The sequence below is a fragment of the Rhipicephalus microplus genome, chromosome 7, assembly GCF_043290135.1.
Source record: "Rhipicephalus microplus isolate Deutch F79 chromosome 7, USDA_Rmic, whole genome shotgun sequence".
Taxonomy (NCBI): Eukaryota; Metazoa; Arthropoda; class Arachnida; order Ixodida; family Ixodidae; genus Rhipicephalus; species Rhipicephalus microplus.
The window spans coordinates 33,136,891-33,399,778 of record NC_134706.1 but is presented as its reverse complement, the minus strand read 5'-3'; the positions used below and the strand labels follow the sequence as shown (position 1 = coordinate 33,399,778).

Here is a 262,888-nt window from a genome sequence, read left to right as displayed (position 1 = left end):
TACGTACGAGACCCGCTGACGTGCTCCGGCTTTCCGCTTCACCCTGTGAGAGTGTGCAGCTTGATGTTGCTTGTTTTTACGGAGTACCCAGCTGCCGTATACCACCAGCGGAGGAGTGGGAGAGGAACTTCTGGCGGCCGCGCCGCCGCCTTTAGACTTTGGGCAAATCACTCACTCATGAGGTGTCCCGGTCGCTCTGCGAGACCTTCTAAGAAACCTCAGTTGTCGTAATTCACTTACCTCTGTATTTAGGGAGTTGGAACCCCCCCTTTTTTTTTCTCAGCCGCACTGTAGTTTTGGTTCCCCTTACACCCCAGCTGTGCACGTGGCTGATCCCACCACCCCTCTGTTGTTCGTAACATGCGGCACATGTTCGGTAAAAGAGCAGGCAAAACTCTGTTATCGTCTGGTGCGGAGAATGTAGACGACAAACAACTTGTTCGTTGTTTCGTGTACGGCGGTGTAAGTTTGCCAGGATGAATGTGTTTTCTGGGAGGAGGTGGCCGCCAAGACAAGGACTGAATATAGGCTTTTTCATTATTTTTTTTTGTAGGAATGGAAATGACTTTGTAAATCACTAAGAAGAAACAAGGAAAAAAAAGTGATTACCCGTGCTGCGTGTGTGAGAATGCTTGTTTTGTGTGTGTGTGTTGGAGTGAGTGTTCAAGAGAAAACAAACAAAAAATTGACTGGTTCAGAGTGCGTGGAACCGTGTGTATGTATTGCGGTGTTAAGCTTGTGGAATTTGAAGTCAGGTTTCTGTTTTAACATTTTTATATATATATAGTATGCCGAAGAAAAAAAAACTCGAACGAAGAAACAAAGAAAAATGACGCTTTGTTTGACTCTGTCGTCTAAAACTGAGTAAATAAATATATTGAATGTATTAAAACTTCAAGATGTGGTTTTGTGTTCATGCGTGAGACTATGTGGATTTGTGATCATTTGAAAAATAGCAAAGCAGGCACCATTTTCATTACCACGTAACATTAAGAGCCGTATAGTTGTGTGCAGTCGCTGCAGGAAGTTTGACTAGAGGGCTTGGTGCATACGAAATTCGTAAGCCATATGTACGCATATATTCCAAAATCCTGGCAAGATCTCGCTACAGCTTAGTTGCAGTAAGCGTACGTGCCACATGAATCGTGCAAGTACCACAACTAGTTGCCACTGCGCGTAAGAAGGATGCGCCCTTTGAAAGCTGGAAAGTCGCGAAAAAGCCAATTTTCTGAAAACCACATATTCGGGTAGTATGTCTCATTAGCTAACTGTTTTGTAAATATCAATGTTTTAATTCATCGTGAAAGTACGTCAACTTATGTAACGTGCCGCAGCAGCCAGCGAGCGCTGAAAAAATGTTCCCCTCCAAAGCATACTTACAATCTTCCAGGCTATGTTGCAAAAGCATTGCTGCATGTCTATCAGCGCCTTTCACAGGCTTTTTTGTGCAACGCTGCCTGGGAGCAAAGACACAAAATGCATCGGAATTGTTCCACTCAGTTTTATGGTCCTTGATGCCCAATGAACAGCATTCATCAGTGATAGCTGTGGAGAAAGCACTGCAGGAGGCAGTTTTTAGGTGCAATGCCAGTTGCTACAGGGCCAGCCAAGAGTTACCGTCATTGGTAGGGCTAACACCTGGCCACCTAACCAACCAATGGGCTGCAGATAGACACTCTGTCTGAAAAAGGCTAAAAAAACGGATGCAACACAGGCAGGAAAAGCGGCAAAAGAAGAGATCCCCAAAGAACACATCTAGCTACTGTGCAGGGCAGTTTTAGACCAAAATATGTTCAAAACATCCGAAGTCCGTTTTCATTTCATTTCATTTTATTACCTTAAAGACCCCATTGAAGGGGTATTACATAAGGGGTGGGTACATATATGAAAACGTGTAAGCCATTTTCTTTTTTTACAATGCAAGGTAATTTGTTACGGTGTTCAAAAAGGTGGTAGGACAGGTTATGGCGGTGATTTCGTTAGAAAGGCCGTTCCAGTCCGTAGCTGCACGAAAAAAGAATGAGGACGAAAAAGTGACGGTGCGCGTACGCGGCCGCTCAACTTGTTGCGGGTGACCAGTGCGATGGGAGATGCGTGCCGGAGGAAGAATGTATGGTGGCCTGCCGAGCGAGCTGTAAAAAAACTTGTGAAAAAGGGAGAGACTAGAAATGCGGCGACGAGATGCAAGCAATGATAGGCCAGATTCTGTTTTCAGTGCTGATATGCTGACGTCGTAAGAGTACGTAGAATGAATAAATCGTGTGGCTCGATTTTGAAGTGACTCGAGTTGATTGATGAGATATGCTTGATGCGGGCTCCAAATGGCTGATGCGTATTCTATCTTCGTCCTTACGAGAGATTGATAAGCTAGTAATTTGACATTATTAGGAGCGTGACGCAAATGGCGTTTTAAAAACCCGAGTGTTTTGTTAGCAGATGCAATGATGTTCGTAATATGCGTTGCCCAGGTTAAATCGCTACAAAGGGTTACTCCGAGATATTTATAGGAAGGAACTGATTCGAGGTTTGTGTCAGCAATTTGGTACGGGAATACTATCGGATTTCGACGGCGGTGAAAGGAAACAGTTTTACATTTTTTAGGGTTGAGTTCCATTAGCCAAAGGTTACACCAATCCTGTAAGCTTAGTAGGTCAGTTTGAAGAGACGTGTTATCCGAAACGTTGTTTATTTTACGATAAATAACGCAGTCGTCTGCAAACATGCGTATGTTAGAAGATACATGTAATGGTAGGTCATTAATGTAAATCAAAAACAGAAGCGGGCCTAGGACAGACCCTTGAGGGACACCTGAGGTTACGGGGGTAGTGTTAGACATTTGATTGTTGACGGAAACTGATTGCGAACGATTAGTTAAGAATTCTTTAATCCATGCTAATACGTCATAATTTAAATTCAACGCGGCAAGCTTTAGTAGTAGGCGCTCATGAGGAACTTTGTCAAATGCCTTTGCGAAATCGATGAAGATGGCGTCAGTCTGAAGGTTAGAGTCGAGGTTAACATGCAGGTCGTGAACAAACATAGCTAGCTGCGTTTCACACGAATACCCTTTCCTAAAGCCATGCTGCGCAGGATGAAAAAAATTATTGGAATCAAGGAAGTCCATGATATGTGTGTAGATGATATGCTCGAGGAGTTTGCAGGGTACGCTGGTTAATGAAATGGGACGATAATTTAACGGTGATTGTTTGTTACCTGATTTGTGGACTGGAACGACCTTTCCGTGCTTCCAATCTGGAGGCAGCATTCCTGTTGAAATTGATTGTGAAAATAATAGACACAGATACGCTGCACAGATATGTTTAGTATTTTTCAGGAGTTTGGATGTAATGTTGTCTACACCAGCTGAAGAAGAAAGTTTGATTTTGTCTATTAGTGATGAAATACCGCTGGAAAAAAACGTAATTGGTGGCATGGTACATTCAAAGTTCGCATGAGGGATGGTAAATGACAACTCAGTTTCTTGGGTGAAAACGGATGCGAAGGCGGCGTTAAACACGCGTGCACATTCCGTGTCACTTAGGGCATCCCCTAACTCATTACATAGTGTTATATTGCGCGTGTCCTGTGGGTTGATGACTTGCCAGAATTTTTGGGGGTTGTTCTTAAGCATGTTCGGTACTTCCGAATGGAAGAATGAGTGTTTGGCGTGACGTATGGCTTGCAGATAAGCAGATTCGGCGGCTTTGTACTTGTTCCATGCATCAGGGGTGTTACGGGACTTGGCTGCACAGAAGGAGCGTTTTTTCTTGTTTTCTAATCGTTTCAGTGCTTTATTGAACCAGGGTTGGGCGGTATTAGGATTGATGTTAATTTGGGGAATGTATTTATCAACCATTTCGTTTAGCTTATCTCTGAAAATCAACCAGTTTTCGGTTACATTATGACGAGAAAAGGCAGTGTCAAAAGTGGAGTAAAAATTTGTTAGTTCAGAGTTAATTGCTTCGTAATTTCCTTTATCATACAAACGGATAGTTTTTTTTTTATGGTCGGGGCTAAAGCAGGCTTAATCACGAAGTCAGCATGAATGACTTTATGGTCACTGATTTCAGGCAGGTATGCAATGGAGGACACGCACTCGGGATAGCTGGTTAATATAAGATCCAGAATGTTTTGGCAGTTATTGGTAACGCGGGTTGGTTCTGTAAGAACTTGAGATAGGTTAAAGTTAAGGCATACATCAAGGAAGTCGTTCGATTCCCTTGACGTAGCCGCTGGTGCAGGCTGGCTTGCCCAATCGATATTAGGAAAATTAAAATCGCCAAACAGAATTACATGCATGTTAGGGTGTTTGGTCGTTATTTCGCTTAGTATATTATTGAGCTTAGAAGAAAAATCAGGAGTACTGTGAGGGGGCCTATAGCAAACGCCAAGTAAAACTGAGTGCGGTGCGGCATGGCATTTAAGCCACAAGATTTCAAGGTCGGACACAATGTTTATAGACGAACAGGATATGTTGTGACTGACAGCGACGAGTACTCCTCCTCCTCTCGTGCCGCTGCGATCGTTTCGAAACACTCTAAAATTGGGTAGGTCAGCGAGTACCTCGCCGTCAGTCACGTCACTAGTAAGCCACGTTTCCGTTAGTATCAGAAGGTTGCTATCAGATGATAACACCAGATTAGAAATAATGTCACGTTTTGGAATAAAGCTGCGTATGTTAGTAAAGACAGCAGAAAGCAATAAGTTTGATCGAGGGGCGGATCGAGGGTGGTGAGGCCTATTTTGTTGATGGGGCAATTGCTACAACATTTCCTGAACAGAATCTGTGGAGTGGTCATACACGTAGCGTTTGGTACCAATGTGCAATGTTTTGAACCGCAATGAGTAGGAAGTAGATTTTGATTTAGCGAAGGCGATCAGTTTTTTACGAGCAACTCTAACGGGATGAGAGAAATCTTCACCAACACTGAAATTGCTTCCCTTAAATTTGGGGCCATTAGAAAGTAGAGATTCTTTAGTTTTGAATTGATTGAATTTTACAATGAGTGGCCGATTATGGCCTCCTGTGTGGCGTCCTAGGCGATGTGCGCGTTCAATGTGATTAGGGTCAACGGTGAACTTCAAGTGATCATGACAATGACGGGTGACGATTTCTTCAGATTCTGCAAATGTTTCTTTAGGGTTTGGGTCGGGAATGTTATAAAAGATCAGGTTATTGCGACGGGACCTGTTTTCGGTATCATCCATCTGTGCAGCAAGACGGTCAATCCGGTTAGCCATTTCAGTGGTATCTGTTTTTATAGTGTCCAGGTCGGTTCGGATGGTCGAAATGGCGTGATAATGTCCTTCTAAATCAGTCATGCGTTTATTGAGGTCCGATAGGGTTTTGTCTCTTGTTAGTAGCTGGTTTTTAAGGTCTAGCATATCGGTAATCAGCTTCGACTGGCCAGCCGATAGCTTTCTTAACTCGTTCATTACGTCCTCAATACTGGGAGGGCCAGGGTTGGTTTCAATATCTCCCGCCAAAAGCAAAAGCGACTGCATCACATGAACACATTCAACAACAACTGTAGCGCAACACCGTGGGCTCGGTAGCTGTATAAGAAAATAATTGCTAGTTTTTTTTCCAAAAGAATGAGACATTCGACTAACCTGCATGGCGAAAAGCAACGGATTAGTGGTCTGCGCTGAAGCACAGCCACCGAGCCCACAGAGCGTGCGGGACGACAGGGGCGGTTTTATAGCTGACTTGGTGGATGATGTTGCTGACGATAGCGCTTTCCAGGGTGATTGGGGAACCAAAGAGGGCAGTTGCGGCGCTGTTGGGCACGCTGAATTGGTCGCGGACGGAGCAGGGCAGGAGCCCGCACCGGGCGTGCTGGAACGGTTTGCTGCGATCGCTGTAGCTTGGGGGAAGGCCAGAATTGCGGGCAAAAGTAGTCCAGTGAAGAAACTGTGGACCTGCATGGCGAAAAGCAACGGATTAGTGGTCTGCGCTGAAGCACAGCCACCGAGCCCACAGAGCGTGCGGGACGACAGGGGCGGTTTCTCAATGACTTTTTTGGCCAGTGAGTCTGTTTAGTCTGGTGGTATCTCTGTAACCGTTCATCTGATTTCTATCGGATTTGTTTTATTATGTACCTTAATAGCCCACACACTGACAGCTGCATTTTGAATTCATTTGTGATAATTGAAATTACATTGATGAAAACTCAATGGCAAACACTAAATCCAGTACTCTGCTTAAAATTTTCAGCGAGGAAATAAAAAAGGGGAGGGCTCTGTCCTAGTGTCAAGCACCCATCTAGGAATCGTCACAGTGAATCTAACAGTACTGGCACATTCACTAAATTCAGCGGAGCCGGACTAAAAAACCTATGTAGACTATTTGGATAAATGGGCTGTAACTTTCGAACCAGTGAACCTAAGTGCATGAAATTTTTGTGTTATTCAGATGTCTTATTATTAACCTAGCCTGAAAATGTCATTGGGATATCTCAACAAACAAAAAAGTTGCCCTTTCATGGTAGGTAGCCTTTTCCCTTAAAATGGCGAGTTTTGATTGGGGTTTCTGGACATGAGCAATATTTCCCTCCACAGCCACACATTTTAGATGCGAAGCAGTGTATGCTCGGGGCTGTGTCTGTCTCTTGGCGACCGTCCACTCCCCCACTGCGTATGCGCCAAATTTCCGCCACAGCTCACTTCGTGGACTCCTAGCCGCGCTGGGTGTTCACTTTGTGGCGCGCACACGGTAATACACACAAATTGGGGGGGGGGGTCAACATGAAAAGTACGCAACATCATACACAACTCCCCGCACAAATGAAACAAAATTGGTAACGGATGTCAACACCAGTGCTGCTTCGTATCGCCACATGGTTCCCTTAGTGGGAGATGGTCCAATTTATTTTTAAAAGTGCTGCGCGAAAACAACGATAGCACAGAGAAGGAAATACAAAACTTGGCTGTTCTTCTAACCCTCTCTCTCTTAACTATCGTTTTTTCGCGCACCAACGTTAAGATGAGTTACTAGCTCGCCCAGCAACCCGTGCTTCACACACTTTTCCATTCTATCGTCTAGTGTGAGCGCACTACCTTTCCATTACTGTATGCCATACAGACGCATACCTCTCAAAGCACCCCCTTTGAAGACGCATTGCGTAGAGGTAGACATCTCCCCTCATAAAATATACGTGGGAATGCGTGTGATGTTTGCACCTGAACACTGAAGAGTTATCGTTCTTCGCACGAGGATGCGGAGTTTTGGTATCTTGCTAGAAACGTCTGACGTAAACTCTTACTTGTACGAACATCGGTTTAACGAATATCTCAGAATAGCGAACTTTTTAGTAAATCCCCAACGATTTTCTTATGCATTCTATGTAAAAATATTGCAGTTAAACGGATTTCGCAATAGTGAATTTTTCAGTTTGAACGAACACGATTCAGGACCCGAGTTTCAACGAGTTTCCGTGCACTGCGGCACTGGCTTAGCCGATGCGAGCCGCCATTAGATCGCCCATCTATCGGCGGCGGCGCGACATTGCTTGTGCGCGCAGCGCCACCGAGGTAAAGCGGCGGTGCGGGTGACAAAAACGAGCCCCGTGCGCATCAGTTCACCGGCGCCCCTTCTTTTTTTGCCTGTCTCATCGGCATCTGCCAGCGCCATCTTCATTTCGGGAAACAACAGCGCATTTCACACGCCCACTTTCGTAATGAGTTCGACGAAACGCAAGCGGTTGACTGTCTCAAACAAGCTCAAAATCCTTCATTGTCTTTACAGCGGGCTAAGGCAAGTGGACGTTGCCAAGGGATACGGAATTGCAACGTCGACATTGTCAACGATAGTCAAGCAAAAACCGAAGCTCGGAGGAGAAACTTCATTCAACCCTAGCAGGAAACGACTGCACGGGACATTTCAAGGCAGTGGATTATGCCGTTGCGGTATGGCTCTGCGACCTGCGATCCCAAAACATACCCGTGTCCGGCCCAATGATAGAGTGCAAAGCGAAGGAATTTGGTCTGCTTCTGCATGTTCGTGGCTTCGAAGCAAGTAGCGGATTGCTTACCCGATTTTGGGATAGGCGTGGGATCTCGTGGAATGCCGACCATGAAGCGGCGAGAAGCTGGAGGGCTGAAAAACTACAGAATATCATTAGTGGATATTCGCATGATGGCATTTACTATGCCGACGAAACTGGTATGTTTCATCAGGTTCTTCCAAACAAGACAATGACATTCAAAAATGACAGTTGCAAAGGCGGGAAGCAATCGAAACCAAGGATCACTGTGTGTTGTGTTCTGGGTTTTCGGTTTCGGAATGACATGTGAGGATGCCAGGGGGCGCCGCTCTGGCATCTAGGATTTCAAGGCGACTGTAAAATAAAAGCAGTGTGTGTTGGGTAACCGTGGAGTGCGGTTGTTGTTCTTCTCTTCGGCGCTGCGCGCCAACCCGCGTGTTCGGGCTGGTCGGCGTCCCCGCCGGCCGCGTACGTCTCCGTCGGCCGTGTTCTTCTTCTGCTTCGTCGGGACCAGCCAGCCCCAACACAGCACTGTGCTGTTGTGCTGCAACGCCAGTGGCAGCCTCAAGCTCGAGCGCCTAGCGGGAGGAAAATACGTGAAACCGCGATGTTTTAAAGGTTTCCCTTCACTTCAGTGCACGTATAAACGCAACCAAAAAGCACGGATGACCAGGATTTTCTTCAGTGAGTGGCTGCTGAGGATGAACGAAGAAATGAGAAAGGCAAAAAGAAAGAACCTTTTATTGTAGACAATTGCTCCGCACATCTTGTATGTCGATCTCCATTCGAGCAATGTGCGTGTCGAATACCTCCCGCCAAATTGCAGTGCCGTGCTTCAACCGTTCGACTTGCGCATCATACAGAACTTGAAGATTGAGTACTGACGGCGGCTCGTGCAGCAGATTTTAAGTAATATAAGGATTGGGAACAATGATCCCATCAATGTCAGGCAGCCAGCGAAGAACAGGCCCCTGGTGGTCAGTGCAGCATGATACAATTAGAAACTGCTGGTACAAATACGGCCTTTCTCCCAAGCAGGATGCAAATGAGCAAGAAGAGCATGACGAGGTTAGTGAGAAGGAAGAAGAGCACGGCGCGGTCATTGACTCTGGAATGTGGACGGAGGTCTGTGAACAGCTGGTCGTTTGCAGTGGTGCTTCATTTGAGGAGGATGAAGGAGGAGGAGGAATAAATGAGGAAGGACAGGGAGGACTATGTGCAGTGTGACAGGGATCTTGCCACTAGTGCAGAAGTATCTGATTTACAAATTGTTTCGAGTGTTTGTGCGGAACCAGAAGAAGAGTGCCATGAGGAAGTCGTTAACGGCCGAGGTTGGTTCAAATCCTGTAACTTTAGCCGAAGCAGTGGAGTGTGTTAGAAAGTTGCGAGACTTCGTGTCTCAGCAACAAGCTGTGCCAGAGGCACTGCACAGAAATCTAGACTGTCTGAAAAGCTTCGTCTCTTCTTGTGCAGATGAAAATCACAGATTTCAAAATAAATGACATTTCACTCTTATGACTCTAATGTCTGCTGTGGCCAATGTTGTTCCCTGTTCTAGTGAATGTTCAGTTAAGTCCCTTGAAGTTCACGCAATTGAGAGTTTACTGTAATCTAGTCAAAATATTTTAGGGTTCAGAAGGTCAGTTATACCCGTGCCACACGGGCATAGAAAATGACATTCGGTGGCGGAGGCCTTCAGTTCCCGAATGACATTTTTTTCGGCAGCGCTGCTACACGTCCAAAGCGAATGACATTTGACTTGATGATGTCGATAGCAGCACCTTCCAAATGAGCATTGGGTGAATAGCAATAAAAAAATAAACAAGCGTTTACAAGGTTCCTACACATCAGATAATCATTAAATGTAGAAATAGGCATATTACACTGCCCTGAGTTTTAATTTCTTGCTTTGTTTTACGACGTTGCAGCCGACCGTAGCAACCTAAGTCAACAATAGTCAGATCCACAGCGTAAATAGAAAATGGCGCCTGTCGCATCTCTCAGAAGATGTTCGCAGAGTTCATTTTTTCTTGGCAGCACTCGTGTGTTTCCGTGCAAAGCATCCTGCTCAAGAGCAAATAATTCTGGAGCAGAGACGAGTTATTATGCGCCAGCTTCAGGACATTAAACTTCAATTAATTTCAAACCATTTCAAACTGATCTTCGTATAACGTTCAAAGCACTTTTTTAAGAGTTTAGTGCAGATAAAAGATGAGAATTTTTATTTTTAGCTGAATATGATTTCATTTATTTACGTTAAGGTAAATCGCACTTCGCGAGCTGTGTCGTCGAGAGTAGGCATTTCTCAGTCAACTGAGTTCTGGCGAAGGCATTTGGTGGCGAATGGCATTCGGATGAATGCCATTTTGTTCGCCCGTGTGGCACCGCGCGAATGGCAATAAATCTGAAGGCATTCGGGGGTAAATGCCATTTTCTCTGCCCGTGTGGCACGGGTATTAGATAACTAGAACGTGCTATTAGGCTGGTTTGTTCATGCTGAAAAGAGATCAAGGAATGCAACTCACACGAAGAAAACTCGTGTCATCTCCGCGAAGCGAATGCTGATAATTAAGGGGCCAAGCTCTGACGCTCATTGGCCAAAGCGCCAAACATTCGCCCGCATGTCATGTGAAGACTGGACATGTTACAGGGCGATTGTATGTACACTTATATATGCAATGTTCATTATTTGCTTATCGATGCGATTATATACAAAAGTGCATATGTTGGATACGTAATGATATTTTTACTTTACGGACCACGAAAAAGGATTGTTTCCAATGAGCTTTCGGACCCGTTTCCCTTTCAAGATTACAGACTTGTGGTCAGTGAAGTTTGTCAAAAACGAGCGCTTTTATAGGAGTGGCACTCTAGTGTTTGCCTATACCACTATCGAGTGTGCGGCGGAGCCCGGAACCACAGGTGTGCACCGCGCCACGAGTAGAGTTTCTCACAGAAACACCTAAATGGAAGCGTGGTGCCACCGTCTAAGCGAATTTCTTGAGGGGCCCCGTTGGAGCGCTGGAAATGACGGTATATGTGTCTGCGAGGCTTGTGTTGCGCGAGGCTTCCGTTCAAAAATGAATACGACTGCGTAAATAAAGCTTCTCTAAAACAAAACGTTTATAAGCGGATCTCATCTGCACTTATTATATTCTAAATGTCCACTCATGTTGACCGCAAAACCAAACGGCGAAAGAGAGAAACAGACGACAAAGTGCCAGAGGGAGCGCTCGCTTTGTCGTCTGCCTGCCAAGTTTGGCGGACGCGTCTGTTAATTCTGGTGCTTCGTAAAATTGTACACCGACGCAGAAGGTTCCAGTGTTGAATAAAACACGTTTCTGTGCAATGACAAAGAGTAAATAGCTTAGTACATGCTCTTTTAGTAAGAAATCAGCCATTTGGACGTGAAGCCGGATGCTTCTTCGAGGTATACAAATCCGATTCAAGTTTGAAGCTCACATATCCCGGCATTCCCTTGCATCTAGCAGCCCACTAGCGCCAGATATTCCTCTAGGTATGATTGTGAGAAACTCTGGCAACACCTCAGTGGCGGCGTGCCATCTAGCGGGAGCAATGAGAACTAGCGTACACGGCACGAGGGACTGAGCCCCGGCTAGAGCAGCTTCTCCAGTTAGACGCTCCATCCGTCTACGGGGGTAGCGTCCTCAACTTTTCTTAATCTGGTTAGGTGATTGCAGCTGGAGACCAGTAGCTCCAATTTGTAGATCGTGACTGATGACTGCGTGTATAATGGCTCTGTAACAACATTGATCAGAAATTGGTTGTAATTTTCCCTGCTTTAGTAAGAGTTGAACATGCCGATTCTGAACTATTTCGGTGCAATATCCAGTCTATAAATAATGACACCTATTTCAAATCGAACTTTTTCCCAGGCCCCTAAACGACCTTGCGGCCCTATCGGTCGTCATAGGCACTAACCTGTGACGTCAGTGAAACGCCATGGTAAGGGAAGTTCGAGATCTGGTAGAATAGATCGTCAACACAGTTTTCAAGGTACTCGCATCACTCATAAAACATCAAACCAGCGAGAAGCTGCAACAAATACGGGGCCAACATTTTGGCCTCCATACCACAAATCGGGGAACAAAGTTAGGCCTGAATCAAGGAAGCTGTGCAACCCCAGCTATTTGAACTAGACGCCATCACCCGCAAATACAAACGCCGCGATGTTTTCACGACAGTGCATAAAACTGCAGATTCAGAAGAGATCCTCTTCGAAACCATGATGGTGCAACTACCTCGAAGCTTAAACATAATACAGTAAAACTACAGAAGCTTCTGCCGTAAGGCGGCATCGCTGAAACAATATATAGGTACTCTAGACCAGAAACCCGACACTATAGCGCTGCAGAACACCATAGTCCCTGATGTCACATTTTAGTTGCACTCAACACATGCCAATAAACAACCCATCGGTCTGCATTTTAGTTCGCAACACTTTCACAGTGGTCATGGTGGATCTCGATTCCTGTAATACAAGGTTGAGTACGTGCTTAACATATACCGTCCACCCAAGTCGCATAAGCAAACCTTCATCGAGGTCTTCCGCAATGTCAGAAAACAAGCTATCAATGCTCCCCTTCTTATAGTAGGTGACTTCAATGCCAGACAACCTTGTTGGGGTTATCCGCAGGAACACACCAAAGGGAGAAAACTGTACGACCGCCGGCAAAAAGTTAATATACCAACTCAGCATTTTAACTTTATGGTCGCTATGTTTCGTCGATGACAGAGAGCCTTTTTCATTGGCTGACTTAAAATAATGCCAGCTGAACAGTTGAGGGGAACGCGAGCGGCAATCTAAATTCCGAATTTTTAGATTTCGTAGTTCTGATTTGTAGATGCGAAGCAGCTCTTTGACTAGCCTGTGTGACGCTGTCCGTCCGTGTCTCCGTGCCAACACGCTGCACCGCGCACCCCTCACCGCAGGTGTTGGGGCGGTGCCAAGTAGGTCGCGCCTTCCCTCACAGTGTGCGGTGACGCCACTATCTTCCTCGCCGGCCGCGTGTCGCCTCTTTCGCTTCACCCTCTTCACGGCTCGCAACGTTCGAGCACACATCAAGTGAACAGTATTGCGGCCCGTTTATCTGCGATGGAGAGGACGCCGGAAAGTGAAGCTCCATCGCCCGCCAAAACATGCGCCAAAACGATTTGGCCTAGCCCGGCCGTCGCCCGGCGTTGCGAGGGTTAGCAGAGCCGATCGCGTTCCCGAATGGTGACGTGTCGCCTGCGACACCGACGAGGCGCGAGCCAGGGAAGCCGAACGCCGGCGTCGGCAGTGGAAGAACTACAACACCGACGATGTGCGAGTCAAGCACGCCGATCGCGTTCGAGAATGGAGATGGTGCGCGGGTAACAACCACTAGACGTGAGCCAAGAAAGTCGAGAGGAAGCGCCGACAGCAGAAGGCCAACGCCGGCGAATCCTCGACGTCGTCCGCAACGTCTTGAAAGCGCCGCGCGCCCTCTGCCGAATAGCCGCGCCCAACGCTGCTGCTTCCATCAGGGTTCCTTTGGGAAGATGTTAAAAATGAAACCGCGGATGACGAAATGAGCCTATGTATTCAATGAATGACCAGTATTTTAAATGGCAGCGCGTCTTGCGCCTCGCCGTGCTGCCCGTGCACGTGACGCTCCCACAAAAAAGTGGCTCCTGCGCCGCACGAAAGTGACGTCATCTTCATAAAGTAACCTTTAAGATCACTCAAATGAACAGATTATTACTTTAAAGTGTGTTACATCGATAAATGGACTGAACTGTGAGTGTTCGACGAGTCAGTTAACGTATATTTGTTAATTAAACACATATCGCAAGCACTTTAAATCCAGAGGGCGCCATGGGGCGCTGCGAAAAGTAACAGTGGCAAGGATGGTAGCTGTTCCTCCTTGTTAACTGCGATGTGCGCCATCATAAGGCAAGGAACTGCGCCGTGTTGCCCAAGGGGCTGACAGAAATTAGGTGCCTTCTTCCTCTTTCTAGAATCACTCAACAACAAACATAAGGCACTGCGCCGTGGTCCCGACCGGGTTGCAGAAATTAGGTGCCTTTTCTCATCTTCAAACCACTACCACCACCACCATCATATGCGCCATAATGTTTCTCACTATGATATGGGGACTATTGCGGTTTGAAGTACTGAATTTTCTATATTTCGATGTCAAAACGTGGTGTCCTCGAAGGTAAAAGTTTTTGCTGCCCAGTACCTCAATTTCGCTTGTCGCGAAAGCAGGGTCGACGGTGAAATAAATGTGTTTTGCACAGTACGTGTGAATTTCCGGACGCACATGAAATACCAGTGTGGCCGCGAAGTGTTTTTACGAAGCCTGCAATCTCCGAAGACCAAAGTTCCTGCACTGTAGGCTTTTTTCGCTATGTGCGAACACGTACGGCGCCGTTCTCATCCGTTGCTGAGTAAATGCTGCCGTGCTGTCACAGGCCGTATTATTCAATAAGGCAGATAAACCCGTTCGGCACTGTTTTGTAAATAGGTGAGCTAGCGCATTCGGTACTTCTAATTGGACATCGTTTATAAAGTGCTGATCGCCTATAGCATTACGGTGGCACGTCAGCATTTTGAAGCGATCTGCCCATCACCTCGTGAGGTGGTGACGGTATGCTGAGCGACATAACAAGGTTACCTGTTGCACATTCGGCGTGGCTACGTTGCGTGCAGTGCGCCTTCCTGTCATCAGAACTATGATAAACCGTGAAAACGCGTCTGCCGGAGAAACCGATGCAGCCAGCTGCGTTTGAATTTTGCGTGACCTGTGACTCGCCGATGAAGGCCATTACTTCGCAAAACAGTTCATCATAACAAATATAGCCAATTCTGCGAGGGTCATCAAACATCCAATATCAAAGGGCCTGTAGACAGGACCACCAGCAGCGGCTGACGGGAGGCCGACGGGGAGGCACACTGAAAGTCGCGTGTCGACTCGGTCAACTCGGCGAAGCCATATTCTATTCGAACGATTCAAACCATGGAATGCTAAGGAGAGGTCCTCGCAATAATGCGAGCCGCAGAGTGAAAAGTGTGGCGGAAGTCACGTGCTTTTTCAGGGGTGTTGTGGGATTCGTTGGGCACGCCAGCGTCTCGTGTCGTCTGCATCACCACTCGTGTGACCGTGTTGTTGATATCCGAGCTGTGGCACTTCAAAGATGATTCAATGTGTTAGAAGCCTATACAGTGAGCGTTGTTGTTCACGGTTGCGAGTTTAGTTTATCACACCTGAGGCCGAAAGCGGTCGTTTTCGACGCCAATGAGGATTAAAAAATATTGCCGGAGGGGAAATTCTTGCCCACGAGTGAAGCCGTGCCAACCGTAAGATGGCGGCAGCCATCTTACTAGGGGCATGGTGAGCTGTTGGCGTTCGGCGATTGGGAAGAAGCGTTTTCCCAGCACTCTCAGCGAGTTTAACGTGACAAACTTTTCGGGTTAGATAGCGCTCAAAGTGCGCCCTTGTGTTACTAGTTTTCTTTAGTAAGCTTCGAATAAGGCAAATTTCAGTGGAGATTAAGTCACCTATACTAGTCTGTGTGGTTAATTTCTTCGAAAACAACTATTTTTTAAATTCGAATTGACGTAGCCTTCAGACTAACAAATCAAAACCACTTGATGTCTAAGGGGGCACCACCAAAAAATAGCATATTTCTGATATCTTTGGAGGGCAAAAGCTGCCTTCACTACTGCTGGAAAAGCATTGCGGGAGCTTCCACTCCAGCAATTTTTTTTTTCAAACCTCCTTGTTCGAAGTTCGCGACCGCTTCTCCAAAAACCGTGGCTTCGCATCTTCGTTGTTTTCCTTCGACACTGTGCTGTTGCGCGCCTCGCAGTGAAGAAAGCCTAGAATTCCTCGACGAGAACGGCAGCGTCTAAGGCGCTTAATGTGAGAGGCGGCGGTGAACCGTTATCGTACGGTCGACGGCCACAACTATCGAAAAGTGTTACGGGGCCCACTGTTCTCACCGGAGCCAATCCTGCACCACTCAGCCAATCCTGCACCACGCGGCGCAGCAGTCTCTGCCATTTTTCTCTGTCGTCTCTGCTACGCGACAGGATACACACGAAGTTTGAAACTTTTGAATACGTTTCACGACTCCCGCAAAGAAGAAGAAGTAAAGGGAACTACGTATTTGTGGTTTGTACTAAAAAAAAATCATTGCTTATGCCATTTGAATTCTCTTTTTCTGTTTTCGAGCCGTGAATTCTTATCGTGGTATGTTAAAAAAATTGGCGTTTCAGCTTTCCGTCGACATGTCTGGCATGTTTTTACGCATTTCTCGCAGAGTTACGCCTCTGTATGTTTTTATTTCTTCTTTATTGTTTGTTGAGCTATTAACCTAAAGGGGAACTGAAGTGAATTATTAAATCAGCTCAGACGGATAAGTTGCCCTTTGTAACTATGTGTTATTGATTTCGCCTTCGTAGGTTCATTATGAAGGCAGGAAATGGCGGTCTATTTCATTTTGATTTTCATGTCGAAACGTAAGGGCGTGAACGTTACTGTGACGTCATTGATTTAAATGTCTTTTTTGCTTATTCTGACCACGTTGCTTCAATAAAACATTCTAAAGCCAGGTATGCTAAGGCTATGGGTACCTTCCAATATGACGTAAACAAGCAAGTGGGCACGTGGCGGCCGCAGTTATTATGCAGCTCACAGCACAACCTCCGAGATGGCGGGCGTGCACCTCGGAGGCCATGCTTACAGTCCACAGATCATTCGTGGCCTTGGACTTCGAGTAAATGACGCAGCAGTTTCACTATGTGGCATCATTTGTTAGGAAGACTTTGAGTGATTTCTAAATGACGGATAATTAATTGTGAATTCCTTGCTGCTTTGCATGCGCTATAATGTTTGGCTCGCGGCTTATCGGCAGCCTTGTCTACCGATCGGCACCATTTTTCGACCATGCTTAAAAACTGTTGCCGGGTTCCTGCAGGAATTTCCAAAGAAGAGGAAACAGTTCTTAAATAAGAGAAGTGGGACTTCCATTCCGCATTATTTATTAGACGTGTTAGCACAATTAAGCTGTTAACATTTTATTCATCTTTTTTTTTTCATTTTCAACGTTACGTCCAGCATGCAGTTGAAGACCAGTTCGCTTGACTTCGACTTCGCAGTGCCTCCGGAAAGATGATTCGAAGTCAGATCAGGTGTAATTGTCACAGAAGTGCAAACAGAGTATAAGCTGCGTCAACATCGCTAGCAGGGGTCATTGTTTGAGAGGACTATTTACAACCCGTTTCAAGTTGCTCACTGCCACAGATACTTGTGCTTCATTAATTCACGCATTCCATGAAAAAAAAAAGTGCCAGTTACTCTTCTCGGAGAGTCCTGACCTGCCGTGTATATGATCGTGTTTGAAGGGACCATTACTTTTTGAATGTTCGCGTGTGTCATTAAAAAAAAAGTGCTGCCATATCCGCGAAGTGAATGAGGATGAGTGGGCGAAGCTCCGGAGGCAAACCTGGTAAACCCTGAATCCTCCGTACATTTTGCCCACTCGATTTTATTACAACGCTCCCCCTAGCGTACGTCACCGCACTAAATCGAACGATTGCCTTCCACCAATGACACGCGCCATATGTGACATCTTTCATATTTTATAACATCTCGCATCATTCATCATCAACTCTAGTTTATAACATCTCGCATCTTTTCATCATCAGCTACAAGTACCGCCATCTAGTGAACACTGCAAGAACTAAACGAGCGGTAGCTACATACAGGGGACGCACAGCCCACGCCTTAAAGAGGTTCGCCCCTAAAAGAGAGTTGTCGTATACTTGGAAAACCTAGGCTCACAGAAAAGAGCTAAAGTATTTTTTTCTTGGGGTGCACTTTATTCTGATGTTCGGATTAAGCATGCAGACACATAAACTCGCGCGCCCGATTAAGAAGCAACTGACAGCATTGCGAAACACACATCAATAATTGCTTGTACGAGATAGTGTCACCAACAGCTAGTCTTAAACTTGAGCGATGTGTATTGCGTTAGTATAAGTCAACATGCGTGAATCATGTGGTGAGCGTGGTGAGCTCTCTAAGCACTGTCACCTATACCGCCGTATTAGCACTTTGTGCCAAAACATAAACAGGTGTCCGGTCAATCAAAGCTGAGACAAAGGTGGTGCATATTGGACAGCGCTCAAAAATAGCAGACATCCTGATTTTTATTTCCACAACCACAATAGCAATGACGACAATACCCGTTTACAAGGTAAGACTGAGACAGCTTTCAGCTCACGCGTGTCGGTGTTATGGAAAAAGAAAGCGCTGTACACACACTCACGACCGAGCTGCGACTCGGATCCGATTGGCTACCTCTTGGATACATGGAATCGACGCTGGCGAGTGTTACACTGCAAGGCGCAGGTTACTCATCCGTGCCTACGCCCCCCCCCCCCCCTTCCCCCTTCGTATAAGATGCGAATGATTATGAAGGCAGCCTTCGATATATATGTAACACTCATTCACAGTTTGCCACTTGTGCGAACGTAAGACGCCGATTGTTGGCAACTATGGCCGTCGGGGAAAACCCAACGCGCTATAGTTTCGAATTACGCTCGCTCACCACTCTGACCCTATTGCAGATTTACGGTTCACGCGGAGGCTCGCGCGTATTGTGAACCAGAGTTGTTTCAATGACTTACTAAATTTCAATTGTAAAATTCGTCAGCGCATCACTTCATTTTTGTTCCTATTCGGTTCACAAATTCGCTTACTACACATTACGAGAAAGACGTACATCCTGAATACAGTCAACGAGGCGTGAGCAACATCGCTGCTGTCGAGGTCATCTGATTGGCGCAGAGGCATCGGCGACAGTATAACAGTGAATGGAAGGTAATGAATTGTCACCTTCCTTATAGAAGAGGAACAAAAATGAAACGGTTCCCACCACATGACCATATTAGGTCTGTCGCTGCCTGACGTATCTACCGGTTTTCCTAAACTGTAATACGTATGCATATACGGACTATCCATGACTCCCCAATACCACGGCGTGCCAATCCACACACTTCTTCCACAGCCTAATAATCTAGGTTAAGGACGCGCGATTTGGTCAGCGCAATGCTAGATGCGATTGTCAAGGAAAAAAAGACAGAAATCTATAAGCTCGCGGAAATCTCATCACTGCATTGTATAGTGAAGGGCTTCGCAGGTTTGGCACACAATCGAACTGGCAGCTGACGCGCTGCATCTATATAGCGACCTGGTTAGTATGTGGATATTGCTAGAAACACCCAACCTACACCGATATGACTTCGACAATAGAGAAGCGGTTCTATAGACAGCTCGCACTGACGTCAATTAACCAGCCACGTTAGAGCATCAACATGATGGGGCAATACTCTACTCTTACCGCACTACTCTTACCAAATGAATCACACGCAGGTTGTTTCGTTATTCGTGGTTTCAGCGCCGTCGTTATCACATTGAGGCGGGGTAACCACCACCCGATTACGCTGCCTTGAAGTCATCCCACGTCGAAGTACTATAGTGCATTAAGAACCCCGTCCACGACGTCACATACGAGCCATCAGTACCTGAAATTCACTTTCACTCCAACATCGTGACGTCATTCAGATGTCACATGGTCTAATTGTTCTGTGCCGTGGCGGAACATCATCGTTATGGTGATACCGGAATACTGGTTCGCCCTCAAGTGCCGCAATGATTTTTCACAATGAAGCGTTCCAGAATATGCGGTCCAGTAATTTCGCACTGAGTTTGCTGATTCTCGTGAAAATCGGATGAAAATTTCACGAAATATATCGTTTACTTCGCAAAACTTCTGTGGAAACACGTGGCCGATATAATCATTTCAACCACAGCTACAGTGTCGACTGTTTCGCGTGGCTGCGTGTGAATTGAGTGCACGTGTTACCATTCAGAATCCTTTTGAGCAGTTGAGCGCATGGAATCATGAGAGACAACACGACGTTATATTTGGCAACGCCCGCGAAACCCTAGCTGGACAGGCTTGCGTAAAATTACTGGACGCATTAACCGGAAGTGCTTCGGTCAATCATGCCCCCGGGGCGATGACGTCCGCATGACATCATCATACATGCCCACAGAGCATGACGTCTGCATTAGAGAGGCGACACGATTGTAGCGCCCTCACACTAGGGAGAATATGGGCACGGTAATGTTCGCCAACATTTCCCTTCCGAACGTGATCGCCTGCGCCTCGGCCACGGGTATGATGTTCCAGGGGTCGTGGTTCAGTACGCTGGTGAGTAACATGGATATGGCCGACGTGAGGTTGCCCAGTCCCTTGAGTAACACCTGTGCCTTGCCCAACCTCCAAATCCGCACCACGTCGAGTCGGTTGTTGCCGTTGGCTAGCTGCGAGATCTGGATCCACACCACGGTGCCCGACAGCTTCATGTCAGCGTCCCCGTTGTACAGCAGGTGGCGGTGGTCGGTGAGCACGCGGTACTTGGCCGTCGCCATGATGCTGTCTAGCCGGATGACCAGCCCTACGGTGACGTCGCCGTGTTTGCAGATGACGTAGGCCGGCTTGCGACGTGACAGAGTGTAGACGTTCCGAGCCTGGACGTCGTACAGGAAGACCTGCGTAGATCAAAGCAAAACCTGGTGTAAGATCGTGGCTGGGGGGGAGATGAGGGTATCTCTGGAATAGCTTCGGTGGGGGACGAGTCCTGGTGTGCCTCGAGGGAGCAAGTGCCAATTTCGCAGCCCCCCCCACCACCCCCATGCCTACGCATGCGGTTTCAAAGGAAACCACGCTAACAGGGTGCCCCAGCTATCTTTAGCCAGAGTTTAAAAACATGCCGACATACGCAATGACGACGCGATCAAATGTATGTTGCTGACTGTTTTCTCGAGTGAGTCAGACTATTCTTTGTGTTCTGATTAGTTGCCTAATTAGGTCACTTTTATTAATTAACTTTTTGAGCAACGAAAATGGGCCGTACATACAAATGAGAAAGTTGTTCACCCGTATGCAAAGCGTCTGATTAGACAGTTTCAAGCTTTATATCTGTTTATCTTTAGTGTTTTCCTACTAACTGCAAATGCTCGCGAAATGTAAAAAATAGCACGTGACAATCCCGCGCATGCGCCAGTGTGCACGATGATTTTAGTGCTCCCTTGTGTTCCGCGTACGAACTACGATATCATTCAATGGTGACACGAAAAATAGTCTAATTCACTCCAGACAACAGTCAGCAAAATGCGTTTGGTAGCGCCGTAATTGCGCGTGTCGGCATATTTTTAAACCATGGCTAAACATCGCTGGGGCACCCTGCATGTACACAAAAAATGGCCGCGTATCTGCGTACTTCGTTGCGATTGTCGTCGGAACATGGCAGTCTTCTGCCGGCTCTACTACTTTAGTCCTGGTCTCATCCGTGGCCACCCGTGAGGCTGTTCTCGTACCATTTCCCTCCTGGCACGATAAATGCGACAGAGGTTTGTTTGAACAGGTTTCATTTCACCGCATCATCGCTGCTGGCATTTCGTATACCTCCACGACATGCAATATTTTCGTCGCATGCGGTACTGTATAGCATGACGTTTGCGTAGAACCATGTCTCAGACACGGATGTTCATATTGCGTGGGAGGGCTAAAAGGGCACCTTTAGTCGGGAGCTTACAGCAATCCTACGCATGTCGCGTATACACTGCAAGCGAAGCACTCAACAACACTTCAAGTTTACCGTACCAGAATGTGTTTTCTTCAACTAGACATTTCATGGGCTTGATTTATATGTTGGGTTTAACGTCCCAAAGCCACCAAACGTTAAGGTCATTAGAATTGCGTATCTATGTATGTACCTTCTAGTAAAAGAACGCATCACCTAGTACTTACGTATGGATGTTGTGCCTCAAATAAAATATTTACACGTAAACGCAGCCCCTAGTTCAAGATCGCTGGGCGTTCAGCAAGTATTTACAATTTGGCCCACGGGACGGCTTTAAGCTATCCCATAGTAGAGCACCAAGTGCTAGCAACATGTCCGAACTGCTCCCTTCGGGAAAGAAATAAGCATTTTCTGAGGCATTGCGTAATTGGTCGCGTTTTTTAAATTTCTTTTGAGAGCCGTATACATGCCGGATTTCGCTGCCTCAGAGTAAATCGCTTCTATTCTTTTGGGCGTTGTTCGCGAGGCCGCTTCAATTGTCTTCTCATTGTTGCCGGCTCTTTCTGCCTCTGGCGCAACCGCTGCGATGTGGTTGCAATCCATGGGATCTACCCGATCCTAGAGCGATTGTAGTCGGAGCTGCTGTCTGTTTTGTCGGAGGAGCTCTTCTTCCTCGGTGAAGAGGAATTTCTTCGGCACTGGTCTTGCCCTTTTGTGTCGGTCTGTGACGGTCGAGTGAAACTTGTCTTTCGGCCGGCCTGGTATTGGTAGGCTGATGTGTCGATGAGCCGGCAGAAATGGCATACCAACATGTAAATATGCAAAATGTACATATCTATGTTTTATTTGTGTCTCTTGTTTACCTTGAAGTATTTTTTGTGGTTGTGTTTGTGTGAACCATTGAATGTACATGTTCTTTTAACGTCATCTTAAATCGATGTTCATGTATATGACGTCTGTTTTGTCATCATCGTTAGAGTATGTCTAAGAAGGAAATGTTCTGTTGAGTGTTATTGACGTTTGTGGAAATAATTTTGTTCTGAACAAATCGTTAACCGCTTTTTAAACACATAGACGCGAGTTGACTCAGCTTATTTCTGCGTTCAAGTATCCCATTAGAAACTATGTATTGTCTTTAAAAATCACGTGAATGAGCACCTGTGCAATGCTATCGAGCGGTGAAGAAGCTAGCATGAAGTTTTAAAGACGATAGTCTTTCTTCGGGTCCTTCGACGCAAAAATATTTCTGTCTGTCTGTCTGTCTGTCTGTCTGTCTGTCTGTCTGTCTGTACATTTGTCTATTTGTCCACACTTAATGGCACCGGGTACTTGAAACGGCCGACGCCATCCACAGCGCCCACCAATGTTGCTCAAGGTTTAGCGTTCATACTTGTGCAATCGTCAATTAAAAAGCAATAATTGCGCATGTATGGGGCGCCAGAAAAACACGCATATGATCTGCATGTGCGTCTTTTACTAGAAAAGGCATACATAGGTAATTTTAAGGACCGTAGCGCTTATCACGCTGCGCTGACCATGCAACGCTTGCGCGAACAGGCAAGTGTTTCCAATGCTTTGCTAAAACGAGACGGTGGTGGCCTCTACCCGCCACCTTGCGTTCTACACTTTATCACCTCTGAGACGGGCGCGCACACCCGTCTCAGAGTCACGCGGTTCGTTTAAAAAAAAACTGCCGGATGGTGCTCATGTCTCGCGTTGTGACGTGACTTCATGCGCTCGTTTGCCTCCGCTGCACGCTCGAGGCACTCTAGCGCAGCGCCTCCAGACTTGCGCAGAACATCAAATGAATGGTTTGTTCACTCTGTCCACACGCAAGACTATCGTCTTTCGACGACATTTGCACATTAACATGAAGATACGGATCCATTTCTTTTTATGGGTACCCTTTCACTGCTGCAGCGCTCGTCCAGCAGCACGCATTTGTACCGTCGTCCGGCAACAGTCGGTGGTCCGTATTGAGGCCGTCATCGGTACACTGTGTTGCGAAGGCACCTCCGAATCTCACCGCTGATCTCCACTGTTGCGAAAGACGGACCGATCCCGCCGAAGCCACCACTGTTGCGAAAGACGGCGACGCCAACACGGCCCCGAAGGCGCCACTGCTTTCAACTCCACCGGGAAGGTCACCAGCCGTTTGGTAGCGTATGTTTCTCAGCCCGCGACTGCTTCTGCGCTGAGCTGATAAGACGAGCGGACGAGACGACGGTGAGTTAAACAAGGTTTATGTACAGCATATATACAGAGGCGTTACAATTTCGGCACTGGGGCCGACAGAGACTCGAAGAGCCGAGCTCTCCTCTCTAATACATAGGTCAACTTTTCGCCTAAGACCGCTGACTCACACACATGTCGGCTCTCCGACATGGGGACTCCTCTCTCGTAGGACCGCCGATCGCGACGCGCCGCAGGGCTTCTTTTATTTACACCGGGTCCAACCAAAATGTCCAATCAGGAGCGCCGCTGGTCGTCAGGGCAGATTCCTCCAATGGGGTTGCCGCGCCATGCGTCAGACCACCAGACACGAGGACACCGGCTCGCTGTCACGTGCGCAGCTGACTCAATGCACGTGGGCCAGAGGGCGCCGCGCGTGTTCACGCCGTCGAGTTGATCGCGCCAGGCGGACTGCGGGCTGGCCTTGACCCAGATTGCCTTTTTCAGAGGCACGGACGTTTGACGAGGACTCGCTGGCATAACAGCACCCCCGCCGCCAGACAATGCACCGGAAAGACGAGCTGCTTCCACGGGGCTCGGATGTCAGGTGCGCTCGTTCGCCAGGTCCCTCCAGGTTCGCCTCCAGGGCCATGGGAAGAATACAGCTCCAAACTGTTCCGGGAACACGTCCCATTTTTGACGACGGATCCCAGCTCCACTGGCTTGTCGCCACAACTTGTCGACCAGCTTCACTCGTCTCTTCTGACCATCTTTGGTTTCAGCACCTTCGATGGTTCTGCAACTTGCTAAGAACGGTTCGACAACAGACAACACACGACACAAGCAAGCGCCCTCGGTCACCCGACAGAACACCAGACAAAGTATAGTACAACATATACCTATCTACGTGTTTATCGGAATTTTGTTCCCTCTACATCAAGAGGCACATGTGGGACAAAAGACCCTTAAAATGACAACTCAATTTTTTTCCCACGTACAACAACGTAACGAATTAGAATACCACAAAATTGGCCCCTTGAGATCACTCTAAACGAGATCACTCAGCCCAGGTCGTGATGAGGTCAAAATTTTGCCCCGAATCGCCAGCCAGAAACCGAAAGGTTGAGAAGTTACTAACTGGAACGCACTGCTCAATGCACCTGCATTAACGTTTACCTTTCCTTTTTTTTTCTTTAGCGAACGTCAAAGTTGCGCTGTGGAGCAACATGCTCCACCTCAGTAACCGGCCACTTTTAGGCGACGATACCTATGCGGCACCAAGAGCGGCTCACACTTTCGACGTTGCACAGGGGAACAACGATACGGCTTGTTACGGATTGACTCCTCACCGCTTAGCTCGATATCGTGTTCGATCACCCTCGTGTTTCCGGGACGGTCCGACAACACATACCCAAACTCGGAAACAATCTTTCTCAGGTCCTCTTTCTCAGGTCCTCCTTCACTTAAGCTAGGCTCTAGGTTTATCTGCTCCCGGATTACTTTCGATCCCCCTTCAATTACCTCACTAGAACTAAAAATTTCTGCTTCCTCTTCCTCTGAAGCACTTAAAAGTAAATTTACGACTGCTTTCAAGTTACTGTGATAAACTTTGTTCGGCCGCCTTCCTAATTTAAATTCACAATTTGTATCGCAAGGCTTCGATAATACTTTGGCGGGCCCTTCCCAATCAACCTCAAGCTTGTTCCTTTTGAACGGCTGCAGCAGCATTACCTGATTATCAACTTCAAAAGCACGCTTCTTCACCGATTCCTCGTAGTGCTCCTTCGACAGCACTTTTGCCGCGTTTTTCTGGCTTTCCACTAGCGCTTCAATTTGGCTTTCCACTAGCGCTTCAATTTGGCTTTCCACTAGCGCTTCAATCTGGCTTTCCACTAGCGTTTCAATCTGGCTTTCCACTACCGCTTCAATCGAGAGATCCTCACGCTGCTCTCGAATGAGCGTCTCTCGATCAACTCTCGGCAGCTCGCTCCAACTTTCCGCTACAGGCGAGAGCGTTGTAACCCTCTCGCTCCGACTCAATGGCGCCATGTCGTCTCCCCTTTCCACGGAAACCGCGCCGCTCGGTTCGGCGACGGGCCGCTCGCGCGACTGCTCACATGACTCACGCGGAAAATTTTCTTTATGGGGTTCCGTCGACCCGCCGACAAGGTCATTTGAAAGTTCACCGCATTGAACAAGGTCAAGCTTCCGCGAAAGCTTTCGCGCTTGCGATCGCGTGAGGGCCATGCACGCTAAGTTGGGGAAGAACGATTTACCCTGCTCTTTGAGAAGCTGCTCTGAGTTGTTGGAGAAAAGATAAGGAAAACGATCATTTAGCGCGGCAGACACAGCCGCTTCGGTGCGAAGCTCACCGAACGGGCCTTCAATGACAACCGTGGCGATTGGTAAGCGCACACTCTGCTCCTCGGCGACTTGCCTGATCCACGCGCATTCTCCTGTGAAGTCATCCGGAGACACCAATGAAGGATGGACAACGTCCATGGTTGCCGCTGAGTCTCTAAGTGCTCGGCACGTTTTCTCATTCACCCTAATTTCTTGGAGATACGGCTCCAACAACCGCATGTTTTTTTCTGATTCTCGGATTGTTGCGAAGGCAAATTTTTCCTGACAGTTTCTCGCGATGTGTCCTTCCTTTTTGCAGTTGTAGCAGATTAGCGGCTTCCGTTTGTTTTCCGATTCAAATGCCTGTGTGGTAGAAACCTCACTCGATTTCTCCGCTTCTGTTTGCCCTTCCCCTACACTGTCCTTCGTAAGAGACGGGTCCTTCTTGAAATTACGGTGCGAAGCGAGTCTCCGTTGATCAGGTTTCTTTGAAAAGCCCTCTTTTCTCTCATCCTTTTCAACGCGCACTGCCCTGCTGTGCAACTTTCGGCGAGTATAATACTCCTCAGCTAACTCTGCTGCCTTGTTTAGCTTTACTTCACCAAGTCTGTCCTGCAGCCAAAGCCTGACATTATCCTCGATGCAGCGGTAGAATTGCTCCAATGCAACGCATTCCACCACTTTATCGCGGTCGTCATAAACACCTTCGCCCTTGAGCCATTCAATTAAATCGGCCTTAAGACGAAACGCGAAGTCAACATGTGACTCATTCCCCTTTTCAGCATACCGGAATCTTTGCCTGAAAGCCTCGGGTGACAACTTATAACGTCTCAAGAGCACTTCCTCAACCTCGTCATAGCTCTCAAACGCTTCCCTCGACAAGCAAGTTATCGCGTCGGACACTTCGCCGGGAAGAAGAGCTAGCAGGTTCCGCTCCCAAAGAGACCGCTCCAAAGCATTTCGCTCACAGACGTGTTCAAACTTGACGAGATACTTCGCCATGTCCTCGCCTACTACGAACGGTGGCAGTTGGTCCCGAATTCTAAAACCGCTGACCTGAATCGTCGGAGAAGCTACGCTAGGCGCCTGCGAACACTGTAGAATTGCCAATTCTATTCGTTTCAACTCGAGGCGCTCCTGTCTCTCGGCTACCTCACGTTCACGAACTTCTCGCATTTCGGACTTCTCGCGGCGTGCTTTGATATCCGCCCAGGCCTCATCGACTTCCTCAGCCGACACTCCCTCATCCTTCATGATCTCAAGGATCGCTTGCTTTCGTTTCGCACGGCCCAAAGTAATGCCGAGTTCCTCACAAATTTCGATGAGCTCCTTCACTTTAAGGTTCTCCATCGTTCACACTAGCCTCTTGCTGTTTGCCCCTGTTAAGAATCTACTTGCCGTACTCACTATAAGCCTACTAGCAAGACGCGCAAGCAATTTTTTCACACTCCCGTGTTTACCCCCTCCGCATTAACTTTGGTTTCAAAGCACTTCCGACTTTGCTTGAAACGATCAAAGCTCACTCGAATGCTTCACACAGCCCTTCTCTAAACTACTACAACCTGAGCTAGAGTAGTCTGGTGAACTGAGGGGAAAACATCAGGCACTCACCGCATCGATGTCGCTGACGCCGGCCGATCCCGCAGCTGCCAACCACTGTTGCGAACGACGGACCGATCCCGCCGAAGCCACCACTGTTGCGAACGACGGACCGATCCCACCGCTGCCACCACTGTTGCGAAGGCACCTCCGAATCTCACCGCTGACCTCCACTGTTGCGAAAGACGGACCGATCCCGCCGAAGCCACCACTGTTGCGAAAGACGGCGACGCCAACACGGCCCCGAAGGCGCCACTGCTTTCAACTCTGCCGGGAAGGTCACCAGCCGTTTGGTAGCGTATGTTTCTCAGCCCGCGACTGCTTCTGCGCAGAGCTGATAAGACGAGCGGACGAGACGACGGTGAGTTAAACAAGGTTTATGTACAGCATATATACAGAGGCGTTACAATTTCGGCACTGGGGCCGACAGAGACTCGAAGAGCCGAGCTCTCCTCTCTAATACATAGGTCAACTTTTCGCCTAAGACCGCTGACTCACACACATGTCGGCTCTCCGACATGGGGACTCCTCTCTCGTAGGACCGCCGATCGCGACGCGCCGCAGGGCTTCTTTTATTTACACCGGGTCCAACCAAAATGTCCAATCAGAAGCGCCGCTGGTCGTCAGGGCAGATTCCTCCAATGGGGTTGCCGCGCCATGCGTCAGACCACCAGACACGAGGACGCCGGCTCGCTGTCACGTGCGCAGCTGACTCAATGCACGTGGGCCAGAGGGCGCCGCGCGTGTTCACGCCGTCGAGTTGATCGCGCCAGGCGGACTGCGGGCTGGCCTTGACCCAGATTGCCTTTTTCAGAGGCACGGACGTTTGACGAGGACTCGCTGGCATAACAACTGTCAGTTTTCCGTCGGCACCGTCACGCTGAAGACTGCTTCCTTTTGCATGCTTCAGCCACCACAGTCGTGTGTAAGTCCACTACCTTTTCTGTTTCGCGGGCTTTCTTTGCGACACGAGAAATAAGAATATCGTCTCGCGTAGTCCATTCAAGAGCGAATCTGTAGGCTGTTCGGTGTGCGCAGATTCTCGCCGTCAGTTGACGTCACGTTGTGTCGCCTAGCTTCCTCCTCTCCACTTTCGCCAGCAATGCCTAGCAAACTTCAGAGGAGGTGGGGAAGAAACAAATAAATAACATTTCTTGGCGAGGCAGGCTTGCAACCCCGGTAACCCACTTCCCGAAAACCAGCGTCGTTGCCCATTCGGCTATCCTGACACGCTAGCAGAACAAGAACTTGCGGGAAACGTATGATCGTGTTGCTGTGGGCCAGAGAACTGCACGTTCCGATCTGCTTGCCGTACTCTGCGTGGCATTCCAATTTGTTGCTATCGCATTCATTGCTTCGCCCGTGCGACGACACTGACTGTTGCTAATATATATTTGTTGCTATCGCATTCATTGCTTCGCCCTTCAAGCACAAATTACGCACGGAAAGAACACACACGAGACTAGATGGCGCGAACTAACAACGTTCACAGCTCGAGAATTAACGCACTGCTCAAACACAAATGACGCATGAAACGTGCGCACAGGACGAGCGCGAACCAACAAAAGTCAGTTCTTGCTTTACTGTGTTTGAACAGCGCTCCCCAGCCCCACTGCGGTGGTCTAGTGGCTAAGGTACTCGGCTGCTGACCGCAGGTCGCGCGATCGAATCCCAACTGCGGCGGCTGCATTTTTGATGGAGGGGAAAATGCTGTAGGCCCGTGTCCTCAGATTTGGGTGCACGTTAAAGAACCCCAGGTGGTCGAAATTTCCGGAGCCCTCCATTACAGCGTCTCTCATAATCATATGGTAGTTTTGGTACGGTAAGCCTCACATATCAATCAAACAGTGCTCGCCATTCGCAAAGATGCCTTTGCAGCGAGCAAAGTGACCGTGCGTTCGGTAACGCAATCTTTCCGGGGAAGCACACGACGTACTAACCGCCCTTATCACGCAATAAGCGCGCGCACGCGAGCGAATACGCCCCTTAGGGCAAATTACACGTTGAAGAACGCATGTATCGCAAAGAGTGCACGGGGCGGGTGCCGAGTGCGCCCTTCGCCGCTTCGCGTCATCTGACTGATAATGCAGATAACACGCTGATATTCCCCGGAGACAAGGGTACCGCCGTCGGCAAACAGTGTACGCAAACAGCTTGGCGTTAGTATGTTGAAAGACGTGTGCTTCCGTGGCCGAAGGGTGAACGCCGCGCGCCGCGTAGCGAGAGGTCGCCCGTCGGACTCCGCACGTCGCAAAATATATAAAATATCCACACCGCTACTGCGCATGCTCGAGTCTCGTTCCGCATGCTCGCGTCTCGTGTGCCGGCCCGGGAAGACGCCCGCAAAACTGTCGCTCCCCTCTCCCTTTCTCGCCTCGCAAGGCCGACGCAGGCAGCGTCTGCTCCTAAAAACGCTTCTGCTCGCGCTGCACAACCGTTCACCGGCCACGCCGCATATGTAGGCACTCGATCGCGCGTTCGTAATTCAGTCAAGGGCATCTTTACTTGGCGTTCTCTTGACGTTGGAGGCAACACTTCTACTCCATTCAATAAATACGAATAATAAAGACGACGCAACAAATAAGCATTCCCGAACCATAGCGAATTACGGAAAATTGACGCGATACTCCCACCACTCTGCGACGCATTTACTCGAGTTCCCCCAGTAGGAAGATGCGGATTATATATATATATATATATATATATATATATATATATATATATATATATATATATATATATATAGGATATGGGATATGGCACAACGGGAGCGTTGTCAACAAGGATAAATATATTTATTTCCCAACAGTTTCGGGAGGGGTCCTCCCTTCATCAGGGGATAACCTGCCGAAGTCCTGCGCCGCTTCCTGCTGCTTTGAAATCTGCTACACCAACGGACAAGCCAAACGCGCCATGCAACGCTGGCTGCAGGTGTCACCACATCAAGCGCTGGATAAGGAACGCTAGCGGTTTTTCGAGGGGCAGCACGAGGCGAGACGCTAGAGAAGTTGACCAGGTTTTGACCAGTGAGCTCACAACCTTTGTGATTTTAGTTGACGGGCACAAGTTCGCCATTAATAAATAGTTGTTTTAGCTTCCGGCACTGTATTTGTTCGTTACAATATATATATATATATATATATATATATATATATATATATATATATATATATATATATATGTATAATCTCATGACGAAAACAAGCCAAGAATGATGTCCATATAGAAATAAAACATAGTGATAATTTTTGAAAAAGAACCACAACTGATTTTTATCTACCCATTTTTTTACGGCGCAACAGAAAGCTCACACTTGGTATAGTGTTTGTAGCTGCAGTCGTTAATCGCAAAAGCACGTAGTTTTACATGCAGCATTTTTTGATCTGAAACGCCCTAAACACAGGTCTACTATCAACAGCAAAATCTTGCGGCACAACAGATGCGAATCCACAACAAATGCTAATTTCCGCTAATATCAGTGCGCAATGCTTATAATCAAGCTGGTGACTGTATAGGTTGGAATGTCAAGTGCAGTACGAAAGATCTATTTCGAAATTACATTCCCAGAAAAAAAACGGGGATGTAGCTTCATCAAACATTTCGTGTCCCGCAAACTTTTGCTATTTATTGTACCTTTCGTCTATAAACGATGTTAACTGATAGTGATGCCGCCAGCAGTTCTCAAGATTTGTGAAAGATTTCGTCGTTTTTCTCTCGCAGGAGTTCCTGTAACTACACTTGACCACCTTTACGTTGTGCTTGTCAACTATTTTTTGTAAATAACAAGCTTTTACGATTAGATATTGTGACATTATACACGTTCCCTGTATTTGTACCACACTCTGTTGGCCACATGGCCAGCGCCAAAGGATGCCTGTGTCAATGGTGGCTTGTCCCAGCGTCTTTACTCTCTCGATACACGAGCCAAGCTACGTCACCGAAAACGTCACTATGCATATGCACGGCCGTGTCGAGTATGTCGCGCCAAGGTAGCGCCACTATAATGCATACTATACTAACGCAAGCCTACAGGCACATTTTTTTATCGGGTAATATCAATTACTATGAAGAACCGAACAATATCTCAATACTAACAAAAAGGTTGTCGACGGTGCACAGAAATCAATGGACACGTGGTCGGGTACATCGGTTGTGCAGTTTGACTTGTATTTTTTTAGTACTGCATATTTCGTTTGTCTGGCGAAAATGTGTTGATCGTACACGTTATTGCCGCCAGAGGCGCCACAGATCATTTTCCGTGACTTGCAATGAAGAATTAAAAATATAAACCCAACTCTCACGAAAGAAAAAAAAAGCGTGTTGGTTTGAGTCAATGCTACGCACAGTATTTCCACCAGAGGAGTCATCTCATTTCATGTTATGGACAGTTGCCAATCGGTCCACCATATTAACCACCATATGAATATGAGACACGCCATAGTGGAGGGCTCCGTAAATTTAGACAAACCGGGGTTCTTTAAAAAGAACCAATAGCATAGCTATATGTATGTTACATCTTATAGCAAGGTGGCGGGAAAGGGCAGTGTGGAAGAGAAGGCCACCAGAAGCTTTGCTCTTTCCTCACCATCCGCACGTAGCTTCCATGACTTTATAAGGAGACAGTCTTTTTTTGGGATACTTCAACGCAGAAATTTTGGTCTGTCTGTCTGTTTGTCACTCGAAACAATTAAGCGTCCCGGCGAAACTTTTAAAGCCCCGCCATCTTGATGTGGTGGCTGCATTTATACTTGTGAACATTGTCGATCAAAAAGCAAATATTACGCATATATGTGGTGCAAAATCAATACGTAAGTATCAGGAGGTGTGTTTTTTTGCTAGAAAATGCACACATACGTAACTTTAAATACCCCATGTTCAATACGCTGCTCTGGCGATGCGACGCTATGCTCGAAAAAAGGCGTTTCCTACGATATGGTGCTGTCACCTACCAGAGGCTCTGCGTACTACACAAGCTTCTGTTTCTCGATATTACTGCCAGGTGGCGTCCATATCTCGCGCAGCGCCTCCAGACAGAAGGCCATCATGTTTCGACGACATTTGCAGAGAAACACGCAGATACTATGAGGCCATTTTTTTCCTGGTTGAATGTATCGTTTAAATAGTTGCGTACCTGAAGATGTTCTTCGATGTAGATGGTGAAGTTGGGTCCCTGGATGGGCTCCATGGCTCGGATGAGACGCGTGGCGAAGCGGAACAGGTAGTCCACGTAGTCGTCCAGCTCGGTTCCGTTGTTGCATGGAACCTGGCGTTTGCTGATGCGGTGACCGTGAGGCGAGAAGGTGCGCGGTACCTCGGAGTGAGGCGTCGGAACGACCAGCGACTCTAGCAGGTCCTGCACTTCGCTGGGCTTTGTGGACACCGCCTGTGATGTATAGGGGTATCCTCAAAAGCATATATGACCACGTGTGTTGTTCACCAATAGTGGTGAATCGGATCGCTATGCCCTTACACAACACACAGACAACTCCCGCAAGGTGGCGCTGTTAACGACGTGAGTGTAAAACCTGCCAGCTGTTAAAGGAATAACATCCAGCCTACTTAGCTCAACTGCAGGACGAAGACACCTCCTACTGATCTCCACTTTGCCCTATCTCGGCCCACCAGATTCCCTTTCGTCCCTACGAAATTAATAATCTCGTCACTCCATCTAAAACCCCGCCTTATTCGATGGTGTTTCCCATGCCTTGGTAACCATTTTGTTGTTATTACCGCTGTGCAAAACGACGGTGTCCCATACGTGAGTGATGATTAAGCCTTTGAATTTGCTGGTGGAAGTATTGCTGCTAGTTGGGACGTGGTAACGAAAACTAATTGGTTTTCGGCATGGTTCTCCCCAGTAAGATATACCTTTGTTGCAGACAAAGGGTCTTCGATCTTTATAAAAAAAACAAATCTGGGATCTCGCAATAGAACCTTCCTCGTTCCAGCACTCCACTGTCTGAATAACTCGCTTTCAGTGCGCCCCATAAAGTGATGCCACTTTAAAATACTGTTTGAATCAGCCACAATCATCCAGCTGACAAGCTCAGTTCAGGCCAGGGATGTGCCTCTAGCCCAGCTCCTTCTGAAATTTTGATGGAGCGGGGTGTTTTACCAAACAATAAAAGATTATGTAGGTGCTTTTTTTTTAAATAGTAACCTTCAGCAACTGGGCCCCTCTCTTGAAAAAGTTCCTGGCTACGGGCCCGGCTTATATTCGTAACCCCTTCGTTTGTAAGCTTCATCACGTGATCGTTGGAACAAACATTTCGAAAAGTTGATGCGTCTGTCAAAGTGGCAACAAGAGGTCGAATCGCACACTTCCCGAAACGTTGACTCCAGCGACTTTCCATTTTTCAGCGATTCCGCATCGTTCCCGACTGTAAGCGTGATAACATGAGCCGCGATACGCTCCACCAAAGCGCACATGTCGTCACCTTGGTTATGACTTTGTTCAGCTTCTCCTCGACCATGTGGCGCACGTGGTCTACGATGCTGTCGCCGACCACGCCCATCACGTCCTGGTCCTCGGACTGCGTCCTGGCCTTGGCCGTCGGCTGGAACCGCTTGGTCACGACCTCGTCCACGTGCGTGCGCAGACCTGTCTGGGCCACCAGCAGGTCGTCCTTGTCGACGTGCAGCACCCGGGCGAACCAGGACATCGCTGCCCGTCCCAGCACCGCCTCGAACTGACCGCTCTCGTCGATGACGCGTGACTCTCTCTCGCCTTCGCCGCTGATGTAGCCCTGGCAGAAGTAACAATTGATTCGTGAAGAAATGCAATTTTAAGACGACAGCTTTCGACGCCTCATCAAACACGGAAAGTGACCGTCAGCGTCCGTCAGCCTCGACATGAGCGATTCGAAAAATCGGCATGGCGAGATGACGTCCCTAGGGGGCACAATGGTGACGTCACTAGTCATGATGTCACCATGTGGGGACGCCCTATAACGGAGCGTCATAACGTAATGCCATCGTTTGGTAACGGGGGCAACTCAGTACCAGATAGGGTGCAGAATGCTTGCAATGCTTTGATCTTGGAGGCGATGCAAAACAACGTTATGTGCAGAAAACTTTCGGAGGAGGCCGGGGAAGAATTGATACATCGGCTGAGTAGGAAATAGGGAAAAAAATCGAAGCATCTTCATGCAGTGAATCACAAGTGTCGGTTGTCTGGAAGGTGGCACTCATGCAGTTCTTGTGAACCTATAGACTGAAGCATGCGTAGTCAACTCGCACTGCCCAAAACTGTCGCACCTGTCTAGGAATTTCGAGGGCCCGCACCCTACTACAGGAGAGCAGTAAGTTGCCCACTGGAGCATCGTCACACGTATCGATGTGTGCTTAGAATAAATTTTGAACGCTTTAGAGCACTACATATGTATACCCATGGCACTACATATGTATACCTACATATGTATACCCAGGAGAGCTATAAGCTATCCGCTATCAACTAGCGTTTTGAACAAATATTCGACGCACTCTGCTACGGGAGAGGGGTATGCTATCCCGGTAAAAAATCGCAAAGCGACAGTGAGCCTAACGAACAGCACGTGTGTTTAGGTTAACGGTTTAGAGTACGTGGTACTTTACACTATGGAAGAGCTGAAACGATGACTTGTTGGTTTAGCATAAAGCGATTTCGAGTACTTTGTACTCAACTGTGGGAGAGCAGTGTGCCGTTCCTGTACATTATGCATTTAGGAAAAGTGTTTAATGATTTCGAGTACGGACCAGATCTTGGATTGGGCCAAGAGGTTAGCGGAGACCTACGCTAGGTAGGCTCCTCTGACACTCTACCACCGCACCTTTTCCTCTCGCGATTAATAAAGTTTTTCTCCTCCTCCTCCTCTACTTAACTATGGGAGAGCTGTATACCATGAAACGGCCGTTAGCAACAACAATACCATAGATGAGCATAGTAAATGACAGTACGCCCTTAAACACACTGCGTTGTCTAAGCTTTGTACACTAAGACATTTACATAGTCGCTCTGGTTAATTGTGTCTTCTGCGGCAGTATTTAGTTTTTTTTGCTGCAGTCGCTGTGCTTTAACTAGAACTTGCGTCAATTTTATTCGCTGCTTGCACTTCTTTATACTAGCAGCTTCATTTTAAATTCAAAACGGCACAAAGTTGGGCATGTTCTGCCGAGATGGCCGCGGTACGCGTCTGTCTTGGCAGGGCTTCATGGTGATATGAAAGTAGGGAAAAAAATAGTCGGAGCAGGTTCAACACATGTTCGTAAAACTTCCTTGGTTTCACCCCACGAATATTTCTGCAAACATCACAGAGTCGGACTAGGAGGTTTTTGGGGAGACTCTCGCCAGGAGCTAGCCTTGTCCGGCGATGTACCGGCGTCCACATTCGTATAACAACACCTGCTACACAGCTCTGAATAAAAAAAGAACACCTGCACCATGTGTCCATTAGTCCGTCCGACCTTTATATTAGTCGGCGACATCAACGTATACGTTACGGACTTTATCATCTAGCTTCGCCCACTCGTGATCATTCACTTCGCGAAGATGTTTTCTATGAACAAAAAAAAAAACGTTAGTTGAAGTTACACACCAAGGGTGAAACCGTACCCACCCTCAGATGGCTGCCGGAGGTTTGCCCGTGGGATGTTCGCGGAACATCACCGAGGAATGACGTCACCACGTGTCGCATAGCAACGCGTTGGATGAAGGTAAGGAGGAGAAGTGTAGAGCGGGACGAGAAGAAAGAAGTAAAGCGAAATGAGATTTTCTGGGCGAGGCAGGATTCGTACCAGGGTGCCCCAGGTCCAAAAGGCCAGCGAAAGCACTTAACTATTCAGGCTTAGCTAGCACAACAAACGTTTAGCGGAGCGAGTGTTTGTGGAAACGATATGGTTGCGTTTCTATATATGTGAATGTGAAAAAGAGAGAAAGAAACAGAAGGACAGAAAGACAGATGGCTTAGTATGGCCATATATATATTTATTTATTTATTTATTTATTTATTTTATTTTATTTATTTCGACATACTGCCAATCCCATCAGGGATTTTAGCAGGAAGGGCGTGAACATAAAAATTCGAATAGGTACACAATAAAGACATACATCGCGATAAAGTACAGAATGAAACTAACAGAATCGGATCATTTAACAATTTCAGATCAAAGAAGGCATAAAACATTAGTGTAAAGAGAAGTTGTCAGAAGAAAATAAATGCAGCGACTTGGTTGACACATTGGTTGACATATTGGCATATGCATCAAGAAACACAATAAGAAATCACAGCAATAAGAAACTACCCTACAATATGGCAAAGTATTTCAAGGAAGGGCAAATTTATACACACTGAAAAACAGAAACATGTTCAAGAATCAACAGGGCGATTTCTCTTCACCTGGATTCAGTACTAAAAATTGCTTAAAGAAAAAAAATGATGACATGATACTTCGCTCGTACGTTGTTCACACGAACACCCATATTAAAATCAACCAGGTGATTCCGTTTGCATAATACAAAGTTCATTTTCTACAAGGGTTAGAAATTTTGCTAATTCGGTAGTGCTGGAGATACTCGGATTCAGTTTATTCCATTCATTAGTGGCTAACGGAAAGAATGAGTACCTAAAGCAGTTTGTGTTGAAGGAGTATTCGTTAAGTCTCATTGGGTGTTTCTGGCGTGTTTTTCTAGTTTGATCAAACGTAAGATAGGCGGATACATCAATGTTTAAATGACCATGTATTAATTCATGTATGAATTTTGCACGTGCTAACCTTGTTCTATTCATTAGAGTAAGTAATCCAGCTTTTTTCATTAGTTCAGTCGGAGAATCTGTATGTCTGTATTTGTTGTAGATGAACCTCAAAGCTTTCCTTTGTATTCCTTCCAGTTTCGTGATTTGCTGTTTTGTGAATGGTGACCAAATAATATTACCGTATTCCAGTAATGATCGCACAAGGGAAGTGTATGCAAGCAGTTTTAGAGAAGGCGGGGCCTGGCGAAGCCGGTATCTGAGTGTAAACAAGCGGCGTAGTGCAGCTGAAGTAACGTAACTTATGTGTGCATCCCATCTTAGATCTTCAGTTATAATAATTCCAAGATATTTATGCTGACTTACTCTAGTTATGGGAATGTCATTAATGGTGTAAAGAAAATTTGACCTAGTTTTTTTTCGACTTACTGATAAAATTGTACACTTGTTTGCATTAAGTGACATCTGCCATTTACGGCACCAGCAGGAAACATCTTGTAAAGCACTATTTAAAGCTACATGGTCCTCCGTTGAGTTTATTTCTCGATATAGCACGCAGTCATCCGCGAATAATTTGATTTTTTCCTTAATATTTGTAGGCAAATCATTAATAAAGAGAAGAAACAAAATTGGCGCCAGCCCACAGCCCTGCGGAACTCCAGATGTGACGGTGGTGGTAGCAGAGGTTTCATCGTTAAATTCCACATACTGTGTACGATCAGTAAGATAATTTTTGATCCAGTTAAGAACAGTAGAATTTCCTAAGGTGGCCTCAAGTTTTTGAAGTAGTTTCTTGTGCGATACCTTGTCGAATGCTTTGGCAAAATCGAGGAAGATTAGATCAGTTTGTTTTTGGTTGTCAATACTCTGGGATACCTCATGTGTTAATTCCACTAATTGAGTTATGGTTGAAAGACCTCGGCGGAAGCCATGCTGATAGGGAGATAATATACGTTTTTCTTCTAGGAAAACAGTTATTTGTTTAAGAATTATGTGCTCCAAGATTTTACAGATTGTACATGTCAGGGATATAGGTCTAAAGTTAGATATATCATTTCCGCATCCTCCTTTATGCACAGGAACAACTTTGGCCTTTTTCCACTCCACAGGTAAAGAGCACGTTGATAGTGATTTGTTAAACATGACGCACAGATATTTAGCTAGCACCTCTGCATATCTTACAAGAAAGATGTTAGGAATGTTGTCAGGCCCTGCTCCTTTTTTTGTGTCCAAGTTTAACAAGAGATTTATGACACCGGCCTCATTGACAATAATCGGTTCCAGGGTACCTTCCGCACTAGTGTCGATGTCTGGAATGTTTCCGTCATCGACAGTGAATACAGACTTGAAATAGTTGTTCATTTTGTCTGCAGTGATCGGGTTATCTTTTTCCGGGGGTGTGTTGCTTTTGTTGTTTTTTGCAGACTTTAGGTAGCTCCAAAACTTGCTGGGTGAATTTTTTAGAAAGTTTGGCAACGTTTTAGTGAAATAGTTGCTCTTCGCTGTTTTGATTTTTGTTTTTAGGTCACTCACAGCAGCAGTCAAATTATCTACTGTTACTGCTCCGGGTTTTCGTTTCATTCTCTTTCGTATTCGCTTTACTTTGCGTTTCGCATGTATTACCTCACGTGTTATCCACGGGTTATGTTTCTTAATTTTTTTCACTCTAAGAGGTACAAAGATATTAATACAGTGGTGCATAATTTCTTTTAACTGAGACCATAATATTTCAATGGTCGTGGAACTATCATTCGACAATTCTTCGAAGGACGGAAACTTTAAAATTAGATAATTTAGTATGCTAGTGTCGTCGGCATATTTAAAATCCGGGTAAGTAATTTTTATGTTCGTTGGTTCTATTTTATCACGAAAGGGGACAGTGCACAAAGTGAGCTTGTGATCAGATATGCCATCCATAACTTCAATCTTTGTTTCATCGGCTGGGAAGTGGTTACTCAAGAATATAAGGTCAAGAATATTTGAAGTTTCTCCCTGGACACGTGTTGGTTGGTTGACTACTTGGTGAAGATTAAATCGCAGCATTGTGTCGATAAGGACATCTGAGCATGCGGAATGAAATTTCATGGATTGCCAGTCGATATCAGGAAGGTTAAAATCACCCAACAAGATGAATCTTGCGCTTTGTATGTTTTGTTCAATGTAGTTGTAGAGCGATTGCATGCTATCTTCGCCAGAAGTAGGACTGCGATAGCAGCAGCCCACAATTGTTGTGTGAAGGCCAAATTTTAGTTTCAAAAAGACAGCTTCTACACCTTCAACCTCTGGCAGCACAGTGTATTGAATTTCGTGTTTTATCATTAACGCTACTCCACCGCCTCGTGTCGGTCTGTCCTTCCGTATTATATTGTAATTTGGGGGCGTTAGTTCACTATCTAAAATGTCATTATTTAACCAGGTTTCGGTTAAAGCAACAAAGTCTGGCTCAAGGTCGAGAAGTAGGCATTCAAGAGATTCTAATTTGTTTAAGACACTTCGGCAATTCACATTTATAAACCTCAACTGGGGCGGTTTCGAGTGCGAGACGCCGGCCCGTTGCTTGGCAGGTTTTTTTTTCCAGTTGAGGGATTTTTTGCCTCGCCAATCATCACTTTATCGTTTACGGTGTCATCCCAGCGATAAAGAATACGGTCTATACTAATTTTGTCGTAGACAAGATGTACCTTTTGCCCGGATTTCTTATTTGGTTTCGCCGAGTCCCACAATTTTTTCCTTATATTACGCACACGCTGGGAAAAGTCTTCACTAATTGATATGTCGGTATCCTTTAGTTTATGACAGTTTTTCAAAATCTTTGTTTTTTCTCGATCATCAAGGAGTTTGAAAATTATTGGTCTAGTTTTGTTCGCGCTTGGTTTACCGAGCCGATGTATCCTTTCGATTGAAACAGGTTCAATTTTCAGAACACCTTTCGCAACTGTATTGTTTATTACTTGCTCTAGTGATTCCTTGTCTTCTTTTTCATCCTCAGGGATGCCATACACTATCAAGTTACTTCTTCTTGACCGGTTTTCTAATTCATCCAGCTTTAATTCTAGACCTGATACTACTTTTTCTAAGGCGGAAACTTTTGTGGTGCAGTCCAGTATTTTTTCATCTAAGGCAGCCAGTTTTTCTAATTTGGACTCAATAGCGGTTAGTCGTTCTTCTTTAATTTGTTTAATATCACCAGCAATTTGCGTTAGTTGTTGAGAAATTTGTTTTAAGTCGGGCCCGGGGTTTGTCTCGACGTCACCTGCTAGTAATAACAGGTCCCTCAAATAGCAGGACAAGTTACACAAGGGATCACAAAGCAACCGTGGGCACGGCAGCACAATCAATAAGAGGCAGTCAGAACGCATGCATTCGCCGTAGCGTTTTCTCACCTGTACGACATACAAAAAGGGATATATATATATATATATATATATATATATATATATATATATATATATATATATATATATCATCAAGTTCCCGCGGCGTGCGCTGGTTCTTGCAAGAAGAGCGCGCTGTCTCATGATGATGATGGCTTTTTACGACGTAGCCCAAGATACGTACAGCTTACATAGCTTCTTTTGAAAAAGGAGCGGCAAGAGAAGACGATAGTTATAGCGCGAGAACAAAACGACGACACAGCGACAAGAAGGACACGAAAGACTTGTCTCTTGTCTCTGTGTGTGTTCTTGTCTCTGTGTCGTCGTTTTGTTCTCGCGCTATAACTATGGTCATGCCATACCAACTAGCCCAAGCTGCCACACTTCTAAGGCAAGAGAAGGTCTGCAGTCTCACCTTGACGCGATAGGCGCATCTTATCTCCACCCGGGGCATTATCATGAGCACGCTGGCGCGCATGGCGGCGTTGTTGGTGGCCACGTCACGGATGGTGAAGTTCGACAGTCCCGTCACGGCGAGCTGTAATGAATAGAAGATTGATTGATTGATATGTGGTGTTTAATGTCCCAAAACCACCATGTGATTATGAGAGACGCTGTTGTGGAGGGTTCCGGAAATTTCGACCACTTGGGGTTCTTTAACGCGAACCCAAATCTGAGCGCACGGGCCTACATCATTTTCGCCTCCATCAAAAAATGCAGCTGCCGCAGCCGGTATTCGATCCCGCAACCTGCGGGTCATCAGCCGAGTACCTTAACCACTAGACCACCGTGGCGGAGCTAATGAAGAGACGGAACGTCGGGGCATCGATTGGTGACACAGTGTTTGCATATGCGAAAAGCAGCAGCAGCAATGCGGCATCGGCTATTTGACGTCGTCCCGTCCGTCGCACTAATTTGCGACGCCACGGGTGATAGCTCTCCGGTGTTCGAGAATGCTCGACAACCAAACCTAGATGGCGTTTTGAAAAGTTTGCACTTGCACGTGCTTCTTAACTTGGTTGACAATGAGTTCTCCAGCATGCCTAGTACGCAATTTAAGTTTTCAAAGTCACTGACAAAAATAAAATTTTGTACACAACTAGATCAGTGAATTGAGAGAGATTGAAGACGTTCTTGAAGAAATCTAACATTGTCCGACTGTAGTCATCGTTAAGCCAACACAGCAGCCAAACTTAGCCCATGCATGTAGCGTCAGAGTAAGCGCAGTGCTTAGTTGAAATTAGAAATCGTCGTCGACGTATCAGGTACCACTTTGAAAAGTATATATAGGTGCAAGATTTCCAGAGAAAGTTTAAATAAGTGAGAAATCGTCGTCGACGTAGCAGGTACCACTTAGAAAAGTAGGTGTAATATTTCTAGAAAAAAAAACATTGTTCTCAAACAATAGTGTCACGGGGTCGTGACGTGGCCGAAGACAGGAGACTTCGTGTTAGGATTTAACTGTTTATTTGGGCGAACCTGTGCCCGGTAAACTGAAAGTCCAATTACAGCAGCAGTCTCGCACAGATAGCAGTCTCGGACTGATAGCGGCGAACGGAGCGTCGGCCTTCGATCAACAACTGACAAGCGGCGAAGCGCGTCGGCATTTATACTCTTGCCGTCGAATGTTCTAGCGTTATCGCTGGCGGTGGCGCAGCTTCCAGAACAATCTGTACCGTTCGCACAGTGGGCGTGATCTTATCGAAATGATCTACTACAGTCCGGAACCTTCTAGAAAACTGCAGGCGCGGTTTGCGCTGAGAATCGTGCGGTGTTTTCGGACGATAACAAAAACTTGGGAAATGGAACGTGGCATTGCCCCCCTCTGAAAAAAGGCATCGTCCCGATGCTTTAACTAAAGATGAAAGTACAATAATAATGCAAGAAAGTACAATGAATAAATTACGATACAACAATAATACAAAAAAACACTAGTTCAGTTTGTTAACGCGCATGAAACGGCTTGAGGCGCGCGACATGGACGACTTCAGGTCGCGATCGGCGTCGTTGAGAGTTCGTGATGCCGTCGGGGACAACCTCGTAATCAAGCGGGCCGAGCCGTCGAACCACCCTGTACGGTCCGAAGTACCGTCGCAGAAGCTTTTCACTTAGTCCACGTCGGCGTATCGGCGTCCACACCCAAACACGTTCACCGGGCTGGTATTCCACGAAGCGTCGTCGAAGGTTGTAACGGTGGCTGTCGGTCGTCTGTTGATTCTTGATACGGAGACGCGCAAGTTGTCGGGCTTCTTCGGCGCGTTGAAGGTACTCGCTCACATCGAGGTTTTCTTCGTCGTTGACGTTGGGTAACATGGCATCGAGCGTCGTTGCCGGGCTCCTTCCGTAGACCAATTTGTATGGCGATATCTGCGTCGTCTCCTGCACCGCCGTGTTGTATGCGAAGGTCACATATGGAAGAATGGCGTCCCACGTCTTGTGTTCGACATCGACGTACATTGACAGCATGTCAGCGATCGTCTTGTTAAGCCGCTCGGTGAGGCCGTTGGTCTGTGGGTGGTACGCTGTCGTCGGGCGGTGGTTTGTTTGGCTGTATGCCAAGATTGCTTGAGTTAAGTCGGCAGTGAATGCCGTTCCTCTGTCGGTGATAAGGACCTCTGGGGCGCCATGACGTAGGACGATATTTTCGACAAAGAATTTAGCTACTTCGGATGCACTGCCTTTTGGCAGGGCTTTTGTCTCGGCGTAGCGGGTGAGGTAGTCGGTAGCTACCACGATCCACTTGTTTCCGAAAGCCGACGTCGGGAACGGCCCCAGTAGGTCCATACCAATCTGCTGGAAAGGTCGGCAAGGTGGATCAATTGGCTGCAGAAGTCCCGCTGGCCTTGCCGGCGGTGTCTTGCGTCGCTGACAGTCCCGGCATGTTCTCACATAACGAGTGACGTCGGTGGTAAGACGTGGCCAGTAGTACCTTTCTTGTATCCTCGCGAGCGTGCGAGAAACACCGAGGTGCCCTGCCGTCGGATCGTCGTGAAGGGCCTGCAGGAGTTCTGGTCGCAGAGCTGAAGGCACCACAAGAAGGTACTTAGCTCGAAGCGGTGAAAAGTTTTTCTTTTGTAGAAGACCATTTCGTAGAAAGAACGACGCAAGTGCGCGCTTGAATATCTTCGGGACTTCAGCGGTCCTGCCTTCGAGGTATTCTATTAGGGCCTTAAGTTCCGGGTCGGCCCTCTGTCGTTCAGCGAAGTCGTCGGTAGTTATCGTTCCTAAGAAGTAGTCGTCATCCGGGTCGTCGGGTAGCGGTTGGTCGACAGGCGCACGAGAGAGACAGTCGGCGTCGGAGTGTTTTTTGCCGGACTTGTAAATGACAGTAATGTCATATTCTTGAAGTCTCAGGCTCCATCGTGCGAGGCGACCTGAGGGGTCCTTCAAGGTGGCTAGCCAACACAATGCGTGGTGGTCGCTCACAACTTTGAAGGGCCTGCCGTAGAGGTAGGGGCGAAATTTCGACGTAGCCCAGATGATGGCGAGGCACTCCTTTTCTGTTGTGGAATAATTTGCTTCTGCTTTGGATAGCGATCGGCTGGCGTAACTAATAACCCTTTCAAGTCCGTCAGCCCTCTGCACAAGAACGGCGCCAAGACCTACGCTGCTTGCGTCAGTATGTATTTCTGTCTCGGCGAATTCGTCGAAATGGGCAAGTAACGGAGGCGTCTGGAGGCGATGTTTAAGCTCCTGGAAAGCGTGTTCCTGCGGCGTTTCCCACTTAAACTCCACGTCGGCCTTGGTAAGGTTAGTGAGAGGATCGGCGATGCGGGCGAAGTTTTTCACGAACCGCCTATAATAGGCACACAGGCCCAGAAATCGGCGCACGGCTTTCTTGTCAGTGGGCGGCGGGAAGTCGGCGATGGCGGCTGTTTTCCGTGGATCGGGACGAACTCCAGACTTGCTGATAACGTGACCCAGAAACAAGAGCTCCTCATACGCATATCTGCACTTTTCTGGCTTCAGTGTGAGTCCGGAAGTCTTGATGGCTTGAAGTACAGCTTCAAGGCGCCGAAGATGCTCGTCGAAACTCGAGGAAAACACGACGACGTCGTCCAAGTACACAAGGCAAGTCTGCCACTTCAATCCTGCCAGTACTGTATCCATAACGCGTTGAAACGTTGCAGGCGCTGAGCAAAGGCCGAAGGGCATCACCTTAAACTCGAAGAGGCCGTCCGGTGTTATGAACGCCGTCTTCTCTCGGTCTCTTTCGTCGACTTCGATTTGCCAATAGCCAGTCTTAAGGTCCATTGACGAAAAGTACTTGGCGTTATGGAGCCGATCAAGTGCGTCGTCTATTCGTGGGAGGGGATACACGTCCTTTATTGTGATTTTGTTCAGGCGGCGATAATCGACGCAGAAACGTAGGGTCCCATCCTTTTTCTTCACTAACACCACGGGGGATGCCCATGGACTCTTGGACGGCTGGATAATGTCATCCCGCAGCATTTCATCAACTTGTCTCTTCATGGCCTCACGTTCTCGCGTCGAAACCCTGTACGGACTCTGACGGAGTGGTCTGGCATTTTCTTCGGTTATGATGCGATGTTTCGTGATTGGGGTCTGCCGAATTTTCGATGACGACGAAAAGCAATCTTCGTATTGCAGGAGCAGGGCCTTGAGCTGTTCTTGCTTATCGTTTGGAAGTCTGGGATTGACGTCGAAAGCTATGGGAGGGGCTTGGTTCCTCTGAGCAGGTTCCGCAGAATCGGCGAGGGCGAAAGCACTGGTGGCTTCGACAATTTCTTCGATGTATGCGACCGTTGTTCCTTTGTTCACATGTTTGTACTCATTGCTGAAATTCGTGAGCAAAACCGTTGCTTTGCCTCCCCGCAGCTCTGCCATTCCTCTTGCGACGCAAATATTTCGGGTGACCAACAGATGCTGACTGCCTTCAACGACGCCTTCCAAGTCAGGTGATTTGGGAGCGCCGACTGAAATAATGACGCTTGAGCGAGGCGGAATGGTGACTTGTTCTTCCAGCACATTCAAGGCATGGTGTCCTGACGGCGTGCGCGGCGGTAGTACTTCTTCTGTGGATAACGTTATCGACATTGTTTTTAGGTTGATGACAGCACCATGGAGGCATAAGAAGTCCATGCCAAGGATGACATCTCTCGAGCAACGCTGTAGGACTACGAAGTCTGTAGGATAAATACGGCCGTTAATGGTGATTCTCGCTGTGCAGATTCCTGCAGGCGTTACGAGATGACCTCCGGCTGTGCGGATTTCAGGGCCTTTCCAAGCTGTCCTAACTTTCTTTAACTTCGCGGCGAACGACCCACTGATGACAGAATAGTCGGCTCCAGTATCGACGAGAGCGGTCACACTGTGGCCGTCGATAAGAACGTCGAGGTCGCTAGTTCGCCGTCTCGCATTACAGTTAGGGCGTGGCGTCGGGTCACGGCTGCGTCGGCTTGTTCCGCTGCTTCCATGCTGCGTCGTCAGGCCACCTTCGGTAAATGAGCTTTCGCCGTCAGGGCTTTGCCTGGCTTGCGTTGTGTTCGGAAAGCTCCGTCGCGGCGTCGTCGTCGTCGGAGGATCTTCGGTAGTTCGTCGCACAGCAACCGCACCTCCACCGGTTGCTGCCCTTAGTTTCCCGGATACGGGCTAGGAGACCGGCTCCGCGTTGGGCCAGAGTACTGCCGGTGGTGCGGTGACGTGCGGAGGCTGGGCGACGGCGAACGCGAAGGGCTTCGTGGTGTCCACCGAGTTCCTGTCAGGTAGTCGGCGATGTCACGTGGTCGTTCTCCTGGCTGTGGACGCGGTGCATTGACGGCGAAGCCACGCAGTCCCATCTGTCGGTACTGGCAACGGCGATATGTGTGTCCGGCCTCGCCGCAGTGGTAGCAGAGCGGGCGATGGTCAGGGGTGCGCCAGACGTCAGTCTTCCTCGGTGCACTGCGCTGGGCCGCTGGCGAACGGTATGACGTCGGTGGGGGTGGTGGCGGCGGTGGCGTCTGTCGACGGAAGTGCGATGGGGCGGCGTTTTGGCGTGGACGGGGAGGAGCGTTGTGGCGCAGTGCAGCGGCGTAGCTCATAGCTTCCGGCTCGGGCAGCGGTGCGTGGGGAATTTGAAGCGATTGCCGAACTTCTTCTCGCACAATGTCGGCAATTGAATCCACTTGAGGCTGGGCCGAAGGCAACAGCTTGCGCAGCTCTTCCCGCACGATCGCTCGGATCGTTTCACGCAGGTCTCCGGAGTTACTGGCTTGAGCAGCAGCGCAGTCTGCAGTCAGGCGACGATTATACTGTCTGGTGCGCATGTCCAGGGTCTTTTCGATAGTGGTCGCTTCTGCTACAAATTCTTGGACGGTTATCGGTGGGTTTCTCATCAGTCCCGCGAAGAGCTCCTGTTTGACCCCTCGCATGAGGAAACGAACTTTTTTCTCCTCAGGCATGACTGGATCAGCGTGACGGAATAGTCGGGTCATTTCTTCTGTGAAAATGGCGACATTTTCATTTGGTAGCTGAACCCGAGTCTCTAATAAAGCAGCGGCCCTCTCTTTGCGAGCGACGCTCGCGAACGTTTGAAGGAATGCGCCGCAGAAAACATCCCACGTTCGGAGCGTGGACTCCCGATTTTCAAGCCAAGTCCTTGTGGTGTCTTCCAAATAGAAGAACACACGACGCAGCTTTTCGTCATGGTCCCAGTGGTTGAGGGCGGCCACACGGTCGTATGTCTCCAGCCAGGACTCCGGGTCTTCGAACGATGACCCATGGAAAATTGGTGGTTCCCTGGGTTGATGCATGACCATCGTGGGCTGGGACGCTGCGGTTGTCATTGTCGCTGCAGTCGCGGTCATGGCCTTCGTCTTCCGCGCCTTGTCTGGTAGAAGCCCGTACTCCGGTGGTAGCCCTTGCTGTCGGCGGCTTGTTCGCTGCTCCTGGTTGGTGTCGGTGTCTTCTCCGCGACGTGGGCTGGGTTCACGGCTTGACGGGGGCGTCCGGTACATGAACGAAGCAGCACCTCCACCAGATGTCACGGGGTCGTGACGTGGCCGAAGACAGGAGACTTCGTGTTAGGATTTAACTGTTTATTTGGGCGAACCTGTGCCCGGTAAACTGAAAGTCCAATTACAGCAGCAGTCTCGCACAGATAGCAGTCTCGGACTGATAGCGGCGAACGGAGCGTCGGCCTTCGATCAACAACTGACAAGCGGCGAAGCGCGTCGGCATTTATACTCTTGCCGTCGAATGTTCTAGCGTTATCGCTGGCGGTGGCGCAGCTTCCAGAACAATCTGTACCGTTCGCACAGTGGGCGTGATTTTATCGAAATGATCTACTACAGTCCGGAACCTTCTAGAAAACTGCAGGCGCGGTTTGCGCTGAGAATCGTGTGGTGTTTTCGGACGATAACAAAAACTTGGGAAATGGAACGTGGCAATATAATAAAGCCCATGGCAAATCACTTAACTCGTTCGGCAAGCTCGACAACCGCAGGTGCACGCATTCGTCGCTAAGGCGAAAGCCTCTATGTGTGTCTCGTGAGTACAAAAATCAGTTTCTCTCTCGTCTTGTTCTCCCCTTTGTTTTCTTTAGCAGTTCTCGTGACGCTGCATGTGTCATCCTACGCTTTGAAAGTTGACCGACGCCGGCGCTAACACGAAATCCGCTGTATAGAACTGGCAGCTAAATTTCATTTTTTTTTTCGCCTTCACCTACTTGGTCAGCAAAAAATGGAGAGCTTCCCTCAGGCTCATTGATGAAATATATTTTCGCCTAGGACTCACTCGGTCTCACTTTCACACAAACCAACATTTTCTTCAACCAGACTCACTTAGAATCGAACTAATCGAAGTATTACTCACCCGGATGCACTCATAATCGTGGCTCTATCTGACTCTTAGTGAATCTGAGTGGGTACACTCACGAGATAGAATTCTTTTTTTTTTTCTCATCTATTTCCGAGTCCGTGACAGCAGCGCCCTCCCATTGCTGCCGAGAGAGGGCGCCACGTTAACACACCCCCATATCATGTTCATATCAAACTTCGTATACCTTAAGTTCTAGCGACCTTGTTGGTACGGTTTTTTTTTTTTTTTTGCAGTTCACGTGTGCTAGCCAAGAAAACAAACAGCTTGAAGGGTCGTGTCGGTATGCCCATTCAACATTACATAGTCTATTGAAGCTGCATTTATAACCTTTGTGAGCGAGACGTTGATGTAGGCGCCCGGCTCTTGAATGAGAAAGCCCATGGATCCGGCTTGGAAAGGGTCCATGCCGAGGCTCACCAGGCCCCGGGTGCGTTCCATCTTGCGCTTGAGAAGCTCGTGCAGCGACATCACCTGATCCTCGTTCATCGATCGCATGTTTCCTGCGAATGACGCATGCGCACATGATCAGCTTTATTCCGCATGAAGTTACGCTGTAGGTTTTATTCGGACAGTATACACGAGACTGAGTGTGTCGATCAAAATTAGGATTAAGCTTGTCGTGCTGAAGTTTTTTATACATACATACATACATACATACATACATACATACATACATACATACATACATACATACATACATACATACATACATACGTGCGTACGTACGTACGTACGCACGTACGTACGTACACGTGTATGTATGTATGTATGTATGTATGTATGTATGTATGTGTGTGTGTATGTGTGTATGTTTGTATGTATGTATGTAGGTATGTATGTATGTATGTATGTATGTATGTATGTATGTATGTATGTATGTATGTGTGTATGTTTGTATGTATGTATGTATGTATGTATGTATGTATGTATGTATGTATGTATGTATGTATGTATGTATGTATGTATGTATGTATGTATGTATGTGTGTATGTATGTATGTATGTATGTATGTATGCATGCATGTATGTATGTATGCACGTGTGTATGTATGTATGTATGTATGTATGTATGTATGTATGTATGTATGTATGTATGTATGTATGTATGTATGCATGCATGCATGCATGCATGCATGCATGTATGTATGTATGTATGTATGTATGTATGTATGTATGTATGTATGTATGTATGTATGTATGTATGTATGTAGAACAGCGGAGTTTCACACATCAACATTATGTTTCAAGACCATGTCGATACGCCAACGTCGTCCACCTTCGAGATTCTATCGAAAACGTTTACAAACAACGGAATACCTGTCTTGTCCTAATTTTCCCGCCGCGACTCAGATCATTCCTCTTCCTATGGAGATATTCCTACATTCGGCACTTCTTGTAAGACATTTGAAGGTCTTCATTATAAATATGCAGCCCTTACTCAGCAGATAATATTCTTCACATCCCCAAAAACACCAACGCAAATACCACCAGGAACAGATCCAGTATAAATGATTTTCGAAAAGATTCCACCCGTTCCAATGTGTGTTTGCACATATGAGCACCCTGCGGTAAACGCTTCTTCCAAACTTCCGGTCTACGCGTATCTGTAGGCAGTCACCCGAGTTCCGTGCACTACGGGTAGTGCATACCGTGTAGATAGAGACTTCACGCGAGTCAGATGTTGCGGATATGAGTGAAATACACCAAGTTGCGTGCATGTGCGATATCAGCGAATGAGCGCTGTACAGCCCATGCGTTAAATGACATGACATGTGTCTATGTCTGACTTTGTACCGCGAGGGAGACTTGCGGAAAGGGTCTAGGACACTGGAGGAATGTAACGACACACACACACACACACAAAAATGAACTTTGTAAAGCCGTGCTGTCGCCATTCTTTCCTCCGGTCGTCTTATGTGCTCTGTCCCGGCAGCTTCCTTTTCCGCTTCCGGAATCGAGCAAGTGCTGCCGCGTTCTTGGGACGTTTAAGGCGTATAATACGTGTCCGCGAAACGGAACCCTCGTTTCCGCTACAACGCGGCGCTCTTTTTTTTTTTTTGCGGGGTAAAAGTCGGTTCTTTACATGCGTGCAGCACTTTTATCTTCTCACGCGGATTGAGTTCTTCGGGTGTAGCAAACGCGGTGGATGTAATACCGCGTGTGCCCGTGATATATGCCCCTGCCTATTTCAAAGTGCTTTAGAAGACATTTATTCGATCGTATGACGCATCGAGCGATGGAAAGGAAAACTACAGGTGTAACTTTAAGATACAAGAAAAGGGCAGAGCGGGTCAGGGAACAAACCTGGGTCATAAGGATATCATAGTTGAAATCGAGAAGAATAAATTGACATGGGCCGGGTACGTACAGCACGTAGGCAGAACAAATACTGACCATTACGGGTAACTAACCGCATTCCCATAGAAGGCAAACGCACGAAGGGGAGACGGGAAGTTAGGTGGGCCGATGAGATTAAAGAGTTCGCAGGTATACATGGTAATAAGGGCTGCAGCGCGAGCACGAAGGTGTATAGAAGAAAGAGACGAAAGGCGAGGCACGGAAGGCAAAGAGGACAACACGAGCGCTGACTACCAACTGAATTTTATTATTCGCAGCATACATGATAATATATACAACAGACAACCTTTTAACAGCAAACGTGAGCAACGTGACATATTCCGGGGAATGGTCTGATAAAAAGAAGGTACAATGATAAAATGGCTAACCCTTATCTAAAAGCGCGAACTCTTTGTCATGCAAGGCCACCGAAGGTTGGCTCACGCATCCGTCACTATGTTTTCTGTTAAAAGGTTGCCTGTTGTATATATTATCATGTGTGCTGCGAATAATAAAATCCAGTTGGTAGTCAGCGCTCGTGTTGTCCTCTTTGCCTTCCGTGCCTCCCCTTTCGTCTGTTTCTTCTAGCACCTTCGTGCTCGCGCTGCAGCCCTTATTACCATGAATTCAAACCAACTAGCCCAAATAGCCATTTTTCTTCGCAGGTATAACATAGCAACGGATATTATGGCGCAGACAATTCGTATGATTGTATAGTGCTAGTGTGAGATGTACGAATAAAAAAAACCCATATGTGCTGTACACAAAATACCTCGAAGTACGCAATCGCGGGGTTTCTTATGTAGAGCGAAATTATCTTGCGCAGCTAAACGTTGTCATTTATCGCACTGTTTACCGATTCACCCCTATATAGTGGTGTTGCTTCACATTGTCTTGTTTTTTTCTAAGGGCGCAAAGTTGATATTTTCGTTTTTAGCTAGCACCCTTAAGGATACTGATTGACATTCTATCTATCTATCTATCTATCTATCTATCTATCTATCTATCTATCTATCTATCTATCTATCTATCTATCTATCTATCTATCTATCTATCTATCTATCTATCTATCTATCTATCTATCTATCTATCTATCTGTCTATCTGTCTGTCTGTCTGTCTGTCTGTCTGTCTATCTATCTATCTATCTATCTATCTATCTATCTATCTATCTATCTCTCTGTCTGTCTGTCTGTCTGTCTGTCTGTCTGTCTGTCTGTCTGTCTGTCTATCTATCTATCTATCTGTCTATCTGTTTGTCTGTCTGTCTGTCTGTCTGTCTATCTATCTATCTATCTATCTATCTATCTATCTATCTATCTATCTATCTATCTATCTATCTATCTATCTATCTATCTTATCTATACGCTTACGTATGGGTGCCCTCGTGATCCCCCTCTGGCGTGAACCAAAGTTGGTATGGGAGGGCAAGATGGTTTGACGAATAAGACTCGCTGGTCCTGTCATGAATAATGAGCTCAATGAACGAAACGAACTGGTTATATAAACATCTGCGACTGTTCAACATAAGTCTCTGCGTGCAACATTTGTACATATATTTAGCGTCACTTTATAACGTGTCGCTCAATAGAAAAATTACAACACGGTCACCTTTTCTCCGCACGCTCAGAATAGCGTTGAGTCTTAAAGTAAGTGGGGTATGCTGATTTTTTTTCTCTCTTTTTAGAATGAAGTGCACAAATTTTCCACCTTTGATGGTGCTGCCTAACATTTACGCAGGTGTTGCACCCTTGAAGGCGTTAAAGACGCAACATGTGCATCCGAGGGTGCGTATCTTGTACTCTCATAAGAACTGGTTTATCTCATTCTTACTTAGCACCCACTTAACAAAAGCAAAAAATTTCAGCCGATGGCGTGAATATTTTCGCTGGTTCATGAAACTGTTCGCTCCCCCCCCCCCCCGCCACCAGAACGACTCCAATAAAATATTAGGCCACGTAATAAAAACTCCAGGAAATTTCAGATTCGGGATTCACATCGAAAGAATACAATCAACGTCAAATGAAACACTACAGGTATAGATCGAGTGGGTACTGCAAGCATTACATAGCTGTAGTGTGCGCCCCAAGTCCGCTCCGCACATCCGGTCTGGCAACACTTACATCCGGTATATCCGGATTCACTTACATCCGGATACATCCGGATTACATCCGGATTTACTTACAGTCCGGTATGTCCGCTTCAGCTTTATTCTTGGTATTCGAAACGAAGGCAACAAAAATAAAACAAAATAAAAGTGAAACGACCAAAAGCGCTCGGCGCGCCCATACCGGTCACTATCAGCACCATATCAATACTCGAACGCGAACAAAATATTGCACTGTAGGGCCATCATGCAGTGCTGTCAAACCGGATGAGCGCACCTGTCAGTGGTGATGACTGGACGGAGCGCACTGCACCGTTGCTAATGGTTGGGCCCACTCGCTCTGCTGTTCGCGTTTCGTTTGACGCCCATGGTACACTTTCGGCTACCATAGGCAAGAACATCCGGCTTCCCTCTAGAACAATTCTAGATGGTGCTATGAAAGCTGCCGGCTTCCAGGCCCTGTAATTCAAGTGACCAAGTATATATGTAGTCGATGCAGCTACTCCCGGGGGGGCCGCCATATTGGACGACACGTTGCCTAAACGCCGAAAGTTCCTCGGTTTCGAGAGATCATTACGTGCAAGTTGCCTGCGCGCGTACTCTGCAAGTTAATGCGAAACGGCATCATACACGCATTACTAATCTTGATGACGGACGATCACATGCAATTGTCTAGTTATACTTTACAAACGCGTGACAATGACGGGATAATGGCGGACGATTTGCACCTCAGGCACAGCTTACTAAATTGGAGGCTACACGAGTGAGCCAAGTCAAGGATATATAACGGTAGTTTTTAAGAAGCCAGTCCAGGCAACGTCGCGCTTATCAGCGAGTTGCACGTCGTTTGTACGACGCCAAAGCGTTGAAGGTGCGCTATATTAGTCAACGAAGACGCTCCGGCATTTCAGGACGCACGCTCATCAGGAAGAAGCTTATTAAGCGCTGAATAAAGATGAAGACGAGGTTGAAAACACGTGGACGAGGCAACAGAACGCTTCCCTTCAATACGTTTCAATGTGCGTGTATCAATTGGCCCGGAGGAAAGGAGCGATTCTCGGGTCATATAGATACGGGACTCTACAGCGCACGAAAGCGCGTCTGCAGACTATTTCATAGCGGACGGGTGCCGTCAGGGGTGCAGCCATTTCGACCGTTGCGTATGGGCAACACGGAAACTTCCACTTTGCGGCGGATCATTAAAATCGCCGTACTTACGGCTACACTGCGTAACTGCGGGAAAATGATATCATTAAAGCGCCGATGTTCGAAGAAGCGGGCTATTTCGGCTCGCACCACTCCGCGCAGACAGATACATGCTTGACAGTCACCGTGTCATTGGCATAAGCGGAAGTTGTTGTAGCAGGCACGAGAGTCAGCAGTTGAAAATAAACCCGGCGCGTGATACCGTTCTGTTTTCTTTCTTTCTCTCCCGGCCCCGCCGCGGTGGTCTAGTGGCTAAGGTACTCGGCTGCTGACCCGCAGGTCGCGGGCTCAAATCCCGGCTGTGGCGGCTGCATTACCGATGGAGGCGGAAATGTTGTAGGCCCGTGTACTCAGATTTGGGTGCACGTTAAAGAACCCCAGGTGGTTAAAAATTTCCGGAGCCCTCCAGTACGGCGTCTCTCATAATCAAATAGTGGTCTTGGGGCGTTAAACCCCACAAATCAATCAATCTTTCTTTCCCGAGCAACGGAAAGCCGACCCACCACGTGACTATGTACGATAACGCTGAAACGTGACTGTTGAATAGCCGGCATTCGACCAGGGGCCTTCAAGTCCTGGAGTGCTTTTGTGGTCACTGTCACATTCCACCGTCTCGTCGAATTTCGTAATTGTGGCACTTTAAGCCAATTCCAGAGAACGCGTCGATGCCCTCTGAGCCAAGATTGTCACCATCATCAGATGATGGTCACGTGGTGTGTTGACGTTAGTGGTCTCCAGTTTTTTTCAGAGGACACTCACTTTAACCGTGCGTCACTCCTTCTATGGTTCAACCCGGCAAATCAATGCGGTGGCCTGAATTGTCGTTAAATTTTTTAGCAGTCTGGTGCGTCTCGTACCCTCCCCCTCCCCTCAACCGTCCAATTTTTTTTTCATGTCATGATATACAAGGCACCAAATGACACTCGACCACGTTTGTCTTACCGGCCCCCACTTCAGATCAAAGATCAAATTGGTGCATCCTGCCCCCCTCCCCTCCTCACAGAAAAACCTGCACATGCCCTTATCGCTGGTCCTGAGAGCGTATACGCAAAACATGAACTCCACTTATCTGGGGTGGCTGCACACTTCTAAATTATCGATGGCGAAAAAAAAAAATCCAACCAGCTGGGGACCAGAGTCATCATCATCAACAACCAGCTCTACTTCGCGGCACCGATAAAACGGCGAATCTGGTAGCGTTCCCTTGATTTCTGTGTTTTACAAGCCTCTCTATTGAGCACTCCTTGTTAAACTTTGAGGGGAGAACATACATAGAGTTTCCCAAAATTAACAAGAGGGCACTCTGGCGCTGCGATCATTCAGCGACCATGGGAATGATGGGTAGTACACACATTTGCCTAGTTTTCACACTTGCGCGTGGCGAATCGTACTTGCGGCTTCGTTTATTGCTGGCTACGGTTTTGTTTTGAAAGAAAGAACGAACCATTTTGAACTTAGTGACTTGATTCGAAATGGTAAGCCTAAAAAATAAGGTTGTGAAGTGCAAACGGTGAACATTTGCTAATTTATGTTTTCGTGAAAAAACAGCTCCAAGCCACACGAACACACACGGAGCCAGAAGCAGGCCAGAAGTGTGAAAATTAGACAAATGTGTGTACTACCCATCATTCCCATGCTCGCTGAAGCGCCGTGTGTTACAGCTCCCATAGATAATAGCGCCAGAGTTCCCTCTAGTGTATATTAAGAAACTCTATGAGAGCATAGTCACCACTTTTTGCTACCCCGAAGTATCACGTGACACTGTGACAGTGATGTGACTTTGGTAACGCGAGCGCCATTCGTTGAGCTAACTCTTGCCTTCTTTCTTGTCAGTGGAAGATGAGCGTAATGGGATTTACCCAATTTCTTTGGCACATACACTCGTTTTTTTGGGGGGAGGGGGGGGTACTCGTTGTGTGCATTTTTGTGGACCAGGGATGATTAGCGAAATTTACCACATGTCTGTGCGCATGCCCGTCTGCGTTGACCGCAAGCTCTACCACCAATACCGGACACGAAAGGCTCAGCCAAAAATTGTTTCGCTGTTAAAAATATAAGAAAAGAGTAAGTTTTGCTCTCTTCATGACGTCAATCATGACTTGTCAATGGGACTCTTTTCAAAAAGACTCGTTTACTCCTTTTTAGGTTCCACGACTCTCGGAAGAGAGTATACAGTGACCTCCAGAGAGGGCATCAGGAGTATTTTGTAGCGTAAGGTATGCACTGGCCGAGACTGAACAGTTTCGCGTGGCTTATCGAGAGCCATGCTGTGACGTCATAGCTTTGACGTCACACGGCCCACAGCTGGCGCGCCCTAGAATGCCTGGAAGCTTCTGGAGTGACGTGCCACTAGTGGTGGGCTGGCGCTTGAATGGCATGAGCTCACTCGCTAGTGTCCCTCCGTCCGTCCGTCCTTCTGTCTGTCTGTCTGTCTGTCTGTCTGTCTGTCTGTCTGTCTGTCTGTCTGTCTGCCCACCCGTCTGTCCGTCCGTCCGTCCGTCCGTCCGTCCGTCCGTTTGTCCGCCCATTCGTTTGTCCGTCCTTCCGTCCGTCCGTCCGTTTGTCCGTCCGCCTGTCTGTCTGCCTGTCACGCACGCTGCGTACATCCTAGTATAGCTGAGCTAAGCCACTGCGAAACTCGTGAATAAAAGGCAAAGAACTCTTTCTTTGTAGTACATTGGGATACGAATCAATTTGGGTTGTGTTTGACTGCTCCAATGCCGCTCGCTATAGATACGGGTGGCAAACATGGAAGGTGTGTCTTACAAAGCGCGGACATCTGTCGTCGTCCTCGAACTACCGCGTTCCCGCTCGCCGAATAAATAAACAAATGAAAAGAAAAACGACTGCGAATAGATGCGAGTGCTTCTATATTTATTTTTACCGTATCCGTGAACCTCCAAATCAACTTCCCTAATCGCATTTTTTTTAAAGGAACACGTCCGCATTGTTTATTTCTTTGCCCTTTTTTTTCAGTGGTCGTTGAACGTCTGATACATACACAGCGTAACGCTGGGTGTGACAACGTAAAAAAAAAATACTGCCAGGAAGAGAGCTTATAGAAAAAAGGCCGAACGTATTAAAGCCTTTATCGTTACTGGAAGGATTTCACGGGCATCCGATCAAGGCGGGAGATATGCCGCAATAAAAAAAAGAAGAATTTCATTTTTTTTCCTCCCTAGCCATTTTAAGTATACCCGCGTTTGTGTTCCCGGTACGTTGGTGGCTTCCGTACTAAGTACAAATCAACTCATCTTTGAGCAGGGCATCTCGTATCGGTCCTGGCAGTCACACGCACTTGTTGGTCCAACTCATTCTCTTTATAGCAGCGGCTCATTTTAAGAAGCTGGGCGTCCTTTGAATGCTACTTTTCCGGGTCCGAACAGCGTCTTGAGTGGCAGGGGCGTAGGCAGAAATGTTTATTGAGGGTGGCACCACTTAGATATGAGCCCTCCACTACGGCGTCTCTCATAATCATATGGTGGTTTTGCGACGTTAAACCCCACATATCAATGAAATCCACTTAGATATGAAGTGGGGCCCGGGCAGACAGATCTGGTCGAGTGTCATGTTGTACTCTGTATGCAATGGCAGGGGAAAAAATTCGAAGTGGGGGTGGGGGGGGGGGGGGGTCAACGGGCTCGGTTTGTCACTTCTGGCTGTATACGTCCCTGTTCAGTGGCGATTGCCGACAACAACACTGGGGGCTGTGGCCTCCGAACGAATTATACGCCACGCACCGGTAGACAGTCTCGGGGGCCTGGATCCGTAATTTCTATATCGGGATACTTGAGCTTCCGGTGGCAGATGTCGCTTTCTGCACTACCATCGTTGCGTTTTGACCACTATTCTTCCACCACGGTTGTAACCCCCGAAAGACATGGTGCTGTTCTTGCGACCGCCGTCGCGCATGCGTAGACAACCCCCCTGGCGTTGCGGCCGGTCGCTTGTTTGGCGGTTTTTTTTTATGTGGTTCTCAAAGAGAAAAGAAGAGAAAAGTGAGCCCCGTAACTGTCTGCATCAGAGTGTGACACCTCAACAGTAGCTCACGATGGATGGGGGCAAGGAGGGATTAAAAGGATAGGATTAAATGTATAGAGATAGAGAGGGGGAAGGAGAGAGCTTGGCGCAAGAACAGCGACACCCAAGCTAGGAGAAGATAGGAAAGATGAACCACGGTCGCCGAAGTCAGAGGACGGAGTACCACTCAGCGAGAGCTCTTGTAGGCTGCAGGAGATGGCGTAGGGCGAGCTGGTCGGCCAGAGCTTCGTCGTCGGAGATCGCGGGAGCACAACCCTCGTCGAGAGTCGTCGGAGATCGCGGGGGCACAACCGGTCGGCACAAAATCCAGAGAGTGAGTCCGCCTGTTTGGCCGCGGTGGCTCAGTCATCTTAGTACGCAAGTTAGGTATCGGGCTATTGATAGCCTCCGTCTGACATCACCGACAAAGGTCTTCAACCCACTGGTGCTCCAACATGGCGGCTTTGGTGACATCAAGGCCGCAGATGAGTCACACGGTGGTTGACGTGCTTTAAATCAATAACGACACGTAGATAGCTTTTGTTTCTGCATGTATGTTAGTGTATAACGAAAGAGGGTGCATATTATGTAGTCAAAACATGAACTGTGTATCACAAAGCATTTTGGTACACTCCAAAATGGCGGTATCAGTGTGATTCGAAGTGATAACGACGCCACTACCAGGTTTTAGGTAACTGCATGCGATTAACGAAGGCATACTTAAACGCCGTGTACTGATAAGGTCAACGTTAAGTCACTCCAACAAGGCTGATACAGTGATGCCGGGGCGAACCACCCATAGTTCGTTCGTTAAAAAGCTTTAAACACCACCGTGTTAGGGCAGCATGAGAAGCGCTGGCACTTGTTTACTACTCGATCTGTCCTCAGCTCTGTTTAAATCCTTCTAAATATGCCACGCATAACATATATCATCAGCAGTGCAGACGAGCAGCTCGTTTCAGTTATGGAGGAACTTGCAGTCCTTACACTCACTCGCAGTCCCCACCAGTACAGAGCACGTGCAAAGATCACGGATCATGCTTAGACTCGGTGCGCTTGTCGTGGTTGGAACATACCTTTGGGACCTCCTTGAGTGATATAGTTATTTTGTACTGGTAAAAAAAAGGACTTAGTACGGCCACTGGCCATTGGGGGCTCCAGTCGAGAAACCGCAACTGAAGCTGTGCGGATAATCCTGAGATCCTCTCAGAGTTTCGATGTGCACTATTTTATGGCTCCATGCAACATCAAATTCACCCGCGAGTTACAGTCCGGACAAGACGGTACACGGGCGACGTGAAATGGTAGCGAAAGAAAGACCCGAGAACGCACCGGTCTCCTTACGTATCTACTTTCGTTCTCCACAGGGATATAAATTGCCCGTCGAGTCCAGCGGCTGCGGCTAAGACACATCCGCGGCCCTCCACGCGGGGTGATGGCAATCATCCTCTCGAGGCAATCGTGCGCGGCAGCGATCGAGGGGAGCTGGCAATTGGGGGGTGACCGCGGAAGACGGAACACCCTCAGGAAGCGGCGGAACGCCGAGCGGGAGGAGAGTGAAACAGCGTGCCCGAACACCCCTTCGGAAACGCGCACGCGCGATGGGTGGAGAGAATCCTGAAATGATCACTGACACACCGGTGGGAAATAAAAAAAAAAAAAAAACACGTCTGTCGGTCCTGCGCGCGTCTCTCCCGCCAGGGGACGCGCCGCTCGTTTGTTGGTGTCAGTGATAAATGCCGAGCAATGATACGTAGCCTGCTATTTATACGACGTCAATCCACAGCCGAAAGGCAGCCGAGACGCTTTCATGTGTACTGCTTGTACGTTTGTGCGTGTCCAAAGTGTGAGTGCGTGTGTTCTTCGTCCACGCTCACAGACTCCCTCAAGCGACGGAGTCATTTTGAAATATTTCTAGTTCAGATGCGTCTGTATTACCTTTCTCTGAAGTGTCTCCTTTGCGTTTTGCCCGGCCAACTCACTTTTTATTGTGTTAAATGAATGTTTGGTTTGGTTGTTCCGTCAGCTCAATTGTAACACGCTGACACAGCTTCCTCCATCGTAGTTTTCTTTGTCCTTTTTTTAGCCTCCTGTAACTCTCAGGTTTGTCCCGTCACGTCATTGCTACCAGTACATCGAATGCAGGTTCTTTCATTATTCATTCATGGAGGACCTTAGCCTTTCGGCTACGTCATTATCTCATAATCACATTAAAACGCGTTAATCACGAAGTCATTATATTGCATTGACGTCATCATCGCCTTCATGTTGGAGTACCGATATATGTAAGAAGCTGTGGTCATGACGTCACGGGTAAACTATCAATAGTGCCCTCCAGAAAGTGAACCTTAAGTCAGGTCTTCACAGCAGTGGCAGGTTGTAGTTACGTGAGTTACAATTTGTAGAACACAGAGAGGCATACAAGTCCTTCTGCAGTGTACTGATTTAAATGATCGCCAGTAGATATGCAGTCCACTGTGCATGTAAAGGAGAATCATCTGTACTCGATCATCCTCTCTCTCTCTCTCTTACGCACCTTCCCCTTTTCGGCGTGTAAGGTAGCAAGCACGACAAAGTCTAGTTACCCTAACTGCTTTCTCTGTATCACGTTCCGATCTCACAAACTCGCTGGTGGCCTGCTTTCTAAATCCGTTTAAGCAGCTTTTCTCTCAAACTGTCGGAAGAAAACACCGTTGCTGTTCGATCGTGTGCAGGTGCCCCTTTTACTCCAGACACTCTTCCTGGCTAGAAGGTTGGGCAGTTCCTACCACACAGACCACGTGTACCCAGGAAGTAGTACCATATATACTAAATGGCGAGAGATTTAGCAAACCAATCCCATGTCTCCCTACACCGACCACGATGACCCCGCGATGACCCCAGAAGGAGACTGATTCCGAAGTTGACCTCCTTCAGGTCGCGGCTCGTCATATTCTTACTTCGTTCTTTCGTTCTGTACTTTATTCAGTTACCCACCTATATGACTGTCTATCCCTCAAGGAGATTATCTTTGTTCCTTACTTTCTTCTCTATTTCTTCGTGTGTGTGCTTCTTTTTGTCCTTTTTTTTCTTTCTTCTTCAGCCATCTATAGCTGGGGCGAAATGAAAAAAGCGTATTTTTGTTTCTTTTGTTGCTTTTTGTCACTTCATCGTTTTATATATATATATATATATATATATATATATATATATATATATATATATATATATATATATATATTGTGCTACGTGCCAGTTCATGGAGATGAAGAAGACAAAGCATATAGACTGGCGCTAGCTAACTTGTGTGGCTGGCGCGGCTTGGTTAACCGGCTGAAAATACATCTATGACTACCCCTCCGAGTCGGTCTCCTTCTCGGTACATATTTGGTGGAGGTGCGGGACTTTTTATTGCATGGTAATTTCTGGGTAGCCGAATACAGAAATGAAGTATAGAAAGGCGATAAGGAGTAGAACGCAAAGCGACGGGCAGGTGCCACGACAATGCAGTCTTAGCAAAGCGTTGGAAACACTAGCATTTTTTGAGCATCGCGTTGCACTGTCAGCGCAGCGTAATAAACGCTACGGTCCTTAGAATTACTTGTGTGTGCCTTCTCTAGTATAAAGGCACACGTACAAAACATCGACGTGTTGTTGTGGTGCCTCAGATATGCGCACAATTGCTTTTTAATTGACAATCGCACGAGCATGAACGCTGAAACTTGAGAAATATTGGTGGGCGCTGCGGATGGGGTTGGCCGTTTGAGGTATCGTTTGGTGCAATTATGGGGGGGGGGGGGGCGTTATCGCGGACAAACAAGCAAACGTACAGACAGTTAGACCAGCATTTTGGCACCGAAGGTCCTCAAGAAATACTGTTCTCTTTAAAAAAGCGCAATATTCTTTCCTGATATTTCTTGTCCTTTTTGGTGCACTACTGTGACGTAGACAGTAGTTCCCGTGACGTGTAGAGCGTACATGCTCTCGATTCGTTGATTTACGCGATATACCCACCACACGCGATTTGTCTCCTGCACTGCTTTTCCGTGCAGCCGCTCATCCGTTCTTCTATGTCTCGCAAGGATATCGCGCACAATCAACCGATCTAACGATTTTTTTGTGTTTACGCAAAAAAGCAGCGTGCATATGCAGCGTGCAGCCGAGAAGCGTGGTGAAATCCTGATAGGCTCTAGCGCTTAGTGCTCATATTGTTCAGGTGCATTTAAGAACTAAAGGACGAGGAGGATGCATCGCGCGTATGAAGGAGACGAGGAAATCACCCCCTCATCCTTAAAAGAGGGGTGGTGAGCGGCCCTTTAAAGAGACCCTCACGCCATCATCCGCAGGTCTCGCGTTGGCGTGACGCAGATCCCTCGTTTGATACACGTAAGCCGAAATGTCGGAGATACACTTTATGCGCATGCGTGTTGTCACGTGGTCGTGACGTCGACAAAGGCAACGGTCAGCGTGTCAGAGAAGAGAGTCTTTATTTGGCCGAACTTGTGGCCGGGAAACTGAAGCACGCACTGGCAGCGATAGCGGCCAACAGAGCCTCGGCCGTCGAACATTTCAAGCGTTATCGCAAGCAGCCACGTAAGTACCAGAAGAAACTGTAGTGCCCGAGCTGTGCGCCTAATCGCATCAGAAGGACATGCGACTATCTCGACGGTTCTTAGTGAATCGGCGTGGTTGCGCACGACCGCGCTTACAAGCGCCATTAGGTGATTACAAATGTACGGTATAGTTGTTATTTATGCAGCATTTGCATGTGATTGCTATGTATGGATCACTCTGTGAAATACGTCATCTGTAAGCTATAGCTATGTATACGGAGTCCTGGTCATCGTCAAGCTGCTGCGGCAGCTTTTATACCCTTCCAAACGGAGCATCTCGTAAATAAAAAAGGCTGAATGAATGAATGAATGAATGAATGAATGAATGAATGAATGAATGAATGAATGGGTGAATGAATGAATGGAACGGGAACACATGCGAATGAACGTTTCGCACTTCATGCATCTTTCAGTTGGAATGTGACTGCATAGCTTTATTTAAACTTCTTTGGTTGCAACATACTTATGAGGGCTGAATGCAAGAGACATCTTCGGCGGTCGGTTGATCAGTCGGTCGGTCGACTGTTGGCCAGAGGCACGTGACTGCATCGCGGAAGAATACTTTTTCTTTCGCAGCTGCCCGACAACGATGGGGAGGGCCACTTCCTCGTTGAATGTCAGTCGGAAGGCAACGAGCGTCGATGTCTTTTCCGAGGTCGTGGACCCTTTATTTCTTTTTTTTTTTTTCAATGGAGAGAGAAAGTCCTAGCTCGGTCATGCGTCGTGGCTGTGTAAGGGGCGGAGACGACGTCTGACGCGAGCTGTCGGGCACGTGTAATGCGATTGACGCAGTGCAGCCGACGACTGCGATGACCACCACGCCCCCTGAAGGGGTTGTGAGAAGGTGAGTTTGGCCGTGACGAGGGGCTGCTATAAACGGAGCTTCGAAGCTATAGTACTCGCTTACGCATATAGCATGGTGTTTTTCAAACCACAGGGAACTAACTGACTGGGAAAGCTTGAATGACTCGAAGACCGGAAACTAGCCCAGCGAGCTCCAAGGAATTGTAATGGCTAGCGCCCGTTTTGACGGCTTGTATCACAAGACTGTGCCGTTTTCGACTTGAAGGAGCGCAGGTTCTCACAGGCCTGCGCTGGGTTCTCCATTAGTGGGAGGGGGTGAGAGGGTTTCGCCACGGCCCTCTCCCTCTCCTTGGTGGAGTGCGACAGAAACAAGCTCCGCGTGGAAGCAAAAATGAAAATGTAGCGGTGACTTGCTTCTCGCGAAGGCCTGTCATTGGTCCCCTGTGTCCCGCTGTAAAGGTGGGGACGTTTGGGTATCGCACACAAAATCCATCTGCACATTACAGATCTTGTGTCGGAAGCATGTAAAAAACTTCGACCCTCGATCATCACGTAATATGGACATTCACTAACAACAAAGGCCCACGAAAGATCCAAGTAAATATGGGTCTCAGCGAAGTATCTTCTACGCGAACGTGGCGGGACCATCGTCAGAGGGGTAATACACGGCGGCTGTAATTCACCAGGATTCTCAGGCTAATGGACTTCCCTTCATTGCTTCAAATTCAACGCAAGTGGAAGAGGTACAATAGCTTTGGCAGGCTCCGATTCCAAATGCGACGCGGTTGCTACAGATTCCCGTAACACCTGTTTTCAATGCGTGGGTAGGGAGGAGGCATCTCTCGCCCGCCAAATTCTGAAAAAAATTCAGAAAATGTGGCTGATCATTTTTAGTCCGAGCGAATCGTGTGGAGTCCAGGACACCGTGGTTTGCGGGCCAACAAGACTGCAGATGCGATGTCCCGAGCGCCTACCTTCCGGCCGTCTAGTTACCAAACCCTTGAGGATTCGGAGAACAGGTGACTGCACTGGACTGAAGATCCAACGGGCTCAAGCTCTAAGGGTGAGAGTGGCGGCTGAGTCTTGCGGAGTCTCATACTAAGGACACAAGGACATTATCACGGGCAGTGGCGCACCGGGCCAGCGTCTCCCCCCCCCCCCCCCACTCAGATTTTTTTTTGCCATGGGATATTCGATTACATCTGCGTGCCCGACGCGATACTACATACTTCAGATCAAGAAGGTGCCTCCCCCCCCCCCCCTAAAAAAAATGTTTCAGGCTACGGCCCTGATTGGGGCGGTAACCATTGCCTACTTTAAATAAGGTATGTTCTTCTTGACACTCCGAACAGTTATTTCAGTGCAACATCAGAGGTCCTTGGCTGCCAGTGTCAAAAAGCATAGGCACGTGTGTCAAAAAATGACGTCCCCATACATAGGTACGGGAGAGAATGGGCGCCCCATTTCAGATGATTAAAGGACGCCCCCTTCAGGTATTGCAGGAAGAGACGGTATTGTGTCGACAAAAGCCAGTAGCAACGAGCTGGTATACCCGTCGTCAACTGTATATAACCTGACTATGCTGTCGAGAAGAAAAAAACTGCGCCCAGAGTCCACATAAGCCTACTGGGAAGTTACCCGCGTGTCTTGTATACCTCGTCGCCATATACGTTCTAATGTGAAAACCTGTATGTTCCAATATAAACGCATGCACATGGTGGTAAAATCGACAAAAAAAGAAAAAAAAACGGCACTTTTCGTCCAAGGCTATCTTTTCGTTGACGGCCATGTAGGCCTATCAACAAGCCTGAATTTTCACCGTGATGATCCAAAAGGGGTATGCGGTACTGGACATGTGGATCTACGGCAATCCGGCAATAACTGACTAAACATGATTTATTCAATATCTTCGTATACAGCCCACGGATCTTCGTTCGTTCTGCTTAACTCTACTCCAGCCGCGACCGTTTTGGAGGATTTTTGTCGGAAGAGTGATGTTTCGCCCATGAGGACGGTGTTGGGAACGAATTTAAATCTACACGCTCACATAGTGTGTGATATTTACCAATGCACATTTCATCGCATGCACGTACTGTCTTCCCTTTCCCGCCTTGTGTGCGTTCTGTACTTTTTACAGTCGTCTTCCTCCTTGTACGTGGGTATACATGTGAATAAGTTATACATTATACGTGAGACCTAATTACGCGTTATTCTCACGCCTTACTTGTAGGCCACTGTCAAATGCACACGCAAGTAAGGAACGAAGGCGCGCAATCTAGCCCTTGTATTGGGGAAGGGATTGATGCTGGCTCGCTGGTCTGCCCGGTGTTGCACCATGGGAAGCCTGCCTTAAAGAGACACTAAATAAAAACAATGACTTGGTCTAGATTAATGAAACTGCCCTCGTAAAACTATAATGTCACTCGTTTCGCTATCGTAAGCTCATTATTAGCGCAGAAACCTCCCCTCCCCTCCCCCCAAAGTAGAATTTTTATTTTTAAATTTCGTGCTGAACTGTCGTGCGTGACGTGTCGTGTTGTCGTGCGAATTTTATAGTGCACTTTACGTATTTGCACGACATTTACTCAGCGAAACTTTCTGAAACATCGTATGATTGGTCTGTGAAACACACACACACACACACACACACACACACACACACACACACGCACACACGCACACGCGCACACACACACGCACACACACACACACACACGCACGCACGCACACACACACACGCACGCACGCACACACACACACACACACACGCACACACACACACACACACACACACACACACACACACACACACACACACTTGGTGCATGCAACGAGCGCGCCGCGCTGCGGCAGAAGCGCGCTGACAAACAAACCCCGCGCCGCCAGGCGGGGGATCTTTCGTGGTCCACCGATCGCGGACGAATGCGGGTTCCTTCCCCCGTGCACCGTACCGTCTCCGGGCCAACTACCGTTTCCTCGTGTACGGCCCGAATATCCGCGTCGAGGCGGAAGATCTGTCTCGATGTAACAGGCGTGCCGAACGTTGAACGTCCGTATACGCTGCAGCACGGAAGCGACCGCTGTGGTTACAAAGGTATACGGCGCTACTCTGCTGACTTCAACCAAGGTCGCGGGTTACGCCCTAGCCGTGGTGGTCGCATTTCCGATGCAGGCGAAATACACAGCGTCCATCGTGAACTTTTTACAGCGCAACACCAGAAAACTGCCGACTTCATCTGCGACTTCATCTGCCGGAACATTGCAGGTCATGCGGTTGTCGTCCCATTTTTGAGAGAACCACCATCATATTCAAGCATCCTAACCAGCTAACTAGAGAAATCGCTGAGGCATATCGTATAAAGATTAGGGGTAGCAAGTGCGTTAGTGAACCATCCGTCACACTGCATGAAAAAGAATTAAGTTATTTAGGCCAAGCTTGTTTATTGCCATGAGTGTGATAACGCTACCTCGGTGCACCTCGTATTCTGCACATGTTGTGATGTAGGCTGGCAGTACCTATATATATATATATATATACTTTTCACCCCGTTTTTTCCAATAAACAGTTGTGAGTCAGCGCCGTCTTTTCTTTCTGTTCTACTCCTTCCCTGTCCTGTATTTTTTCTGGTGTTGCGCTGTAAAAAAGTTCACGATGGATCCTAACCAACTGGCCCAACTTACCGTCTTACTGAAATACACAGCGGCAGCAGAGCCAAGCAGTAGTTTTGCTCGACCAGGCCCAACGAGCTGCTCGATCGTGCCAGCGGAGCCCTGGACTGAGTGCCCGACCGTAACTGTCTGCATTTATTTGTTTATATTTGTCTGAACAAGGTTTCTTGCACCTCCTTTATTAGGGCATGCCTCACAATCATATCACAATCGTATCATTCATACCTCGCGAAGAAACTTTCGCCCGTAGAATGTATCTCTACCTCCCATTTCTTCCGTAGAAGGCACTCGGGGGTCTTCAGATCCCCGCCGTCGCTTCGGATCCATTTCTTGGCCTAACTGCGGATTTCTTTCATTTTTAGCGGGAAAGGTGTCGTGAGTTGCCCCATTTCTGTGGCCCATGCCCGATCGTAATTGATAATGGTTTTCCCGATACGATTAACATTTTACGGCAGGCTACAAATGAACAGCGGGCGAATGAGGACAGACGGCCGAAAAACGCATGGCCCTCAAACCGATGCGTAATCTTTGCTTTTTGATCGACAATATTGACAAGTAAGAACGCAGCTACCAGTACAAGATGGCTGAGCGTTCAGCAAGTGTTAAGGTTTGGCGAGTGACTGAATCGTGTGACAGACAGACAGACAGACAGACAGACAGACAGACAGACAGACAGACAGACAGACAGACAGGCAGGCAGGCAGGCAGGCAGGCAGGCAGGCAGGCAGGCAGGCAGGCAGGCAGGCAGACAGACAGACAGACAGACAGACAGACAGACAGACAGACAGACAGACAGACGGATATACAAACAAACTGACAGACAGGCAGGCAGGCAGACCGACAGACAAACGGACAGATAGAGAGAAAAAAATGAACTTAATACCAACATTCCTGCGTCACCTCGACATTGCTAACGTTCCCTTTATCAACCAGCATAAGGTAAGATAATGCCTGGCCCGTTAACTCGGACAGGATATAGGAAATCCGGTTCCCGCGCGACGCATGCAGTGGCTGTGATTTGTGGAAGGAAATACAGTAGGGAAGAAAAAGCCCCAAGTGTGATTTCCCCTTCCCGTTCCGTCGCCTCTGCATTCCTAGACGTGAATAGGTGGGTATTTCTCTTGCGTGCATATGCACTTCCTGGTTTCGATGATGCAATCGCGACACTGCGAGAATGCGCCTATAGTCTGCGACCCGGCGTAAACGCGCCACCGTGAATCCCTTTAACTATAAGAACAACAACAAAAAAAAAACGTTATTTCCAGGAAGCGTCCCATCTACACACATTTTTTTTTTCACTCCATCTTCTGTTCTCACTTCCTCTCACCCTGGTTATACAGTCTGGTTTGGGTCAGATCGGAAGCGGACTTCCGAAAAACCTGATTCGGCGACTTACAAATACACAAAAAAAACTGCCTCGACCTGAGCATGTAATACAAGAAGTTCAAAACGACACGTGCGTGACCAATTATTGTTTCTCTTTCGCATTTGTCTCGACTTTCTAAAAAAAAAAGTTGAAAGGTAGTTCTCTGAGAAGTTGGCTAAATAATGTCGATTTAGCCTCACGATAGAGCCAGGGCTGTAATTAAGAATTTTTTTTTCGGGGGGCGCCTGTGTGTATAGAAGGCTAACCGGTGGTCAATCTGAAAGCATTAGTAGTACTTTAGTACCACCCGAAACGCTAAAGCGTGAAAAAGATCCGGGAAGTGTCAGAACCCCCTCATCCCGCCCCTCCTCCCTGCTCGTATAGTGATCGCCCAGGATAGAACCCTAAAAAGCTGTGAAGGACGTCTTATTCGGATTGTGTAAGTTCGGTCCCTAACTGCGGCAAATGGATCCTTCACCCATTTCGATTCATGATAGGTTACAGCGTACGCATACGAGGTGGAAAGAAGAATGAACAAGGCAGCGCTGTATGCAATACTAGCAATACGAATTAGCTCGCCAAGCCCCCCCCCCCCCTCCTTTTTTTTCGTTTCCATTTATGTCATAATTACAATGTCACAGTTAAAAAGATTCATCACCCCATTGCCTTTCTTCGTAGACTTTCCTAAAATTAAATAGAGGGGCCTCTGGCGCTGTGATCGTCCAGCGACCATTAAAATTATGGGTATGACATGGATTTCCCTAGACTTCGTGCTCGCGGGCCTTGAATTGCACTTGTGGCTTCGTTTATTGCTGTCTTTTGGTTTTGTTTCGAATGAAAGAACGAACGGTTCTGAACTTCGTCAGCTGATTTGAAACGGTGGTCCTAAAAGGTGAAGGTGGTGAAGCGTAACTGCCGAACATTTGTGACTAAGCAGCTTGAACCCACACGAAGCCAAAAGGAACGTAAAGTACGTAAGGTAATAGGCGTATCCCTGTACTACCCATAATTGACGTGCTCGCTGAAGCGCCGCGCATTGCAGCTCCCATATAGACACTACGCCAGATATTTGTATATTTAGGAAAGTCTACGCCTTTCTTCACTTCACTGTGTGGTGCTTTCATCAGGTTGAGTATGATAAAAGCAAACGAGCCCGAATTCGATCAATCTCCCTCGTTTCGTTTCAAGTCGAGAAGGAAGGCTGAATAACAATGAAAATTTTCGCGCCTTCCTATACGCTCCAAAGTGATGTTTTCGCCCTCTCGAACTCGTCCACAAAATCGTAATCGTCAACTATCTTGACGTTCCTTTAGTTTCTGTGATTTAACGTCACGTGTTCAGTACTTCGGGTCACGAATGGTGTATAAGCTATCAGCGTAAAAGCATTTTTTTTTTTGTCGAGAATGTAGTTGGCTCCATGCTGTTAAACGGTACCACTGGCGACCATTTTTGTAGCGGGAGAACATACGGCCCTGAACAGAATAAACTCTTTAAAGTGTGCACTCGTTACGACATTCAACAGCGCTATATTTGCACACAATAATACCGTTTATTATGCCTCAGCTACGCACTAACGATAGAGCACATACGATAGAACCATAATAGCCTGTGTGGAAGTGGCCTATTGAATAGGATATACAGCACCTCCGCTCACTTTTTTTCCCTTTTCGCGCGTCTATTTCGCTCTTCGCTTTCCGTATTGTCTTTCTTCCCCATTCCCCTTTCCCTTAATGCAGGGTAGCGAACCGGATGCTCCAGTTTCTGGTTACCCTCCCTGCCTTCCCCTCATTTTATCCCCCTCTCTCTCTGTGAATTTCCCTAGATGTCGCTATAGAATACTTCACCAACTTCTAAAGAAATGCAAGTCATCTGTACCAATTTAAGACTGAACTAAGATGACGCGTAATACAAGCTAATACTGTTCCTTTTAATAGGTTCGTTGAGAGTTAGGGATGAGGATTTGACAGCCGTTGGCCGAACTTTGTTTCTTCGCTTTCTGATCATGCGTATTTTTTCGACGTCATTTCCGTGACGGAAGTACGTCACTGAAGTCTTGGTAGGCCGTGACATAAAGCACATTCGTGCTACCAAACAAAAAAAAAGGACTTTGTACTGTTCTACTGTAATTGTGTCTATAATATAATGGAAAGTCGGGCAAGTAGGAATACTGGCATGATTGACGCAGAGCTTGAGACGAAAACGAAAAGAACACATAATGCACAAAGGGAGCACTGCCTAACAACTGAAAAAAAATATTTGGAAAAACAAAAACAGGAAAATGACGTCGGTCATAGGAGATATGTGGGTGAGACAGTGAAGAAAATCAATTGGCACGAACAAGTGCGCATCCTTAACACAAAAGTTCAAGACATGTCATTGTATATTACCCGAGCCGAGCAGATAAAGTAAACTGGTTGTCTTCTTGAAATGGTAAAATCTCGGTCTGTAACCCATGGTGGAAAAAAAGTTTAGTAGAAGGGGGCGAGGCACGGGTCCAGTGCGCCACCTATCCACTGATCTCGAACTACGCTATACTGATCTCGAATCAGTATAGCGTGTAAACTGATCCCGAAAAGGTGATGCTTGGCAATGTTCAGATACCTTAATAGGCGGGACTGTTACATAGTATCCCAAAGATATCGGAACGGTGTTCAGGTATACTACTTTACAAACACCTTGTGCCCAGAAGATAATTGCAAATCATTCTGACAGTGTTCGAATATTTTACATTACTTAAATCTGATGTGTACTTTGTAAGTGTTCTGACAGTGTTCAGATACCGTACTTTACTGAAACGGTGTATCTCGAAGGTATCTTGACAGGTTTTGTTGCGACATTGTTCAGATACCTTGGTCTTCTTGGAGGGTGTGTTTCGAATGAGCACTGAAAGTGTTGTGATACTGTTCGACTATCTCAAAGTAAGAACGCATCCATAAGTATGTCTCGGCAGTATTATGACAAAGTTGTTACTTACGTAAGTTTGAATGTCGAAGTTTCTCAGACGGTATTCTAACACTATTCGCATATCTTATCGTTTTCGATAAACGCCGTGTCTCTAAGATTGCTTACCTTCCAACTCTGCACAGCCATCTTTGCATAGGCGCGACAGGCTATCCTCCGAGAGCACTGAAGCTTTTCAAGAGGTCGAGGCAACCACTCGAGCAAACACTTAGCGCGTCGTTCCCTCCTTTTTTATTTTTAGTTTCGTTTATTTCCCTCTTTTCACTGTGAAGAGATGACCTGCCGTTTTGCTTCGTCTCTCGCGGAACACACACAGCATCACGAACTTGCAGGCTCATTCCGCACTCGTGTCTCATATACGGGCTACATAGCGTGAGTGAACGTTTTGTCACGGTCTCGTTAGCGCCTTGAAGATCTGCAGTGTAGCAGCTCGAGCCGTTTCGCACGCCACTATTGACGCAGTCCAGCGGCTCACGTAATCGTCAATGGAGAAGAAAAAAAGATTGCGAAACAAGCCCGTCTCACAAGAGTCTGTATACAGTCACGCAACGCGTCACGTTCGGGATTGCACGCGCGTATCTGAGATGTAGCTTGAATAGCACGCTGAACTTGAGGTTGTTCGAGTCACCGAACGAATTCTCAGATATCAGATCAATGACGACCGACAGTCGATGCGTGCTTGTTTGACCGAATGTTGTCCGCTATATCGAGAGTGCTGATCGGCTTTTAGACACTGATTATATATATCTCAACCACAGGTTTCATGGCGTTGACAGATTACATGAATGTGGACTGTTACTAGAAATTTACTTCTCGTCCGAGTTTTGTTGAAAAATGTTTTACGTCACACTCTAAAGTAGAAACCCACCTTTAGACAAGGCACACACACACACACACACACACACAAAAACGTGAATTATGGCAGGCCACTTTGATTCCGAAGAAACTATATTTAACCCACAGCCTCGGAGTAGCACTGAACGAAAAACGTCAGATTTACAACAACTAATTACCCTGCATTCAAGTGCGAAATGTCAATTCTATATTTTATGTACATGTATGATGAATGGTGAGTTTTATGTATACAAGCCTTTTATATGTGAATACTACGCAAAATTACATTATGGAACGTGCCATGTGCATGCTATTGCCGTGTAAGGTACCCCGGCGATCGTCAGGCCACTGTTACAGCTTCTTGCACAGGTATCTCTCGAGGTAGCCTTTCTGGTGAAAACAAAAATGAACGAAATGAAAATGATAGTGCACGCTGAACGCCTCCGTCGCACTGTATAAAACAATGATTTTCAGGGATTTCAACAGTCTTCTGGTAGTATGGTGACTGTGAGATCTAATGTCACCCTGAGGATTCTCAGCACATCTTTAGAATCCCCAACACATCTTTGATCGCGGACTAAGGACATATTGCGGCGTTCTCTGACTTTGTGTTAGGATATCAACTGATCACAGGGACAAGGGAAATGTGCTTTGTCATAACCGTTTCGTACGGACCACTCACCCGTTATGTTGACACCAGACGAAGACGATGGAAGGACCACCTCGTCACCTGACGTCACAAGCTTCACGACGCACAGCGCCATGACGACCACGCTGACTTCTTTCGTGAACATCTTGACGCGGGCTATTCCTCGGGGCTACCTCCGCATCACTGCCGAAACAAAGGGATTTCTCTTTCGCTCTCCTTCGCCGAAACGTCTCCTTCCGTCCGTCCACGTGCCGGTTGCGATGTCAGTCACGTGACTCACGTCCCGGCGTTCCCAGGGAGAGCTTGACGGGCGAAATCGCAACTATAGCAGACGACGACGGCGTCACGCGCACGAACAGACGATCACAACACCACGCCGGCAGACGTTCAGTCCACCCTCCGTTCCCAGCGGTGGCAGCACGAAGAGGACGTTGGTTTTCGGCGATGGAAGCCCGACGTTGTCTGGCGGGGAAGTTAAGACGGTCTCAACCTGCTTCCGTCCTCCGATTTCCGGTTTCGGTTTCCAAGCAACCTCGCAGTACTCGGTGAAGACGAAACAGCCGACGCTGTGCTGACGGTGTTGTCTACTCGGGGACACCAAGCTCGTGCCGACGACGTAGCCAAACGGCAACAACGGCGTGACGACGTCGTGCACGAGTTGTACCGGGTGGTGTGGTTGGGAGGATGAAGAGGGGGGGTTGACCCGCACGAATTCTGTCGTGTGTGTGCACTGCCCTCGCCCGCTTCTCGGTCGGCTTGCTAAGAGATCGCGGTTGACGACTGCTCTCAGAAAAGAAAAAAACGGCCGGTCTAGCTTACTTGGGGGAAAAAGAAAGTCGGCAAGGAAGCGGCGGCAGTGCAAGGGAGAGAGTGGACCCGGTGAGGTCCGGAAGACCCGCCGTAGTTGCCGCCATATATGTAGGTCACATCTTTTTTGGCTGCTCTCCGTAACGGCCGCCTTACTTTCACTCCCCCCTCTCCCCTCCTCGCCATGTTGCACCCTCTCCGCACTTTTTTATGCTCGGAGGAGGAACCGGGCACTTTCTCCCCACCGCTTATAGATTGGGGCACCCCCGGTGTTTCGAGCTTTCTTTATTCAATTTTTTTTTTTTTCGGCAGGCATAGCCCCTCGCCTTCGATTGCCGGAGGCGATCATGATTCGAAGCAAAGAGCGGAGACCACAGGGGGGCCTCTCCGAGAATCGTATCGGTTTGCTCGGTCGCTTCTCGGCGGCCTTTTGCAGATCGCTCGTGCTCGGGTAGTCGTGCCTTATGTATCTTCTCTCAACCTAGTTAAATCGTGTATACACGATAACCCGCCCTCTGCTTTTCCTCAAGAAAAACAAAAAGCGCTCTGTCGTACAGAATCGTATAGCGCTTGGAGCATGGGGCTTACTCGGGAGAATCTAAGCTTTCGCATCCTAGGACTTCGAGTGAGCTATCATCTACGCCAGAGGGAAATCTAGCGCTAGCGTCTACGGCAGCTGCAGCGCACGGCGCTTCAGCTAGCATTAGAATGATGGGTAGAACATGAGTTGATATGTCCAAGCTCCGATGGGGATAATGGGCAGAACATGCATGGATATGTTCAAGCTCAGGTGGTAATAATGGGTAGAACATGCATAGATATGTTCAAGCTCCAATGGATTTGATGGGTAGAAAATGCATGGATATGTTCAAGCTCCGATGGGAATGATGGGTAGAGCATGCATTGATATGTTCAAGCTGCGATGTGAATGATGGGTAGAACATCCATGAATGTGTGCAAACTCCGAAGGGAATGATGGGTAGAACATGCAAGGATATGTTCAAGCTCCGATGGGAATGATAGGTAGAACATGCATGGATATGTTCAAGTTTCGATGGGAATGATGCGTAGAACATGCATGGATATGTTCAAGCTCAGATGGTAATAATGAGTAGAACATGCATTGATATGGTCAAGCTCCGATGGGAATGAGGGGTAGAACATGCATTGATATGGTCTAGCTCCGATGGGAATGAGGGGTAGAACATGCATGGATATGTTCAAGCTCAGATCGTTCTTTGAGGTCCGTGTAGCTGGCAGCCTGCCAAGTCTCATTATGAAGTTCAGCGAATGTCCAGCGGTATCCACTTCACCGCCTTGACCTTTTTAGGCTCATCAATTCAAATCGGCTCATGAAGTTCACAGCTGTCCATTGTTTCATGAAACGAACGCCAGAGCACAACAATGCGCAAAACCACTAGCACGAAGATGAGGCAAATACGCATTTAACATGGTTACCGTTGTTGATGAACGATCGCAGTGCCAGATTTCACTCTCGTAAATGTTGTAGGAATTTGTGTGATAGCATCCATAGGCATACATGCACACTGGTAGGCGGGAAATAGGCAGAGAAGAGAGCGTGCGTGCCCCCATCTCTGAGCCCACGGGCTGGCAGAGGGTTCAACAACGCCCCGTTTAAGCATGTCGTCAACTTGTTCGGCGACGGTCTGACGATCAGCTGCTGACACACGATAAGGGTGCTGAAAGATGGAATGGGATAGAAATGGGAAAGACAGAATGAGGGAAATGAAGATGGGAGAGAGCAAACGATGGCATAGGAACAAGGAGAGCGACATAAATGTACAGGCAGAAATATAGAAAGAGGAACCAAGCAAGAAAGAAATAGAAATACACGGAGACAGAAAAAAAAGGTAGTAGAATTAGGAGAAAAACAAAATAAAAAATTTAAGCTTAAACTGTTAGGATTAAATAAATAAATTATTGTTTTGTTTCCTATACTGCACAATTCTCGAAGTTCATTATATATATATATATATATATATATATATATATATATATATATATATATATATATATATATATATATATATATATATATTGTCACGAGGTCGTGACGTGGCCGAAGACAGGAGACTTCGTGTTGGGATTTAACTGTTTATTTGGGCGAACCTGTGCCCGCTAAAAGGAAAGTCCAATTACACCAGCAGTCTCGCACAGATAGCAGTCTCGGACTGATAGCGGCGAACGGAGCGTCGGCCTTCGATCAACAACTGACAAGCGGCGAAGCGCGTCGGCATTTATACTCTTGCCGTCGAAAGTTCTAGCGTTATCGCTGGTGGTGGCGTAGGTTCCAGAACAATCTGTACCGTTCGCACAGTGGGCGTGATCTTATCGAAATGATCTGCTACAGTCCGGAACCTTCTCGAAAACTGCAGGCGCGGTTTGCGCTGAGAATTGTGGGGTGTTTTGGGACGATAACAAAAACTTGGGAAATGGAACGTGGCATTGCCCCCCTCTGAAAAAAGGCATCGTCCCGATGCTTTAACTAAAGATGAAAGTACAATAATAATGCAAGAAAGTACAATGAATAAATTACGATACAACAATAATACAAAAAAAACACTGGTTCAGTTTGTTAACACGCATGAAACGGCTTGAGGCGCGCGACATGGACGACTTCAGGTCGCGATCGGCGTCGTTGAGAGTTCGTGATGCCGTCGGGGACAACCTCGTAATCAAGTGGGCCGAGACGTCGAACCACCCTGTACGGTCCGAAGTACCGTCGCAGAAGCTTTTCACTTAGTCCACGTCGGCGTATCGGCGTCCACACCCAAGCACGTTCACCGGGCTGGTATTCCACGAAGCGTCGTCGAAGGTTGTAACGGTGGCTGTCGGTCGTCTGTTGATTCTTGATACGGAGACGCGCAAGTTGTCGGGCTTCTTCGGCGCGTTGAAGGTACTCGCTCACATCGAGGTTTTCTTCGTCGGTGACGTTGGGTAACATGGCATCGAGCGTCGTTGCCGGGCTCCTTCCGTAGACCAATTTGTATGGAGATATCTGCGTCGTCTCCTGCACCGCCGTGTTGTATGCGAAGGTCACATACGGAAGAATGGCGTCCCATGTCTTGTGTTCGACATCGACGTAGATTGACAGCATGTCGGCGATCGTCTTGTTAAGCCGCTCGGTGAGGCCGATGGTCTGTGGGTGGTACGCTGTCGTCCGGCGGTGGTTTGTTTGGCTGTATGCCAAGATCGCTTGAGTTAAGTCGGCAGTGAATGCCGTTCCTCTGTCGGTGATAAGGACCTCCGGGGCGCCGTGACGTAGGACGATATTTTCGACGAAGAACTTAGCTACCTCGGATGCATTGCCTTTTGGCAGGGCTTTTGTCTCAGCGTAGCGGGTGAGGTAGTCGGTAGCTACCACGATCCACTTGTTTCCGAAAGCCGACGTCGGGGACGGCCCCAGTAGGTCCATACCAATCTGCTGGAAAGGTCGGCAAGGTGGATCAATTGGCTGCAGAAGTCCCGCTGGCCTTGTCGGCGGTGTCTTGCGTCGCTGACAGTCCCGGCACGTTTTCACATAACGAGTGACGTCGGTGGTAAGACGTGGCCAGTAGTACCTTTCTTGTATCCTCGCGAGCGTGCGAGACACACCGAGGTGCCCTGCCGTCGGATCGTCGTGCAGGGCCTGCAGGAGTTCTGGTCGCAGAGCTGAAGGCACCACAAGGAGGTACTTAGCTCGAAGCGGTGAAAAGTTTTTCTTTTGTAGAAGACCGTTTCGTAGAAAGAACGACGCAAGTGCGCGCTTGAATACCTTCGGGACTTCGGCGGTCCTGCCTTCAAGGTATTCTATTAGGGCCTTAAGTTCCGGGTCGGCCCTCTGTCGTTCAGCGAAGTCGTCGGTAGTTATCGTTCCTAAGAAAAAGTCGTCATCCGGGTCGTCGGGTAGCGGTTGGTCGACAGGCGCACGAGAGAGACAGTCGGCGTCGGAGTGTTTTTTGCCGGACTTGTAAATGACAGTAATGTCATATTCTTGAAGTCTCAGGCTCCACCGTGCGAGGCGACCTGAAGGGTCCTTCAAGGTGGCTAGCCAACACAATGCGTGGTGGTCGCTCACAACTTTGAAGGGCCTCCCGTAGAGGTAGGGGCGAAATTTCGACGTAGCCCAGATGATGGCGAGGCACTCCTTTTCTGTTGTGGAATAATTTACTTCTGCTTTGGATAGCGATCGGCTGGCGTAACTAATAACCCTTTCAAGTCCGTCAGCCCTCTGCACAAGAACGGCGCCAAGACCTACGCTGCTTGCGTCAGTATGTATTTCTGTCTCGGCGAATTCGTCGAAATGGGCAAGTAACGGAGGTGTCTGGAGGCGATGTTTAAGCTCCTGGAAAGCGTGTTCCTGCGGCGTTTCCCACTTATACTCCACGTCGGCCTTGGTAAGGTTAGTGAGAGGATCGGCGATGCGGGAGAAGTTTTTCACGAACCGCCTATAATAGGCACACAGGCCCAGAAATCGGCGCACGGCTTTCTTGTCAGTGGGCGGCGGGAAGTCGGCGATGGCGGCTGTTTTCCGTGGATCGGGACGAACTCCAGACTTGCTTATAACGTTCCCCAGAAACAAGAGCTCCTCATACGCAAATCTGCACTTTTCTGGCTTCAGTGTGAGTCCGGAAGTCTTGATGGCTTGAAGTACAGCTTCAAGGCGCCGAAGATGCTCGTCGAAACTCGAGGAAAACACGACGACATCGTCCAAGTACACAAGGCAAGTCTGCCACTTCAATCCTGCCAGTACTGTATCCATAACGCGTTGAAAAGTTGCAGGTGCTGAGCAAAGGCCGAAGGGCATCACCTTAAACTCAAAGAGGCCGTCCGGTGTTATAAACGCCGTCTTCTCTCGGTCTCTTTCGTCGACTTCGATTTGCCAATAGCCAGTCTTGAGGTTCATTGACGAAAAGTATTTGGCGTTATGGAGCCGATCAAGTGCGTCGTCTATTCGTGGGAGAGGATACACGTCCTTTCTTGTGATTTTGTTCAGGCGGCGATAATCGACGCAGAAACGTAGGGTCCCATCCTTTTTCTTCACTAACACCACGGGGGATGCCCATGGACTCTTGGACGGCGGGATAATGTCATCCCGCAGCATTTCATCAACTTGTCTCTTCATGGCCTCACGTTCTCGCGTCGAAACCCTGTACGGACTCTGACGGAGTGGTGTGGCATTTTCTTCGGTTATGATGCGATGTTTCGTGATTGGGGTCTGCCGAATTTTCGATGACGACGAAAAGCAATCTTCGTATTGCAGGAGCAGGGCCTTGAGCTGTTCGTGCTTATCGTTCGGAAGTCTGGGATTGACGTCGAAAGCTATGGGAGGGGCTTGGTTCCTCTGAGCAGGTTCTGCAGAATCGGCGAGGGCGAAAGCACTGGTGGCTTCGACAATTTCTTCGATGTATGCGACCGTTGTTCCTTTGTTCACATGTTTGTACTCATTGCTGAAATTCGTGAGCATAACCATTGCTCTGCCTCCCCGCAGCTCTGCAATTCCTCTTGCGACGCAAATATTTCGGGTGACCAACAGATGCTGACTGCCTCCAATGACGCCTTTTAAGTCAGGTGATTTAGGAGCGCCGACTGAAATAATGACGCTTGAGCGAGGTGGAATGGTGACTTGTTCTTCCAACACATTCAAGGCATGATGTCCTGACGGCGTGCGCGGCGGTAGTGCTTCTTCTGTGGATAACGTTATCGACTTTGTTTTTAGGTTGATGACAGCACCATGGAGGCATAAGAAGTCCATGTCAAGGATGACATCTCTCGAGCAACGCTGTAGGACTACGAAGTCTGTAGGATAAATACGGCCGTTAATGGTGACTCTCGCTGTGCAGATTCCTGCAGGCGTTACGAGATGACCTCCGGCTGTGCGGATTTCAGGGCCTTTCCAAGCTGTCCTAACTTTCTTTAGCTTCGCGGCGAACGACCCACTGATGACAGAATAGTCGGCTCCAGTATCGACGAGAGCGGTCACACTGTGGCCGTCGATAAGAACGTCGAGGTGGCTAGTTCGCCGTCTCGCATTACAGTTAGGGCGTGGCGTCGGGTCACGGCTGCGTCGGCTTGTTCCGCTGCTTCCATGTTGCGTCGTCAGGCCACCTTCGGTAAGTGAGCTTTCGCCGTCAGGGCTTTGCCTGGTTGGCATTGTGTTCGGAAAGCTCCGTCGCGGCGTCGTCGTCGTCGGAGGATCTTAGGTAGTTCGTCGCACAGCAACCACACCTCCACCTGTTGCTGCCCTTAGTTTCCCGGATACGGGCTAGGAGACCGGCCCCTCGTTGGGCCGGAGTACTGCCGGGGGTGCGGTGACATGCGGCGGCTGGGCGACGGCGAACGGGAAAGACTTCGGGGTGTCCATTGAGTTCCTGTCAGGTAGTCGGCGATGTCACGTGGCCGTTCCCCTGGCTGCGGACGTGGTGCATCGACGGCGCAGCCACGCAGTCCCATCTGTCGGTACTGACAACGGCGGTAAGTGTGCCCGGCCTCGCCGCAGTGGTAGCACAGTGGGCGGTGGTCAGAGGTGCGCCAAACGTCGGTTTTCCTCGGCGCACTGCGCTGGCCCGCTGGTGAACGGTAGGTCGTCGGTGGGGGTGGTGGCGGCGGTGGTGTTTGGCGACGGAAGTGTGACGGGGCGGCGTTTTGGCGTGGACGGGGAGGAGCGTTGTGGCGCACTGCAGCGGCGTAGCTCATAATTTCTGGCTCGGGCAGCGGTGTTTGGGGAATTCGAAGTGATTGCCGAACTTCTTCTCGCACAATGTCGGCGATCGAATCCACTTGAGGGTGCGCCGAAGGCAACAGTTTGCGCAGCTCTTCCCGCACGATCGCTCGGATCGTTTCACGCAGGTTTTCGGAGTCACTGGTTTGAGCAGCAGCGCAGTCTGGAGTCAGGCGACGATTATACTGTCTGGTGCGCATGTCAAGGGTTTTTTCGATGGTGGTCGCCTCGGATACAAATTCTTGGACGATGTTCGGTGGATTCCTCATTAGTCCCGCGAAGAGCTCCTGTTTGACCCCTCGCATGAGGAAACGAACTTTCTTCTCCTCAGGCATGTCTGGGTCAGCGTGACAAAATAGGCGGGTCATCTCCTCTGTGAAAATTACAACCTTCTCATTTGGTAGCTGAACCCGGGTCTCTAGTAGAGCAGCGGCCCTCTGTTTGCGAGCGACGCTCGCGAACGTTTGCAGGAATGCGCCGCAGAAAACATCCCACGTTCGGAGCGTGGACTCTCGATTTTCGAGCCAGGTCCTTGTGGTGTCTTCCAAATAGAAGAACACACGACGCAGCTTTTCTTCATGGTCCCAGTGGTTGAGGGCGGCCACATGGTCGTATATTTCTAGCCAGGACTCTGGGTCTTCGAACGATGACCCATGGAAAATTGGTGGTTGCCTGGGTTGATGCATGACCATCGTGGGCTGGGATGCTGCGGTTGTCATTGTCGCTGCAGTCGCGGTCATGGCCTTGGTCTTCCGCGCCTTGTCTTGTAGAAGCCCGTACTCCGGTGGTAGCCCTTGCTGTCGGTGGCTTGTTCGCTGCTCTTGGTTGGCGTCGGTGTCTTCTCCGCGACGTGGGCTGGGTTCACGGCTTGACGGGGGCGTCCGGTACATGAACGAAGCAGCACCTCCACCAGATGTCACGAGGTCGTGACGTGGCCGAAGACAGGAGACTTCGTGTTGGGATTTAACTGTTTATTTGGGCGAACCTGTGCCCGGTAAACGGAAAGTCCAATTACAGCAGCAGTCTCGCACAGATAGCAGTCTCAGACTGATAGCGGCGAACGGAGCGTCGGCCTTCGATCAACTACTGGCAAGCGGCGAAGCGCGTCGGCATTTATACTCTTGCCGTCGAATGTTCTAGCGTTATCGCTGGTGGTGGCGTAGGTTCCAGAACAATCTGTACCGTTCGCACAGTGGGCGTGATCTTATCGAAATGATCTGCTACAGTCCGGAACCTTCTCGAAAACTGCAGGCGCGGTTTGCGCTGAGAATCGTGTGGTGTTTTGGGACGATAACAAAAACTTGGGAAATGGAACGTGGCATTTTATATATATATATATATATATATATATATATATATATATATATATATATATATATATATATATATATATATATATATATATATATTACTTGTTCTACGTCATTATCTCACGCGTATACTCATCTGATGTTCATTTCCGTTGTATTCCTATTAAAATAATTATGTTATAATAATTGACAATTAGTTCATGTTATTGTTTGTATGGAAATTGTACGAATTCGTGTATGTATTTTTTTATGCTCGCCTTGCACAATGCCCTGTTGGGTCTGTAAGGTATTTTGAATATATATATATATATATATATATATATATATATATATATATATATATATATATATATATATATATATATATATATATATATATATATATATTTGGGAAAGAAGTGTATACCTAAGGGCTCGTTTTTCCGTGTTTTAACACAATAATAATGAGATCTAACAGACAGTAATGCCAAGGAATGTACAGGGGAAGTTATTAAAACCAATAGAATGTAAAATAAGAAGAAAGAAAAGTGGATGAAAAAGTAACCAGCTGTGGGCAGGAATCGAACCTACGACCTTCGAATAATGCGTTCGATGCTCTAACCACTGAGCTACCACAGCGGTGTTCCCTCCATCCAGTTTTTGGAGTTTATATGTGAAATTAGAAGTAGGAGTGACAGTCAGTGCCATCTATAAGCCAAACGACGAATGTGAAAACACTCTTATGCGCATGTTTGGCGTCACGTAGCACGCGAACTTATTATGAGCGGGCAGCTGATTAATTGTCCCTCTTATACAACCTAAACACACCAAGTCTGCCAGTACGAGACCCTCGTTCAATGAAATAAGGGAAAGAAGTGTATACCTAAGGGCTCGTTTTTCCGTGTTTTAACACAATATTAATGAGATCTAACAGACAGTAATGCCAAGGAATGTACAGGGGAAGTTATGTACAGGGGTATACACTTCTTTCCCTTATTTCATTGAACGAGGGTCTCGTACTGGCAGACTTGGTGTGTTTAGGTTGTATAAGAGGGACAATTAATCAGCTGCCCGCTCATAATAAGTTCACGTGCTACGTGACGCAAAACATGCGCTTAAGAGTGTTTTCACATTCGTCGTTTGGCTTATAGATGGCACTGACTGTCACTCCTACTTCTAATTTCACATATAAACTCCAAAAACTGGATGGAGGGAACACCGCTGTGGTAGCTCAGTGGTTAGAGCATCGAACGCATTATTCGAAGGTCGTAGGTTCGATTCCTGCCCACGGCTGGTTACTTTTTCATCCACTTTTCTTTCTTCCTATTTTACATTCGTTAGATCTCATATATATATATATATATATATATATATATATATATATATATATATATATATATATATATATGTGTGTGTGTGTGTGTGTGTGTGTGTGTGTGTGTGTGTGTGTGTGTGAGTGTGAAGAAGTTCATTTTTAGCGGACAAGTGCAAGACTTTCCACTGAGTTAGTCAGCGATTGAGTGTGACCGCGTGAACTCTATATTCATCCCACCTTGTATCTCTGGATGCCATGTGTTCATTTCTTTCCGTCAGAGAAGAGAGGCGCCTTTCAGGACGACACGCCTTATCTCAAATCTTTACGCACTACTAATCGCCTCATCGCGCGTATTTTTTCTTTTTTTTATTTTCCGCCTCCTTTTCCTTCCTATAGCTGCCTCGATTGCAGTGGGTGCCTTCGTAAGCCAACTAAAGCACTGTGCCGCCCACGTTACATCCGGGTTTCTAGAACGCCGTAATTCGGGTAACACAAATGAAACTTCGCTCGTTCCACGTCGTCATCTCTGCGCTTGTAATTGAGCAGCCGACGGTACGGCTATGCGGAGCGAAAAAGAGATAAAGATGCAAGGAAAGGCAGGGAGGTTGACCAGACGCACATCCGGTTTGCTACCCTGCACTGGGGAAGGGATGAAGGGGAGAAAAGAGGTTGCAGAAAGATGAGAAGGTACACACAATCACGAGCACACTCGGCGGAGCACACACAGTTTACAGGCGGTCGCTCAGGTTTGTTGACTTGAGGTAAAGTAGCAGTGCTTTAGTCGCTTTCTCCGCAACTGAGGCAGATGCCCAAGGTCCTAGTATCTTCTGCACACAAAATGGTCCGGGGTCAAGTTGATTCAAAACCATCCGGAGCTGTCATCGCTGTATGCTGAGAAAAAGATACCGCATATAGTGCACTTCCGCAGACGCTTCAAGCTGTGGTTGGGTGGTTGGCTGGCCATCTTACGTTTGGAACTGAAGAGAGCAGCGTTTTTCTTTTGGAGTTGGTTGGAAGACACGAAACGTCCGCGTTTTTTGTGCCGACCGCGACATTCCTGGGATGTCGGGACGAGCACTTTGTTTGCGCAAAGTGTGACACGTCGAGACAAAAAAATTAAAGAGAGAGGGAGACGTGTGAACAATAAAGAAAGGAACAAACGAGAAAATGTGTCACGAGGGTGTTCTGATGTCTTCTCTTGACAGTGCCTGCGTTGGCATCGCTGCGACTGAGTTTTTCCTCTACGGCGCTTACGCGAAGTTGTCTTCTATTTTACGTTCCGTTGACACGAAGTTCTAGGCGACTCCGGTACAGGTCAACTTCTATTTCAAAGTTGAAGGATTGATTGATTCATTGATTGATTGATGATTGATATGTGGGGTTTAACGTCCCCAAACCACCCTATGATTATATGATAGACGCCGTAGTGGAGGGCTCCGGAAATTTAGATCACTTGGTGTTCTTTAACACACACCCAAATCAAAGCGCACGGGCCTACACCATTTTCGCCTCCATCGAAAATGCAGCCGGCGCAGTCGGGATTCGATCCCGCGACTTGCGTGTCAGCAACCGAGTACCTTAGCCGCGGCGGGGCTCTGTTTCAAAGTTGAAAAGTCAAAGGTGGACAGGATGGCCGACGTTTGTTCGAAATTATCCGGAGCCCTACACTACGGCCAACCTCACAATCACGTCGGGCTTTTGGCTAGTAAAGCCCAGTAATTGTTACTTCTGAGTATGTATAAATGTGGTCACTGACCAAGTAAAAAAAAAAAAAAAAAAAAAAAAACAGAGGGTCCGGGCCGTCGCCGGAGGGATCTGTCTACCGGCCCCGACCTGGGTGGAGCCGCCGGATTTATTGGCGTGGCTTTCGGCACCAGTTTTTTCTCAGGGCCTCAATGAAGTTTATATCACTCACTCATCATATTTCAAAGCCGCTGATCCAAAACGCTTATCACCATTGTTCGAAATGCGCGCTCTCTTCAATTTCAGTCACTTCAGCGCATCCAGTAACATGGACATCAACTATTAAACTTTTCATAAAAAACAAAAAAGAAAACAATATGAGCAATGGCTTTTTACGTTACTGTGTTCTTTTTTTTAAGTTGGTTTATTATACAACAAAAAAAAAACGAGCGTTGGTTGTTATGACAACTCTGACGCTAGGCCATTGTTCAGATTCAAAGATGGCCGCTGCCGGTACGATATTCTAGCCACCATAATGATAAGCATCGCAAAGTTTCCCAAGATTAATCTATATAGGAAACTCTATAATATGCAGTGCGCTTTGAGTGCACTGTGACGTAAAAACCGCGCCCAAGGAACAACCGCCAGCTTTCCGCGAGCCGTTCTTAACAATTTTTTCCGGTTTTCCTCGGTCATCGCTGCGACGAGATAGCGCAACTCGCTTTTCCCGGTTTCCGCCGGACCGTCGAATAGAACGATCGCCAACCTCGAAGAACTCGAAACGCTCCTCCACGTGACTGTGATGCGACTTGCAAGGGCGGCGTGATTCAAGTCACCGCAGCTGTGCGAGATTTGACGTTCGTCGCAATGATCCGCCTGTGACATCAGCGGAAGGAGCGCCGGCGGCTTGCACGCCGTGACTACGGCTCGTTTGTTTGAGGTCATGGCGGTGAGAAAACGTGGCGATGCTAGGAAGTCCGAAGCCGCGGCTTCGCCGGACTCCACGCACGGGGAGGCCGTGCCATCGGCGGTGCCGGTGTTTTCGGCCAGGCGAATCGTCGTTCGCGTCGGCGTGTCGGTCGCCTTGCTGGCCGCCCTCTACGTGTCGTCGCGGTGGAATTCTGACCGGACGTTCGCCTCCCGTGACGAAGTCCTGGCGATAAAGTCGGAAACGGTGCAGTGCTCCAAGGACTACGTGAGCGACCGTCGCCTCTTCAAGGGTGTGTGCTCCCTTAGCGAGATTATTTCTGGTCGGCGAAGTCGGAGGGAACGGCTTTCACGCACAAGCGTAGTTGTGTTTCACATATGGCACCCGCTATGCCGGCGACGCCTGCAAATTAGTTAAAAAAAAAACAAAAAAAAACGTACGCAAAGCTTGCTGGCGTAGCGTTAGCGTACGTCTCGGCATCAACGTGAGCGCGGAAGACGCAAGCGCAATGCAAAGGTTGCGCTGTTTCAAAGCAGCAGGCTTTACGCTCGCACCTAAAAACCAGCAGCATAGTTTCTATGCTGCTAGCGCACGCAGACGACTGTTTAAGCCCTTTTCAACCGATGCGTATACGTCGGCATGATTCGAACCGTCTACCTCCCGTAGCTAGAGGGTAGGTTGGGCGAGCGGAATTTCACTACACGTTCAAGTCTTTGGCTTCAGTAGTAGCGTGACATAATCAGCTGGATGCCGAATAAACTGTGAGAGAGGGTATAGATTATTGGAGGCGAGTGTCTGCATCGTTGTTATGGGGGAGAATGGAAGAGCCTTTTTCTCCTTCTTTTCTTATCTCTTCATATGTAAGTCTGAATACAAGCCAGTTCATATAAATTCATAGTTAAGTACAGTGCAACATGAGTACGGACAGGACAGTGCTAGTCCCGACTTGTCCGTGTCCACATTAATTTCAGCAGTCATGCTATCCGAAACTCAGCCATTGCACCACGTGGAGTTATCGTATTCACAATGTACAGTGATTTGATTATACACAGTCACACAGGAATTATCAAAGCGCTGTGTGGTTGTCACCATAGATGTACAAGATTTATCAATTGAAACGAAATTTAATGCAGTTTAGTATCACCGCTGGTACATGTAATTGTTTGGGATAACCATGTCATGTGGCTACAAATCTGGCCGCTAAAGGTCATGGCAGTTCTGATGTGAGCATTGAAATCGAAGCCAACACAACACGAATTCATGACTGCAGAAAAGAAAGTGCATGCATTACTTAGCTCTAAACCGTCGCATTTTCAATCGCTGATGACTGGGCAACAATGACAGCACTTTTATTTCTACTGTCATGCAGATTGTGCCCCCCAAAAGTGTGGAAGGGTGGTTTCAGACAGCGTGGTCACCACTGAGGAGGTAGACGCACTACTGAGGTAAGACATCCGTTTACTAAATATATATTTTCCGACTGAAAGATCGACACATGTCGCATGTTCTGCTTTTGCACAATGTCAGTAAGTGTTATTTTGGTATGCACACTTGCTTATTTTTCCAGTTCGTGCTCGTGTGCAGTAGTAAGATATTCTGACTGCATCAACATGTCAGTAGCCCCTACAGTACCATGTGCTTCTTTTTTTGTAATTCGGTTTTGAGGCAGCATTTGAAATGAAATCTGGAAGCAACATGATTTTAGATTCATCGAGCAAAATTCAGGAAAAGGTATATGGATTAGGGGCTTAGGCACAATTTTCTTGGGGGGGGGGGGGGGGGGGAGAATAGGCCTGGTTTACCAATCCCTGGCTATGCCACTGATATTGATTGGAGGTGGGGGGGGGGGGGCAGAGATGCATTTACCTATGAAATCACTCCAACTGTAGATTCCCTTTGTACTAGTTCAACTCTCTGCCTTGATAACAAGAAGTAAGAGGCCTGGCCATAACACAAGTATAACACAACTCTTATATTAGTTCCTGTTTAGCCCACTATGCTATCAGCACACTTTAGGGCCGCAGTGGAATAGCAAACCTTGTTTTGTAGTCATTTAATTACTATTTGCATTAACGTGTGTGCAGTTATGCAATTATGATTTAGCTCGCAGCTAAGGCAAAAGTATCAAGCAAATAATCTGCCATTTAGTGCTATCTATGTGAGGCAAGCTAACCTATGAACTATATTGCACATTACACTACAGTCCTGTGCATGCACCAACTCCTGCTTTTGGAGTTCTGCGCAAGTGGCAAGCCGTGCTGCATCTTGTTCTCGTTACAGCCTGGCTAAGCGGGGATTAGCACTGAGTCGCTCCGACGGCGGAGCTTCCATTCTCGACCTGCATTCAGGATCAATCTCCCTGGGGAAGAAATTCGTTAACGTCTACAAGCAAGTATTCGACTTTCCTGTTTCTTCCTCTTTTCATGGAGATTTTTTTTTTCATCATTATTATTAGTACCAGAAAATTGCTGTTGGCATTAATAATGAGCAGAATAACATAACACACTATAATAGCATGCACTAAACAGGAATGTAAACTAATTGAGAGCAGCTAAATAGAATGTATATTAAGTGTTACAATAGTACAGCAATGTGTCAGAAAATCGTGGAAAACAGTTCAAGCATTGCGATTATTCCGGGCTTTACTGTCCTAGAACTATAGTCATATCTCTATGTAACGTTGTGTGCCTGCCTTGTGGGTAAATAAACTCGTACCCAAAAAGCATGTCAGATCATTTACAAATGCTTTGTAAGCAGCGATACAAGTGACGTCACCTGAGAACACACTCAACTGTTAGATGGCCAGCATGGGTAGCTGAATGCAGAAAAATGAAAAGCACAATAAACTGTGATAATATTTCAGCATAAGAACTTGGGCATGTGCATGGCCGAGATGTGCACAAGCTTAGTGTGGAAAAAAATAGCAGGTTAGCACCATCAAGCATCTACTTCGATTTGGTGATTAATTTGTAAAACATGCATTGTACTGATTTCATATGTCGTATAGTATACGAAAACAATTCTTGTGAAGCTTATGGAAATAGGAAATATTTTCGATGTAGCAAGGCACCTTTTGTGCGTACATATATCATAACAATTATTGTCAAAGGGTTGATTTGCAAGTGTTACGATTCCATTGTTCAAAGCTGTGTTTTCTGATGCAACCTTTTGGTGACTTTATTCCCACAGACTGCTTGAACAGAAGGGCACTACGCTATTCAGCGACAATGACTTGAAAGTCTACAAGTGAGTTCATCTTCAATCGTAGTGCAACTAGCTAAAAAATCATGTTCTCAAAATTCGTATTTTCTTATCTCATAGTGCACCTGCATGACCGCACATAGTAATTGCGCTGGCCAGTGCAGTGCTGAAAAATCTCAAAGGGGCCATGAACCAACCCCTTAGGACTTCGTCAGATAACACATCATGCTGATAGCAGAGTCTTCTACGAACAGCTCAGCCAAGCGTCTCAGTCATGAGCGGTAGCGAGAGCTTAAAAGAAGAGCGCAAAGTTTCCATTTTGTCAGGCATTGTCTTTTCGCACAGAGGACTGTCCTCGCTCACCTCACAGCTGCTGGCGCCTGCTGTTTCACGCGGGCTGCTACTGGCCAACGGCCAACATAAATTGAGTGTGGCATCTAGATGCGCTACTTGGAGCAAGGTTTCGCCACTTTCTGGCACAGTGCTCAATAGTCTGCTAGCATTACGCAGTGAAGCACACTTGGGTACAAAAATAACAATGGGAGAGAGCAATTGTGTTTGATTTCGCAGGCTTTTCTCCAATGCCATCCCTGCCTGTGTTTCTTGCAGCATGTTCTCTAGGAAGAAAGAAAATAGAAAGTGCTTATGTGACCAATCTCTCTAACTCTACTCGTTCTTGACAGATTCGAGAAATTTTTGCAGAGAGTCTGTGAGGCAATAAAAGGCTGATACTATTGAGGTTATTCGATGAGTATTCAGCAAAGCGGTTCTTTAATTGTAGAAACGTGTGTGTCGTATCAGACACTCCATGCACCCAGTACTGCCAAAAGCATGCCAGTGTTGCATTGCTCTGCGATTGTCTTACTTGCACAAAAAGAAGAACGACATCGGCAAGCATTTGTAGGCAAACACGTTTACACGCATACGAAATTGAAGCTGTCCTCGTAGCCCACATTGAGCTCGCTTCGTTTCCTTGCCTGGCTGTGTTGCCAGACAGCTACACTGTTCGATCAAGATGCTATCACACTTAGTAGTGTTCTGAAGTCTGCCTACATTGTAGTTTGATATTTACACCTCAATGTGCAATGCCTGATACTGAAAATTCGGAATGCTTTGTGACATGAAATGTTCACGATTCTGCTTTCTCAATGTGACCTAGCAGTTAAAGTCGATCAATTTGTGTCCTCTTGTTGCGTTCGACTCAGGCAGGTCAAAGACAAGATTCGCAGCCTGATCGGCTTTCAGTTTGGCGTCAGGCCCGACACCCTGCACCTGACGCACCCGACGTTCTTCTCGGAAATGACGGTGCGGCCGGCCGTCACCGTCCACGATGAGTACTGGCACGTGCACGTCGACAAGGTCAGTTTTCCAAGCGATATTTCATTACAACTGGTGCTGCCATGCCGAATGCTTCCTGTTCCACGCTTCTCTTTGCTCTCATTGCAGTGAGACAGTTGCTTGGTGCACTCACATTTGAAATCGAGCTTATTTAGGAACAGGTTTCGGGACTTTTAGCGATTCTCCTCCACTGCTTGTGCATACAAGCCAGTCATGATTATGGAGTAGAGTGCCGATTCGGCTCGACTGCAATAGAAAATAGCATCGACGTTGGCAGTTGAGTTGTGAGAAGAAATGTTAGTGCTGGTCGCTATGCTTTCTCAACACAATCCCCTGCCGTTTGCCACCAACCTTTTCCTTTCGGTTCCTTGCTGCTCCATTGCTAGCACACTTGAATGCATCGCCACTCGGGCTGTACTATGACTGCCACCGACACAACCACCTTTCTCATCGGCCTCTAGATCTCTGGATTTTGCATTGCTGTATCAGTCTTTCCGAAGAAATTTCGTAATGCTGCATGGGAATGCTGTGTTGAATAAAGATTCTGCAAATACAATTCCTTTTGTAAACGGTGTCATATTGACAGACCTCTGAGCGGTGCCCCTACATAGCGTTTTTTTTTTTTTTGTGCAACAAATTCAGTAGTTTTAGTCTGTCCCCAGAACACTAGCCTCGTCCACAGATGCTAAATATGTTTGTTACCCTTTATGCCTGTGCTAGTTATGAGCACTCCTTGGTGTGAAAGTCTTGAGCAGGCATTGCGTAAGACGAGGATACGATGCAGGAAGGAACCCACTAGGCTTTCTTGTTCCTGCCTTGTGTTCTCGTTTCCCACGCTGCTCGTTCAAAATGCTTAACCAGTTCCTACTCGCCCAGTGTTGGTTCTTCTGTAATACATTGATATAACAAACACGACCGGTATACAAATTTGACTGCTGGGGTCTATGTAGAACTGCGATCTTTGCATATAAATGGCACACTTGGTTACCATAGGAATTCCCTGCTCTGACCACTGCATGCACGAACCCCTAGCATGCTTGGACCTGTCTTGCAGGAGCAGTACGGCTCATTCCACTACACGTCACTGCTCTATCTGACTGACTACAATGCCGATTTCGGGGGCGGTCGCCTGATTTTTGTGGATGGCTCCAGGGGCAATGCCACGGTGGAACCAAAGAAAGGTAGGTAGCTCGGACCTCTTTTGCTGTGCCACCTCTCACTGGCACTTTTTTGCCAAGTCTAACCCACAACCTTGAACACGACACCAGAACTATGCTGTAGTCACTAAGCCACTGTGGTTGTTGTATTCTTTTACGATGTGTAATTTTGAGTGGACGTCCCTGTGTTAAGCTGTAACATGTGCTAACCGAAATATTTAATTATTTAGTGGCCGCTGTTTCCAAGTAATTTATTTGCTGCTGGTTCTTGGCGTTGCTGCTACAGAACAGGTGACGTCTCACGAATTGAAACGTAAAAGTTTGCAGCATACAATTTGCAATTGTAATGTTTGTAACATTTGTAGTGTCTAAATTTGGCGTTGTATTGATGTAGTTTTGACTTAAAACGCTTGCGTCACAGTCACCACCACCTTTATTGGTTGGATTTTCTGTAGTATGAGGGTTTTCACCTGCAGTTGCTCTGAACAGTTCTCAAGGCTAAAAAATCATGGCATATCCACGAAGTGGATGATTATAAAGGGGCGATGCAGCAGGATCGTGTGGTGTTACCGTAAATCACCCGTGACATTGACCACTCGCGCTTGTAAATGAGCGACAAAGCAGTGTGCAGTTATGTACAATATTTATTGGTCATAAACCGAATGCTGTGTTGAGTTGTAAATTTGGCATTGTCTTAGTTATTACTGTTTCGTGTCAATGGATCTAGGCTGAAGTTGGCAAAGATGAGGTCTGTGCACGTGCCCCCGGTGGTTGTTGGATGTTTCGTCTTGCAAAATGCGTCGTAGAACATATCGAGAAGTCCTATACCGCACAAGCCAGTCCGTGCTTGCGCATGCTAACCATCTTGCGTGTGCTGTGCCACAATGGCAGAGAGAGAGTCTTCAGTCTGTAATGCGCTTGTTTTTCGCCATCATCAGTGTCATCGAGGAACGACGGCGAACCTGGCTCGACCGTAAGGAACTTCGCCCCTAAAATAAACAATGTCTAGTTTCAATTCGTTCGTACTGCATATTATTGTATTTTGTACAAGCGACTACCTGTTCATAAATAATTTTGTCTTGCAGCAGTGTAGCAAGTACTTAAATACGGTGCTAATAAACTATGTGCAGCTCCAGAGAGTTTCCTCTGGTGCTAGTGTCTATGGGACACCGCGGGAATGACGGGTAGTACGCAGATTTGTCTAAACTTCGGTCTTCCGGCTTCCCTAGGCTTCGCGTTGCCTGCATCCGCTTTGTGGCCAAACGAAGTTGTGCAAATGTTACGAGTGTGTTTGAAGCCCGCAAGCACAAAGACAAGGGGAATCGGGCACTACCCATCGTGGCTGACCGATCGCAACACCAGAGTTCTCTCCAGTAAATATCGTGGAAAACTCCATGTGCAGTGCAACAACATTCATATTTTTAATTTTTTGTACTTATATTCAATAGCACTAATAATTTTGCTTGGTATGAGACCTGGACACTATACTGTAAATTAGGAATTCTTTATAGCGCACATAGATTTAAGCTTATGGTAAAACTGCTGATTAAAAAAACTTATTTTTTCTATTTTGTGCCTCGCTGAGGCTGCAGTGGATAAAATTGCGGGACTGCAGAAAAAAAATAAGAAAAGAAAAGCAAATGAATATTCATAAACAAGCTTCTAGAAATTCTTTAAGTAGGGACCAGGCACAACAGGCCAACAGATATCATGCTTCAATTGCTGAAGGAACTAAGTCATACTTATGTCAGAGCAGGTGAAAAAGGTTACAAAATTAAGGGCGTGGTCGCTCCTCGAAGATCATGGTTTGGAAAACTCAAAATAATTGTCTGGAGTGTCAAGGCAGAGTGAATAGCTTTGAGCATAATGAAATTTTAGGAATTCGGCATGGTGACAGTTCGCTAGTGCGGCGAGACCTAGGTAGGGAAGAAAATTCGACGGAGAAGGATGCCTGTTACACAGACAAGCTAATCAATCTATACAGACAAACTAAAGCACATTAAGGACCGGCTGCATAATTTTACCAAAGCTGTCTTGTGAATAAAACAGTGCCAGGTTTTATGTGCACAACTTAATTCACAGGTCGTGTCCTGGCGTTTACATCTGGCTCGGAGAACCCCCACTTTGTCGAGAAAGTGGACAGAGGCGTCCGGTACGCGCTAACCGTGTCTTTCTCCTGCGATCCCTCGAAGGCCATCCGTGACCCTGGCAGGCCTCGGCCAATCGTCTGAGCTACGACTTGTCATGAATAGCAATGCAGTCTGCGCAGACTGGTGTGCTGTAAGGCTGTTGCTGAATGTGATGTTGAGATGTTCTATGCAATTTCGTACTTCTGCGTATGTATAGCGGAAACGGAAGTGATACAAACTTTGTATTTGCGAAATGCCGAGTTTTACGGCTGAGGCACTTTTGACTTGTGCTAGGGCAGCGACGTTTGTCCATAATCATTTGAAAATTTTTCGGTAGTTGCCATATGAACGAACTTATTAGCACATTTGCATTACTTACACTAATCGAGGAAACGGAAATTTAACAAGTGTTTAATGCACAAATGTCTTGTTTTTTTCTTTGAAACTTCTCATGTGCAAAATTATGCAATGACATTCTTTATAGTGATTATAGGCATCGTTAATAGGGCAGAGTGCATTTTTTCTGTCAGTATATGGTTTAGCAATTGGGGATGTGAAAGCGGAAGCTTTCATTCTAAAAAAGAAGTACAAGTTTTCATAATTTTCAATTTTTGTGCATAGTATGTGACATTGCCTCGAGTGATAGTATTTCATGACACTCTACATAATCTATATTGAGTAGTTCTGTAGTATACCAAAAATGTGATTGATAGACGAGATGGTAGGTCCGTGCATAGGTGTGAAAAACGCCACCTCTAGGGCAATATGGGGCAGTATAGTTGTACGTGATCATGAAAACTATCACACTTTTAAAGCCACGCCACGTAAGGTGCCGCAAGGTGTCCCAGTAGACTCTCGATGATACGATTACGGTTGATCCGAATTTCGCGATGATGCGAATTTCACGGTTGTTTCTGATGAACTACGTTATTTAAAATGCGCTGTGATTCGGTGTTATACGAACGATTTTCCCAGCCACCGCGGATGATAGGAACGTGCGATGTGCCGCTGCACGCGAGTGGTGTAACGCGACTTTCCTGGGGGGGGACAGGCCCGTTCACACTTGGGCTCGAATGCGGCAAAACTCCCCGTAATTCCCCTCGCTTCGCCGCCTACGTGGCCGGAAAACCACGATATAGCGCGAGAACAGAACGATGACACCGAGACAAGAAGGACACGAGTTCTCGTGTCCTTCTTGTATCTGTGTCGTCGTTCTGTTCTCGCGCAATTACTATCGTCATGTCATACCAACTAGCCCAAGCTGCCACACGGAAAACCACGCCCCGAGGCCGACGCAGAAAAAAAAAAAAAAAAAAACGGTCCGACACCTATTTTTCTATCTACCAATCGCCTATCGTTTTGACGGCACGCCTCAAACCACGTGATGTAAACAACCGGCGGCATATTCAGCATGGCGCCAAAGGCGTCGGCGTTACTTGTGTCGGCGGTGGCTTGCTACGGCTTCGCTGTACTACGGCGCAACTACCCGAGCTGTGAGAAGTTCACGGCCTCGACAGGGACGCTTTCATCGAGAGCCTGGTTTAGATTACGATCGCCGAGAACAGCAGAAGTAGAAAAAGGTGCAGCAGCAACGAGTCTGCAAGCCCGCAAAGTGGTAGGTGTTCTCTGGTGTTTCGCTTTCTCACAGCCGGCTGAATCCCTCGCCGCCGCTGCCGGTGCGCCGGCTCGTGTCATTCCTGCTATCGCTTCTCCCGAAACTACGTTTGAAAAGGTGCGAGCTGTTTTTTTCACTGATTTGCATGAACAACTAGAATGCGGCACGAAATTCAACGTAAAATAGACTGAATCCTCCGAGAATCGAAGGCGGCGGTGGCATTGCACAAGGGGCAGAACGAATGTGAACGTTTTCGACGCACGTGGACGTTGTTTTCCAACCGCTCTGGCGCTTTCGTTTTCAAAAACTTCGTTTGCTGTAGGACTGATTTTTCTCGTGTCAACTTCGCGGCGCGGTTTTCCGGCAAGCGTGAGTACGAAACCGCAGTACGGTTTCATTGCTTTCCTGCGGTTTTCTTGAGCGACAGCGAAGGTAGAAAAGTTCAAAAAGAACATCATGGAATTTTAGATGCGAAGCGACTTTTGCTCGGGTCTCTGTGTCCGTCCCTCGGCGACGGTCCGCTCCCCCACCACGCATTCGCCAACTTCGCCCTCCCCCTCTCTCTTAGCGTGAGCGTGAGGACCTCTTGTCGCACTCACGGGAGGAGGTGGCAGAGCGTGGGATTCGCTCGGAGGATTTCAAGCTGGACGGACGTGCCCTCGCGATCTCTGACGCCAGCGTAGCTCCCGCCGACTGGTTCGCCCTCCGCAGTCCCCTGACGCCGTGCAGCTCTCGCATTGTGGTACCCCGCCCTTGGACTGCTTCGACCGGATCCCCACTTTCCTATCTCCTTCTATTTTCCGTCGCTTGCCTCTCTATTTCTTTATATATATATATCCTTCTATTCTTTTTATCCCTCTTTACCCCCACCCCTATAAGGCACTGCGCCGTGTCGCCCCTGAGGCAGACAGAAATTAGGTGCCTTTTTCCTCTTCCTTACAACCACAACCAGGTGGCAGAGCGCTGCCTTTGCTTCGTTTCACCTCTGCCGTTTATGTCTTCGTCACGCTGGCATGTAAGGCTGCTCGCGCTCGCATCGTTGCACTCTCCTAGCAGGGCTGGGTGTTCACTTTGCGGCACACGCATGGTAGTACACACAAATGGGAGGGGAGGGAGGGTAAACGAAACAAACACATGTACATATAAAGCACAAGTGAACAGCAGCGCTGCTTTGTATTCCCACATGGTTCCCATTAGTGAGAGATGGTGTAAATTTTCCAGCAAGCAGCAGGTGACGCAAATAAATTAGATTTAACAAGTTTTTGTTCATATGAATTCAGGATGATACGAACGTTTTGCATGCTTCCTACGAATTCATCATCGAGATTGTACCGTACGTAATATCCATAAGAAATAACGTTATTGAAATAGCTGCCATCCACATTTTTGCTGGTCTCAGTCGAAAGAAAACTATCAAGTGAAGCTTGACAAGCTTAGGTGTACATTCCTTGAAACTTGCTTTTGTACCTTTGGCAGAAAATTATAAACGAAAGAGAGGTGAGTGCCCAATGTTACCGGCATTTCATTTTGTGCCAAAACTTCGGTTCCATTGCATTGGTGCAATGTAACACACTTCGACGTATCACCTTGTATTGTCTTTTAATGTGGCAACGTTTTCTCCGTTAATCTGCTTCTTTTACAATTCTGTGTACTATTTGCCGACGAGATTAACCTCGAGACGATCTCAAAATCTACACCTTCACGAGAAGACGGTGAGCAGCAACTTGAAAATAGCATCTTTGGTAATTTCTTGTTTTTTTGCAGTCCATTTTTGTGGCTAGGAGAAACATACTTAACTAACAGCGGCCTAGCGTTTGCATTCACTGGCTCCACATCAAATGTGTGATACAAGTTTGTACAGTCACGGGATGTTAGGATGTGCATTGCATAAATGGTGTTGCTAAGAGCAGCCAGTTAACCGAGTGACACAATGCTTATGAAGGGTGTGAGAGTTCCATAATAATGCCACCGATCTTGAAGTATATCAATCACTTAGATTGGCGTACATACACCTACAACATAGTATATATATATATATATATATATATATATATATATATATATATATATATTTTTGCATCTCTTTAATTGAGGTGATGCATTATTGTTTTCGTTAAACATTGCACAACGTTATATGCCAGTTCAGTATTTACTGTGCTTTTGTGTAGCTGCCGCACGGGTCTTGACAAAGGAGCCCCTGACTCTCCTACCAGTGCATTCTGTCTCCTCATCTGCTCTAATAGGTACTAAGGAACAAATTGCTTTTTCAAAGTATTTTTTTTACCAATGTAGTTAGGTGTATCTCTGCTTGTTTGAATGTTCTCGCATTTCATTGTTAATAAAAGATTTTGTTGTATGTGCGGGTCAGCATTTCCTTCTAGGTGCTGTATAGTTACATAAGTTACATAAAGGCAAACTAGGGGCATATTTCTGTCCCACTGCAATGATGCCCTGTCTACTTTGCATGCTTTATTTTGCATCATTGACGCACACCTCGAACTTCAAAGTTGAAAGCAGCGTGCGGGCTATCGGTGTTACGTAGTATGCTTGTCAGAAAAGTGACGAGCGCCTTGTTTGCAAGAAAGAACAGGCAAACAAACCAAATGAATACTACAGTTGTGGGACCCTTAATATACCCTCTTTTTTGCTAGAGTAAGTTTTTTTATTACTTTACCAATTACCGTAAAATTTCATGCAACAACCGTTTACACATAAGGGCTGCACAGCAATCTTGAACGCCTAACCTTGAAAAACAAATATGATAAAAATATTGAGAAAGAGAAATTTTTACAGATATATTCTGTAGGTATAAATGACACGGGGGGTGTACAACTACTGTTGTAGTGATTCGAGCTTTGCAAGTTCAATCTCCACTAAAGCCAAGCCACTTTCTTGACTTTTCTGGACACTCCAAATAAGAACCACGAATAATGCGCTTCATGCTTCCTTTGCATCATTATCTATCACTTTCATTAGGACATGTCTGATAAAGAAATGGCACCTCGATTAATTTCCATTATTTCATCCAAGTAACTGTTAACAGTTTTACCATAACACTGATATTCTATTGCCATGGGTGGCATGGGAGATCACCTAATCCACGAATAGGCTGGTGAACAAAGTGAGCACAGAAACAAAAGACGAGTAGTTAGTGGCATGAGGTGGATAAATAAATAAGTTAGTCATTAAAATGAGTAGCATGATTATGAAAAGGAAGAATGTGCATATCAGAACTCTTTTGGTGCTAGCCTGACAAATGGCACATGAATCCGTACATGAATCCAAGTATGCACACTCCAAGTAAATTTTTGGCGACTCCCGAGGCTACAAGTATTTTGCACGTATGCCATGGTATACTGGGCAGATGCTGTGGCACTAAAGCACAAGAAGCTGTTCACACGAGGTTTTCGATGAAATATTTGTCAAATGTTAAGATTGTGACTTGCAAGTAGCCATAAAACATTTAAACCACGGTGCGGACCTTTAATTTCACATCTTCCAAAATATCCTAGAACTCCAATGCAACTTTTAGTGTTAACAATCATAAATCGATAAAGAAGGAATTCGCTACGGGCGGCACGAGAGCGCCACCGAGTTATTACGACCCATATGCAGTGCATTGAAGCTCCCGAGGGCGCTATTTGCACACCTTCATATAATAGCACCTTTTGATAAGTGTAGGTACTAATGTTCGTGGAGTACATATGTAACGCTCAACTAACGACTTAGCTGAGTTTGGGGGTCTCGCGTGTCAAAACCATGATGCGATATGGGGTGCGATTCAGTGGCAGGCTTTGCATTGCGTCTTCAACAAACGCCCGAATCCAAGTGTGCAGGTGTTCTTGCATTTCAGGCTTCCATGTGGCCAAGAATCAAAACGGTATCCACGAACTCGGTAGCATGCCAACTGAGATTCTAAGCAACCACACTGGATGTAGGTGCTGCGAGCTACTGATGAAACAGCCAATTTAAATAGGCCTACCCCCGTATTCTAGAACGCCCCTTCACTCAACGCTCCACCTTCACTTGAGAAAGCCGATGGGAGCGCCATCTCAAGGCAGGGAAAGTCACTGCATATCAGTGATAATTTGCTGCTATTGTTGAGTAGCGCAGTGTCATTTTCAGCCGAGCAGCGGCGCAGTGTGCAACGTGGTCAAGTGAAGGGTGAAAGTCGAGTCGAGGAGCGTTTGTGAATACGGGGGCTAGTGTTATTATAAAGAAGTCAAATGGATTTCATCTGGCCTAAACTGAATGATATAGACGTAGACCACTTGTGGTTCCAGCAGGACAGCACTGCGGGCCACACAGCAGATGTCGCAATGAAAGTGCTACATGGACTATTTGAGGGTATGACGGTACAGCTCTCCGCCGTGACGGTTGCCACCCATATCTTGCGATCCGGCACTACGAGACTTCTTCTTGCGGAGTTTCTTGAAGTCGTAGGTCTATACCAATCGGCCCCAATCGACACCTCCTTAGAGCCAACATAACCCAAGCCATTGCTCCAATAGACCTCTCCCTGTTGGCAAACGCTGTGGCATCACTGCAAGCACCTGGCCCACAATCCCCTCTGTCAGAGCAGGTGCTGGTTGCAGGTGCGAAATAGTTCCGGTGGCGGCATATTTCTGCATAGAAGCGCTGCATGTGTCTGCACTCTTTCGACAAAAGTTTCTGTGAATTACTGTTTTCTAAAGTCGCAGCTTAAAGGTCATAGCCTGGAATGCACAATTCTGTGAAGCCAGCATCCGGCAATTAGCTCGCAGTAGATGGCAGCCAAAAAAAAAAAAATATTCGAAAGCGATGTTGTGCACGTTTGAGAAATGTTTGCATGGCGTGGATGTGAATGTACTCTACTTCCACCGGGACACGTGCATTGCAGTTTTAAACGAGGTACAGCATTGGCGGCAGTATCATTTTGAGCTGCTGTGCACGTGGTCTCCGATTTTCACACACTGTGCGAAATTCTGATGAATTGATTGATTGATTTGTGGGGTTTAACGTCCCAAAACCACTATTTGATTATGAGAGACGCCGTAGTGGAGGGCTCCGGAAATTTTGACCACCTGGGGTTCTTTAAACGTGCACCCAAATCTGAGTACACGGGCCTACAACATTTCTGCCTCCATCGGAAATGCAGCCGCCACAGCCGGGATTTGAGAAATTCTGATGAATGCAGTAGGAATTATTCTTTACTTTGCGTTAGGCTGAGGCTAAGAAAGCTCCGTGAAAATCAAAGCGAAGTTATCCCCTACGGCATTTCACATAAGCCACTTAATACTTAAGTGATTTTACACATGATAACTTATTCGTATACATGTGATTTTACACACGATAACTTATTCGTATACATAATAATCTCTTGGCAAGTTATCTCGCTGCATCCGAATCTTGCAATGTGCTCGCGAACTTGCTTTGCTCCTTTAGACGTCGTACACAAACTTGTAATGCGCATTGTCAATTCATAAGAATTGACGATGCCGTGCTGTCAGTGCATTTTTATGTTGACTAAAATGTTGAATCGTAGTGTTTCGTCGACAACCAATCAGTGCCACTGGCCCACAATGAGTGCCAATGTTTTCGCAAACAAGATGCATCGTTATTCACACAGCGCACACCACGCTTGATATTCTCAGTAGCACCGTCCATAAAGGTAACCAATATTGTCGATGCCGTTCAATGCACACTATGCACCACAATAAACACGGCACATTTTTCGAGACCATGCTGTTGTTTCTCACACAGGCCACCACATGGGTTACTTCTCCAAGATAAACTGCAAGCCAGCGAGGCAAGTTCTTTGTCGCACAGTTTACCACACAACTATATCTTCTCTGGCATATACTACAGCTAATCTTGCAACAGAAAGATGTTTGAGCTTTTAAAAAAAGGAAGAAAAACATGCTCCAAGCACAGTATTGAGCCACCAGCAGGGGTGTTTTGTCAATCGCTGCCTTGCACGTGCGCTGGCGACGTCACACTGCGACGTACCCCGGTAGAGGTCTATCCAGCCAGATCTATCAGTATATGGTCGTATTATATTGTACTGCTCAGATCCGTGCCGCTGTGAGAAACCGTGACAGGCATTTCGAACATAGTGGAGTACACGGGTGTTTAAAATAAGAAATCCATTTTGTGAACACCTCACACATGGCTTGCTATATTTTTCATGTCTTGATGTGAACACATTATGCAAATGAATACAAACACTGAGCCGTCAGCATCAAGAAAAAGGCCTTTAATACATAAAAGTCATATCAATGTACACAGGAAATAAAATAGCTTTAGCGTGCACCTATATATAATTACAAACGTTGCCGTCGTGCCGCTTAATTGCATTTTTTTTTTTCATACATATAGCACGTTCCGTAGTTATCCTAAACCAACTCAAAGCCTCTTCGGACACAAACACAAAAGACTTCGCAACGATAACACAATCGCACATGACCAGCCGTGCTTTAATTAAGGATGACAAGAATGCAATAATTGGGCATAGTACTAAACACGACCTACACGAAAGCAGAGTTCTTGGAAAAGATGGCCAATGTTTTAAATGTCGGCAACAATCGGATGTTACTTCCGATTCATTCCTTCAAGTTATGTTGACGGCATTGAGAAATGGCGAGCACAGACTACTTTCGATGTTGCATTTTCCCCCCCGCCCCACCCCACGAGAATGTACACTTCACATGCAGTACTGCAATCAAAATCAGACTCCCTCAAGTTGAATGCTACCCTGATAGCTCTGAAGAGTTACTTACCAGCCGACACCTTTTACTTAAGTTACTCTTAAGAGCGGCATCTCGAAACTCAGATGGTTAGTACTAGTGTGCAATTCTTCGCGCATGGTTATAAAAGATAGCTGCTCTTAATCCGAAATTCCAATGCAGCCACAAGCGAATCCTATTAAATTTCCACTTAGCACACTGGCCTAAAAAAGAAAGATCTCCGTTAAGCGTTCGTTGGCATATCGCAGATGTCGGCACTGCCAACTTGCACAGACCTTGTTGCAACTGCAGTCGTGTGATGGTGCATTTTATTTATACATTGCATCCTCGAGTGACTTGCAGTCCAATTCGCAGTTGTGCGTTCAGAGCGCCAGTCTTCTGTTTAAAAGACGTACCACACTTGGATACATGACAGCGAAAGTGCCTCTATCCAACCATATATGTATATTTTTTTTCCTCGCACAAATGCGGATGCCGACATCCCCACTGTAATCTCCGATTGAGTCGTACGACCAGCCGACTGTAAAGTAAAAGCACGACCAGCTGGTTGCTCGTGGCACCACCTTGCTAAAGGGATTTAATAAAAGCATTTGTTTTTCGTTGGGCGGGCAATAGTTCGTGGGGTTGTCTCGCACAGCCAACGAGCGGTCGTTTCATATTATAAAAAAAAAGGGGAAGGGGGAATAAGGCAGAGATGAGGAGTGCCTCTTTCCTCTACAGCCTCCTTTTACGAAAGAACAACCCTTCGGGCACTGCACGAGAAAGACCACCAAGAGTTATTAACCGACTGCCCCACACTTCTACCCTAGCAAGTTCAACTTAAGGACCAGAAGTGTGCGTATCCTATAATGTGCCAAGACTGTACAATCGCATCAAGCAGGCCAGGGAGGGGCAAGCACTCCTCAAACGAAAGAGTTCGTCAAAACACCGCATGCCCTTCTTGGACGCGTCAAGAGACGTGCGAAGTTTAGTCGAAGCTTATCAGGGCTGCCTCCTGCACTGGCGGTGGAGCCCCGGCCTGCGGCGCGCCCATCGCAGACTCGTTGGCGCTCGGCGGCCGGTGGTGCTGTGCTGGTGGAGAGGCTGCTGGGTTTTCCTGGTGCGGCATGGCTCCGTGCATCATCGGCATGCCCATAGACATGGCTGCAAGACGCGCATTGAGGAAAATGTTTCCGGTTAGTGAATGCAGGTTGCACGGCTGTCTCCCGTACAGGTATACAGTAATGCGACATGTGTACTGCTTTCAGCCGTCAAAGAGCCCAGCATTACTTTTTCAGTGTGATCAGAAAACGCTACCAATCAGAAGTTGGGGGCTCCTGAGCACACAAGAGCCAAACATTACAGTGCAGCACGCAGCCTGGAATCGACACCCAAATCACTGCGCCATATACTGAAGTCCACGGCCATTGACCGATTTCATCATCGTAACTTCCATAACTGCCGTTGCTGCCGGGAGATGCAGCCACGTGCCTGCGTGCGATCATTCAGAAAATAAGTCGCATGTTCAAAGAAAAAAAAATTAAAAAAGAAAGGTTCAAGGTCGCGATGCATGGTGACGAAGAAACTCTTCTTGCCTCATCAACACCCCACCCCGCATAGCGTTCAGCATGCTCAATGGCACGAAAATAGTGAGAAAGCGCTTGAAAGTGCGGCAAATATCTGCGGCTCCGCTCACGTTTTACCAATTTGAAAGCTTTCTGCAGCAGTTGATTCATGCGGCAGCTTCTTCAACGGAAACCATTAAATGTGTGTTTGAAGAAGAATTGCAGGCTCCTTTACTTGTGGCTTTGCGGTACATGGGCTTCTCCTGCAGAGGCGTCTTCACTGCATAGCTGCCTCACCATGCAGTAAACCATCTTCCAGGGAGGTTAGTAGCGGTGAGATATACGTCTAGCAGTACATTTCCAATTCTTCGAAAGTTTGGGAAACATAAAATTTGCGTTAAACCGAAGTTATGCTGGTCTCGCAGCTCGCATTTGACGGGTCAAAGCGTCCGCTATCCAGCCAGTTAACGGACGAACACTCGTGAACATTTAAACAAAAGTAACTTTAATTAACAGGAATTGGGGTCACATTTCAACAAACATTCACAAGCACTCAGTAAGTGCCCCGTAAAAAAGCGGTGCTGTTGCTCGGGCTGGTAGGGCGAGTCTGCCGGCCGCTTGGCATTTCTTCTTCTGTCGACGACCGGTGTTTTCACTCTCTCCGTGAGCCGACAGAGAAGATGACAAATGACGCTCTGAAGGTCGTTTGCGGTGCCCGTTTAAAGTGGCCATAACAAAGGGAAAAGGGGTTCCAAGACGTGGAAGTAGCCCCTATTAGGGGATTAAGCGTCTCCCCCACTTCCCTTGGCGGCACTTGAAAGGCAAACACGGCTCCTGGCCGCTCTCTTCGAGAGGGGACGGCACACTCCCCGTCTGGTGTCTGCTTCTTAGACGCCACAGTTTGTTAATGGCGAAAACAAGGGCACCACTTCCGATATCGGTCGGCAGAGTTTCCTTTTTGCGCCATTCCTTGCAATCTTCACCTCCACCTTGTGCACCATTCCGTCCGCTCTGGGCAGGCTTTGGGTGACAACGCCGATGGGCCGATCGTTGCGATTTGCTTCTTTGTCCCTGATGAGCACGACGTCGCCTTCTTTTATATACTTTCATGAAGTGCACGAAGCGCTCTTTTGTCTCAGGGTGTCCGAAGGTGTCGTCGAGCCGTTTCCACACGATGTTTAAGCCCTTCGAGAAGTCATCCACATGAACAGATTTCAACCTTCGGACTTGATGCGATGACTCAGGACCAAGCCATTTGATTAGAAGGTAGAGCTCTTCCTGCGCAGAAAGGTCTACACCTCTGATGACGCCTTTGAAAGACGACTTCCAAGCTCGAAAGTTCTCAGGTCGATCATCAAACTTTGTAAGTACTGTAGAGACTAGGTCCTTGCGGCACAGGAATTTAAGGACGCCGGCAAGCTCTGAGCTTGAACTGTTAGGTGCTGGCGTGTACGCAGGCGGCTGGTGGTAGTCACGGAAGTCCGGGAGGTGGTTGGTTACTTCGGCATGCTCCAAGCTCTGGCTTCTCGGATGAACAACAGGCACCCGAAGAGACGCAAGCTCGGCATCACGTATGGCGGCTTGCTCAGTGATGTAGCTCGAAACCCGTAGTGTGTGGTCTAAAGGTGGGTGTGGGCGCACACACTCCCCGCCATCCTGTTCCACAGCTGCCTCGAGTGCACTTGCCTGAGCGTCTGCAGCAGCTGCCTCTTTTTCATGTTGTAGTACCTCAAGCTCGGCCTCAATTCTTGCCTTTTCTAAGCGCATTGCGGCCTCTTTACGACCAAACTGAGCTCTTGCTTTGACGGCCTCTGCTTGCGCGCGGGCCTGCACAGCAGCCAAGCTAATCGTGGAGGAGCCCGATCGTTGTGATCGCGAGGAAGCTCTTGAGTGAACCGATAGAAAGAACTGCGATGCTGTTTCATGTGCCTTGTCGCGTTCCTGTGGCGTAGCCTCTCGTAACTTTTCGCTCACGATCGCCTTACGGTCTTCATCGATTACCTGTCGGAGCCGTAATTCGTGTCTGGCTTCAAACGTCTTCGCCTTCTCAAGAAAGGCTGAGTATCTTGCGGTAGCACGTTCGTAGCGCTCGTAACTTGCACGAAGGTGCGTTTTGGCGCCGGTAAACTGTTCTCCCTTAGCGCGTGACAGTGCCTGAACAGCGCTCTGCACGTTTTTCCAAACAGAATCTAGTTTACGGCAGTGCTCTTCGCGGCTCGTTTGGTAGATTTCTTTAGCCCTCGTCGATAGGGTTGTTTTTCTTTGCGGCCGAACGTTTGATGCAGAAGCTTCATCTTGTGGTGTGACATTTGGCGTCAGCTCGTCCTGGTCCATTCTTGCTTGCACGTTTTGTCCCGGAGCGGACGTATGTGAAACAATGGTGCTAAGCTGCGCGTTAAGCGTTGAAAGATGAAATGAGCCCACCTTGTTGCTGCCCTTCTGCTGTCAGCCGCTCAACTCCTCGGCGATGATATCCTTGCAATGGGCGTGTGTCTGGGTTCAACCGGGGGTCTTGCCGTGGCGACGTAACCCATTGCCGGCGGACGTTGAGTTGGCGGCCGATGGCAGTTGAAGCGCCTTTTTACTGTGAAATGAGCCCACCTTGTTGCTGCCCTTCTGCTGTCAGCTGCTCAACTCCTTGGCAATGATATCCTAGCAATGGGCGTGTGTCTGGGTTCAACCGGGGGTCTTGCCGTGGCGACGTATCCCAATGCCGGCGGACGTTGAGTTGGCGGCCGATGGCAGTTGAAGCGCTTTTTTACTATGCTGGTCTCGCAGCTCGCATTTGACGGGTCAAAGCGTCCGCTATCCAGCCAGTTAACGGTCGAACACTCGTGAACATTTAAACAAAAGTAACTTTAATTAACAGGAATTGGGGTCACATTTCAACAAACATTCACAAGCACTCAGTAAGTCCCCCTTAAAAAAGCGGTGCTGTTGCTCGGGCTGGTAGGGTGAGCCTGCCGGCCGATTGGCATTTCTTCTTCTGTCGACGACCGGTGTTTTCACTCTCTCCGTGAGCCGACAGAGAAGATGACAAATGACGCTCTGAAGGTCATTTGCGGTGCCCGTTTAAAGTGGCCATAACAAAGGGAAAAGGGGTTCCAAGACGTGGAAGTAGCCCCTATGAGGGGATTAAGCGTCTCCCCCACTTCCCTTGGCGGCACTTGAAAGGCAAACACGGCTCCTGGCCGCTCTCTTCGAGAGGGGACGGCACAGAAGTCGAATACTATAGCATTCAGTTTATGCATAGTTATATCTGATAATTCCTAATAACAAACCAGACTATACTGCAGTGAAATGTTTCATAACATTGAAACCTGACTGCACTTGCACACCTTCGAAGCACTATCATATCCAACAAAGTAACAACACTGTGCAGTTTACGTGTAGGTGTACGAACAGGCATTTTCATGAAGGGGAGTGAACTTACCCTGCTGCATGCTGAATGCCTGGAAGTCCATGGGAAGTCCCATGGGAGCGGGCATACTCATGGGACCATACTGGGCCTGCCCCATCATAGCTGCGTGTGGCGCCGTCCCCATCATGTACTGCATGGGTACCGTGGTTGGCACAGCGTGTGTTGGGGACCGGTACGGTGGCGGCATCGTTGGCATGGGCATAGGAGGCCTTGCTCGTTGCTGCTGCGACGGGATCTGGGAGGGCATCGACATTGGTGCAGAGTGGGGTGGCAGCGGGGGCATCGAGAGGTGTCCTTGTGGAGGCATCGCCTGTCCCTGAGGTGGTACCGAGTGTTGTCCTGGTGAGGGCATGATGGTGTGTCCTTGCGTCGTCATGGCATGCGGTTGTCCTTGTGGTGGCATGGGGTGTCCTTGCGAGGGCATTCCCTGCGGGATGGGTTGGCCTTGAGGAGGTGGCATCACTTGACCTTGTGCCGGTCCCACCGGAGGCATGGGCCCACCGCGGAGTTGCGGAGGGAGGTGCATGTGGGAGTGGTCCGGAGGTCCTCCCATGTTGACCGGTGGACCGGGCTGCTGCGGAGGCATTCCCTGAGGAGGCATGCTCTGTGGGGGTAACCCCGGGGGCTGGTTGGGAAATCCGGCGCCGCCGTGGTGGTACTGCTTCTGAAGTTCGTGCCGCATCTGAAGCTCCCGCTCCTGCTCTTGCATCCGTTGCAGGGCAAGCTGATGCTGGTACTGCAAGTACTCCTGCAAGAATCAATGGTGCGCATAACACGTCTTTCTGTATACACAGAGGTGAACACTCGTTGAGGCTAGCGAAATACAAACAGCCATGACTGCAATCAAGTCAAATGCGATGTCTCGCATAGCGAAAACAAAACTCAAGAGATGCACTGTAGTGGAGGGACACAAGATCAACTCTGACCACCTGGAACTCTCTAATATGCACCAAAATCCAAGCCCATGTGTGCTTTTGCGCGTCGCCCACATCAAAATGCAACTGTCGTGGCTGTTCAGTGAAACCATGTGTTTGCATTAGCGTAACACCATAGCAGCTAAGCCAACTGAATGGGCCCCTGCTATTTCTAGGAGTGCTGCTTGTAAATGAGTAAGTTAACAAGGCCAGGTCCTACCTGCTTCTTCTGCCTCATGATGTGCAGTTTCTGGGCCATCTGGATCTGCCGCTGCCTCTCGGCTTCGTCCGCCTCCCGTCGGAGTTGTTCGCGGTGCTCCTCTCTCAGGGCGTCCAGGGCGGCACGGGCATCTCTGATCTGGGCCAGCTTGTCCTGCAGACCTTCGTAGTACTCTGCGTAAAAAAGAGTCCGTGAGGAGAGAGCGACAACATATGAACTCGCCGCGTATTTCAAAAGTGAAGTAATTTATAGCAATGCAGTTGATCTAAAGCAACGGCTGGAGGGCCCCACGCTAGGAAATGACGCGGGTCTGAGCACGTCAGTATTCAATTCCGACCTTCTGGCACAGAAATGACATATGGTCATCAGAGTGATATAAGATGAGGATAGGTTATTAACATTCAAGAGGCTTTCTTTAGAATAGTCACACACATACATAGGTGGATGGGTAAGGTCATGTGCAAATGCGTGTCAGAGTTGGCATAATGCAACTACATGGCAATGGGCACCAAACAACCTATTTCATAATGCTGCAGTTTCATCGCTTGGTTTATGCATTGCGCTTCCCAAATGCGGTTTTGCTACACGTAAACATTAAGAAATTCGACTGCATATGCTGTTAAGTATAGCCACCGTAGTCTACACATTCAAACTAATAGTCACTGAACATGCGACGAGGGAGGTTGGCTCAAGTAATGGAGGACAATCTGTGAATCTTTCCCTGCGTTATTGGACATAGCTGGTCGCATAAAGGTGTGCACAGGAAAAACAGAGGAGATGCAACGGCCTGCCCTAGTTCTCTAAGGTGGGCACTAACCCCCGTATTCAGAAACGCTGCTCGACTTGAACGTGACTTGCCACCGACTTCAATGCAGCACAAAAGCGTTTCGAATGCGCTGTTTTTAGGCGGTGCAAAGGCAGCACAAACACACAGATGCATTTCAAATGCGCTGTATTGAAGGCAATTTTAAGTCTAGTTCAAGTTGATGAGCGTTACTGAAAAGGGGGGTAAGTCTGCCTATTTGGCACCTGCCCGTGCTTTAAAGCACAGCGTTATAAGTAATGGTCTTGCACGTTTTCGACGACAATGGTAGCCGAGGACAGCCTGATGGTGCATTTTAGGAGATGTTTACTTGCCCCCTGCATCTCCGAAAAGCTAAGGACCAAAGACAGGTTGTTAAGAGTCACATCATTGCGTCATTCTCCGTTTTGCAACTACACTCAATAACAAAGTTGCATCTCACACGAAAATAAATTACTTATACCCGAAATTTGTTATAAGGTATACTCCTAACACTATTCTTTAACGTCTTCATTATGAGCAATGTTTCGCTATATCTGGCTTCATCATATCAAGGTACAAGTGTATTGCAAAGCTTTTTTTTCTTTCAGACTCAACCAATGGGTGAAAATAAGCTGCCCAAATGGCTCTCCTGAGCAGGCCTAATTGTGATTGAGTTAGGGCTGTAAGTTAAAGGGGTACCGATATGAACAATTTTAGCCGATTTTTTTTTTTGTTGCATCATATGAAAGGCCAAACCCTCAAGTGCCTTGAAGATGTAAAGTTACGCATGAATGAACCCTGAAAAGGCAAAAGAAAGAATAATATTGGTCTGTACCCTACCCTGACATTACAACATGGCACAAGCTTTTCATCATATGCTCGCACAAGGTATTGTGACGTTTCCATGCAGTGACCATTTCGAAAGTTTCGGTACACTACGTCATCAGAACACCAGAATTAGCACTGTAGCCTGATTTCACGCTAGTGACAATTTCGGTAGGGCCAGCAAGAGAAAACTGACATCAATATCAAAATACAGTATCTTATCACATTTTACTAAGCGTCACACTTGCTCAGAGACGTCTGTATACAGAAGATTTGTATGGCAATGTGAACTCGCCTTCGAAAAACAGTGCGAGTACCCCTTAATGGGGAGAACACAAACAAGCAAACAAATGACTCACCGCGCAGGTCCTCCTGTTGTTGGAGGTGATGCAGCAGCTGCGAGTGCATGTTAGTGACGCTCATGAACAGGCTCTGCACGTAGGAGTCGTTGGCCACAGGCCTTCCACGAGCCGCATTGCTCTGCAGTCGGTTGACAAACACCTCCAGCGTAGAGCGCAGCTGGGCGACGAACTCCTCAAGCTGAGAGTCCGCCTCGCCACCGATAATGTCCACTTTCTGGAATAGCGGCAGGGAGATCGTCATGGCCGTGACGTTGACACGGTGCTAGTGTGACATAACGCTAAAACCTGAGGGCTGCCGTTATCTGGGGCCTCACAACTACAACAGCCTTTCCGTTCACTTGCATTTGCTTTCATGTACTCTTGTCGTCCTTTATGAAAGGGTACACGGGAGCGCGTGTCCAGAGCTCGGAGGTGGCCGCCTACAGCGCCATGAACCGACAGCCAAACAAAACACATCTCCTTTCAGAGTCATCTATAGACGAACCAAATAACTAATCACGGCCTGTCTCAATAACTAGTCTCCAGGCGCGCGCTTGCGAGCGCGCGCCTCCAGACTGGTCGTGACCTGCCGTGACTGGTCATTTGTGCTGGGTCTCGTCTGCCCACCACGGTCGATTTGTCCGGAGCAGATGATGCACTGCAGGCATCGCCAGTTGGGCTATCGTAGCGACAGCGTAATCCAGCAGCGCTTGCCGACCGGCCGTGGTTGCTTATTTTGCTTGCCTATAGATAACGCCGAAAGCGAACATGTTTTCTTTTGCTGTCGGTACGTGGCGCTGTAGGCGGCCGTGCAGAGCGCCGGCCACTCGTTCCCGTGTTCTATTTCATACAGCACTATAGAGTATGTACACTAAAACCTCATTATAACAAACTTGCATCTTACACGATGGGGGTTGTGTGTGTGTGTTTTTATTTTTTTTTTTTTGCTCTACGTGCATGTAATTTAGCGACTACAGTGTCATTAAGCCAGCCTCAAGTCAAGTATTTAGTTTACCTCAGCGTTTTTAGGTGGAACGGTAAACGGCGAGCCTGCGGAGGTCGGTGCACTCGGTATAGGGCTCTGTCGCGACGGCAGACCGTCGACCGCGTTGGTGTCCTGTTGCTGCTGCTGTTGCTGCCGTTGTTCCCAGTAGGCGCGGTTCAGGTAGCGAGCCAACTCCGGGTCGCCGTCTGCCAGGTCCTTGCGGCGCGTCTTGTCCGAAGCCTTGTCGCCAGCCTGCTTTTGCATTCAACAAGCAGAGCGTGTCACATCCGAGATTTTGCGACTAGACGTACAGTGCGGGAATGCACAAAGAAGAGTAGTATTTGACATGCGAAGCGTTTACTTACAGCAAACTGATTGGAAAAGCAAAAGAGAAGTGCATGGCACGTTGTATATTTAGCGATCTCCACAATCAGCAGCATGCCAAAAACACGTGAAACTGCAATAACATTGTAAATAAGTGCAGCAAAAATCTGACCAGTCTTATGATTCCGCACTGTACGTCTAAAATGTTCATCGCAACAAGGTGCAGCTCTTTGCTTTTTCACACATCAGTCAAGATTTTTCAGGTTAGGCTAATACCCCTGTCACACGAGTACTCAAAAGCCTTTTTACGTGAGCGATCTTTTAAAAAGGGTTTTAAACAAAAAGCTTTCTATTAAGAGGCGTTGCCTCACAGACAAACAGCACTGACTGTCTCCTATTGGTGTCCTATTTCGAATGCACAACCGAAAGCGTGGCGCTAGCTTTCAAAACAAAGCCAGCAAAACAAAACTACGTATCTCGATATATAAAATCCAACGTCCCCCTCCGATCACTGTAGCCGTTGCTCTTTGTGTGCATCCAGAGCTGGCCATAAATGTTATGACGTTTTGCGTCCGTGCATGCGACCCACTAAGCGCCGCCATGTATCCCCGATCCTATCGACCTGCTTGCCCAAGAAAATAAGCTTCAAAGGGCTTATAATGCCTCCCTCAAGATACGAATTTTATTTGTATGATGAGCCTAGGTGACAGCAATTATATTTGCCCCCCCCCCCCCCTTTTTCACCAATTATAATTGCCGACAACCTCAGGTGCCGAACTTGCACACTCACGGCTCTGAAAGAGGTCGACGAACCCCGTTTACAGAAAAGACTGCTTCTGAAAAAGAGAACACCTGCTGTCGTGCGTCTGCGAGCAATACTCTGTCAGAAGTCTTTTTGTTTAAGTGCCCGTGTGACAGCGGAATAACCCATGCAATGGAATACTCAATTTCCGTCGTATGCCAAATGCGTTTCACGTGCCTCCGTTGCATTCTTTTGTAGGATCAGCAGTTTACGTTCGCCCAGCCGATGTTGTACCACAATCTAAGACTCCCAACTTACGAGCCTCTTCTACCGAAGTGTAGCTCCCTCTATGAGCAGGCGTCCAAGTTGAACCAAGCACTGGCCTAAAAATAAAATCATCCCCTCCCCCTCCTCGAGATCCAAGACTGCTGGTGGGTGAATTTAGAAGTGTAAAGAGAACTGCACAGCCTAGCCAGCTTTTATTTTGCGATGAACGTCTCACGACGCGTCTGTAATGATAATCTTAACAAATTCAATGTTTATACATCGTCAAAAGGTCAAAACATCAAGTGAACGCCTTGCCTTGGCAACTTTTTTTGCAACACAACACACAAAGCAGGACTCACATCGATGGCCGAAACCGGCGGACTTGACGAATTGGTTGTGGTCGTGTTCGACACTGTACTCGGAGGCTGCCACGATCTCCGCTGGTAAAAGAAAATAAAAAAAGAATGTGCATGCGCACGCAGTCCTTGGGTACACGGATGTAACTAATCGCTAGTTAATAAGAATTTTAGCGAAGCCATTACCGAGTTGAATCTTGTTACAACAAGATCTAACTGTAGAAGTTCTCAAAACTAAATCAAACACCAATAACGAAGATTGCTCATTACATGCTGCGTAACTACAATGCAAATCACTGTTAAGAATGAAATTCTGCTAGCTAGATGGATCCTAGAGGCATCCGAGAATGACACCAATCTGAATTCGTCATATCCTAGCATTCCATGCGCACAACAGCTTCCAGTGTCAGAATTTCTTTTAGATAGAAGTTGTAAGAAAGCTTTGACGACCTCGGCAGAACCGCAAATGTATTTCACCTTTCTAAATCGAAGAATGATGAATAAGCAAGGTTGCCTCGTCTTTAACAACCTCCATGGGTTCCATCTCGTACAGATTTAATGCGCCAGACGTGACCGGTCGAGGCTAGCGTGTATACATCTGACGCAACCGTGAGGGCAGTGCTGTCAATAATTCATTTCTGTTAGGCAAAGAATGAGCTAATATCAAATAGAGACACCGTTCTGTCCAATAGAATGGACACGAAAAGGTCTTCAAATGACTTGGACTAGATTCAAACGTAAGTGCTCAGACAGGAGAAGCGAATGGGCTGGTTTTATGTCTGGTTTAGTTCGTATAAACGGCCACCACCAACATAAAGGAGGGTTTCGTGAAATTAATTAACAAACTAGTTAGTCCTCATGCTTTCCAATTTGAATTTTGGAAAAAGAATGCCCCATAAATATTGATGCTGAGTTATAATAATTCTACATTTCTTTATGAGTTGAAAACTTAGCGTTTTTTATTATACCGTTGCCCATCAAATGACCAAAACGTGATGCATTCTTGTAAGACAAGTCCACTACGCTCAATGAGCGATTGTTCCCTCTTCTTCTCTGTTAATGCGGCATTCTGTTGTGCAAGATGGCTCCCCTTGTCGATACCTGCCCCACAGAAAGTGAACACACAACACAAGCCAAACAAGCTGTTCAGCTTAATATTCTTACATTGAGAAATAAAAATGCAGTACGGTAAGGTTTGTACAGCATAATCTTGATGGTACGATTATGGTTGATGCAAATTTCGTGATGGTATGAACTCTAACATTGTTTTCGATGGACTACATTATATAAGATACGCCGCGATTCGATGCTACACGAACGGTTTCCCCAGCCACCGTGAATGATGTGGATGCGCGATTGACCGCTCCACGCGAACAGCGCAACACGACTTGTTTGTGGGAGAAAGGCCCATTTAAATCTGGCCTCGAAGGGAGCGAATGCGGCAAAACTCATTGCAATTCCCCTCACTTCACCATCTAAGTGGCCGGAAAGCCATGCCGTGCGGCCGACGCAAAAAAATCCGTACAAGACTAATTTTTTTACCACCTGATAGCAGATTGCCTTTTTGCTTAACGGCCTTGGTTACACTGCCTGCACTAGCTCTCAAACCACGTGATGTAAACAAATCGCGAGCTACCCCTGCAGCACGACAAAGCTCACGACCTTGGAAAAGACGGGTTCATCGACAGCCTGGTTTGGATTCAATCGCTGAGAACAGCAGAAGTAAAAAGGGAGCAGCAGCAGCAGCAAGTCAGCATGCCCCAACATATCTCCTTTTTGCACGGCCACCTGAATCCGTCGCCACCGCTGCGTCCGCTCGCGTCGTTTCTGCTGGCACATCTCCCGAAACAACGTTTGTAAAGGTGTAAACTGTTTTCACTTCTTTGCAAGCATAACTAGAATTTGGTGCGAATTTTAATTCTCAGGAAGCTGGCGAAAATGGAATAAATTATCAAGCAGCGACGGGGGCGTGTATGAGGAGCAGAACGAATGGATGCGGATGTGATTCTGTGGCTGTTCGGGCATTTTCGCTTGAAATTTTACGGTGCAAATTTTTCAGGACAGATTTTTTTCCATGTCGACTTCGTGGCCCGTTTTACTGGCCGCTTAAGCAGCGAAGCGAGTGAATTTCCAATAAGTATTGCCGCTTTCATGGACCGTTTTTCAGCAAAAAGTAGTTGACCCCAATAAAGTTAATGTTTATCTTCATGATCAGCTTTAGCTTGTCATTGGTTCAAACAAATTTGGGATGACACGAATATTTTGCATGATCCATTCGAATTCGTATCGAGATTCAACTGCAGTTGAATCTGCAATTGAAATCAGAAAAAAAAGTAGATTCATGCAGTGCATGTAACGTGCAGTAGAGATCAGCTGTGGTCAGCTAAAGTGGGAAATGTGGATACCAAAAGATGAGAAATGCAATCAATCAGTCAGCATATGGTCAGAAAGAGTGAAGAGAGCAATGTATGCATGCATAGGGTGAATTTCCTTGAGATATTTGATGAGAACAGTCGAAGTCAAAGGTGTGAACGAGCCTTTACTACAGCTGCTACGACTACTACTACTACCACCACCACCACCACCACCGCATTGTCGTACTGTCCTACGGCAGCTGCTACGGCAACTTACAGTGGAACGCTGGTTGGTTTCCACTTCACTCTTGGAGAGTGCCAATGCCAGCTGCAGTTCCTCCTCTTCCTGCAATTCCTGCTCAGATTTGCCCCCAGCAGGCTGCGGCGCATCAAAAACAAAAAAAAAGCTCGTTTTACGTTAAACTGAAGAAATCGAGACCCTTGCCACGGGGTATGCGAAAGTACTTCTCAGCAGACAACCCACCTTCGATTGAAACCACGGAGGAATAAATATTTAGGAAGTGAAACTCCCGTTGTAACGGACGTCGCAGGTGTCCAGATAACATGCTCTGACGGAGACATTTTAGCTGCCACCGTCTTGCGGTGCAAAGTCGCAGTGATTGCGCTCAGCGTCTCCGCTTCGCGACATCGGTGGAACACGAGCGAACGGTTAGCTCAGAAACCGAGACGGCGCCAATTCCCTCTTCTGCCACAAGATGTCGCCAGCATGAAGTGGCTTTCCGGCAATGTGACATTACCTGTTCGCCATGGGTTTGCACCTCATAAATATTTCTTCCTCCTTGACTAAAGCTGATGTTAACATCGACGCACACATGAGTGAAGAATCGGGGCAAAAAGTAAAGCGCAAGTTTAAACCATCTGACCAGTGGCTTCTCATCACTGCCTTTTAAAATGCCGATTCCTTATTGGTCGCTATCTGTTTCTCGCTCAACTCGGTAAAAAAAAAATGCTTGCAGCATCAAAACAACACCCCTCGACCATGAACTCAGAATGCATCGCATTCAACGGACTCCTGGTCACATAGATGTTGTGACTTTACAGTTGCCACTGCCGTGAAACAGGCCACTACTGTGGTAATCCAAATGTACTAGCCAAACTGCAAAGGACTAATCGATCTGAGATCACTACTGAGCTGTAGTACTTGCACCTAAGTCGTTTTGAAGTCACTGTTGTGAATGATGGCTTAGCTCGCCCATGACAATTAAAGTTATGCAAAATTGTCAACACATCTCAGCAGCAAATAGGATGGGGTCGCAATAGACCTTATCGTAGTCATTATTCACAAATACAACAACTTCTGCCATAGTTTTTCAATGTTTCATAGAACAAACGGTGCACAATCAAAAACAATGAAGCAAAACTATGAATAATTTCTTATACATAAGCTAAACAACGAGAGGGCTTGCATTGAAGAGGGCTTGCATTGAAGACGGCTTGCATTGCAGGCTCTGTTGCTCAGAAAACCAGAATTTACGAGCTATAGAAGCGCTCTGAGGAGTGCTGTGTATCTAAACTAATTGCTTACTTTTACTTGAAACTCAACTAGCACTTCTTATGAGCAAGGCTTCATAACTTGCACTTTAACAACAGATGTTCACTAATTGTAATTACGCTGCAATCTGAACATCACTTTGTACCTCCGAACAGGCATTTATTGTTATAGCTCTTCTAAGGCATTCAGCTATGTGTTGAACATTAATAATTCCTTGCTTTAGGGAGTACTGTTCGTCTCAAATTCGCCTTTGAGAAAGACCATGTTCCTGTGTGTGATCACAACCTGACTCGCGCCACACGGACGCTGAGGAAACCACGATGATTAGGGAACATGACTAGAAGTGCCCATCAGTGACAGCCAAGCCTTCCGCATAACAACTGCAAAGTGCAATCGCCCGCAATAACCACGCTACATTGCTACGAATATGGCCGTTAACTTTGATGCTGGCTCTAATGCAGGTGTACGAACTGAAATCGCACTGACATGACACAAATTGACCACAGTGGAAATGACGATACGTGGATTACATAGCCCTGAACTGAAGTCTTTCAACCCGCGAGTGCGGTGCAAACGCGAGTAAGGCATGTGCAGCCCAGGTCATCTATCGAAATCTGGTTGCAGCCAGTTCTGATGCACTGAAAGTAATGAAAGAAAGATCGCAGAAGGAAGTGCAAGACACATGCTCTACAGAGCATTGCGGCATGCTGGCAGATGCAGGCACATTTTCGTGAAGAAAGATCCACAGGAGCGTACATACAAGAAGTATTGAAGCTGACAATCAGTTCATCGGGCAACTCGTTCACAGTTTCTGGTTAATGCGCCCATCAGCATGCGATGCCGTTGTCGCCATAGCAATGGTTGTCATACTGCACTTTTATATGCCCGTTTGCATTTCCGTAGCCCTTTCATTTATAAGACCACCTTTCTGACCGCGCATTGATAGCAGAGTGATGCGTGTGCATGTTCATAAGCCAGCCTTGCTTTAGTATAACTCTGTGTGGTGTTCTCGAGCGGCACTAACCCCGCTTATACGTAGCTCGTATCGTGTCTTGAGCTCCATGAGGCTTCGACAGCTTTCTAGTAAAGCCATTTAAAGCATCGCATCTTCCTCAATGTCTCCAAAAGTGATGGTACGGTGTACCAAAACCAACTGTGCTTCAGCACGATGCTAAACTTTGTGACCTCCTTGATCGTTGTCACTAGCTCCAATTTTGTGTAATTTTTCTCTCCGATAATGGGATAATTGCTACTACTATGCTGCTGTTCACTCAACTAAGGTAAAAATAGGTTAGGTTAGGGACTGTCACGTTGTTACTGTGTTGGTAGTGACTCGCTTGTACAGTGCAGTCCACTTATAACGATATCGAGAAAACCTAAAAATATGATCGTTATAACCGGTGATCGTTATATCTGGACTGCCGCCAAAAAATCGTCGCCGGACGTACCTTTTGTAGCTCCAGGCTTCATTTCGCTATTTTCAGCAATTAATAAATATTGTAGATAGTAGGATGTCAAAACAAGACTTTATTTCTTACTCCGAAGAACGCATCACGGGTTCGCTGAGGAAGAGAGGCTAACCGACGGCGGGGTGGGAGCAGTGGGAGGAAGAAAGCACAGCCAGAGGTACACAGCCTGAATGCCAACGAGGCCCCGCCCCGATGCCGCCGCGCCGCTTTGCTTTTCGCTTTTTTTATTTTCTCTCTCTTTCCCGCTTTCGTTCGGCAAGCTACGAGTAGCTTGCCGGCTTGCCGTTGTAGAAGGCGGGGAGCCGCGGAGCGCGGCGCTTTGCTTTTCGCATTTTTTTTTTAAAATTCTCTCAGCCTCTCCGCGGTCGACGCGCGGCGAGGCGCAAAACGTGACACAGCTGGCGCCATCTGTAGCGCGTCGCGCCAACTCGCGATGCTCAGCCTGGCAGCCTTCGTGGCTTAGCCTCCCTTACCCCTCACCCCTTCGACTAATAAAGTTGTTACTCACTCACTCACTCGCGATGCTCTCCTCGGCTTTTTGAACGGCCGGGACGCGCTGCCGGCGCTGTCCTGCAGTGGCGGCAGATACGTACTCGCCTACGCTAACTTTTCGTCTTGTCTCGGCATAGTTCGTTTCAGAAGAACTTATCAATCTAAATGTTACGATTATTCTGAATGAAACATGCCGTCCACGGCAAACTTTTCATCGTTGTATCCGATATGCGGTGGATAACATATCGTTATATATGGTTTTTTTCCCCATAGCCCCAATGCATAAAATGAGACTGTTAAGTCGACCCATCGTTATAACCGATATATCGTTATATGTGGTATCGTTATAAGTGGACTGCACTGTATTTATGCACACTTCGAACCTTCTTAACGTTCTTGCAAAAAAAATGTTCTGTTTTTCACTATAGTATGTACTTCCACTTTTACGTAACACCCACGTTCAGTTCCTTATCATGAAATTAATAACGCTGACGAAAGCTTTTCGACCCTTCATAAATAAACAGATGCCGAAATTACTACGAAAGCTATCTTGCGTAAGCATATAATATGAAGCAGTGATTCTTTGCGGTCAGGACATATTGCAACTGATGTCCTTGAAAGCACTGTTAATCCCGTACATCTTTCGGAGCGCGGCGACCAAAATCTGGTTCAGCACTTACTGCGGAAGAGGTCTGGCTAGGGGATGAATGCTCGGAGCCGCTTCCTTTCTGTGGTGCCTTGGCCGCCAGGGCCTTGCTTGCGCTGTCGGGAAGAGCAGACAATCAAGCTATGAAACATGCTTTGAGGAATAAAATGCGAGGATGACAACAGATTCTCAACATGAAGAATATGTTCTGCACTGTGTTGTGGTGCAACGAAAATAACTTAGTTCAACTTCGATACAACAAATTTTAATATAATGAAATTCTCTGAAGTGTTTACCATTTTGAGTTTTTGTTTACTATATCCAGAAGTGTTTGCCACGTCCATACCTTATACTGAAACTGCCTCTGTGTGCCTCAAGAATCAAGACCTTCAAACATGTGTCTGGTGTCACGCTATAACAAGCTTCGTCATCCCTAATACGTCGTGTGATCTTAGCTACATTAAACAGACCTGTACATATCCTAGCAATACAATATGAGGGGGAAAAAAAGGGAAACATTCCAAACGTCACGAGGAAGGGGGGTACTCACGCGGAGAGCTTCTCAAAGCAGGCCTCGCAGACGCGCACTTCTTTCTCGATGCCAAATCGAGGAATGGGCGCGTTTTGCGAGGAGCACTTCTGGCAGAAGATCTGGCCACAGTTGCGGCAATGGTGCTGTGCCGAGAAAACGACGATGAACCGAGTAAGACAAAGACAGTTTTGACAAGAGAGGTTGAACCAATAAGACCAAAGCGGTGCAAGCATTGGCAGACTGGCCTTTTACATTGCAACGTTTTTGGGGCATTACATGGTGCATGATCTATCTATCTATGAGAAAAGTTCCAGACAGTGGCAGTGGCACCAAGCATAGAGTTTCCTAAAATTAACTAGAGGGGAATCTGGCGCTGCGATCGTTCAGCGACCACGGGAATGATGGGTAGTACACGGATTTGCCTAGTCTTCGTACTTGCGGGCGACGAATCGTACTTGCGGCTTCGTTTATTGATGGTTTCGGTTTTGTTTTGAAGGAAAGAACGAATTCTTTTAAACTTCGTGACCCGATTCGAAATGGTAAGCCGAAAAAAATAAGGTGAAGCGCAGCCGCTGAACATTTGCTGATTTTTGTTATGCGAGATAACAGTTACAAGCCACACAAACACACACGGAGCCAGAAGCAGGCCAGATGTACGAAAATTAGACAAGTACGTGTACTAACCATCATTGCTATGCTCGCTGAAGCGCCGTGCATTGCAGCTCGCATAGACACTAGCGCCAGAGTTCCCTCTCGTGTATATTAGGAAACTCTATGGCACCAAGTACCTAAAATTCGTACAGCATGCTGGAGTTTCCGTAATGCAGCCAAAAAGGGGCTGCAGTTACTTATGGCAGTCATGATGTGATTGAAGCGAAGGCGATCTGTGGAACTCCAATTGAATTGTGGGTGTCGCAAAGAAAATATGAGGTCCTTTGTTCCCTACGCTTAGGCAGTCTTTGCCATTGTCGACCGACTTAGCCAGACTGATTATATAGTTTTTCTAAACAAGTGCAAATGGTGGAGGTTTCCAGCATGTACTGGACACATCCAAGGGCATATCTTTAACCTTTTGCGGGCCAAAACCTTTTCCAACCTTTCATCTGTTCTGATCTGAAACTAAAAGACTCAAAGCTGGAATAAAAGAAGTATACTTACTCTTTTACAGATGGCGTATTGTAGTGATAAAATGCGCACATGAATCAAGCACGAAAAAGAATTTACCCAGTAGTGCCTGACCACAGACTACGACTGCATTGCACTGTCAAGCAGGGGCTCACAGCAGACCGCAAAGGTTCAACCTTTGATATGCTACCCCCTCTTACAATGACTGTAATTTCTGGCACAATTTTGGACGAGTGTAATGAGGTACTCAAATCACTGTCACAGAGTTTGAATTCATTGCAGGATGCACTTAGGAGATTTCGATTATCTTCATACACTGTCACCTGAACACGAGCCATGGCAGTCTGGTTTCACAATACGTTCAACTTGCCGTATTTTCTCGCACCTTTGCCCACGATGCCCTTTCACTTGTTGTTTGTGCTGAAACTGTAATGAACCGCCGTCTTGTACTTAGCAAGCAGCAAATGCGGTATCCCGAGCGATAAGAGAGAATGTGTCGCCACAACAATCGGGTCACCTTTCTCTGGACAAGAGAGAACTGGACGCGACACCGATGGCAGCAGTCGCCGTCCGCCCATTCGGGGGCCTGGTCGGCCGAGAACATGGCGTCGCTCTCCTTCAGGTACGGGAACTTGTACCCTGGAGAGAAAAAGCGAGATTCCTATATCAGAACGTTTTGATCAGTTGTACTGAGCACTACTGGAAAACTATAAGTGCAGGCGACGTCACGCCACGGCAACGATCCGCACGTGGATCGACTTTTGCAGAACAGACGCTGTCGAATCACACACCACTACTCTAAACTAGAATCATTGTAGAACTGCGCCACCTGTATCGAGAGAACGCTACAGTATTCATAATAAAGGACAGGACGTGCAAACGAGAAAAAAAGTCTGGACGCCACAGACACCGACTCTAGTACGACTTGTCTTTTTAATCAAATACTTATGAACTAACTGTTGTTCATATTCTATGCTACAATACTTCTAGAGGAATGTAAAATTCAAGATATTGTACAGTAATACCTCGTTGACTCAATGTCGTAAAAACCAGAGAAAATTTTGCGATAAGCAAGGTTGTGCTAATCGCCGGGAAAAATGAGCGCTTTTCAGGAAAACCACTACTACTTACTGGCTCTTCAGCCGCAGTTTCTAGTCTTTCTTTTTGTGCAGGTTTGAAAGAGAAAAAAATAACACACAAGAGACGGGAACGTTGGCCACTCTTGCAATCAGCGCAGCTTTAACGTCTGGGAACTTCGACCCTCGAACCTGCTTCCGGTGGCTAGAGAAGCTCTGCTGAAATCCATCCAGCACCGTCGAAAGCGTAGACAAAGGGATGCTGAATTCCTGCGCGATGCTCGATTTCGTTCGGCCTCCTTTCTCCACTTCCTTAATTAGGGCAACCTTTTTTTTTTCTAGCGTTAGCGACTTCCACTGCTTTGACTTCATGCTTGTCACACTCGCACTAAGTTGCCGCTTCTCACAGTCAGCGAAAAATTCGTACTGCTCGCTTTGCACAAATCAACGGAAATCACACATCAGGGGAAATCATGTGCACTGCACAAAGCCAACAACAAGACAAACTACACCAAGCGTGGGCAGAGGGCGTCCCTGCTCAGCACATGTGTCGGATGACATGCCACATGGTTGCTTGACAAAGTTTTGATATGTCGCTGGGCTGAGAATTAGGCGTGGCAGCATCGCGTGTATCTTGTGAAGTGGTCCGGCAGCAGAATTTTCGTTCCACTCGTAGTCAAGATTTCGAGTTATCCGTAATCCGACCCAAAAATATTTCGAAACAGAGGGAAAAATATACATGGGACATATCGGAAAATTAATTAGCAGATTTTTCGAGATATGCTACTGGGGGTTAACGAGGTATTACCGCATTTGATATTTTTATGCACGATATATCATTATGGCCAAATGTTATAGGTTACTAGCATAGTTAACACAGCTTGCTATCATGAAATTTAACTCCATGCAATTGATTTACCAGCAGCTTAAGTTCCCAAACTAACCCAACCAAAAACAAAGGAGAATCCTTTTTTTTTATAAGCCACTATCAATATTAACCAGACACCCTGTCCACTTGTAACAATCATAGCGCTTCAAGAGAAAAGAAGAATGTTTTTTGTCATTACTTACTAGCTTTTTCCACCAGCCTTGTTTCTTTTCATTAAAAAGTAAGAACAAAGACAATAGGTACTTAACTCAACGCTTGAAGCCCACATTTGCAGTCAATCTAGTTCAAATTCATACATGTGATCTGTGTTTCAAAGCACTTGGACAGCTAGAAGCCTGTAATCGTGCACTTGTATTTACCAAAAAGACAAGGAAAAGTGGAAAGAGTGAGCAAACATAAGTACGAAATTGTACTTAAAGAAACTTTATATGGAAGCGGGCCAGTAATCTGTCAAACAGCGCACGTAAGAGTTCTAGATGTCACCATCGCGATGTGGGGGATTTTGCAGTACTGAAAGACGCATCACATTGTACTCAAAATTAAACTTCTTTCTACCAACACGCAGTGGTCTAGCGGTTATGGCGCCCGACTACTGAGCTGAAGGTTACGAGACAGAATCCGAGCCAAGTGCTAGGAGCCCATGTGCTTAGTCAGACTCGGGTGCAGATCATACAACCATAGGTGGTTGAAATTTTTGGAGCCCTCCACTACAGTGTATCTCGTAAATATATCGTGGTTTTGGGATGTAAAACTTTAATTAATATCATTGTTATTGGAAGTTATCACACGTCAGCTCTCCAATATCGTTTCGCAGTTTCCAGTCACTTCTGCGGCACGTACAAGAACGGTAAGAGAATCGCCAAACAACGAGAAAAGTGAATGCTGCCCTTGCACACAAAGCAATGAACAAATGATACTAGTTTGACTGGACAAAGCAAGCGCAGCCAACTGTTGCGAGTGCCTCACCTTCCATTTTCATCAGGTTTAGCGTGTCCTGGACGGCCCTGTAGTTGGGGTCGTTGCGAAATGCGTGAGCCCAAGCCTGCACTAGCTCTAGTACCTTATCTCGCACAGCTTCGTTGGTGTTTGCCTGCAAAAGAGGCCAAGGGAGATGATTTAGGCTCCAACTCAAAGTTTTGAAGAAACCCGACATTTCGAAACCGACCTGGTTCCTTCCTCAGGGATGACCGCAGTCATCCCTGAGGAAGGAACCAAGTCAATTTCGAAACGTCGGGTTTCATACCCAACCAGACAGACTTATGTCAAAGGTTTACATTCAAAAGAGGTCAAGGCATTGAAGAACGTCCGAACTATGGGAACTGAACACCTAATGTTTTATATACTAAAATAATGCTTCCCAGGACCACTGCTACGTTATCAGTACTTTCCCTGCCCAGAATAATATGTATGCGCTAAATACACTGCAAATGATGTTTTCAAAATCATTCTAAAGCATTCAGTACAAACATTTATTGAAGAGACAGATCTGTTTGCATTTCTTTCTTAGTGCTTACCTATTGCAAACCAAACATGACAACTTCCTGAAAACTAGCAGATTCTCACAGGAGCAAAAAAAAAAAAGAGAGAGACACTGCTTCAAATAAATGTCTTTTCGAAGCAGACTTTTTGGGAAGGTCTATAACCTGCTCATTTGTTCCACGACCCGATTTTATGCTTGTGGGAATCACATATGTCAATCGCTACACATCAGGGCTTTCCTGTGCTGCCAGCAATTAAACAAGGCAATCGGCACAGTGTTCTAACTACTTCAAAATTCAAGTTCAATATTTCTTCAATTCATTTCGGCATTCAGTACAAAAGAGAGAAATGCAGTGTGCATGGACGCCATGCTCATCTTAAAACAGCTTACAGTGGGCCCCGAGTGTGGTCAGGCAGATGCGGGCACAGTCCCAAGACTGAAACTGAGCAATAAATTTGTGTGCAGATAAACACGTGCAACTAAGTTTCTGCCAACCGTTTTTTTTTCTGCCACGGGGCATCTCTGTAATTGACAGTTGGCGCTTGTGCTATGCAGTATTCCTGCGTCCATGTGTGTTATGTGTTAGCATTCTTACATGATGTAGGAACGTGTCTACGCTCATGTACGAAACTCATCCGCATTCATAAAATGGCGAAGACACATTCACAAACAAATATTAAGGGTAGTGCTACTATGATGGCCGGTGACCACAATGGAAGAGAGTTATTGGCACACTCACCTTCACAAGATCCCTCAACTCTTCCATGAAAGGCTTGGTAGCGATTTCATTGTGAACCAGGGAGCCGCAGTTCTTGACACAGGACTCGAGAACCTGCGACCAGTGCATACCAAGACCGCAATGTCGCATTTCGTTTATCTTTGGACGGCAGTGACACTTTGGTATTGACATTGCGCATGCAGTAATCAACGATTCACAAAAAAATCACCTGCAGAGCAAACAGGGTCACGTGGGGATTGCGCGTGTACAGTCGCTTCTTGATCGCACTAACAGCGTACTTTGGTCTGTAACGAAAACGGACGATAAGAGTCAGTTATCAGCAAATGACTCCTGCGTGTCAGATCAAAGCACCCCCCTAATCTCGACAGCATCGGTACAAAAAACACTCACTGCACGTCGCCCTGCCGAATGCAATCGCAAATCTGGATGATTGATGGCCAGTCGGGTTCCAACAGCAAATGGCTCGTAGCCTTGTCTGAAAGCAAGACGACAGCTGTATCAGTAAAGAATCGCCGTATTAAGTTTAAACTTGTAGCAAGCGGGTTATTCCATAACCAGCTTGGTTTGTCCTTGTTGTATAAGCACCGTGATGTGGTCAATAAACACTGAAAGGCTTCCGGTACTACGCTTGTGATAATGGGATGCGATCACAACGAAATGACGTCAGCGGGTGAAGATTGTGAGGTTCTCAACCTCCCAGCAACTCGAACGCCAACAAAACGAGTATTACGGGATGGAAAGACACCATGGTAACAATACGAATAAGACGGAATAACGGGTTACATACAGAAGCGATTCAGAACAGCAAGCGATGATGGCACGTAAAAGCTGTAAACACCGATAATCCGAAGGCTTGGCTGACTCTTGGCGACAAGACTGATCGCGTTGCGCTGCAAGCCCCGAATGCCTGACGTCAACGCACAGTGACAAGAGCGGTAGTTGTGGGAGAACGACGAGAAAAAATAAAATACTAAAACACGGAGCATGTAGCTGTAGGAGAAAGCTTGCTTACCCAACAGCTTGTCGAACGCCGCAGTGGACCAGCTGAACATAATCGCCGACTTCGCGGGCGCTAACCGGGGCTCAACGAATCGTCGTCGCTAAAAAGTGGGTGCTTACTTTTTCCCGTGGCGACCCGGAGTGCCGAAATTTTCAACTTTCCTTTCTTACGTCACTTGTAGGACGCTGCAAGCGGCTGCAATCAGGTGACAGCAAACGGGAGCAAATGGCTCCGTGCTTCTTGTTTTAACCGGAAAACGCAACTTTTTCCTGTTTCGCCCCCTCCCAGAGACGGAGGCGTTCCCTAGTGGCAATAAGTATTTAACTAAACAAACTTTCAGCCTAATGTAGCAGCGTTCAAAAAATTGATGTAACTTTTCTGATAAAAAGCCTGAAGTGTGCATTACTGTATGCATTTAGTTAATAATTAAGCATGTCAATGTGTAGTTTCGGTTTCGTTATTGCTTTTGCACGTTTCTAAAGTTTTACAGGAACAGCTGCAGCCTCATATCAACGACAGAGACTTTAATGAGGCCGTAGGATCGTTTCTCGCTGTAGTTATCCGGCTGTTTATCACGCAGTAAATATTTATCGCTCAGAGACACCTGTTGAAAGTGATTTCGCTACTCCCCGACAGTTCATCGGTTTCGGTTCTCCTATAGCGCGCGTAAAATCGTGTCACGTGTTCGCATGCGTGTTCGTGTTTTCTTTCCGGCTACCAGCCGCGATCGAGGATAATAAACGCTTCAGCGATTTGTGAAGTGCTTCGAGATACGTTTATCTTCAAGCGACGGCGTTATATAACGCCTGGAAGGGGTAGTCAAAGGGCGGGGCGGCTGAACTGCACGCTGTCAAAGCAGTGGATGTTGAAAATATAACGAGTCGACTGCAAAGAGATGAACATCGCCGCTCGCTTTGTTAATTCGCATCAGTGTCGCCTACCGGTGCCGTTAAATTTTAATAGGCGAGCAGACTTCAAGCACGTCAGATTTGCCAGCCGTCTCCACAGATACCTGTCGTAAGTGCTTTGTAATGCTGCCGAGGCGTGCAGATTAATTGCGATTGTCACACATGCTAGGGCATTATATCGTTCAACATATGCTCGCGTGCGTCTCTCACAAAGCACTGTTAAATTGCAGTAACAACGACGTCGAAGGTTGCTGGGATGTGCTCCATGACCCGCCGAAGGAATTTAACTTTTCGAGGGACATTATCGACTTCTGGGCGGCCGAGAAGCAGGTATGTGCAACGTAGCGGTTGTCCTATACGTGTACGGTGCGTTTGTTTTCCGCATATGTTCTTCGATCATCGATCCGGACGATTTCGCGGAGGCGTACCGTGGTAATTCAAGTGGTAGTGGTAATTCAAGTTGGTGTTGACCGCAATTAACTAGGATCAAGTGGACTCCCAGTTAGAAACCAACTGGAAAACGGTTGGATATCCGATTCCAAGCAAGATGAACAGTGACTGTAGTTGTCTTAAGCTGGAAGCCAAGTGGAAGTGTGACCGATTAATACTTGAGAATGGAAGATACATGAGCGTGTACGTTTGTCTGGCTCATTTGATTTTTAGCTTTTTGTACCTAGCTTTATCATGTACAAATATATATGCACCACATGCATTAATTTCGACTTGCTCAACGCAGCGGATATTCGGTTATCTATCTCTTCATATCCCAATACGAATGCAACTATAACACTACAGCCATGCTGATTGGCTGTGTTAATTTTTTTTTATACACAGAAAAAGAGCCGGGGTGACATGCCAGGCTTCTGGTTTGCCAAGGAAAGTGGCAACGAGCCGGATATCAAGTACACTTTTTCAGACCTCAGCCGTCTATCCCAGAGGTAAGGTGGTCCAAATCGCATCCTTCGTGCCAAACACAAATAACTTAGCTAGCGAAACAAGACGGTTTAAGAGCCACACACACTTGCTGTCTGCATCACTTCGAAGAGCACCTCGCCAACACATGTCTGCGTCACTCCACAACCATATTCGTAGCACAATTTATTAGCACGAGATGTCGCACACCTTCTGCATGTAATTCCATTTTCGACAAATCGGTCTGGGGCATCCATGCCCTGCAAGGATTGGAAGAAGCAGCGCGACAGGGCACACTGGTGCGATTTGGTGAAGATGGCATCAGAATAAATGGCTTGAGTTCATACGTCGCAAATGAGTATCTGTAAGTATGTCAATGCATATTTGTAACTTGTAGATGTGTCACAACGCTTGTGCAAGTAATCACAATGAAAAAATAATGAGGATAATCTGTTTCCACGATGCAGCTTTCTTGTCACTCATGCGATGTGAGCATGATAGATAGCCCCACACCGTGCATCTAAATCTTACTTCCACTGCGCACATGACATAAAATGTTGAACAATATTTGTTTATCTAGCCTTGGTAGCTTCCATTTCTTTGTTGGCATATATGTGTTTGAACAAGATCATATGACAATGTATGCATAATCCTGGTTTTGAAACAAAATCCGGTAGTGTGCATAAACGTCTCACATTGAAGTAAGAAATAAGAATATGACATATGGAGTCACTGCACATATATTTATCTTGAAGTGATATTTCAAGAACAACAAATACTCAAAGTATTCTGTGCGATCTGGTGGTGCTAGAATTAGTGCAGACAATTAGTGCAAAGCTGAAAAAAAAAGGCTACCTTAGAGTTTTCCCTAAATACCTAGTTAGATGTCCTGTCATGTGACAAGCTATGGTCACTTTGTAGTGCTCCAGATGCCATGAAATATACAGTTGTTAGCATTTCTGCCATGCCAGAATACGCATTATCGGCTTGCCTAATCGAGTAGCTTCAAAGTTCTGTGGTTACTTAGAAGTGTGGCAGTTTGAGCTAGTTGCTATGACATGACGATAGTTGTGGCACGAGAACAGAACGACGACAAAGAGACAAGCGCTCGTCCCCTTCTTGTCTCTTTGTCGTCGTTCCGTTCTCGCGCTATAACTATCGTCTGTGGGTACGTATGGATGGGCAGACAGAATTTCAACTCCTCCTGTCGGGTTGAACTCTTTGCACATTTGCGACAGTCGCTTTTGGTAATCGCGTCTGCCGACCATTTATTTCGTGTGTGCACTTTGAATGCAGGGTGGCTGGCTTCCTCAAGCACGACCTCGGCCTCGACAAGAACAGCCGGCTTTTGGTGATCCTGCCGAAGACGCCAGAGTTCTGGCTGGTTCTTTTGGGAGCCATCAGATGTGGTGGGTATAAACGCCGATTCTGAATCAAGATAAACATCATAACAGTCCCTTGAGCTTTCATTTATTTATTCATTTATTTATTTATTTATTCATGATACCTTACAGGACCCGATAGGGCATTGAGTAAGGGGAGCAAGTACGAAACAAAAAATATCAGAGATAAATGCATTAATAAATACAGGGAAACAAAATTGAAATTGAAAAAAAAAAAGTGTACAGTTGGCGAAACACGAAATATTGCCGACAGACAGTACAGATAAGTGGAGAGAACGGCTGGTACATGAACACTAGCATCCTTTTTCTCCCACCTGCAAAACTCGTAGAGCAGTCTTAATGGGATCAATCTGGTTATATTAATTTGCAAATAGATTCTCCACATCAGTTTTTGCTGTTCTGTAATTTTGAAATGTTGGCAATCAGCAGCTGCCTCCACAATGCTCTCTTTTCAGGCATAACCCTCACTACATGCACTACCATGCTCACCGCAAAAGACATCAAGTTCCGGCTTGGCAAGTTCCAACCTGACTGCATCATAGCCGGATCGAACGAGATGGCTGCAGTCGATGAGGTCCTGCTATGTAGGCTGTTTGTTCACTATACTCGTTTCCTTCTACACTCAAACCTCCTTATAGACAAGTTGCATCTTACATGACCATAAGTTTGTTATATCCGGAAATTTCTTATAAAGGTATATTCGTAACATTATGCCTATTTCAAGACTATTCTTCATTTAATTGTTGTAACCAATATTTCGTTATAACCAGGTTCGTGATGCAGAGGTTTTTGTGTATATAAAATTTGTTGACTTGCATACATGTTAAACTTAGTATAATTGTTATTTTGTTTACTTACAGTCTGTTTGCTTCTCTTATCTGCATGAGATTGTTGTTTCTCACGGTGTGCTCATAGTATTTCAGTATGTGTAACACATACATTCGTAGTGCATGTGCTTCTAGGCATCACCAGGGCCAAGAAAGTGGGATTTGCAAAGTGTGAAGCCGAAATGCATGTAATTCACTTTTGCACGAACAGCAAGAGTGTTAATAGAAGCAACAATGTAACATGTCGCATAATACTGCTTGGCTCACTTCTCACATAGGACCTGCATTCTAAGTTTGGTAACACAGCCGAACACACATATAACGAATTATTGTGTACATCGAATCACCTCTACATAGAACTCATTTGTGATCCCCTGAAGGTTTGATATATCTGACCGCAGATCTAAAGTGTTCAATTAAAATGAGCTGTTAGGTGAAAAGCAGGCTGTCTGCTTTGTGGCTGTGTAATGAGTTGTTTCTTTGTTATTTTTCATTATATTGTGCACTTGGTGTATTTTTACAGGTGTCTTCATGAGTGTTTTTGCTAAGTGTACTAGACTAAAAAAAGTTTGTGTTATCATGTCGGACATTAAAAAATTGTAAATTAAATGGGCCCTGCAACACGTTTCCAAGGAGCCATGGAATGACTTCACTAAAGGAGCTTATTGTCTCACGAATTCACCACTGCAGAAAAAAATTTTATAATTCGTCCAGTACGAGGGGAGTTACAATGATTTGTCGCATGCTGCGATTGAATTTTCTCGTCCTGACGAAAGCGCTGAAAGCTAAGCAGGAAGAGACGGCACGGGGAAAAAAGGTATGTCGCACACGCCTCGTGGCATAGAGCACTTTTTTCTTCGAACGTACTACTTTTCGGTTCGATTGCGCACACATGCACGGACACGTTGCAGTCTCTTGTGGCGGCCCCAGTAACTCCCGAGCGCGCCATGTTCGAACCAGCCAATGGCAGAATACTAGGCAAGTGATTCACTGATTACAGAGTATGTATCATCATTTGTTAAGAGAAAGGAAAGTGAATTTTAGTGTCGAAGCTGTGGCGTACTATAATATTTGACTCGCGTGATCTCGGGAGCTTCGACTACTGATCGGCAGCATTTTCCGGCCATGCTGAAAAATGTCGCAAGACGCCTTTAAATTGCTGGAGTTTTGCATGCCAAATCATGATGATATTATAGTGATGCATACCGTAGGGGGAAGGGGGCAGAGACTCCACAATGATTTAAAGCACTTGGTGTTGTTTTGAGGTGTGCACCGTAGTCAGACAAGCTAAAGCATGTGGGTGGGTTTTGAATTTCGCCCCAATTTAAATGTGGCTGTCATGGCTGGGAATCTAACCCAGGTCCTTCAGCTTATACTGAAGGATTATAGCTGGCAGGTATAATATTGGGCAGTTCCCTACAGGATTCTTGCGTGGAGCCCGAGTTCTGTGAATTTGACAGAACCGTGTCGAAACTTGCAGAAGAGTTTAAAACTTTTCATGAGTTCCACTGTTTACTATTCACGGTTCTAAATGTGCAAGAAATGGGCTCAAGTGAAGCTTAACATTTGTTCAGTGAGAATTATCACCACCTGGAGGAAATATGTGCAAACTTTGTCCTCTGCCATAGAGTTGCAGCAACATTATCTACATTCTTCTGAATCCACTTTTGGAATCTACGTTTACCACACCGTGGAGCCACTTTTTAGTTTCAGCAAGGAACCGCCAAGAATTTGAGCATGCAGAAGCAGTCTCTTTACAGACCCTTTATGTGCATACTTTTTGTAAAAATTCATTGAACGTTATTTTATGTTATCATGTGCACAGTTCGTATGCTTGAGCATTTTGTTGCCATTCACATATGTAATTTGAATTCACAGAATGCATGTGCTTCTTAAAATTTTAAATTGATAGGTTCTTGCCTTTGCAGGTGGTTGGAAGCTTTGATTGCGTGCAGCACAAGGTGGCCGTCTCGAAAGAAGGAGTAAGGTAGTCGTTTCTTGTGCAATTTAGTTCAATGTACCAAAAGAGTTAAAGCTTGGGCAAGTTGGTATAAATCAATTGGAAGCTACCAACACTGTATAAAAAAATTGGAAATGGGGAAGAACAGAACCGAACAGTGCTTTTTGCCTCTGTTCTATACACTTTCGTATCCTTGTACGTGCAGGTAATACTTTGTAATGTACTCGACTCGCAAGTCTAGGAGTTACTTTATAACAAACAGATCCGCGCTTGCAAAACTGTCCAGTCTTCCAATCGCGCCACGTGCTAGCGAAGCGTGCAGCAGCCCTATCAGTTAGCTGATAGGGCTGCTCGCACCACGTACTATCGCACCACGTACTAGCACTATGCAGCAGCCCTATCACTTAAAGCTGGACCCCTAAACCGTGGTGAGTTGCGATCATGGCGAGCTTCAGGCCAGTGGTAACAGAAACGTTCTTTGCCTGACGCTATTAGCATTAAGCACCACCAGCGTGCAACAAAGTACAATTAAAAACAAAGCCGCGGATAAGTTCCGCACGGTGATGCAAAAAGGCACCAAAATTGAAGCACATGAGAGAGAGAGCGATAATGCTCAGACTCGTCTTTTTTGCGGCTTTGAACTTCGGCTTTGTTGCAGTAGGTCATCCATAAAGAACCTGGCGGTGCGGAGAGGTTGATGGCGGCTGATTGGCTCCCGGCGCGATCCAGCTGTGTTCGTCGCGGCTCCCCCCTAGTTGAAAGACGAGCCCCCCCTAGAAAGCAATGGATGTTCTTGGGATCTAGAGAGGAGTGCCCCCAGAGAAGGGCGAAGAGGGGAACGGGGCATCTCGGCTTCAGGATATCATTGAAGGCTTTGCATGTTGACAAAACTGTGAGGACTTGTTTGAGAAAAAGTTACCGTGTGTCTTTTTCTGCAGGAGCGACTGGAAGCTGTTCGACTCATTGCTTCGGAACTCTCGCGAGCACGAGGTACGCTTCAGTTCCTTTTTATGAGCAGCACTTCAACCTGTCACATTGGCTTACCGTTTTCACTCACTTGTAATGCGAGGGACGACTATTCATTGTGTCCAGGAATAAAAAAAAATTAAAAAATTGTCTGCATCATCGCACGTTTTAGACAAATTGAATTTCAATTGATTGATATGTGGGGTTTAACGTCCCAAACTTGAGTTTCGGTACTCAATTTTAACACGAGGGTTGAAGTCAAGTGGCAAAAATATGGAAAGAAAAAGAAAACTCTCCTTAGATTCGAGTAAATAACGTAAGTGCAATGATGCTGCATCACTGAGTTCAGTATCGTGGGTTCAATCTTGCCCACAGAGACCACGTATCAGCGGACATGCAAGAATGCTCAACTTGATTGAGGTGCATGTGAAAGAACATGAGGCAGTCAAAATTAATCCAGAATCTTTCCCATCTCAACATACCACCTACCAAAGATGATGGTCTTAATGCATAAAACCGCACAGTAAAAGCTTTCCGTGATTTTTAATACCTCTTATCTTTTATCAATGAATGGCTGAATCATCCTGTTTTTTTTTTTCTGAACTTTTGCTGCCAAGTCGATGGGTTCCGCCATTACTCTGATATAGCGCATCATTTTAAGCTTTAATTTAAGGTGAAGTGTAAGATTGGAAGCAAAGCGCAGTTTCAGGGTTGAAAACTGGGCTTTTACTAAAAAACAGTAACAAGCTCTAGCAGGACATGAAAAGCTATCATATGAAACAACAACCAAGATGAAATATAAACTAGAAGCATCGTTATATTGAAAGAAAACATCATTAAGAAATCGTTATGGAGTTTTTGTATAGGAGTGAGTGGCCCTTTGGTGTCATCCATTAGCAGATTCGGAGCGCTTCCGTTGGTACTTTTTCTGCTCCATGTAGAGCAAGTCTACTGCATTGGAAGACTGAGGGTGCTCCTATGTTCCTTGAGCAGATCTGAAGCACCTCCGTCACGAGATCCACTTTGCGGAGCAACACTTTTTTTTTTACTCTGTGAAAAGCGGCGGATTTGACTGGAAGACACAAGCACCTTGTGCTCTGGAATGGTGCCAAGCGGTGCCAACAGACACCAGTGGCGTGTCGTCGTTTGTGCCTCGCGTCGAACTATAACAGTGCTCTCGTTTTGCCAGCGTAGCATTGCAGTGCCCAGCATGTCCAGTCATGCAAGAAGGAATACGCACGCATCGCTTTCCCTTCTGACCGACCCCATCTCAACGATCACAAACATTTGCCGAACACACTTTGGAATTCGCAGTGTCCTCCAATTACTTGCCATTTGCTCCAGTGGGAGCACATGTGTTCTACTGGTAGATTTCTTTGGATCCCTCTGCCAGAGTGGAGTGCTCCGGCACAGAGTTCGTCAGCCACTTTGAATCTGCCAATGGAATTCACCACTACATACACATCACTGGATGGTGGTTAACTGCAGCTTTAAGTTGGTGAATTGTTGGCTAATGTTGCTAATGAGCAGCACACACATTTCCAGTTGGGAAAATTTCATTGCCATTTTTTATCACTCTGAGCATCGCTTCTGCGTTGTCATTTCTGTTCTGTCTATTGGAACCACTTCAGTTCCACACTTTTGTTTGCAACAGTTGACAATGTTGTAGGTGGTTTTGCTTAACGCCTGCATGTAACGCTCGCAGGGCAACGCGACGTACGCAGAGGATCCAGCCATAGTCTTCTTCACGAGCGGCACGACCGGTCCCCCCAAGATGGTGGAGCACGATCAGGGCTACTTCCTTGCCCACTTGTCAACGGCATGGTGCGTGATTTCACTTTGGTCAGAAGTTGTTTTCGCCAAGCCAACTACCTTACTTAGAGAGAATGTAACGCAAGCTTTTTTTTCTAGATTTTCGGTACTTGAAGTCGACCCTCACTTTATAAATGAATGCGGAAATTCAAGTTGTCCGAAAAGTGCAACGATGCACACAGTTTTGTTTTTGTTTAATTTTTTTCAGCCTGGAAAATCACCTTGTCTGTTACAGTCCTGGTTCCACTAAAATTACGTAAATAATGCGGTAGATATTTTCTTTGACGAATATTGTTCAGCAGCCTGCCATTGAATGTGACAAGTGTCTGGAGATGCATGAGCATGTTCATTTCATCTTGGTAGCATAGTAGGAAAATGCAGCGAAGGCAGTGTATCTGGTATGTAATACCGGGAACAATTTACAACAGGTATTCCGAGCAAATGGCTTGTGTTGGACAAAGGTGACATGAAATAAGGTTTAACGAAGTACAGGACGATTCCACTGCTAGTGGGCTGCATCAATTTTTTCAGCTCTGGTGTCGCGGAACACCAGTAAGAACCACATGACGCGTAATGTTGCTCTGAACTGAAGGCAGTCGCAGCCGTCACGGTAACTCCGCCTACGATTCACGTTATCAATATAAATTGCTCTAGAAAGATAGCTGTCATAATCTTGCTGTAATATTTTTGTATGTGATGCATGTATAAATATATATGGCACTTACATACTTACCAAGAACCTATGCAACTTTTTATTTTATTTATTTACAGGGGTTCTGCTGGCTTCAAAATGAAGCCGTAAGCAGGAGTGGCTAACATATAAATATAGCAGGCTGAACATTTTCGCAGTATATTACACACAGCTAAAAACTGTGGGGTTTTTTCATTGAATCTGGAACAATAAGTTACTGTACATGAAGGAATCAAGAAGGGCTTCCCACTTGCCTGCCGTTTTTCTCCAAGATTATTTGATTAAGCTTGCAAGGTGACACTGCGTTGTTGTGGACACTCAGAGCCTCTGAATTCGGGATGTACACTGAGGCTCTGCACAGGCCAGGCCGAGCTCGGCAGTTGCCAGATTTGCCTGGGCAAGGCCGGAAAAATTGGCCCGCGCAGTATTCTGTACATGTTTTTTGATAAGAGCAATCACACATCCTTAGCTCATTCACCAAAGTGCTCTCAGCAGGGTATGAATACGCGCAAGCTCGCCACATCACATATTTGAACCGTCTCTCAACGCAGCCACGTGCACAGTCCCGAGCAGCACGACGTCGTGTGGTGCATCGCCGACCCTGGCTGGGCAAAAGTGGCATGGGGCACATTCCCCACCTGGCTCATGGGGGCCTGTTTCTTCCAGACCCAGATGCCCAAGTTCCTGTCCACGGCAACACTGGCTGCAAGTTGATTACTTTATTGATGACTCTTCTTTCACACTTGGTTAGAAGATAGGTGGCAAAACAACAGGTTAGGCCAGTTACCGTGTATGCCCGGAAAATGTTACGTCAGTCCGAACACGTGTAGCCTCGAGTATTATCGCGACAAAAAGCAAACATCGCATAGTGTCCCAGTTACCACGGCAGCTGGGCACAGTTCCGTAGCAATATCCTCTTGTGTCCACTCTCTTGGACCATGAAGCAAGGTGCTCATAGTTGACGTGCAATATGCAAATAGTAATACACTTAAATCTCACTATAACAATGATTGATGATTGATATGTAGGATTGAACGTCTCAAAACCACTGTACGATTATGAGAGACGCCGCAGTGAAGGACTCCGGAAGTTTCGACCACCTGGGGTTCTTTAACGTGCACCCAAATCTGAGCACACTGGCCTATAGCATTTTCGCCTCCATCGAAAATGCAGCTGTCGCAGCCGGCATTCGATCCCGCGACCTGCGGGTCAGCAGCCGAGTACATGAGCCACTAGACCACCGCGGAGGGGCCATTGTAACAATGTAATAAATTAATTTACAGAAAACAAAAGTAGTGTACAACAACCTCTGAAGAGAACAGTTCTTTGAGATAGGTGGTAGTGCACTTGAAGTTGTAAAAGAGTATGTTTACTTTGGACAGGTAGTAACCGCAGAGCTGAACCACCATATTGAAGTAACTAAAAACAAGAGTGGGGTGGAGCACACTCTGCAAGCATTCTCAAATGACGACTGGTAGATTGCCGCTATCAATCAAGAGGAAGGTATATAACAGCTTCATTTTATTACTACTTACCCACAGAGCCTAGAGAATTACAGAGAGGGTTCAACCTAAGTTTAGGACGACGTAACGAGCAATAGGAAGGAAAAATGATAGGTGTAACCCTAAGGGACAAGAAGAGAGCAGAGCCGTAGCCATTTTTTAACCTTCTTACTCATTTGCCACAATGGAGAGATTATATCTGTCTTCCAGGTTCTGCGGGACTACCCAGTCAGCAAGCTGTGTGCACCTCCAACCGTGTACCGTGCCTTACTCCAGCAGGACCCCTCCCTGTTCCAGTTTAAAAGCCTCGTTGACTGCATATCCGCCGGAGAGCCCATGGTACGTTGTGGTACGCATGAAAATCACACCTGTCTTGTATATGCGCTACCTATCTTGTGTGGTGTGGTATAATGGCTTGATAGCTACAGCGCTCTGTTATTGAGTATGTCACGGCTCTTTGGCTGCAGTGCACTATAGTGATCACTGTGGCTGCAGTGATTCACTGAGGCAGAACAACATTAACAACAAAACAAACAATGCTTGTACACTTCATGAGCCCCCCTAGGACCCATTAATGCCTGCGCCACTTTTTGAGCATGATCCGAACACGGGGCCAATCAGTAGTCGAGGCTCCCCAAAGCATGCAAGCAAATATTACAATGCAGCACACGGCATGGAACTTGCGAAAAATTCTCAAGGTTATATTTGCAAGTTTTTTCAGTGCGTGAACATAGCAAAAAAGGGACAGTGTAGACAGAAAGAGCGCTGTTTCTTTCTACCTCGTTCGTTTTCTCCAATGTTCGCACGCTGAAAAAACTTTCAAATATGACTGCGCACCAACTAGCCCAAGTTTCTCTCAAAGTTATCTGAAAATCGCTCTCTTTTCTCTCAACTGTAAAGTCACTGCATCACAGGCCCCAGTATCGTCATTGGCTTATTTGAGCATGATTTGAGAGTTACCGGGGTTTGGGGGGGGGGGGGAAGGCTGCGCCCTGTACGTGCGTGCATGCGTGATCGCACAGAAAAGCCGTCCGTTCGAAGAGAAAAAAGCTAAGTGTTCGTGACGTACCTTCTTGCCCTATGCCATCCCTCCCTGCTTAGCTTCCAATGCTTTCATGTGGGCAAAAAAAATTGAAAAATCGATTGTAGCATGTGACAAATCTTTGTAGCAACACTCGTATCGGACGAGTTCTAAAAATGTTTGCGGCAGTTAGTTCGTGAGGCAATATGCGCCTTTACGGAATCCGTTCCATGGCTACATGGAAAAGAGTTGTGCAGGCAGTTCTGATTGCTTCAGCTAACTCATCATGAGGGATAGTGTCTTCACTTACGGCGCAGAGTCCTCTTGACAGCATATATTGTAGCAGGTATTAAATCACAGGTGTTTCCATTCAATTAGGTTCACCTTATCATTTTCAAAGATATTTATATGCTCTTATCACATTGTTGTTGTAACGACTAATAAATTTTTTAGATCAGTGCTAGTACCCCTGAACTTACGCTAAAGAATATGCTCTATTTGTGCAAATGAAGCACGCTGAGTCACCACCTGCACAACTGCTTTTCTGCAGAACCCTGAGGTGATGCTGAAATGGCAAAATCTAACGGGAGTTGAGATCCGAGAAGTGTATGGCCAGACTGAAACGGTAGGTGTCTTGTGTTTCTCACCCCATAGCATGATTTATACGTTCTGTAGACGTTGTATAGACATCCACGAGACATCTTTTAGATGTGCTTTAAGTGATGAATGTCTTTAGGTTTTATGTGCTAGAAAGACTATGCCAAAAGAGCACATACTCTGCATGTTAAGCTGTGTAGTTATTATTTTTGAATGGCTTCTGAATTAGATTGTATTAACCTTCATTATTTTGTTGTATATAGTACTAATATTGTATCACATCATACAGGTCTTCTTTGTATGAAACGCAATTGTACTCTGTAATGTGCATATTCTGTTTTACTTGCATCGTGTTCAGTATGCCCAGCTGTTTTGGCATTCAAGTGAGACTGGCAGTATTGAAAATAATAATAGTAATTAGTATTAATATTATTATGTGCATATGAACATAAGTAATTTCCACGTGACCAGTTTAGTAACTAGTAATACCTCGCAAACACTGTCACAAGCTGGTATCAGAGCCGATCGTTTACCTGTGTCAAGCATCTATATGGTCGGCACGAGTATATATATAGAATGAAATGACTCTGATTAATCACAAATTCTGACGCCCAATATTTTAAAGCGTTTAGCAGCATTTAGAGGCATAAAGTGGGCTCGCCTTAATGCTCGACATTAACATGCAGACTTCAAGAGTAATATGTTGAGCAATATATTTTTTCCTTTAAAAATTGGGGCAGCTATGCACAAGTGGTGCGAATACTGAATAAATGGCTAAGCTCGTGGCCTTACCCTCACATTTATTTTACATCGTGTAGTATACTATGCAAGAGCACGCTATGCCAGTGCCTCCTCTAGAAAGATTCTTGTGGTCTTGCTCGCTATCCCCTTGTAACAGTCCTGCCTCAAGTTGTCTTCGCTTGCCAAGTGATGGCACCACATTCTTCCCTTTTGTTTTTAATGGGGCTGTGGCCTCGGGTAGTGTGCGAATGCACACGTGTGTTGGAAGTAGCCACCACAAGAATCGCCAGCTACTGCCCTCGTTAGAAACGAGGTAGGAGGGAAAGGGAAGGGCTGCAGGTATCTGGCTTGCGAGGCAGACATCTTTCTAGGGCAGTCATTTGCTATGCTTTATCCTCTCCTGTCTCCTTTTTCTCACCACTCTCACTTTCCTTTCCAACCCACTTGCTATACTATACTGTACATGACTATGCCATGCTTCTTTCTCTCTCCACCTCTATTTTTTTCTCTTTTTATCTTTTTATTCAAAAGAGGGGCTTGTTGGGTGAGTTGGTTCAGCATCACATTAGAATTCAGCCCAAAAAAATAATTTTGCGCTGTTTTCATGAGGTTCCTTCTTCGTTCCTGTTTTTTGTGCTAATTTTTTCTCTGCCAGTTTTTGATCGTTTTGTTGCCCATACCATGGCGATGATATGGTTCAGCAACACTTGAAATTCGGCAAGATGGTGCGTAGTTGAAGGGCATTTCAAGCGCAAACAAACACATTCACAAGACAAGAGCATGGGATGGCCATGCAATTCCCATAAATGTTTTTTTTTTTCTACCGGCATGCTTGGATAGCTGCACAGTTATGACACTCCCTTTCGAATAGTGGGTAGTACGCGGGTTCAAATGCCCAGCTGAAATGTTGAGCTCACGAGAATTCCCATCTATTTATCTCTTCCTTTCTCTCTCTCAGTACACATTCTTTTGCCGATCAGAGATATTGCATCCTACACCACACAAACTGGCACACGTCTCCTGGGAACGAAATAGAAGATGAAGAGGAGGATGAAGAGAGCACGTGCCACTTCATGATGGTGATAATTCATGTTCATGACCAATGGGGTTTCTCGGGGCTTGAACAACTCTGCTGTTGAAGAGTGTTTTGTGTTGTCCTCAACATGTAGCAGGCTTACGGTTCAGTGGCGTTGGCCAAGTTTCCTAACGCACATCCTTTGGTTCCAGGTGGTGTTGTGTGCATCACCCAAGCATCATCCAATCAAACCCGGCTCTATGGGAATTCCACCAAGGAACATATTGCTACAGGCCAGTACCTTTATTATTTAGGAAGTTTCGCTAGAAACATTGCAGTTAACCATCCGTGACTCTGGTTCACTCTTAATGTAGTTTTGTACAAGAACCACAAGCCATTCATTACACAAGTTCTGTTATGCACAACTTTTGCGTAAAGTGAGCGTATGCGAAACAGTATGTATCTGTAAGCACGGACCACAAGGAACTCAACAGGCGTGACTTGCGCTCATCACTTACCAACCTGCCAGAACTTGCGCATTCTTCAAAAGCATCTTCGTTTAGTTTTTGGTTTTCCAAGTGTTGTTTCAGCAAGTCGACCTCGTGAGAAGAAAAATTGATACCTACGCAATTCTGATACTAGAACAATAGTCTGCAGGCTTATTTCTGATAAATAATCTTCCTAAGTTGGAAAAAACTCTTTCACAGCAACATTTCTGTATGAGCAGAGAGAAATATTTCAGAAATCATGATCTTCCTGAAAACGCAGCATGTTTATTAACTGTTGTCACTCCGATTACACGTACGTACGTAGGTCAGGGCTAGTGCAACTAGCTGTGCAGTAAATAATAATAAATAAATAAATAAGTTTTTCAGGGTCAATGACATACATGTACGTAATTGCATGCTTAAAAAGCATGCTCTTTTTCCAATCATATCTCCTGCTTAGCGTATGCTGCCACTTTGTGCGAATACAGGGACTGTTTTACTTCTGTCGATGTCTTTCTGTATTATCTTTTTTTTAATGCCTTGCTGCAGCAGTACAACGGCTAATGATCTGCCGCACGCATCGGGTCACACGTGGTGGATAGTTTCAGTTCCATCCTTCGTGTGTTTCCCCACTTTTTACGCCCCCAAGACTGATCGAAGTCTGTTTTAGATTCTCTCAAACTGTGGTCATTTCGTGAATCTCTCATTTATTGCTCACAATCATGCCTGTTTCTGTGCAGGCACCGACCGACACAAACAGTGGCACTGTGGTTGCGTGTCCCATTTTGGGGACTTGCAAAAACTGCCTTCGTCTCATTTTGTGATAGGGCAAAGCATTATTATAATTTTATCGCTTGTGATAGATTTCCACATGCGTAAACAATCTTACAGTTTTTTTTAGTGCACTTGCAATACTGAAGTGCAAGCCGGTCGCTCTGCTGCAAGTTGAGTGGCAATTCCTCTGAATTGCTGCTCCACTGCTGAATCCAAACCAGATTCATTGTATGTCAAGCCATCATACAAGGAGTTATTAATGATTTAATCGAATTTTGATGTAAAAGCAACATCTCAAAGGCGTGCACTGACATGATGCTGAGGAACCGAAGGTGACTCTTCTTGGTTTGTGTTTTCACTTGACGCCGCTTCTTGCACTTATTTTCGTATTTCTACGAACTACGCTTATTGCAATGCATCATCTTTTAACATTTATAAGTTTTTTAGAATTTTCAGTCCTCGAAGCTTTTTTTTTCTGGAATTGATTTTGATCTTCCTCATGAATAAAGTATATGTATGTAACAATTAGCATAATTGATTATTTCGTCACTTTATGGTCAACCTAAAAAAGAGTTACGAATATTTTTGTTTGAAAAATTTAAATCGGTGAGAAAAAAGATTCACCCTTGGGGGTTGCAATTAGCAAAAAATTTTGACCCTCCTATGGTTAGTGCTATTACATGCAAGGTTGGTGCAGCACAAGCATTTTTAGGGTGTTTAATGTTTTATTAACGATAATTGCAACAAGCAAAGTTACGTACACTGCTTATCACACAAGCCAATATCTTTAGTGATCTTGTAAAAGGACAAGACTGGAATTTTAAATGACACACTGTATTCCAGATTCACGACGAGAAAGGAAGGGAGGTGGCTGTCGGTGAGACGGGCCTTATCGCTGTAGACATCAGCAGTAAGCGACCGTTTGGGCTCTTTGCTGGCTACAGGGTGAGCTCTCAGTATGTGCAACAATGACATTCCTGCAACATTTTCTGGTCTTGACTGACGCTGCCAGGAACCAAGGTGGAGCCATGCAAACGCAATTACAACTATGGTCCAAAAATACGAAATTGTAACACTCAATAAAAATAAACTATTATTTCATGTGAGACTCGTGACAAGTGCTAAATGGAAACCATCTTGTTGGATGAAAGACACACTAGTGCACTCGCACCTTGATGTGCATAGGCGGCATAAATATAATAGAGGAAACTTGAGCATTTCGTCACGGGCATTAGCGTATAGCAAATATCATATAGTATATAGCTGCTGGGCTGTGGAAGTAGGACTGTTGCCATAGTGAAGACGAAGAAAACACTTTCCTGTTTTTGTGTTCTGTGCATGCTAAAAAAGTTAAAATTATGAATAAAACAGTTTTGTGCGTGATATGTTTGCCACCTTATCGATGTTGAGGGTTCATGTTGGTGCAAATACATCCTCAAAATACATAGTCGTGCCTAGTGTTGCCTTATGTAATGATAAAAACGAAATGAATATAAGTTGCATAGGAGCTATTTCATCACATGCGAACTCGTTAGGTGGGAGTGAAGTGATATTTCTATAGTGTGTAATGTTGCCTGCTAATATTACTGAAAAGAAATACTGCATCAGTGTATATGCACGCTACCGGTACATCTTTCTATCAAGATGGGGATTGGTGGATATTAGCAAATGATTTTTCGCTAATCTTTGTACTTCCGTAGCTTCAAACGACGTTTGTTCTTGATTCATCTCTACGTTACGATGTCAAGTTCGTGCTGCAGCAGAGGTTTTTGTCACCTGTCCGCCTGTTTTTAAAGAAAGGTGTACATTGTAAATGATTCTTGCTTAGGTTTCCGTTGTTTACAGTGCACGCCAAATAAGACCTTGATCTTTTGTTGAACTCGCAAACTGGTGCTTGGTACAGTAGACCCCTTTTAAACGAAACCTGAAGGAACCAAGAAAATGGGTTTCATTTAAGAGGAGTTTGGTTTACTGAGATATAAACAGGGGCACAATATTCAAATGCAAAACTAATCGTATTAGAGGCACTTGTTCTATTTAAGCAGCAGTTTCGTTTAAGAGAGTTTTGTTTAATGGGAGTTTATTGTTGTTTTGCTGCTTATAAAAGTCTCTATAGTCTGCAAATCTTCTTGGTATTCAGAATTCATAGTTTTCAGGGGTTGATACGGGCTGTCTGTTGCCAGTGTCATCAGTGATGCAACTAGAGAGCAGTGGACGCAGTTACGTACATCGAATTTTATGCCAGGTTTTGTGTTTCACCGATTCAAGAATTTTGTTGTGTATTTCGGAACAGAGTACTTTTCAACGCGCTTGATCTCGGGTGTCCTTTTTTTTTTTTTTGTTGAACCTTCTAGGATGACCCAGAAAGGACGGCCAACGTGTTTCGAAACGGTTTCTATTACACGGGCGACCGTGCTTCCATGGACGTGGACGGGTACTTCTGGTTTTACTCCCGTGCGGATGACGTCATCATCTCGGCAGGGTGGGTCATTCGGAGCTATCCAATTTAAAATGCAGGCTGTGGTTCTTTTTTATGACTTTGATTTGATGATGTTCCAGAAAGATGCACTGCTAAAGGCAAATGTTAAGCCAACATAAATTTTTGAAGAAGCGTTCCAGAAACTTTGTAGTGCTTGTCTCGTAGCAAGCAAATGCCAATTTTGAAAGTAAGTCATGTTTTAGTAGTTTTCACCCTGCAAGCACGATTCAGACCGCCGGCCCTCGGAAAACAGAGTCGTTTTTTTTGCCAGTTTTACTGCCTGAAAGCCAGCGCTGTGGCACATTGGAGCAGGGGGCTTGAGATGGAGCACAGCCTGGCAGAAATGAAACAATGGTATCGTCAAAAAGTTCTTTTTTGCATGAATCAAACTGAAGTGCACTACACTCAAATGTCATTATAGCAAAGTCAAATGTCACAAGAAAATAAGTTTGTTTTATTTGAGAATTCGTTATTAGGGTTATTCTCAACACTGTATTTATTGCAAGACTATTTTTCACTTACTTTGCTATAACAGATATTTTGTTATATCCGTGTTTGTTATATCGAGGTTTAAGTGTAGTTGTATTTCATCACGTATTATGATGCACTGAGCTGTTCTTCACTGTTGAGAGTAGTATGAGCTCCTGTGGTCAATTTAGCTGAGGCCCTTCTACGTCATCGGTCTTGTGTTCCAATATTTCCTTTTGGTGAGGCATATCATGTCCTACATTTACCTTAACTTCTTGATTACTAGCACAATGCTGTTGATAATATACAGTCAAACCTCGATATATCGAACGGCGCGGCGATAGCGAAATAGTTCGATATATCCAGAATTCGATATAAAAAAATCACAAAAAATGCGTCAACAGCTTGCTGAAAACAACCAACGAACCGTTCAAGCGTGGTGCAGTAAATACTCACTTGAAGATTCAAACATAGTATTTATTGTGTTGGTTTAAAATATTGAAATAGAGTAGCCTGGTTTTTGTAGGCCATGGCGTGTTTGACGACAGGGTCCTCAATATAGTCGAGGCGATCCATAAGTGATAGGCCGGTGCCTTCAATCGCGCCGCAGTGGTGGCGCACAAGCGCCAAGGCAGCTACGACCTCAGCTGATGTCGGGAGCGGGGCACCATAAGCGCTTGCGGGATCCACCTCGGCAGAGTCCTCATTTTGCTGCTCAGCAGTAGCTTCGGCGACAATCTCCACATCCGTGAGCTCGCCGTTCGGAGTTAGGTTTGTCGCGCGCGACAGGCCTAACTCCGAACGCACGAACACTGCGAGCACAACGACCGATGCCTGCCAATGCTACGGGGGAGGAGCTTGCAACAAGTGGTGGTGGTAGTGGTTGTAAGGAAGAGGAAGAAGGCACCTAATTTCTGTCTGCCTTCAGGCGACACGGCGCAGTGCCTTATAGGGGGGGGGGGGGGGGGGAGGGATAAAAAGAATAGAATGAAATAGATGAAGAAATAGACAGGCAAGCCACGGAAAAAAGGAGATAGAAAAGTGGGGATCCGGTCGAAGCAGTCCAAGGGCGGGGCGCCACAATGCGAGAGCTGCACGGCGTCGGGAGACCGCGGAGGGCGAACCAGTCGGCGGGAGCTACGCTGGCGTCGGAGATCGCGAGGGCACAACCGTCCAGCTTGAAATCCTGCGAGCGAATCCTCCCAACAAGTGCGCAGTGTGCCGTTGACACCATAGAGACTGCAACGACTGCAAGCTGCAAAGCTGCAGCGCGCGTACGCCGCTACCTTAAAAGTGGCGCTCTCGGCGCCATCGATGTGTGCAGCATTCGTAAACGCCCGCCGCTCTACCGCTACTTTCGAGAGTTGCCGGAAAGCTCGCCGCCTGTCAATGGAGCGCGGGCGGTTTGGGATGGCTGAGTTCGATATACCCATTATATGTCAAACCTTGTTCGAAATAAAAAATCAATAATGCATGCGATTTCTCGCGTGATATAGGAACCGTTCGATATGGGCAATAATTCGATATATCCGTGTTCGATATATTAAGGTTTGACTGTATTGACGTTTTAGACACTCCGAAGCATGGACCTTCTACTTGCGACATCAAATGCTATTTGCCTTTAGTGTAGTGGTGGTGTAAGCTTATGATAGAAGCATGCATGACAGATTCCACATTCACTCTGCCTCTGTTCACACCTTGCAGATATCGTATAGGACCCTTTGAAGTCGAGAGCATACTCATAGAGCACCCAGCAGTCGTGGAGTGTGCCGTAGTCGCAAGCCCCGACCTTGACCGTGGGGAAGTAGTGAAGGCCTTCATTGTACTACATCCAGACTACAAGTCTCAGGACTTCAAGTGTCTGGCCGAAGAACTGCAACAGTACGTCAAGAAGCACACCGCGCCGTACAAGTACCCTCGCAAGGTGAACTGCACTGTCACTTGCACTTGCAATAGATCTAGCAATGAGTAAGCGATACAGTTAAACCTGCTTATAACTAACCTCCATATAACCAATTCCTCGATATAACAAAGTTTTTCAATTCTCCGCCGTTCCTACATAAAAGCACATGTATTTGCAGCCTCTATGCAACAAAGTAATAGCGGGAGACAACCTTGATATAACGAATTTTCCCCACGAACAATCTAGGAATTTCGCTCTGTATTTTGGTACGAGCGTGCACTTTCCGCGACTGCCCCATCGTCGACAAAGTGCGGACTAGCGCCGGCGCGCACGGCGCACCAGGCGAGAGCGAGCGCTCGTTATTGCGTGCAGGTGTGCGCGAGGTGGGCAGGCGGGCCTGCACCCCACGAGCCGGCGTGGCCGCCGTTCTCGCCGCCGCGGGCGCATGCGCAAGTGTGCCCCCCCCCCCCCTCCCCCACTCCAAACCAAAACAAAAAAAAAGCCAAACTACTTTTGCTCATTGGCAGTGCCATGCTTTCAGTTAGCATCATATATGTGGAACCACGTTGCCTATGGAAGGCGCTTTACCGAATAGTTTTCCGCGGTATCTGTGTCTGTGCCCGTGTGTCGTTCGCTCTTCGTTTTCGATGCGCGCACATAGTGTGGCCTCGACGACATTCACCTTTTTTTAAAATTATTATTGCTATATAATTATAGGACAATGTCGGATGAATTTTTTTGTTTGCTGCCGCCGCCATTTATCGCATATATATATATATATATATATATATATATATATATATATATATATATATATATATATATATATATATATTGGACACACTAGTACACTCGCACATATATATATATGAAAACTCAAGAAAGAAAGAAAAAGCTGCCCCCGCGCTCGGCGCCCTGCAGCTCGTCACGATGCGCAAACGCGTGCTTATCTCCAACGCGTACTTTGTTTAGGAGGCGTTGGTACTTTGCCCCACGAGTTGGGGGGAGGGGGGGGGATTGAAGCTTGTGCGCACGCGCTTATCCTTCGGTGAGAAAAATTGCGCGCCTTCGACTTTGACTGGAAGGATTGCATTTAATTGCCGGGCGCACAAAGATCTCTTCGCTCGCTGGGCAAGGGACGTTTACAAAAAGAGTGCGCTTTTCAAATACAGTGCAGGGACAACTAGGGCACTTGTTAGTTCGCACTCATATCTCCACCTGTGATTGCGTTTCATGCCTCGTTATTGTTTAAACAGCGCGTTAAGTGTCGAGCAATAAGCGTTGTTAGTTCGCTCTTGCCCTGTGTATGTTATTTTCGTGCGTCATTCGTGCATGAGCCACGCGCTGCACGTTTTTATCTGCTTGCCGTTCTCAGCGTTACATTCCAAGTTGTTGCTATCGCATTCATTGCTTATCCTCACTGTATCCTCACCACCGCGGGGATGTATCCTCACCACCTGTATCCTCACCACCGCGGGGATGTCAGATTAGGCGCTGTTGGAAACTCTCCGTGAGCACGGTGACGACACATCTTCGTTCCGTCTTGTGCCGCGAGTTTGCAGGCTGGTAGCTTTCACGATTAGCCGATTAGTTCTGGCAACATGACGGCACGTTGAATGCAATGCTATGAACGCAATAGCAAGAAAAATTGTAATGTTATAAAAAGTAAGGCTGGCAGCCAACTCTTCTGGATCTGATATCGCGAAACTCGTACAAAACATTGATGTGAGCAAATACGGCCGCTCCAGGGAAAAGTGCTCGTTTAAGACGGGTGGTTTACTTTCTGTTGGAGCATTCGACGGCAGTTCTAACACACAGGAGATGTTATCTTATGCAGTTTCCAGGCGATATAAGATGTGCAGACTCTTTTGATCTCTGCTTCAGCAGCACTCGTGCGCTTTTACTCGCTCGTGAAAGTTACAATGCGCGGGGGCCTGTTATGGAACATGGCGGCGATGGCAAAAACCCGCCTAGAGTGTCCATACAATTTCTATCGCAATAATAATGCAGTTACTGTGAAATAAGTGTTTTCTGGTTAGCTCTGTCTTCAGTCCCCCTTTTGTTTATTTGTGCATTTATTTTTCTAATTTTCAATCCGTACCTGCATATAACGAAATCCTCGTTATGACAAATTTTCCCGGGAATTTATCAATTTTGGTATATCCAGATTTAACTGTACTTCATTACTTACCCTCTTAATTTGTTAATTGAAATGTTTGTCGTAGCTAGGGCATCGAAGTCATTGAACTACAAGCGTACTTACCTAGTAGGCATGCAAAAACTAGCATAAATTCTGAGTTATCATTCCTTCACTCCACTAATTGATGCTTTAATTTTAACCCTAGGTATATTTCTTTACGTACCATTCTCACCGTTTTAGTTTACGTACACTGCTAAGGGTATCCACAGAGCTTTTTCCAGGGGTGTGCATTCACAACGGAGGCATCAGCACAGCCTTTCTATCACTGCCACGACGTGACTGGAAGATTCAGTCGTAGCTTGCAATTTAAAAAGTTGGTTAGCAATACTGAAGGCCGTTTCACGTAGGTATGTGGCATGTTAGTGTGCCTATCGAGATCTGTAGCGCATTGCCAGATCTGTAGCACACTACTAGTGCATAGAAAAATATCCGCTATTCCAGAGGGGCGTGACTTCACCTCTTGGCCACCCCTTCTTGAGGCCTATATAGACTGCATTTAGAGATTTTTCACTCTGTAACAATAGCCTATGCGTTGTGTCATGTTGAATTCGGATGGCAGAGTCGGAGCAGCCAGTGGACTCTGCGAGCGAGCAATCGACTCTCGCGTAGAGCAACGCCTCCAAATCCGCGATTGGAACAGAATCTGCGCTGCCGGAGCAAGCATGGGGAGCAAGGCAGAAGCAGAAGTCCTTGAGTTGCCCAGAATACCTTGCGTGCAGTTATTCCCCTAATTCTACTGTTGAATTCTGTTAAGTTACTGTTCATACGCGGTTGTTCGCTGTCACTCGGCGACGAGCTCATTTGCCCACTTGGCCGTGTCGTCCTCCATTACTGCCAAAACACGCAACAGTGGCGGCACCCCAAAGCAGGCGAACGTATTAGGGTTTGTTCACACAGCGGTCAAACACCCCGTCCCGTCACGGTCACGGGAGTACGGCACGCCGAGTTCCGGTCCGCTCCGCCGTTTTCGGTGGAGCAACTCTTGCTGCTCCTCGGAGTCGCTCCTGCTCTGAATCCAATCCGACTCTCTCACTGGAACACTTGACTCCCACCCTCACTCTGCCATTTGAACACACTTGCCCCAAAAGAAGCAGAAAAACTTGCTCCGACTTTGCCATTGGAATTCAACAGCGGTTTAGTCCATGTTAGAATTTTAGATTTATTTATAGTAATAGGCCATGCTAACTATTCCTGCCATGTTAACTATTCTCTAGCAGCCACTTCGCCACACTTGTAGACTTTCAGTTACCTATGTAATGAAATGACTAGTGTATGTGATAGATTGATGGATTTCATGGCAAATTTTTGAGATAAATATATAGAAACTTCTGGATATTTATGTAGCAGACCCTAGATGCTAGATGCAATCTGGACGTTCTAGAAGCTAGATATAAACATGGTCTCATGCTTTTTTTGTCAACGAAACCTTCGGTAGAAAATTACTGACTGGTTTATGTAACTTTTTTGCCAAATGTGGTTTAGAAATACTGACAGAAATAAGTTTAGCGGTTTGGTTGAAAAGAAATGTTTGATCAGGGACTGCCCCTACTATTTTTTGTTTGCTGACACAGAAATAGCCACTTCATTCCTTACTGCACTGCACTTTTCTTAATTTCGAAGTTTTCTATGAAACACCTGGTTCATCAACTACACCATCTAATACAATAGCATCTCGTTCAAACAGGTGGAGTTTGTGGACCAACTTCCCAAGACAATCAGTGGCAAGATTCTGCGCCACCTGCTTCGCGAGAAAGAAAAGTTGGTTGCTGAACAGCGCCAATAAGATGGCTATTATCAGGCAAGGGGCCCACACCTCACCAGGTCTCTCTGCAAGTTTGGGTTACATGTTAGACATTTTTAAGGTGCTATCTTGTGTGTTTTTTACTGAAGTAATCTTTCGTATCAATTCGTTATTGAAGGAGTTGCGGTCCACTCCTTGCTAGCTGCATTTGCAAGTTTCGGTTACGCTTTGGAAGTTCTAAAATGCTATCTAGGGAGCACTTTACCAAAATAATCTTTCATATAGATTCATTATTGAAGGAGTAGCATAAACAAAACTGTTCGGTTTACAATCCACTGGGACAAGAGAATCATTGCCAACAAAAACGTTCTCCCCCCTTGCCTTGGCAAATGTCCGGAAGTGGTTTACACTTCATCATCATCATCAGCCTGACTATGTACACTGCAGGAGAAAGGCCTCTCCCATGTTCCGCCAGTTAACTCGGTCCTGTGCTTGCGGCTGCCAATTTATACCCGCAAACTTCTTAATCTCATCTGCCCAACTAACCTTCTGTCTCCCCCTAACCCGCTTTCCTTCTCTGGGAATCCAGTTAGTTACCCTTAATGACCAGCAGTTATCCTGTCTACATGCTGCATGCCCGGCCCATGTCCATTTCCTCTTCTTGATTTCAACTATTTACACTTATGAACACTTATAAACAGCTTTAGCCAAAACAAAATAACAGCAGGCAACAGATAGTAATGGCTCTGCCCAACCACTAGAATGGAAAGTTGCTGGTAGATGAAGCGTCAAGGAACCAGCCACCCGCAAACGCATCCTCTCTTCCTAGCTTACTTAGTTTTCGCCCGACTTTAAAAATCCAACTCGCCTAGTTTTTTATACTTCAACATTACATTTTTTTGTTATTTTGTTTTAGCCTGAGCTGGTCATGACCGTGAATTCCCTGCCTTCTTCCACGTGCTTGACTTGCCCCGGCGGCTGCATTTTCGGTGGAGGCGGAAATGCTATGGGCCCGTGTGCTCAGACTTGGGCACACATTAAAGAACCCCAGGTGGTCAAATTTTCCAGAGCCCTCCACTACGGCGTCTCTCATAACCATATGGTGGCTTTGGGACGTTAAACCCCACATATCAATCAATCAAATCCACGTGCTTGAGTCGAGCGAGTGCTTCATGTTGACGCGATGAACCCAGCTTCCAGTGAGTCGGGAAGCACTTCTGCATACCCTTTCGAGATTTTGTGTGTGTTGGGAAAGAACTTCAGGCTTCAAGTGTTGCCGTGGGTTCAGTTGCAGTCGATGTGGTGGCCAGGCATTCCTCAGCTCTGATGTGCTTATGCGCGTTCGCTTGGGCACTCGGGTGTGACGTGGCTCGTTCGTCCTTGCAGCATGCCTGTCGCCTTTATGCATTGTTCGAGGCTTGAAGAAGACAAGTGCACTAGTCGAAACATTGACTCGAGCACACAACCGCTGTTTACGGATTTTTTCATTGCAAGCCTTGATTTTCCCCTTCGCGGCTCTTGCTTTCAAAAACACCCAAGTGTGTTGCTCGGAGTGGTCAAATCACATCTGATCTTTAACGGTATAGCTGAGCAAGCTTGAAAAAGACTCCATGCCACATTGACAAGAGATTATTATCGTCGTGAATGTCACACTATCTCTCCGTCATCTATCTCTCGCCTTGCTCTCCAAACGTGTGCTCGGTGCGCCCCGTCCCGCTGCGCAAATTTGTCTGCTGCAAGATGCAGCAACTCGGGATGGGTCAGAGAACATGCGCAGGGAGAAATGAAGAGATAAGAAGAGATAAGAAACAAAGGTATAGGGAGAAATGAGTACATACTCAAATCTCATTATAACGAAGTTGCACCTCACATGAAAATAAGTCCATTAGATCTAAAAATTGGTTATAGAGACATAGTGCTAACACTATTGGAAGAGAATTCTTCATTTACTTCATTATGTCTGGGTTAGTTGTATTGAGGGTGAGGATGAAAGATAGTAAAGCATGACATAACCTTGTATAGTGTATTTTAGCAAGGAAATGAGGAAGAGAAGTGAAATCGAGGAAGGAAAAAAAAAAGGAGAAAAAAAAGAAAGTAAGAGGGTAAAGTACAGCGTAACGATGCTCACACAACAGGGCAAGTTTGCGGGACGTTAGGTCGGCAACAAATGCGAATTTCTGCTGTATCAGTGCTTCACGTTTGAAATCAAGCTGGTAACTGTACAGGTTGGAATGTCAAGTGCAGTGCGGAACATTTATTTGGGAGTTACGTTCCCGGGAAGAGTGAGAATTTAGTTTTATGGAACATTTCACGTCCCGCAAATTTTTGCTGTTGGTTGTACAGTATAGCATAGCAACAGGCAGGAAAAAGAAGTGAGAAGATAAAAGAAAAAAAAAAAGCGGGAAAGAACGAAGCTGAAAAATGTGATAAAAGAACTCAATGTGCGTTCACCACGTGGTGGCACTTGCTTGCCAGTTTTGCTGTTTTGCACAGATTGTACAAGTGTTGATAGGGCTTTCATTTTTTTTTTTTATTTCTGTCTTCTCTGTTTGTTTTGCTTCACGGCAACTTTCTCGTGGCTGCATTTTGTAGGCCGCATTTCACGCTCTGCACTGCCTGACATGGGCAACGACTTTCATAGAGAATTCACACTTCAAAAGCTCTCTCAAATCGCAGATTTTTCTGCAAGAAGGGAGTGCACGTCCTGAAGAATAGGCATCACAACTGCTCGTGGCGTCTTGAGCGATGTGAGCTTAGCCTACGATTGGTAGTACACTCATTCAAGGGTATAATTTCTGGGGAGAGACTGGTCCGGGACAATGCTGTGTAAGGGACAATGCTGTGTGCTCACAGGTTGTCGGCTTGTGTACCATTGTCTTCTGTGTTGGTGAACGTCTGTTACGTGCTTTTCAAAGATTGAAAATTTTTTCTAAGAGAAGGTGCCGAGGTGGGGCAATTGTCAGCATGGCTTGCAAGGATAGCTTACTGCTCCTCGTGCATCTACTGACCAATGGTGCCAAGACGCACAGTGTGTTTCTTACTGACTTCCATAGCATGTCATTCTGCATAGTACAGCACTTTTTCGTGTGCCGACAGTGTGCCGTGAACACGTCACGTGTTCCTGGGATGTGCATTTTGGAGAAATATCCTAAAAACTGTCATGAAGGGAAGAATTTAACAACGTTATCCGTGCTCTCGCAGAATGTTCAACTTCATATTGATGCGCTTGCAATTCCACAGGCACACAATTACATGTGCACGCAATTGCATAACACCACACGTCGCACGGTTCAAGCCCTCAAGACAAGTCCGGACGTGTAGAACTCGCAACAGACGCTCGTGTTTGTTGCGGAGCAGTTTGTTTTACCGTAAAAAGTACCTAATGAACCAAGAAACAGGTTCCTTTTGCATTGTTCAATTGCCATGCTTTAGTTAGCTTGGACATGACACATAATCCGGCTTTGACGAAGTCACCATGACATGACAAGCTTACAAGAGTGGTGATGAAGACCGTAGGAGGCCATGACAATGAGATGGCAGCAATGTTGCATGACAACGCTTTGCGGACAAGCATTTCAGGCTATGTAATGTACAAAAAGCCCCTAGGAGTTGCTAAAATCATGACAGGTTGTTATGTTTTTGATCTCTGTTTGCTGTCATGAAAGGTAATTGAAAACTTAATTTCATTTTTTATTACTGTAATGTAGCTTAACACATGTCGAGACTAGATTATTTATATATATAATTGAAAGCCACAGACTTATAGTTTATTGCAAGTACCTATTACGCTGTATGATATGTAGATTATGATAAGGAGGGGCATCTCGAAACTAGCATTCTTTTTTAACCTTTAAAGTGTGCAGTCTTCTTACACACAAGAAACGCGTGGTACACTTACAACTTTGTAAATGAGCACTGTTGCTCTTTCGAAGGTGCATCTCGGGAATCAGCCCCCTTCTTTATTTAACCTGTCTGTTTAATACTGTTTTAGCTGGAAGTACAAACTACTTTGGTGAAGCGTGCTGAAAGCTTGTGTGATAACATACAATTATTGTTTACAATGCTTTCTTGTTCATCTATTTTTATATTGACAATGCTGAGTAGCTTTTACAGCACGATGTGGGCCTTACCTGTATGTTGCACATCCATAGTGTCACATTGCAACTAAGATAAAGATAACTGAATGTGATTACCATATTTACTCAAATGTAACCAGAGTTTTTCTCCATATTTTCAGTACCTGAAGTCGACCCTTGCGTTACAGTGTTGAATGCCAAAATTACGAAAATTCAGTTTGTCTATAAAATGCAATAATGCACACTATTTTATTTTTGTTTATTTTTTTCCCCTTTCAGCTATGAAAAGTTGCTCTTTGCATGACAATCATAACTACGTTACAAATCAAGTATAGAGGGTATAGAAATTGCAGCATACTAAACATTCGTTATATGGTGACTAAGGGATGCAACTCAAGCCTCATTATGGCAAAGTTGCATATTGCAAGAAATTAAGTTCATTATATCCAAAAATTTGTTATACATGTTGTTCCTTATTATCTATTGCAAGACTATTTATCCTTTACTTTGTTATAACCAATATTCCGTTGTATTGAGGTTGGTGTGTAGATGGATTATTAGTGAATTGGCAAATTGAATGATAGCTGAACAATCTGTTTGCACCAATGACTTGCCTAGAATGATGGACAATTCTTCTTACTTTCAATGACAATTCTTCTTACTTTCAATGTTGATGGGTTGGTATGGATGGCATGCTTGCCCAATGATCTCAAACAGGTTATGCAGTACAACAATACATGGAGTAAACAATTCAATAAAAAAGTTCAGCGCAAATTTGTTGAAATGTTTCGTTGTTTGTAAAGTGGTTCGTGGAGCAGTTGTGCGCTCATTTTGAGTGCATTTCGGTTGCTCTGTTGCAGTGACAATCGATTTGTTTTTGCCATACTCTGTTTGTGTGTTGGTAGTTTTGCATACACATCCTTTTGACAGACAATCGGCCAGTGTACTGAATCGTTACTTGGAGGAACACTCAGGGTTTTACTGCGGTAGCAATTACATGGACACTCTCAGCTGAATTTTGCTGGCGGCGATGTTGGCGACTGCCGTCATTTACCGTATATGTATACGTATCTATGAATATGAAAACACAAGAAACAAAAATAATTCAGAAAAAGACTCCGGCGCACAATATCGAACGTCTGACCTCTTGCTTATGAGTGTGTGGCGTTAGCCACACACTCATAAGCAAGAGCACCTTTTTCTACGTTGAAAAGGCAAGCAGTTTATATCTACCACTTGTAGCTTCCAATGGCGATTTTGGGGAACTATCGTGTTTTCAGCATTACCAGCAAGATGGCGCAAAGAGCGCGCATCCCCAGATAGTCACGACGCGGCGATGCTCGCAGATGCGATCATCTCCCATGCGTACTTTGCCCTGCAATGGGGGGGGGGGGGGGGGTAGACGCTCACGCGTGCTTATCTTGCGATGGGGAGAATCATAAGCCTTGGGCTTTCACCGGAACGACTATGTTGTAGTTACCGGGCACACAAAGGTCACTGTACTCGCTGCACAATCTCTGTTTGCGAAGGGCGTGCTTTTCAGACACAGCGAAGTAACAACTGAGACACTTGTTCGCGTTCATCTGTACCTGTGAGTGCTTGTCATGCGTCATTTGTGCGTGAGCAACGTGGGGCACGTTTTGATTTGCTTGCCATTCTTCGCATGATGTTCCAATTTGTTGCTATCGCATTCATTGCTGAGGCGTAAGCGTTGTAGGCCCGTGTGCTCAGATTTGGGTACTTGTTAAAGAACCCCAGATGGTCGAAATTTCTGGAGCCCTCCACCACGGCAGCATCTCTCATAATCATATAGTGGTTTTGGGACGTCAAAGCCCACATATCAATCAATCATCGCATTGATTGCTTCGCATTTGCGACTAAGCTGCGACTTTTTTCAATCGTCAGGACAGATGCCTTGAACGTGACACCAGACGGGCAGCTTCGTGCCGTTCTGGTACTTCAACACGACTGCTATGACATGTCATCAGTGTAAGGCATTCAATGCCACAAGCACCCTGCTACAGTGTCACTGAAACTCAATCGGAACACTGCCGGTGTGTGTGTTCAAGAATTTGCAGCAGAGCCACCACACCTATATGCAACAGAGGCATCATCATTAGGCCTAGCAGTCTCAAGAGGAACAACTGATCCAGACAACAAAACAAAGCTTACACGTTCTAGTTGGCTTGAGATAAAATGAAGCATTGCTTGCTTATATCAGTGGTTTATTGACGTGACGGAGAGCAGGCAGCACGGGTTCATTACAACCAAGATGTGCATCGTAAACGTACCCGTGTCATTAGGCATATTCAAAACGGGCAGATAACCATTTTGGTGGAGGCCTTATCGTGAAACGGCGCAACAACAAAAAAAAAACACGAAACACTGACAAATAAAAAGATGCAAAGACAAGCGCAGCTTCACGATCAAGGACCCTTACCAACTCGGCCAACTATCGGTGCTGGTAGAAGACTACATAGGCTGGCTGTGAACCTGAAAGACACGGGTTCGATCCTGGTTGTAGCGGTCGCATTTCTGTGGAGGTAAAACACCAGGTGCCCGTGTACTGTGTCATGTCGGTGCACATAAAAGGACCCCAGGGGCACAATACTGTACACATTCAATAGCAGAAGGGAATGCAAGAACAGCATAAGGGAGCTAATGAGCAAAGGGAAAGTACCCAGGTGGACCATACAATGAACTTGCAAATGCTTTCAATGTATTTAACTACTAACATAATTGAATATCAGTACTTGAGGGTACTGTTTTTCAAAGCTTGAAACTGAAGATAGTCATGACTAACAATTTATTAGTATTGATGCTTTGACTGATTCTCGGGTAGTAATGCAATTTTACGAGGTCTTGGGTGATGGCGCTCATAGTCATTTTCACAAACTGTAGGCACTAGATAGGATTAAGCCAGACACAAAACAGGCTTATTTGCTTCTCCTGCCAAAGCAGTTATTTTTTGATCTAGTCTAAATCGTACGGAGACCCGTCTGGATCTCTATTGATATCTATATTTTTTCATAGTCTGTTTTTTGCCTAACTGACATCAAATGATTGACAACACTGCCGCTTCCAGCTCCTGTTCTATGTCTGACTGTCAGATATGTACATGCAAGCCTCAACCATTTCTGGGTAGCGTGTGATAAAATATATTACGCAACATGTTATATTATATTACGACTCCTGCTGGCCGAAATTATCCAAAGTCCTCCACTACAGCATAGCCCAAGTCATGTTGGGACGTTGAACTCTAGAACACCAACCAGCCTATAATTTTGGTATAAACATGGTGCAACGTGTGAATGAAAACTCCACACAGCTGCGGCTGTCCGTGACAACAAAATGCTGGAAAACTATTTCAGGCTGCCACATTCACTTCAAAATCTGTTAAAACAATGTGACTACAAAGCATTCCTCATTTCCTAGTAGCTGCTAAAGGCTGACGCTGATGCTGCCGCTATTGAGTGTATATTGCAGCCATTAGCGTACCAGTCATCAAGCCTAGTGAGGAGGAGAATTTCGGAACTGAAGTAACACAAAGTTTGGGCCTGTAAATGCGTACAGGCAGCTAACAAGACCTTTGATTATTAACCGAAAAATTAAATTGGCAAAACTCGCATAAACAGAATTATAACATATTCAACAAAGTGATTCAGCAACTTCAAAAAAAAATTTTAAAGCTGCGAACATGTGTCAACTACACATATTGCATACATACACTTAAAAGAACACACACAGAGAAGAAAACAACGTGGTTTGCTCATCTGACTGGGACGTAAACATAGACGAAATCTCTGAGGACTATAAAGTGAAGGTGGGTGAGGGCAAGGACAATGTCCAACCGTATCATGCCAGAGTCTATTCACACTTCTTTGAAATAAAAGGGCCAAAACACAATAATTTGCAGTGGTTGCAAGGTAAAAGCAGTTTCAGTCTTCTTTGCTTACCACTCGAATAGCACATGTCCTACTATATGTGCACGGAAGCTGGCAGCGTGGCAACAATCAATGTTAGTGGTGCATTCTGCTCTGTTATTTTTTTTTACGTTGCCTCCACACTTGAAGTCTTGCGCCAGGGGCAATCAAAGCAGTTACACTGTCGTCACCAATGCATGCGGCATTACAACCTAGCAACTAATGAGACGTTTCCAGTAATCAAGTGCAGTTTTCACTGTTGACTCAATTCGCGGTGACAGGCCTCAACTTATCCCATAAGTTTGCGGCGCAGTCATGCCATCACATTGGTCACATTCACGGGGACATTCAATGAGCGTTAGAATTATATACACACAATATTGACAAAAATATGGCAGCTGGGTCAGTGTTAGACCTGGCGCTTTCTGCCCAGAGAGAGTGACAATTGGGGCACCTTTCAAGAACTGCTGCAAGAGCCACTTTTTTTTTTTTCCTCGTGACAACAGAGCTGTTTGGACCAATGACTAGTGTAAAGTTTTACAAGACTAATTGATGCTTGCGTAATGGTATGTATTAGTAACTGCAATATGCCTTTCAGGTGAGTGAAAACTTCTAGTGTGCGAAAATGTTGAAAGAACTTTCAGAACTTCGCACCTAAAAACTTTACTTGTTTGACTACCACCCGAGAGGCCAACCTGTAGCCCCACACACCTATAAAGTCTTCATTGTCAATTTAAATAAACTCTAAAAGGTAAATGGGGCACATGCTGGTGCTGATTGCAAAGCTTTGGCATGTAAAGCATTAAAGCCGTATAATATGTTTGAGATCTCAAAAGGGACTACATAGTTGGCACTAAAACACTTAAAATCAGAAATTTGTTGGCAGGATGAAGCACTGGTGCAATGACAAAGTGATGGGAGCACATTCTGATAGCGTAAAGAGCGGGAATAAGAAGGAACATACGAGCGTTATCACAAAGGACCATTCATTTTCTGAACTAGACTCTATTAAAACGTCTCCAAAGGCGCAAATGGGCATGCATCAGCTGCCCCATCGACGAGTCAGGTTTTACCAGACTTCATCGGGCCTTCTTGGCAGCAAGTGTCGTCGCCAATTCTTTCATCGGCCTCCTCTTCTTCCTCGGCGTCTTCTTCACCACTTTTCTCGTACAAAACGTCGCCTTCTATGGCCTCCTTGTGACTGGAAAGCGACTCGTGCGACAGACTAACGACGCGACGTCGTGGTGCCTCCGGTTGGTGAAGCTCGGATTCCGACACCTCCTCAACCCGCTCGCGTCTCGGCCTCTCCGGCCTGGTCCAGTAGAACAAGACGAAGAGCTTCACAAAGATCATTGCCGCAAAAACGCCAAGGACGCCAATGCAGATGACATTGATGATGTTGTTCGCCATGCTCCACCAGGTTTGGTGCTCTGCGAAGTTCCGCGCAAACTTCCCTAGCTCCGTGCCGAGGCTGGAGAGTGGGCTGAAGAGGGCCTTGGACAACAGCTCGGATAGGACGAACAACGGGTTGACCTACGACCAACATTAGTGCGTACATGTTAAAGGGACACTAATTCGGAACACTGAATCAGTTTAAATTGATAAATTGCACACTGAGAAGTCAGTTTCCATTTTAAAATTGAGCACTGAAATCGCTGAAAGTGGTGTTGCATATTTAAAAGCGTACATTTTTTGGGTTTTTGTATCGTTGACTCAATGAAGTTTTATAAAAGTTCATATGGTAAAGGAGTACTGACACAAATTAAAAATATTTTTTATTGTTGCTCTAAATAAAAGAACTGATGTCGAGAAACCTAAAATGAGTATTAAGATGCCTGGGAATGCGTCGAATATATTTTTACTACTGCTACCTTAAAAAAACGCATTGGGTTTTGATATCAAGGGGGCTTCTCAGTGACCTGTCAAAACTGTGACGTCATGCGAATACGGCAACTAGCGACATACGGCGAATCTGTCATGTGCTGGCGGTGCATAAAAACAATGAGCAAATTGTCATTCAGTGGATGCTGCAATTTAGGCTGCACGCCAGATGCAGAGCTCGCAAACTTGGGAACTGTCCCAACATGTCGGAATAATGTGCATTGCAGCACTAGCAGACGCTCAGGGATGAAAACTTTAAAATTAAAAAAATATTTTATATGCGTTGTCTGACTCCAGTGTGTGGAGAGCATTGCCATTGCTAACCAAGGAAACGAAAAATGTCCTGAAGTAATGTAGAGTACTGGGCGAGTTCGTATAGATTCATGTCGAAGCACAGAACAGGGAAAACTGGACACGGTAAAGAATACACAGGACAGACAGGCACTAACTGTGACCTGGAGTTTAATGAAAAAAAAAATCTGTCTATTATAGTTGGTAACAGCAACAATGATATGACGTCACGTAAACATCCAAAAAATATCCGAAGGTAGAAAACCAAAATAGAGGCAAACCGCCTGTAACAACTTATGTAAAACCAGAACTTTTTACCTTTTGCGTACGCCACTAGTGATAGGAGATCCCTGTGACAGTCTCGAACTTTGCTACCTCCTAATTCTGCATTTATTATGTAACCCACTTTTTTTGCATTTTTTGTACTAGGATGCAATAACAACAGTGAGTAAACAAATAAATGAAGAGCACCTAAACCTTTGTTAGACTTCAGATGCAAAAACTTGGCAGGTACATGCCAAGGCGCTCCTCCTACTCTTGCTCTCCTACTCCGGCAACGAAGAGAAAGCTACGGGGCGGATCTTCTTTACATGTACCACTACCGAAAGTAGTCCGGTATGTCACCCCTTCCGTGCCGCTATTAGAAGTGACAGCTGTGCGCAGTGAGTGCTTCATACTGGCGCAGACGCCGCTTTGCGTTCAATGAACACCAGACCAGCTTTGCTTAAGTGCCGCGCCTCTAAAAACCTAACCTAAGTTAACCTAACCTAACCGGCATTAACCAGATTCAGGCCCTTGCTTGCTCAGCTATTTATTCAGATTTCACACGTGTAGAACCAGCTTTAATTTTTCATATTTTGACGAGAAACTTCAATTAATCAAAAATAAAGGTGAAAGAAGTCCGAAATGTCATGTCAGCGGTCCTCTCCCGCTTACCTGACGTCAGGCAGAAAGATTGAAGTTAGCAGCCTTACCTGCAACACAGGGTCAACGTGCAAGCTTTCGTAGTACCTCTCGCACTCTGCGCTGCTCGTGCGTCCCAGAATCTGTTGGAGCCAGCCGGGGCTGTAGCCCGGCTGGCAGTGCTTGGGCGGAACCACATTTTGCGAGATGTACGCGTCCCTTCGTGCGTGCTCCAGCTGGCCCAAACAAGAAAGCGGGCACATGGTTACAGCTGCACTAGCCAGAATCGTACATGTCTAGCTGCACTTTGCTTTTGTAGTACTAAAAAAGAGTTCATCACAGGTGGAGTATTACTGCAACAGTGTGCCTTTCATGAAGGGAATTACTGCTACAGTAGTACTCCATTCACAAAGCAGTACTACCACAGTAATACTCTCTCTTCTCGATGTTGTCGCAGCAGGAGGACAACTAGGAAAATACTTTGAGTTATCCGACTGCGAATGTGTTTTGAAGCTTACTTTGACATGACTAAATGAATCGAACAGATAATTAGGTCAAGCAAAGCAGAAGAGACTATAGATGTTGTCTTTTATCTGAGTGTAGTAATTACTACGTAAATTGAAAATAATTATAAATTTGACAAAGTATTACCCTTTTCGGCATTGGGCAAGAACACAACCTTCGTATTACCTGTCCGGTACACTATCGATTGCGCTACAACAAAAGCCAACTCCTGGTGCATTTCATTCAATATTTCTGTATTCACAATTAGTGTTAGCCAGTGCTGCCGGTTGTCTAAAATTGGCTTCAATCGGTACAGTATCGGATGCATGATTTGAAGGTTGTTAGCTCGGATCCCACAGATTGACAGAGTGATTTTGGGTCAGCTTCAATTCCTTCCAATTTGCGTAGTAATTACCATGCCGCAAATAAAACACAGTAATTAAAGTATCCTTTAACTAGCCTAATTGTCCATTTATTTAATTTGGTTGTGTCTGCTATTGCATTTTGGGGCTTATTTTAAAGGATATAAACTAAGTTGATCGATTGAAGGTAGTCACCTGATAGCAAAGGGCCCAGTGCCAGACAAAGCTGAGCAGGAGAAAGTAAAAGACAATCATCAAGGTGATAGCCTTCCACGGGCGACCCCGCATCAGTATGATGAGGAAGACTCCCAGCATGGCGCAGGCTGGAACTGCGAGTCGAACATCCACCGGTCCCATGGTCTGGCCCCAGGCCTGGGCCAGGCGACCCAGGAGCGCATTGGCACCGTGCGGCAGCTCATCTGGTGTCACCACCGAACTGGTGAGGATGGTGGACAGCTTCTGCTCCAGCTGCGATGACTTGGTGCTGCCATCCGTGGCAAGCTTCTCCAACGTCGCCACCTGTTAACGATCACCGACAACACTTTTGTCAAGTTTCTTACAACATTCCTTTTAGAAAGAAGACAAGTACCTGTATAAGCTGGAACTTGGTAAGGTTGGTGCAATGATTCAAGAATGACGAGAAGAGAATCATCGATAAAGAAAAATGCACTGGCAAAAACAACACAGGTGCAGTGCTCTCAGATAAAAATATGCCATCAAAGACATTGAAAGAGCCACAACATCCAATTTCTTACTATAATCTGGGTTATGTAGGTTAATCCTTTTGCTTTCACAGACAAGCTGGTGAAATTCTAGTGCATCAAGCACTTAGTTTATTACCGAATATTTTATAAATGCGCGAGCAGTCTCGGAAGGGGGCAACAATGGTGCAGTTGCAAGCTGTGACCCAACAAGCCGTTTGCTGTGCGAATGTTTGCATTCTAGTGAGTGATTTGGTTCTGTTGTCAGCTGTGCCTGCAATCAAGCTACATTACCTTTCTCCGACTTTTCATTGAAACTGACCAGTTTTCCGAAACTGAAACTTTATAAATAGACCACAGGGTTAATATACTGGCTCTGCCATGCAAACGGCCTAGGTTTGATCCTCCCTTGGGCTTGGAAATTCTTATTATTAATTTTGTTTATATCTTCTTCGATGTTTCGGTCATGGACATGACGATTTTTTGCTCACAACCAATGACGCCCACATCAACACCAACGCTAGAATTTTATTGAATAAAGCTCTTTAACACTGTCGCATAAAAATCAGGACCTTTAACAGTGTTCCCATGCTCACCGAAGAGCCAATTCAAGCACCTACCTGTCAGGCCAACGTGCCTGGAATCGCCAGATATCTTTAAATGATTCATCCTATTTATCAGGCTCAGTGTTAACCAGCGCATGATGCATGTGTTTGAGTTATATTTCTGCGTGTTGATGCATGCGTGCTATTGTAAGTTATCTGCTTTGTTGTATGAAAGTGAGGGTGAGAATCTTAACGAATATCGACCGTCCTGTCAAAATTTCCTCCTCAAAGGTGAATGAACACAAGCGCATGGGCATGCACTCCATTCGGACGTCGTGAGACTGATTTCAGATGACCCCTACCTCCAGAGAGCACTGCAGGGCACATTAGAGAGACCATTTCTTTGCATGGGGAGGCGATCGCTGCTGCACTTTGGTTCTCAAGGCCAGTTCTCAAAGGACTTCATAAGTTGTGTCCAACTATAGGTTTCCTGACAGCCACTCGCCGAAATATCAATGCTTAAAGAACCCCTGACAGCGCAAGCTTTGTTTTTGAATTTTTTACACAAACTTTGTAGCTTTGCATCTGATTATCCCGAAATTGAATTGTAAATACTCTAATGCATCGTATAATTAATGCTAATGTCATTAATTCAGATTGACTTTGCATCAAATCAAAACGCCCACCTAGATATTATAACAAACTAGTGCCCCACAGCTGGGGAGCACCTGACACGACGTGCGCTCAAGTTTCGGTGATGTTGAACGTCGCAACATTATCATATAGCGGAACCTACGGTGAAGAAAGAAACGGCGCAGGTGCTTGGAGTGTGTCCCCCTCAGAAAGAAAAACATAAACATATTCATGGCGTAAGCAGCCAAAAACACCTCGAGAGCAGCCCAAGAACAGAGTGAGAGGGTTGACGAATAATAGCCTTGACCGAGTGCCAGTCGGGGTATAGTGCACACCCCGCAAATGTTCTCTGACGTCAACAATGCTCTCCTTACTCGCGGAGCGTGGAGCCTTTGTTTACGGCAAACCAGAGATGATGTCAATTGGTGGTGGTAACTTAGATGAGTATGTGACGTATGGAGACGGGGATGGTTAACAGAAGCAGAGGAGCAAGAAGTCGCAATGGAATAAACATGGCGTATGAGCTGGGCCACGTCTCCCAGTCATCATAGCATCATAAGTATGCACGTTCACTTTGAAACCAAATTATTATATCTTATAAACTATGCTCGTCACTAATAATAGGTCAGAAGTGTCCCTAGATGTAGGGCTCTCAAACAAGCTAAGCATCCTCGAGTTTCCAAATTTGGTGTCGGGTCCCTCAAGTGTGATTTCGCAATGGTGGCTGATCACAGCATGCCAGTTACCATGGCAGTATGCGGCAGCGTGCGATAACGCAGTGACTACCAATATTTTCTAAGAATCGGCCAGTTTCCATAGCAACACACAGCTGCGCGTTTCGTAAGGTGCCGGTTACTATGGCAACCTCAAGCCGCGTCCGATAAGACGCGGATAGTGCTGGTTGCCATGACAACCTCAAATCGCATCTGATAGCAAGCGCGCATCACTAACCAGTTGTCTTGGCAACGCCACATATCGCGAAGCGCCGGTTGTTATGGCAACCACAAGCCGCGGCTGATGCCGCCTTATCAGAAGGCGCCAGTTGCCATGGCAACCTGGTTGAGGAAGCGGGAACGCCCACTTCTTATCTGCCATGGCCTGTTTAAAAAAAAGCCACTCACGTCGTCAGACGAGAGGACTATCTAGAACTTGACGTAGCACGCACGCATCATTAAGCAGTTGTCATGGCAACGCCACATATTACGAAGCACCGGTTGCTATGGCAACCACAAGCCGCCTCCGATACCGCTCTATCAGAGAGCGCCAGTTGCCATGGCAACCTGGTTGAGGAAGCGGGAACGCCCACTTCTTATCTGCCATGGCCTATTAAAAAAAAAACACACACTCACGTCGTCAGACGAGAGGAGTATCTCGAACTTGACGTTGGCAGGCATCTCGTCTCCGCCGAACTTGGCGCTGTAGATGACGTTGAGAGCGAGACGCCTGAGGTAGATGAATTCGCGGTCGTGTTGGCCGTCAGCTAGCACTTGACTGAGCCTTAGCTGCTTCACCTGCTCCCCGCATTTCCTCGCCTCGCGTCGCATCGCCTTGCAATCGCAGTCACAGCTAGTTCGCTGCTTGCAGTCGCAACCAGTGGGCGAGCCGGCGCTTTCTTCGTTCGCAGTTTCGCTTTCTTCGTTCGTCGTTTCGACCACGGTTTCGTCTGGTTCCTCGAACGCCGCCGGGTATCGACTAAACTTCTTCGTTTCGGCAGCAGCCCGCGCTCTGATCTCGCTGTAGATTCGGGCCCGGGCTTCGGGAGACGTCGTGTCCTCCGATATCGGTTCGGGCAACGCGCCCGAGCTCTTCTTCGACTTGGACTGTTGGCACGTTCGCTTGCCCGACGAAGGCGGCTTGGACGCGACGCCCAGCATGTCGTGCGGGTTCACCCAGCCCTCGGTGTCGCCCAGAATGACGCGCATTCGGGACGCGTCGCCGTTGCCGAAGCGGCTCCGATAGAAGTCGTCCACGTCCGTCGAGTCGGGCTCGACCGATTGACCCTGCGACGTTCCGAGGACGGAAAGCGACAGCAGAAGCGCGCCAACGAAGTTCAAGCACGTTCGCATGGCTCGTATCGAAGGAAAGCGCTCGCCTTCGGGATTCTGTGGGCGCTTCGACGAGCTCGAGCGCCACGCGAAATCCTACACCGTCGCTGCGTCCAAGTCTTCGTCCCCGCCTGCGCTGTTTATAGCGAGTACTGATTCAATAGTTGCGACTGAGAGAAACTATTGTATTTGCTGTGCCACTCTCAGTCCTTTACACTACAAAGAAACGCAATTAAAAAGTGCACAATAAAAAAATTCCATAATTATTAACTTGACACACAAATGCAGAATGGCTAATTATGATTATTTACGATAATTCTCAGCTACAATATTGAAGGTTTCAACGCTCTCAAATGGCTGGCCTTTTGTTGTGGTTACGGAATGGCGCCTATTTGAAAGACCGTGTGTTGCACGAAGGTTGTATATTTGAAGTCAAAAGTGGAAAGCCTTATAACTTCTACGCTTTAGCCTGCTGGAGTCTTCATTGTCTGTTCACAAACATCCCGTTTTAGTTATTTTATAAACTGAAACCGAACGATGAGCTCTGAAAAGGACGTAAAGACAGGTTAGCATCTATAACACTATTTTGCTAGTTTCGTTTCGACGTATCGCTTTCTCTCTCTTTCTTTTTTCCCCACTTCTCTTTTAACGTGTGCAAGTCGTCTTAGGGAAGACGGGTGAGATTGTAAAGACCTTGTAACGTTTACGGTTTTCGTTACAGCTCTGACGGAGATCTTGGAAGAAAACGGCGTGCTGCCTTCGTTGCGCGCTAATTTGCGCTCGGAGATTGTGAAGGCTTTGGAGGAACCGTCAGCAGCCACCCGAAGAACTCCAAGGCTGCCCGAACAGAACTGCCTCATCAACGAACTTGTGCTGGAGTACCTCGCCTTCAACAACTACAAGCAAACCGCGTCTATTCTCGAAGCAGGTAAAAGAACGCAAAGGCGTCACCGAAAATTTGTGTGTGTTTGGGGGGGGGGGGGGGGGGGTGCTTGTCCTTGCTTTATGGGTAATCGCGAGTGTGTTTGTATGCGTGCGCGGATGTATAAACACACGACATGTAGTAATTCCGAAATAAGGAAGTCACTCCCCCTTCCTTTCCAGAAAAATAAACACACACCTGGCCATGCACTGAAAAAATGTTACGAAAGCAGGATTCTAGCCAGGGCCCTGCCTGGGAATTTCTTTCAGAGGGGGAGGGGGGTGTTAGAGTGCGAATGGCTAACTTTGGCAGCTGGTGGTCAATGTGAAAGTGTCCAAATACTTTAGTATCTTCCGAAAAGTGAAAGCACAAAAAAAATTTCAGTGGGTGTCCGAACCCCAACGACTACCCCATAATTACAGCCCTAATTATAGCTGTTGGCGAAGACCACGACCCCTACTGACGAAATTGTGCGTGTTTTTAGCTTACAAAAGAAGAGATTTTAATAGATAGTATAACAGCTGTCAACGTGCATTACAAATTTCTGCAAACTGTTCTTTCTTTCTTGCACCAGTAACGCCACAAGTGATTTTATTAAGGCGAAAGCCCTAGGCACATTTTTGAGCGGCCCCTTGAGCAAAACATGGCAAGGGAATGAACTGGTGTAAACCAACATTTCCTGTGTCTCTCACCTCGTCATCGGGACATCACATCCAAATTTGTGACTTCACTGACGTTACGAGGTGACATCATCTGTTGACATTGTCACTTGATCAAAGGTGAGTCCCTTCTGTGGATGCTGCAACACTGTGCAAGGTGAAGAAATTTTCAGATTAGGGTGGGAAAGTAACGATGCAACTGTCTGAGAAGGCGATTTTATGCCCGTCTCGCATTATGCAGTGTGAGGGTTCTCGCCATCTGGCCAAACGTCGAAATGCGATGCTGCTTCAAAACTTGCAAAGACAATTATTAATAAAGTATAAACAATGAACAGTTCAGTTTACAGCTCAAACTCCTCACGGCTATTGCATGTGCGATTCACTGTTCAGCCTTCTTCAGCCTTCACCACGTCAGCCGAGCAAAGCACGCACGCGTGCACCCGGCCAATCTTTCCCCAGCGCTGTGTCAGGGCTTGTCCTGTTCCATTCTTTCGTGTTTTATTAATTTGTGTGCTACCGAATGATGAATAAGTCTCGACTCGCCCGCCTTTATTATTATAATGACTACATAGTTTAAAGCCAATGACCCACTACAAAAGGCACACACGCTACTGCACACTTAGGGCCATGCAGTGGGTGCATAGCAAGTTCGAAAAGATTTGATACACTGTTCGAAGTATGCGCTTGGATGTAATATTGCTATCGCGTTCAACTCAAAGGTCCACCAATTCTTTCAGCAGATAATTTTTTTGTATTAAATTGCTGAAAAATGCAGATCCATGGATACTTATTAGTGTTAGTGCAAACAGTGTTTGGGGCTGTGTTCTGGCTAAGTACTTCAACTTCACGTTGAGTTTACTTAAAATGTGACCACTTACTTTGTGAATATTTTATCTTATATAACTCTATTTCTTGCATTTGTCTCGCAGAGAGTGGGTACCAGAGAAGCCTAGTTGGCCGTGCATTCCTTGAGAAAGAGCTCCATGTCAATTTGTCGGAGAAGGCTTCTCAACTGTAAGTGTGGCTGCACGTTGCAGTGTTCAGTAGGGAAACTAAGCATGCAATAATTTTATATTTAGGTATGACCAGTGTCGTAACTTTATTTATTCATTTTTTTTTTCATGAATCTCTTTCAGGCCATTACTGTATTCCATCATAGAGACACTTCGGAATGGCGATAGAGCCGGTACTCCAAGTGTCGCAAAGAGGACGTCCTAGAAATGTTGGTCTGCCAATTGCACAGCATTATAATTTCAGCAGATCTCTACTGAAACATTCCATGTGCATTCTATCAATTTCTTATGTTGCTTGTAAGATAACTGAACATGTTAGAATCCACATACACTTCTTAAAGTTATGCAGCAATTTTTAAGACTTATTTGGTACACTAAATGTTTTAATTAGGATTACAGAAAAATGGTTTATGTTGATAAACTATGTGGCAGTTTTAAATAAGGTGTATGTTTGTAAGAAAATTTCATACTAGTTTCTCTGTTTTTCATTGTGCAATGGCCTGTGAAGTTGTGCCTGTTTTTTTTTTTTTTTTTTTGTAAGCAAAATTGGTACGTCAGAATTGAGAACACAGGTCACGGTAAACATGATAACATGGCTCTGTTAATAAATTATGTCGACACCAACAAACCAAATGTAATTGCTGCCAGTTTCTTCACTTTAGAAACACATGCTCAATCTAATAAATATATAAAATATATATGATGTACATATGTGACAAAGTAAACATGTTTTTTGCATAGCAATACTCATTGGTCCACAGCTGGCTGTATGACATCTGCGTAAGAGCTTAATAATGCCTGCATTAATGACATCATTTTGAAAGGCGAAGTGATGCCGTACTGTACACCCACCGTCTATTTTGTCCCAGACGTACACCCTGCTTTGCTGGTCTTCGCCTTACTACAATGTGGTTTACATTTCACACTAAGCTGTATCCTAACACAGTTGTGCTTTTTCTGAAGGCAGGCTAACTGCTTGCATTTTAGATGGGCTTTTTGCACACTGCAAACCTGAAGAGCAAAACGCTGCATGTGCTGGCTTGATAAAAGTATCATATGCCTTCATTTTTGAATTGTATTTCAAGGCAATTGCTGGAAAAAGCTGTGCTTGAACATTTCGTCAGTTGATTAAATTTTCCTTCTTGGTGCACTTATGGGGCACTTGTGAGCTTTGTCACATATAGCAATCACGATCTTAGGAAACGAGAATAATGATTGGAGCACTTGTCATTCTCTGGCTGCTTTGGGTGTAGTAAGCAGGGAGTCCACAGCTTCTCATTGGCTAAGTATAGGACATTCTGGCCAAGGATTGAGGAGCCAATGTGCATTGAGATTTGGAAGGATTCTTAATTTGAAATATATACGAAACATGAGAAACGACACATTATGATAGATACTATAACAATTTTAAGCCTACTGTTCTCTGCCAAAAAAAGTGAAAGGCATGCAAAAAACCGAGGAGCACAAAAATTTCAACAATGATGTAGCAGTTCTAGAAACTGTACCCATTAACACGTAGAATTTAATCACTTGAAAGTTTACACCTATATACACCTTTTCACAGGAGGGAAAAAAACGCCGCCACGATGGGCTGTGCGCGGGAGTACAAACGCCAAGGGCGCAGCCTTGTCAGTGCATTTATGAGGGGTCACGCCAATTTGCACAGCCCAAAGAGGACTATGGCGGCGCCCAGGGAAACGTTTTTGAAAAGGTCTATAAGACTAGAAGACTTGAGGAGTTGGCGTTAATCTCCGAAAGACCGTAGCTTAAACAGTGGGTAAGCTTATGAAGGACAAAATTCTCTTCGTACCTTTGTTTTTCTCTCATCACTCTGTGGTTCTGTGCTTAAGTGGTTCTGTAAATATGTTCAATTTAAATTATATTTACAGTAATTTGTGTGTGTGTGTGTGTGTGTGTGTGTGTGTGTGTGTGTGTGTGTGTGTGTGTGTGTGTGTGTGTGTGTGCGTGTGTGCGTGCGCGCGCGCGCGCGCGCGCGCTTGTTCGCTCCGTCATTGCAAAATAATCGCCGTTGTTCATTGGCATATCTGGAAAGGAAGTTCGAATACACCATTTTTTTTTTTTCAATTTGAAATGAGTGCGAACATACAAAGCAATCTAGTAACACGTTTGTTGAAGCAACCCCCTCCCAACCTCCCGAAACAAGAATAATACTGTTATGCGCCAGCTAAAGCTGTCGCGCAATTTTTTTTTGCTCTCTGACGCTGATTACTCATTCAAACGGGTGCGACTACGAAATAAAATAAATTTAAAAAACTAAGAAAGAAAGGGACAACAGTTCGAGGTATTTTAGCGAGTGCACAAAACAATGTTGGCAACAACGCAAAAAACGCAGACGTGCAAATAATTTACAATTTTATTACGCGGCGACAAAACCATGGAGGCCGGCAAGAATGACTTTATGCAGCAGTACAAAACAATTTCCCTAAAACTCAAAAAGTGAGCGCTTTTGAGCGTACGTTTCGCGCGTTGAGCACTGCAACACTTACTCTATCGAATCGGTTGTTTTGTTGTTGTTCGTGCCTTCCGCCTTGGGCAGTGTTCCGAGTTTCTAGATGGTCACCTCACCTGCTAATTTTCGTCTTTCAGGAGGTTCCTTCGCAAACCAAACTTGGCCGAAGTCAGCGACCAGTACAGTAAGTGAGCGATTCTTTTCTCGGCACGTCTTCATCGCGATGCGAAATATCTGCCCTTGCAGCCGCAAGAAAGCGTAACGTAACGAAGTTTTAGCTCTGCGATCGTATCTCTCACTTTCGTTTTCTCCTGCTCTGTGATGTTTCAGCGGCCCTCGGGAAACAGTTGCAGCACCAGGACTGTCCTCATTATGCCGGGATGTGCAGCCTCGCTGCCGCAAAGTACGTTGTCCGCTTTGCTGTTTGTCTTTAAGGAGGTCGCGGCTTGACGACCGGGAATGAAACGTGACAGTGATGACTTGGTAAAGATGGAGTCACACTTGTCTAGAACGCCCAGCGGCCGCTTCCTAAAAAAATATGCGAAGATCGACGCCGTAATAATACCAACTATAGCCATACCGCACGCTAGGCCCCTGTGTTATAATTAAATCAATAATGGAAGCTTCTATAGCTAACGTGAGGTTGCGGCCAACAGCAGTGTCGATGGCCATGCGTTCCGTTTCATTCTATCCGCACTACTCTACTGCTTTGTGTGTATGGAAATTATAGTGCGAGGGTCCCAAACAGCTGGCCCGCGCTCCTTCCGCTAACTGCCCGGCCCTTACGTGACGTGTCTTTGACGAGCTCATACACACTTTTTAAAAATATTCCTAATTAGTATGCCCATAGCTTCACAGACGGAACTAGTCTCAAGCCTTTCTTTCTAAAGGCACTTCGTGCAGTCACCATGTGTCGAAACATAACTGCAAAACAAGAAAATTAAAAAAACTATACTTCAGAAACGACATTCATTTTTTCCATCATTTAGCAGAACGATACGTTTATAGAAACGTGATGTTGAATTTCTCACACATAGTTCTCACTAACGTCTTCGTGGCCGCCATATCTTGGAGTACAGGTTGGTTGAGATTGATATGTGGGGTTTAACGTCCCAAAAACAGCGTATAATTATGAGAGACGCCGCAGTGGGTGGCTCCGGAAATTTAGACCACCTGGGGGTTCTATAACGTGTGCCCGAATCTGAGCACACAGGCCTACAACATTTCCGCCTCCATCAGAAATGCATCCGCCGCAGCCGGGATTCGATCCCGCGACCTGCCGGTCAGCAGCTGAGTACCTTAGCCACTAGACCACAGCGGCGGGGCCAGGCTGGTTGAGATGCTCGCGGAGCAAGAAACCGTGACATCAGATTAGCACCAGTTCCCCCTCGCGTGCCTTTGTGTTCTCCCCGTGGTGCGGCTAGCGAACAGGAGAAAGCGAAAAGAGCACGAAAGAATGCGGGGACCGAACTACTCTCTGTTCTCTTCTGCACTGACGCTTTCTAATGAGATAAATAGTCACAATATACGCCGTGTTGAAGTATACGGCTCAAAGAACCCGTCCATGACATCATGTGAAAACTATATATAGAAATGAGGCATACACTAAATGTGCAGCCTTGACAAATTCAGTACTGCTTGTCAAAACACTGGCTCCAGAAACACTCCATCTTCACAGATACGAATTTTTCATGGCTATGTCCCTGGTGATATGGCCGCTTTTGAAGCCCGAATGCAGCTTTGCTGCCATGAAAAGTGAAAAAAGCAGTTAGCTCGAAGCTTGCGTACTTGGGCTGACCGTGTGATCGCACCTCGAGTGGCAATAACCACGCTGCAATATCTTGGAACTTATCGCAGATGCGAGCAGTCCATGGGGAACAGCGCGGCCGAAGCACAGGCTTTGGCGCAAGGGGCACGACAGTTCTTCACTGCCGAGGCGGACTACCACGCCCTGCTGTGTCCATCGATCGATGAACACCTGGCGGCGGCGGTGCATTGCTTCTCGCGTGCCATCGACCTCTACGTTCAACTCCAGGAGCCAACCCTGGCGGCCGCACTGTGCACCGAAGCCGGCCAATGCCTCCGCTCCATCGACCGAGCACACCTGGCGATGACGTTTTTGCAGCGGGCCGTACAGTTGCAAAGCAAGGTTGATTGGCCATTTGATTCCTTGACTTATTTGTTTATTCATCATTGAGTAAGAATGTTGGCAAAAAGCATACCAGTCATAGCTGAATGAAGGAGAGGAGATGATCATTGGAGTGAAGATCATTAACTGCATTAAAGGGCCACTCACCAGGTACCAAATTTTAGTTAGACCGTTAAGTTGTTCGGTGTCCGATGAGGAATGTTTTGCCACAAAAATGTTTTGAATCAGTTCGTTACAACATGAGAAAACTGTTTTTGTGAAGCGGCGTGAAACGAGGATAAGAGGAGGCGAGCTCGAAACCCTTGCCGCTCCTCCGCGTAGCTTTAACAAGCCAAATCTCTTCCCTACCCTCTCCAGCATCTGACCAAGAGGTCATGTGCGCATGACATGCTTGAACAAGCCCCACCCCTGTGCATGCGAGCACATTTTTTCTTCTTTTTTGACCATCGTTGTTTCGAGGTCTACTGCCTGTTTCTGCGAGATGCTTTGGAAAAGCTGGCTTAGACACGATAGAATAGATGAGCACAATGAGCGCGCGAACCCATAGGAGCGTTCTACGGCTGTCGTCTGCTCGACGTGCTGACAGTGGGGACACGCACGCATGCGAAATGGCGGCACATTAGCCCCACACCACGTTGCAGTTCATGGGGAAAAAAAGAAAAGATAACGGTCACATATTGCGTCTCATTAGTTATCTAGAGATTTGTTAATTTCTGCAAGCAGCAAATACATAAACTACGCACGTGGTGTTAATTAATTTTTGCCATGTCACGTGCCACTGTTGGCAACGTCAGAGCATAGTCATCTACATAGAGCAATAACGTCACTGCATTGCCGTGTACGTGGGGCCATTCATACGCGCACGTCATCCCTTCTTTCTCTGGGCACGTGCCCGCAAAAGGAAGGGTGAGCGGCGTTCATCTTGAAGTTTCACCAATTTCTGCAGTGCGTAGTGTTGCAAATTTTGGCAGACGTAAACGTGAACGCCCCATCTATGCATTCCGCTTGTCAGCTCAAAATTGTCAGGCCTGTTGAGTGGCGCTTTAAAGAAATCATAACGTGCATTGCATTAGACGAGGCAGTATAACTATATTTTGCTGGACCAGGTTTTACTGAGAATGGTTTGCAAAGAACACCAGGTGGTCAAAATTTTTCCAGTGTCCTTTGCGGTGGTATGCTTCATCACTCTAGGGTTTCAGCACATAAAATACTGAAGTTTATTGTATTTTTCTTTTTGTGTCCATGCTTTTGCATGCATGCCTTCGTGTTCCATGAATGTTTGCTATCTTGGTCGGATTTTTGTTTTTCGGCTTTGAACTGATCATTCATTTGACTAGTGAGAAAGTGTTTCAGAGGGGCAAAGTTGCGCATGCGACTTTATTGCACGCAGTGTGCCTTGGGCTACGTGGACGCACTTCAAGAGCTGGCTACCTGCCAAATCGAAACCGGTGAGTGCGTGCAACAAACAGTACAACGTGTTTTCCTCAGCTTTTCCTTGTTGTACTCGTCTCTTTTATTTTGCATTATACTTTGTGTACATGTTACTGTATCTTAAAGGTACACTAAAGTCAAATAACAATTTACGTCAGAGTGAAAGCTCAATGTATGACAACACTTAAAACAACAATATTATCATTAACAGTGCCCTACTTACCGAGAAATTAAGGTAAATGCACAAGAACATAAGCGCCGCAGTAGGGCATTTTCAAAATGATACCGTTGACATCAGACGGACCGCCTACAATTAATCACTAGTAATCAATCTAACTGCACTAAATAAAGAACTTTCCATGCATCAAAAGACGCAATAAAATGCTGCTTGTTCGTTTCTGTTTGATTCATGGAAAAAAAAAGAACCGCCGGACATTACTATGGGAAATTGCACGAGTGGTTAAAAAATTCAATTTTCGCGTGGGTACACGGAACAGGTAGTGCCATCTAGCGGAGCACAGTTGAAACAAAAGCGTCTGCAATCTCGGAGCCAATTGAGAGAAATTGATCAAAGGCCGTTTTCGCTGATGTGGCTCCCGCTGCATTCGGTCTGCTGCTACTAACGCAGTAAAGCCGGGCAACGTTGTGCACGGCAACAGTGACGTGAGACGGACCGGTCGGTCCGCTTCTTGACGTGGGTATTTTGAAGTGTGCTAACCCGATGCGGACCACTAAAACGTGATTTTATTTCAAAATAGGCCCTTCATTGGCACAAAAGTACCTAACGCTACGAGGTTTCTGGACTGCCATTTCAACAATCAACGTCGTCATAATAGTTGACTTCAGTGTCCCTTCAAGCCTCTTCTATTCTTAGAATGTTGCCACGGCAGTGGTACGGTGGTCACGGTTCTCGGCCGCTGACCCCCTGATGATACAGGAACTTAAAGTTGCTTACACGCCGCCTTAAGTTCCTGTATCAAAAGTGGCAGACTCGATCCTGGCCGTGGTGATTGCATTTGGATGAACACTGAATGCCAAAGGCCCATGTAGTGTGCAGTGTCGGTGCATGGTAAAGAGACACAAAAGGCAATTAACATTTACTTCAGAGTGAAATATAGTCGACTCTCGTTAGTTCATACTCGAAGGGGTCTCTGAATTTTGTTTGAATTATCAAGGAGTTTGAATTATCAGAAGTTCTCAGATAGATGACTCTGGGTAAAGGGACATACACATTATGATTAAGCATTGATTCTATCACATCTAATATTTTTTTCAAGAATTTTTAAACCCCAACTGCATGCAACGAACAGAAAGCATTGGTGCTAGCTCCACAATTTTATTGGCCATTTACTGCTTATCACACCTTTAAAAAAAATTGTAAATTGCCAACTACTTTGTTGCTATAGGTATGTGCCTTCAACACAAAGCTCTCTATACCAGTTGAGTAGTATTACGGTTTACCATGCACGTGGTTTGCTTCAAACATTTGTTTACTAGTGAAGCCTTTTGCCTTCAACACCTGAGGTGCTTACTTTTCATTTTTAGACTGTAAGGATTAATGGCATGCAAATTTTAAATAGTAGAGGAAAAGCAGCAGATATTTCCTGGTATGAAACTGTAAGAAGTATGAATGAACTGAATGATAGAGTTTGAATTAAGAAGCTTTTAAATACATTGAAAGAACAGAGGGCCAACCAAAAAATTGAATTTTGTTTGAATAAACCAAAAGTATGAATTATCACAGTTTGAATTATAGAGAGTCTACTCTATCAATGTTTGAAAATGTCTAAAACGCCATTATGATCAACAGCAGTGCTCTACTTATCGAGAAAGCAAGGTACATGTACGACACCATACGCTCCACGAGTGGGACATCTTGAAGTGATCCCAATGGCGTTGAAGGGCGCAACTACTACTGGCCGCTAGTAATCAAACCAATTGCAATAAAAAAAAAGAACCTTCCATGCATTACAGCAGATTAAAAAACGCTGCTTGTCCTTTTGTTTCATTCATGAAAAAAAAAAAAAAACCACGCTTGGTGTTACCATGGGATATGGCGCAATTGGCTCAAAAGGTCTGCTTTCGCCTGGTTTTGTTGGATAGGTGGGGGCACCTAGTGAGGCCCGTTTGAACTAGGCAAGCACAAAATTTCTATTGCAGAAACATCGTGCATTCTACCTCTGGTGTTTTTTTGAAAGAAATATACTTTCTTACTGCGCAGAGAACATTTCAGAAAGAAGACAGGTATGACTCGCTCTCTGCACACTAAGAAAGTATAATTCTTTCAAAAATGCAATATCGACCAAACCAAGTAGCCACTCTTTTGCACTTCTGGTGTGAATGCCTTATAGCGGCATAATTACGAATAAGTTGTCTTTTTAATAATTTTTTTTCATCAAATATTTTGGAAAATACAAATGTGTCTATGACTGTGTTTGCACAAAGCATCACAAGATGTTGATGCCATCGTCCTGTAAGCCTGCATTCCTATGAGCCATTGCCTACGTCAGCAGTGGTGGAGCAAAGGCGGACAAGATTTGGCAAGGTGACTGCTACGGCAGGAAGCCAGTTTCGAGGCGGGTGAGTTGAAGGGCACTAACACCATGTGAACCACTGAAATGTGGTTCTAATTCAAAATATGCATTTCCTTGTCACATAAGTAGCACCAGGAGGTTTGTGGATCGCTATTTGAGCCATCAACCTCGACATAATATTTGCCTTTAGTGTCCCTTTTAAGAACATAAGAAGGTCGAAATTGATGGGGGTCTCCTCTACAGCATGCCCCACAATGTTACCATGGTTTTTAGATATAAAAATTTAGCAATTATTATTCTAGAAAATTAACTGCATCGAAATTTTACAGAAAAGCCTAGTTTTGAATAGCGTACATAAGTGATAGCGTTTCATGTTACTTACGGGAGTTTGAAAAGAGTAGAACAGATGCACTATAGAAAGGTTGCAAATTTGGACCTATGTGGAGCTGGAGCTTCAAAAGAAAAAAATTATTATACTAAAAGCCTGCCATTTACACTTGCAGTGAATGATGCATGATCGCTTAAAGGTGCCATGACACGCAAGCTTCAATTGTGGTCTGTAAGTGTGGGTTAATCTTTGCACATTCACAAAGAAGTAGTTAAATTTTAGCTCATTTCCTTCTGGAATTAATTTATAATTGAATATTTGTATAAAGACGTGAGCAGGAAAACAGTTGGGCAACACTGGCACACTTGTGAGTGGGGACGTAGGAAGCTGCTTGCTGTGCGAGCGTCTACGTTCCGAGGAAACAATTTTGTTTAGTGCCCGGCTGCGCGTGCAGTTGAGTTATTTAAACTTTCTTCCACTTGGCTTTCATATTGAACACTTCAGAGCGGCTGAAACGGTGATGAAATGCGACACCTCCACTCCATTCGTCACACACATCATGCAATATCGCAGTGACCGGCAGCGAGCGGAGTTCGTAGCCAGCAACTTCTAGGGCTTATTTTGTACGAGAATATTCTTGTACACACACATACGTGCACGTGCACACACAGACACACACGCTCACTGTTCAGTGCCCACTACTCGATGGGTGCCTGCTACCCAATCATAGACAGATGTCATCACAGTTGTCACTACTGCCTCCAGAGGGAGCCAGCTGCTTCCTCATCGCCGATTTCTGCCCACTCAAACTAGATGTTGAGACTACTACACACTTGCGTTTTTTGCTAATACACTGTCTTCAGGGTTACAGTATTGCCCGTGAGTGGAGCCTGTACATTAATACGGCCAGCAAAGAAATTTAGGGCCCTATGTGCACGCTATACATATCAAAATTGAAGTTGTAATTGGAGTGATCAGGCTCTAATTCAAGCATTAAAAAGAAACAAGTGTAGTGTGTAGGTCGATATTTAGTGACTGTGTTCCGAATTTATGAAGTTCCTTCATGGTGTAAACACAGCCTAAATGTAGAAAAGGACGCCATTCCTTCTTCTCGTGGGGGCCACACTGCAAGAGAGAGTGCAATCGAAGTAACCCTTATCTTTATGAGGTGTGCTCTTCAGAATGTCCACGACCAGTCTGAGTCGCGTGGTCGTTAATCAGCTCCTGAGAACCTTGCTTCCTTTGATTTCTAAAGATGCAGGAAATGGGCAATCTAACGTTCATTAACTTGTGAGTGCTCAGTGTCCTCGTTTTTCTTGCGCAGAATTCATCGATAGTTTGATCCGACTTGCTCAACTCCTAGTCACTCTTCACACTGGTGTTCTTTGCTTGCTGTAGGTGACTACTCCGGTGCCCTGTCGTCATTCACTGAAGTTTACACGATATCTCAGGAAAAAAGTAAGTTACCAAGTTAACGATATTGCAACTGTGAAATAAATGTTCCGTTTGATACTGCCTTCCTCTTACGCCTGCTCTTTTCGGTGCAGGCATGCACGGCGGCCGCCCGATGGGCGCCATGGCGACGACTCTGGCATCGGCGGAGATCATGCGGCTTCTGTTGCTCCTAGTACTACAGGTGAGACTGTGTTCATGCTCCAAAGAAAATGATGATTTCAGGTTGCAGATTGCATAATGCCAGATCACTACCACACAAGCTACAAAACACTTTCAAAAGGCAGATCTCTTTAATGTGGATTGCTGTACTCGTGTGATGCATAACTACACCGAAACCCATTTTCGACAAAAACGTTGATGTATGTTAATTTTAGGGCCTGAGGCGTTATACCCTCGGTGCTTGAGGGGATTGGAGTGTTGCTAAAGCATACTCATAATACTAACATTTAGTAAAAAAACACAATTTTACCTCGTCACCCACCCCACCCCCCCAAAAAATGAACATGCAGTACTCTCTTGTAGAAGCTAAGTCATTGTGACGATTTGTTATGAGGGGTACCTCGTTATAAGCGGTATTTTGATTCAAGCGACTACTAAAGCTATTGACCTGTGATTATGCTGCAACTGTGAGGAAGTCAAAACACAATGTATTTATTCAGTGAAGCAAAACTTTATTAAGTGCAAACGAGTTATAGTGAGCTTTGGCTTTCAGGCTGGAGAGCGAATGAGGAGGAGAAAAGCTGTTGCCACTTTCGTAGGAGAAGTGTGGATGTCACGGAACGCTGCGGGAGTTCCGTGCTGGAAAGTGCCGTAAATACTATGGCTTGAGGTTGTGCTTGTTGAGTTAAAAAAAAAAAATTCATTGTGGCTACACAGTGCAATCGTGAAAAGTAACTGGTTCCACAGTAGGTACTTCGCATGGTTGCCGGGCAATTTCTTCCCGGGTTGTGCAGCCCTGAAGTTTGTGAAAAAAAAAGTTAATCTGCACCTTGTTGTCGACGATCAAATGCACCGTTCGCTGCACTTGTTGTACCATTCAGATATCCATGTTTGCGCACCTCCTGTCCACACCATTAACAAATGTTTGGGAACGAAATTCAGTGGCCCTAGCACACATTTCGACCGTTCGTCAAAAGTCAGATGGTGCATTTCAGCTTCAAAAGCGCTCTTAGGAGCGCTGTAACTTTTTTGAGTACATATGATACAGCGCAAGTGAGCCTGCAGTCTCCTGGCAACTTTTTGACATTCAAAAGATCGCTGTTTTCTAGAGTCGCAAAGCGCCAGGAAGACTTTATTTTCATGGAGATTTTATCGTGGCGGACATCAACGATATGATTGCGACTGAGATTAACAATTCGGGGGCGGTCCTATCAAATTTAAAGGTTCCCGTTCGCTTCACATTAAACAGCTGCGAGCACTCGCTACACTTGCTAGGTACCCATTACTAGGCGGTCATCGGTCATGAGTTTGGTACTTTTGTGGCCTGTTCTTTTGCTGCGTGACACTTGTGCGCTGGCAGCATTAATTTGACACTGCATGCACAGAAACGTCGCCACCGCTTGACGATGCCTCAGCTCCCCACTTTCTCCGGAGCAGGTCAAACTGTTCGTGCACTCCGTGTAATGTGGCTTAAATGTATATGCATTTGGGTCGGGATCGGAAGAAATTTCGCATAAGGCAACACTTATTTCGAGCAAAGCTATTTTGGTATAACAAGGTGTCACTGTAGTCGGGTTGCGCTGTTGAGTGCGCAGTGATGGGCTTGATTCTCAATCGTTGCAGTACAGTTTCGGTAGGGGTGAAGTGTGAGCATGCTTGTGTGCGTTGATTCTTGTTCTGGTTGAAGAATCACCTGTTGAAAATATTCCAAACTACCTGCTGAGGCGTCCTATACAGTTGAACCTTCTTATAGCGAACCTCGATATAATAAAGGTTCTTTTATTCCCCGACTTTTTTTATTCCCCGCCATTGCTACATAGAAGCACATGTATTTGAGACTTCTCTGTAACAAAGTAACAGTGAGAGACCACATATTTGAGACCTCTATGTAACAAAGTAACAGCAAGAGACAACCTTGATATAACAAATTTTTCCCATGGACAACTCCCCACTCCAAACCAAAATAAATAAATAAATAAAAAACTACATTTGCACCTGTTCGTTCTCGACACCGAGCATGCGTCTATGGTGTGGCCCCCGACGACGTTCAGCTTTGGTTTTTTTCTAATGCGATATCAATTAAATGGACAGTCTCGGCTGGTTTTTTGCCGTCGCCGCAGCCATCATTCACTGTATAGACGCATGCTTATCTCTCACGCGTACTTTGCCCTGCGAATGGTGTGGGGGGATGTAAATGATTGTGCGCACGCGCCTATCCTTCGGTGGGGAGAGCGGTGTGCCTTCGACTTTGACTGGAACGATTTCGTTTAGCTGTTTGGCACACAAAGGTCACTTCACTCGCTGGACAGGCACTGTTTGTGAGAAAGAGTGCGCTTTTCAAACACAGCGAAGTAACAACTGGGGCACTTGCTAATTCGCACTCATCTGTACATGTGATTACGTTTTGTGTGTTGTTTTTTTTTTTAAGCAGTCGAGAGGTAAACGTTGCTAGTTCGCTCTCGTCCTGTGTATGATTTCGTGCATCATTTGTGCCCGAGCCGCATGCTGCACGTTTCGATCTGCTTGCCGTTCTCAGCGTTACATTCAAGGTTGCTGCTATCGGATTCATTTCTTCGCCCTTGCGGTGAAACTGTGCCTTTTCTTATTTTCGGACAACTGTGTCGTCACCATCGAGGGGATGTCAGATTAGACGCTGATTGAAACTCTTTGAGACCACGGTTATGACGGATATTTGAAGATCGACTCATCACGCGTTTCCGTCTTGCACCGCACCACAAGTTCGCAGGCTGGTACCTTTCGGGATTAGCCGATTAGCTCTGGCAAAACGACGGAGCATTGAATGCAATGCAATCAACGTGATGTCAAAAAATTGTGATGTTATATGAAGTAAGGCTGGCAGCCAACTCTTTTGGATCCAATATCCCGGAACTCGTACAAAACACTGGTGTGAGCAAATACCGCCGCTCCAGAGAGAAGTGCTCTTTTCACACAGTCCCTTCGTGTTGAAACCGCACCGATACTCGCCGAGATAGCAAGCGCACTAGCAGTCGTGATTGCCCTTAAAATTCAAGTTCATTATTGCTATTTGAGTGATCCCCCTTTTCCAGGCAATAGGGACGGGCCGACTTATTCGATCTCTGCTTCAGCAGCGCTCGCACACTTGTACCCGCTCGTGAAACTTACGATGCGCGGGGGCATGTTATCAATTTAGACTTGCTACGGAACATGGCGGCGATGGCAAAAACCCGCCGAGAGTGTCATATAATTGCAACAATAACGCAGATTTTACTGTAAAATAAGTGTTTTGGGTTAGCTCTGCCTCTGGTCTCTCTTTTGTTTAAATTGAGCATTTATGTTTTCAAATTTTTGTACCGAACCTGCATGTAAAGAAATCCTATTTATAACGAAGTTTTCCGGGAATTCATCAATTTCGTTATAGTATCCAGGTTTAAGTGTATAGCCCTGGTGTTGCTTTGGAAACAAACGTTCTGATACTGTACCGTTTTCCTATCACTTTTTTCTTTCTGTAGCCATCAGCGCAAAAGATGCCCGCAGAGCACGCCGCCCTTCTCGACCGTTACCTGTACGACAGCCCGGAAGAGACCACACCGAGCAAACGTGAGAGCTGCTGATGTCATTACTTTTGTCAACGTCATGAGCCACTGAACCGCAGTTGATGAATATACTATACACTGTAGTGTCACCAGCAAATTACCACACACTGTTAACAATAAGAGACTGCTCTCTCTGTAAGAGCAAACGTGGGTAACTAGGCAGGTCTGTTAAACGTTGTTGATTCGCTTTGCATGAAACCACGTATTTTTTGGACGGAGCGAGAAAAAGGCACATATAAGATGCTCGCAATAGTTGACCGACTCTGTCTCTTTGTTTGGTAGATATGTAGTTGGTGGCAACATTGATAGATGCCGACCAAACTGAAACATGTTTATCAACATTTGTGTAGCACGTGTAGTTTTGTGCTAGGAAAATTGAATGGTTAACTAGGAGGTATGCAAAAACAAAAGACTGCAGGTAAAGCAATGGTGCTATTTTTGCAGGATTTTCGCAGCGTCTTCTCTAGCTTAATTAATATTTCTAATCGGTAAAACTGGAATGCATCTAAATACTAGTGCATAAAATTTGTCCTGGTAGCCAAAGGGGGCTCGTGTTGCTATAACAATTATTAGATTTCATTTTGTATCTTGTGAATAAATAAATAAGTAAATACAAGTAACAACCATGTCTTCGCGAAAATAGAGTTTGAGCTCTGGGAAATACTACCCCACTAACACATTAACAGCTTTATCTGCAAGGTCGCCAAGTTGTGTAAATTAAGTTCAGCCAAGGGAGAGACAAAAAGAAACTTAAGGCCTCGTTTGCAGAACTAGTAGACTATTTTTCTGTAACTTTCCTGGGAAGTTCAAGTCTACTGGAAAGGCAGAAAGAAGAACTGACAGTTGAAAGAAGATAGCTGAACAAGCAATATTCAAGTTCGAGCTCGTGTTTCGACAAGGAGGCTTACGAATATGAGCTAGCAAAGTTTGAATGCCATCGCTCCTTACAGGAGAGAGCAAAAAAAGGACATTACAATTAAAATGCTGAAATACTTTAGTAACCTTTAAACTGTCAGTTTCATTGCAAGTTTGCTCCTTCTTTTGTTCTTTCTTTTAGCGAGCTACATGAACGAGGACGTCTTTCTGCTTCTGCAATCATTAGTGGTGAGGGTTTCCGCTTCATTTTCATATATATATATATATATATATTATCATGTGACATATGTTTTGGTCACCATGCTGCCACTTTTGCAATGTAGATGGCGTTTGAAAGCAAGGACCGAGAGTCGGTTAAGCTGCTTCAGGGCCACCTGTGGTGAGCTGCCTAATTTGAACTTTTTCTGATTTTTAGCCTTTGAACATTTATCTCGAGCATACGTATACGTATACTAACGAAATGTGCTGAGAAATTGTATTTGGAAAAAAAGCAATGGATTATATGGTAGACTCTCGATAATTCAAGTTCGTATAATTCAACGTTTCAGATAATTTAAGCAAAAAAAAATTTTTTTAAAGTCTGTCGATAAGTGATGCTTAGAAGTCTCTCACTTGTCGGACGCTTTCTAATGTCAATTTTGCCGCAGTGCATTCGTGTCATGCAGAAAAGCATTCTAAATGCGAGAAGGGGCTAGAAGTTGTTGCGGGGCACAACACATTTTGTTCCTTATTTACACTCGGGTGCATGCATTGTATCTTAACGAGTACCAGTACGATTGCCGACATCTAAGAACATCACTGGATATCATGCAGATCTATGATCATGCTGCAGCACTGGGAAAAAATAAACACCACAACACCGTTCGTTAAGTTGCATTGAGGAAAATTTTTAAGAATGTCTGATAAATTGGATCGAACTCCTGTGGCCCCCTTGAGCTTGAATTATTGAGAGTCTACAGTATTTGTAAAGTTATGAAATTCAAAAATGTTAGCTTTAATCTTTATAAATGTCCAGTTACCGCTCTAGTTCGTCCTGTGGTAAGATACTAGTGCGAACGTGTGCTGCAGTGGTTAAAACTGCATGCGCTCTGGTTACAACCGAAGGCAGTTGAATACTCAAAGATCTGGGCACCTTTTTCTAATACTGTCGAATACCAGTAGCACAAATTCCTATGTAATAGTACTATAAAGGAGATTTATTAAGCAGAAAGGTTGGTGCTTGGAAGGCTTGGAAGGCGATGCACCAGCCGCAATTTCCGAGCTCGAGCCGCTGCTGCACACTCGATGCTGCTGCCTCTGCGCCGGAGTACTTCCTCTTCTTTACAATGGCCCCACGGAGAAAAAAAGGAGCCATCCTGGCGACTTAGTCCTGTGCAGGCGGCGTTGAACCGTGGTATTGCTTGAGCCTCTGTACGTGTACAACGTCGCGGTTGCGACGTCGCAAGTCTGATGGTGGCGTAAGAGGCTCAATGAGGTAGTTTACTGGCGAAGTTTGTTCGACAATACGATATGGCCCATCGTACTTTGGCAGAAGTTTGGAAGAGAGCCCAGGTGTGTGATGCGGCACTGACAGCCATACAAGAGAACCCGGAAGAAAAACGGGAGTTGAGGTCTGGGCATCACGAATTGCCTTTTGCCTGTTTTGGTCATCGCAGGTAAAGCGACGAGCTAACTGGCGGCATTCTTCTGCGTGTCTGGCGGCGTCCAAGATCGGTAGGCACTCGGACGCGTCTGGTCGATAGGGCAAAATGGTGTCAATGGTGTGGGAGGGGTGACGGCCGTAGAGGAGGTAAAAAGGGGAGAAGCCTGTTGTCGCTTGCGTTGCCGTATTGTAGGCGTATGTAATGAATGGGAGAACTAAGTCCCAGTTAGAGTGGTCAGGCGTCACATACATAGATAGCATGTCACCGAGAGTACGATTAAAGCGCTCGGTAGCCCCATTGGTTTGTGGGTGGTAAGCGGTACATGTGCGATGTACAATAGCACACTCAGCGAGCAATTTTTCAATGACCTCGGACAAGAAGGCGCGGCCGCGGTCACTGAGGAGTTCTTGAGGGCCTCCATGACGCAACACAAAATGACGTAGTAGGAAAGTGGCAACCTCTTGTGCTGTAGCCGTTTTAAGAGCAGCGGTCTCAGCATAGCGCGTTAGGTGGTCGATAGCAACTATTATCCACCTGTTGCCAGTCGGAGTCAATGGAAGTGGCCCATAAATATCTATTCCAACCCGTTCGAAGGGTCGGGAAGGGCATGGTAAAGGCTGCAGTTCACCGGCGGAGGCGTGTGGTGGAGATTTTCGGCGCTGGCATTCGGCACAAGAGCGGACGAAGTTGCGGACGAAGGTATACATGCCACGCCAGTAGTAGCGATGTCGAAGCCTTTCGTAGGTCTTGAAGACTCCTGCGTGGCCACATTGTGGGTCAGCGTGAAAAGAGGAACAAATCTGCGACCTCAGGGTTCGTGGAACGACGAGCAGCCACTTGCGTCCCTCTGGTGCGTAGTTACGTCGATAGAGAAGCGTGTCACGTACCGAGAAGTGTGGAACTTGGCGCCGAAGCGTTCGCGTCTTTGGGAGTTCAGAAGTGTCGGAGAGATCATTGAGGAGAGACACAGTCCACGGGTCATTGCGTTGTTCGATAGCAATGGTGTCAAAGTCAAGCGATGACAATGTGGAATCGCAAGCGGAGTCAGCTGTGGCATTCTGGGACAGGGGGGAACGGGAAAGGGCGTCGGCGTCAGCATGCTTCCGTCCTGACCGATAAACCACGCGTATGTCGTAATCTTGAATTTTCAACGCCCAGCGAGCGAGGCGGCCAGATGGGTCTTTTAACGTCGAAAGCCAGCACAGCGCGTGGTGGTCGGTCACGACGTCAAAAGAACGACCATATAGATATGGGCGAAACTTTCCAAGGGCCCACACAATGGCCAAGCACTCCTTTTCTGTGACGCTGTACTTGCTCTCAGCCTTGGTAAGTGTGCGACTAGCGTATGCCACGACGTATTCCTGATGTTCCGGTTTACGCTGTGCGAGCACAGCACCCAGGCCTACACCACTGGCGTCGGTGTGGATTTCAGTTGGCGCTTCAGGATCGAAATGGCGTAGAATTGGTGGCGTCGTAAGAAGCCGTCGCAGGGTGTTGAAAGCCTCGTCGCAGGCAGGGGACCACGATAAGAGATCTTTACAGCTGCTGAGAAGTTGCGTGAGAGGTGATATAATAGACGCGAAGTTTCGGACGAATCGCCGGAAATACGAACACAAGCCGATGAAACTTCGAAGTTCTTTGATGGTGGCAGGTTTAGGAAACGCCGTAACAGCTCGCAATTTCTCGGGATCCGGGAGGATGCCTTCCTTGGAAACAACGTGGCCCAAAATGTTCAGTTGACGCATGGCAAATCGACATTTTTTGAGATTTAATTGCAAACCGGCGTTAGTTAAGCAAGTAAGGACGTGCTGAAGGCGACGTAAGTGTGTGTCAAAGTTAGGGGCGAAGACCACGATATCATCGAGGTAACACAAGCATATCTTCCATTTTAGTCCACGCAGGATGTTGTCCATCATTCGTTCGAACGTTGCAGGTGCATTGCAAAGTCCGAAGGGCATGACGGTGAATTCATATAAGCCGTCTGGCGTGACAAAAGCGGTTTTGGGGCGATCGGCCTCCGCCATAGGCACCTGCCAGTAGCCTGACCGCAAGTCTAACGAGGAAAAGAACTCGGCACCCTGCAAACTGTCCAAAGCATCGTCAATGCGCGGTAGTGGATAGACATCCTTCAGCGTGATCTTGTTCAATCGCCGGAAATCGACACAGAAACGAATAGAACCGTCTTTCTTTTTGACGAGAACCACCGGAGACGCCCATGGGCTCTGTGAAGGTCGAATGACGCCTCTGCGAAGCATGTCGTCTACTTGGTCAGCAATGACGCGGCGTTCTGTAGCGGACACGCGATATGGTCGTTGTCGCAGCGGTGAGTGGGACCCAGTGTCGATGTGGTGTTTTACTGCTAAGGCACGGCCGAGAGATGTTTGTTCAACGTCGAAAGAGTGGCGGTAGCTCTCAAGAATGGTGAGGAGTTGTGAACGCTGCGAAGATGTCAAATCTGCAGAGATGAATGGTTGAAATATGTTTGCCGACGTTGAGTCAGGCGCTGAGACGACAGCCAGTTCACAGACGGAGGTAGAAGGCACCTCATCGGGGACGGATATAATTCTGGAAGAACTGATTGTCTCGACGTGGCCAAGGCACTCGCGACAAAGTAGAGATAAAGACGACGACTCATGATTATAAATTGGCATTGTGGTTGACCCTTCTACAAGATCGAGAGCAGCAAAAGGCAGGGGGAGAGCTCTTCGGGCGACGAATATTGGAGATGGCGTGAAAAAGACCGTGCCGTCGGATATGGCGCTGCATGAAACTGGCACGAACGCAAAAGAGCATGGAGGGATGTAGGTGTCATCGCTAACGACAAGTTTAGCGGCAAACTGGGTGTCGACGGACGCTTGGTCATCCAGTGAGCAAAATTCGACCTCAGCCCTAGCACAGTCAATTACGGCGTTATGACGCGACAAAAAGTCCCATCCCAAAATAATATTATGGGAGCATGATGAAAGAACAACGAACTCTATCGTATACAGAACGTCCTGAATTGTCACGCGGGCTGTACATACTGCGGTCGGTTGAACAGGTTGAGCACTGGCTGTGCGAAGCGATAATCCGGAGAAAGGCGTCGTAACCTTACGAATTGAGCGGCAAAATTCAGCATCTATTACCGAAACAGCTGCACCGGTATCTACAAGAGCGACAGTAGGGATATTTTCGACGAACACATCAATAACATTGGTAGGTGACAAATGAGGACTTGGGCAAACCGAAACTTGCGCAGTTCTTGCCTCAGGAACTGCGTCGTCTAGTTTTCCTCCTCGTTAGGTGCGGGCCGTCGACGCATAGGAGAAGGCGAGCGGCGGCGTGGAGAGGGTGAGCGAAGACGTCCCGGCCGAGGGCGGTGGTCGTCCTGGTAGCGGGCTGGCATTGGAGTGGAGGAACCGTATCGCGCGTTGAAGTCAAGCGGGAAGAAAGGCTCACGGCGGTTTTCATTGGTGATATGCGTCCGGCGGCGGCAATACCTTGCGACGTGTCCGGGGTATCGACAAGTGTAACATATCGGGCGATTATCGAGGGTGCGCCACGGGTTGGCGGTGTTAGTGCTGGTCCAGTGAACTGGAGCTGGGGGATAGCTCGCGCGAGGCTGGAACGGAGGCGCAGGCGCCTTGCGAGTTGGCATGGCTGCAGCCGCGGCGTAGGTGAGAGGAGCAGCCACAAGATTAGGCTCGCGAGCAGCTGGTAAGGCCTCGGCGACCTCTCCTTGAATGACGTCACGTAGAGACGATGGTAAAGTTGTGGTAGCTTCTGGTGTGAAAGGCACCAAGGAAAGTTGTCGTGCAACTTCTTCGCGGACAAATGCTTTTATTTCGGCCATTAGTGACGCGTGGTCATGACCACTGATCGCACTAGACAGCGATGCCAAATCGTGCGCTGGAGGACGTCTTGTCAGCGCTCGCTGCTTCCGCAATTCATCGTAGCTTTGGCAGAGGCTAATTACGTCGTTAACAGTGGTCGGGCTTTTCGCCAAGAGCATTTGAAAAGCGTCGTCGTCAATCCCTTTGAGGATGTGCTTACATTTTTCAGCTTCCGTCATTTCGGCGTTCACGCGTCTGCACAAATCGACGACGTCCTCTATGTAACTTGTAAAGGTTTCACCCGTTTCTTGTGCGCGTGTGCGTAAACGTTGCTCGGCACGAAGTTTTCGGACGGCAGGTCGACCGAAGACTGCTACAATCGACGTTTTAAATTGCGGCCACGTTCGGACGTCTGCCTGGTGGTTTCTAAGCCAAAGGCTGGCTACACCCGTGAGATAGAACGAAACGCGTGTCAACTTGTCCGCGTCCGCCCATCTGTTTAAAGCGCTCACCCGTTCGAAAGTCGAGAGCCACTCTTCAACGTCGTTGTCATCTGTTCCACTGAAGATTGGAGGCTCCCGCTGAGGAACACTGCCTGGACAGGTGGCCGGAAGAGATGGAAGCGTCTGCTGATCGGCGTCCGGCATAGCAGAAGGTAGCCGTCGAGAACGGAGTTCCAGGATGGTAGCGGGAAGGCGTAAGGGACGGTACCCGGCACGTCTCCACCAATTATAAAGGAGATTTATTAAGCAGAAAGGTTGGTGCTTGGAAGGCTTGGAAGGCGATGCACCAGCCGCAATTTCCGAGCTCGAGCCGCTGCTGCACACTCGATGCTGCTGCCTCTGCGCCGCAGTACTTCCTCTTCTTTACAGTACGAACATACATTCTTTGGCTTTGCTGAGTGTTGCAATATGATGCACAGGTTGTTAGCCTAGCTTTTTATACGAAATATTTTTGCTTTCTACGTGCATTTGCATCCCAAAAGCATTTGCAAGTGGTGTTCATGTTTGCTTTGTATATATACTCATACCCTATTCTAACAGTCACACCTGCCACAAAAATAACTTTGTTATATCCGAAATTCTGTTATAAACATAGTTTTGTTACACTGTAGCATCACAAGACCATTCTTCACTTACTTCGTTATAACTGATCTTTCTTTATATCCGTGTTCACTGTATAGAGATCCGAAATCTATACATGAGTTTGCAATAGATTGCGAGAAAGATTTTATTATAGCATTAGTGACTGCTTTTTTGTTTTTTTCCTTGTAGGCCTTTGCTGAAGGCTGAACAAAACGACCTTCTTCATGAAGCAGTTGACAGACTCTGTACATGACTGTGCTGCAAGAGCTTTCACGCCGCAAAAGCGTTGTACAGTCATTGCTGTACGCAACTGCTGCCTGTGTGTATTATGTGGCTCCCGATGTCGGCAGTGCCTAAGAACGTGTTTTGCGTTGTACAGTATCAGCGTTTCAATGACGATTTCCATTGTTAAGAATCGCGGACCCGTAAATCAAAGGAAGTCACAGACGCTAGTTGAAGAAAAAGAACAGGCTGTGCTTTTTATTTCTTAAACTTGAGACGTGCACAATTTATTCGAAGACACAATGACAGTGGGTGATGGCTGAAGTTGACTGCAATGGCTGTCGGGACATGCACAGCGGAGAAGACTGAGTGCGGAGGTCATAACGCGTCAGTCGACACGAGTAAGTTGTGGACTAGTACCAGCATCTGAACAAGCACGTATTTCGGGTGTTGTACGCAGCTTTGTTTCAAGACAAAATGACTAGCTGTTGGAAGCGGTGAGGCAGTGAAGGCGATTATTGTGACTAGTCGCTGAAGCCAAATTCACGTGCTGGCATGGAATGGCGGAGTCGCTTTGGTTTGCGCGACATGTGAGTATTGCGTAGACGGAATGACCAGCGTCGTATAAAAATGCTGAGTAAACATATTGAATGCGACACAATCTCAGATTTGTTTCAATAATTCAGGGACACATTTTGGTACGTAAAAACCAAGCTTCTGAAAAAAAAAATATTGTAGATTCGTTTGACTGTTCGCGACATATCAATCTGTAATAAATATTGACAGCATGTCGTAACCATACATACAACCTTGAAATAAATATCTTTGTGTAAAGAAGGAAACGTATTGGTGTAACAGTGTCCTCGACCAGTTTTTTTCATACATGGCCTGTGAGCCAAGGTGTTGCTCAGATGAGCTGAAGTATGTGGATTCGATATCCGGCCAAAGCAACCATATTTCAATGATGAAATTCAACAACATCTGCATATTTGGTATACATTAAGGAACCTTAGGTGTTCCATATGATCTGGAGCACCCCACACTGACAGCATGCCTTGATAATATTGTGGTTTTGGCATGTGAAATGACCGAATTTAACTTTGGTTAATTTTTTACACTGCGCAGACCAATTTCAGCACATTGAGTGACACTAATGACAAACTGCAATTTTTAAATTGACTTTTTAGTATCAATTTGTTGCATATGTTTTAAGCACACTGTCTTTTTTCAAGCACATTGGCAAGCTTTTGATCAAAGGAGTGGTCACAAATAAAAGCAGGATCAAGCCAGACATACCTTGTTTTTGTAACATACCTTGTTTTCGCAATAGGTGTTCTGGTGTATAAAAACGGTGGCAAAAGATTTTGAACAGTTTTTCTGAGAGCCTATTGACTCTCAACTTACCACTCAAGTTACTGATACAGAGTATCATTGTAAGCATAAATACAACCCAAACACTGGTGTCAACTCATAAAAACAGATGCTAAATCGAATGACATTTCATTGTCGGTACTCCTGAACTCATGCACTCATTTTTGGCACATATAACTGCTGTAATGAACTGTAAAGTTTTTCATTGTGCGCTAAACGTTGCATCAGCATTACCATAATTTATAGGAGAGCAGTGTGCATTGTATGTGCAATGTCAGGGATAACAGCAGTGCACCTGAATATATCCTAAGGCAGATACGCATAAGTCCTACGAAATATGTTCGGATACGATGTAGTTGTTTGAAAGGCTCACCCTAGGAGCTCATACACGACCAGCCCAAGTTTGTATGTTTACGCCAGCTTTGTGCTTGTCTTCATTTTGGAATAGTTAACAATAGCTATTGCTAGTTTTGGAAAAAGCTGCTACTGTTGTCACAGGAAGTTGCTACAGTGAGATGGCTCGTGATCTTTCCATCTACTTGGTTTTTCCTGTGCCCGTTTGTATGTGCAACTTCCCATAAAACGACTTGATGCCCTTTAATGCCGTCTTCTGATAACCAATTCTTTTCCGTCTATAAAAACTGACACTCTGGGGGCTTTTCACGGCTTTTTAGTAAAACGCCTTGCTCAAAATAATTGAACAAAGCACACAGTTTCTACGCTACGTATCGGTAGGCAGTGCATTATCAAAATAAAGGCTCTGTCGCTTAAAGCACAGTGTGGATAGGTAGGAGAGCATAATAAAAGCTCGAAAATGTTCGCGGTGTCTCATTCCAAAGACTGTCTCATTCATGCTGGCTGCAGATAAATAACTAAGCTAAAGCTATATAAGTTGAGTAACCTAGAAAAATATCACTAATTCATTATATACAGTTAGCCAGAACCAGGTTTTGCTGCCAAAGATTTCAGAACAGGCACGCTTGACTGTGATAAGTGAGCCTGCCTAATCATTAGACTGGTCTCTTTTGATCATCTTATACAAGCATTGCAATATGAGCAGCTATGATTATCGCTGAAAGGACTGCATTGTGCACTCCAACTTTTCAAAATTTCTGCCGGCGTTTGCACTAATCGCAATGCACTGAAAAGCATGCCTACCACACGTTGGATTCCCTCAGTCATCACGACCAAGCAGTCTTCTTAGTCAAAACAGCAGCGAGGATAATTTAGTGAGGTGCCAGTGCCACGTAGTGGCAGAGAAAAGCATCGGTGACCAACAGGACGACCTTCGTGAGTTAAGCGGTTGCACAGGAAGCCTCCAAGGTTGTAGTACATTGCATCAGATTCATGCTGTGACAGCCACAGCACTGAGTTCATTGCTTTGTCGTCATAGCTACAAAGCTTCGAGCAAGCCAGGGAAGACTGAATATGAAGCACCTTGAAAGTGCATTGGAAGTATCGCTTGATTGCCAAGAACGTCGCAGGAACATTACACTTTGCAAAAAAATTTTGTTGTAAAGATGCTCAGGAATACAAAATTTTACACATTTTTGAGAAGATCTGGTGGGACCTCGTACGAACTAAATGCGGAAACACTACAGAACACGTGATAAGGCAATGTTAGGAATGAGCATGTTTGTTATATTCGTGGTGTTCTTGGTTCAAGTCGTGTGTACAATGTGCAAATGAGTCTACACTAGTACCGGCGCAAGATCAGCTGATAACAGTGAGATACCGAAACATTCCACTGAGAATCTTACATTGTATTACAAGCATCAATACCTCTTAATCTTCAACCAAAGAGTCTCCGAGCTATCCAGAAAGAAGTGCGAGGTCTATTTACAGGGGAAAAAAAAAACGCATTAGGTACGTTGTATAGCTGGGGCTGGCACTTTCTTGTGTATGTAGTAACAGTGATATTACTATATGGTATTAGCTACAGATTCACACTAAAGAAAACTTCACTTGGTAGTGTATGGCAGTGCGCATCAAAAACAAGAATGAAAGAGTCATACGAAGATAAATTTAGACGTAAGCTCCGAGTTATGCAAGCACTGGGTTACTCATCCTTGTTATTGATGCATGCTGCCATAAGCTATAATGAACTGACTAACCCATCGTTATGTCTTAAGTTCACTTAGTCGAACTGACATTATACTTGAGCATGCAGAACTCTTTCCATGTAGGCAGTAGCACCAACTTTTATGAAACGTGACCTATCGAACTTTATGAGAAGTGATTACTTGCCAAATCAGTCGGCTTATACAACACTGAGTAAGGTGGGAAATCCTTTCGTTTCAACGACTACATTGCAAAACCAGTTGACTGTCTCAACTGGTTAATGATAGACGAGGTATTCTTACGAGAAAACCGCACACCACGGTGCACGCGGTGATTCAAATGCATTGATCGGTCTACTTTACAATGCATTCTGGGTGATTGCTGCAAGGCCCAACTCACGCGAACTTGCCTTCATCGTATACCATAATGCATGGTGGATGCTGACGACACCAGCATGTTGTCCTCGGCGTCTACTATTTATGCAAGCAGTGCTGGCCGCCACGCAAGAGTTAATACCGCGCTTGAATCTCCGAGCACGCTGTAAAGTAGTGAAGGATTGGAATGCGAATATGACTGACAAAAATACGTTCTTTCTACTATTTGTTTTTGCTATTGTGCCTTTGCCGGCATGATTTTGGTTTGCACACTTGTCGGCAAACAAGCTCTCTAAAGGCTACTACATAACAAACAGTGTGAGACTGAGCTCTTACATTGTTACTCATAAAAGCCGTTCAAACACGTCACATTTCCTTTTTTTTTAGTATTCACCAAAGGCTGGTTTGTGAGGCAGCACATAGGTTGCACAAAAAAAATGATTCGGTGATGTACGATTGAATAAAAAAAATCTGTTTCGGCTGTCTTGGAGTCTTTGAGATCTACTCAGTAGGTGTGCACCATCTACGAATTTAGTCTATTTCAAGCCCTAATGAGCTCTGCAACTTCACTCCTTGTGAGGATCATAGTATGGAAAATATGGAACGTCATCACCTAAATGCAGTCGACTACATCGAACAAAGTCCAATGAACACTTGCATGTCGGGTTGTTATTTCCTGCATTGCTATATTCTAACGAGGCAATGAGGAAGAGGATGCAATCATGCACATAAGACAATGCTGATAATCTTGTGTGTACTCGCTGCATTTTCTTCACTTGTGTTTTCTTTTTTAGAAATAGTGTGGAGTGCAATTTTACATCCTCTGCCTATCAAAATCTAGTTTTTCTCTCAGTGACTTACTACATGCTTCATTCTTAAACTCTGTGTGCTAACCTAAGGCAGTAAGCTTGCGGTGTTGCCCACAAATATCAGCAATTACAAGTGCAGAAATAGTCAACAAACTAGATGTAGTAACTCAACTGGTATAGCATCGAACACACTAAACTAAGGTCGTGAGTTCAGATCCTAGTGACCGATAGGGTGTTTCGTTTTCTTTGTATACATCAATTCACTTTAACTTAAGCCATTATTACTAAATTATATAAAATAAACAACAGCGAATGGCCCCTATGCCTATCCTAGCCTAACTGTTTGAGTTCATCCGATTTTGTGTAACAAGAAAAACAGCTCCTTGAAAAAAAATTCGCCTTCTTTCATTCATTCGAACACAATGGTGTGGCAACCTCAAAAATGAAGGGGGGGGGGGGGGGAATGTGACATTTGTTATTAAACCTTTCAGCGCAAGAACTTCCGACAACTAACACAAGAGACGAGGACGAAGGACGAGCGCATGTTAGTTGACGGAAGTTTTTGCGCTGAGAAGTTTAATAATGGATTACCAACTAGCCCAATCCCACTTTTTACTTCAGCGGCATTTGTGACTGCAGTGTGTGACCGTGATGGCATGATAATGGAGAAGACGAAACTGGAAAGGTTCCATTGCGAGTGAGACGGGACAGAAACAATTGTATATAAATTACTGATCATCTATCGCCACTTCTTGGCACGACCGTCCCACTGCTCCTACCATCCAGTCCGCCCCTACTGTTTGAGTTTGGCGCTCGGCATCCGGTGCAGTGGCACTATAAACCGCCACAGCAGGAGCACGGCGACGTAGACGTGGCCCAGGAAGTAGACGGAGCGGTAGTACTCCCACGTGCGTCCAGCGTCCAGCAGGAGAAAAGCGGCCAGCATGTACGTGAAAGACTGCATTTTGCAGAACCAGAGCAGCAGGCGGCCCCCGAGACGCCCCACCAGGGAGCGCTGGCGCTCCACAACGGCCTCGACTTGTTCCTCGCCCACTATGTAGGCGGTCGACGTCACCAGGCACAGGAAGTAGCCCGGCTCGAGGCCGTGCCAGACGGCGCTGAGCGTCATTGTCAACATGGCCCTGCGTGGTCATTGGCCTTTTGAGTTTGCATTGCCTTTTGCAATGGTTCGAACAGACGAGGACGACAGGAGGACATTAATAGTTGTCTTTAACCATAGCGTACCAATTGTATAACATAACACGACATAAAATCTGAATTAAATAGTCAATTTTACGTGAAAATCTTGGCCAGACAGAAGAAGAAGGCACTTAAACAGGGCAGAACGTTTTATTCTGTGATTTTGGCGCGAAACTAACTATTTAATTCAGACATGCACTATAGTAGTAGCGTTCACAACCATAGTAGCGTTCACAAGTAGCATTGCAAAACGATCTGCATGAGGACTCACCGGAGTGGCTTGGGCAGTGGCAGCCGCTTGTAGAAGTAGACGGCCAGCCAGTACTGGACGGTGCGGTTCCAGCTGCGGATGCCCATGCGCATCGTGCTGCTCAGCTCAGCCTGCGCCTCGTCGATGTTGTGCACCGTCTCGTAGTCAAACTCCTGTTTCTCCCAGTCGCTGTTTTTACCCTGCCACCTGGAGGCGTGAAACCAAGGCTCTCGTCTTAATCGCGCAGGCTTCAATCATTGGGAAAGCCATAAGGGGCCCTGAAGTGCTTTTCCAAGCAATCGTTGAATGACCAGTAGAGTTCATTGCCTCAACAATTGATTGCCATAAATATTTGTCCAATACGTCAACAATACGTCCAAAACGTCCGAGTTACCAGGATTTTTCACACGCTGACAAGTGCACCCGAAGATAAACAAGGAAAGATGATGCAGGAAAAAGGAGTTACATCGGTGCACATTACGATGTTGAGAGCGCATGATGAAATACAATTTTTATTTCCCGTTGTGATTCCGGTGCGCGGAACTGTGGTTACTGTGCAATATTTGCAAACCTGGAGCGTGGCGCCATCATGTGGCAGCACCCCGTGGCAACAAGCCATCTGATCCAAATGTTGCTCTTAATTTATGCTCAGCTATTGCAATAGTGTGCTGTCCACTATTTGACGCCAACCAGCAGGTGCTAACAGTTTTGAAGAGTGAGCTAAGGCCTCTGTATGAAAAGTGCGCACCCCAGAAAATGGAAACTTCGCACTCTGCTGGATAGCACTCCCTGTGATACATGACTGCAAGATTTAGCTCAGCTCTTCAAAGCAGTCCCTGCTTTGTGCAGGATGTGTTTTTTGACCAAGCCTGATGGGTGGTTCGTGACTTCCTTTAATGAGAAAGGCACATCCACGTAACACCTTCGACGCTTCGTACTGCAGACCTTCACAGAAATTCTTGGTTGCTTTACAGCAAACTCTGGCCTGAAAAATGTTTGTGTTTGAATACGGATGACCGTTGTCTAGCCCTAGCAGTTGACATCCAAGTAAAGAATCAGCACCGCTACTTCACATTGAGGCACTTGCTCTTAAATTTTGCTTACAAGTCTTGATAATTTCGCACTGGGAGGCTTCACTGATTTCCTAAGAAAGTATATAAGCTGTGAATTTAAAAAATCACGAACACTGTAACCAATAAATAATGCGTTAGTCTGGGAAATCGTATTAGAACGAACTATGTGATGTAAGTCGAAGATGATTCTCGTAAATTTTCATATGATCACACATACCAGAGAACTTCATAAAATAAAAGCTTATGCAAGGAGCTCTAATTAAAAATAATGAAGGAAATTATACTAGAATGACTGCAAGAGCTGAAAAGTTTTTATATAATGAGGATTATGCAAGCCATGTTATTCGGAAAAATGTTCACTGCACCCCAAACTTCTAGCACGAAAAATACTACGCTGCTATTAGCTAGATTCAAAATCTTTCACTTTCATGCACACATGACCGCAGCTTACAAACTGCGCAAAGTTATCGCTTGAAAAAGAATTTACTGCATGCAGTGCTTTGCGAGCTTAAGCTGTTGAAAGGGGTACGGACACATTCAACAGTGCGTCGATGTTGGTGGGGCCGACACCGGGCAAAGCCTTGGATTCGGCCGGATAGATGCCGAGACCGGCCATGATGCAGACGCACTCGCCAAGCACGAAGCCGATGTAAATCCGTAACCGAAAGATGATGAACATGGGCGTCAGGTACAGCAACTTGTACAGCAGCCCATGTTTGTAGAATTCGGCGGTACCAAAGTACTGAAAAAGGAAAACATACATTTAAACCTCATAACAAAGTCACATCTACAACAAAAATGCCTTGATACATTGAAAATTAGCTGTAAATGAATATTCGTAACACCGCGTCTATGACAAAGCCATTGGTCACTTCATTATAATGGATAATTCATTATATTCTAATTTTTGTTTGAGTGTATTCATTATGCTATGGTGCCAGCTTGCATACACTCCAGCCTCATTACAACAAAGTCAAGTTTGCCACAAAAATATTTCGTCACATCCAACAATTCGTTATAGACATATATTTGCAACACTGTACCTATAACAACGCTAGCCTTCATTTACTTCATTGTAATCAATAATTCTTTATATCTGAGTTCATAATATCAAGGCTAGAGTGTATTGCATTTAAGATGGAGATAAAAACAACACACTATGAAATAGTGAAAACTATGAAGCTTTGCTTGAACTTTTGTATTTTTGGGCAACCAATACATATTGGGGCGGCTGTATCTCAGTTAGTCTGCAGTTTTCACTAAGTGTTACCTACACACATGCAATGCACATACACGTATAAATACAAAGAGCAAGACAGGGACATGAACAGAGTAATGAGTGACCCACACAAGCATGTATCTGCATCATTACTTAATTTGTCTACACTCTGCTTTTAGCTGCGCATTTTCTTTATGTTAAACTTCAGCAGCCTCGCAAAGTGCTATTCACACAGCCGTGAGATAATAATGTCATTGTCTCTGTGTTAGCATCATCACGATTGTTTATTTCTCTTGAAACATCAAACACCAGCGATAAATAGCATTGGCCAACACTATACATCAATGCTGTGACGTCGTGTGAGAAATTAGTGACTACGATGTGAATCTGTTGCCGATTACAGCATGCTACAGAGGCACACGTGAAAGATGCTAAGAAAAATATGTGTTTTCTTGTGTGTGCTTGTGTTTTCTTGGAAATTTTTGCGTGTGTCTCAGTGGCTGAAAGAAAGAAGGAGAATAGATCAAGGCCCTATTACTTTGTTAGGCACAACCTCGTGAAACCAGCAGATGCAGAAGCCAGGCGAGGAATATGGGATATTATCTGTGGGCTCTCACTCTAGTGTAGCAATAGTGACAAATGAAAAGAAATGAATGAAGAATGAAGAAGAAATGAATGAAGAAACAATTTTGCCACTGGTGGAGACCAAACCTACAACCTTCAAATTATGGATTCCACGCATTATTCAAAGGTTGTAGGTAACACAACCTTTGAGCGATGGAAAGGAAATGATAAGTTACACCTGTCATTTTCCTTTCCATCGCTCGCTACGTCATCAATTAATGGACCAGCTATGGCAGCAATTATTTTCTTGCCCACTTTCTTGGACATTTTCGTGAATGTGAGCTCTGTTGCAGTGGTCTAGTGGCTAAGGTGCTCGGCTGCCGACTTGCAAGTCGCGAGATCGAATCCCGGCTGCGGCGGCTGCATCTTCAATGGAGGCGAAAATGCTGTAGGCCCACGTGCTCAGATTTGGGTGCACATTAAAGAAACCCAGGTGGTCGAAATTTTCTAAGCCCTCCACTATGGCGTCTATGACAATCATATGGTGGTTTTGGGACGTTAAAGAACACATATCAATCAATCGTGAATGTGATCATGGGAGTGTCTAACAAGTGCCACTCATACCATATAAAGCAAAAACCTGGAGGCTTACAAACAGGGTTCCACCCAAATCGAAATGAAGCAGCGAGCGTTGGAAAAGAAAAGTGATGGGTATAACATCGAGAAAAAAGAAGAGAGCAGAGTGGGTCAGGGAACAAGCGGGGGTTATGGATATCACAGTTGAAGTCGAGAAGAAATGAACATGGGCTGGGCACATAGCTTGTAGGCAGGATAACTACTGCTGTTTAAGCATTCCAACATAAGGCAAACACGCGAGAGGGAGACAGAAAACTAGGTTGGCAGATGAGATAAAGGGACACTGAAAGCAACTATTACGTAGACGTTGATACTTGAAATAGCGGTCCAGAAACCTCGTACTGTTACTTTTGTGCCTAGGAAGGGCCTATTTTGAAATAAAATCACGTTTTAGGGCTCCGCATAGGGTTAGCGCACTTCAAATTACCCGCCTCAAGAAGCGGACCGACTGGACCGAATCACGTCACTGTTGCCGCACACAATGTTGCCCGGCTTTACTGCGCTAGTAGCAGCAAACCGAAAGCAGCGGGACCCACAGAAGCAACAACGGCCATTGATCAATTTTCCACCATTGGCTTCGAGATTGCAGATGTTTTTTTATTACACTGCGTCCCACTAGATGGTGCCACCTGTCTAGCGTAACTACGCGAAAATTGTATTTTTGAATCACTCATGTTATTCTCCATAGTAACGCCCGGCGGTTCTTTTTTTCATGAATCAAACAGAAACGAACAAGCAGCATTTTATTGCTTCTCTTGATGCACAGAAGGTTTTTTATTTAGTGTAGCTAGATTGATTACCAGCGATTAATTGTAGGCGGTCCACCTGACGTCATCGGGATTATTTTTAGAATGTCCAACTGCGGCACATGTGTTCTTGTGCATTTACCTTAATTTCTCGGTAAGTAGGGCACTTTTGTTGATAGTATTGTCGTTTTAGATGTAGTCATACATTGAGCTTTCACTCTGACGTAAGTTGTTATTTTACTTTAGTTTCCCTTTATGAAGTTTGCAGGTATAACGTGGCAGCAGAAAGCACAACACCGGTTGATTGGCGGTTTATGGGAGAGGCTGTTGGCTCTGCAATGAACGTATTCAAGCTGATGATGATGATGACTCATGCTGCAAATTCCTAGCAAGCACCTACAGTGAAAGATAATGGGACAAGATTTGAAGTGGGGACCCGGCCCTTGCTTGGTCGTGGACCAAAATTGAAGATGGCAGCAATAAGAAAAAAAAAAACTCTACAATGAATGCATACCTGTGCTTCACATAAAATGCTTTATTAAATACGCATTCATTTAATGTTTTTACAGCACTGGAGGGGATCCTCATGTGAAATTTCATCTACTGTGACAAAGGGCGAAGGCAATTTTTTCTAGTGCATCGACAAGTTGTGTCAACCCTAAGCAGCCCCTAATGCAACCCCCAATTCGGAATGCAACCCCTAATGTAGTGGAGAAGAGGTTAAAAAAGTGATGGGCAAGGAGGGGGACGCTTGTCCGGTCATTAGAGCGTATTTCGAATATCCCGAAAAAGGGAAGGGGAGTGCTTGCTCAGTAATTTACAGTGGTCTTAACCGCAAGTGTGCGACACCCTTTTATTTTACCAGCTGGCATTGCATAGCTCATGGCGATAGCTCGGCAGCTGTGTACTAGTGCCCTAACCTTAATCGTTCCAGCAGTGAGACTAAAATCCAACAGCGGCTACCACTTACGTCGGGAGGGAAGATCTGGACGAACAGCAGCCAGAGCAGAGCGTAGATCGGCACCATCTTGACACGGTTCAGGCACATGCCCTTGCGGTCGACGGTGTCCAGGTAAGGTGCGTTCAGGAAGTCGCGATATGTCCGGTACCGGTAGTACGGTCCTGCATTTGTGCGTACGAACTAATCACATTGCCAAGCCTCGAAACCACTTTCAGAATTGAGTAAAACGCTTTTAAAATATGAAATCAAAGTTTTTTTCAAGCATGCCATTGCAATCATTCACTGAACACATCCTAGATCAAGAGTTGTATTGTAGAGGAAATATAGATATCATTCACGCAACAAACAAGTGCGACTGTGGCCTAATGGCTATTGTATCAAGCTGCTGTGTTCAAGGACACAAGCTTCTCAGGATATATTCTTCAGAATGGTCAGGGATTGTTCGGGAACCTGCTCAGAGAGGGAGCAGCAGCAGCAGCTACAGGCAGTGAAACATTCAGACGTACGCAACAAAAAGTTTGCCTCAGGATTATCGCCAGAGAATTCAGTGTCTGCACCCCTTCCATAGAAGCAGAGGTGTAGGTCAGTGTCTCCAAGGAAACGACCAACTCACCTACGAGGACCCCAATGTAGCAGAAGGCGTAGTCGATGACATCCCAAAAGCCGGGCTTCATGTTGCCCTCTTCGTACGCCTGCTGGTCGGTGTCCTTCTCCTGGTGCTGCTCATGGATGATCTGCTGCTCCATGGCCAATCCTGCCATCTGCAGAGATTACAAGCATTACTCACTCACTTCACTCATTCACTCCACTCACTCACTAACTACACTCACTCACTAACTCCACTCACTCACTAGCTCCTCTACCCGACCACCCAATTGCTCATTCGCTTGCTTACTATAACTGCTACACTCTACATTTATACTCTGCTACTCACTCATTCTATCGCTCCCTCGGTCACTCATTCACTTGCTCGCTCACTCAATTTTCTGCCATGTTAGTTAGCAATGTATTAATGGGTTCTGGCTGGTCAAGGTTAGGTAATGTCAGTTTGGTTAGATTATGCAGAAAGCAAGCTACCAACTTGTCAGAACTGTGCGATTGCGCCATCCTCCAAACAATGCAACGAGACAAAAGTTCCATTATCAAACAAGACCGATGCATTGCCGGTTTGACCTACTCTCTGTTCTATGAAAACATACCTGTGCGTATGACTGTTTGAGTGATCTATTAGTTTGTCTTAAAAAGAGGTGGTAATATGAATATTTATTTAGTCACAGATCATAATCATGTAAACATTGCTTATCTGTCTCTAGTTATCAAAGCATTGTTCGCATAGTGCCCAGTGCGCTTATTGTTTGCTTCTGTCCCTGTAAGCAGTCAGTTATATAAACAAGTTATTTAAAACTATTTCAAAGTTTTCTTCGCATTAACCTTAGTAGGCAGTCTGATGCGTAATCTGTCCTTTGCACATTTCACGTTCATTTTTTTTGCGGTTCGCTTTATCATCTATGCATGTTTCAGGAGTGTGTATGCACTGACCCGAAGCGTGAGCATCATTTGGACGAGGTTGGTGATGCCCGGCGGCGGATTGGTGCTCCACAACTTCAGATACTTGAAGAACACCAGGTACCCAAAGCAGAACACAAAGCTGGCCTTTGCCCGATATCTGCGATGAATAAAAAGTGAATCAAGGTATTAGGGCCATCCTAGCTATGCACAAATGAAGGAAAGTGTAAGTTTAAGGGTATTATTGTCTCTAGTTCTCATGTATACCAGTTATCTACAGCGAGACAGAGGCATTTGAATGAGTGCGCAGTTCACGAGTCTTGTATTTGTGATTCAGACCCCTGCGGTGAATGGGGATCGGCCTCTCTGAGTAGAGCTACTGTGTACCAGTGCGAGCGAAATGCAGAAACATAAGTTTATTATGAGCCTGTGAGAACTTCCTTGCATGTAAGACGCATCAAACAAGCACACCTTCATGTTCGTGCTGTGCATTGTCAATGAATCTGACAGAGTGTGCATCCACTTTACACTTATGACTGAATCAGTATTACTGGGTTAATTAGTGATGCATTAATTAAAGCTTCTTAAAGAAGTCACCATGCGATAATGCTCAAGGAGTGTAACTGTGCCACCTGCCAAAGCATAATTTTTAAATCGACCGTCAAAATCACGAAATAGAAGAAGTTCACCTTGAGTACGTCAATTGTTCACAAACTCTTGTCTGGCCCCGTGCCTTACTGCTGGTTGTTCATGTAGCGAGTACAGCCACACTGTCCTCTAGACCATCCATGTGCAGCGGCGCAGGTTGCTCAGAGCACGATGCTGCAGAGCGGCAGCAAGGTTTGAGGTACCGGGTTGGATTATACGTGGCCCTCGTCTCTTTAGAGCTGCTGTGTACATGCACTGTGGCTCAAATCAAGAAGCGATGCAAAAATACGGTTACCCTAAAGCTTCACCTTTCAGAGTTGAACACAACAGCAATATCTGCATACATGTGTATGTGCACACACACACATGCCTATAATAACGTTTCTGCCATCTTCTACAGCACTTTTATGAACACAGTGTTTTGTGTGTCCAAAGTACGAGCGAGTACCGGCTTCCCAATCACTAGCCTGCCTTCAATCCTCGGTGGAGAATCAAGCCATACCGTAAGAAAAGTCAAGGTGCAAACGCCCTCTGTCTCATACCTTTATTTGCATTAACCTTGAACTTTTCACTCACAGTCAACGCTAATCTTTCATTCACGACCAAAGATGGCGACATTTGATTCTATGCAAAAAGAACTTTCAAAAACTATCGTGTTGAAAATATTCCCTTCAATATTACAGTACTTAGTGTTATATGGAAAGATGAAGTCTGTAAGAACAAATGCAAACACTCTTTCACTTTGTAACGATGTAAAGCACTTAAGCAAAAGAGGACAAAAGTGAGAAAGTGACTATAACTAATCTGTGCATATGTCAGGCTCTGTTGAGAAAGAGTTGTGTTTGTAGTAGCCACACCTCGATATAACAGACACGGTTATAACAAATTAGCAGTTATAACAAACTAAATACAACATAGTCTAGCCACTATAGCAGCGTTAGGAATTTCGGCTTATAACAAATGTTTGAATATAACGAAGCCATTCTTGTGCCAGTTGTGTCATTGTTATAAAAGGTTTGAAAGTAATAATACGATGTATTCATCCTAAGGTTTAAGATAAACCGCTCGAATGTCAGCACTCGCACTGTGTTGAGGTGCTTCACATTGTCACTACAATATGAAGCGCCCATAGCGTAATGTGTCCATATCTACTCCGTTTCTCTGTGCTTGTACCGTTACTTTTTAACAAGTGTGAACTAGCACTATGTCACACTGACTGGGCCGAACCACGGTGCCATCACTCACTTCATGGAGAACGTGGTGACGATGAAGGCATTGACGACGCTGACGACGCATGGGTGCACGGCATGCCGACCGGACACGATCAGCACCAGGAAAGCTCCCAGGGCGGTACAGTACACCCGGCGGTGGCGGACCTCCTTGATGCGGTGCACAAAGTTACCGGCCACGATTGAGACTAGGAGGAGGCCGACGTAGGCGATGTCCATCACAGCGACGGTCATGGTCGAGAAGCGGTGTTAATTGCAGTGCCACGGAACTTGCTAGAAGAAAGCGGAACAAATTATTAGGAAGAGATTAACGTGTTAGGTATTCATGTTAAGAGGAGACATAGCACTAAAAATTTTGTTCTGATTTCGAATATGGAATTGTTTTTTAAAGTATAATGTGTGGTTTCTGACAAACAATATTTTTCGTGTGCCTTTTGGGGAGTAAAATTTTTTTTTTAGCTGAGAGAAGTAATTGCAAATTAAATCTACAATCGGAACTGTCCACAGTGCAACAAAAATTAATATTCTAAACCCATTAGAACAAAAGTTATAGCATGTGGAGCATACACGAGTGAAATCCCAGCTTTAAACTGACTCTCTGGCAAATGTTCAGCATAAAATAACTTTTATCCTGGTGGATTCAGAACATTCAATTTCAGATCGCACAGAGTACAGTTCTGACTGCAGACTACTGTAATATGCTCATTTGTTTTGCAGCTTTCTTAGTTTATAAAAACTTTGCATCTCATAAGGCACATGAAATGTTTTCTATTTTAAAAGCTACACATCATACTAGAAAAATATATGCACACTTGAAATGAGTGCGCAGTTGCATAAACTCTGGGGTTTAATCAAAATTGACAAAAAAATAAAGAATTCGCTAGAGCGACGTCTCCTTTAAAATTGTTTCATACGTGCAGAGGGTCGAAGAAACACGTCTAATAGTTGAGGCCTGGCACATCGATAACAATGGTGGTGCATGCCCAAGCCAAACGTAGATTAAATTGAATAAACAATAAATAAAATGCCTGAACAGTTATCTCTCACTTACACCTCCACACAGGCAGTATTGGTACCGCCTCTTGCCTAGGCATGCGTAGATGTTTTTGTGCCTTCTTCCATTTCCACAGCTGTCCACTTCTTATGCTGTTTGCCGGCATCTGTGCCGTCTTGACTTCCCGCTCGCGTCTGTGTTAGCGTGCTCAGTCTTTTAACTTGAATGGAACAGGTGAGATAAGTCGCAGCGCATGTTTGCAGAGGCTAGACATTAAAAACATGCACTACACTTGTACAGGCTCAAGGCTCAATGATTGGACTAGGAGCATTGCTGCAGTTGAAAAAGATATCAGAGTTGTGCAGCAGCCTGCAATGTATTAGTTTAACGAAACAATAATCGCACCGGTCTGCCCATTTCTTTCTTGCATAAATTCTACTTTCCTGCTGCATTCCCTGCAATACGGTGAGTTTTAAATGTCCCGCTATGCGCATATCTAATAGCTCCACTGTATGAATAGAGTTAAATGACACCATGAGGCCAGCTAGTATGAGTTTACAAAAGCATGGATAAGGTGCATTACTGCATGCAATTTAACAAGTCCTTCTATAGTTAAACTACAAGAAAGGAAAGTACGCTCACATAGCAAAGAAAACATAAGGCCTTAGAAATGCAATCTTTGTCATTTTATTGCATGCATAAAGTTGCAACATGTGCAACATCACAAAATGTTGACTATAACTAGGTAAGGCTGAGACTAAAAAGCACTATTTTTTTGTATTTATGGCACACAATTTCAGTGCAGAGGTCCGAAGTGTCATCAAATAGTCAAAACAACTTGCATTTCATTATCATTATCAGCCCATAATTTGTGTCAACTGCTGCATGGCCTCTCCCAGTGATCTCAGAGTTTCTCCGTCCTGTATTATCTGATTCTTATTTATGCCTGAAAATCTATTACCTTCATTGTTTTGCTTAATTTTCAACCATCCTCGGCTGTGTTTTCTATATTAACCACCCCGCCGCGGTGGTCTAGTTGCTAAGGTACTCGGATGCTGACCCGCAAGTCGCGGGATCGAATCCCGGCTGCGGCGGCTGCATTTCCGATGGAGGCGGAAATGTTGTAGGCCCGTGTGCTCAGATTTGGGTGCACGTTAAAGAAGCCCCGAGAGGTCGAAATTTCCGGAGCCCTCCAGTATGGCGTCTCTCATAATCATATGGTGGTTTTGGGACGTTAAACCACACATATCAATAAAATCAATTTTCTATATTAATTAGTACTAAATAACAGACTAGTATTTACAATTATTTTAGGTTATAAGAGCAGCCAGCAGTTTATTTTTTGTTACTGGTGTCAATTAAAAAATTAGAAACCATTAAAAATACTGCTTAGCAGATGGTGAATGAAGAGGATAAAATTCAAGGTACAGATCTTTTGCTTATTCTTTAATACTCTTAAATCTTCTGTGCCGCTGTTCTGGTGAGAAGATTTCTATTAAGGCATGTGGTGAATTTGTCACAAAACGATTTTTTTATTTTTTGCTTTATTTAGAATCGTATATTCAATGAAACTTGGGAATAACCATATTTGGGCCGGTGTTCGCTATTCCCGATAGATGCGCAATAACCTTCAATTGTACAGTTAACATACACAACACGACATACAATACATACAAACTGAGCCTCTACAATAAACGACAGTACAAAGAATGAAACTTTGAACGATACGTTTAAAAACACCGCCCAAGTTGTGACGTGACGATAGTTATAGCGCGAGAAAAAAAACGACGACACAGAGACAAGAAGGACACGAAAGACACGAGCGCTCGTGTCTTTCGTGTCCTTCTTGTCTCTGTGTCGTCGTTTCGTTCTCGCGCTATAACTATCGTCATGCCATACCAACTAGCCCAAGCTGGCACACTTCCAAGTTGTGACGTTTGCGTGTGTGATCAGTAATATATATCTTGTCAATATACTCCCCCCCCCCCCCCCTCACGCAGAAAGCGCAAACACACACCGCTTAATTGACGTGTTACCCCATAGTTTTCATCTAACCTACGTAGTGAAAAAGACAAGAAAAAAATCAACAACCAAAAAGTGCTCGAGAAAGTCTCTAGATACAAACCGGAATCCTTTGACAACGGGGTCCGTTTCGCAAACGGGAAATCCGCCTTTGCTGTTAAGCTTCCGTGCTTGCGGAGAAGCAATCTTTCAAGGGGGGGGGGGGGGCGATGTTCTGCGACTGTGCGCGATTATAATCTGCAACTCGAACTCACGTGTCTCTTTGAGCTGGCGACGTTGACGCGGCGTAAAAATGGAACCAACGATATCACGGGACGCGCTCTCGAGTGAGCCTCAAAGCAGCTGGCTCCTCGGAATGTGCTGCACGAGCCCAATAATGCGCTCGTCGTCTTTCTTTGACCGCGCAGCTGTCGCGTTGCTTTTTGCGTGCATGCGCAAATGTTTGCGTAAGCGCGCATTAAGGCAAGAGCGCGCAGGTGCGACTCACGTGTGCTGCGGCGTTAATTCGCTCCCATTCCTCGCAGTCGCTTTCGGAAACAAATTGTGCGATGATTGTCTCGGTCCTCGCTGGCTTTTACCGTTATGTCTGAAGGATGTCACGTTCGCTCGGTGCTGGAGTTTCCTGAAGCTTTACACATTTCCCAAGAATAAACTTAATTGTAAGTATCAAATAATAAAGTTAGTATTTAAATATAATTTATGAAGTAAGTTTGTGAATATACATTTCTCACTTTGCCCTATGTTGTCACTACAAAGCGTATGTTTGCGGCAGAATGCAGCGCCCTCATAAAACATTGCTTTTACCCTAAGTTTTACAACGTTGTTCTATAGGACAAGCCTAGCGACTAAACTCTGGCGGGTCTAAAGCATGTCAGCTGTGAATGACCGTGAACTAAATTGTCGACACGTCGTTAGAGTAGAGAAAAAGTGTGACTTCAACAACATAATGCTCGCGATAGCTTCGCGGAAATGTCTACGAGCCTGCCGGTGAATAACCTAGAAGAGTGCAAGCGACGCTTTCTAGAGCACCCCGCCAAGTCGTACTCAGTCGCCGCCGACGGAAAGTCTTCGACGACCGCCGTAAAAAGTTCTGGATTCGAGTTCTACGATCTCCGAAAGTTAGTAGAACTCGTGGGCGAGTGCGTGACGCCGTACGAGAACCCGTCGTCGCGTACCGGTGCCGTCAAGGCGAGTGCTCCGCGCGAACGACCGCAGGCTTCGAGTGGCGCGAACCACGATGAGGTTCGACGAGACGAAGACCTCGGTGGCGATGCTGGGTTACCGCACGAATTCAAGCCTCCGCTACGCGCTGCTGCCGCTAGGAAGACCGCTACGGTACAGTCGCCCCGTCGGCAGCGAGTTAACGGCGCCTTCAAGTCTCCGAGAAAAGTGTCCGGCGGCGCGCCGCAGTCTGAGGTACAGCAGGTTTCGGAGACGCAGTTCCCGCCGAACAGTCCCGAGTTTGACTGGCCCGACGTCGACGAGCCTGAGTACATTCACATTCCGTCCCAGTCGACACCCCCCAAAAAGCAGCAGTCGGAGAACGGCGGCTTCTGGAACGGCGGCGCCTGGGCCGAGGACGATGACGTGTTCATTGCCCCAGAGTCGCGACGTTCCTCGTCTTCCCTGAAGAAACCGTCCCCGAGAAAAGCGCGACCCTCGAGTTCTGCCGCGACGTGCCTTCTTTCGCCCAGCGGCAGGCTCGATGCCGCCGAGGTGCAGGAGATCGAAGGAAGCGCCCTGTTGTCGAGCGAGCGCAACTTCGTGAGGGGTTCGGCCGACTCCCGGGCCGCGGCGGCGCTTTTGCGGGACTACGACCACAGACTGTCGTCGCACATCTGCTCGCTGCTCGACGAGAAGCGACAGCTTTCGGGCGACGTCCTGTCGCTCCTAGATTTGCGCCGTAAGGTGTTCCGCCAGTTCCGAAGGGCTTCCGCATCTAGCGGTGGCCCTTCACCCTCAAAGGCCAAAAGAAACTCGTCCGCAGCAGGGGCGACTTCGTTCTCTAGCAGAGGTTCTCTAGGGAGTCGTCTGGAGAGGACTACGCCTGGTGGCGAGGTGTCGTTCCCGACTACCTCCGCGGGCTTCGGAAACTTCAGCGAACCCTCCTCGAGGCCCTCAAACTCCTTCGGCAGCGCGTTTTCGGACAGCCCGTCTTGCGAGGTTTCGCTGTCTCACAGACTGAAACGGCTTGGCGACGAGACCCTCAACAAACCGCCGCCGACTTCCTGCATCAGTCCGGACCTCAATAATGTGCGTTCGACTAATTCCTTGATCGGTAGTGCGTCGCACTCTCCCTACTTCGGCTCAAAACCCTCAGCGAGCAAGCCGACTGCAATCAGTGACACCGAGTTTATTCAGGACGTTGACACGGAGGACATTAATGCAGACTTCAGTATCGTTGAAGCCGAAACGCAGGCCCAGAAGGATTGTGGTAACAACTCTGGGTCGACAGGACGGTTTATTGGCCAGTATCGCAATGACGGCGCATCGACCAAGTTTAAGGGCTTCGGGTTTCCGCACTCTGCCGAGCTGAGGGCGAAGTTTGCCTCAGTGTTTGGCTTGAAGCAGTTCCGCCTGAACCAGCTGGAAGCCATCAACGCAGCTCTGTTGGGAGAGGACTGCTTCGTGTTGATGCCGACGGGTGGTGGAAAATCTCTCTGCTATCAGCTGCCCGCTGTCATGAGTGATGGCGTGACCATCGTCATATCCCCGCTGAAGTCTCTCATTCAAGATCAGGTCGGTTGGTTGTTGTGCTGTGTTCAAGCATTGTTTTTTTTTTTGGCAATACAAAGAAACGATGTTCTGCATACTTTGCACAGGAGCAAGGGAAGTCGCTGTACATAAGGTTCTAGGAAGGCTCTGCCCAATGGTAGAGAAACACAAAAGCTTTCTGGACCTGGCGGCGGTGATGCTAGTGAGAATGAGGACTGTGAAGTGGCATGGTGTAGGTTACTGGCCCTCCAGAGACAGGGGTGAACCATTGCCAATGGCAAAGTAGTGATAGCAGATCATGAAGTTGGGCTAGTTGGTTAGTGTTTATCCTGCAGTAGTTATAACTGCACTCTGACAAAGACAGCAGAATAGAACACTGCACGTGTGCACATGCCATCTTCTCTTGTTCTGTTTTCAATGTTTAAGCGCAGTTGAAATCATTACAAAACAAAGTATGCTTGTGTTGTTTGAGAGTCCTGCATGAGGGGGCTTTTCTGACGAATTATTAGTGACGAGCGTTGCCTATAAGATATTTTAATTTGGTTTTAAAGTAAGGGTGCGTGCTCGTCCGTGTATTCAGGTGCAATCGACATTTTCCATGGTTTGACGTGGACCGGGGGCCTCCTCGTGACGTGACTTTGCAAGAGTCAAGCAAGTATTGCTGGTATAGGACAACATTTGGAGGCGAATAATACCCTCACTGGCACCACATATTATTTGTCACCCCTCTGGCTTGGTTGTCGGGCTGCTCTTAAGGTGGTTTCAGCTGCTTATGCCAGTAATGCTTTCTTTTTTCTTTCTTTTTTTGAGGGGGTATTTATTCATTTGATTTGCATACACATATACACAAGGACACCGAAGAAAGAGGGAGAGAGCAACCTGGCAACTGCCACCTGGAGGGGCACAATGCCTCCTCTCTCTTTCAGGAGGAGGGAAGAAACAGAGCATACAAAGATTAGAGGGAAAAAAGAGGAAAGAAGATGAGGAATGAAAAAAAAAAAAGAGACGAAGACTTCCACCAGTATGAGTTAAAAAAAAAGAAACATAACATGCTCGAAATGTCCACATTGTTTTATTCTTGCCCACACGTGGGTCTCCCTATTGAAAACAGCGCATTCAGCATCACCGAAGCTTGAGCGATCGAAGCCTTAGGTGCTGCCCCACTGCGGGGCACTAGTTTCCTACGGTATTTAGGCAGGTATTCTGAACTGCCGCAAAATCGGTCTGAATTAATTATTCAAGCATAGATTATACGATGCATTAAAGCATTTACGATTCAATTTCAACAATTCCATACGCAAAGCTACAAACCACCATAAAAATGTCCCAAACAAAACTTTCGTTGTCCGGGGGGAGGGGGGGGGTGTCCTTCAATGGCCTTGCACACAGCCACTTCCAGTGTCGGCGCACTCCGTAGTTCGTGTGACATCGTCCATTAATAATAGCAACCTATCAGTTGCCTACATTCATTAATGAGTAGTTTTAGTTTTAATATCTGGCAGACATTTCCAGCTTTGGATATTGTGTAAATTTCCTGTCAAGGGAAATGTGGCACTTTTGTATATGAAACAAACCATGCATAGGGAAACCTTCCATGTTTCCTGCACGATGTCATATGCACATTGCTCATTCAAAATGTGCTCAATTCGTAGAGAAGTGGGGTTGGAAAAAGACAACTCTGTAATCAAGTGAAACTGACCAAAAAAACAATTGTTTGTCACTCATTTGAAGAATTGTTTGTCACTCAAATGAAGCTGCCAAAAAAAATTTGTTCCAAATCTGCATGTTACACCGCAAATGTCGTCGAAAGACGATAGTCTTGCGTCTGGAGAGAGTGAACAAAACGTTTATTTGATGTTCTGCGCAAAAAAATCGGTAAATGGTTTTCTGGAGGCGCTGCGTTAGAGTGCCTCGAGCGTGTAGCGGAGGCGAACGAGCGCGTCGAGGCACGCTAGACACAAGCGTCATCTGGCAGTTATCTTCGAAAACGAAGGCGTGCAGCCTTCAGAGAAAGATGCGTGCCAGTCTCGGAGGTGATAAGGTGTAGAACGCAAAGCGACGGGCAGGTGCCACCATCGTGACATTGTAGCGAAGTGTTGGAGCATTGCGTTGCATTGTCAGCACAACACGATAAACGCTGCATTCCTTAGAGTTACTTGTGTGTGCTTCTTTTAGTATAAAGGCAGACATAAAAAACATCGAAGCGTTGTTGTGGTGCCTCAGATATGCGCAATAATTGTTTTTCAATTGACAATCGCACAGCTATGAACGCTAAACCTTGAGCAATATTGGTGGGCGCTGCGGATGGGGTTGGCCGTTTAATGCCGTTTGAGGTATTGTTATGGTGGACAAACAGACTTTATGTACAGACAGACAAAACAAAATTTTTTTCGTCGAAGGTCCCCAAGAAAGACTATCGTCGTTGAAAGAACATGGCATTGTCACTCATTTACATGCACGAGTGGGTGGGTTATTTAATTCTCCAGTGCTTCGCCCTCTCGTCATGATTCACTTTGTGAAGGTGTGTGCATTTTTCTTAACTGTAGGAGTATAGATGCAGCAGTTGTGATGTCGCAAAAATAGTATTCCTGTGCACATACTTTTTTACAAATGGAGTAATACTTCAGTAGTAATTCCTCTCATAAATAATACACTAGTGTAGTAGTACCCGTTTGGTGATGTACTCTTTTTGTGCTATTGTTCTTAAAACTGTTCCTTGCAAGACTTCAAACAAAGTGCAAGTGTATATGCTTGATTCGGGCTGGTATGCCCGCTGCCGTATGCACTCCTCATCTGGGTCAGCTGGAGGGTAATCATGTTGCTTTACCATGCAAAACTACAACAAGTGTCAATGTTGTTACATACCCTTCATCAATCTCCTCCAGGTCCAGAAACTGACATCACTCGACGTGCCAGCTAACCACCTGTCTGGCGAGAGCGACAACGCCAGCGTGTACGCTGACCTGAGGTCACCACGGCCACAGCTGCGGCTGCTTTACGTGACGCCCGAGAAGGTCAGTGCCAGCACCCGGCTACTCGAAGTGTTGCAGCGATTGCACACCAACGGGCACCTCACGCGTTTCGTCATCGACGAGGCACACTGCGTGAGCCAGTGGGGCCACGACTTCCGGCCCGACTACAAGCGACTGAGCGTGTTGCGCGAGAAGTTTCCAGGCGTCCCCATGGTGGCACTGACTGCGACAGCGACACCACGGGTGCGCACGGACATTCTTCACCAGCTGGGGATGCGGGACCCCAAGTGGTTCTTGCAAAGCTTCAACCGGCCAAACCTGTGCTACGAGGTCAGCCTCAAGACAGGCAAGTCGGTGGTCCACGACATCGTCGAGGTCATCAAGAAAAAGTTCAAGCGGCAGAGCGGCATCGTCTACTGCTTTTCGAGGAAGGAGTGCGACCAGCTCGCGGACGACCTCAGCAAGGAAGGTATCGCATCCGTGTCTTATCACGCAGGGCTCACCGACAGTCGACGGAGTGTTGTCCAGCGTCAGTGGATCGATGACAAGGTCCAGGTAAGTTTGCTCTGAACAGGGGTTCACATCAGCATCAAGGTAACTGTATGCTGTACTGTACAGTGTCCAGTACAGCGTCCAGGATGAAAGGCCTCCAAAATAGGCTTAAAAGCATGCATTGACCGTCACATTCGATAGAAGGCAGTACGATAATCTGATACTTATATGCAACTAGCATAATGCAGTACAACTATGCAAAAAGGTAATGCAACGATAACAGTGTGCAAAGAAAAATGTGTACTCCCTGTTTGACTTATTATAAAAGTGCAATGTTCCAACAAAAGCAAAAATTCAGTCATGACAGAGGAATTGTTGAGTGAAGTGTACAATGTGCTTCGATTAATGTAAAATTCGTGGGTGCATCCTTACATCAGCATACTTGAGTTTAATCTACTTCGACGACTGCTTTCTGTACTCAGGGACAGCACGTCGTGCTTTTTTAGTGTGAAATGACACCAAAAGAAAGAAAACAAGAAAAAGTTCTTTTGTCCTGTCCTGTTTTTTTTTTTTTTTTGAGGTGTCGTTTTGCATTGAAAAAGCGCAATGGATTCACATCAGCCAGCCCACCAATACATTGCGTTGGACAGTTCGTCTCGGCAGCAGAGCGAAAGCTGCAGAGGCGGGCTATCTACACATTTGGGTTAGTCTGCGAGTAGAGTAGTATGGCAGCTTGTGGCTGATTTCAGTTCCAGTTTCGGTTTTTCTTGTTCGCTGCGTTAACACTTCTCGAGAAACATATGTACGAAAGATCTGAATGGGAGCGAGAGTAAAGTGAATGGAAAGATAACTTGCCGCTGGCATGAACTGGATTTGCAACCTTAAAATCTAAATTTCAAGGTTGTAGGCTTGGTTCCCACGGGTGACAAGTTATCTTTTTGTCCACTTCACTTTTTTCACATTTCTATTATAATTATACTACAAATAACACCTCTATACCTTCCTCAGCAGAATTGTCTGTTCTCTGTGCGCGCCTGTGCTGCCTAATGTGCGGTGTTTATCTCTCTTCCCTCTCTCCTCTCTATCTTTCATCTCCCCCATCCCCCCCATGCACAGGGTAACAAACCGGCAGCCTATAGGCTGGTTAACCTCCCCGCCGTTCTTTTCCTCCTGTTTTCCTTCCTTGTCTGTTCTCATTAACATTGTGTCTAACAAAGGAAAATGAGCCCTTCAGATTCCTCTTTTCTCCTTGATTTTGTGTGTTCTGTTTCACATAAACAGATCGCAAATCTCACCAACATGCTTGGCATTCTCTACATACATTCTGTTTTATACTCGTATTTTCCTTGTGCATGTGTCTAATTGAAACACCTCGAAATCATTCCTCTTTCGGTTCTACACATGGACTACAGATAATTTGTCCTCTGCTGCGCTAGTGTTGATGATGTCTGAAATACCCGCGTTGCAGGTGGTGTGTGCGACCATCGCCTTCGGTATGGGAGTGGACAAACCGGACGTCCGCTTTGTCATTCACCACACGCTGCCCAAGTCTATTGAGGGCTACTACCAGGAGTCAGGCCGTGCGGGGCGTGACGGCCAGCGTGCCTCCTGCATCCTCTTCTACAACTACCATGACATGCACCGTATCCGCTCCATGATCGACAAGGACTCCATGGCCAACGCGGCGGCCAAGCAGACGCACATCGCCAACTTGTGGCACATGGTCAACTTCTGCGAGAACCGAACTGACTGCCGCAGGGCGCAGGTGTGACGAAATTTCCCTGTCTTTCACACCGTGCATATCGATCGATTGTGCGTACTTATACAATCGAACCTCTATATAATGCACCCAGATATATTGAAATATCGGTTATAGTGAAGTAGATGAAGAATAGTCTTGCAATAAATAAAGCATTTGGAATATACCTTTATAACAAATTTTCGGATATAACGAACTTATTTTCGTGTAAGATGCAATTTTGTTATATTAAAGTTAGAGTGTAGTTTGTTACAACCTTAGGGCGAACACAAGCTCCACCCACCACATCACTTTCCTGCTTAAAGAAAATTTTCATAGACGTTCCGTCCAATCGTACTTGCTCATTGCTTTAGCGTTTCTCGAGAATTTTCTCGAGACTGTACATTTGCAACCCTAGTAGAGCCTCGAAGGCAGCTTTGCAACAATATGAGTGTGTGATGGAGTGAAGCATACTAAAAACTTGAAGGGGCCACTGTCAATAGGACGTTCACTGTGTTTGTCTTCAGGAAGCTCGAATAGTAAAATTCCTGTGCTAATCGACTCAAATGGCAAACATAATCTGAAAAGAATATTCAAAATCTCGCATATTCGCTCACCCCTACGTTACAAGAATGAGCAAACCTTATACCTTTGTAGATGTTGCTTTTGCATTGAAGACATGGACAGCCCGAAGGTCGTTTGACTCGCTGCGGCAGTCGTGTTGTTTCCTTGCATTGGCGTTTGTTGAGTTAATCTATGTTCTTGGAGGGGGGCTGCATATTTCAGACACGAACTCGTACTTTGACCTGCTCGGTGTGGTCACACATGCTGTGTCATTACAGGGGGTAGTAGACACCTCATACCTTTGTAGGCGTTGTGTTTGTTTGGAAACCATAGATACCGTGGAGGTCGTGTTTCCTTACGCCGGATTTTGTTACGTTGTGCCATGTTCAAGGCTAAAGGAGTGAGCTGCCAGCCTTGCTTCATATAACATTCGATTTTATTGCTTTCATATTCATTGCTTTGACCTTCCTGTGAAACTGCCACGTTAGTTTTTCTCTCACCTTGCTAAACTTGTGAACACTTCCTTTTTCTCATCACTTTAACACTTCAGTACCGAACTTCGTTGTGACACTCTTGTTGAGAAAAGTTCCATCGAAGTTTTATCTGTTCTTTCAGGTTTTGCATTATTTCGGCGAGAATTTCGACCGCCAGTTCTGCAAACAGAACCGACGCTTTGCTTGTGACAACTGCCTGGCAGAGACGCGCTGGGTCATGATGGATGTCACTGATGATGCGCGAGAAGTGGCCCGATGCGTGCAGGACCTGAATGCCAAACGTGTCAACATCACAGTGAATCAGGTATGCGTCCTAAAAAGGGTTTCTACACTTCATTAATTTCTTTCACTGTAATTATTTCATTAATTTAGGACAGAATAACAGTTTATGAGTAGAGTATGATGCAATCCTGCGTTTAAAGTACATTGAAGACGTCAGTGCACAGGTCCATGGATATTCAATCTAGTGAAAGTTTAATTTTATTTTCTGTGGCCCTGTAATATAAGTGATAACCAAAGAGATGCTATATATCATGCCGCAACTGGTTCGACGATAGTTATAGCGCGAGAACAAAACGACGACACTGAGACAAAAGGACACGAAAGACACGAGCGCTATAGCGCTCGTGTCTTTCGTGTCTTTCGTGTTGTGGCTTGTACCTATCGGTTAATAAGGCGCATTCAGTATGCTTGATCTCCCATTCATGTTTCTCTCTGAAAAGGTTCACAGATCTTTAACCTTGTAGAAGTTTTCATTTGTATAATATTAGGCATAGATACTGGCAAAGTTCTTCAAATGAAGGTGTGCTAATCTAGCATTTTGAGGACGATGCAGTTGAGCTGTAATACAGCAGATGTAAGCATAACGAATGAGAGACAACCTCACCACTGTTAGAGTATAATGTATAGTATGTGTTTTGTAACAAATTAAACAAATCTGGCTTTGCATCGCATGTGACTTTGTTAGTGCATAATGATGCTTGGCTGTTTTTGTACAAACACATTGTGGCCTGCTTGCAAGTGCTCATGGAGACTGTACACCCCCTCTTCGCAATTCTCGTGCAGCTCGTGGACATCTTCAAAGGGGCGATGAACAAGAAGATGAAAGAGCAGAAGTTGGACGCTCTGCCACTCCACGGCCGTGGAAAGGCCTACCAGCGTAACGATGCCAACCGGTTGGTTCGACGACTGGTCCTCGACGGCTACCTCAAGGAGGTTGTTGCCTGTCACATTGCCTGTCACATTGCCTTGCTCTGCCCTCAGCTGCACGACACATCATCACACGGTGCATCATGACATGGCGCGTTATTGCTCGACGTATTGTCCACGCAAGGCATTATCGATACAATACATTAACACGTGATGAATTGTCCACACGATCACTTTCGTAAGTGGCGTTATCATATGACACATTATTGCACGACACATTATCACAGGACCCATCATCACAAGCTGCGTTATTACATGGCATGTTATCGCATGATACATTGTTGTACATCACATTATTGCATGACGCATTATCGTTCAACACATTATTGCACGATGCATTATTTGCATTATCACACTACACACAATTGCACGATGCATTATCATACAATGCATAATCACATGATGCATAATCGCACGACGCATAATCTCAAGAAGCATTATTGCAAGACGAATCACTGTATGATGACTTATCGCACTGTCTTTCATTGCCATTACCGAATGGCAAAGTGTTGCATTACGAATGTCCTGACTGCCAGATTGTCTACATGATACGCTTATGGAAGATCTGTTGAATATTTACTAGCACTTTGCACAACTTCATTTCCTGAAGAGAAGGATAAACACTGCCTGCATTTCATACATAACTTGCTTGGCAACACAGGTGGTGAGTAACTGCCAAAGCTGGCCTATTCCATTTGCTCGGAGTGATATCTCAAGGGGGAAAAAAGGAAAGGCAAAGTTTGAAAGGAAGCCGTTTTCAGTGAAATCGAATGGCATCAGAAAAGAGACGTAACGTCACTAACACGGTGAAGAGACACGGCATTAAGTAAACTGTGCCGTGGTGTTGCAGCCATGATAAGCCGGAAATGCAGAACTCTGAGACAAAGATGTTTTAGGCAGGGCCAAAATGCATGCACAGAAGGATAAGCAGAGCAACATTAGCAATTTCAATGACATCTTTTCAGCGGGCTTGTGCTTTGAACTGTATTGTTTGCGTATAAGTCACCCATCCTTGAGCAAAAGTTAAGTCAAACAAGACACTAAAGTTCTACATGTAATTACGCACAAGATTAGAAAGGCCGTACGCAGTAAGTCCTGTGGAAAAGTGCGCATTCAAAAGAGTATGATGGTCAGTTTAATCTATGAGAATATTTTATATTGCAGGAACTTGCAGCACTTTTCGCTCAATGCCTCGAAACATTGAGAGTGCCAGTAAACTGAAAAAGTGCCAGCATTACATTGACAAGAAAGCAGATATTAACAATTAAATAATGGTCCTTCAATATACAAAATATTTAGAAAGGTAACTTGAAACAGGATAAAAGAAATACTAGAATAACTGACCTAGAAGTCAGGCCTTAAAGGATAGCAAAGAAGCATGAAAAGAAATTATGGATCTCACAGCATGAAGTCAAATGGAAGATGTTAGGTAAAAACTAAGCGAGTCTAAGACAGAAGAATGAGTCTCAAAACAAACTGTGCATCGGATGCTCTGTTTACATTAAGCTAAACAAATGGACGTGGTATGGCTGCCTAAATGTGCAGCACAGGTAAGCAGTGTTCAGTTCGAGAGATGCAGTGAATGCCAATAGATGGTAAACACTGCCGAGTACGGCAGGTCAATAGGCGGGGGAATGAATTTAAGATATTTTACGGCCTAGAATGAAATCCACTTGCACAGGACAGGCCAATTGGAGACCGCTGAGAGAGGCCCTTGCCTTGCACTGAACATAGAATGGGCTGATGGGCACGATTGCATGTATTCCAACGTGTATTTTTTACACGAAAAAGCTTAAGAAGAAACTCGCTGGCAAATGCTGTACATGACTTTTGTCATACTACAGCATGGAAGGTATTCACGAATTTCGCGAAATCTCCAGGGTGTCAAGTTTGCCTTTATAAGTAACGCGACAATCGCAAAACATGCCGGATAAGCGAAACACGACTAAAGGCTTAGTCAGTCAGAAGATTATTTGATTAACTGCGGCACTTGGTTGCGTCCTTGAACAGTGCGACAACAACATTGACAAGTGAATGAACTGGTGATGCAAGCACAGTATGATGCCATTCTCTAATGGGAGTCAATTTACACTCTAGGAGATCACCATGAACTACCTCGAGATGGCCATGTCCTACCTGAGACCCGGTGGCAAGCTTTCCCAACTTCTGTCCGGCCCGGCGCGCATAACTCTCTCCATCGAGAAGAAGTCGCGGCCCTCGGAGTCGGCCGTGCGTGTCGAGGAATCCGCGGCGGAGCCGAGCCGCGCCAACCCGGAGATCACGAAGCTCACCGAGGCGTGCCACCTGGAGCTGGTGTCCATCGTGAAGGCACTGGCGCTGGCCAAGAACACTCACTACAGCAACGTGATTCACATCGACGCGCTGCGCGGAATTGCCGAAAACCTGCCGACGACGGCGGAGGCCATGTTGCAGGTTCCGCACATGACCAAGGCTCTGGTTGACAAAGTAAGCCTCCCAAAAATCTTTGTTGCTAGAAAATTTTGTGAAGTATTCTGTATATTCTTTTAAAGAGGGAACTCGCACAATGCTTGTGTGTGTTCCGCGCCCGTGCTATGTCAAATTTTTGTGCCTTTGAATACACTGTGTAGTAAGATGAGCGTTGTAGGGTATCTTGTGTCGGGTGTTTATCCTGCCCATAGAGCTGCCTACGAAAGCTGCTAGCATGACACTTTGTCCAGTGCGCATTTATATAAGCTCTTTGTTGCAGTTAGTCCAAGGTTCAGTGAAAACTCATCAGGCAAGTTTGATTCATTGACAAAATAAAACAGGCACTTGCCTTCTTCAAAAGGAAATAAATGGAGATTTATTGAGCAGAAAGGTTGATGCTTGGAAGGCTTGGAAGGCGATGCACCAGCCGCAATTCATGAGCTCGAGCTGCTGCTGCACTCTCGATGCTGCTGCCTCTGATCCGGAGAACTTCCTCTTCTTTACAATGGCCCCGCGGAAAAGAAGGAGCCATCCTGGCGACTTAGTCCTGTGCAGGCGATGTTGTACCGTGGTACTGCTTGAGCCTCTGGACGTGTAAAACCTCGCGGTTGCGACGTCGCAAGTCTGACGGTGGCGTAAGAAGCTCAATGAGGTAATTTACTGGCGAAGTTTGTACGAGAATACGATATGGCCCATCGTACTTTGGCAGAAGTTTGGAAGAGAGCCCAGGTGTGCGATGCGGCACTGACAGCCACACAAGGGCACCCGGAAGAAAAACGGGAGTTGAGGTCTGGGCATCATGAATTGCTTTTTGCCGGTTTTGGTCATCGCAGGTAAAGCGACGAGGTTACTGGCGACATTCTTCTGCGTGTCTGGCGGCATCCAAGATAGGTAGGCACTCGGACGCGTCTGGTCGATAGGGCAGAATGGTGTCAATGGTGTGGGAGGGGTGACGGCCGTATAGGAGGTAAAAAGAGGAGAAGCCTGTTGTCGCTTGCGTTGCCGTATTGTAGGCGTATGTAATGAATGGGAGAACTAAGTCCCAGTTAGAGTGATCAGGCGTCACATACATAGATAGCTTGTCACCGAGAGTACAATTAAAGCGCTCGGTAGCCCCATTGGTTTGAGGGTGGTAAGCGGTACATGTGCGATGTACAATAGCACACTCAGCGAGCAATTTTTCAATGACCTCGGACAAGAAGGCGCGGCCACGGTCACTGAGGAGTTCTTGAGGGCCTCCATGACGCAACTCAAAATGACGCAGTAGGAAAGTGGCAACCTCCTGTGCTATAGCCGTTTGAAGAGCAGCGGTCTCAGAATAGCGCGTTAGGTGGTCGATAGCAACTATTATCCACCTGTTGCCAGTCGGAGTCAATGGAAGGGGCCCATACATATCTATTCCGACCCGTTCGAAGGGTCGGGAAGGGCATGGTAAATAAAGGCTGCAGTTCACCGGAGGAGGCGTGTGGTGGAGATTTTCGGCGCTGACATTCGGCACAAGAGCGGACGAAGGTATACATACCACGCCAGTAGTAACCATGTCGAAGCCTTTCGTAGGTCTTGAAGACTCCTGCGCAGCCACATTGTGGATCAGCGTGGCAAGAGGAAGAAATCTGTGACCTCAGGGTTCGTGGAACGACGAACAGCCACTTGCATCCCTCTGGTGCGTAGTTGCGTCGATAGAGAAGCATGTCACGTATCGAGAAGTGTGGAACTCGGCGCCGGTGCGTTCGCGTCTTTGGGAGTTCAGAAGTGTCGGAGAGATGATTAAGAAGAGACGCAGTCCACGGGTCATTGCGTTGTTCGATAGCAATGGTGTCAAAGTCAAGAGATGACAATGTGGAATCGCAGGCGGAGTCAACTGTGGCATTCTGAGACAGGGGGGAATGGGAGAGGGCATTGGCGTCAGCATGCTTCCGTCTTGACCTATAAACCACACGTATGTCATAATCTTGAATTTTCAACGCCCAGCGAGCGAGGCGGCCAGATGGGTCTTTTAACGTTGAAAGCCAGCACAGCGCGTGGTGGTCGGTCACGACGTCAAAAGAACGACCATATAGATATGGGTGAAACTTTCCAAAGGCCCACACAATGGGCAAGCACTCCTTTTCTGTGACGCTGTAATTGCTGTCAGCCTTGGTAAGTGTGCGACTAGCGTATGCCACAACGTATTCCTGATGCTCCGGTTTACGCTGTGCGAGCACAGCACCCAGACCTACACCACTGGCGTCGGTGTGGATTTCAGTTGGAGCTTCAGGATCGAAATGGCGTAGAATAGGTGGCGTCGTGAGAAGCTGCCGCAAGGTGGTGAAAGCCTCGTCGCAGTCAGGGGACCACGATAAGAGGTCTTTACAGTTGCTGAGGAGTTGCGTGAGAGGTGATATAATAGACGCGAAGTTTCGGACGAATCGCCGGAAGTACGAACACAAGCCGATGAAACTTCGAAGTTCTTTGATGGTGGCAGGTTTAGGAAACGCCGTAACAGCTCGCAATGTCTTGGGATCTGGGAGGATGCCTTCTTTGAAAACAACGTGGCCCAAAATGTTCAGTTGACGCATGGCAAATCGACATTTTTTAAGGTTTAACTGCAAACCGATGTTAGTCAAGCAAGTAAGGACGTCCTGAAGGCGGCGTAAGTGGGTGTCGAAGTTAGGGGCGAAGACCACGATATCATTGAGGAAACACAAGCATATCTTCCATTTTAGTCCACGCATGATGTTGTCCATCATTCTTTCGAACGTTGCAGGTGCATTGCAAAGTCCGAAGGGCATGACGGTGAATTCATATAAACCGTCTGGCGTGACAAAAGCGGTTTCGGGGCGATCGGCCTCCGCCATCGGCACCTGCCAGTAGCCTGACCGCAAGTCTAACGAGGAAAAGAACTCTGCACCCTTTAAACTATCCAAAGCATCGTCAATGCGCGGTAGTGGTTAGACGTCCTTCAGCGTGATCTTGTTCAATCGCCGGAAATCAACACAGAAACGAATAGAACCGTCTTTCTTTTTGACGAGGACCACCGGAGACGCCCATGGGCTCTGTGAATGGCGCCTCTGCGAAGCATGTCGTTTACTTGGTCAGCAATGACGCAGCGTTCTGTAGCGGACACGCGATATAGTCGTTGTCGCAGCGGTGAGTGGGACCCAGTGTCGATGTGGTGTTCTACTGCTAAGGCACGGCCGAGAGATGTTTGTGCAACGTTGAAAGAATGGCGGTAGCACTCGAGGATCGTGAGGAGTTGTGAACGCTGCGAAGAGGTCAAATCTTCAGCGATGAATGGTTGAAATATGTTTGCTGACGTTGAGTCAGCCGCTGAGACGACAGCCAGTTCACAGACGGAGGTAGAAGGCACCTCATCGGAACGGATATAATTCTGGTAGAACTGAATGTCTCGAAGTGGCCAAGGCACTTGTGACAAAGTAGGGATAAAGACGACGACTCATGATTATAAATTGGCATTGTGGTTGAGCCTTTTACAAGGTCGAGAGCAGCAAAAGGCAGGGGGAGGGCTCTTCGGGCGACGAATATTAAAGATGGTGTGAAGAAGACCGTGCTGTCGGATATGGCGCTGCATGAAACTGGTACGAACGCAAAAGAGCATGAAGGGATGTAGGTGTCATCGTTAACGACAAGTTTAGCGGCAGACTGGGTGTCGACGGACGCTCGGTCATCCAGTGAGCAAAATTCTACCTCAGCCCTAGCACAGTCGATTACGGCGTTATGACGCGACAAAAAGTCCCATCCCAAGATAATAGTATGGGAGCACGATAAAAGAACCATGAACTCTACGGTATATAAAACGTCCTGAATTGTCACGCGGGCTGTACATACTGCGGTCGGTTGAACAAGTAGAGCACTGGCTGTGCGAAGCGATAATCTAAAGAAAGGCGTCGTAACCTTACGAATTGAGCGGCAAAATCCAGCATCGATAACAGAAACAGCTGCACCGGTATCTACAAGAGCGACAGTAGGGATATTTTCAACGAACACATCAATAACATTGGTAGGTGACAAATGAGGACTCGGGAAAACCGAAACTTGTGCAGTTCTTGCCTCGGGAACTGCGTCGTCTAGTTTTCCTCCTCGTTAGACGCGGGCCGTCGACGCATAGGAGAAGGCGAGCGGCAGCGTGGAGAGGGCGAGCGACTACGTCCCGGCCGAGGGCGGTGGTCGTCCTGGTAGCGGGCTGGCATTGGAGTGGAGGAAGCGTATTGCGCGTTGGAATCAAGCGGGAAGAAAGGCTCACGGCGGTTTTCATCGATGATATGCGTCCGGCGGCGGCAATACCTTGCGCCGTGTCCGGGGTATCGACAAGCGTAACATATCGGGCGATTGTCAAGGGTGCGCCACGGGTTGGCGGTGTTTGTGCTGGTCCGGTGAACTGGAGGTGGCGGATAGCTCGCGCGAGGCTGGAATGTAGGCGCAGGCGCCTTGCGAGTTGGCATGGCTGCAGCTGCGGCGTAGGTGAAAGGAGCAGCCACAACATTATGCTCGCGAGCAGCTGGTAAGGTCTCGGCGACCTCTCCTTGAATTACGCCTCAAAGAGACGACGGTAAAGTTGTGGTAGGTTCGGGTGTGAAGGGCACCAAGGAAAGCTGTCATGCGACTTCTTTGCAGACAAATGCTTTTATTTCGGCTCTTAGTGACGTTTGGTCATGACCATTGGTCACACTAGACAGTGATGCCAAATCATGCACTGGAGGACGTCTTGTCAGAGCTTGCTGCTTCCGCAATTCATCGTAGCTTTGGCAGAGGCTAATTACGTCGTTAACAGTGGTCGGGCTTTTCGCCAAGAGCATTTGAAAAGCGTCGTCGTCAATCCCTTTGAGGATGTGCTTACATTTTTCTCCTTCCGTCATTGCGGCGTTCACGCGTCTGCACAAATCGACGTCTTCTATGTAACTAGTCAAGGTTTCACCCGTTTCTTGTGGGCGTGTACGTAAACGCTGCTCGGCGCGAAGTTTTCGGACGGCAGGTCAATGGAAGACTGCTACAATCGACGCTTTAAATTGCGGCCACGTTCGGACGTCTGCCTCATGGTTTCTAAGCCAAAGGCTGGCTACACCCGCGAGATAGAACGACACGCGTGTCAACTTGTCTGCGTCCGTCCATCTGTTTAAAGTGCTCACCCGTTCGAAAGTCGAGAGCCAGTCTTCAACGTCGTTGTCATCTGTTCCCCTGAAGATTGGAGGTTCCCGCTGAGGAACACTGCCTGGACAGGTGGCCGGAGGAGATGGAAGCGTCTGCTGATCGGCATCCGGCATAGCAGAAGGTAGGCGTCGAGAACGGAGTTCCAGGATGGTAGCGGGAAGGTATAGGGCACAGTACCCAGCACGGCTCCACCAATTATAAAGGAGATTTATTGAGCAGAAAGGTTGATGGTTGGAAGGCTTGGAAGGCGATGCACCAGCCGCAATTCACGAGCTCGAGCCGCTGGCTCTGCGCCGAAGTACTTCCTCTTCTTTACAATATGTATTGACAGTTCAGGGCTGTTGTTGGCCCTTCATTCACATACATTAGATTGTGAAAAGGGCCATAGGACTCCAGAAACTCTTTAGACATTGCATTGGTTTAGACAATGCATTTGACACAGTAACCCAACTATTTGCAGTAGACTCGTGTGAATATTCGAATGCTTCAAACATTCGAACTCATTTCGATTCGAATTCAAGTTATTGAAAATTTCAAAGTACGCGAAATGAACGAATAGGTGTACATTAATTCACATTTAACCACCCTTTGAAGGTGGTTTCACTGCAATTGATGGGTGCTAAGCCGTGAAAGCACCTTTGTAGGTGTATCCCTATTGGTCGGCTTGTAATCACTTGTGCCCATAAAAGTGGTTTGAGTGCAGTAAAGGGGTGCCAAGATGTAAAAACATCTTTTCAGAGTAAATTCGCACTGCTGCAAAGCTTTACTTTAAAGGACTCCTGGCACCGGTTTCGGAAACTCAAGATGCTTGCATTGTTTGAGAGTCCTGTGTGCGGAGGCACTTCTGACCGATTATTAGTGACAAGCGTTGCTTGTAGGATATTTTAGGTAATTTGATTTTAAAGTGAGGTTGAGTGCTCATCCAAGTATTCTGGTCAAATTTGCATTTTCTGAAGTTTGATCTAGACAGGGGGTCCCCCTGGGACTGAACGTCGCAGAGGTCAAGAAAGAATTGTCAACATTAAGGAACACTTCGGCGGGGCACGCAGAATAACCCCGTCTGGCACCCGGTGAGGACTATTGTTCGTCACCCCTCTCGTTCTTTCACCAGGCTGCTTCTCCCAAGGTGGCTTTAGATGCCAAGGAATGCTTTCCTTTTTTCTGAGGGGGACACGCTCGAAGCACCGACGTCGTTTCGTTTTCCGCCGCCCACAGATCCCCCTATTTGGAAAATGCATGTTCTATATCACCGAAGCTTGAGTGCATGTAGTCTCGGGAGCTTCCCCGCTGTGGGGCGCCAATTCCTTATGGCATTTAGGTGGCTGTTTCGAACTGATGCGACATTGTTCTGAATCAACAGTGCTAGCACTAACTATATGATTCCTTAGATCCTTAGAGCATTTACGATTCAATATCAGCATTACGAGACTCAAAGCTACAAATTACAGTAAAAAGTCACAAATAATACTTTCGCTGTCAGGGTTTCTTTAAGGTCAAATGAACATATTACCCTTAGATCGATTCACATTTTTTTAAAGTTTAAAAGCTTGTTATAACAGCTTATTAGCTCGAATTACAGTAAATTTTAAAATGTAACATATTTTACATGTTTTTCACAGGTTACCACTTGCACTTTGCCAAAAGTCATATCCTGCTACTGTTCAAAGTTGTTTTTACTTTCTTTGAACAAAAAACAGGCATTAGCACAAGCTTTATTTCAATTTTAGAAACATTTAGCAGGTTAGTTATGTCGTGGCAAACATGCCAGTTTTTATGTACATAATATGCAATACATGCAATTCGAAATCGTTCAACCAAAATCGCTATTCGCTTGAAGTTCACTTTGACCCTAAAATTCACTATTCCCACAAGCCTAGTTAGCAGTTTTGACCCAAAAATGGAAGTATAGGGTCTATTGTGCCTATATGGAAAAAGCACTGTACAAGAGTGTTTCAGTGTGAAATAAGCCCTAGAAGTCACCAGTTATTAACCCCGCCCACTGCCGGCGTACACCATTTTGCCATTGCGCATGTGACATCATGCGCCGCCTGCTTAGTCTTGTCTACCAAAGTTTGAGCCATTGCGTATTGTCTATTTTCAATGCCAAGCTGGAAAAAACACTGAAACAGCTAGACTTCACGTGCAGCCAACCACTGAACAAAATTGTTCACCGTAATGTACTAGGCGCTCGCACAGCGAGTAGCTTGTAGCGTCGTTGCTCGCGAGTGCAGCAGTGCTGCCCAACTCTTGGGCTGCTTGCATGCTTATAGAAGCATTCACTTATAAATTAAGCACGCTACGAAGTATGCTGAAATTCTGTCGGCTTTGTGAATGCACTTGGATGAACAGGCGTAACACAGATTATAGTCGAAAATTGAGCGTCGTGGCCTCTTTAATTTAGGACGAGATTTCGCAATGTCTACTTGAGAAACTTCACGATCATTTCGCCCGTAACAAGCTGGTGATTTCGGCAGAACAGTTTGTTCGCGACCAGAGTTCTTTCATTGCATGAGTTGCGAAACTCGCCACAGGCTCCACCCGTCAAAATTAGAAGACTACATTGGCCAAAATCGCAGAGGTCTATCAATTGTGTCATTTTTAGGCAAAAAAAAATGCTAACAAATGACATTTTTGTCTGTTCTGGTACTCAAGTCCACAAAGCATGCTGCATTGAAACGAGCAGTGTTTTTATGCTTATGGCTTACATTTTCCAGATGATACTGTGTCTATAAGCTCATCAAATTTGATTGAAAGCGCTTATTGCAACAACAAATTGCGCAATAACAACGAGGATTGTAACGACTGTGGTGATACTGTGCGTTTTCAGTCATCACCACCAGGTGGCATATCGGTTTGCATCATCGAGGCAGTCCTCAAGGCTGCCTTGACAATGGAATGGGAGGAGCGTTCAGGTACCCTGGAGACCTCCACATGTTTGACCATGAGTATGCCGGTGGTTTTAGATTTGAGCTTTACAACTAGTATGATTTAAGGGCAATTGCTGCAATGGCATAGTGCCCTGATTGCTTTCACGATGTACACTCCTTTTGTGTTCCAGTACGGTGCCCAGCTGCTTGAGGTCACTGAGCGCTATGCAGCCGAGAAGATGGTCATCGAGGCGGAGATGGCCGACGCCGCTGCTAACGAAGCCCAGGACGACTTCCAGAATCCACAGCCACCGCCGGACTTTGCCACGACCAGTGCCTCGCCCGGCAAAACGCGCAAGCGCAAAACGTGGTCTAGTGGCGGTTCGCCAGGAAAGCGCCGTCGCACCTTCTACAAGAAAAAGGCTGGGTTCGGTGCCAAGTCGCAGAACAAGGTTGGCCTGAAGCGAAAGACGGCTGGAAAGAAGGCTGCTGGAAAGTCGAATGCCAAGACGGGAGGGAGGTCGGCTGCGAGTTCGTCTTTCGGAGGCTCGTTGAGCGGGTTTGGTGCACTCGCCATGCCGAAGCCGGCTTCATCGATCGCAAAAAGCCGTTCGTTTCTCACTAAGCCACGTGTCGTAGAGATATGAGTGCCCTTGGTCGCCACCATGTGAAACTGTCGGTGGAACACTATGGGGCCAAGCAAAAGTGCCTCAACAGTGTGTGTTTGTAAATATGGTGTCTTGCTGTTTATATAGCCACAATTATTGCCCAAATGTTTTTACCAGTGTGTTTTTGTTTTGTCATACGAGGATAGTTGCTGCGGTGTAGATATAAGTGCACTGAAGGACAGGATTAAATAAACTGCTCGTACAATAGCAATTTTTCGTGTACTCAAAGCACTGATATATGGGCAAAGTCTTCATTGACCATACCATCGAGGTTTTCTGAGTTTTTAGTGCGAGATTTAATCCTCAGTGACCAAAAGCTGCCACTGTTTTGTCATCTCAAATAGACAATGCTGGAACTAACTGCCAATGTTGTTATAGCTTTTAAGCGCATTCTGAAGGAACTTGGAAAAGATAGTGCTTAAGGTTTCTTAAGTATGTTTGATTGTGGCGCAAAATTAATTTTGTGGCATAGAAAGAATAAAGCGAAACTCGGTAAAATTGAAGAAAGGGAACTGTTGACACTTCACACTCTCCTATTTCGTAACCCTTTACTCACAAAATGTATTTTGTGCCATAGTCAACCGTGCGTAAGAAATTTTCATGTAGTTTAACCGTTAACATTTTTTTATTGCGTTAGCTGCAGCATTACAGATGCAACCATGAAACAAACGCTCAAGCAATTTGATGCAGAGACATTATCGTGTCGACATATGGATGTACCACGCAGATCAAAAAAGGAACTATGTTGAATACTTCTGGAGAACGTCCTGGGCCTCCCAAATATCAAGTGTACTATGAAGTAAAACCATTCAAAATGTATATTACTTAAATATACAGTCATCGTCAATTTAAAAATATTTATATTGCTACCACTGCTGTGGGGCCATCTTGTAGCAAGCAATTTAAACACTTCTGCAGCTCTGCCATGTTTTAGGGCTAACAGTGTCAATATGAGCAGGTAATTTCAGTGCTGACAAATTGTCTATAATACTGTATCAGTTCTCAAAGACTGTTATGCGTAGGTCTCGGTATGCCGGGTAACAAAGGCATGGAATTGCGAAACACTGAGGGTACCCTTGAAGTATGCTGTATAGTGGCATGGGTGCCACTTTTCACATGGTTAAGGATTCCTGTGGACACATTACATTCATCCATCTTTACGACATGAAGGCTTTGTGAGTGCTTAACCCTGCCAATTTCACCACATAGGTGTACCTTTGTTCTGCTGGTTTTGTTTTGAAAACATGAACATTCAGGGGAATAGCACGAAAGATTGTGGTATCAACATGCTCATTCAAATATAGCATTTCAAATTAAAATAATGGAACTATTTAATTTTACACTAAGCCTGCATTTTACACCAACCAATTAAGCAAGTAAGCTTGAGCTCCAAGTTAACTCCAGCTAGGAAGGCTCTCTTACAGGAATGTAACTTGGCAGTGTTCATGGCTTGAGGTGCTAATTGATGTTTTATGCGTGAAGTGTGTGCACAGTGCAAATTCTATAAAGGGCATTGATGAAAACAGTCCTCTTACAGGAATGAAGAGTGGGCATTCTGCTCGGAAGATATAGCTGGTACTAAAATTTCTGGTTGGCACTGAGCGCAGTAACTTTTGCGGAATAATGGCGACATGTGACAACTGCTCATGGGAATGCAAGAAGTGCTGTGTAGCTGCTACATAACTGCTATAAATAAAATATAATTTTATAGGCTTTGCAGTGAAGTACTCAGAGATGTTCAAAGACGATTCTGTACACTGCTTTATTACCGACACATACAACATCGGGACACACACCAATGTCTTTTTCATTGTACAATCCAAGTGACGACCTATAATTAAAACCTGGGTTTATAGTTATCAGGCATTATAGTTATCAGACATTGGCACGTTACTATGTGTTGTGTATATGTCATTCGTAAAATGAGCTGCCTGTTAATTACTACAGGGACACACACACAACACTGTTCCCATTCGCACAAATTTAACAAGCATATGTTGCATTTAGTTCACAGGTGCGCACATGAAACTCCATACACATAACTAATCAGTCACACGATGTTTGGCAACTGTCTGCAGAGTCGAGAACGTCCGTCACGAACTCATGCAATATGTTATCATTCACGGACATCAGAAACCTGCTGAATTTGGTGTCACACAGCATGGTCAAGGGCACGACCTCCAGTACAGTCGAAGTGTCTCCGACTTCCACGGCTGTGATCATTGCAAAGTACTCGAGCAGTGCATCTGCGCAGTCAACGTCAACGTCTGAAAACTTCCATAGAGGCCACGTTCCGGGAACGTCCGAAAAAGTCACCGTCACGGTCTTGAAAAGACCAGCGAGGAGATAGAGGACACCAGCCGAGAATCGGCTCAAAGTCTCTCGAAGTCTGACTGCGAGATGCGTCCCGAACTCTAGCTGGGAGACTGCATTTGCAATGTCTGTAGCCGACCTCATGTTGTCCCTACCGCATTCCACGAGGGAGGTGTTTGAGGTGTCCACCATCGCGGCTAGATCGTTAGTGGAGTCGATGGCGTCCGACAGGCCGAGCATGAGGGCCATGTCCAGCAAGGCTGACGAGCAGAACTTTGATAGGCCTGGAACTTTCCCGTACTTGCGGCCTGTGCGGATCCAAGACGCACACGGAGCAACCCTGTCTGACAGCGCTCTGTGGAAGGTTGGCTTGTGGGAGATGTTTGCGAGCGGCACACCATCCAGCATCTTCCGCAGTTCTTCAGCGTGCTTCTTCCACCAGTTGCTGCAGCCATTGCGCTCGCTGAAGCTGGCCACATTCCAGCCCCGGCAGCGCAGCAGGAACGTGCTCGGGCCCTGCATCAGTGGCAGGGGCGGCTGCCCGACGTGCCTACACTCGTAACGCTTGATGTAGAGCGATGCCACCGTGTCCTTCACACTCTGCAATCTCAGACAGCTTGGTTGATCCATGTCGTTTTGGAACCACTGGATGTTCTCCCTGATGGTTCGCTCCTGAAGTTCCTTGAAGTACTGCGCGCACTCTTCTACCTGGCTCACAAAGTCTGCCGGGAGGTCTTCCACGCCAGAAACACAGAGGGCGCGCCTGTCGGCCACCAGATTGGTTAGGGCAGTTACATGGTCCGCCGTCAGCGCCTCCCCGCGAAAGGACTTGCAGACGACGTACACTTCCGAGTTGCCGGGCTTGCTGCACGCGGGCTTTTTAACGTGCACCTGCCGGAAGACGCAGTTGAGCAGGTACAGCAGCGACACTGACGACATCTCGAAGAAGGTGAACATCTTTAAGACGAGGTGACCGCCCTCGGCGAGCAGCTTGAGGGCCGCGACGACCTCGGCCGCATGCAGGGGCGCCACAGTCGCCTCCTGCTCGGCAGGGTCGTCCTGGCAGTCCACGCTGCCATCCGCGGTGACTAGATGGAAGCCGCCACCTGCGTCGCTCGACGACGTCTCGAGGAAGCGGTCTACCATAAACTCGGGCGACATCACATCTCCCGTTTGGTCTTGGCCGAAGTACCACCGGTCGAGCGTCGTGAAGATGAGCCGGTCGTCGGTGACGGTCGACTTGAAGTCGTTCCCCTCGTAGTACGGGTTGAGGGTGTTGGCGAACCAGGTCCAGTTGTCTTCGCCACCGCGGTCACACTCGTCCTCGGCGCACCCCGAGCGCAAGTAGTGCTGCAGGGCGAGGATGAAAGCGCCCGGAGCCTCGCACAGGTGGAACGACCGCAGAGGGACGGTGTCCGCGAGCTCGTAGTCGTGGAGGAGCTGGAAAAACTTGCACCACGCCTGCGTCAGCAGTTCGGGCGCGGCGCTCTGACGCACCCGGTTCATGACGTTCGCCGCCCGGTTGGTCCACGTCGTGTGACGGCGCCACGCTATGGGCTCCATGTCGTTCAGCAGGCTCTTGGTGGCGTTCAGCTCCGTCTTCATCTGCTGGAGCGCCGGCAGGCACCAGTCGGCGTCGGAGCAGATGCGGTTCGGGTCCGGCGGTCGCCATGCAGAGGAGGCTTTGAAGGTAAACTGGCGCCGAAACAGCTGCGAGGCCTCTTCGTACACGGACATTGTGTTATTGCGACTTTTCGCAGAGCGTTCGGAACGCGAATGCGACAGTTGTGGCTACATTGAAATCTTTGATAGCTTACCGAAATTACCTAGATGAAGGGCTGTCACTCGAGGCGGAAAAGCACGCCATGAATGCCATGAAAAACGTAAACAAGCCGAGTTGTAATTGATTCGGCCGAGCCATTTGAGGCTATGTTTGAACCAGAGGCTAAACAGAGTGTATCTTTAATGTAAATGCTGCTCGACAAAGTCAACAAGTTAATACAAGTTTATTGCCGAAACATAGAAGTTTTCTTTCAACAACCGTAGAGAGCGAATACTGCAATGCGTCTTCCGATATGCCGCTTAGTTTAGCGCGGGAGACTTAAACCTGCGCTCGCCATTCGGGCTTTTGTATTTGTCTTATTTGCGCTAATTTGAGGCACTTCCACTGGTACGCTGATGATTTCAAGAGGAATAAGATAATTAGAATACTTTGCGGCGAATATACAGGCAACAGTAAAGGCAATGTGAGCTTAAAACAAGACAGAGTTGTAGCGGTTGCATGGTCCTTGTTACTGCAGTGGTAGTAGGGACACAATGAAAGAGGTCACTAAGGATATCTATGAAAGATCGTGATTCTACCTGTATAAAAAATGGAATGAAAGCACCAAAATGAAATTTACGTAACGTTATTCTAGCTGAACTGTATGAAGCATGCCAAAATAACGCGGAAGTAGAACGTCTATAAAATATCCACGCATCTTCATTAAGTGCATAATGACGAGTGTGCGAAGCAAGGTCCTTAATTTCCACGTTTATGTCACCGACTAGTATAAAGGACGGGGACAGATGCACGGACGTACAGACGGACAATGCAGGCGAGAATGCATTTTGCTGTCATATATCTTGATTGGCGTACACGTAAGGTCGGTTTTTACACTGATGTTCTCGTTTTTCGTTGTGCAGGTGTTCGATTTCGGTTTGTGTAGTCTGGCGGATGCCGACAAGGCTATGCCCTTAAGAGCTTCGCCCCCATGAACAGGTAAATATGGACAAACCGGGCGCGTAGTCAGAAACTTTTTTCTCGTGGGGGGGGGGGGGGGGGCACACCTTTTTGATTTGCAGGGAGGGCACCACCTCAATTGAGTAATTTTTCGTTCTTTATGCCATGGCGAAAAAAATTTCAGGGGGGTGCAAGGGCTTGGTGTGCCACCCCCTGGCTACGTCCCTCGGACGAACGATACTATAGTATGGTCGTCGGTAGGATATTTCCTTCGGCGGGAGGGGGGGGGGGCACTGATGTATCTTGGGTGAAGGAGGGGGGCAAGTGCTGGTCAGACTTGGAGGAAAACAAGTAGTCCATTTGCGCACCCCCCCCCCCCCCCCGCCCGCCGATGCCCATGTACAGAAGTTCGTCTCGTCTTAGTTTACGCGCGGAGCACAGCAAACCACAGTGTAAATTATACATGTGATACAACCAAGGAGGATTTTAAAAATTGCTGGAGTAGAAATGACTGCCCAGGAGTGAAGCCGTTCCACTGGCAAGATGGCGGCTGTGGTGGCCATCTTACTAGGGGCATGATAAATAATCACCGCTCAGCGAATAAAAACGAAGCGTTTCCCTCGCATCCCAACAAGTTTAATGTGGGAACTTTTTCTGCTCACATAGTGCTCCAAGTGCGTCTTACAGTAACTAGTTGTCCTTAGTGAGCCTCTAATTGGAGGCAAAGTTATTTGAAGATTCAGTCATCTATACTCGTTTCTGTGTGTTATTTCGTCGGGAACAACTATTTTTAACATAGAACTAACGTTGCATTTACATAACATATCAAAGCCACTTGATCTTTAAGTGGGCACCATCAGAAAAGAGCATGTTTCCGCCGTCTTGGCAGTGGCATAAGATGGCTTCACTTCTGCTGGCAAGGCATTGCTGGAACTTCCACTCCAGCTATTTTTCTTTAATCTTCCTTGGATACAACCCACATGCCTTAAAACAGCTGACATCCGGAGTAGTTCGAGTGGCACGTCTTCTTCGCCGGCCGGCAGCGCGAACGAACGCGTAATAAATAAAAAATCGGAGCACACCAACTGCGTAAGAACACAACTCGTTTCAGTGACACTGTTAGCGAAAAGCGCACACGTTTCTGGGTAATTTCTATGGCGTATTGCAACAACAAGCTTCACCGGCGTATTGCAAAACTAGCGTTGTGCTTACGTGTATGCGTGCCGCCATCTTGCATATAAACAAAAAAGACCGGAAGTACGTTTAGATTACGTGATTGTCTTCAGCCAATAGCGGCGCCGCATTTTCCCCATACATCTCCTGGGATATGATGCGGAAACACGCGTACAGGCAGCAGCGAACACAACCAAGAAGTGTTTGAAAGACTACTAGTGGTGCAATATGCCAAAAGTCTCTCGAAGGGTCTCAATCTTGTCTCATAGCCACTGCAGTCATTTAAGAAACTAAACATGGTCGCAGAAAGATGAGACCCTAGGTTGAACTTAACCTTCTGGGAAAATTGAAGCGCATTAAGGTGACACGAAACAAGCTAAACATGTGTTAATTGAAATGAAAATCGCATGTGAACATTTAGCTGCCATCGTACACCGAAGCGGAAACCGGCAGTAATTAATGTGATATTTTGTGTTCATAGAAAAATAACGAGCAATGCAGTACAAATTGTAAGCTGGTGCGACATTGTAATGCTTAACTCTGGCATATACTTTCGTTTTCCCAGTCTAACTGCTAGATCGGTCAGTGTTTTTTTTTCTACTTGATACTTCACGTGGATTTAATTATTGCGCGTTCATTTTTTTTTTGTCTTTGCATTTATCTGGCCTCCGCTGCCGATGTCAGCTTGTCTTAATGTTCTCACATTTAAGTTCCTGATGGCAGTTTACCTTATTTTAGCAAGATAATTGACACATGGGCCAGTTGGCTGAGATGCATGGTATAGCTATTATTTAAGCGCACAAAGAAAGATACACAGGACACAGTCCTGTGTTCCTTTGTGTATTGTGGCTTTTTCCACAAGCATGTCTGCTCCGCTGTGTCAGAATACAAAACTAAAACACAAGGATTATCTCGATAGTTAATTTTTATTTCATCGTTGTCTTGGTTGCAAATGCGTCAATAAATTTATCTAAATCACATTTGATAGTACGACCTTTTCTGCTTTCCGTTTATTCGATGTTTTATTTCGTCCGAAGTGTTTTTTTAGACTGATAGGTCTTTATCTTAAACATCCTGCCACACACAGAGTTCCTCACTCTGTGCTGCCACCTTGTTCTTGGTATCGGAATTCGGTCGTGATAAGTTCAAACTTTTTAGATTCACTCCATTGAGGTTTTCATGGAAATTTTAGGTGCTGATGGTTTTTCCGTTTAGTAATTATTTCCATAATATCCGTATAAATCGCTCATTTTTTATATCTGACCGATGCTATGTATTCGATATCCGGGAGTACACCGAAATGTTTGGTTCATCAATCGAAGCTAGGGCTATAAAATCGGCCAGTTCATATAACTGTGTCCCACTGTCACCCAGGACCCATAAAAAAATTCAGGAGTTTCAGTTGCGGCAGTGCCAAATCGCGCAAGATCAATTGGGCTCGCGATAATTCTGAAGCTGTAAGAGCCGTGCGCACTCCGAAAGAGAATCTGTTGCGATGATTGCACATGATTTTGTTTAAAGGCAGTATTCGAAGCGCCAAAATAAGAGCCATGAGCTCAGCCTCAAAAACAGGAGTGAAATTTGGCGTCCTCCTCAATTTTGCGCACGCCTGTGGTCACCGCCATCATCACCACCGTCGGCGAGTGGCCCATTTGACTCGAGATCTCCGTGGGAGCCTTGGCTGATATGTTAACACAACAGCTGACACAGATAATTGGTACAGTTTCTGTGCAAAATCGGGACTCGCAGGCTCTGTTTATTTCAAGGAGTACAGAGGAGGAAAATCAGACAGTCAATCATAGATCTATCTCTCCGAAAGCAGGACCTTCGGAAAATAGAGTTCAGGCTGAGCCAGAACCTGTGACAGATGATTCAGGAGACATTACAGATATGGACAGAGAATCTCTAAGAACATTGAAACGTAACAGATCTCCCTCTTCTAAAAAGTCTTCTCAGGACCCAAAATCCAAGAAATACTTGTCAGAGAAAGACTTCTGTGAGAACCTTTCAAAAAATGATTTCTTGAAAAAAGATATTCTGGATCAGGCAGTTTCTTCTGCCAGTATAACATCAAAATAGGTTCCCTAGAATTCTGCAGTGGAAGTGCGGTCTATTTGGTCGGCAACTACAGATTTACAATATATTTCTTCGCTAATTTCTCCCGACATAATTGCCATTCAGGAAACCTGGCTTGCTAACGGTAAAAAATTTTACATGAAAAATTATCGATTAATCCGGCTGGATTGGCCGAGTAGAGGTGGCGGTCTGGCTTTCTTAATATCAACTAAATTTAGTTACAGAGCCAAGATATCGTATCAGTGTATGGATACGAATTACGAAATTCTGGTGTTAGACGTAACACTACCAGACTGCTCGCCTTTCTCTTTTGCAAATGTATACTTTCCTGCAGGAGTTCAAGACACAAGATGCCTCGATATTATGGTAGCTTCATGCAGAAAAGAAATAGTACTGTGGGGTGATTTCACTTCACACCATGTGTCTTGGGGCTTCAAATCTGATGTATGCGGAAGACGTTTGTGAGAATAGACGCTTGATAATGACGTTTCCTGCTTGAACTCACACGTTGCTACATTTGTAAGAGGTAACTCTAAATCGACTTTTGATTTAACATTTTCCAGCTCCACTTTAAGCATATCCTCGTGGAATATATTAGATTGTGCTACAAACAGCGACCACCTTCCCATTACGTTTGAAACTAAGTTCCCGAGGTTCAGTTTGGCAGGGAAAGTTGGATCATTCGTAAATTATGCTAAATTACAAAAAGACTTAAAATCTACGTTAACTTTTCACGAGAAAATGCAGGAAGACCTTAGGGCTATGTATCTATGTGCGGTGTTGAAACGATCATTAAAGAATTTCACGTTTACTGTAAACTCGAACACAGCGGGATCTCTTAGCCCGTGGTGGAATCTAGAATGTGTCAGGGGGTATAGAAAGCGAAAAGCGGCTTGCAAAAAGCTGTTAATTAACGAATGCTCCGAAAATTGGAGTGATTATAAATTCATGGCCACTGATTTTAAGCGTCTAGTGCGCAAAGCAAAAGAAGACTACGATATGAATAAATTTAATTATCTGTCTAAGTCTAAAATAAGAAAATGCTTTTCAGGTTTTTGCGTGCGGGAAGAATGATTCCACAGGCAGAAAGCAGACATTCCACCTTTATGTCTCCTCGCGAACTCTCTGATTTCTTGGAAAATATTGCTAAAGGCTTGCAAACCAGGTTTACGACAATTATGCCAAAGTCCATGGTGAAATTAAGGGTGGATTGTGATTTCCAGGAGGTATCTTTAGCTGAACTTTAGCATGGATTACAGAGTTCGTGAAAGACAGTGAATTTTATTGCTTCTTGGATGGATGCTCTTCTAAAAGATATAAGCAGACACGAGGTGTACCCCAGGGCTCAGTATTATCCCCGGTGTTATTCAACATATTACTGCGTTCCATTCCAACCCATCAGGATATTCAAATTTACGTGTATGCAGATGATATTGCCTTTTTCGCAACAAACAGTGATCTGCACTCATCATATCAGGCATTACAGAATTACATTAACATGCTATATAGAAACATGGCTTGACAATATCCATATGTCATTAAACGTAAAAAAAAGTGCGCTTCTTCCATTCTCTTTTAAGGATCGTGTCAACATTTCTTTGATGTATTGTACCGAGGTCATTCCCCAGGTCAATTTCCTGAAATACCTAGGCATCTTATATAATAGGACGCTAAATTGGAAAAGCCATATAGACGAGGTTGGCTGTAAAGCGTCACGTGCCTTGGGGTGGTTACGAAAATTGGGAAACAGAAAAATAGGATTGCGTAGGAGTTCATTGATAATGACGTACAAGATGTACATGCAGCCTATTATAGAATTCGGGTGCGTATTATTTTCAGGCAGCGCGGCTTACAAGATGAGACAATTAATATTATTAAAAAGCGAGGCTTTGCGCTTGTGTCCCAGACTCCCCAAATTTGTGGCAAATAATGTTTTGTATGTGGAAGCGCGTCTTCCACCTTTGTTAACTCGGCTTAGAATACTTACTGTTCAAACTTTCTTAAAAATATACAATTCACCTCTTCGACAAGCGTCTTACGTTTTCATTCAAGAACCAACCGCATTCGTTGGAACACAATGGTCTAGACTACACTCCCCTCAGATTAGATTCGTCTAAGCGCTGCTAGAGCCTCTCAATGTAAATATTTATCAGATTGCCATAACGAAGATGCCTAATTCAAAACTTGAAACTAAATTTGATGATATTTTCCCCTCTAATGCGAAACAACTGCCCCTTCGATATTGAGATAATCGGTTACGAGATTACTTGACTCATCTGTCCACAAACAACATTGTTGCGATGCATGCATCTGTATTGAACGAAAAGGCTGGAGTAGGCATCTTCTGTACTTCTCTCGACTGGTCTTTCTCAGTTCGATTACCAGATTACACGCCTATATTCATCACTGAATTATTTGCTATAATTCTTGCACTTCGTAAACTTCCTGCAAGCGAATCAGAAGCGGTCATACTTACCAATTCTCTCTCAGTATGCACTGCACTATCTACAGGAAAAAATTTGACATTATTGAGTATGATTAGCAGTTTATTACCAACGAACCTGAATAAATTTCACTTGCAATGGATACCTGGTCACTGCGGGATTTATCCAAATGAGATGGCAGAGTCGTTAGCCAGAGCATGTTTAAGCGGACCACTCTTACCTATTTTACCTGATTTCGCCTACGTAACAGCACTCAGATATAGAAATCCTCGTTTGCACAAAAAATAGAAAAATTATCATTGGATAAAGTCAGAGACTTAATTCGTACATGTAAGATTTTGCTGGAACAAACAGTGGTGTATATCTCGGCAATTAGAAATTACAATCACCAGATTACGATGCAGAATTCCGCATCTGAATTACTGCCTACATAAAGCTGGACTAACAGCATCTCCGTTGTGTCCTTTTTGCAAGGAATCGGGATCATTAGATCATTTATTTTTATCCTGTCAACGATAGGCTTATAGAAGGAAAAGATACCTGGTCCAACCAATTGAGAAGCTAGGTTTAAAAATAAACGTGGAACTAATCTTATCCTTCGGAGGGATTACATTAGGATATAGTCACAGGGAGGTTTTCTCTGCTGTGTGCGAGTACATAATGGCAACAAAAAGGTTACCTTGTTAGCCTATTGATATTATTTATGGCTACGAGACTACCTGAATGCCTGACTTAGCACACTTGATGATCCTGCCGCCCGGTTCTTGGCCGATCCCCCTTTGTGGGCGAGTGCCAGCAAAGCTGAAGGTTCATCATCATCATCATCATCTCCGTGGAAGTGGGAAGAACACGAGAGAGTTATTACATTAAGCACCACACTTGCCTATAGGCTATCGGTAATCTTTCTGTTATACCTCCATCATTCTAAATCTGAACAGTAAATTTTAAAGCCACTCGATTCTTGGCCAATCCCCCACAGTGGGTATGCGCCATTAACAATAGGAGAACAACAACAACAATAAGCGGAACGACATGAAAGCTTCGTCTCTCGAATCGTCATCGGCGTAGCAGTCGGAGATGAGCAGCAGCTGCGGCTGCCGGTTCGAACTCTCGGAGGAGCAGCCGCAAGAACCCGGCGTGGTCGACAGTGATGGCGGCGAGTCAGTGGTTCACGGTCAGCAGTTGTTCGACCACCCGGCCCCGTCTAGCCGGGGTGGCGAGAGCGATGTTGAGGCAGGCGACGTCTCCGAGGCAGCTACGCCCTGGCAGGACCGAACTCGAGCCCAGCGCTTGGTGTCGGTCTACGTGGCGCCCCTGTGGGGTCGCAGGATGGCCGCGCTCAGGAGGAAGGTGAGCTCGTCTAGGAAACTTGTCGTGTATATGGCATCGTTGCCGATTACGGCGCCATTAGATCGCACGTGAAAGGACGGGAAAATTCACGCCGTTCCTTATGCATTCGCTTGAGATGACTAGTAAGCAAAAAAGTGATCTTCATCTTCTCAGTCGATTGGCGCGGCGCATCGCCTACATCGTCATCGCACCTTCCCCCGTATGTATTTGCAGCGCGCTCTCGGAAACGAAGGCAGAAAAGATACGCTCAACCTCGTGAGATAACCAACGTTTTTCTTGGCAGGAATTTTTTTTGGCAACAGATTGGGGGGGGGGGGGCAACGAGTTCAAGGGCCTTTTATAATATGCCTTTAAAATTGGCAGGTGGCCGATTCTCCTAGGCTATTTATCATAAGCGAAATGTATGTTTGGCTTGGTTTGGCGTAAGCTATGCACACCCATTACCTTCGCCTGGACACAGCGGCAAGGGCCCGAGTTTGCGTAGCAGCATGCTACGCTCCGCCGTCGCCTCCGCAACACTGAGTGGCACTCCGGTCGCTCAGGGTCATTGCGAAGCGAGGAACGACCTTGCGAGACAATCGTAGTAGATTTTTCAAACTAAGAGGCGAGTCGAATTTACAAACCTTCTTTCGTAAGCGCGTTTGTCCATTGATCAGCTGGTTTCGCTATTATGTCTCGCATTAGAATTTGTTGAAGAGTATTGTGTTGTTTTGTGAATTATTGTGTTGTATCACCCGTCGGACGCGACCGAGACCAAGGGCCCAGCGTCTGGAGCGTCGGCCGTAGAAGGCAAGAGCAGTAGCATAGACCCAGGCGCACACTCACGGGACTCGATATATTACTATATAAGTACAGGTGCTGTACCCATAGGTAGTGCACGCCATGGGGCCAGAGGACCTGTTCCAAACCCGAACCGATACCAATGTAACGCATATTAGACAGTTATAGTTTACCATTAGCGTGATATCGGAGGTTAAGGGCATAGAGTTACCGTGTAGCAAACGTTCGTTGTTTACAGCGTCTTATAGTTTAGCGGGATAGCTTTTACGAGGTTAATTGGCCCCAGCTGGGATGGTGGCGCTACTTATCGGAGGATTGAGAAGTAAGAACGATGAAAAGAAAACGAGAATGTCTGTCCGTGTCACCACGTGAAGCATTGATACAACTTTATTTTAGTAATAATAAAAGTAAATAAATATTAACGCACCAAACGCGAAAATATTTATGCTGCCAATTTGTTTACATCGATCTTGTCGTTAGGCTTAGACACGTTCGAAATGGGAAGCTATTTCAAAAACTACACCAACTTATCCGCAATACTTGGTCCTCTAAGTTAACCGAAGGCAAGCGCCCTCTTTTCCTGTCTCTCTTGTTTTTTCTTCAAGTTTGTGCAGCAATTCAATTTTTCAAGTATGAACCAACTAGTCTGCAAAAAAGTATTACGCCAAAATCACTTCGAAGCGGGCGTCCGAGAGCACCGCCATGTCGTACGTACACTACGTTCACCTACGCTAACATAGTAAGGTTTAATCAGAGAAATAGCGCGCGTACGGTGAGCGCTACGGGTACCCTACCTATCTGCGCGTGCACACTTCGATCCCGATATCACGGTACGCCCGGTATCTCGGTAAGCTATCTATCTATCTATCTATCTATCTATCTATCTATCTATCTATCTATCTATCTATCTATCTATCTATCTATCTATCTATCTCTCTCTCTCTATCTATCTATCTATCTATCTATCTATCTATCTATCTATCTATCTATCTATCTATCTATCTATCTATCTATCTCTCTCTCTCTCTCTCTATCTATCTATCTATCTATCTATCTATCTATCTATCTATCTATCTATCTATCTATCTATCTATCTATCTATCTATCTCTCTCTCTATCTATCTATCTATCTATCTATCTATCTATCTATCTATCTATCTATCTATCTATCTATCTATCTATCTATCTATCTGTTCTTAACATGCACATAACTCTTACGACGCGCCATTAATGGTATCGTAGCTAGGACTTTATATGGAACCTCATGGCGAAACCAACAGCAAAAATGAGTATGCAGTGTCCATATAATCGCTATCGAAATACAAGTGCGTGTCACCTGCTAGTCCAAAATCCTATTAAGTGGAAACGTATCAATGAGGTTCCACTGAACTACTATATAAAGTACTACAAAGACACCATAATGGCCACGTGGTTGTTATGGCTTCGAAAGCCTGTCTCATGGAACGCAAAATGTAACCATCGGTGGTCTCGGTGGTGGCGACGTCAACACCACTGATACAAAAATCAATCGCCGAGTGATGACTTCATCTTCACGTCTCGGTCCACGGTGATTTGTGATATCGTCGCGACGTCACACGAAGATGTAGGCTAATCTGATGGCGTCGTCGCTTAATGAAAGGTGGGACGATCATGGATGCATTACAACACCACGTTATGCGCGGAAAGCTTTCAGGTGGCAGCACAATCGACTCGAGTGAAAAGAAATGGCTTTTGACTTTTGGTAAGGGACTGCGTGACTTTTGTGGTCACTTGTTTCCCGCTGGGATTTTTATTCGTATATAAAGAAAAAAAGGCGGGGGGGGGGGGGGGGGGGCTTACCTACGTGCTTCGCTGCAAATGTCGTCGAAGGGCGTTAGTCTTCTTTGCCTTGCCTCAGACCATGGCCTTCAAGATTCGCTGGCGGCACGCCGTTACTACGGCCGTCCCAACCAGCCCGTCGCCCAGCGGTAAAGTGTAATTTTGTTGCCACCTGAAGGCGCCGCGAGATGGCGATCCTTCGCCATGAGTTTAGCGGCGCTTGTATGCCAAGCACAGCGGGCAATTTCAGTCGCAGCATCGGCCGTGTTGGTACGTTGTTACCTATTCGAGATACGTTATACGCACGCAGTCAAGGTGCGTCGTCTTGCTACAGCCGCCGGCTTATCTCGGAGGCCACGCTCAGACAGCGTCTGGGCTATGTTGAATCAGCCGCATGTGGCTGGCATTAATGAAATACAGGAGGTGCTGCAAGAGATATGAACGCCATCTGGCGGTGGCGTCGAGCAACATGAACTTGTGCAGAACCCAGGGCCACAGCCAGGTGGCTGCACTATATCGCCAGCAGACTGCTTTTTCGTGCAAAGCGTTGCATTTTCTGCGCGCAACGTAAGAAACACTAGGGTCATTAATATTACGCATGTATGTTTTTTTTCTAGTAAACGAAGACACTACCTATAATACCTACGTATTGATAAGCATAAAATTACCTATAATACCTATGTCAGATTGATAAGCATAAACACTACCTATAATACCTACGTCAGATAAGCATAAAATTTGCTTTTTGATCGACAGTGTTCACAAGTATTAACGCAGCCACCAGTTCAAGGTTGTCGGGTGTTAGCAAATGCTTGAACTTTGGCCGGGTATCTGAACCGTGTGACAAACAGACGCCAAAATTTCGGTGTTCAAGTATCCTAAAGAAGCCTTTAAGAAAACTCGGGTATTAACTTATGTTCAATTACCGACTCGTAGGAGCGTGAAGATTCGTGGAACGCGAGCGAGCTGGAGTTCCTCGCTCCGCGCCTGGTGCGCAACGACGGTTCACGTGCCGTGCTCTGCTTCTACGACCGACGCGCCCACCGGTTACCGCCGCCTTACGCCTACTTCCCACGGCAGATGGCGCTGCGATACTGCACGCACGCCGTGTACCATGCGCCCTTTGGGCTGCACGACGGCCGGCTGGCGTACCGGAACCCGGGATTCGACAGGTGTGCCCTTTGAGTGCCGTGTAATACGATTGTGAGTGGAGCTAGCTTATCTGAACTTGAAAATCTGAAGTTGGGAGGTCAACTTAAAAGAGAAGCAATGAAAAGAAAATTGTGCATTTTGTGGCATTCCCGCCGCGGTGGTCTAGTGGCTAAGGTACTCGGCTGCTAACCCGCAGGTCGCGGGATCAAATCCTGGCTGCGGCGGCTGCATTTCCGATGGAGGCGGAAATGTTGTAGGCCCGTGTACTCAGATTTGGGTGCACGTTAAAGAACCCCAGGTGTTCGAAATTTCCGGAGTCCTCCACTACGGCGTCTCTCATAATCATATGGTGGGTTTGGGACGTTAAACCCCACATATTATCATCATCATTTTGTGGCATTGTTGCATACCTTTTCTGTCTCTACCGGTAACATGTACAGCATTTTTTTTTCGGCTGTAACTATATCCTGGGCAACAATTTGCGTAAAATTTTAGGAACATGATCCCTGCGCATTTCCACAAAGCTAGGTTATCTCCAAAGCTGGTAAGCACTGCCATGAAATCACCTTTGCTCACCTAAGCTCCTTCTCGCACTGTGGATGGTGCTTTTGTTATTGCGAAATTGTAACCGTTTTAATGCGCAGCGCCCTTTCGCAAAAGTTGAATGGTCAATACGATCTCACGCATAGGCGTGCGCATTAAGGTGGAAAGGGGATGCCAAGTGTGCCCCTTTCCATTAATGGGACCGACAACGGACTTTTTTAGGGGCGAATCTCCTTAAGGCGTGGGCTGTGCGTCCCCTGTATGTAGCCACTTCTCGTTTAGTTCTTGTAGTGTTCACTAGATAGCGGTACTTGTAGCTAATGATGGAAAGATGCAAGGTGTTATAAACTAGACGGCGGTACTTGTAGTTGATGATGAAAGATGCGAGATGTTATAAAATAGGAATGATGTCACATATGGCGCGTGTCATTGGTGGAAGGCAATCATTTGACTAAGTGTGGTGACGTACGCTAGGGGGTGCATTGTAATGAATAGAGTGGGTAAAATTTATGGAAGATTCATGGTTTACCTCCGGAGCTTCGCCCACTCATCATAATTCACTTCGTGGATATGGCGGCACTTTTTTTATTCTGTCTTTTTTCTGCGTGACAGAAATCTTACCCTTCGTAGTGATCACAGCTGCAGTAGTTAATCCCAAGAGCTCGTACTCATATTATAAGCAGTATTTTTCGATCGGAAAGGCTCAGAACACGGTAGTGCCTTTTCATCCGGCAACGCTGAGTATTGATAGCGATGCCAGTAGCCTTTCTGGTGGCTTATGCATGCTGTCGTTGTTCTTATTTCGCAGGATTTCCTCGAACTATGCTTAACCACGTTTATTCTGCGCTTTACAACTGTTTTTGAAAATAGCAAGCGATTACAATGAGGCGGTGTGGCTCTATAGAGCTTCTCTGCATTTGTACCGCGTCGCCAAGCCAAGTAATCGAAAACAGAACTGCGCATATGTCTCGCAAAGGCAGCGCCGCTTTATTGCGTACTACTAACGCAAGCTTATACGTATACTTTTCTAAAACATTATCTTTTCATATAAAGAAGCAAACAATATATCAGTACTAATCAATAAATTGTTGACCGTGTACATTAACGCATGGTCACGTTGTAGGGCATTCATGATAGCTCATGTTTTTGCCACCAGAGACGCCACAGATCATTTTTCGCGATTTTCAATGAAGAAATAAAAATAAAATCCACTTCTGACGAGAAAAACAGGGTTGGTTTGAGTCACTATAAGAACAATCTTTCCATCCGTGCCGTCATCTGATTTCATGTTGTGGGCAGTTGTCGGTCTCTTTAATCTGTCATACCTGTTCCGTCGTTGAATAAAGTGCAATATGTTATGAGTATGCAGGTTTTGGTAATAATGGCGACCGTGGAATGCCGATGTAAATTACCACATTCAGAAAACTGTCTGCTTCACGCTTCGGGAAAGCCTGAAATTATAGTCAGGTTGCTGTGAGAAGCCATTCATCGCTTCCGTTTGATTTTTGTATCGGTTGCGATGCATATATGTGTTTTTGAACTCTACCAAACCGGTGAATGACGTGGGTGGGTAGGGGAGGCGGTGTAGAATATTGAGACACCCCTAATGTAGAACTATGCGCACAAATCGTGTTCCCACGCCCCCCCCCCCCCCCTTTCTATCAGCTTGTAGGCGTATTGGTCAGATGTCACGGACTCGTGACATCGATGAAGGCAGATGTCGCTGTGTCCTAGTTGAAGTTCTTTATTTGACCGAACCTGTGTCCAGGAACCTGAAACTTCAGACTAAAACGAACGACGCACGCTGTGCACGGATACACTGATAGCGGCTAATGCAGCGTGGGGCGTTAAATCTGGTCGCCGTAGGAACGCGCCGTTTTATATAGTACATCACTCATCGAATTTTCAAGCCTTATCACTGGTCGTCGAGCAAGCTCAGGAATAATCTCTAGTGTTCACGCCGAGCGCGCAATCTTAAAACAATTCACTGCAATCGTCAAGTTTCTCGAACACTCATGGTGCGCAGTTTGTGTTGAGCATTGCTGACAGTTTTTGTAGAGTCGGGTGCGATAGCAAGGATTGTCCCGCCCCGGTGGTCTAGTGGCTAAGGTACTTGGCTGCTGACTCGCAGGTTTGAATCCCGGGTGCTGCGGCTGCGTTTCCGATGGAGGAGGAAAAGTTGTAGGCCCGTGTGCTCAGATTTGGGTGCACGTTAAGTAGCCCCAGGTGATCGAAATTTCCGGAGCCCTCCACTACGGCGTCTCTCATAACCATATGGTGGTTTTAGGACGTTACATATCAATCGATTAAACAAAGCAGTGTCGAGTACCAGCTTCAACACATCTTTCCCAGCAATTTTGTAATCACCTACTGAGATAAGAGTCCGCGAAGACTACACCTGACACCAACGCACGGAAGGCTCAAAATTGAGAGAAGGGATGTAGAGTTTGTTGTAGGGACGACTGTTGTATCAGAAAACAGCCAATGAGATTTTGATTGATTTGTGAGGTTTAACGTCCCAAAACCACCATATGATTATGAGAGATGCCGTAGTGGAGGGCTCCGGAAATTAGGACCATCTGGGGTTCTTTAACCTGCACCCAAATCTCAGTACACGGGCCTACAACATTTGCGCCTCCATCGGAAATGCAGCCGCCACAGCCGGGATTTGATCCCGCGACCTGCGGGTCAGAAGCCGAGTACCTTAGCCACTGGACACGTGGCGGGGCGACAGCCAACGAGGAAGTGAAGAAAGCGCGATCTTGATTTTCACAGTTGCGAGACATGCCGCTAGGCCCCTGCCTAACGTCCCGTCCCTGGGACGTTAGGCAGATCGACCATCGCGCGATAACCATCATATCGCGCCCGACTGTACAGCAAAAAATAAAAATAAAAACGGGCGTGGCAGTATTCGTTACTTTTTTTGTTTGTTCGTTGGCAGGCGATTCGGCATGTCCGAGCTGGTCCGCGTTGCTCGTCTTCGAGGATACGGCACGCAGCTTCTCTTCACGGTGGGCGGCGAAGACACCGACAACGCCAACTGGTCGCGCCTCGCGTCTGACGAAGTCCGCAGGGAAACGTTCGCCAAGGACCTCAAGGTGAGTACCTACCACAGAGCTTATCAAAATTACTAGCCCAGTCTGAAATGATGGTTAGGATAGTCTTAACAAAAGGGGATGAGTTAAAACATCAAAATTGGTATCAAGATTGGCGTTGCGCTTAAATATTCCTGGACAGTGGGTCAGAAATTGGAGACGTACATTGATCCTTGACGTTGGTGTCTGGTAGTGATCGACACTCGTTCTTAGGCACATTCGTGCATTTGTTGTATTTTCGTAGCGCTGCCGAAACAAATCTCGGAGTCGACGTAGAAAGAAATGTGTGGTCCAGATCTGCTCCGCCAGGTGCCACAACAATCAGCTGCTAAATATATTTTTAAGCTCTTTTGACCGAGCCCCCGCATCTCATCCTCTCCACTCCCGTCTGTCGTCTCGACACTTTCTGGAGCGCCCCCGAACTATCGCATGGCAAAGGCTAGTGAACCATTTGTGTAGGCTTCCAAGCGTGGCCTACAAGCTTTACTGCTCACTGAGAGCCCCGAAGCGCGCCCCCTGCGAGCCGAGGCAAACGCGTGCATTGAGGAACCCTGTTACTCACAGGAAAAAAACTAAACAGTCTAGTGCTTTCAGTGTATTTGTTCAATTCATTTCCACTAATCATCTTAACAGTTAAATAGCCCTTATCACAAGTAACTTATATGTATCCAACATGACTCTGGACTTGAGTTTGAACCATCGATTTCATACTAGATTTATTACATTTTTTTCTGGATATTTGGAACATTTACAGTACTCGACCGTGAATGCCTGCGAAGAAAAAAATGTTCATGGTTGTCCGTACACTTTTTCTCATAAGTAGCCGCCTTCGGTATATGCCTCACGCATCGCGATGTGGAAACGCATGTGTGAACGGTATCCCCGAACCCTTCGCTCTGCTAAGAATATACATAATGGCAGAAGTTTTTCCACACACTATAATTTTACACTCTCTACACTGTTTTCCCGCACATAGCCTCCCTTCGTATACGCTTTAAGCCTGTTTTACATGAGAGCGATTTTGCCCCAAGAATGAAGCTGCAGTCGTCGCACGAGCCCAAAACAGGTTTTTAGAGCGCCTGCTAGACGCTGTATACGATGAGCATCAACAGAGTGTGAGAAATTCGCTCGCAGCAGGAGCGTCTGACTAATCGAAAAGAAGTGACGCAGTGTGCACGTGACGGCAGGAGCGGAGTCGAGAAGCGGGCGCGCTCTCTGAGAGGAACTCGCTCCGACTTGCTGCTGCCCATCAGCGCGGTCGACATCGCGCGAAATCTGCACATGTGAAACGAACTCGCGTCGACACGTCCTGCTGCCACTCATCGCCGCGACCGCCACCGTTCAGTCGCTCGCATATGGAACGGGCTTTACGCATCTCGATGTGTGAACACACGTGTGCGAATCGCGATGTGTGAACACACGTGTGAACGGCTGTCCGCGGCACTTCTTGAGCTTCGCAGGAGACGCTGGTGACGCTTGGCTACGACGGTGTCAACCTTCACTGGTCTACCCCTGGCGGTCGGCGCGGCCGCGCCGGCGACGCTCACGCCCTGACGGACCTGGTGCGGCTGCTGCGGCGGCCGCTGGCGCCCCGCGATTTTCTGCTCGTCGTGACCTTGCCACCGCAGGAGCACTTTGTCGAGCTGGCGTCGCAGTTGGCGCCGCTAGCCAAGCTGACTGACTTCCTCGTGGTCCAGGTTCGAGACTTTGCTTCCACCCTATTAAATGTGTTGTTTTCGATCGCAAGGTGAACAGGAATATCTTGGCCAAAATTGTCAACAATTATAATACTTCCTGATACAAGTTCGTAGTTGTTCGTAAGAAAAGTTTGCTCTTTCGGTGAAATAATTAAGTTAATTTTTATTATTATCCTTACATTTATGTCGCTCTTAACTATACCCATGCTCCAATATTTTATTTATTCTATGTAACTCGGAACTGGAACCATTGTGTTTTCATGTCTGAGTATTTATTGGTGTTTCATATATTGCGAGTGAACGCTGGACTTCTGGATGGCTGGGGCAGAATGCCGGTATGCTCCTTAAAAAACATAAGTGCTAGCGTCGTGAAGTGGTTCTGGCCTATGATGAGATAAAATCATTGAAAAGGAGCTTCATGAGACAATACCTGTAGTCATAAAAAAGAAGAATTGAATGGGATAGAAACATATTGGAATGCTGTGAGAAGGTTGTAGCAGCTAACTCGATTAGTATGCGACCTGGTGAAGCTCAAGGAAACACGGGCGCTGCAGGAGCGAGCGAAGCGACCTTCGTACTGTGTATCGCTTCGAAGTGAATTGAGTGTGGATAAGACTGCTACAAAGGTATGAGTATGAGTCGTCTGCCGATCCTTGAGAAAATAATGCCTCCTAGCTGTTCAAAGTGAGCATTGGCTGCCAAAAGGTCTAAAGCCGCAAAATTATCGCCCTCCCCTCTTCTCTCCTTCGATAAAACGCAGTCAAAACCAAACGAATCAGTTCACTCCGCCTCCCTGTCATCTGAGGTACTCGCTTGTTGTTGGTGTATATACACCATTAACATTAATCTATGAGTTGGCACGCACATCCACGAGCTGCTTCAGCGTGGCGGAGGCGTGTTCACTATCAACCACGAGATGGCGCAAAGGGCCAAAGCGCGCGCTTGGTACGCCCCCCCCCCCCCCCTTTTTTTTTTTTCTTTTCGACAGAGTGGGCCTGCCCACCTTCGGCTCTGCGCTTGACCGAACGGTTGTGGTCGACCGTGGTCGTGCGCCTATTTTTTTTTATCGCAATACTCACGCTGCAGCCATGGACTGCTTGAATCTCACATGTCTCGCGGCACCGGCCGTTTTTGCTGAAGAAGTGAGCAGCTAGTGTTTCTTCGTGTGACGTCCCAATTTGTTTGCTATCGCATTCATTCCTGCGCCCTTGCGGCGAAACTGACTTTTTTACTTAAGCTGCATTTAAGATGTCAAATTCACGATGTAGTAGTGATCGGGGCTTGGCTTCAACATCCAAAAAGAGCGACACAATTATGACAGGTGCCCGTCATAATGAGCGTTGAAAGTTTCGGCCTTCTATTGTGATTTAACGTGCGTCTAAATCTACGTAAATGGGCCTCTAGGATCTCGTTTCCATCGAAATACGGTGACTGTGGCCGGGATTCGATCCCACGACCTTCAAATCGGCAGTGGAGGACTATAACCACTATACTGGTAAAAGGGAGACTGCTCGTTAAGGGGTGATGTTAGCGCACGTATTGAATGCGATAGTTCGTAGCTTCTCGGCTCACACCGTCTTGATTACTCGCAGGCGCACTCCCTGTACGGTCCATCTAGCCCGTGGCCCCGCTGCGCTAGCCCTTACGAGGCTGTCCAGGGGCCGAGCGTGCGCGCCCTCTTGGATTCCCTGGCGGCCCGGCTCTTCCACGGCCACCGGGGCAAGCTGTGCATCACGCACTCGCTGGCGGCCGTCACGTACCGCCTGGCCGATAATGGCACGGCGGCTGTCGGCGCCATAGTCGATGACATCAGCGAGGGCGACGGCGCCAGCGCTGGACCCGGCGAGCCGCAGTCCATCACCGGCACGCCGGGCAAGGCAGCCTACTTTGAGGTAAATGCGGCCCTATGCAGGTGTGGGGCATTTTTAGCATTGGCAGCGGTTTCCTTTAATGCCCACTGTACCAACGACTGATAGGAAAGTAGAGGACGAGTGTATGGAGCGCTATTTCTGTAACGTCTGTGAAGCCGTTGGTGTCTGCCGACGATCTATTACGTAGAAGGAAAAATCAACAACCAGTAGAGGCGCGCGTATGGTGTGCCATGTCAGTGCACTATACAGACCAGATGGTCTATATTTCCGAAGTCCTCAGCTACGGCCTCCATCGTTATCATATCCAAGATGTAGGACGTTGGATTTCGGATATTATGATACTTTATAGCTCTGGCGGCGCAGTAAGCGATGGTTTTCGCAATTTAATGCGACTTGTCTATTTCGAGACGAATATTCCACTAAGAAGACGCGTCTATTAGTCGGCCAGTGTTTACATCTGAAGATTAGGCATCTCAGGGGGACACCGAATCTTCTCCGGCAGCTTCTCTCATTCAGACCTCTCTCGCCATTGTTTAATTCATAGGGTTATGGCCGCGCAAGAATTATGACAATGGTTACCGAGGACCATTAAGTGTTGCATTTTGAGAAACGCTTACTTTTTAACTTTCACGTCCACTTCAATTCCTACGAAGCTCACTTAGGGAAGAGGTGGCGAGTTGCCGTGATGATACTGCACCCCCCCTTTCTAATTGAGAACTCGTCGTACGCCAGTGCATGTACAAAGGACACAACACGTGCAAAAGACACGGTGCAAAGACAACTTTGCAAGGACATTAGTGCAAAAACAGCAATGCAAACAACAAGTGCGCAAGCGCACGTGTTGTGTCCTTTGTTGTGTCCATTAGCGCTTGTGTGGTGGCCTCCCGTCTATTCCGTGTGTCACTTTGCGCTAAATATTGCCGAGGTAGCGCGAGTTTGACGCCCGAAGACAAAGTCTTGCCAGCGCCGATGAGGAACACACTTACGTCGGAACTCGGAAGATTTCTGTGCTTCTTGCATACCTGGACACGACGTGCCTCCATCTGGGCGCATACGCAGGTGTGCGGCTGGACAAGGCAGCGTTCGCGCAGCCGCGAGTGCAGCATGCTACGCAGCGGCTCCACGGTGGCCGCCCTTGAAGGACCCGAAGCACTGCGTCACAAGCTGGCTCGCATGGCGCTCGACGGTCACGGCCGCCTGTGCCTGGCCGCGCTGGACACTCACCTGGACGATCCGCTGGGCGCGTGCGGGGGCGCCATGAGTCCGCTCCTGAAACGTCTCTACGAGGACCCGCTCGAGACGTAGTGTAGACGTCCCTTCTTCGGGACGTCCAAAAGACGGCGCCTCGATCACCATCTCTTCAGTTTTATCATCCTTGTATTCAACTCGTACTGCCGTTTTTCTTTATTTGTGATTTCGTTCTCGTTTTGACGTACGTTACGTCAATATTGTACGCATGGTGAGCAATGAATCGTGCCGTCCCTTGGGGCTAATCTTGTTGTCACGAGTTACCCAGACAAGCCCATGTTCACCCACAGTCGAGTGGAGCTCTTTGAGAGAGAGAGAGAGAAAACCTTATCGAATGTATCAAAAAAACAAAACAATCATGTCTGTCACATACAAACGCATTGATTTTATATATTCGTACGCGTACACCACGCACTTATGTTGCACAAAAGCCTCGTAAATGCCACATTTTTCGTCATCCTGTGACTCTATTCTACCGTGGCACTACTGACTTGTCGCCGCCCCATGACGAGAATTTTATACGATTAAAAAGGAAAGGAACGGACATATGCCGCCCTCTTTGGTATAGCCGCGAGACGGGAGGACCAACACTTCGTTGGCCGTGTATAAAAGCATAAGCCAAGATCTAAAAACCTGCGTAAGGAAAACCTCAGCACCCCCCCCCCCAACACCTTTCATGAGGCAGCTCTAATGGGGCATCAGCCCCCCGTTACTCTCCGCCTATGATGCGAATGATTTTCAAACTCCCACTGAAAACAACTGCGGATGCTGCCGGCCTATGAAGCATGCCTTCAAGGCAGTACCGTGAAAAGCCACTCGTTGCGCTTTCGTTTCATACGCTTTCCTATATATACATAGGATTCCATTTACTGTGTTTCCTGATGTGATTCACGCAGTAACTTTATTAAGTAAAAAGCGTGCTTGTCGTTTCTGATACCTTGTGATGTGTGCGTATTTTATTTCTTCCCAATACCTATTGATGTGGAAGCTTTCTGAAAATAAAGTGGCCCATATGTAATACGACTCGAACGAGAAAGTACCCAATATCTTGCTTAGTCGACAGTGTGGTTTGTGTGGTTTCAACTGTAGGTAGGTTACTCTTATGTCGAGAACACTTGCAAAAGGTGTCGTGGGGGAGGAACGACGTCGATCTGTCCCCGTCGAAGCCCTTGGTTTAGTACCAGTGAGTTGCTACTGTCAGCGGGGCCCTCCCTGCAAGAGGGGCACCGCACCTACAACTTCGTTTCATGAAAGTCTGTTATTAACCCGCGGAAAAAATCCCACATGCGTACACATTCATTGTTAGGGTCAAAGCTGCTCAATGTTCGAGCCATGTTCGTTGGCGGCGTTGGCGTTGTGCGATGGCGATACGGCTGATGACGATGCAGACCACACATTCTCTTTCCGCCAACATGGCACAGGGTACCCACTATGCGCCATGACGATGACGACGCTCGTGACACGAACACGTGCGGGCCAGACTGCGTAACGCATTTATTTTAGAATTGGATTAACTCCTTAATGTGGAGGCTTGTCCGCTGGCGGCGTAGGCGACGTGTGCCGAAGCCGCGGATGACGATGAGAATAATGAAAGAGCGCGTTCCAGACCACGCCTTCTCTTTCTGCCAAGACGGCACGGCACCTGCAAGGTACCCATTATTCGCCGTGAAGATGACGCTGATGGAGATAATGATAATGGACACCTACTCGTTTTTGCAGTAGATGACGTCTCGATGTGCTCTACGATGCATTTCTCACTGGAAACAACCAACATTCACCAGGGTAACGTGCCCAGACCTTCGTCTTCGACAAGTCAACTTCACAGCTCCACGCAACATAGCAGTTATGAACAATAAACATGACTGTAGACCGCTTGACACTCATTTACATGCGCGAGTGGTCAATGTCACGGGTGATTTACGGCAAAACCGAAAGATCTCGCTACTTCGCCCACTCATCATCATTCGCTTCGTGGATATGTTGCGATTTTTTATAACGTATTTACAGAGGCTAGTTTTGAGAAACAAAAGAAAAACCAATACAGCTACTAATTTCGGCACCAAGAATAGGAACCCACCATCTACAGCTGCGATTCGGACCCGGACTTCTTTTATTCATAAGCGGGCATGCTACCCCTGTGCCACTTTGGCGGAGCACTTTCGCGACACACTGCAGACTACCGAGCACAGCGACAATATCGGATTGACCCTGTCTGGTTTTTCACTTTTCGAAGCTCTTTCGGGGCGCTTTGCTGTTTTACAATGACGAAGATTATCATGCTCCTTGGAATATTGGCACCTATCTACTCAGGGAGATTGGCCAAGAGTCAGGCGGATTATGCAGACTGGGTTTATGATTATTGATATTTTGCAAGAGCTCAAATAGGTTAGAAATGAAATTGTATTGTAAAATTATTTGTCATGAATTCTAATTTTAGCTTGCACTATTTTGCGTACACTCAACTAATGTCATCAAGATCGCATCTTCCGCTTCGACAAAGTTTTTCTTGTCATTTTCGAAGAATAACATAACACTGTAAATATGGGAAGAATTCACTTTCTACTTGGCCAATTCCCTCCATTGGTAATGTGCCATGTGTGGACCACCGGGAGTTGAATTTATTATTTATTACTAAGAAAAACTCATTATATTTTGTACATTTGAGGGAGTATCAAAATTTTATCCTGAAATTCATAACGCTTTATTCCATGCCCACTTAATTCTTGGCCACTCCGCCACAGTGGGTACCGGGTTCGATTCTCTCTGCCAACCGGGAACCCTCTGGTTTTTTCAACGGGTACAGCCATCTGGCGCTTGGTTGTTTCTGGCTACTCTTCTCGCAAGGAAATCCCCATAAAGTTTTTCGCAGACCCCTGGGCGTACCTTAACCCACCACAGCCTTTGTGAAATAGGAGAGCATCCGCCGCTGCTCTGGAAAGCAGATAATTGCTGTCACCAGGCGCCTACTGGCCCCTGTAAGGGGTGCCCAGTCCCCTTCAGGACCTTTATTAAAATTAATTCTCTCTCTCTCATTCATGGTATATACTAGTTCATTGTATTCATGGCACTGCGGCTCAACGCTCGCTAAACCTTTCTAAAACTAAGGTGGTTACACCCAGCGGGTATAACGTAGCAACCCTTTCCCTTCAGATAGTGCTCAATGTATATGCAATGGCTGCTAAAGGGAATCGCAGCGTGCACGTTAACTAAAAGCCGAATGCTTCTGTCTCTCATACCCCATTATCAGCTATTGGCATGTACATTGAGCACTACTTTTGTTGTTCAACAACGCACAGAAGGAATCTCTCACAAGCACCACCTTGGAGGTCAAAATGTTTGCAGGTCAAAGCGTAAGACTGGTGACATACTACGCGGAGCAAACGGGTGCCGCTATAAGGAGCTTCGCCCCTAAAAAAATGACAGTTTCGCCGCAAGGGTGAAGGAGCGAATACGATGATGCCACATTCCTTTCTCGAGTTTTCTCATCGCCCAATTACACGTGTAAGTGCTGTCTTGCGCAAACCGCGTCGATTGACTCAGCACGACGGAGATAATCTAGAATCGTGCGATGCGATTACGCGCACAACATGGGCATTACAGATTCTTCTGGAACTTACGAGAACGCTGAACTATTCGACGGCACATCTATAAATGCCGACGCTCATCGCCACTTGTCAGTTTTTCGACGACCGACGCTGTGTTCGCCGATATTAGTGTACAGCCCGCATTGCTTGCTGTAGTTTGAGTTTCTATTTTCCAGCCACAAGTTCGGCCAAATAAAGAGTTACATTTTGGACACGCCGTCTCTGCCTTCGCAGACGTCGTGACCACTTGACAATGGCGACAAATTGAAATGTTGTACGAATCTAAAGTAATGGCTAATCTGTTTTGAATCAGGCGTGCTTGACTCAACCGAAAAAAAACGAGCGGTAGTTCGAAGTTGCTGGTCGAACAATGCAGCCTTGCATGACATGTATATTTTTTTTTCAAAAGAAACTGTCAGGTTTTATGCTTTTTCTAAAGTACCGTAAAAACGGTAGCGTTGCGTACGACAACAGAGACCTTAAGCTCCCCGTTACTGTAAACAAGAGGGCAGCAAAAAAAAAAACTTCCTGTAAATTTTAATATTAAATAAAAAAGAAAATAATTATCCTTGATGGACAGTGTGACAGTGCTTACCGGAGAATGCTTGGAGGCTCCTGAAAAAAAAAAAGATAGCCATTCTTTAAAACAAATTAACGATAGGGTCGCTGCAACGAGAGTGTATTGGCCGAGTTTGTTGCATAGGTGGGCCCTTATAAGCAAGAACACACTTGGGACTTTTTGGACGCACGTGCGAGGGGAGACAGACCGTTGCTGATAAACGCTGGATAGATTACGAATGATCACTTACGTCCGTCTTGATCGCCATCGCTGTCACTGGATTCGCCTATGAAAAAACAAAAAAGATCATTAACATTGCTGGCCATGCAGTATGTTGAAAGTACAGCCTCGCCACAAGAAAGGGGGAGGGGGCAGCCACATGAGGGACAGTGGGAAAGGTACTATGCTTTGGTCAATGCCACCTAGTGAAATAGTTCAGGCCTGTTCACTGCTTCGGGCACGGCCTCTGACGTCACTCAGTTTCGGCCTTCGTCTCCAGGTGAGTAGACGTGCGCGTGCTTGCTCCCTCCGTTCGTGAAATCAGGATTGCTAAGCCTGACGAAGCCTGTCATGGTGTGCTCTTTCGGCGACTGCATGAAGATGGACTGTATTTTTCTGCGTCTGTAAAGTGCTGCGTAGTGATACGATGCGCTTCGTTCGTTGAATGTTCGTGTAGTGTATCCCTGCAAGCTCTAAGGTGCACTGCTCGGAGCCCAACTGTCGCCTCCATTGACGACGCACCGGAGGTCCGAGTGTTTTTATTCCCCTGGCACTACGAGAAAGTGAATTAGCGCGTGCCGTTCATCGGGATGACATCGGCATGCGTTCTCTGCGGGATTCAGAGGTACGATTTTCATTTGTTTTAAAAGCACCACATCTAACACGTTTGGTTCTGTAAAGTGATGTCATGTGTACGTCTCACTTGTTAGCATGAGCGTACACTTTTAGCTGAGATAGTTACTGGTGCTCAATCCGCGATAACGTTGCGTCCCTAGACAGGGCTAGAAACCGCATATAAATTGTGCGTTGTACTTAAGGTGTAGGCTAGGCGTCCCTCGTTGTTCATCATAGCCACCCCTAGTACTCGTAGTGCTCACTGGATGGCACTGCGGCGCTCGCTTTATCCATCGTAGCCACCCCTCGTACATAGTGCTCTAGACGGTGCAGCGGCGCACGCTCCTCTCCCATGCGTAGGATACGCATGCGTTAGCGTGATAGGTGACCACTAGATGGTGCATCTGCGCTCTCATTGGGTGGATGCGCTCGCGCCGATGCTTGCTAGTGTAATACGCGACTGCTTGGGGCCAAAACTATAACATGCGTTCGCTCTTGGCGCGCGTTCCTCTTTCGCGCGGAAGTCACGGTGAGCGACGCAGACAAGGCGGCGGAGCGGAGGGCTGGGAAAGCTGCTGCAGCGCGCGCTCATGTCATCTCGATATATGCTGTAAGATGCATATCGTATGATCATACGCAACCAACCACTATCCGAGTAACCTGTCTTTGCAAACTACTCACTACGGTCGATCCAAAAACCACTCTCTCTTCCCTTTACCGGCCATAAAGCGGTTATTACGAAGGAGGACCGGAATCCATATCTCGCTACCATTTACGAGTTGAATTGCGTTGTGTATATTGCCGCGATTTCTATCTTTATCGCTTTGCTTTTGACGCGTGCATCGGCACTCCATCATGAACGCGTGGGCGATCAGGGTATGATAGTGCCGCGTCATACTGAAAACAACCCTCGCGGGTAAAGCGAATGCATCAGTGAGAACCGGAGTATTACCGCCATCGGCAGTGCTGTTCTGCTTGCGTCTTTAGAGCGCAGGTGAGCCCAATAAAATAAAAAAAACGTGTTCTTGCGGCTTGCCCCTCATCCTGCCTTGCACATACCTTCATCGCTGCGGCCGTATCATAATATATACAATGTTTCTCGCGTCTTTGATGATCGGCTGGGCAAAAGAATTAATGGTTTACCAATGTAGTTCCGGAGCTTCGCCCACTAATCATAATTAACTCAGTGGATATGCTGCTCATTTTTTTACGAGCGCGTTTGCCGATACGCGGTCTGCTTGACTGAAAAACGACGGCGAAACTCAGGCCAAACGACTTCACAAGCGTAGCGAGAGATGCGTTTTACGTCCCGCTGTTCGCACCCCTGAGCATATCAAAAGGAGGCAATAGATACCCGTGGCAATATATTCTTTGTACAGGCGTTTTAAAGACGATAGTCTCCATTTGGATACTTCGATGTAAAAATTTTGGTCCGTCTGTCTGTTGCTGTGTATGCAGCGATTCGGCGACCCGGCGAAAGTTTAATCCCTTGCTCAACGCCTGCTCATCTTGATCTGGTGGCTGCGATCATACTTTTGAACATTGTCAATCAAAAAGCCAATATTACCCATATTAGAGTTGCAACAGCATTACGTTAGGGTTAGACAGTGTCTTTTCATTTTGAAAATGCCTTGATACGTAATTTTGAAGACCGTGAAGTTTATAACGCTGCACCGAAAATGCGACTCGTTGAATGAAAAAAAAAATCACAGCACATCCACGAGGTGAATGGTGATGAGTGGGGCGAAGCGGATGGACGGACGAACAGAAACACGGACGGACTGCTGGTCGTTTCGTCCCACTCATCATCATTTACTCAGTGGATATGCTTTGACACCGTTTTGAAACCTTTAAACAGACTACGACGACATGGGACGTACGATTCACGGCGTAAGGAGCTGCGCCCCTAGAAGAGTGTTTCCTACGCTTTGTAAAAAGTGAAAGGCTTTAAAGGAACACTAAAAAGGGATGATGACTTGATTTATATGGATAAAGTACACTCAGAGAACTCTAATGGCATAAGTTTCAGTATCATATGTCAATTATTAGCGGACAAAATTAAGGTTTAATTTTCATTTTAGATTTATCCCCAGAACTTCCGCGCGTGACGTAATAAATTTCAAAATGTGTTTTCGTAGCATTGGGTCGATGGAAATTTCTGAGACTTCGTATGCTAAATCTAAGGCACCTACAGATTGGAATGTACTTCATTTTTTTGATTAGAAGCTACGTAGGACCTAGTATACGCCTTCGAAATTGTTTACGTCACGGTGTTTGGTGCGAGAATCCCCCGGTGGCGTCGCCACCATCATTTTTTTTCGTGAGTTTTCTTGCTTGATAAGAGTCGCATCGTTGTAAGAGTGGTGTTTTCGGGATCGGGAAATTGTACTTTAAAATAATGTGCGAGAAATGGTTTTCCTCTTTAGTGTCCCTTTAACTAAAAATACCCGGTGCTGCCATCTACCAGTGGCTCCGAGTTCCGAAAAGGTTTTTTTTTTCTTGGTGGCACTGGCCCTTCGCATACCGTTACTCAGTAGGACTCTTACCGTCATTGTTTAAAGAGGAGGGTTGAGGCCACGCTGGTCAGTGTAGATAGCTGCAGCCGAAGGCCCGTAACGATGGCATGGTATAGATTTGTTTAATTCTCATCTTTACGCCCGGAAAACCAGAGACCAAACGTCGGCAACAGCACGTCAGCACTTCATTGTCATTCTTGCATCCCCTGCGAAGTTTGCGTTCTTAGTAACATTATCTAAGGTCTTACGCCCCGAGACCACTATAAATTATCAGCGACGCCGTATTGTGGAGGGTCCCGGAAATTTCGGCGTCCATCTGTTCTTTGACGTGCACCGACACGACACACTGCTCGTGCATCTAGCGTTCCGCCTGCATCGAAAGGCGATGGTGCCCCGGGATCAAACCTGCGACCTTCGGGTACTTGCTTTGTTTCGAACTCGGCCAGCCAATCGGGGAGAGCGGGTCGCTGCGATGAATCTTAGGCTAATCGGGAATGGTATACCATTCCCGATTAGCCTAGGCCAACACAACACGTATAGATACGTGTTGTGTTGGCTATAGAAGTATATTCCGTTGCTGCAGTGGGTTGGTAACATTTAAAATGACATTCTATGCATGTTAGCAACTGCATATAGATTATTTTTTGTTTGATTAAAGAGCAGTTGCATGGGGCTCCTGTACGTGAGCAGTTCGGCGTCCAAGACTTCCTTGCTCGCGCCCGTTTCTCTGCGGCGCGATTCAACATTAGGTAACGCCATATGGTTGAAAGACTTTTGGCCTTCTATCGAATGTGACTGTGTCAGGTAACTTGCGATAACAGTAGGCAAGCATTTACATTTTGCTTGAAAGCGGTGCGATATAATGGGCTTCATAGCGCGGGATCTCGCTTCTCTCGTGTTGGCACAGAGACTGATCCTCCAGTTATTATCCAGGAAAGAGGAAAAAAACTGCCTGCTGGGAGAACAGTATTCAACAACTGGTACATCCGCTCACCCATGGCTTCGTCGTCTTCCTTGTCTCTGTTCTGTTCTTGTTCTTAATAACCTTTCAGCTGTGGCGCATACCCACTGTGGAGTGCCCCACCACGGTGGTCTAGTGGCTAAAGCATCCGGCTGCTGACCCACAGGTCGCGGGATCGAATCGCGGCCGCGGGGACTGCATTTTCGATGAAAGTGAAAATGCTGTATAGGCCCGTGCACTCAGATTTGAGTGCACGCTAAGGAACCCTGGGTGGTCGAAATATTCGGAGCCCTCCGCTATAAGGCGTCTTTCATAATCATATGGTCGTTTTGGGGCGTTAATTGCCACATATCAATCAAGATAGTCATGAAAGAAGTACCGCCGCTAGGTGTCCTACGAAGGCTATGAAACAG

The 262,888-nt window shown here is 46.2% G+C and overlaps 11 protein-coding genes, 1 long non-coding RNA gene and 1 other non-coding gene across 20 annotated transcripts; 7 read left to right on the top strand and 6 right to left on the bottom strand.

The window, feature by feature from the left end:
- Positions 1-18,417: 18,417 nt before the first annotated feature.
- Positions 18,418-73,960, bottom strand: LOC119179283 (uncharacterized). Its single transcript, XM_037430351.2, has 6 exons — positions 73,244-73,960; positions 48,995-49,167; positions 41,262-41,384; positions 34,182-34,490; positions 32,876-33,127; positions 18,418-20,596 (listed from the first exon to the last, which is right to left on the bottom strand). The coding sequence occupies exons 1-6, from the start codon at positions 73,353-73,355 to the stop codon at positions 20,141-20,143; spliced, it is 1,425 nt and encodes a 474-aa protein (XP_037286248.1). The 5' UTR covers positions 73,356-73,960; the 3' UTR covers positions 18,418-20,140.
- Positions 73,961-82,593: 8,633 nt separating this feature from the next.
- On the bottom strand, positions 82,594-82,666 carry TRNAM-CAU (transfer RNA methionine (anticodon CAU)). Its single transcript has one exon. It is a non-coding gene; the product is annotated as a tRNA-Met (tRNA).
- A 3,082-nt stretch (positions 82,667-85,748) lies between these two features.
- On the top strand, positions 85,749-94,319 carry LOC119180373 (2-oxoglutarate and iron-dependent oxygenase domain-containing protein 3). 2 transcript variants are annotated; one of them, XM_037431563.2, is made up of 7 exons: positions 85,749-86,245; positions 87,323-87,398; positions 88,234-88,341; positions 89,143-89,199; positions 90,360-90,513; positions 91,547-91,673; positions 93,732-94,319. In XM_037431563.2, exons 1-7 carry the CDS (start codon positions 85,969-85,971, stop codon positions 93,878-93,880), a joined length of 948 nt encoding a protein of 315 aa, XP_037287460.1. In that variant the 5' UTR covers positions 85,749-85,968; the 3' UTR covers positions 93,881-94,319. The 2 variants fall into 2 exon arrangements, with proteins under 2 accessions (XP_037287460.1, XP_075725089.1); XM_075868974.1 differs by lacking the exon at positions 93,732-94,319 and adding an exon at positions 92,377-92,492.
- A 7,288-nt stretch (positions 94,320-101,607) lies between these two features.
- Positions 101,608-126,418, bottom strand: Hrs (Hepatocyte growth factor regulated tyrosine kinase substrate). Of its 3 annotated transcripts, none has more exons than XM_037431292.2 (15): positions 126,169-126,418; positions 125,547-125,631; positions 125,365-125,440; positions 125,157-125,249; positions 123,904-124,027; positions 121,490-121,611; positions 119,866-119,990; positions 119,350-119,431; positions 115,473-115,574; positions 112,845-112,925; positions 111,183-111,404; positions 110,186-110,402; positions 108,218-108,390; positions 107,096-107,831; positions 101,608-103,261 (listed from the first exon to the last, which is right to left on the bottom strand). In XM_037431292.2, exons 1-15 carry the CDS (start codon positions 126,206-126,208, stop codon positions 103,086-103,088), a joined length of 2,454 nt encoding a protein of 817 aa, XP_037287189.1. In that variant the 5' UTR covers positions 126,209-126,418; the 3' UTR covers positions 101,608-103,085. The 3 variants fall into 3 exon arrangements, with proteins under 3 accessions (XP_037287189.1, XP_075725085.1, XP_075725086.1); XM_075868970.1 differs by lacking the exon at positions 126,169-126,418 and adding an exon at positions 125,944-126,156; XM_075868971.1 differs by lacking the exons at positions 115,473-115,574; positions 126,169-126,418 and adding an exon at positions 125,944-126,156.
- Positions 126,419-126,863: 445 nt separating this feature from the next.
- LOC119180154 (acyl-coenzyme A synthetase ACSM3, mitochondrial) lies at positions 126,864-155,414 on the top strand. Of its 4 annotated transcripts, XR_012884853.1 has the most exons (17): positions 126,864-127,173; positions 127,295-127,394; positions 127,899-128,002; positions 129,273-129,385; positions 129,835-129,953; positions 132,135-132,193; positions 133,105-133,156; positions 134,838-134,956; positions 136,187-136,340; positions 137,348-137,476; positions 138,709-138,783; positions 140,724-140,804; positions 142,617-142,718; positions 144,128-144,255; positions 144,333-144,439; positions 144,524-144,606; positions 146,425-146,480. XR_012884853.1 is itself a non-coding variant. In XM_037431294.2 (16 exons), the coding sequence occupies exons 1-16, from the start codon at positions 127,052-127,054 to the stop codon at positions 150,604-150,606; spliced, it is 1,776 nt and encodes a 591-aa protein (XP_037287191.1). In that variant the 5' UTR covers positions 126,864-127,051; the 3' UTR covers positions 150,607-155,414. The 4 variants fall into 4 exon arrangements, 2 of the variants coding, with proteins under 2 accessions (XP_037287191.1, XP_075725088.1); XR_012884854.1 differs by lacking the exon at positions 144,333-144,439 and having other exon boundaries at positions 146,425-146,547; XM_037431294.2 differs by lacking the exons at positions 144,333-144,439; positions 144,524-144,606 and adding an exon at positions 150,508-155,414 and having other exon boundaries at positions 146,425-146,644.
- A 1,434-nt stretch (positions 155,415-156,848) lies between these two features.
- Positions 156,849-166,564, bottom strand: LOC119180332 (uncharacterized). Its single transcript, XM_037431514.2, has 4 exons — positions 165,733-166,564; positions 162,700-163,023; positions 161,710-161,874; positions 156,849-160,096 (listed from the first exon to the last, which is right to left on the bottom strand). The coding sequence occupies exons 1-4, from the start codon at positions 166,447-166,449 to the stop codon at positions 159,626-159,628; spliced, it is 1,677 nt and encodes a 558-aa protein (XP_037287411.1). The 5' UTR covers positions 166,450-166,564; the 3' UTR covers positions 156,849-159,625.
- LOC119179618 (centrosomal protein 20) lies at positions 166,522-170,172 on the top strand. The gene is made up of 4 exons (XM_037430736.2): positions 166,522-166,993; positions 167,150-167,356; positions 168,939-169,023; positions 169,146-170,172. The coding sequence occupies exons 1-4, from the start codon at positions 166,966-166,968 to the stop codon at positions 169,225-169,227; spliced, it is 402 nt and encodes a 133-aa protein (XP_037286633.1). The 5' UTR covers positions 166,522-166,965; the 3' UTR covers positions 169,228-170,172.
- Positions 170,173-171,355: 1,183 nt separating this feature from the next.
- On the top strand, positions 171,356-190,974 carry Hap40 (Huntingtin-associated protein 40 kDa). The gene is made up of 11 exons (XM_037431560.2): positions 171,356-171,479; positions 171,630-171,676; positions 171,823-171,895; positions 173,350-173,641; positions 175,032-175,089; positions 179,333-179,392; positions 179,482-179,570; positions 183,040-183,127; positions 184,181-184,227; positions 184,323-184,378; positions 190,729-190,974. Exons 1-11 carry the CDS (start codon positions 171,418-171,420, stop codon positions 190,790-190,792), a joined length of 936 nt encoding a protein of 311 aa, XP_037287457.1. The 5' UTR covers positions 171,356-171,417; the 3' UTR covers positions 190,793-190,974.
- Positions 190,975-196,093: 5,119 nt separating this feature from the next.
- On the bottom strand, positions 196,094-209,025 carry frj (membrane bound O-acyltransferase domain containing farjavit). Of its 2 annotated transcripts, none has more exons than XM_037431559.2 (8): positions 208,912-209,025; positions 205,425-205,681; positions 203,565-203,691; positions 202,639-202,786; positions 202,035-202,186; positions 198,433-198,641; positions 196,848-197,033; positions 196,094-196,518 (listed from the first exon to the last, which is right to left on the bottom strand). In XM_037431559.2, exons 2-8 carry the CDS (start codon positions 205,640-205,642, stop codon positions 196,170-196,172), a joined length of 1,389 nt encoding a protein of 462 aa, XP_037287456.1. In that variant the 5' UTR covers positions 205,643-205,681; positions 208,912-209,025; the 3' UTR covers positions 196,094-196,169. The 2 variants fall into 2 exon arrangements, with proteins under 2 accessions (XP_037287456.1, XP_075725084.1); XM_075868969.1 differs by lacking the exon at positions 208,912-209,025 and adding an exon at positions 208,528-208,652.
- On the top strand, positions 202,001-203,720 carry LOC142767401 (uncharacterized). The gene is made up of 2 exons (XR_012884852.1): positions 202,001-202,136; positions 203,547-203,720. It is a non-coding gene; the product is annotated as an uncharacterized LOC142767401 (long non-coding RNA).
- Positions 209,026-209,262: 237 nt separating the features above from the next.
- On the top strand, positions 209,263-229,950 carry Blm (Bloom syndrome helicase). Its single transcript, XM_037431489.2, has 7 exons — positions 209,263-211,163; positions 214,025-214,666; positions 216,072-216,368; positions 217,521-217,703; positions 218,465-218,614; positions 220,706-221,074; positions 229,263-229,950. The coding sequence occupies exons 1-7, from the start codon at positions 209,394-209,396 to the stop codon at positions 229,716-229,718; spliced, it is 3,867 nt and encodes a 1,288-aa protein (XP_037287386.1). The 5' UTR covers positions 209,263-209,393; the 3' UTR covers positions 229,719-229,950.
- Positions 229,951-231,482: 1,532 nt separating this feature from the next.
- On the bottom strand, positions 231,483-233,934 carry aft (cap methyltransferase 2). The gene has a single exon (XM_037434573.2). It carries the CDS (start codon positions 233,787-233,789, stop codon positions 231,786-231,788), a length of 2,004 nt encoding a protein of 667 aa, XP_037290470.2. The 5' UTR covers positions 233,790-233,934; the 3' UTR covers positions 231,483-231,785.
- A 7,610-nt stretch (positions 233,935-241,544) lies between these two features.
- Positions 241,545-254,078, top strand: LOC142767735 (chitotriosidase-1-like). Its single transcript, XM_075869956.1, has 6 exons — positions 241,545-241,817; positions 245,352-245,587; positions 249,052-249,208; positions 250,666-250,902; positions 252,495-252,794; positions 253,833-254,078. The coding sequence occupies exons 1-6, from the start codon at positions 241,545-241,547 to the stop codon at positions 254,076-254,078; spliced, it is 1,449 nt and encodes a 482-aa protein (XP_075726071.1).
- The last annotated feature ends 8,810 nt before the right edge of the window (positions 254,079-262,888 follow it).

Excerpts from the sequence above, each read along its gene's own strand:
- LOC119179283 (XM_037430351.2), bottom strand. The coding sequence starts at position 73,355 with ATGTTCACGAAAGAAGTCAGCGTGGTCGTCATGGCGCTGTGCGTCGTG. Across the intron at positions 49,168-73,243 it reads GTCTGGTGTCAACATAACGG|GAAACATGCGATCGATGAAC; the intron begins GTGAGTGGTCCG and ends CGTCATTCGCAG. Across the intron at positions 41,385-48,994 it reads TCAACGTCTCGCTCACAAAG|CTCGCCGTGACGGGACTGTC; the intron begins GTTATAAATGCA and ends TATTCATTACAG.
- LOC119180373 (XM_037431563.2), top strand. The coding sequence starts at position 85,969 with ATGGCGGTGAGAAAACGTGGCGATGCTAGGAAGTCCGAAGCCGCGGCT. Across the intron at positions 86,246-87,322 it reads CGACCGTCGCCTCTTCAAGG|ATTGTGCCCCCCAAAAGTGT; the intron begins GTGTGTGCTCCC and ends ACTGTCATGCAG. Across the intron at positions 90,514-91,546 it reads GGCACGTGCACGTCGACAAG|GAGCAGTACGGCTCATTCCA; the intron begins GTCAGTTTTCCA and ends CCTGTCTTGCAG.
- Hrs (XM_075868970.1), bottom strand. The coding sequence starts at position 126,142 with ATGCTCCGTGTTTTAGTATTTTATTTTTTCTCGTCGTTCTCCCACAAC. Across the intron at positions 125,441-125,546 it reads ATTCGGCAGGGCGACGTGCA|ACCAAAGTACGCTGTTAGTG; the intron begins GTGAGTGTTTTT and ends TTTTCGTTACAG. Across the intron at positions 119,991-121,489 it reads TCTCTCTTGTCCAGAGAAAG|CACCATTGCCGCAACTGTGG; the intron begins GTGACCCGATTG and ends TTCTCGGCACAG.
- LOC119180154 (XM_037431294.2), top strand. The coding sequence starts at position 127,052 with ATGAACATCGCCGCTCGCTTTGTTAATTCGCATCAGTGTCGCCTACCG. Across the intron at positions 129,386-129,834 it reads TTTGGGAGCCATCAGATGTG|GCATAACCCTCACTACATGC; the intron begins GTGGGTATAAAC and ends CTCTCTTTTCAG. Across the intron at positions 137,477-138,708 it reads TATCCGCCGGAGAGCCCATG|AACCCTGAGGTGATGCTGAA; the intron begins GTACGTTGTGGT and ends GCTTTTCTGCAG.
- LOC119180332 (XM_037431514.2), bottom strand. The coding sequence starts at position 166,449 with ATGCGAACGTGCTTGAACTTCGTTGGCGCGCTTCTGCTGTCGCTTTCC. Across the intron at positions 163,024-165,732 it reads TACTCCTCTCGTCTGACGAC|GTGGCGACGTTGGAGAAGCT; the intron begins GTGAGTGTGTGT and ends GATCGTTAACAG. Across the intron at positions 160,097-161,709 it reads ACGTTGACCCTGTGTTGCAG|GTCAACCCGTTGTTCGTCCT; the intron begins GTAAGGCTGCTA and ends TGTTGGTCGTAG.
- LOC119179618 (XM_037430736.2), top strand. The coding sequence starts at position 166,966 with ATGAGCTCTGAAAAGGACGTAAAGACAG. Across the intron at positions 166,994-167,149 it reads TGAAAAGGACGTAAAGACAG|CTCTGACGGAGATCTTGGAA; the intron begins GTTAGCATCTAT and ends TTTTCGTTACAG. Across the intron at positions 169,024-169,145 it reads TCGGAGAAGGCTTCTCAACT|GCCATTACTGTATTCCATCA; the intron begins GTAAGTGTGGCT and ends AATCTCTTTCAG.
- Hap40 (XM_037431560.2), top strand. The coding sequence starts at position 171,418 with ATGGAGGCCGGCAAGAATGACTTTATGCAGCAGTACAAAACAATTTCC. Across the intron at positions 171,677-171,822 it reads CGAAGTCAGCGACCAGTACA|CGGCCCTCGGGAAACAGTTG; the intron begins GTAAGTGAGCGA and ends GTGATGTTTCAG. Across the intron at positions 179,393-179,481 it reads CACGATATCTCAGGAAAAAA|GCATGCACGGCGGCCGCCCG; the intron begins GTAAGTTACCAA and ends TTTTCGGTGCAG.
- frj (XM_037431559.2), bottom strand. The coding sequence starts at position 205,642 with ATGACCGTCGCTGTGATGGACATCGCCTACGTCGGCCTCCTCCTAGTC. Across the intron at positions 202,787-203,564 it reads AAATGATGCTCACGCTTCGG|ATGGCAGGATTGGCCATGGA; the intron begins GTCAGTGCATAC and ends TAATCTCTGCAG. Across the intron at positions 196,519-196,847 it reads CCACTGCCCAAGCCACTCCG|GGCCATGTTGACAATGACGC; the intron begins GTGAGTCCTCAT and ends ATGACCACGCAG.
- Blm (XM_037431489.2), top strand. The coding sequence starts at position 209,394 with ATGTCTACGAGCCTGCCGGTGAATAACCTAGAAGAGTGCAAGCGACGC. Across the intron at positions 214,667-216,071 it reads GGATCGATGACAAGGTCCAG|GTGGTGTGTGCGACCATCGC; the intron begins GTAAGTTTGCTC and ends CCCGCGTTGCAG. Across the intron at positions 221,075-229,262 it reads CCAAGGCTCTGGTTGACAAA|TACGGTGCCCAGCTGCTTGA; the intron begins GTAAGCCTCCCA and ends TTTGTGTTCCAG.
- aft (XM_037434573.2), bottom strand. The coding sequence starts at position 233,789 with ATGTCCGTGTACGAAGAGGCCTCGCAGCTGTTTCGGCGCCAGTTTACC.
- LOC142767735 (XM_075869956.1), top strand. The coding sequence starts at position 241,545 with ATGAGCAGCAGCTGCGGCTGCCGGTTCGAACTCTCGGAGGAGCAGCCG. Across the intron at positions 245,588-249,051 it reads CGGAACCCGGGATTCGACAG|GCGATTCGGCATGTCCGAGC; the intron begins GTGTGCCCTTTG and ends GTTCGTTGGCAG. Across the intron at positions 252,795-253,832 it reads GCAAGGCAGCCTACTTTGAG|GTGTGCGGCTGGACAAGGCA; the intron begins GTAAATGCGGCC and ends GCGCATACGCAG.